At 39.5% G+C, this 288,358-nt stretch overlaps 5 protein-coding genes and 1 pseudogene across 7 annotated transcripts; 4 read left to right on the top strand and 2 right to left on the bottom strand.

The window, feature by feature from the left end:
• Nucleotides 1–7,389: 7,389 nt before the first annotated feature.
• On the top strand, nucleotides 7,390–13,085 carry dlx4b (distal-less homeobox 4b). Its single transcript, XM_051673775.1, has 3 exons — nucleotides 7,390–8,008; nucleotides 9,599–9,792; nucleotides 12,603–13,085. The coding sequence occupies exons 1-3, from the start codon at nucleotides 7,687–7,689 to the stop codon at nucleotides 12,852–12,854; spliced, it is 768 nt and encodes a 255-aa protein (XP_051529735.1). The 5' UTR covers nucleotides 7,390–7,686; the 3' UTR covers nucleotides 12,855–13,085.
• Nucleotides 13,086–20,809: 7,724 nt separating this feature from the next.
• Nucleotides 20,810–23,751, bottom strand: dlx3b (distal-less homeobox 3b). The gene is made up of 3 exons (XM_051673772.1): nucleotides 23,268–23,751; nucleotides 22,067–22,251; nucleotides 20,810–21,674 (listed from the first exon to the last, which is right to left on the bottom strand). The coding sequence occupies exons 1-3, from the start codon at nucleotides 23,587–23,589 to the stop codon at nucleotides 21,369–21,371; spliced, it is 813 nt and encodes a 270-aa protein (XP_051529732.1). The 5' UTR covers nucleotides 23,590–23,751; the 3' UTR covers nucleotides 20,810–21,368.
• Nucleotides 23,752–74,681: 50,930 nt separating this feature from the next.
• Nucleotides 74,682–153,141, top strand: itga3b (integrin, alpha 3b). 3 transcript variants are annotated; one of them, XM_051673720.1, is made up of 26 exons: nucleotides 74,682–74,979; nucleotides 113,716–113,852; nucleotides 115,566–115,642; nucleotides 115,933–116,179; nucleotides 118,780–118,884; nucleotides 118,982–119,183; nucleotides 125,046–125,239; nucleotides 134,923–135,011; nucleotides 135,400–135,536; nucleotides 136,233–136,313; nucleotides 143,766–143,833; nucleotides 143,922–144,058; nucleotides 144,453–144,599; nucleotides 144,700–144,797; nucleotides 145,758–145,926; nucleotides 146,254–146,331; nucleotides 146,524–146,603; nucleotides 146,765–146,842; nucleotides 146,941–147,043; nucleotides 147,815–147,991; nucleotides 148,103–148,210; nucleotides 148,813–148,926; nucleotides 150,620–150,718; nucleotides 150,815–150,940; nucleotides 151,388–151,547; nucleotides 152,926–153,055. In XM_051673720.1, exons 1-25 carry the CDS (start codon nucleotides 74,807–74,809, stop codon nucleotides 151,496–151,498), a joined length of 3,135 nt encoding a protein of 1,044 aa, XP_051529680.1. In that variant the 5' UTR covers nucleotides 74,682–74,806; the 3' UTR covers nucleotides 151,499–151,547; nucleotides 152,926–153,055. The 3 variants fall into 3 exon arrangements, 2 of the variants coding, with proteins under 2 accessions (XP_051529680.1, XP_051529679.1); XM_051673719.1 differs by lacking the exon at nucleotides 151,388–151,547 and having other exon boundaries at nucleotides 152,926–153,141; XR_007894850.1 differs by lacking the exons at nucleotides 150,620–150,718; nucleotides 150,815–150,940; nucleotides 151,388–151,547; nucleotides 152,926–153,055 and having other exon boundaries at nucleotides 147,815–148,017.
• A 2,535-nt stretch (nucleotides 153,142–155,676) lies between these two features.
• Nucleotides 155,677–220,684, bottom strand: ace (angiotensin I converting enzyme (peptidyl-dipeptidase A) 1). Its single transcript, XM_051673716.1, has 25 exons — nucleotides 220,121–220,684; nucleotides 188,762–188,932; nucleotides 188,577–188,664; nucleotides 184,271–184,414; nucleotides 183,987–184,178; nucleotides 182,937–183,034; nucleotides 182,683–182,855; nucleotides 181,223–181,446; nucleotides 180,981–181,125; nucleotides 176,433–176,531; nucleotides 176,067–176,189; nucleotides 175,703–175,914; nucleotides 175,227–175,363; nucleotides 174,993–175,151; nucleotides 173,313–173,400; nucleotides 172,858–173,001; nucleotides 172,060–172,251; nucleotides 169,812–169,909; nucleotides 168,283–168,455; nucleotides 167,616–167,839; nucleotides 166,905–167,049; nucleotides 164,077–164,175; nucleotides 161,489–161,611; nucleotides 161,166–161,353; nucleotides 155,677–156,557 (listed from the first exon to the last, which is right to left on the bottom strand). Exons 1-25 carry the CDS (start codon nucleotides 220,328–220,330, stop codon nucleotides 156,349–156,351), a joined length of 3,858 nt encoding a protein of 1,285 aa, XP_051529676.1. The 5' UTR covers nucleotides 220,331–220,684; the 3' UTR covers nucleotides 155,677–156,348.
• A 10,452-nt stretch (nucleotides 220,685–231,136) lies between these two features.
• Nucleotides 231,137–252,567, top strand: abi3b (ABI family, member 3b). The gene is made up of 5 exons (XM_051674608.1): nucleotides 231,137–231,386; nucleotides 238,981–239,148; nucleotides 239,722–239,916; nucleotides 241,632–241,708; nucleotides 251,265–252,567. The coding sequence occupies exons 1-5, from the start codon at nucleotides 231,255–231,257 to the stop codon at nucleotides 251,806–251,808; spliced, it is 1,116 nt and encodes a 371-aa protein (XP_051530568.1). The 5' UTR covers nucleotides 231,137–231,254; the 3' UTR covers nucleotides 251,809–252,567.
• A 3,366-nt stretch (nucleotides 252,568–255,933) lies between these two features.
• On the top strand, nucleotides 255,934–287,967 carry LOC127427216 (poly [ADP-ribose] polymerase tankyrase-2-like; annotated as a pseudogene).
• The last annotated feature ends 391 nt before the right edge of the window (nucleotides 287,968–288,358 follow it).

The raw sequence follows: 288,358 nt of genomic DNA, 5'->3' as shown, positions 1-288,358 counted from the left end.
TCAAATATGCACTATATTACACCTGGTTTACATTTTTATTGTCTAATCTCAGAAACAGTGGTCAGTTAATACACACTCACACACACTCACAGACAAACATTTAAACAGTTGGTCAAGTAATTCGTGCAGAGATTCTAGTGCCTTCATGCACATTTCTGTCTGGCAACAATTACTCTAGTGATGAATTCAGAGCCTAAGCCAAAAACCAGACACTTACATTTGCAATTCCCACAAAAAGGAAAGATTTCCTTCCGCTTATGTTATTCTTTTTCCCACTTATGCAGGTGTCTGTTACTTTCTTCACTGTAAAAAGTAAAAATTGTTGTCACCTTAAAGAGCTATTTCTACTTAAGCTGACTCTTAAAATAAGTTTAATTGATTCAGTCATATTAAACACTTGATTTGTATAAAAAGTTAATTTAGATGTTACATGTATGACATTTTTAGGTTACCTAACATGAGGGTTTCAAAAAATTTGTTGAGTGACATCAAATCCCATCAAGAAAATCATTAGTATTTTGAAAAGTGTCAAGCAGACTAAGATGCACAATAAAATTTGAAGATAACAAAAAAATAAAAAAATAAATATGGACCATAAGGGCCTACAATTAGGATATTTTTCAATAGTTTCAGTGGAACATCTGACTGATCTTAGAAAAAGGCTTTAATTTGTTTTGCTTTATACAGAATTAGGATAATATATAGGGCAAAATGGCAATAAATTCCCAGCTGTGTTTGGAAAACTTCATTTTTATTCAAGAATACATATCGCATTTAAATAAGGTTGAATTTTAACTTGTCGATCAAATTGCGATTGCAATATTCATTTTCTGCACATGCTGTTTTCTTTATTCCTATAATATTTTACAAGCTCAAAGCTATACTTAACATTAATATCAGATTGACACTTCAAGACTTTCCTAATCCTATAAGAACTGATTGTAAACTAATTTTATGCAATGTAAACAATCTGAACTTGATTTGAACTTGGGGTCTTTATGGTATTCCGATAACTTCAAACACTGCAGCAATACACCCCTGTCAGTTGCTCACTTTGATTTATTTTATTTAACTTATCTACACTGTGTTTCTGGGGTCAAACTGACCCCAAACAGAAACCTTTCTAAAATGGATTATCATTCGAATTATTGTTACACGTACATCATAGCGGTTTCTTGGACCTCAAAAATAAAAACAGTAAAGTCAATCTCAACAGAAAATGAGGGATAAAAATTATATAAGATTTCCATAAATGCCTACTCTCTATTAGCTTCTATTAGTTTCATTTCATGAAGGCCTCAGAAGTTGTTCCATTGATGATTCCTTGTAATTATCCTTCTTATTCTCATCTGTCATCATCTCACATTAATTTTTAACTGTTTAATCCGTTCTTAGTAACGTTGTGACACAGGTCAGTGCTGAGTTATTCTTGTACAGGGAGTGGCAAAAGGGTTGGAGGCAGCTCTTTGATGATTTGGGGTGATTATCTCTTAAGAAATACTTAGCTAAGGTGTGGTGGTATACCTGAAAAAATCTGCTAATTCGCACAATTATATTGAAACATGATTTACAGATCAATAATATGCATAATATGAAAACATCATGCAAAGTTTCCTACCAAAAAACAAATGTATATGCCATCAGTGATCTTCAGGATGAAACCGCGAGGCGTTATGGTGTTTAAACTGTCTACACATGAGGAATGAGTCCTGAGGGTGGACTACAGAAAGCAGTCGCCTGGAGCACAGCTTAACAATCTTTATCCTACAAAGCACACCTACAGTACCTCTTCCTCTGTACCATAATCTCCCCAGGCCAAAACATGAGTGGAAGAAGTCAAATCCTGTTGTAAACATTGTTATTTGCAAGACCCAAGCAAGTAGACAGCCACTGAAATTTTTGCTTTTAAAGCAACCAGTGATTTAAGAGTGGTAAAAATACTGAAATAGACAAATTAATTGCATTTAATGGAATCACTTTTTTAACAGTAGGTCTTGTCACAGCCAAAGATAGTCGCCCCTCGTTTATTAAAAGCAAGCGGTTATAGTGGGGCACTTACAATGGAAGTGAATGGGTCCAGTCCGTACACTAAAATACACATAGTTTCAAAAGTAAAGCCACAAGACATACACATAACAGTATATGTGTTAACATGAAATCACTTACTAACCTTTTCTATGTAAAGTTATCTCCAGTACCAGGATTACAGGGTTTCGTAGTCATGACAACAAAGTTGTAATATTGAATGTAATTTCGTACAGATAAGTGCGCAATTTTATCACACTTAAATCATGTTAACACATACCAGTGTTTATCTCTTGTTGCCAGGGGTGTAGATTCCAGGGGGGATGAATGCAAGCAAGCATGTTTCCATGATCAATTGAAACATGTAAATTCTTCACACTGCTAAATCTACGCCCTTGCTTGTTGATATTGTTTTTAAACTGTGTGTATTTTAGAGTTTATGGACTGGCCCCATTCACTTATATTGTTGGTGCCTTACTGTAACCACGTTTTTTGCTTTTTATTAAAGGAGGGATGAGTCTAAATTATTTTTTATTTTCTTTTTTTTTTTTATTATTTTACTTTTTTGTGGAAATTAACATTATGCCACAAATGCTGTATACTGACCCTTTTATTGAACCAGGAATATTCCGTTAACATTGATTGATTTGATTTTTATTGTTTTAGAGCAGAGACATGTAATACAAACATTTTGAAGGTTAATTTTGAAATGTATTCCACTACAGATTACAGAATACATGCTGTAAAATGTCATTTGTAACATATTCCGTTAGATTACTCAAGGTCAATAATGTATTCTAAATACTTTTGATTACTTTTAGATTTTTTCACTTGTTTTGACTATAAAAACTCTGCCAGTACAGTAAGACAAAATACACGTTAAAAATACATTCTCTGAAAAACCTAAATATCTTATGCAGTGTTGTTTCTAAAACAAGATAAATCAAATTGATCTTGTTTTAAGGATTTTTAGATATTTTTACAGGAAAACAACAAAAAAATTATTATCAAGAATATGATTTTTGCCCGAATATCAAAGGTCTTACTAGAAAAAAAGAAATTATGACCCAACGTGAATTTTCTTGATAAAAAAATATGATTGTGCCTGGTAACGTGCATGTAATATGGCTAGAAATAGCATTTTAGCTTAGCGTAAAGCTGACAATTTACACAAGGTTTATTTCTATTTCTTCTGCTCCAAACTTACTTCAAACGTACTTCTCTGTCTGCTCGTATGAATGTAACACATCATAAGAAAGTGTTTCACTGCTGTTCAAATGCACTTTGGATCACATCATTTATATGTATAAATGTTTTCCATCTGAAAGGACTAAATATTAAATGAATCAAATGACAATAAAATGCAAAGTAATCTCTTCAGTAATCAAAATACTTTTTGAATGTAACTGCATTCTAATTACCAATGATTTAAATTGTAACTGTAGTGGAATACAGTTACTTATATTTTGTATTTTAAATACATAATCCTGTTACATGTATTCCGTTACTCCCCAACACTGAATATCTTTCATTTATAACAATAACAAACATTGTGACATTTTTCTAAACTAGTTGATGCACTCTCACAGTTTACCTACTTTAGAGTTTTGTATCCTGTGCCTTGTCCTGGATTCATCGCACCATTATATTTAAAGACAAAGAAAGATGGTTTATAATCGGTGTACACTCTATAGAATCAACCAAATCAACTAAAGGTGATATAGGTTGTTGTCCCATGTGATGTCACCATTAGGGAGATCTGTGTTCCTTTTGGTCAAGTTGGACCCTGTTAACGCTATCTCAGTTAACCTTGTGCATGTGCAGCTTAGGTATTCTATTGATTGACCTAAAATCATTTATAATCTTTTTTTTTTTGTTTGTTTGTTTTTTGTTTTTTTGTTTTTTAGCTGTGATAATAATCTAAATTTGAATCAGTTCGACTGAAATTAAGTAGAAAAAAAATATTTAAATAGAAAATCTGAGTTAAATCTTCTTGCATGTTGTTACTTTAACTTAAATAGTCAAGTTCATTCTATATGAAAATTATCTTATTTACTCACCCTCACACCATCCAAGATGTGTGTGACGTTCTTCTGAAGAACACAAATGAAGATTTTTAGAATAATATCTCAGCTCTTTAGGTCCATACAATGCAAGTGAATGGGTGCCAAACTTTTGAAGCTTCAAAATCCACATAAGGGCAAAATAAAAGTACTCCAGACTACTCTGGTGGTTAAATCCATATATTCCGAAGCGATATGATAGGTGTGGGTGAGAAACAGATCAATAATTTGAATCCTTTTTCCTTCACTTTCACTTTCTCCTTCTTCTATTTTTGGTGATTCATATTCTACATGCATAGAATGCATATTCCCCCTACTGGGCAGGGAGGAGAATTTATGACCAAAAAAATTACTTAAATATTGATCTGTTTCTCACCCCCACCTATCACCTATCATATCATAAGTATACAGTAAGGGAGCCAGAGGCACAAGATGAAAATGATTTGATTAAAATGGAATGCTGACACTCCACATCACTGGACAGTGACAGACTGAACAGGATTGCACTGTCCAAGATGCACACACACACTCACCCACTTACCTATGAATGTTCTCAATCTTTTCTCGTGTCTCACACACGCACATTCACAAAGGCGTACGTTTGCAGGGCAACAGACTCCAGCCAGTCTGGCCATGTTCTGGTGGATTGTTATTAACGTTCTGTCTCGTGTGTATTAAGGCACGGTGAGGACACATCCCTGCTCTATGACTCCAGGGCTCTTCTTTGTTCTTCACCGTAACGCAGGCATAATTACAACCTTAAAGAGCATCTACATTTCTTTCTCAGCCTCTTCACTCTACCCCACACCTCAGGGAACTGCACCAACTTTGCTCTCAAGCTCATGTTTTTGATCAAATACCGTTTGTTTTTATAGTTTTAATACAGCAGATAATTCCATACGGTAGCCCCAAAAAGTATTTGGACAGTTAAGCCACACTTAAAATGCATGACTGCCATTGCATCCAATAACAAATACCAAACCGAATGGCATTTAATTTAGAGAAAGATAGCACAAGCACACTTTTTAAGCATTTTGTTCTACAAAAAAAAAAAAAAAAAAATCATTTGTTAGCTTTTAAATGATTAAACAACAGACATAATGTTCAAAATTAAGAGGAAGTATGGACAGGACAGTAACTGTTACAGTAATGTGATGAACTACCTGTGGCTACTCTGCAATGACACCTGTGTGAACTTGAAGGATACAGACTTCATACATTCACTGAAGGTCATCTTTAGACAGTTTAATCGCAAATGAATAGCTTGTTTTGTTTGATTATTGTATCTAATGCATACAAAATGCATTCATCTGACGTAGCCTATGGCCTAAGCCTCCTAATACATTTTGGGGCCACTGTATGCAAACACTACAAAAATATTAATTAGTTACTACATTAATTAGTATCCTACCCTTCATTACTATGCTATTTTCAATAAAGAAAGTATAGGACATATTATTTGCCAAAGAACTCATTGCTGTACTTGCAAAATATATATATATATATAAACTCTTCTCACAGTGAAATTGGCATGTTGCCGCAATCATTTCAGAGAATGTGGTTTATCCATGGCAATAATTTGTGGCTATGTTTTGGTCTGTTGGACTTGGAGACCATGAGCTACCGTGGCTTGGGTCTCAGCCCACTGTGGTCCCCTACGGCCCCAGAAAACTCACTTGCAATGCGAAACACGACCAAAATGAACAAGTGGCACACCAACACCACACAACACTTTAGCAGCATATGGAACTTGCTGCACTCTAATGATCACATTGTGAGACTGATAACTTGAGTTTATAAAGAGGGAGGTATCAGTATGCAGTGAATTAGATTTGATGGCTGGGATTTTAGGGTGTGATTGAAAGCCACCTGTAATGCAGGTTCTTCTGGGAGGTCGAAACTTTCTGGCCAAAACAGTGTAAACTCCATGAAATGTTTTGAGGCCACTGTCTTTGCGGGCTCTTCAGACAAGAGCAACAAGAAATAATATAGAATGATTTTGCCTTTTTATCTCTTTCTGTTTATGTATTTGTTTATTTTACTTAGGCCTACTCCGTCTCCAATCTTTGGAGATATTTGTTGTTTGGATTCAGAAAAAGAATAGGCCATATATGAATGAATGTAATTATTTTCAAATGCACACAGGTTTTTTTTTTTTTTTTTTTTTTTTTTTTTTGTGCGATGCACATCTGTTCAGGCGTTTTCTCCTATTATACCCGGATAAGAAATGCGCAATTTCAATTCAATTCAAATATGTTGAATATTAGTACATACAGTATATAGGCCTAATATAACATATATACCCAATACATAACATGACATGGGCCTAATAAAACGCATTAATGATCGAGATTTGCATATGAATTCTACATTGTTGTCAATGCTACACTGCGGTAAATAATTTGCTGTCATGTATTTAAAGGCTTGTCAAGATCAAACTGTATGTGCGTTAAAATAATTAGGCTGTATCACAAAATTATACTGGCCATTATAATCAATCACACATAGGCCTACATACAGGAATTCATTTATAATGTTTTGAAGCTCCATTCCGGCCAAATGTCGCACTGCTCGCAATCCAACCAACCGATACACGGCAGTCCGAACGAAGAGTGACATAATCACAGATTTTAAAAAGACTGAGGCGATCAAAGAATGTATTTTTTTGAGTTAATCGTAGAATTGTTTTTTTTTTGGGGGTGGGGGGGGGGGGGGGGGGGGTGGCGTGTTGCATTAAAATAGGCTACATTTGATAGTTTTGCTGTTTCATGAGTCATTTGTGCTACATAATCGCTTTAATGTTGCTGAAAAGCCTATAATAGTCTATCATATTTTTTTTCCTGGACAATAACGGTGGAAATGTTCATTAGATTTATTTATTTTTTTTTTTTTTTTTATTCTTCTTCTTCTGTAGATATTACTTTTCAAAGGCATGTAGCCTACTTATACAGGAACTTGCTTTAAAAATAAACCCATCCTAAAAATGATTTTACTAGAGTAAAATACCCCGTTATCCCCTATACATAAGCCACCGATTGTATAGCTGTACTGCAAAATTTGTACTGCTAAATTCCGTATAGGCTATATTAAAGGTAATGCAGACTACAATTCTCACTATGTTTTAGCCCACATAAATATTTTACAGCTCTCTTTTGCTTTCGCACAAAGTGATTTCTGTAAAGCTCTTGCTTTGCATTTGTCTATGATGAGACATGATCAATATCAGTACTCAGCACCACTCATTGACAAATGTTCATCAACTTAATTTAGCTCTCCTGCATGGTGTCGCGTGACACCAATCAGCTCGCGCGCTCGCGGAGCGTGAGTCAGAGAAACACACAGCAGGACCGCGAGACTGAGGTGACCGCAGATATTGCGCTGTTCGGTTTTATCCAAATTTAAGGAAGATACGCTCTTATTTACCTATGAGATTCATTTCGGTGACTTTTGGAAGTACATTTTCATTCAGGAGTTCGTGGTTATTTTTTTTTGCTCCCCGCTCGTATTGAGATGGATCCTGTTCGAGGTCTCTCTCGTGCACAGTGAACGTTCAATGCAGCTCTCAGAACATCATCGGGCTTTATGGACTTGACTGTCAATGATGTCTATGGGTTTCATGTCTGATGCTCTGAATAGTTCCGATCCCTCCAAATCAGCATTTTTAGAGTTTGGCCACGGAATTCCAACCAACCAGCAGCATTTATCGGGATTCACACATAATATTTACCCAGTACATGGATTGAACTCAAGCGGACACCACCAGCACGATGGTCCCTACCCTTCCACCGCGTCCCATTACAGCCGGCCGCTGGGATACGCCTACCCTGGCCCGGTGAGCGCTCCTGCCCCGAGTGCTTACATGCCCTATCAGCAAAACAACCACGGCAGTACTTTGGGGCACACCAGGGCTGAGGAAACGAGTAAGTATTTCATGAAACGCTAAAAAGTTACGATTTTACAGTGTATCTCCTATATTTCCTGAAATAGCCTATATGGAATAATGTACCTATATTACATGCGTCTTTTTATTATTATTATTATTATTGTTATTATTATTATTATTATTATTATTATTATTATTATATGCTTTTTATTAGGACATTAGGACAACAACTTTAGGCAGCTTTTCTTAATGCATATTTGTGTCAATGATAAAAGATTTAATAAAATATTTCAAAAGTTGCACTTTTGCATTCCTACAAGTCTGCGTAATTGAATGCACAGTGTGCTTTAAATAAATAGCCTACCACATTTCGTTTAAAGGGGCACGTTGGGTCTAATTAATTTTACAGACAGGAGTTTCTTGTGTCGGTAGTCAGGGTAAATCAATTGCAAATGGTAAACATAAAAGTCACTTAGTATTGCATAAAATACTTTCGTCCAGACCTTTCATTTAAAACTAATAATAATAATAAAATCTTTCCATAGCCGTTCAGTTTTTGTTTCTTAAAAATGTGTCTTTAAGCTTTAAGCGTAAACTTTTTCAGTCCTCCTCACGAAAGGCTTCAATTTCACACGATTTTTTGCAACTTTTGTTATAACAATAAATATAAAAACGAATATTGCGTCCGTCAAGTCGTTTTATATTTATTGTTATAACAAAAGTATATATATTATTAGTTACATTTGGATCATAAAATGTTTAACAGTTGCAATTATGTAGGTCTAGCATATAGGCCATATATATATATATATATATATATATATATATATATATATATATATATATATATATATATATATATATATAGGCCATATATACTGTATGTATGTATGTATTTGTGTGTGTGTGTGTATATATATATATATATATATATATATATATATATATATAGGCCATATATACTGTATGTATGTATGTATTTGTGTGTGTGTGTATATATATATATATATATATATATATATATATATATAGGCCATATATACTGTATGTATGTATGTATTTGTGTGTGTGTGTATATATATATATATATATATATATATATATAGGCCATATATACTGTATGTATGTATGTGTGTGTATATATATATATATATATATATATATATATATATATATATATATATATATATATATGGCCTTAAAGTGCGAGCTCTGTCGAGAGTTATAACTGCAGTAGTGAAGACATTTTCAAATGTTTTATTTTGAATTATATTATGTACGATTTAATTCTTCCAACGATAACGTTGTTAATATCAGCATAGCTGTGTTAAATGCCATTGCTCAAGTTTATTTTTCTTACAGGCTACGTAGGCCTGTAGGCTAACTTCAGCCTTAACCTCACTTTAAAATGACGTTAATTATGGTTTACAGATCTTAAACATTATGACCCCTAAAACACAGCTGAAGCTAATGCAAAACAAACAGTTACAGTGATCCTGTTTAGTGCGCTATAATTTACGATTGTTCTCACGGCTAAACGCTAATGGCCTACATGTTATGACGTAAGATGTCGCTGGCATTTACTCTGCTATAATGATATCGTTTTATTTCGTCTGCATGCCTGAAGACCACGAAGAGCCAAAGGTCACTGAGGACGGGGAAATTCGCCTTAATGGTAAGGGGAAGAAGATCCGCAAACCGCGAACCATTTACTCCAGTCTTCAGCTGCAGGCGCTGCACCAGCGGTTCCAGCAGACCCAGTACCTGGCGCTGCCCGAGCGCGCCGATCTAGCAGCGAAACTGGGTTTGACGCAAACACAGGTAAACCTCCAAGCATTTTCATGTCCGTTTGTGACGATATATTACATTCTGTACAGTGTGTTATAGATATTCTTGCTGATCCGTATTTGGCCTAGTCGTTGAGATGGCATGCCGACCAAGGATTAAAATTGCTGAGAAGGGCAGATAGGCCTATATGGGTTATTTTATAAGAGATATGCATTATAGTATGACTTCTTTCTTGATGACATCGACATTATGGCGTATGTCATAACTATACATTGGGGGAAAATGTATCAGGTAACTTTATAATATGGCAACATGAGTTACCAGTTCACAAACTTACAGCGCATATGGTCTAACCCTCAAAAATACTTTTTAAAATGTATATATATATATATATATATATATATATATATATATATATATATATATATATATCAGTGATAACAAATAATATTATAAATAATATTAAGTTTATGGACTTCAGAAAAACATTATTAATTTCGAAAAGCAAATGCGCATTTTAGCGGCACATATTTTTAGGATTTGTGTTCATTAATTAATCTATCAGAAACTCATTATGCTGAGGTGGGGCTCTAATTCAGTATCACTAGATCGAGAGAACATTCAAACGAGGCCCTGATGAGTCAGTGATTACTAGTTTCTGGGCATGTACTGTACTTTATTTACTTTGTGTCCTTCATGTATAGGTACGCAAGAATGCTGATTCGTTTCTCTGTTGTTAAAGCTAAGTAAGGATTTTGTTTAATCCAACCTTTACTTTCGTTTTTAGTTTGCACATTGAGTTTGCACAGCGTTAGTGTTTTTTAGTCTTTAGTGTGAGTTTGAGAGCACATTTCCCCAGTGCTTAAGCAGTCATCCAAAGGATTTTTTTTTTCTTCTTCACTGGTTAAGCCATATGCTTAATAATAATAATAACAATAATAATAATAATAATAATAATAATAATAAATATATATATATATATATATATATATATATATATATATATATATATATATATATATACCCAAAACTAACATAATAGAAATTCCTCTAAATCTCAACACAACAAAATATTTAACACTAACAAGTCTCCCCCTTTATTTTAATCTTGCACAAAGACATAAAATAACACTTATGTACTCTCCCTGTCAAGTTCCACGCAAAGCATGCTAGGAACTAGAAATCCTCTGCTCTGTTTCAGTTAACCAAACAAAAAATATTAATGTTGTCCAAATGGAAAATGATTAATTAAAGCTGACAAGACACCTTTTAAATTGAATCATCTCAGTTAATTTAAGTTCCCTTGGTTACATGATTTTATTCTATTTATTTATTATTTATTTATTAATTTATTGGGTGATATGAACATGGGAAGATTGAGTAAAAAATAAAAATTAGTGAAAATGAGTGAAAAACGAGTGAAAATTGTGCTCCCTTTAGACTCCCTTTATTTTATTTATTTATTTTTCCCCCTCCCTCTTAATCTTTGTCTTACACACTTTCCATCCTGTGACAGGTTGCTCCTCGTTTTGGGCATGGAGAATGAGTTCAGTCTGTCCTACAATTATAAGGGGTTTCCTGACTGACTACGCCTCGGTTTTCATAAAATTGTTCATGTCATCAGTTAAAGAATCCCTCACACTGGAGATTTAGCTGACTATTTGTAAATCAAATTTATTTGAGCGAAAAGTCTCATTATATAGGTGGCTCTGTGTCAGATGTTTCAATCTTATGCAGACATTTTCCATTTAATCCATTAAAATAATTGAAGGCACATAAGCAAGTGCCACATAGTGTGTTCTGGATCTTCCATGTCCCTCTTCACACATATAACATCTGGTCTGGAATCCATCACCTCACTATAAAAGCTGTTTTGCAAACCAATCTTTGAAAATAAAAAGAAAGAAATGTGTTTATTAAATCTGCTGACAGCCAAACTAATAACATTGTTTAAAAACCATTGCATAGATTTTGATTGTCTGAGGTTATGGAAACTATGTTAGGTGGGCTCTCTGAGTCAGACTAGAAGTGTGCAAGGGGATCTGTGACTGGTGTTTGTTCATGCCGTGGTTCAGCCGAATCCTTCTGAAGTCACAATTTAAGGTTTCACTCTCAAAGGTGTCGATTCTAAATTGAATACAGAGGTCAGACCCACATTGCTTGCACATGTGCAAGCAAACCATAAACTCCAACATCATTTAAGACACGTCTCAACATTTGTATGTATTTGCAATTAAATAAAGACATTTAAAGTTCTGGCCAAATCATAAACAAGCTTTTAATGTTAAATGGTGGGTGGCTGTATTAAGAATAAGTTGCAACTCCATGCTAAATGTATTCCAACATTGTTCTTTTATCAGAATAAATGGGAAAACAATATCACTTTTACAGTGTTTTCTTCCAAACTAGCTTTCTGGGAGTCATTTCAGTTCAATTATTTTTACGCTGTGATTGTTGTTGTCAGACACATGCATCACTGCCCTCATCAAAATGGCATGGCGGAACAATTGCACAGCATGCATGTAATGAAATGCAGTAATGTCACTGAGTCCATCTTAAGCTAGGATTGTTGGAGCTGTCTGGCAAATTCTTCAGAGTGTCTGTAATTTTATTATGAACCCAGAAAGTATCTTGAAAATGGACCACTGTCACCTGATAGCTAGCCTCTATACTCAAACCATTTTCTTTCCTGAAGTTCTATTCTTTGTCCTTGAAATTTTGCTACAGTTGTATAACACTTTAGGGTCTAGTTGTTTTTAAGTACACTTTAGAAATAAACATGATCATGCTCTTTTATATTATCAAAGTTTTTTAATGCACATTTTCTACTCTCTTTATTGAAGGTTAAAATATGGTTTCAAAACAAGCGCTCGAAATATAAGAAGATATTGAAACATGGGTCCAGTGGACTTGAAGGGGAGATGCTTCACACCACTTCTTCATCCTCTCCTTGTTCTCCGGGTCTGTCGCAGCTCTGGGAGGTCTCCATGGCCAACAAAATGCCATCCATGCACCCTGGCAGTTATATGAACAATTATGGACACTGGTATCCACCACACCATCATGATCCTGTGCCCAGACCTCAGATGATGTGATTAAAATTGGAAATAAGGAGCAAGAGACTCCATTCAGTCTTGACACCTGCTCATCTGTAGAGCTACACCTGTGAAGGTCTTTACAATGTTCATGAGTTTTATTACTTTGTGTGTTTGAAAGGACTGTGTTTTACTCTCTATGCAAGCAGGTGCCGGTGACTCCCATAATGCACAATAGTAGCGTTCCAACGTGGTCAGATTTCCTAATATTTGCTTTTAATAAAGGCTGTATGAAAAGGATAAAAGTCTTCTTTATTGTGAAATATTTACTAAATAAGAATGCTAATAGGCCTAATAATAATTGTTGTTATTATGTTGTAACGTATTGTTATATAGTCTTTTTGCAGTGCATATTGATCAAAAATAGCATGCAGCTATGGTCGAAATGAACGAAACTGAGATGTGTTATTTACAGCAATATATTTAGTTGCACCAGTTACAGCAATGACATCACTCACATTCAGAAATGCGCACAAGTTTGACCAACTTTTGGACTTTTCCTTGTAGTTCGCGTGGGCAAATTGACGGTTGAGATTTATGAATAATTTATTAAGACAATGACTGTAAGATGAGCTGTTTTTTATTGGGTTCTGACCAGGATTTTCTTTGAAATATCATGTCACCTGAAACACCTGCTCTGTTTGCCGCAGAAATGATATTATTATTAATATAAAAAGGTGGCTTGCAATTACTGGAAATAATAATAATAATAATAATAATAATAATAATAATAATAATAACTATTATTATTATTATTATTGTTGTTATTATTATTATTATTATTATTATTATTATTATTATTATTATCTGATTTTATTTCCTTCAATATCACAAAATCAACCAAATCATGTTTTCAGTACGTAAAGAAGATAAAGATTGTGCAGATTTACCCGATTATTTGGACTTTTGGATATAATGCTGCCGAGTGACGTTTTCATTTGAGTAAGCGGCTGCTCTTATTATAAAGGGTGTGGCAAGTGAAATAATAAATTAAAACAATCATTTGACTAACAAAATATTTACTTTTATTGCTAAAAATAAATTTAGAGGACACTGGTTGCTGGATAGATTAACTAGCAGAATGACAAAGCTGAATAGTTAATGCTAAATAATTAATTCACATTAAAATATCTTATTTGATCATGCAGTCTCAAAGCAATATATATATATATATTTTTTTCTCCATTAGTTATCGAACTTGGGCAAAACCCTAGAGCATCTGCTTTTTCCACCGCTTTGGTTGAAAGTTTTTTTTTTTTCTTCTTTTGTTTTCTTATTTATTTATTTATTTTTTCTAAAAAAAAAAAAAAAAAAAAAAAAAAAAAAAAGACCTGCGCCGTTAAATAGCGGTTTTCCGTTGCCTGTTTATTTTTTATTTATTTATTTATTTATTTATTTATTTTAGTTAATCGATTGAGTAAATGCCGGAATGTCATCATGATAAATCACGACTGCATTCACTCAAGAAATGCAAACTGTACTGATTTGGACATTTCAGTGCTTACATTTTTAAAACAACCGTGAACAATATATGTTTAGCCTTTTTATTTAAATCATCCCACTTTAGGCTGATGTTTATTTAAAATGACGAACGCAATTATTAATTGCCATCTTATCCCCCTTTGCGCCTGCTTATTAGAAGACGCATTTTAATAAATTGTTGCTTGAAAAAACGCAACCTTATACAAATAGCCTACTACATTTACTAATGCATTTTTAAAGGCAACTCATAAGCCATCTAAAAAACTACACCGATAAAAAAGAAACATTATAAGAAACCTGTCAACATTTATAGAAGCTTCAGAAGCGTAGCAACTTATTAAAGATCACTTATTAGCCTACTTGAAATTAATGAACCGTTACAAAATAAAGGGTGAGGCTTTTGCTATGATCCACTGTAATAAGATGCCACCTGGAGGGTTGCGGGGTCCACTTGACCTGACTTTGGCCCGGTTCACTCAACTGAGTCTTGGCTAAATAGCCTTGTCTAAACAGACCTACTACAAAGCATCTCTGTCATTTGGAGCTCTTCAGAGCCAACGCAGTTTAGCATGGTGTGGGGCTCTTAGAGCATGAGAGAAATCTGTTTTCATCAATCATATTGTAAATTATTGAGTGAATATTTTATTTCAGGCAGTATTGTTAAAGTGTACATGCAAGAAAAATTAATACGAAAAAGAAAATAATGCCCGCCACATGCAGTCCTTATGCAAATAATAGATTTCCTTAGTCAAACAGTAATAATAATAATACAAAATAAATAAATAAATAAATAAATCTTCTAAAACCTTTTATTGCATTAAATCTGTATATTGAGCATAACAATTCACATTTATGGCCTCTGAAACATCTGTTGGAGACTGACTGCAATACAATCCCACAACAGTTTCTTCTCCTATTCATTTAGAATTTAAACCAAGCTCATGTCAGCAACACAAGAAGAAACCAGGGCATAAAGTCACTTACTTTCTCGAATGATTCTCTCGACTGGTAATGCTCAAAGTCACTGAACAAACCGCACAGAAAAATCCATCACACTTCTGTAAATGCAAACCATCTCTCTGTAGTTTATGTTCCAAATGTATGGTTTCATTTTAGCATCCTCATGCACCTCTTTATATACTCCCATCTCTGAGTTGGATTTGAGAAGTTTATGTTGCTCCGTTAAGATGAAAGTCATGGGAAGAGTAGACAAGTGCATTTGAATGAAGTAAAGAGGCCTCACAAGGGAAATTGTGAGCAATTTTAAATCTCAAGATTAGAATAATCGGTGCTCATGTTGGACAAGCAGAGAAAAGGGGCTTTCAAACAGGGCAATTACATAGGAAGCTGATTTGGGAGAGTACTAATGAGTGATGGGTCGATGGATGGGAGTATAAAGGGATAAGATGGTGGATGATGGCTGAAGATGAAAACGTTTTTAATAGTTTTGCATGGCTGAGCACTATCTGATAGCATTAGAGGTGTTTAATGAGTTTTAATTGTGGCGTATGTCATACAGCAATGATGCCTCATCACTGTAAATCGGAATGGATTCAGGGGCCTGGAGGTAAGACTCGCATTGTAAAGGGCGAGGGCCGCTCATCAGGATGAAACTGGTTCCCAGAATCTTCCACCGTTTCTGGGGTGAACGAGAGTTCAGTGGTTCACAGCTGTCAAGAATACCTCTCTCATTTGATCTTATTTACATTTCCAGCAGAACGATGCTGCTGAGTGAAGCCTGCTTAGAGGCAGTGGACTCTGCCTCGCTAGCTTTGAGCGGGTGTCAGGCAGCTGCCCCCTGTCTTTACATGGCAACATGTGCATGTCCCAACCACTGCTGACCTCCTGTTCAACTCTCATTTGCCACCCCAGAGGCCTCCAGTGTCATTTTTTGGATATGGTTTCTCGTCAAATGGGCAAAAATTGGCCCTGGCTATCTTTATTTAGGGTGTTGCAACGCAGCGAATCTTAGTATCATGTTCAAGTTCAACAGTTCAGGCCTGGACAGAGCGCACAGGGCTATGTGCTTGACTCTGAGGTGACCTTGTTAGCCCACACACCCAGTCTTGGCCCTGCTGGTGTACCAGCTTCTCTGAGTGAGTGATGTGTCCCACGACAATGCAGCCTAGATCATACCCCATAACTGAAGGCCACACACCATGAACAAGCCAAACAGAAAGCAGATATCCTACATATGGCCCATGCAACTACAACTGCTTATATTGTATCAAACAGAAAGCAGGCATTTTCTTGATGGACCCTATGGCATAACTACGTCAGATGAAAGTGGTAAACACATAAGAGGGGATAAAATGTCATATCATTTGAGCTATGGCTTTTGTATACAGATGATGAAATTATCATGTTTTAAAGAGAACAAAGTGGCCTGACAAGTTTTAGGTGTGAATATGACTCGTTCTTCTCTTTTGGAGGTAAAGGAGTACCTCAGTCTCATACAACAGTAAGGCGGGAATTAGAAGATCTTCATGACTAATTCCATAGATATGAGATGCCCAGAAATGACTCACACTTGACCAACCAATCAAACCATCATCGTTATCTGTCATGGCATCAATCTAACTACTGTAACAGGCTGTTTAAAGATAATTTTTTTTCCCTGTCAGCATCCATATCCAAGCTTTATCTGTGGATTCATAGCAGTATTATTGGACACAAGATTCACAACACTTGTCAGGCAGATGGGCTGTTTAGAAATTTTTTGAGAAGGCTGCTTGCCATATTTTCATGTTAAAAAGAGTTTTAATACAGAATGGAACTTTCTGAAAATTTGCAGATTCCAAAGTTATGGAATAATAATAATAATAATAATAATAATAATAATAATAATAATAGTATTATTATTATTATTATTATTATTATTATATTAATAATAATATAACAAAATATTATTATTATTATTAGTAGTAGTAGTAGTAGTATTTATGTTGTTGTTATTGTAGTTATTATTATTATTATTATATTAATAATAATATAACAAAAATATTTTTATTATTAGTAGTAGTAGTAGTATTTATGTTGTTGTAATTGTAGTTATTATTATTATTATTATTATTATTATTATACCATTATTTTGTCCTAAAGCAAACCTATTGATATCCAAGAGGTCCTGTGTGAAATTTACATATTGCACAGAGAATGATGGATAATGATGGCATCCTATTTGAACTTTGTAAAAATTGCTAGGTAGCTTTGTTTACATTTTATTAATAATCAATCAAAACACATTTGGGCTACTATTTAGGACTCAAAGCACACCAAAGCAATCCAAGCGTGAAAATATTCTGTTTTCGTGAAAACATGACAATTCAGTTTTTAATATTGGATCACGGTTTTGCATATAGGCTACTGTATGGGGTCTGAATGATGACACGAACATCAACATTCGCGGTTAGTCATATAATTTCTTCATAAAACGAGACTGTTTATGGTCTCTAGGGTTCAAATTATGGTTATGTGCCCATTCCACCTCAAACCATGGGCATGATAAACATTTTGTACAGTCATGATACAATGGGCCGTAATCATTTCCTATATTTAGTTCATCATGCAACAATTCCGTTCTGATTTGACAGTCTTGGTTAATGAATTAATGAATAACAACTTTAAGTAGTTGTTCCATGGTGTTCCAGGTCTTCAGGCAACACCTAACAATGACCATTTTCCAAAGGTCTATGTCTGAGATGCAGTGTCCATTTTAAATTATTTTAATAGACATTAGTCATTGAAACACAAAATGCTGAAAGAAAACAAATTGTATTTGACTTTGAAAGCACAATAAGACAAAACATGGTCACGCCACACTACGTTATGTGAATTTAATGACGTCCATTTACCAGTAAACTCGCCTTTATATGTTTGATCTCTAATTTTAACAGCAGTTTTCTGTTTTAAATAGTTGTGACAGCAACATCGCATGAAAAAAGACAGTGGGCCTTGACAGTCCATGCGAACATAATTTGAAAATTAAATGAAAATTGAATACATCGCTCATTTTCATTCCTATTTGCAACCAATTGAATAACAGTCCCGCCATAGATCTGATTTAACACGTTTGAAAATTCTTCGTTATCAGACATTACATAACGCTTAACAGATCATCAGTGTACATTGAAATAGTTTGGTCATGAAGGGTCCATTTTGTCATGAAACTTATAGTCTAATAACGATCTATACGTATTCTATTTTAATTTATATTCATCTCAATGCAAATAGTTTTGTTAATCATTATATAATATTTGTTAATAGCCTGTCATAAAACGTTACTCAAAACCTTTGTGTCAGCTATTTGCGTAAGCTATTTTAACGACCCTTTTAGATTTGAATTGTATTATCCCATTGGATGTTTTTTTTTTTTTTTTTTTTTTTTTTTTTTGGCGGATGATATCATTTTTCATACCTAATTTTTGTATAATGTTTTGGCAACAATTGGACGCGTTCACACCAGTTATCTTAATAAACATCAACAGCACATGGTTTCAGGACTTTTGCAAGCTTGTAAACTCCAGACCACCAGAAACACCAACCTCGAGCGGACATACAGTAAAACCGTATATATATATATATATATATATATATATATATATATATATATATATATATATATATATATATATATATATATATTATATTTAACCCTGTATGGTACGGGGCAGTCATATGGCAATAATTTATTTTCTTTCATTTTCTCACCTTTCAGAAAAGAAAAAAAAATCTAAAACATAATGTATTGTTGGAAAAAAGAAGAGCAGTCTTAAAAGTAATAATATGCTGTTTGTAAGCCACATGACATTTGATATTGTATCAAAGTCACTAGCTGAAGTGCTTCACAAATTACACTAAACACATTTCTGTATGTTTTTCTACATCATGATTTTTTTGTCTCCGTCATTGATAATTTATTTAGATGTTGTTGTTAACTGATCAATTTTATCTAACATAGTTTACAGAAAATTGAGAAAATAGGAACGTATGACATATGGCAATGCTATATCACAATGGGAAAACTGCTATATTGCCATCTAGCAACTCTGTACTACAAAGGAATTGCACCAATGCATTTTCCCAATGGAAATTTGAATAGATAGTGATGTCTATTATATTACTGTACTTGTTCATTAACTAGAAAATGTTTACAGTAATGTAATTGCGTATTTGACAGTGAAAATAATTAACAATATTGAAAAATACATGATAATGATTTCACCTTTTGGTTTTGGTTTTAGGGGTTCCAAGTTTTTAAAACATTGATTAAAAAAGAATAATTATATTCACAGAGGAAATGATTATTTTAAAGAAAAACTATTCTTTTTATTTTATTTGTATTTTTTATACCATTTTCCAAGGTGCCTTATGGCAACGTTATATATATATATATAATGTATTTATTTTTCTAAAAAAAATAAATAAATAAATAAAAAAAAATGTTTGTGATACGATCTATTTTTTTTATTTATTTATTTATTTATTTTTTTTGCCATCATAAGAACATAATGTGTTTACGGGGTTAATAGTTAAAGTCAAGTAGACAAAAGAGTAAAATGAACGAAACAATCTGAAATATGGACGCTCCCCAACTGAATGTTTGTGCATAGACTGTAGTCAATTTAATGAAAAACGTTAACAAGAATTATTTAATTATGTAATGCATCGCATTCAAAGTTATACATTTTATTAAATTGTATTTCTAAATATAGGCTGCTTATTCAAGTTTGAATGAACAGGAACAATTAATCTGTTAAGCATTTGATATGTTAATAAAAATTACAGAAAATTATTGGAGTACAAATTGTTACTGACAGATCATATTTATTGGCATGAAAAGAAACAAAAACTGCGGGAAGACGGAGTCTGGCAGAGAACAAGTAAAGTGACGCTTTGAAATACCGTCAGGCTATAATTTGCATATACCCGTTAACCTCTTGGAGTTTTTGCTTAGGCCTACCTCTGATGCTTTTGTTAGCTGTGTCTATATGTGTAGTTCCTGACAATCCCTGAAGCTCAAGGCTTTATTTCAGTAGTCATCCCCTTCCTTTGCTGTAGTCTGTCTCGTTATCTGCCAACAGAATACTAATAAAATCCAGTGACTCCAACATGTCTGCTCGCCTGTCGCCTCTTGCAGCTTCTTTGCACGCAGCCCTACCAGTCTTATGAATGCAACATCACAAAATAACATCTGTCTGACTTAACCCTTTCCAAAGAGCGTAAACCAATGCAATAGCACTGCAAGCATGACATTTAAAAGTTGCATACATAATTTAAAGCACAATTCATCTATACACAATTTATAAACCATATATATATATATATATATATATATATATATATATATATATATATATATATATATATATATATATATATATATATTATTTATTTATTTATTTTTATTTATTTATTTATTTTTTTTTAGTTTGTCTCATTTTGGCATAAAGCAAAAAGTATAAACGAAGAAATTCGTTTCAATTCGCATTTATTCAGTTTAACAGAATAACAATAGAACTACTTACAGGAGTATAAAATGGTTCAAGCACCACCGTGCAGTCTTTGTCTTAGTGTTTAGTGGTTCTGTTTTATTTAAAACACATATGTACAGCTTTCAACATTTTGTACAATATAATTTATGTCCTGAGTCTCTGACGTGCGCTATAGGGTAATAACAGAATTTAGGGTTCACTCATTTTTTTTGTTTTTTTTTTTATTCGCACAGAATGAAAATAAAGGAAGCCAAATACAACATAATAATTTAAAACCACGCTAAACTTCCTTTAGACTGTTGAACCTACACCTATGTACATATGAAATAGGTCCGAGTAGCTGGGAAACATTAAAACATTGTTCAAATAAAGCTGTTATTCCATAAGCGACAGATATGCGTTCAACATGCGTTTAAACAGTCAACAAAATGCCAACACAAGCGTGCTGTTTCACTCCAGATAGGCCACTCGCAGAGTAGGCTATCTCTCAGCTTATTTTTCGGAGTCTTTTCTTATATTAAACTCTCATCAGTGTCTGTTAATACACGGCCCCCACGCTCTGTGGTGGTCCCGGGTGGTGCACTGGATGCTGTAAATGTGATCCCTGCTGGTACCAGTGATTGCTGTAATCTTCCATGTAGGGGGGTGAGGAGCTGAGGGGTGGCTGGGGGATCTGCCCCCTGCTGACCTGGCTAGAGTGCGCGTTATTGTCCCATACGGCTGGGGATGGTGGGGAGTTGCAGGCCATGGAGTCGCTGGCGTTCGGGCTGTGCTCCAGAGGAACCTCACCGTTCTTGTAAAGCTTCTTGAACTTGGATCTCCGGTTCTGGAACCAGATTTTCACCTGTGCAGAAGAAACAAACAAACAAACACGTCAGTTGAATCAATATATGATCAGATCAACCTACTGATCTTACTATATATATATATATATATATATATATATATATATATATATATATATATATATATATATATATATATATATATATAATCAAATTACTACATTATTAAAAAAAATCATTTGAAAATATAAGGAATGCATTTTCAAAACAAAAAGTCATTTGAACAGGAGAAATATGAGCTGATGTTAATGCGGTTTATTCTTAGCTCAGTGTCAACGTGAAGGAACAATAAAAGTGCAAGTAACAAATTTAAGTTGTTAACACGATGCCAACTGGCAGACTGCTACTTATGCAACAGTATTGTAACTGAATTTAAGCTCCAGTATACTACCTGTGTCTGTGTGAGTCCCAGCTGTGCGGCGAGTTCAGCTCTCTCCGGGAGCGCCAAATACTGCGCCTTCTGGAAGCGGCGCTGCAGTGCGGCGAGCTGATAACTCGAGTAAATGGTGCGTGGCTTGCGGATTTTCTTAGGTTTTCCGTTCACCATCCGAACTTCAGTCTCTGGTTCCTCTTTGACTGTGAAGAATAAAATTGCAAACACGTTATTTTATATGATTCAAATGTAGGAGCTCAAGAAAAACGATTTCGGATTTCAGTGCTACTTGGTCTCATTTTGGGATCTTAACGCTATTAAAAATTCAATGGCATTCCGAAAACATCACTTTTTTTTTTTTTTTTTTTTTTTTCTGAAATCGTTACGTTTTCATGAAACCAAAAAATAAAACCGAAATAAACTAAAAGAACTAACCGCTATGATATAAAATTGTAAAATTGTATTTTTTATATATCACAAGTGTATGTCTGCTCTGCAGGCAGTCCCAGAGAAAGAAATACTGAAATTACACATTTGTTTTGAGAGCTATATTATTATTATTATTATTATTATTATTATTATTATTATTATTATTATTATTATTATTATTATTATTATTATTATTTGATAGTGCTATGACTAACAGCATATGCTAAATAGTTCATAAATCTTAGGGTTTTGTGGGAATGAATGTATCGTGTTATTTGCAGGCCTATACTCCAGCAATAAAATATATTGTGGAATCGAGCCTAGATTAAGCACTGAGTAATAATGATTAATTGTGTTACAGTTGCAATAAAAGTGTCATAATTATTTTACAGCGACCGCAAGTGTGTTGTGTTTATTACTAGACAACAAGAACTTTTCTACCATGCTAAAATGTATTTTATATCAACACTTTTACTTATTTACGTCTAACTTGCTGGGTAAAATAATACACCGTAAAATATGCTTTAATATGAAAATAACCAAATAAATAAATACACTGGCAGAGGGCAATGAAAATCATTTTTCTCAACGGAGACTCGATTTTAAATTTCTCAAGTCTCAGAAATCGAAGCGCACATATCGTTTTATAAGCCTATGTTTGGGGAAATGCCTCTTTTCTGGAGATCTTAAGAGGATAAACCATTTACTTCAAGCATATGACACAAGTCACCTTATAAATGCAAATACCTCTGAAAAAAAAAAAAAAAAAAAAAAAAAAAAAAAAATTTACCTGCACTGTGGGGTGGCGTCTGTAGGTCCCTGTGGTAATGTCCGTATTGTCTGTAAGTATTGCTGTAAGGATATTCTGTTTTGGTGGGATAAGGTCCTACTGAAGCCCCCATCCCAGGCAGATTGAACTGGTGATATGAATTCATCTGTTGAGGGTATGGAGGACTCTGGTAGTATTCGTGGTGGCTGCTGTAAAAACCCATATCCGTAACCGAAGACTCTGGAAGAGTCGGAGAGTCCTTAGAAGTCGGATGGCAACTCATAGAGCCTGAAAGATCGGTGGAAATACCAGGTATCTTCCTGTCATAGGTTGGTCCACTCATCGTGGGGTCGTGTCCCTTTGGGGGGAGAAAAGAAAAACTATCGTCCACTTATATTTCCAGGGCAGATTCGGGCAAACAAAACCAGCAGACGTAGTCTTGGATGATGCCTGTAACGCAAATCCTCGGTGAGATGGTTGCTCTCAAACTCACTCGGCTGAAGCACTGAAGGTAATGGCAGAGATATAGTATGAGAAACTCTGAATTATAGAGCATATGGGTGGACGCTTGTCTCCTATTGGCTACTCACTTCGTTTTTTTTCCCCTCTCTCTTCTGCCCTGAGGGCGAAGCAAAGAAGTCTTCTCCGCCTTGCGCCTCAACGTCTCCAAACTTCAGCATGAGGATTTGAACTGTTATAGTGACAATGGAAATCTGAAATGTTACACTGTATTAGAGTAGCCTAATATTGACATATGTACCAGTATAGGGCACAACAGAACTCATATGCACGTTTTTTTAATTGTATTTACAAAAGCAGCCAGCACCACATTATAACTCAGTAGTTACTGTTGTGCATATTACAGCTTCAATGCAACCATATTCATTAATTAAGCGTCAAGGTATTGTGCACGCTTGGTCATTTTCTTAGCAGTCTGTATTCTTTTCTGATTCAGAGTGGTCTCTGATGCTGTGGTGAAAGAGAGGACTTTATCTGCCCCAGTGATCACCCCTGGGGCTTTGACTGGTGTGCCCTCTTTATTATGGCAAGGCGTGGTACCAGAAGTCTTAACCTCTAGCACCCAAATAACTTTTAGCAGCCACTGACCTATTTATGATTATGTGCACTAGGAACGCAGCACTGCTTCTCACACTTTCTTCTTCCTCTTCCAAGTAATCAAATGGTGTGCAAGTGAATACATGATTTATGGTAGGCCTACACGTGCACCTCCATAGTGTGAACTTCAGCCGCAAGACCTTTTGTCACATACCTGATGTGCACATATTCCAATGCATTAGTCAAATTAAATTTTTTTTTTGAAAGACGTGCATGAGTTTTTGGACATTCTGTCTAGTGATGTCATTGTCTGGTGTTCAGTAGTTTTCTAAGACATTTCTTAAAAACTCTATTAATATTCTATTTATTGTATTTTAGTACAAGTACAAGTCTAGAAGGCAAACCATCGTTGCTGAGAAAATTAATAACTATTAAAAAAAAGCAATCGTCACATTATCAAAAATATTTTATATATTAGTGTATTGTATGTAATCATGGGGTTATTACAGCCCATCTTATTTACGAGTAAAAGGCCAATTTAACGGGTGCTTTTGTGACACGTTTAGTGCAATCAGTTGCAGGCATGTGTAGCTCTTCTTCACCCTTTCGCTACGGCTACAGGCTTGTTCCACTTGTTAGTGTTGTTTTTGGTGTGATACTGCCTTCTTGCGGCGAAACTGCAGTAATTCATCACTAAGCAAGACTGGGTTTCCCGAAACAAGAACGTCTGTATCACAATATGAATGAAAGATATCTACAATTTTCGCTGGTTAAAATTCTAATTCTTGATATCAGCAATTATTTAATATAAAAAGTTAATTGTTTGATATCAGTAATTCTTTTTAGAAATTACAAACGTTAATAGTGGATATCAAACATTGAATTTAAACAAGTAAAATCCGAGATTTGTTTATAAAGATTTAACTAAATTTAATTTTCACAAGTAGAATTTCACAATGATCTGTCATTCACTCTTGTTCAAAATGCAATTACACATACCTATAATTAACGTTTTACTAAAATTCCAAATAAAACACAGCAAATGTTCATTCCTGATATCAACAAATCACAACTAGGCTAGTAAAAATGCAACATTTTTATATCTGTAAATTTATTTCAACATGTCAGATTTGGTAGCCTATTTCAGATATCTTGGATTTCTGATTAAATAATTGATAATTAATAATAATAATTAAAAAATATATTTATTAAAGTTACTAATTACATTAACATTGCAAATATCTTAAATAGACATTGCTACAAGTGAAAACCAAATTACAGTTATCAAAAAATAGCACTTTTACTGGCTGTAATCCAATTGTTGATAACTAATAGCATAACTTAAATTATGTCAACAGAGACTGTATTTTCTTAAGATCTCACAAGAAGACTACTTTACGTGACCCTGCAATAGTTTCAAACTTATGCCTGAATTACTAATTAAACAAAATATGATTCAAAACACGTGCTATGCATTTTCTTGGGACATCTTAATCTCTATGAAGTTACGCGTCAATAGACTTACATCTGAACCCCCGTCGTACGTCCCGCCAACCAGCTTAGGCTTGTTTTAACAGGTTTTAGCAGCAGCGTTACCAAAGCCCTAATTATTTCATTTATACATTTCAATAGTATTTAATAACTTTTTGCGCCTCAACAAAATTACATAAACTTTCCATGTTTGACAGTATTTCCACCATGTTTTCAATGTGAGAAGACAGAATCCTATCTTATTTACGAGTAAAAGGTTTAGCAAAGGTTTAGTTCAGCCTTTGTTCAGCACCTTTTGTTCTGACAGCTCCTGTAACGATGCTCATTAATTCTACTTAAAAAAAAAAAAAAAAAACTTTTACGTAGGGAAGCATGTGTTACTCCATCGTAAAATAGCATACAATACTAGTTACGATCTTAAAAGTGTAAGTTGCAACCTTATTGGGCCCAAGATGGTAGTTAGCAAAAAAAAAAAAAAAAAAAAAAAAAAAAAAAAAAAATTCCTCCTTAAAGGAATAGTTCAACCAAAAATTTAAATTCTTTCATCATTTGACCAGAAGGTGGTTATTTGCATGAAGAATGCAAATCGCCAAAAAGCAAAAGAAGAAGAACGTCGAAGTGAAAGTGGAGATTTATTGTAAAAAAAAAAAAAAAAAAAAGTTCTTAAATAATGATCTGTTTCTCACCCACACCTATTATATCCCTTGTGAAGATATTGATTTAATCATCAAATGGGTGAATTTATGCTGCCTTTATGTGCTTTTTGGAGCTTCAAAGTTCTGGTCACCATTCACATGCATTGTATGGAACTACAGAGCTGAGACATTCTTCTAAAAATCTTACTTTGAGTTCTGAAGAAGAAAGAAAGTCTTACACATCTGGGATGGCATGAGGGTAAGTGAATGATGAGAGAATTTTCATTTTTGGGTGAACTATTACTTTAAATAGAGGACAGTGACTTTATGCTAAGATAGCCTATATGTGAAAGCGTAAAGTAATAGACAGGTTAGCCAGTCTGCACAGTAGAAAATTGCAGATGCGTTTGATTTTAAAATCAATAGGCCTACAGAATGTCATGCTTTGTATTACCAACTTATTTTAAACAGTAAATGGGGCACTACATTGTACACAACTTTAAACAGAATTTTAATATTTAACTTTTAAGCTTTTTTCGCTTTATAGCACAGTTTTAAACTCTGGAGTCAAACAATACTTTTCTGAATTGCAGGTAGGCCTATAGGCATCTGCAAAATATTCCATAATTACTAATGGACATGCTTTTGAAATTCATTTCTAAAACTTGCAACTTGTCAACATGACATGCCAATGTCCTGTACAGTACTGGTGTACAGGACATTTTCTATGATACTAAGTGCTAAGTGGGGTTTAGCCAAAATGCTAATATTAATAATCTATGTGATGTATGTCTAATATGATTAATGTGACGATTATTATTATTATGATTAATAATAATAATAATAATATAAATCATTCATTCATTCATTCATTCATTCATTCATGGGTCTCAAGAGGGTGTCATTAAGTGTTTCAATAATGTACATTTTTTGGTGTAAATCGTCATGTAATGGTCTTGCGCATTCAGCAGGTGGCGCCTGTAACACAAGTTTTCTAAAAACTTCCAACTTGCTCTGTATTGAGGTTTTTCCCTCTCTACAGTAATCCTCAGGGAATTTTATTTTAATGTATGAATTATACTTTATGGTTTAATAAAATAAATAATGCTTCAGTTTTGTGTTGCATTTTTACGCAATTCAAATATATTGAAAGCATCGCAAAGCACCTTATATTTTTCATTTTAATAAAATAAAATAAAAACTTTCATTTATGAATATTTTCTAAAATATCATTTGTGAAGGATAATTTATTAAGGTTTTTATGCATAATTGTTGTTTTTGTTGTTGATTTATTTGTTTCACCAAATGTAACAATAGAAAGAATGAGAGAATGTGAGAACACGTTTGCCTCCTTATCATGTGTTCATTGTGACTGGTAGACTCACTGGTAGAAGGCTGTGTTATCTGTATGGAGTGGGCAGATAACATACGTGACTGAAATGAGACTGGCAAAGGATGAAAGATGCATTGTTCACACTTTCCCTTTCTTAAGAAAACAGCTCTGAGTATATATATGTGATATATCATGAGGGAGAGTCTGAGCAGTCAACAGAGATTTGAGGAAGAAGTTTTAAAAAATTAAGTCTTGATGAGAGCTCTATTAGACCTTCTTTGTTGGCAGGGCTTGTAGCTCTTTCGTTTGATGTCCTAAGTGTTTAAACCCTCCATTTTGTGGCCTGGCCAAAGCATTGAAGTTCTTTGGGTAAGCCTGCAATTATGGGATGAGTGTACAGTTCCACTGGTCAGCCAGGTTGAGCACAGTCTTTTGTTGTGACAATTACAAATGATTCCCTCTTTCCTCAAAGTGCATAATTTCCATTATGCACTCACAAATCCACCGTAAAATGCACACAGCTGCGCCTTAACACAGTGCCTTTGGCAAGTAATGGGTGTTAAATTATTGATGAACTTAAGCACTGATAACAGTGATAACAGGATACTTTGTTACAGTGTCTGAGACTGTTTTAGAAATGTACCACTTACATCAAAGCACATAATACTTGCATGAAATAGATTGTATCACTCTTCACTGTGAGAAGAAGTTGCATATCCTTTATGTGTTAACCCTAAATGTATAAATGTGTATTTTATGCCTTTATAATGAAGGTAGATTTTAACCCAAAGGTTGAGCTGTTCTCAGGACAAGAATTGTTTTTATTTTGTATTTTGTATATATGTATTTTTTTACAAATATCTGGTCGGGACAATTTGTCACATGTGTTTTAATTGTTTAAATGTACACAATTTATTAATTGTCACATCAGACTAAGACGTCGCGCAAATCGACCCCCACTACCCAGCATTGTACTAGCAAATGTTCAGTCTCTGGACAACAAGCTCTGCGAGCTGAGAGCGTGGATCTCTTTCCAACGAGGGACTGCTGCATTATCTGCCTTACAGAAACTTGGATGTCTGCGGAGTTTCCAGACTCAGCCATCGAACCCGTGGGGTTCTCAGTCTACCGAGCGGACAGAGTGAAATACCTCTCAGGTAAAAGCAGAGGAGGTGGTGTATGTTTTATGATCAACAAATCCTGGTGTGATCAGAGGAACGTACATTCTATCAAGTCTTTCTGCTCTCCTGATCTGGAATTCCTCATGCTTCTGTGTCGGCCATTCTGGCAACCAAGGGAATTCACAGCGGTCTTTATCACAGCTGTGTACTTCCCCCCCACAAGCCGACACAGACCAGGCACTCAAAGAACTGTATGAGAGTATAAGTTAGCAGGAAACCGCTCACCTTGAGGCCGCGTTCATTGTGACCGGGGACTTTAACAAAGACAACTTCAAGTCAATCACACCGAAATACTTCCAACACATCAGATACAACACAAGAGGGGACCAGGTTTTGGACCATTGCTACTCTCTCTTCTGGGATGGCTACAAATCCCTCCCCCGCCCACCATTTGGCAAATCGGACCACTCTTCCATTCTGCTTCTGCCAGCTTACAGGCAGAAACTGAAACAGGAAGCACCCTCCCTCAGAATGATCCAGTGCCGGTCGGACCAGTCAGATTCTATGCTACAAGACTGTTTTTATCACATGGACTGGGAGATGTTCTGGTCCACCTCTGATGACGACATCGAGGTCTACGCAGATACCGTAACATGTTTCATCAGGAAGTGCATAGATGATGTAGTGCCGACCAAAACAATACAGATCTACCCTAACCAGAAACCATGGATTAACGGCAATATTCATGTGGCACTTAATGCGCAGACCTCCACTTTTAATTCTGGGAATGCGGAGGAGAAAAAACAAGCCAGTTATGCCCTACTCAAAACTATCAGAGCAGCCAAACGCCAGTACAGGGACAAGATTGGAGGACAGTTCAACACCACCGACTCTAGAAGCATGTGGCAGGGAATTAATATCATCACGGACTTCAAAGGGAATAAAAACTCCGCAGTGAACACCGCTGCCTCACTCCCGGATGAGCTAAACACGTTTTATGCTTGTTTCGAGGGAAATAACACCACCCTCACGGAGAGAGCTCTTGCGGCCGAAGCTACAAAGGTTAGTTCACTCTCCGACTCTGTAGCAGATGTAACCCGATCCTTCCAATGGGTGAATATCCGTAAAGCTGCGGGTCCAGACGGCATTCCTGGACGCATCATCAGAGCGTGCGCGAACTAACTGGCTGGTGTTTTTATGGACATTTTGAACCTTTCCCTCTCCTTGTCTGTGGTCCCCACATGCTTTAAAACATCCACCATTGTGCTTGTACCGAAGCAATCCAAAATCACTTGCTTAAATGACTGGCGTCCTGTTGCTCTGACCCCCATCATCAGCAAATGCTTTGAGAGACTAATCAGAGATTACATCTGCTCTGTGCTGCCTGCCTCACTGGACTCACTGCAGTTTGCATCCCGCAACAACCGCTCAGCTGATGATGCCATTGCACTTACACTACACACTGCTCTCTCCCACCTGGAAAAAAGAACACATATGTGAGAATGCTGTTTGTAGACTACAGCTCAGCATTCAACACCATAATGCCCTCCAAACTTGATGTGAAACTCCAGGCTCTGTGCTTAAACAGCTCGCTGTGCAACTGGATCCTGGACTTCCTGTCAGGCAGATGCCAGGTGGTCAGAATGGGCAGTAACATCTCCTCATCACCAACCCTCAACACTGGAGCACCACAAGGCTGTGTTCTTATATTCTCTCTTAACAACATACTGGCAACTGACTATCAACCGACAGCCTGAATGTCAATACAACACAATACAAACTACTGTATATTTTGTACATATTATTTTTATTGTATACTGTGTATTCTATATTGTGTGTATGTGTGTTCTATATTGTGTGTATTGTATACTGTACATTGTATATTATTATTTGTATATTTTGTTGTGCGTAATTATGTGTATATTAGTTTTGTAAATTGTGTTGTGTAAATCTGATGTTCCCTACCTGTCACTCACTCGATGTTGTATCGATGTAGTGACTCTAGGGGTCACACTTGGGAGCCTTTGAAAAAAGGCCACTGGGAATTGGTGAGTGGCATTTGCATACCACTCCCCCGAACATATGGGTATAAAAGGAGCTGGTATGCAACCACTCATTCAGATTTTCTCTTCGGAGCCGAACGGTCGATGCACACTGAGCTGAATTCCCACGGCTTTTCATTCACCTCTGCTGGATCTGACGGCTCATTTCAGCAGCTTCTCCCCCTCTGCACTGATGCACTGCAGAGAATGCCCTTGGGCGCTTCAGCAGAAATAAAAGAGTATATTCTAAAAACAGTATATTTCTCTAAAAGAGCGGCACACACGGAATGTCTTTTTAAAGGTGCCCTTCCGTTTGTGTGTTATTCCTTGTTGCGGTCGTTATCTCTCGTCTTCTGACGGCCACGATTTCTGTCTTTCGTGTCTGGGCGCTGCCCACGCGGAGACATCGTTTGGGGATGGGTCATGTCCTCATTGCGAGAACATGATCATGGCAACGTTGCCTTCGTAAGAAAGCAAGCCACCCCAGCGGCTCCCCGCCTCAGTCCTTCTACCTACGGGTATGAGGCCAGTGTGGCTAGCACTGGGGGTGATTTGGGGACCTCAATGGGATGACCTCCGCCAGGTATCCCACCATGGACCTCCCATTCCCCAGCATGCTCGTTTGCCCCAATCAGGCTTCCGGATGAGTCCGCCGGCTCGTCTCAGGGCGAGTTCGACCTCTTGTTCGGAGCCCGCGAAGGTGATGAGCTCTCGAGCGCAGCATCGGAGACCGGGCTCGTCCAGTCGGGCGCGGAAGCCTCAGCTAGGCTTCCCCCTTCAGGTACGGTTGTCCAGTCACAGGCTGACGCGGAGATGACAGACATGCTTTCCCGGGCAGCCGCGAGCATCGGGCTAGAGTGGAACCCTCCGCTCTCCCCTGAACCGTCGCGACTCGATGATCGGTTCCCGGGCCCGCAGCGCCGCTCACAGCCACGCCCCGCCCCAGTTCCTTTCTTCCCGGAAGTGCACGAGGAGCTGACAAGGTCGTGGGAGGCACCTTTTACTGCCTGGTCCCGATTTTTCAGCTCCCCCGCCCTCACTACCCTCGAAGGTGGGGCGGCCAAGGGGTATTTGGTGATCCCTCCGGTGGATAAGGTGCTCGCGGTGCACCTATGCCCGCAGAGGGATGCCACCTGAAGCGGGCGCCCGAAGCTCCCGTCCAGGGCCTGTAGGTTTACGTCGTCCCTGACGGCCAAGGCCTACGGTGCCACTGGACAAGCCGCCTCCACCCTGCACACCATGGCTCTCCTGCAAGTCCACCAACCTAGGGTGCTAAAAGAACTGCACGAGGGTAGTTCCGCCCCAGGATTGATGCAGGAACTGTGCTCGGCGACCGACCTCACCCTCCGGGCGACGAAGGTCACGGCGCGGTCTTTCGGGCGGGCAAGAGAGGCCGACAAGGCACGGTTCCTTGACGCCCCCATTTCCCACTTTGCCCAGCAGTTCTCGGTGGTGAAGCAGCAGACGGAAGCTATCCAACACATCCTTCCCCGGCGTGGCTCAAGATCCCGCACCCCGTCTGCTCGCCGCCAAGGGCATCCTCCTGCGGTGACTGCACCAGCTCCACCGCAGCCCGCCCTCGCGGCCCGGCCCCAGTGTGGAGCCCACCGCAGGAAGCAGATGCCACCCGTCTCACGGCCGGCCACCAAGAACCCGAGAAAGGCTTCGAAGCGCCCCTGAGACAGGCGACCCAGGGGCGAGGAGACCCGCTGCTCTGGAGCTGGTAAGCAGACCACTCCATCCCCTGGTGGAGGGCCAGGAGGAGAATCTTTTGTTAACTTTTTATTTAATTTTGCCGCATACCCAAGTGGCTACGGTACCCAAAAGTTCAGCAAAAGAGCAGTTTCCTTGTTCCCCTGGTCACATGCCCAGTGCGCACGGCCGTCATCATGACCACCACCCACCATTCCATTTCGGAATGGCCCCCTGCAAGTCCAGCTGTGGCACAAATCCACCCCCGATGTGACGGTCTCCATGGGTCACGAGGACGAACCTCTTCCTTCCCCATCCCAGGCTGTTCCGGGGGTGGTCACAAGGAGCCAGGTAAGTGCTTCAATGTCCCTGAACTCAGCACGGCCACGACACGACCTTGCACCTCAGGCTCCGCCCCGCCGCGAGGCCCCATCCGCCAGTACGTCTGACGAGATTGTCCCCTTGGTCCCTCTCGCCCGGAGCTTGGATGCGTGGCTCACACTTTCCAACCCGTCGCGATGGCTGATCTGGACCGTCCGACTCGGCTATGCGATTCAGTTCGCTAGGCGTCCGCCCAGGTTCAGCGGCGTCCACTTCACCTCGGTGAAGGGCGAGAACGCCACTACCTTGCGCACGGAAATCGCTACCCTCCTACGGAAGGGTGCGATAGAGCCTGTCCCTCCGGCCGAGATGAAGAAGGGGTTTTACAGCCCCTACTTCATTGTACCAAAGAAAGGCGGTGGGTTGCGGCCAATCTTGGACCTGCGAGTACTGAACCGGGCTTTACAGAGACTCCCGTTCAGGATGCTAACGCAAAAACGCATTCTAGCGAGCATCCGGCATCGAGATTGGTTTGCGGCGGTAGACCTGAAGGATGCATACTTCCACGGCTCGATTCTACCTCGACACAGACCCTTCCTGCGGTTTGCGTTTGAGGGTCGGGCGTATCAGTATAAGGTCCTCCATTTCGGCCTGTCCTTGTCCCCTCGCGTCTTCACGAAGGTCGCAGAGGCAGCTCTTGCCCCGTTAAGGGAAGTGGGCATTCGCATCCTCAACTATCTGGACAACTGGCTAATCCTAGCTCACTCTGGTGATGTGTTGTGCGCACAGGGACCTGGTGCTCACGCACCTCAGCCGACTTGGGCTTCGGATCAACTGGGAAAAGAGCAAGCTGCTCCTGGTTCAGAGCATCTCTTTTCTCTGCTTGGACTTGGACTCAGTCTCGATGACGGCGCACCTCCCGAATGAGCGCGCACAGTCGGTGCTGACCTGTTTGAAGGTGTTCAGACAGAAGACAGCGGTTCCACTGAAACTGTTTCAGAGGATCCTGGGGCATATGGCATCCTCAGCGTTAGCCACACCGTGTGAGTTGATGCATATGAGACTGCTTCAGCACTGGCTCCAGACTCGAGTCCCGAGATGGGCATGGCGCTGCAGGACACATCGCGTGGCCATCACGCCAGTCTGTCACCGCCTCTTCAGCCCTTGGACAGACCTCACATTTCTACGGGCAGGCGTTCCCCTAGAGTAGGTCTCCAGGCACATCGTGGTTATGACAGACGCCTCCAAAATGGGCTGGGGCAATGTATGCAATGGGCGCGCAGCCGCCAGCTCCTGGACAGGCCCGCAGCTACGTTGGCACATCAACTGCCTCGAGTTGTTGGCAATTCTGCTCATCCTGAGGAGGTTTCGGCCGTTGATCCAGGGCAAGCATGTGTTAGTTCGGACAGACAGCACGGCAACGGTGGCATACATCAATCGTCAAGGCAGTTTACGCTCCCGTTGTATGTCACAACTCGTCCGCCGTCTCCTCCTCTGGAGTCAGCAGCACCTCAAGTCGCTGTGAGCCACTCACATCCCAGGCGACCTCAACACTGCAGCGGACACGCTGTCACAACAGTTTACCCTCAGGGGAGAGTGGAGACTCCACCCTCAGGTGGTCCAGCTGATTTGGAGTAGATTCGGGCAGGCACAGGTAGACCTGTTTGCTTCCCGAGAATCCTCCCACTGCCCGCTCTGGTACACCCTGACCGAGGCACCCCTCGGTATAGACCTCTGGACTATGCAAATATGCGTTTCCACCAGTGAGCCTACTTGCACAGACCCTGTGCAAGGTCAGGGAGGACGAGGAGCAGGTCATCCTAGTAGCACCCTACTGGCCTACCCAGACATAGTTCTCAGACCTCAAGCTCCTCGCAACAGCACCCTCCCCCTGCGAATTCCCCTGAGCAAGGACCTTCTTTCTCAGGGATGGGGCACCATCTGGCACCCGTGACCAGACCTCTGGAATCTCCATGTCTGGCCCCTGGACGGGACGTGGAAGACTTAAAAGGCCTACCACCCGCGGTGGTAGACATAATCACTCAGGCTAGGGCTCCCTCTACGAGGCACCTGTATGCCTTGAAGTGGCATCTGTTCGCTAAGTGGTGTTCTTCCCGACGCGAAGACCCCCAGAGATGCACAGTCGGATCGCTGCTTTCCTTCCTGCAGGAGAGGTTGGAGGGGCGGCTGTCCCCCTCCACTTTGAAGGTGTATGTAGCCACTATAGCGGCACACCATGACACAGTGGACAGTAAGTCCTTAGGGAAGCACAACCTGATCATCAGGTTCCTGAGAGGCGCCAGGAGGCTGAATCCCTCCAGACTGCGCCTCATTCCCTCATGGGACCTCTCTGTAGATCTTCAGGGTCTACGGGGAGCCCCCTTTGAGCTCCTGGAGTCAGCTGAGCTTAAGGCACTCTCTTCAAAGACTGCCCTCCTGACTGCGCTCTCTTCCATCAAGACGGTAGGAGACCTGCAAGCATTCTCTGTCTGCGAAATGTGCCTGGAGTTCGGTCCGGGCTACTCTCATGGGACCTTGGGCCTTGACGAGTGGCGCCTCTCAAACAGACATTTGCAGAGCAGTGGGCTGGGCAACAGCTAACACCTTTGCGAGGTTCTACAATCTCCGGGTTGAGCCAGTTTCGTCCCGTGTCTTGCTAGGTACGAACAGGTAAGTCCGGGACAGCTGGCCGGTTTATCACTTGCGCATAGCGCCTTTCACCTCCCCTGAGCTAAAGACGTGTGCTGTTGACTCCCAGTAGTGTTCACAAAGTGTGTTCCCTGGATGACTTCCTCCTAGCCCTGTGGCAGACGAGTTTGCAGAGAAACTCGCTGCCAGCACAGTACATGTGCTAACTAAGCATTGTACTGGGGAAGGTGCTCCGCATGTGTTGGTTCCCCATAGGTGACCCCATGCGATGTATATCCTCCACTAAATCATTTCCTTGTTGGTAAACTGCGTCTTCCTTGGGCAAAGGCCCCTCTGCCCCAGTCACCATGTTTGTAGAAACTCCTCCCCTGTTGGGTAGGACCTACCATGGGACTTCTCCACATGACATACTTCCGACAAGGCTCGGTAAGACCATGTGAAGTATTTCCACTCAAAATACCCCCCCCCCCACTCTGGGCGGGGTGTGGTCTCCGCGGTGTCTTCCCCTTGGGAGTGACACCTCCCCAACGTAGACACTGGTGGCCCCAGTCGGTTAACAAATTTCACTCTTTTTTGGGGAGAGAAAAAAGAGGATAAGAGGCCATGACTGGGCTAGCTTGTCCCTATTTTTTGGGCAGTCAGCTTGTCCCCGAAGGGCTGTTTGACGCTCATAATAGCATTGGGGGAGGTTACGTGTCGGCCTGGTGCACTGGCTACGAGGCACACAGTGGTCTGCCAGTTTACGTAACACAGTTCAGCTAGTTGTGGCATTTCATACAGGGACCCGTAGTGTCACTACATCGACACAACATCGAGTGAGTGACAGATAGGGAACACCTGGATACTTTCGTAACCTCCGTTCCCTGATGGAGGGAACGAGAAGTTGTGTCCCTCCTGCCACAACGCTAAACTACCCGCTGAAATGGCCGGGACCTTGTCTCAGCTCCTCAGCACAAAACCTGAATGAGTGGTTGCATACCAGTTCCTTTTATACCCGTATGTTCGGGAGAGTGGTATGCAAATACCACTCGCCAATTCCCATTGGCCTTTTTTCAAAGATCAGAGGTGTTTTGGGCTCCCAAGAGTGACCCCTAGTGTCACTACATCGACACAACTTCTCGTTCCCTCCATCAGGGAATGGAGGTTACGAAAGTAACCAGGACGTTTATTGTAGATTGATATTTGTCTCATCACTGTCATGACTGCTATGTTGCTCGGAACTGCATCCAAGACTTTCATCAAATGTTGAACTTGTGTATATGGTTGAGTGACAATAAAGTGATTTGACAATGAGAGGCAGCTGGCAGGCTTATAAAGCGAAGCTGTATACATTTCTAAATAATAGTGATTGGATGAGATGCCTGATGGAATGAATCCCGAGATCTCCCTGCTAGAACTACGCTTACACTTACATTTCCATCAGAAAGACTCGAGATTATAGGAATTAATATGACAGAAAATATACTTATATAATTTGGTGTAAGCCCCGTCCTACGGTTCAGCACTCTGATGCTTGCTTGAAATGTCAGATCCTGTCAGAAGCAATAGCAGCAGGGAAGCAGAGCTTACCCTAAAACAAATCAGAACCTAAATTTAACCTATGCCCCCAAAAGAAAATGGAAAACTAAATAATAAACTCAAGACAACAACCAGGTCTTCAGAAGATCAAGGATAAATCTGAAAGAAAAAGAAAAAAAAATGAAAGATGCAAACATAAGCCTTTATATGGCGCTATGACATGCTACTATTGTGCCATACCCTGCAGAAGGGTAGGCTAGCTTATGAGAATTGTAGAGCCCCTGTAAATGGGTGAGCCTCATATGTGCAATTTCTTTGCAGAAGGGTAAACAATGCTTGTGAATGAGCCCTTGCTTGCGAGTGAGCCCTTGCGAAAAGGTGTGCATAGATGTGCAATACCCCAGCAAAAGTACAAAACAACGTTTTGTGTTTGAGCCTTACGATAAGGGTGACATCATCTATGCAGTACCCCTGCAAAAGGACAAGCAACATTTGCGTTTGAGCCCTACAATAAGGGTGACGTCGTTTGTGCAATAACTCTGCTGGAGGACAAAAGGCATTTTGTGTTTGAGCCCTAGATAAGGGCGATGTTGTTTGTGCAATACATTTGCAAAAGAATAAGCAACATTTTGTGTTTGAACAACATTCTGCATTTGAGCCCTATGATGAGGGCAAGCATTATTTGTGCAATACCCCTGCAAAGATAAACAATGCTTTGAAGGGATATTAAATGCCACATTTGCGGTGTTGTGGGATGCTTAGTCACACAGCAAGAAAGACAAGTGGCAGTTGCAGCACCTGAACAGCACATTTGCGCTGCCAGCACATTTGTGCTCCCAGCACTGTTTTTATCCCAATAAAGTAATACAAACACCTTATGTATCTGCTACTAAATGTTACTGCCCCTACCACGAGCCCATACAGTATAGTGAACACATATGTTGCTAGACTAACATAGAGAGCTTAATGGGGAGCTTGTGTTTTGACCAGATGCAAAAATTAACTGTGTGCAGAAACTTGAATAATGAAGCTTGGAATTAAATTGGAATAAAAAAATTGGTAGAAAAGCCCCATTGTTTAGAAAGCATCATGGTCCTGTCACTAATAAAATAACAATAGTTTCAGTAACCCATAGTAATACAAATCTCTACACTGTAATGATTCCAGAATGACTCTCATAAAATGAAACCTATAACATAGCTGGATATAGGAATGAGTACCTTGATTTGATTATATTAGAGCACAATCTGCATTGTGCTATTAATGAAATACAGAAATGTAATGAGCAATGCCTACCACTAGGTGTCAGAGTTCACACAGCAATATATGATCTTCCCTTGTAAGTATAATAGCAGATGCAGACATGTGAAGTCAAGAAAACACGCTGTGATTTGACATACAAAACGCGAGAGCATAATCTTTATTTAATGGATTATAATCAGACCCTGTATGATGAGTACTATGCATGATGACATGTATGGATATTGGATCTTGATTCCCCGATGAGAGGTACACTTAGGAATGCAAAAACTGAGTAAATAGATCAACATTTGTGAACCTAAACTCGGTTACTCGCGTGATGTGGCCGCCATGCTGTGGAAAGCACGGTCACCTAACATGATCGGTGAGAACCAAGTACTCTGGTAAAATGAAATGTTGCCGCTTGAAAAGCGATATTAATGCAGTATCATGTATATGATGAATAGATTACTGAGAACATTGATAGCAGAAAGCGTGGAACCCCATGAACCACCAGCTATATGCACTGATGATTGTTCCCCCAAAAGAAGAATAAATTGAGAACTTAACCTACTTTCCTGATGGAGACCAGCTGCTGAGGAGCTTGAACATCATGCTGAGTAATAACCCAACCTGAAGTGAAGGTTGCTTGGAAAAGCAAGGCCTAGCATGTTACATACGAGTGACTGAAAACATGGAAGTATGCGAACAATGTGAGGCAGCTGGCAGGCTTATAAAGCGGAGTCTGTATTGTGATTGGATGAGATGCCTGATAGAATGAATCCCAAGATATTTCTGCTAAAACTACGCTTACACTTACATTTCTACTCCCAAGCCCAAACCCCACAACTAAACCTAATCATCTGTGGAGTAAAAATGTAATGATCTGAACCTAGCACGCCCACGCTGGTGACACAACATGCTTCTGTTCACAGCACAGGGGAAGGTAAACACACTATAGCCAGTGCAAGCATATCTGATAGGAGATGGTGCTTGTCGTGAGTCTGCAAATTGTGGCCGAACCTAGGGAAGTGGAATTCTTGGAAACAACATGCCAACTTCCTGTGTAATCATGTTGCTTTTGAAAGGCAGTAAAACTTTCTTGATTGTAAAATGAAATGTAAGACTCCATTTTGTTCCAGTCTGTTTTTCCACAAGGATGAAATAGATTTTTTAACATCTGATTTGTTCAAGCAGCAGCCAGTTACATATCGGGCTCTATTTTTGTGAGTGCGCTAGATGAAGCGCAATGCACAACGACCGTGCGCTACGTCTTATCCAATTTTCGTGAGAGCGCTAATTTTAAGTGGAATTTTTATGCCAACGCAAAGCGCAAGTGGGCATGAGTGGGATGTATTGTATATAAATAAAGTGGTGCAAAGTGCAGTTTGCTATTTTCCTGACAAGTAGGTCATTGTGCTAAGACGTTCGAGAAGCAGGTCTATCTATCCGCAAAGTCTAAAATCAGTTCCTGCATTTGCAGTTTGGGGATTCTACCAGCAGATGATATTAAAGAGCTATCAATCACTTTTCAAACCATAATTTGTGTGTCAGTAGATCAATAATAATAATAAAAATAATATGTTTATTTTGTACAGCACCTTTCTCGTGCTCAAGGACGCTTTACAAAAATTAAACATATCACATTAAACAGAGAAACTTGTAACAAATATACATTACAAAACAATGAACAATAGGGGAGAGCAAAGCATCAAGTGTCCCGTAACACTGTCAAAACCGCAGATGAGACAGGCCGATAGAGAACACATATACTGTGGCCCAGAGGCAGAAAGAAACACAAACATCCATTGAGTCTGTAATATTTCACCGCTAAACTCCATAGCACTGGAGTGATGGCAGACAAAATAACAGAGCATTCATAGCAAGGACGTAGTTATTGCTCCAAAGAATGTAAGACACAAATGGTCATATCATGTATACTGCATACATGAGGCACATTGTCTGTTTTAAAAGCTAATAGATGACCATCTGATGCAAAATGTGCCTGAACAAGTGTGCACATGTTCTTACACATGGACACACACACACACACACACACACACACTCAGTGATGAAGTTTGGAATTTAATTAAGGTTTGAGAGGCAGGAAACAATAGCCCTCCCACTCATGTTTTTTCATGCACTGCAGAACCAACTCAATTCAATTTCTTTTAGAAAAACATCAGAGAGCACTTTTAGATAATGAAGTTCAAGGTTCTCTACAGCGCTTTCAAGCTCAGACTGAGCAGTAGGCCCAAAAACAGAAGCTCTTTATCTTTTTAAAGTACACTCATACAGACAAGAAGAAATATCTTTAGTTTATTTTAAAAAAAACAAAAACAAAAAAAAAAACAAACAAACAAAACAATTAGTTATGAATTAAATTATGTTCACATTCTGAAATGTGGATGTTGTGCTTCTCTGGGAGTCTATAGGAGCTTTATGAGTGCTATGTGCATTGGACAGGTTTGAGAGGGTTACTTTTGAAATGTATTCCACTACAGATTACAGAATACATGCTGTAAAATGTAATTTGTAATGTATTTCGTTAGATTACTCAAGGTCAGTAATGTATTCTAAATACTTTGGATTACTTCTTCAGCACTGGTAGATTTTTTCACTTGTTTTGACTATAAAATACTCTGCCAGTACAGTAAGACAAAATACACATGTTAAAAAATACATTCTCTGAAAAACCTAAATATCTTATGCAGTGTTGTTTCTAAAACAAGATAAATCAAATTGATCTTGTTTTAAGGATTTTTTGATATTTGTACAGGAAAACAATACAAAAATTATTATCAAGAATACGATTTTTGCCCTAATATAAAAGGTCTTACTAGAAAAAAGAAATTATGATCCAACGTGAATTTTCTTGATGAAAAAATATGATCGTGCCTGGTAATGTGTATGTAAAATGGCTAGAAATAGCATTTTAGCTTAGCGTAAAGCTGACAATTTACTCAGGGTTTATTTCTATTTCTTCTGCTCCAGACTTACTTCAAACTTTCTTCTCTGTCTGCTCGTATGAATGTAACACATCATAAGAAAATGTTTCACCGCTGTTCAAATGCACTTTGGATCACATCTTTTATATGTATAAATGTTTTCCATCTGAAAGGACTAAATATTAAATGAAACAAATGACAATAAAATGCAAAGTAATCTCTTCAGTAATCAAAATACTTTTTAAATGTAACTGTATTCTAATTACCAATGATTTAAATTGTAACTGTAGTGGAATACAGTTACTTATATTTTGTATTTTAAATACATAATCCCGTTACATGTATTTCGTTACTCCCCAACCCTGGCATTGGTTATGTATTTGATTACCTGTAAATACCTGTAAAAGTAAACCCGGCTTCCCAATATGGTGGTTAGTTGAGCTCATAAATAGGTGGGACTTCACAACAAATGGACAATAATCTAAACATTGATGTACGTGACTGACAGGTATAAAATCTACACTGCCTGACGATATAGTCTGAGAAACGTATTATTTTTGTTAGCACCTGCTGGTAGATGCTGGAATTACATCCTGTAATACCAAAAAAGCATGTTTCCCAACTGAGGGTCATTCCCTTGTTGTTTGATGAAAAAAAAACGAAAAAAAAAACATCTAAAAAAATATTTAAATCGCAGTTATTTCATTAAATTAAAGTACATCTTTTTCCAGTGACAGGTTGTTTTGAAGGGCTCAAAAATTATGTGACCTTGGTGAATTTTTGAAAAATGATGGCTCCCTATACATGGCTCCTTTCATGTATCATGGCAGATCCAAGGTGAAAGTCCACTGAGTTTTAAATCAACAAAACCTACTACCCTACCCTAAACCTTAAACCTAAACCTCAACAGTAGTGGCATAAAAAGCAAACGTGACATTCAAAAAATGCAATTTCTGAGACAGCTACTTTAATTTTTGTTCCTTCTATGACACTTTTGACTCATTTGACGACTCCCATGCTTATTAAGACTTGTACCGCGGTCCTTTACATTGCAAGTGCAACACTCTATCGGTTGTTTTTTAAATATATCGCCTTGCAAGCAGGGCCTGTACTAGGATGCGATCTTTGGTGAGACGCTTGTATGTTTGGCAGGGGCAACATTGATTGCTTTGCCATCAATCCAGGGGGTGGAGAGCCCATTGTTTGTTTAACTGTCAGTCAGGGTGGGGCCATCAGAAGTTTCTGTGGGACTCGAGGCAAATCTAGGGGGGGAATTTTGCAAAAATGTAAGTTTAGAAATGTGACCAACTATGTGGCCTCTGAGTGTGAATTATCTTTGTTTCATTCTTGGGATAAATTTTTTAGTTCCTGTAGCTCAACTGGTAGAGAATTACGCAAACCATGACAAGGTCATGGGTTCGATTCCCAGAGAACACAGAATCTAGCAAGATGTTTACCTTGAATGTACTGTGAGTCACTGTGGATAAAAGCATCTGCCAGGTGAGTAAATGTAAATGTAACTGTAGTATAAGTCAGTAGGACTCTTCATAGGGTTTTGTAAACGTAGCTAGTTACTGAGTTGCTGTGGGAGGAAGTTTTGGGGTTATGAGCTCAGTGCATGGGGTGTTAAGGGAAAAGGGGAGGAAAAGCCCTCATACGGCCTAATACACTCCCAGAGGACCACAGCTGTCAAAGGAGTCAGCTAGCAAATAAAACTGACTCCCTCTTTCTATCCCAAAAAAACATTTTCTCTCTTACTCACAAGCACACGTACATACAGAGGAACGTGCCCAATACTATTGAACAAATATAAGTGTAAAGAGTGATTTAATGATTTCTCCTTGTGTTGGTGAACCGTGTCAGGATGTTTCTGTGTTTTATGTTTGCTTTGCCCCCTTCACAAGTACAACTGGCCTAACCTTTTGCACTGCGTCCTCCCAGTGCACAGCAGGTGCATCTTTACTGCACTGATGTTCTTCTGAAGAAATAAACATTCTGTGAGAAAACAGGAGTATATTAATTTCTTCAAGATCATAAACAGACTTGCAAAGGTTTTTAGAAGGCTGCAAAACAGAGAGAGATTTGGGAGAAATAAAAATAGACACACATGAAACAATGGTTGACGCACCAGTATGAGTATAGAGTTATACAATTAATGTGGATAGTATAGCTTAGATTAATTGGTCTTGGAATAATTTGGTATCAAATATTTGAGTTCATATTGAAATCTAATTCAATAGCAGACTTTAGTATCCTAAAAAAAATTAAGCAAAGTCTGAGACACTGTAAAGATCTCTTCTGAACCCTAAAGGAGAAATTTATGAGATTAATAAAGCCTTTTCTCAAGAGCAAATTCTGCAGGAGACTTAAGAAAATGTCTCTATTTGCACCCATTTCTCAATCTCATTGCTGTCCAGGAGAAACAGATCAGAAGTTAATGTATCATATGTGATTTGTCTCTACTTTTGGAATAAAGCTCACTGGTTTTGATAATGTCACAGCCAGAAAAATGCTAGCACAAGGGTATTCCTCCTGCTTTTTTTTTTTAAAGAGTGCTACCCTCTAAGTAATTTTGTTGTTGTTGTTGTTGTTGTTGTTGTTGTTGTTGTTGTTTTTTTTTTTTTTTTTTTTTTTTTTTTGACATTGCTTCTTTTTTAGCAAGAATAGGATCCGTTGTGTTTCCTCAGCTGCATTTTATCAATGCTGTGTATGTTCATCCCATTCTATGGCTTTCCAACTGGTGTCTTTAGGAATAAATGACAGAAGCAGCTGGTTTCTCTGGGTAACGGGTACATGTTTCACAGGAATGTGTTAATTTAGCCAGAAATACTTTTTCTGGATATTGAACTGGTGGACAGAACAGCTGTGGTGGGAGTGCCTCAAAGGAGAGAAGGGGGTCCCTCTTCTTTTAATGAACTCCATCATTGCCTTCAGTCACTTCTCATTCTTTAATGCCTCTCAAGCTTTGAACAGCTACCACGGTGGCATTTTGTGAAGCAACTGCTATATTCAACATTAGAAATCTTAAAGGTATATTATGGGTTCAATACAACTTTAGTTTAGTCAAAATCATTTGTGCCATATGTTACATCACTGGATGTATTTGTTTGTTCTCATTTTTTGTCCTCTTGTTTAATTACATCCATGGATGTATGATGTTTTATTGCAGTTGTGGAGTTGTGCTTCCCTTGTGTGTGTTCCTGTTTTGTCGCCTTTTTTGCAAGCTGATCAACATCCGGTGTCTGCAATTATGACTCCTAATCAGTCCTCTGTCAGGATTGGTTGGTGTGGAAAAGAGCTTCAGGAATAAATCCCAGCAGAACCTCTTTGCATTGGCTCTTTCCACTCTCCTGTGTTAGACATGTTTCACTGCTGTAGTTGTTTGAGTGAATAATTGTTGGTTTTAGTTGATAACTGTTGCTACAACCAATATGACTGTGGGTGATTCCACTCTTTCATTGTTGTTGAACTCTTAATCTTTTTTTATTTTTTTATTTTTTTATTTAGAAACTGTTGTAACTATTGTAAATAGTATAATTAAAATAAGGACGTAGTAGGGAGGTGGGTGGCGTTTTGTTTTATCTTGTCTTTTCTCCTGTTTTTTAGTTAGAAAGGGAGTTAGAGTGGATTAATGTTGTTTATTTGCATTTTCTGTTGTAGGTAAGTTAGTTTTGACTCCCCTTTAGCAACTGGTGACATTTTGATCCTTTTTCTGTTTTGGATTAAATAAAAGTTTTGTTTCATTTTTAATGTTGACTGATTCTTGAGTGCTGAGACGGGAAAAGGGAAATCCCATACCTTTTTGGTGTTCCTTCCCAACCCTAGACTGCGGCAGGAAATAACACATAATGTTGATTACCACAAAAACTAATAAAAAATAAATAAATAAATAAAAAAAACAATAAAAAAAAGAAAAAATCAATGTTACAGTGAGGCACATACAATGGAGGTGAATGGGTCCAGTTTTTGGTGGGTTTAAAGGCAGAAATGTGCCTATAATTTTATAAAAGCACTCACGTTAATTCTTCTGCTAAAATTAATGTATTACTTAAGGTGTTAAAAAAAATCATTGTTTTTACAGTTGTTTTAGGGTTTTAGGGTTTACGGTGTTACTTTGTCATGGCAATGAATTTGTTACATTGGATATAACTGTCATATCCACTGCTACACACTTGTCTTGGCACCAGAGTTCTCTGTCTCCTGATTACTGATCACATGGGACTTCAGTCAAAACACCTGCTGCTCATTCTCTAATCAGACTCTGCTTGTGTATAAATACCCAGCTCTCACAAGCATTCATTGCATAGTATTGTATTTTTCTACACCGCAATTTATGAGCGATTATCTCTGTTTCTCTATAGTCTGTTGTTTTTTTTTTGTTGGATTATCTCTGCCTGTTGCTCTGGATTTAACTCTTGTCTCATGTATTGGATTTGTTTGCCCTTCTTTTGGACTGATGCTCTGTGTTTTGACCCTTTGCTCTGAGTTTGGATTACGACTCTGTCTTTGGATTTACTGTTTTGGTAATAAAATAATCTGCACATGGATCCAGCTCCTTCGCCTTCATCATCTGACTTACAGAATACTTCGCCTAACATGGATCCAGTGGAGACTTAGATTATGAATGCTGTTGTTGCCTCACAAGCTTCCCTTCTCTCAGCACACCATGCAGAGTTAGGAAGGCTCCCCCACCTTATGAAGAGATCCTCAAATTTGTTTAGACCACTAGCAGTTTAGACTGCTGCCCCACCACACAGAGCCACAGAGGCTTCCTTTTGCAATGCTCTATTTATTTTGCCCAGCAACCCCACATTTTTCCAACTGATGAATCCAAGGTGGCATTTATCTCTTCCCTATTAACGGGTAGAGCTCTAGAGTGGGCAGCAGCAGTCTGGGAGAATAATAGAGGTCCGTTACTCGCTGGAAATTTTCACATATCACTTCAAGGCAGTATTTGACCATCCTGTGAGAGGAAAGGAGGTGGAGGAGCACTTACTAAATCTCACGTTGGACCAATATATCCAACTATCTATTAAGATTGCCTATTGATCTTCTCGGAGCTCACCGACCCACTTACGATCACAGCACATCCACTGAACCTCCCTAGGAGGGAGACAATGCCATTTGAGTAAGGGCTTGGCTTGTACTGCAGTGAATCTGGTCATTTCCTCGCATCCTGCCCTAATCTCCCCAACACTCCCACAAAAACCATAACAGTGAGTGACAAGTCATGTGTCATGCTAGAAAATAGACATTTGTCTGTCTCAGCTACTATTCAGTGGAAAAGTAAAACCATAACCATCTCTGCACTAATTGATCAGCTGGAAATTTCACTGACTATGAACTAACTTTATCTACTGTTCCTTGTGCCTCCTGTTCGTGTTTCAGCATTAGATGGCCGACCCCTGGGCTCCGGTATTATCCGCCTTTCCACTGTTCCCTTCACTCTACAAATCGGAGCCTTGCACTTTGAGATTCAACTTCTGGTCACTCACTCTCCAGAGAATCCACTTGTTTTAGGTTTCCTTGGCTCTTCAAACACAACCCGGAAATCTCTTGGAATGAGGGGAAGATTCATAGATGGGATTCCCATTGTCACCAGACATGCTTGGGACATGAGGCACTTGCTCCCTGCCACTCCATCCGCATCGCAAATTCAGCTAAGCATTGCAAGGATAACATACCTTCCGAGTATTCCAATTTTCTTGAAGCATTCAGTAAGTCTAAAACAATGCAACTACCCACTCAACGACCATATGATTGTGCCACTGAAATCTTTCTAGGTACAATTTCCCCCAAGAGTAAAGTTTATCCTTTGTCAGCCCCAGAGACCCAGGCCATGGTGGAGTATGTTTCAGAGGCTTTATTTGCCCTTCTACTTCTCCTGCTGCTGCTGGGGTTTTCTTCGTTGAGAAGAAGGATGGGGGCCTGAGACCATGCATATATTACCGGGGTCTTAATTCCATTATGTCAAGTACCCACTGCCCTTAGTCCCAGCAGCACTTGAGCAGTTACGTGAAGCCAAAATATTCACCCAATTGGATCTCAGAAATGCCTATAATTTTATCAGAATTCACGAGGGTAATGAATGGAAGATGGCGTTTTCCACCAGTCCGGGGCACTACGAATTGCCAACTCACCTTCAGTGTTTCAAGCGTTTGTCAATGACATCTTCAAGGACATGATTAATAGATGGGTAATTGTTTATAGTGATGATATCCTGATCTATTCTCCTTCTCTGGACTTTCACATCCAACGCATATGGCAGGTACTTCAGTGGCTTATCAACAATCAACTGTATGCCAGGCAGAGAAGTGTGAGTATCACCAAGATACCATCTCGTTTCTGGGTACATTCTAACCCCACAAGGTGTACCTTGGTGTTGCCCATGGTTACAAGCAGTACAGAACTGGCCTCAACCCAAGTCTACTAAAGAGCTGCAATGCTTTCTGGGCTTTGATAATAATAAAAAAAAAAATTTCTATCTGCAACTTTAGCTCTGTTTCAGCTCCTCTCACTTCTTTGTGAAAGGGTTAACAAAAGAAATTAAAATGGTCAGAAACTTCCACCCAAGTCTTTGAGAATCTGAAAAAGCATTTCACATGCACACCCTTACTAAAACACCCCGACCCAACATTGCCCTTTGTTGTTGAGGTAGATGCTTCCGAACATGGCATTGGGGCAGTTCTGTCCTAGAGACATGGACTTCCACCAAAACTATAGTCACGCTAAACTGTGCTTTTTCCACCAAGCAAACCCCCAAACGCAGAGCAAAATTATAATGTAGGGAATCATGAGCTTCTGGCTATCAAATCTGCATTTGAGGAATGGCGGTACTGGCTGGAGGGAGCTCATTATCCTTTTTTAGTGCTGAGAGATCATACAAATTTAGCATACATTCAGGGGAAAAGCAGCTGAATTGCAGACAAGCACGTTGGGCTTTATTTTGTATCCGCTTTAACTTTACTGTCTCCTACACACCAGGGTCCAAAAATGTAAAAGCGGATGCCCTCTCACGATTATATGATTTGCCCCGAAACAGCGTACTGACGATACCATTCTTCCACAGTCCTTGGTGGTTGCTCCTATAAGGTGGGAAATAATGTTTTGACCCTTTGCTCCAAGTGTGGATTACGTCTCTGTCTTTGGACTTACTGTTTTGGTAATAAAATTCTCTGCACATGGATCCAACTCCTTTGCCAACAATAATTTTACACAAAAGGGTAGTAAGCCATTTATCATACTAAAATATTGTTTCCACGCATATTGTTTATGTCTTGTGGCTATACTCTTTTTTTAAAGTGAATATTTTAATGATTAAAGATTGGCTCCATTCACATCCATTATAAGTGCATCACTGAAAATATTTAATTTAGCTTTTTTTTTTTTAAAATTTTTTTAAGAAAAACATGGATTATTCAAAATAAATGTTTGTGGTAATTAACATTGTCACAAATGCTGTCGACTGAGCTTAACTTGTATTAAACCCAGAATATTCCTTTGATAGAAGATTTTAGTGTTCCTGAAACTCAACTGGTAGATAATGTGCACATGCAACTCTAAGGTCATGATTTTATTCCCGGGGTGCACACCTACTAATCTTAAATACACTGTGAACAGTTTTGGATAAAACTATGCCAAATGCATAAATGTAAATGTAATGTAGCTAAATGTTAGCACTAAAAACCTATTTCATACTCAATTTATAAAAGGACTGAAATTATCCGTCTTAAAGAGCACCTATTATGGTTTTTCAAATATGACCTTTCATGTAGTTTGTTATATAGCTGTTTGTGAATGTAAAAAAGTCTGCAAAGTTTCAAAAATCAAAGTGTACAACAAATGGAGTTATTGACTCCCAAAAGAAAGAACCGATTCTGAACACCTCAAACGAGTCGTTAGTAATTCCAGACTTACTTCCTGTACTAACCTATGTAGTTTGATAACAAAAAACCACCTCTAATCTTCATTGGTTGCTCGCGAACAGCTTTGACCCCCAAACACTACACTAAACAGTAGACCAATCACAACAGACTGGGACATCTGACCAATTAGAGCAGAGTAGGCTCTCAAAAAGTAGGAGTTTAGAATGAATCCTTTAGAACGGATCATTGAAGGAGTCGTTTTTGACACTGGGGAAAAAAAGGTAATGCTGCAATTAAAATTGAGCAAATTAAAGTGTTTTTTGACCATGGATACATGTAAATCTATTGTATGAGACCTTTAAAACAAAATTAGGCACGATTAAAAACCATAATAGGTGCTCTTTAATATTTTAATAAAAGTCACAAAGCAAAATATGGTTCTTTGAAAATAAGGAAAAGTAAATTAAGACAATACACTTACAAGTACAAGTACTCAGACCTACACAATTCAAAATAATAAATATCTTGAAATTAACTAAATAGAGCAGTTTAAACAATATATACTCTGTGTGTGTGTGTGTGTGTGTGTGTGTGTGTGTGTCTTTTGTGCAGTTTTAAGCAAGCTATAAGTGAAAATAAGAGAAAATAAAAATATTTGTGTACTTTTAATTTGACCAGAAACATTTTTCATATAGAAATATTGCTTAATAATATTTTTTTATTTATCTTTTTATAAGGATGCTTAGATATTTTTACTGCAAAACAAGACAAACTTACTGACTGAGAATATATAAACTCTGGAAGGACAGCTGATCGTCCTTGCAGTGGCAGGGTTAGGTTTAGGGGTAGGGTTAGGGTTAGGGTATAGAATCTATAGTTTGTACAGTATAAAAATCATTATGTCTATGGAGAATCCTCATAAGGATAGCCACACCAACGTGTGTGTGTGTGTGTGTGTGTGTGTGTGTGTGTGTGTATAAGGGATAATCCACGGCTAGGTGTGCACTAAATTATTTTAAATGCACGATGTGGAGCCGAAGAACCAGGTGGTTGCCTCCGTGTAGTGCATTTAAAATCGTTAGCCATGGAATATCTCACTTATACCATGATCACTTGCCAGAATTGGTTAGTTGCAGCTGTAATATACATTTTTTGCAGCACAAATTTTGACTGGAAGAATAAAAAATAACGGTTAATTTTATCTAAGGGCCGTTAGACACAGAAAAATGTCAGACACAGAAAAAAAGTAGTGCGACCACACACTTGGTCAGAACTGTAAATTCAAATGCACAATCCAGAAATAATAATATCCACAGAATACAGAGTGGATGGCACTCCAGAGAAAATGTATTATTTAATTTTTATTCATTGTCATTTTCACATTAATGTGGAAAAACCGACATTACAGTGGCAGTGACAGTAAAAGTAGCACTTACTGTATAATAAGGGGAAAACTATTCAAAACACTCTGGAACCTGCAGATTTTGACCTCTGAGACATTGGTATGGTATCCATCAAGGCTGCACAATTGACTGAATTAATGACATCACAATTTGTCCTTGCACAGTAGCGCTTCACCGCAAAAAACAGTGCTTCTCCTTCAGTGTTTGAGTCAGAGATCTGTGAGCCAAGCCAAGCGGGGCGGGGTGGGGTGGGAACACTTCAGCACAGCAACATAACATACACAGCACATTACAGTTTAAATCGTCCAACATCACCATGTCAATAGGTCCTGATTTCAATCTCTCACCCTCCGTGCAAAACAAGCTGAATTCTATTATATTAACTATGCTGATGAAAGTGGTTAGTAAATGTTTTCAATTCTTCACTCTGTAATGTTATGTTGCTATGGTTACAAACAGCGATTTTATATTAAACGTTGATTAAAACTGACTGGAACTACCTGTGCATTCAATGATTTGAACTGCACACATTCCAGCCAGTCAGAATTGAGTATTAGAACAGACCATGGTATAAATATATATATATGCGGTAATGTTAGTCAATTCATGATATCACCATCTAAATGTGTCCTTCACTCTTTGCCACTGACTGTAATCTTGTGGCAGAGTGCTCTTCCCTCTCTTTTAGAAACATTGCCCTGGAAACTGCATGTTTTATCATAGTCAGTTTGTCCAGTAAGCTACACCAGCAGATTTCTCATTTGTTTTGGCTGAAAATTAAGTGCTGAAGGGGGTTTCACCCAGGGCCCATACAAGCAAGAAGCGCTACTGTCTAGAGATCTTAAACTCAGGAAAAAAAGAAACGTCCTCTAACTGCTTTTATTTTCATCAAACTTAACGTGTAAATATTTGTATGAACATAAAAAGATTCAACAACTAAAACATAAACTGAACAAGTTTCACAGACATGTGACTAACAGAAATAGAATAATGTGTCCCTGAACAAAGGGGGAGTCAAAATCAAAAGTAACAGTCAGTATCTGGTGTGGCCACCAGCTTTATTAAGTACTGTAGTGCATCTCCTCCTCATGGACTGCACCAGATTTGCCAGTTCTTGTTGTGAGATGTTACCCCACACTTCCACCATGGTACTTGCAAGTTCCTGGACATTTCTGGGGGTATGGCCCTAGCCCTCACCCTCCGATCCAACAGGTCCCAGATGTGCTCAATGGGATTGAGATCCGGGCTCTTCGCTGGCCATGGCATAACCCTGACATTCCTGTCTTGCAGGAAATCATGCACAGAATGAGCAGTATGGCTGGTGACATTGTCATGCTAGAGGGTCATGTCAGGATGAGCCTGCAGGAAGGGTACCACATGAGGGAGGAGCATGTCTTCCCTGTAACGCACAGCACTGAGATTGCCTGCAATGACAAAAAGCTCAGTCTGATGATGCTGTGACACACTGCCCCAGACCATGATGGACCCTCAACCTCCAAATCGATCCCGCTCCAGAGTACAGGCCTCTGTGTAACGCTCATTCCTTCGATGATAAACGCGAGTCTGACCATCACCCCTAGTGAGACAAAACCACGACTCGTCAGTGAAGAGCACTTTTTGCCAGTCCTGTCTGGTACAGCAAAGGTGGGTTTGAGCCCATAGGCAACGTTGTTGCTGGTGATGTCTGGTAAGGACATGCCTTACAACAGGCCTACAAGCCATCAGTCCAGCCTCTCTCAGCCTATTGCGGACAGTCTGAGCACTGATGGAGGGATTGTGCATTCCTGGTGTAACTCGGGCAGTTGTTGTTGCCGTCCTGTACCTGTCCTGCAGGTGTGATATTCGGATGTACCGATCCTGTGCAGGTGTTGTTACACGTGGTCTGCCACTGCGAGAATGATCAGCTGTCCTTCCTGTTTCCCTGTAGCACTGTCTTAGGCGTCTCACAGTACGGACATTGCAATTTACTTCCCTGGCCACATCTGCAGTCCTCATGCCTCCATGCAGCATGCCTAAGACACGCTGATGAGCAGGGACCCTGGGCATCTTTCTTTTGGTGTTTTTCAGAGTCAGTAGAAAGGTCTCTTTAGTGTCCTAAGTTTTTTATAACTGTGACCTTAATTGCCTACCGTCTGTAAGCTGTTAGTGTCTTAACGACCGTTCCACTGGTGCATGTTCATTAATTGTTTATGGTTCATTGAACAAGCATGGAAAACATTGTTTAAACCCTTTACAATTAAGATCTGTAAAGTTACTTTGATTTTTATAAAATTATCTTTAAAATACAGTGTCCTGAAAAAGGGACGTTTCTAATGCATACACATATAATACACAAATACATATACATTGCATAGTAAGGATAGCAAAATTAATAAGCGCATCAATTTTTAAAAGGGAGATTACTTCCAATTTCTTTTTGTTGTTGACAGCCATACAACTGTGCAAAAATAACACAGAGAACACCTTAGCAACAGCAAAGCAACAACCTGGCAACCACTCATAACACACTATCAACCACAAGGCAATGTGCTAAAAACACAGAGCACCTTGGCAACTGCATAGCAACAATCTGGCAACAACCCAGAACACCATAGTCTTGCTCATGCAAGCACTATTCACATATTCTTAGGAAAATGTGAAAATATTGTTTTGTTTGATAATGTTAATAACGTGTTTTTTATGTTTAAATTTGTACCCAAATTCTTCTCCTATTTTGTTGCTGTTTGTTTCTACCATAAATAAAAAGTGAGTGTTAACTGTTTCAGTTTTCACAAGTTTCTTCCGTGGAACTTAAAAGGAGACATTAGGCAGAATGCTAGCATTCATTTTCTTTGGATCTTTTTTCCATACATTTTAAATGAATGCTAACTGAGGCTGTCATTCTGCCTAACATCTCTTTTTGTGTTCCATGGAACATAAAAAGTCATACGGGTTTGGAACAACATGAGGGTGAGTAAATGATGGCAACATTTTTCATTTTTGAGTGAACTAAACTTTCAAGAAGGATGAGAATCTAAAAATCAATACATCACTGAATACACTAGACAATTCTGGAGAGTCAGTGAGCACAGAAAATGTGTTATTGTCCGGGCAAGCTTCAGGGGTATAAGCTCAACTTTGCCACCAAACTCAGCTTACTTAACTTTAGAAAATGCATGTTTCTTTATTTCCATTTACACAAAACAGATATACAAATGCCTCAAAGATGTAATAATGGTGCTTCTATAATGTCATAATGGGACCTCCTCTATTATGTCATACTGGGGATTCTATGATGCCACAAAGGGACCTCTATAATGTCACAGTGGGGCCTCTGTGGTGTCATAATGGTGGATCTGAGATGTCATGGTGCCTCAATGATGTCATAATGGTTCCTCAATTATATAATAATGGTGCTGTTATTAATATGGTACACCTCTATGACGGTCTAATGGAGCTTATATGAGGTCATAATGGACTTCTTTGATGTCATATTGGAGTGTTTATGATGTCATAATGGCACTTCTATGATGTCATAATGGGTCCTCTATTATGTCATAATGGTGGATCTATGATGTCATAATGGTGCCTCTGCGATGTCATAATTTGGATTTTATGATATCATAATGGTGCTTCTATGATGTCATAATGAGACCTCTAAGATGTCAAAATCATGCTTCTATGATGTCATAATTATGCCTCAATGATGTCATTATGGGGTCTTTATAATGTCATAATGGTGGCTCTATGGTGTCATAACAGTACCTCTATGATGTAATAATGGTGTCTCTATGATTTCATAATTGGATCTTGATGTTAAAGTAGGTCCTTTATGATATAATAATGGTGGTGCTATGATGTCATAATGGTGAATCTATGGTGTCATAATGGTACCTCTATGATGTCATAATTGGATCTTGATGTTAAAGTAGGTCCTTTATGATATAATAATGGTGGCGTTATGATGTCATAATGGGGCTTAATGATGGCCTAATGGAGCCTCTAATAGTACTTCTATGATGTCATAATAGTATCTCTATGATGCCATAATGGGTCCTCTATGATGTCATAATGGTGGATCTATCATGTTATAATGGTGCCTCTATGATGTGATAATAAGGTCTTTATTATGTTATAATGGGACCTCTATGATGTTATAAAGGGTACTTTATAATCCCATAATAGGACCTCTATGAAGTTATAGAGTGTTTCTTAATGATACGAACACGTTCTCGTTCTTGTATTCTTGTGAAATCAGTTTTAATACCTTAAAAGAGGCGAACTGGGAAGACATGAGGACGTAAAACACATCTATGCAAGTTTTTAGATGTGCTGTGATATGTAGATTCAGCAACCTCTTAACTATTTTTTTTTTTGGAAGTCGGTGATGGCGTCAATCAAGTCCACAAGAACGTAATAACGCAAAATAATGGTGGATCTATGATGTCATAATGGTGCCTCTAAGATGTCAAAATAGTGCTTCTATGATGTCATAATAACAACCCTACTGTATGTATTATTTATATTACAGTCAAAGAATGTAGAGGGAAAAAAAATAACTGTGTGTTGGCAAATAGAGTCTCAGGCTTAGGTAAATTCTTTTGAATCAGAGTCACCACAGGCACCACTTTCCCCAGTTTTGCAAATATGTTTTGGCATTTTGAAGGTCACACAAATTCATCTCAGTTGCCTTTATCACAAACACAAAAGAATGTGTAAAGAAATAGATGACCTAGTTCAGATCTAGGTTGATATGTGTTGTGCCCTGGTCTCTAAATTTGTGCTTCATGTTGTCAGAGTTATTATCCTCAGACACCTTCAAATAAATTTATTTAATATTGTTCATTAATGTAAATGATAATAACAACTGATAGCTAATTTGAAATCAAAATATTTTTACATGGTTGCAAAAAAAAAAAAAAAGAAAAAAAGAAAAAAGGTATTACTAAAACCTTACTATCACTCCTCATATCTCAAAATGATTAAAATGATGGTGACTATTATGGATTTTCCACAAAGACAAACAAAAACCTTGACACTTTTCACAGCTTTATTTTCTCTGGATCTTTGAGGCTTCCGCAGATTACATCAGAATATTATTTCAAATTAGTATGCATGAGATCATGTCTTTCACGGTGCCAACACTTTCCTTCCTCTCTGAAGACCCACGGATTGATCATACAGAGAGAGATGGGGGTAGAGTCATAAATGTACAGAAATTGGGCTGAAACAGTGTGATGTGATTTCCTCACACAGTTCTCAGAACATGTATCACATAACAGTACCCTATTGTAGAATATGTGATATGTTAAACATATGTTGCACACATCCAGAGCTGGAGGGCTGGTTAGAATAGCTTCAGCTGTAAACCCAAGATACAACCAAAAACATGAGAAGTTAGATCCTGAGCTGCTTTGCGATTATGGAATTTTCAGATCATGGGAATTTCTTTGTCCTGAAACAAATTGATTTGAGAACCCCCAACCCTTTTCCTAAACCCTAACCCATACTTCTACTCCTAATCCTACTCATACAGTACCTCAACCTCAATCTCAGTAGCAGCAAATGTGAATCTTGTGAGAATTTTGCAGAACAATATGTAGTTGCACAATAAATACATTGTATTGTATGTATTAAAATGTTAGTACATAGTAGTTAAAGACACCTAATATAAAGTGGGACCATTGCTTTTGCTGGTGTAACCTAATGTAGTCAGGTTGATTTGGTCATTTTAAATAATAGTTTTGACTTGAATAAAAGTAGGTAATTTAGATGTTACATGAAGCATGATTAAATTACCTGTCACATTTTTACAGCGATTCTTTACTGGACATCCTTTAAGAATAGTGTCTCTCAGCTTGTTTTTCTTCAGGTTTTCCCTTATAAAAAAATAACATCTCAGGATTTATCATGTTTTTATATGGGAAGCCGTTTCTTTTTGAAGGAATCACACTTGGTCAAGGAGAAACACAAGAGCATTTCTCCATGAGTGTCATCAGATAAAAAAAGTTTGAACTAAAACAAAAGCTATTTTCTAAACATAGTATTAACTTTCTCCATGAAGAAACTGTGAAAGCCTCAAAGCTCTAAAGTCACTGGTGACATTTTTTGGTGTGTACCTTTCCATGGCATTCCTGTCTTTATTGTTCTCCAAGGAAATGCACTAATTAAAACAGAAGACATGATGAGAAATGCCAAATCAAGTGCTGTACAACCAATGAAACCTTGTGTGCTAATATAAAATGAGATGTCTGTACACTTGGAAGACTTGTAAGGCATCAAGTTCTCAGTTCAATTCAACCTGTTCTTCTTTCTCGGTTTTTAATATATTCATTATTAGAAATGAGATAAGTGCAATAGTAAAAAGCATTGACTTTCTACCAATGACATTTTTTTTTTCAATGTTAAGACACTACTATCCCAACTTAATACACAGAGTCAACTATAAGTAAGCAATGTGTAGGTTGATTCCCCCAAACAGTGTATACACTGTGATTCTATCAAAACATTGCACAGTTTGTCCCGACCAATGAGAGACAAAGGGAGTGTTGGAGAAACGTGTTTAAAAACAGTCATTATTTTTTGCAAGTCTGTTTGGTTATGATAATGGCTCAGAAATGCCACACTTCAGCTTTAGGAGTTGAGCCTCTTGTTTGTCTCAGACTGATTGTACATTACGAGCGTGGGAACTTTACCATACACGTTGCATCACCCTCATAGTGTTTTTACTGCATTTTATCAGAATAAATAGCAAATAGATTAAGATTGGTTCGAGACTTGGTTTTCTTGTAAAAACAATGCATAAGTTACTGTTGGTTACACATTCAGACAGAGAGAAAGAAGAAATGTGGGTAAACAGTGTTTCTTTATGTTTGCCTCTGTGCATCATTGCAAATGCAATGGCAAGAGCTGTGTCTTAAAGGAAAATTTCAACCAAAAATAAAAATTTGTTGTTCTTCCACTAGACTAAATGTCATTCCAAAATTGTTGTTCTTTCTTCTGTTCTTTCTTCTTTTTGCAGTTCCTCATCACTGCAAAAAGAGCATTTGTTGAAACCAAGCTGCCAAAACAACTTGTTCTCTACTTCCTCCACACTGTGATGTTACGCTGTGTCAAGTCAAGTCAAAATGTTTTTCTAGAGCACATTTAAGAGCAACAGAGTTGCACCAAAGTGCTGTAGAGTAAAATGTAAAACATATAAATGAAAAAATCCAGGAGCAAATACGCAAGTGACAATAATAAACAACATACGGCATACAAAAGATACAGCGCAATAAACAGAATACAGTCTGTATAACTAAAACATAAAACACTTAAGCTAATAATTATCAAAAGATAGAGAATACAGATAAGATTTAAGAACAGATTTAAAACTAGCTAGTGAAGGTGCAGACCTCACGTGAAAGGACAGGCTGTTCCAAAGTTTGGGAGCTGCAGCGGAGAAGGCCCGACAACCCTTAGTTTTACAGCGACAACAAGGGACAGAAAAGAGAAGTTGATTACATGACCTAAGTGCTCTTTGGGGAGAGTAAGGAATCAAAAGGTCACCGATGTTCTTCGGTGCGACACCAGATAAAGCCTTGTACACACAGACAGCAATTTTAAAATCAATTCTATAATTTACAGGAAGCCAATGTAAAGTTGCTAAAATGGGAGAAATAGGATCCTTTTTTTTTTTTTTTGTGCCGGTAAGAAGTCTAGCTGCTGCATTTTGACCATTTGGAGACGAGAAATAGCAGTTTGAGGCAGACCGATGTACAGAGAAGTACAGTAATCCAAACGTGATGTTATAAGAGCATGGATTACAGTCTCCAGATCTTTAGGAGAAAGAAACTACACTAATTTGTTTATCAAAAATGAATGACGGATCAAAATAACCCCAAGATTTCTCACTTGTGATTGAACGCTGGAGGATAAAGAACCCAATTACAAGGCAGATGGAGGCTTGAGGGGGCCTAAAATCAAAATTTCACTTTTACTTTCATTTAATTGCAAAAAATGATTTGCCATCCAACATTTAATATCCTCAAAACAGTCACAAAGCACTTCAAAAGGACAACCACTGTCAATTTTAACCGGTAGATTAAATTGTGTGTCATCAGCGTAGTAATGGTAAGCAATCTTGTATCTCTGAAAAATAGCACCCAGGGGGAGCATGTATAATGAAAAGAGAAGAGGGCCCAAAATGGACCCCTGAGGCACACCGCACGATAATGGAGCAAGAAGAAGAATACTTCCCAATGCTCACTGAGAAGGGCGACACCCCGAATGCCCAACACACCATACAAACGATGTAACAGAATATTATAATCAACTGTATCGAATGCAGTGCTGAGATCCAACAAGACATGCACAACTTGCGATCCAGTATCAAGTGCTTGTAACAGGTCATTACTGACTTTCAACAGTGTAGTTTCAGTACTGTGCAAAGATCTGAAACCAGACTGAAATGTATCTAAAATATTAAACGTGCTAAGATAAGAATTCAACTGAAAATACACAACCCTCTCCAAGAGCTTTGAGATAAGAGGAGAGATGGGTCAAGATGAGGTCTCTTAAGCAGAGGGTGAACAACAGCATGTTTAAAACTAGCAGGTACAACTCCATTTATTAGAGAGCTGTTAATAATAGCTGTTACAGCTGGGATCAAGGTTTCAAAAACTTCCTTAATAAGATGAGCTGGAATAACATCTGTCTCCCAGCTGGAACATTTAGCCTTAGAAACAAGATCAGCGAGCTGGGCAGAGGTGACTGGTTGAAAACAAGTTAACAAACCTGTTGGTGAACATATCATAGGGGGATCAAATTTTGATGGCTTAATAGAAGCCTTGATCTCCAGGATTTTGTTGTCAACATTTTTTAGAAAGTTCTCACAGGTTTCCCGAGAAGGAACAGGACAATGTACTGATAGGGGATTTAGCACCAAGTCAATTGTCTACTCTAGGCCTGTTTGCATTTTCAGTGATAAGTTTAGAGAGGAAATTTGACTTTGCATCTTTCACTGAACTTTGATAACTGGTTAAGCATGCAATTAGTGATTCATATGAGACCTGGAGTTTATATTTTTACCATTTTTGCTCAGCCTTACGGCAGTCTGAGAGACCGGGTATTATCATTTAACCAAGGCTGAGCAATGCCCTTTCCCTTAACTTTCCTGGGCTTAAGGGGAGCAACAGAGTCTAAAGAAACAAGATTTAGTAAATATCTCCACCATCTCTTAAGTGTCCATACCGTTAAAAACAGTGTCTGCAAAATTAGCTTGATAATACTCTGAGAATAAACTGGCAGTGGAAGAGTGAATTAAACGAGAATAGCTCACAGGCTGTGAGCTAGTAGGGGTGGGAGAAGAACAGACAGATTCAAACACAATTGGCAAATGGTCTGAAATAGCAGCATCAATCACCCTCAGGTTGGTTACAGGAAAACCATGTGACAACACCAGATCTAGTGTATGCCCCAAATTGTGAGTCAGGCTGGAAACTAATTGTGAAATGTTCAGGGATTCAGTGAGGCATAAAAAATCTTTCACCAAATGTTTGGATGGACAATAAAGGTGGACAACAAATGTGAATATTAAAGTCCCCAAGAATCAGCAGTCTATCACAGCAAGCCACAATATTAGAGAGGAACTCAGAAAATTGATGAATAAAGTCCTTGTTAAATTTATTGGAGGCCTGTATATCAGTGCACATAGTACAGGACCCCCGATGTCAATCCTCATTAGCTGTACCTCAAAACTGGAATACACATCTGTGTGTAATTTTTTCCTTTTAAAGTTGTCTGTGGCAATTTCTGTGGTAGACATTTGCATCTGACCTCCTCCACAATGTCACATCAAAGCCTACTTTACCTTATGACTTCCGTAGCCCCGCCCAGTAGTGGTGAGCAGTGAGATAGCAAGCAGAGAGCAGGTCAGTCAAGAGCAGCGAGCCAATCATAACAGTGGGCGTTTACTGTCAAGTCTTAAAGGATAAGCAGCACCAAAACCAAGCGTTTCTGACAGAGGGTCAGAATGAGAGTGGATAAAATGAATGTTTTACAAATATATGACTATTTTTTTTTTTCTTTAATAAATGAACCTAAAGGAATATTTTAAAATAATAAAAAAGGCATGTCGCTACCCCTTTCAGACTCTGCTTGTTGCACTTTTACATGCAATTAAAATGAACACTAACTCAAGCTTCAAACCTTTTTGAAGCTTGGAAGCTTGTGTTAATATTCATTGCCAAAGCAGCATTAAAGTATCTTTAAGTAATCCATACGAATTGTGTGCTATATTCCAAGTCTTCTAAAGTTATACAATAGCATTGTATGTGACCCAGACTGAAATTTAATGCTGAAGTGTGTTCTGAGCTTTTTTTGGAGTCAAAATATTTCCTCCTATCCCAGCTTAATATGCAGAGACAACTATAATTAAGCCGTTCATAGGTTACTAACAGAGGTGGGAAGTAACGAATTACAACTATCGTTACAGTTATTTTTCACCACAATTTCAAAGTACAAAAAAAAATAAATAAATAAAATAAAAAAAAAAAAACAATATTTCAGAAGTTTTTTTGGGAAGAAGAAATCGGCAAGTTATAAGCACTAAATCTGCGTGGCACAATGGAAGCCCACAGGGCACAGCATCATGAGCACAGCACAGCAGCTTGCATAAACTGCCACCGGTGTCCTCTCTTCTCTAGCTTCTTCAAGACTTTCTGCACTGTCACTATACAAGAACTGTAATACTGTGATTTTCTGCATATTTCATTTTATTCTGGAAAGAAGCCATTCATTCAGGGACAATGGAACCGTCTGAACAAGTTTAACCACTGATCAGACTTCACTTGTTTTTAAGGCAGGCAATGTTTTAACTGTGTTAACACAATGTAGTTTGACATATATGTGAGGATATCTTGTTTACTTGCTACTATATGTCTAAAACAAACTTTTTAAATACCTTAGAAAGATGCAGTGCCAATAGTGTTGGAAATTAATGGGGACCCGATGCAAAAATGCCACTGAAATTGACAAAAATATCCCTGAAATTCAAAATATGGGGGCAAAAATTGCCCACGCAACGAGTTCCCATGTTTTATTAATAATATCTTATATAGTTACAATTACATACACTGCGATCTTCTTTTGACTTTTCACTGAACATTATTTTTTCTCCGCCGTCCAGTTCTGCGCACAGACGCTACGCTACGCATCAGTTCAGTATTGTACTCCCGCGTTAAATTCTGTAACTTTTTGCCCCTCTTGTTCAAAATTAACTGTCCTAGCTGGTAACACTCTCACTCATGGTGCTGTACTGAACTTCCCTGACCTGTGCTGCTGTTTATCTGTCTGAAAATCCTCACCTGCAAGAAGCCAAAAGTGTGCAAGGGATGGATGTTATATAAAGAAGTATGAGAAATCACAAAACATAATGCAACCAAATGCTACAATTTACTTCATAATAATAATAATATCTCAATATGTTAAATAACCATAATGTTAATTAAGACTTTATTATTACAAATGTAATACAATAATACATATACAGAACAACCACTTTTAGTGTTTGAATCAATCATGTCTCTCACTAAACACTGTGTGAAATGTTTATTTTTGCCTTATTTTATTTTGCTGATATGTAGGAGTTGATAACAGTTTGCTTAATAATCTCATTCCATATCTGGATATTTGCTGCAATATCATGGCGATAAATTTCCTCCTCTATGATATTGCATTATATTAGTTTTGTACAGTATGTTAACTTAATAGCTAAAATACTTGGACATACATGAATGAGAATAATCCTGAAATAGGAATGTGTTTCAGTCACAATGCACATTTTGTAGTTTAGAGATGATTTAGAGACATTTAGAATGTTACAAATGGCTATTTCTGTTTAAATAAATGTTGCATTCTTACAATTATCTGTTTGTCCAAGAATCCTCTTGCAGCAATGCAGGTCTTTGGCATTTAGAAGCTGCAAGTTTAGGACCTGTGAGGAGTCTGTTTCTCAAACTAGAGACTGTGATTTACTTGTATTTTTGTTGTGTATCTGGGCCATCCACTTCCCTCTCTATCCTGGTTAGAGATTCTAGTGATTTTTGCCTATTTTTATAACCAAAATTTGACTTGCAAGAAAAAACTGTAAACACTGTCTCTGTGATGCTATAAAAATCCTTTGTTTTGAACAACCTGTCCAGCACAACACAACTACATTGACTCAATCAACGGCAGACAGAGGGTGTTTTCGTAGCTGTCAGTGTTAATCTCATCAACTAAATCACTGATGAAAACATTCGTTGACAGTAGGATTTTTTATTTAGTTAACTGTAACAAAGACAAGATGAAAAATGTGCATCATGACGATAATTAAATGATTTGATTAAATTGACGAAAATATGATGAGATAAAAATAATACTGCAAGATACTAATTGTGCAAATATAAAAATAAGAAGAAAGATCTAGAGAAACATATGTTTATAGAAGAAGATATTAGATATGGATTCATCTAATTCAGTAATCCTGTAGGTTAGGGATTTCCCCGCCTCAGCTGCGTGAGTTGAAATCGCTGAAAGCAGCAAAATGAACCACTTTAAAACGGGATAATTACCTCACTCAAACAAATCCTATTTTTACATGATATTAATCACTATATCCAACATATATGTAATACATCTGCAGAGTGAAGCTGCTAGTTAGAATATGAGAATACGCTGATTCCATAAAAAATACATGCTACACGCAATGCAATATCCTAAACTGGCTAAACACGGAACATTAATAACAGTCTCTAAAACATGAAGAATTCAGAATACAGTGGGCTAACTTCTAAAAAAGTAGATACTTCAGTCTATTCATTATTATTTCAGGAGCTTCAGGACAATAAAAAGAAATGTATCACAAACAGTATGGAGCCTTTTTGAATTGTCAGTCATAAGTTGCAGCCATACTGCACAGTTTCTCATCTGCAATAGTGCAGAAAATCAGTGAAGGTCATACAAGAGCTGAAAACCTTGGCAGGGTTTTAAAAGAATTCAGTGTCTTCCCTCCCTGACACACATTTAGAAAGCATTGCAAACATGGCAACCAGGGTCTCCATGACAACAGCAGGCCTTGCCATCTAGGTGCGGACAGGAGTGAAGCCAGTGACCGAAATCCCGACAGCGTTACGCACTGCAGATCTCCTCAGTGAATCAGAAATCTGCACAATAATAGATTATGTTCTGCCTACCACCTCATCTTTTAAGTCATTCTTTCAAAGTCTTTAACCAGAGCTGAGGTTAAAGTAGATCTTATTTTCTGTGTTTTATCAGCAGGAGTACAGGTATTTGCACCCTGTCACTGGTCCAGACAATGTTTGTTTTTAGATTATTGGAGGAAACCACCTTTCTTTGCCTTTCTTTTACTAGACATGACTCTATTGTTAACTTGCAAGTTTATTTTGGCCATGAATGATTGTTCACACTCGAATGCTCTTGTCACTATTAATACTGTTGTGTTTGGACAATGTTTGCTAACCCTGTTTACGTCACTTGACAAAGAATGAATTTACAACTGTTAAAACTTAAAGACAGAGGCTATAGAGTTCTGCAATGGGGGCATGAGAAAACATGCCATTTAAGAACAATGTAACAAGTGCTAATCAGAGATCAGATTTCTTGCAGAACTTTTAGTGGTTTGAGTGGCTAAAGTGATGTCACTGAGACATGCCTCTATGAAATGTCTTATTTGACCTATAAGATGTTTGGACCAAAGAAATTCTCCCATCATTTCTGTTTCATATTTGGGGTATTTTTTATATATTTTTTTTTTTTTTCATGAAACGCAAAAGTAACGAATTTTTATGCAGCTGTTTTCCATATGAAGACAAAGTGACCACAGCTGTCAAGCTCCAAAATGGCATGAAACCTAGCGTCATTTTTAATCTGAACGGGATTGCGAATGAGATTTCAGATCTTTGGAGGAGGAGAGATTATCAGTGAATAAGGCTTACATTTGTAAATTATGAATCCAGAAGACCTATGGTTCTTTTAACCCTTATGTGGAGTTTGGGTCTGTGGGACCCAGTTTCAATGTATACTGAAAGAAAAGTGAAACAATTATTTTATTTTTTTTAACCTGCGATTCATTAGCCTTGACTCATAATCTGTAAAGATCATGTAAAAGAACACATTTTTACTGAGTGCACACTGTGTTCCAAGTATTTAGTATTAAGTGTTTTTACATAAAATGTTATGGCTATTTTGGCTTAAAAACCCAATAACGTTGTGGGTCCATCAGACCTGTGAACATTCGGTGAATAACAAAAAATATGAACACCACCCTCATGCCACCCCAGTTGTGTATGACTTTCTTTCTTCAGCAGAACACATTTGAAGAAAAAACAAATATATGCAAGTGGATGGTGATCAGACCTCTGAAGCTCCAAAAATCACAGACAGTCAGCATAAACGTCATCCATATGACTCCAGCAGTTATATTAAGGTCTTCTTAAGTGAAACAATCACTTTTGGTGCAAAAAAGATCAATATTTAAGTACTTTTTAATTATAAATCATCGCTTCTGGTCAGCAGCAGTATATGCGTGTGACATAATAGCGTTGGCATGTTCACACGAGAACTGACGCACGTGCGACACACCTGGAAGAGCAGTGCTGTTTACAACTGAGTAGGAGAAACGCTGTACAGAAGCTTTGTTGGTTTTGGCTTAGACCTGTATTTGTACCTGTTTGTTTTTCACAATGGTGCTTTTGTGTGCTTATCCTGGACGTCTCAACCGAGAGAAAAACCTGAGGTTATGTCCGTAACATGCCAACGCAGATATGTCACATGGGAACTCCACCCTCTCGTGAATGCATATAATGTTGATAAGCAGAAACGATCATTTATAGTGATGATTAATTTAACCCCTTGAGTCGTATGGATGATGTTAATGCTGACTCTCTGTGGTTTTTGGAGCTTTAAAGGTCTGATCACCATCTACTTGCATTTTAAGGACCTACTGAGCTGAGATATTTTTCTATTTTCAAATTTTTCTATATCCAAATGTATTCTGGTGAATAAAGAAAGTCATGCACACCTGGGATGGCATGAGGGTGAGTAAATGTTGAGAGAATTTGCATTTTTGGGTGAAGTTACCATTAACCTATCTTTAATGGTTTTTAAGGTCCTTTTAAGAGCTTGACAGCTGTGATCACAAAATGTTGCTGTACGAAAAAGAGCCGTGTAAAAATTCTCCCTTTCTGTTCCATGGAGAAAGAAAAATAACCACAAACAGGGCTGGAATGATATGATATTAAATAGTCAAGTCGACTCATTTTTATAGCACTTTTCACAACACACATAATTTTAAAGCAGCTTTACAGAAAATCATGCATTAACAGAAAATGAAACTGTAATATCTATAAAGTCTTAGAGTCACCATTGTGTTGTTTAATTAAACATGATTGTAAATTGTGTATAAAAAATAAATAAATGTATTTAGAATCCCAGTGAGAAAGCCGAAGGCGACTGTGGCAAGGAACACAAAACTCCATAAGATGTTGGTTAATGGAGAAAAATAACCTAGGGAGAAACCAGGCTCACTGTGGGAGCCAGTTCCCCTCTGTCTAAACAGCATGAATATAATGTCAATATTAGTTATTTATGTGCAGTGCAAGTCATGGTTTAAAATTAGTAAACTATGTAAGTGTTAAGGGCCAGTGTTTAAACAAAGGTTTTGTATGAACTGTAAAATTAATGACTAATGTCTTTGAAGTTCATCCTGGATTAACTGCTGAAGTTCACATAGATGCATTGTCCTTTGTTAGTTAGCTGAAGAAGGCTTTTGTTGACAATTAATTGATTGTCCGTGTATTTCATTTTAAGAGTGTGGTCCATCATTAGACCAAGGTGATGCAGGCGGAGATCAGTAAGGTGCATCACAGTTTTACCGGCAGGTCATTTAGGTGAGGTCTATCCTAAGGCCAAGGTTCAAGCAGAGGCATATGAAGTATTCCATGTCTTATGGTTGGAGTTGGCATCAGTTCATCTTCTGAAGTCCATCGTAATAGACTGAAGTGATGTCTGGCTGGCACCAGCTACATTTAGTCATCATCACGCAGAGACACGTAGCAGTGGAGTCCGACACCAAACAGAAACGGAGCTGGATCTGGCCGGCTCTGGTAACCTCGGATATGAATCCTGAGGTTGAGACAGGGAAACAAATAGAATAATATTAGCATAGATGCCATTAAATTTTTTTTTTTTTTTTTTTTTTTGCAGATCATGATCAATGCTTCTGGTTCCGGCAGACCTAACTAAAGCAGCCTAATGAGTTGATGGATAAATTAGGTGTATGCCTGGCTAAATAGATGAGTGAGTGTGTCTGTGTCCTGAACAGTGTTAGGAAGACTTTTACATAGTTTAGGAGCCAAATAGGGAAATAATCTACCTCCTTTTGTGGATTTTGATAGTCTAGGAACTATTAACAAGCCAGAATTTTGCGATCGTAATGAATGTGATGGAATTTAGCATGGCAGAAGGTCACTTAAGTACTGTGGAGATAGACCATTCAAAGCTTTGTATGTAGTTAACTAAATTTTAAAATTAATACGAAACATAACAGGTAGCCAATGTAACGATGATAAAATGGGGCTTATATGATCATATTTCTTGGTTCTAGTCAATACTCTGGCTGCTGCATATTGAACCGATTTAAGTTTATTTATTGAACCTGGAGGACATCCTCCCAGTAATGCATTACAATAATCTAATCTTGAGGTCATGAACGCATGAATTAGTTTTTTGGCATCAGCAACAGAGAGCATGTGTCACAATATCTCTGAGGTAGAATGCTGTTCTACAAACATTGGAAATTTGATATTCAAGGACAGATTGGTATCAAATATAACACCTACGTGTTTTGTTGTAGAAGAGAATGTAACAGTACATCCATCGAGAGTCAAATTGTATTTTATCAGCTTATTTTTAGAGGTTTTTGGAACAATAATTAGTACCTCTGTTTTGTCGGAATTGAGTAGAAGGACATTTCTGGCCATGCAATCTTTGATTTCATTGATACACTCTGCTAATTTGGAGAATTGTGAAATTTCATTGGGTTTCGAAGAAATATAAAGTTGGGTATAATCGGCATAACAGTGGAAATGTATTCCATGATTCCTGATAATATCTCCCAGGGGAAGCATATATAAGGAGTAAAGCAGAGGCCCTAAAACTAATTACTGTGGCACTCCATACTTAACTTTTTTTGTTAAACCACAAATTTTGATTTGACAATTCCTTGTTTACACAGACAAAGTGTTAGCGGTCTGTTAAATAGGACCTAAACCATGCTAATGCAAGTCCACAAATGCCAACATAATTCTCAAGCCTATTCAAGAGAATGTTGTGATCTATGGTGTCAAAGGCAGCACTAAGATCTAAAAGCACTAGAAGAGAAATGCAGCCACAATCAGATGATAAGAGCAAGTAATTTGTAACTGATAAGTGCCGTCTCTGTACTGTGATGGGGCCTAAACCCTGACTGAAATTGTTCATATATACTATTTCTCTGTAGAAATGAACATAGTTGAGAGGACACTACCTTTTCTAGTATTTTCGACATAAACGGGAGATTTGAAATCGGTCTATAATTAGCCAATTCTCCAGGATCAAGCTGTGGCTTCTCAATAAGCAGTTTGATAACTGCATTTTAAAGTTTCTTAGGACATGTCCTAAGGATAGCGAAGAGTTAATAATATTAAGAAGAGGTTCTGATATAACAGGGAATACCTCTTTTAAGAGCTTAGTTGGAATTGGCTCTAACATACATGTTGTGGCTTTTGATGTTTCGTGACCTATGACAGCAAAGGTTTGAATTTGCTCGTGAAGAAAATTATGAGACTGTTTTCTGAGGTACAATGACAGATGATTGCATAATTTAAAAAAAATTTCTGATGATTTACATTTTATCATTAAAGAAATTCCTGAAGTCATTACTGTTGTTCTGCTACAGAATATCTGGTTCAGTCGAGGCTTTATTCCTAACCAATTCAGCCAAAGAAATGAATAAACACTTAGGATTGTTGTGGTTATTTTCCATGAGTTTGCTCAAATATGCTGACCTGGCTGCTTTTAGGGCCTGTCTGTAGGTACAGACACTATCCTTTCATGCACCGCGAAATAGCTCTAAATTTGTATTCTTCCACTTGTGCTCCATTTTCCGAGCTGTTCTCTTGTCTTGCCTGTCTGTTGGTCTCGTCTTGTTTTATTCTCTCCCAGTTTCGCCAGTCTGGACATTCCTGTGCCTTCCTCCTCTCTGGAATTATTTCCTCTGTGGTTTTATATTAGACTGTATCCTAGTGCGATTTTCTACCTCTACGCCATTGTTGTTGGCTAGGGTGTCCCTCGTCATTCAGCTCCTGTACAGATCTCCAGTTCCAGCTCTCTCATATCCTCAGTTTTTCCATGGAAATGTACTCTTTTGCCATCTGTGTGTGCATCAATAAACTCCTCGGTCACCAGCAGGATCAGATTAACAGAGCCAGTCGAGCCATTGAGGAAATGGCTGGGTGGATAGCCGAATTAACATATATGCTTCATAATCTTCCGATTTCTCCCAGCTCCAATCCCACCACCGCCAGCGCCACTGCCATTTCCCCTGTGGTTGTCCCTACCACCAGACCACCCAAGCCTCGATTGAATCCTCCAGCTCCTTATTCCAGTGAGCCCAAGACATGTTGGTCATTTTTGTCACAATGCTCTTTGGTTTTCACCCTTCAGCCATCATCTTGCCCTACTGAAAAGGCGAAAGTTGCATTCGTCATCACTCTGCTCTCCGGTCGGGCACGGGAGTGGGGAGCGGCAGTATGGGACAATTAACACCAGTGCTGCTCGTGCTTCTGCACGTTCTCTGAGGACCTTACCAAGGTTTTTGATCGTTCTGCCACTGAGACTGAGGTGGTGAGAGAACTGACGGAATTTTATCAAGGAAGTCGCTCAGTCTCTGACTACTCCATCGAGTTTCGCACTCTTGTCGCATCGTGTTGATGGAATAAGCAAATGATGTGGGATTGGTTCCTGGCTGGGCTCTCTGACTGGGTAAAGGATGAAATCTACACTCTAGTCTTCCCTAAGCGTCTGGATGGCCTGATTGACCTCGCCCTCAGGGTGGACAATCGTCTCGCTATGCGATGCCGACAGCGCTGATCCACTTCTTCCCGGTCAGAGCAGTCTGGTTCCTCAGGTGCCTCTTTTGAATCCATGTCAGAGGAGGAGCCCATGCAGGTTGGGAGAGCTCTGCTCTCCTCCAAAGAGCGCTATCATCGGCTGGTCAATGGGTTATGTCTGTACTGCGGTCGATCGATGCACTCCATTGCTTCCTCCCCGGTAAAAGCCCCCACTCACCAGTAGTCAAGGGGATATTTGTGAGCGTGACACCCCTTCACAAATCCCCTGACAGCAAGACTCTTCTTCAGCATCACTACATCTCCCACTCTGTCCAGGCATTGTTGCATTGTCACCTCTATTCGCTCTCTGTTCCTGAGAGGGAGGCCATGGTGAGGTATATCAGTGATTCTCTGGCAGTAGGGACGGGGTTCTTCTTCGTGGAGAAGAAGAAATTGATGCAATAACACAGAGGAGAAAACGAATGCACGCAGTCGAAATGCAAGATGTAGACAAGTGGGCATTCGAAAGCGGCCAATTGAAATGCGAGATGTAGACAAGTGGGGAAAAAAGAAAAGAAAAAAGAAAAGAAAATGGGTGTGGGGTAATATTCACACAGTTGAAACAGTAGAAAATCAGGGGGAAAAAATAAGCATGCAGTAAAATGGCAAAGGATAAAACGATGAACATAGAGGAATAAGCAATGCTAAACAGGCTAGCATGCTACAAACAAACACAGACTCGTGCAGCATGCCGGCAGCAACCGGAACATATTATAATTTAAAAGTTGAATTTTGGGGTAAACTATTCCTTAAAGTTTGCAAATGAGAGGGTTCTATTGATTTGCACAGGACAAGTATGTTAGAAGCTTGCTGCAAAAAGACACATTAAATGAGGAATAATGTAGCTTGGGGGTATAGTGCTGATTACATGTGAATGTATATTTTGGTTGGTCTGAGGTCTCTCCATGGTAGACCCCAAGGGCACTAGGGGGTTTTGTTCCCTATGAGCAGTCAGAGTGGTGTTGGTTTACTGAAGGTCTGGGCCTGGGAAACAAATACATCCGACTATGTCTTTTGTTATAGCCCTATACTTAAAGAAATGTTCCAGGTTGAATACAAGTTAAGCTCAATCAACAGCATTGGAGGAAGTTGATAATTGTTGTGTGATAACTTTTTGTGGTAATCAACATTATGCCACAAATGCTGAGCTTAACTTGTGTTGAACCCAGAATATTCCTTTGATATACACCGAATAAAGGTCTTATGTAGTAATACTTTATGTATAAAATAGTGTTTTATAATTAGACAGACAGACAGACAGACAGACAGATAGATAGATAGATAGATAGATAGATAGATAGATAGATAGATAGATAGATAGATAGATAGATAGACAGATAGATAGATAGACAGATAGATAGATAGTTTCTTATTAGCATCCAACTTTGTATCCCAACTAACAATTAATTCACATTTGTGTTGCCTGGGTTTATTTGCTGTGTAATATTCACACTCACGAATCCAGTTCTACATTCACTTCATACATATGTAAAAATGTTCTTGTCATGGTCAAGATTAATATTTGTATCCATAAGAGAACAGATCCCTGCTAGTCTTACAGAGTGCACAGAGGAGCGGGTGATACCATCTGTCAGGTTGAATAGACTGATTTATATATGTTTAGTCTGGTTGGTTCAGGTGTGATGAGAAGCTGGAGGGGGTGTAATCTCTAATGGCAGGTGTGATCCTAGCCAAACCCTAGACCATTTTACAAGCCTATGTGCTTTACTTACAAAGACAAAGGAAGTGCAAAGCCAGAGGATCTAGTCCTGGGGAAAATCCTGTCTGCAGGAAAACAGTAATTGGAACTTGATTTTTAGATTATTTGAAGACAATGTGAGTGGTGCTTTCCTGAGCAAAAGTCACCACCACTATGCTCAAGTGTTCTGAGTGGTTGCTAGGGTTTTCTGGATGGTTGCTAGGTGGCTGCTCACTGGCCCAAGTTAAAAGAGCCCACCCCCAAGTCTCTATGATATTCTGATCCCCAGATATGGTTTCAGTCCCTCCTTCAATGTAAGTTTAGTGGAGGTTTTCATCCTTTTTACTGTCTGCGAGGCAAATATCAAGTCTGATTGCTTAGAAAAATAATAGCAAATCTCTCTATGATAAGTCGCAATATTTGAGGTGTCATTCATTTGTGGTGTGGGACAATTTATGCCCTGAAGTTTCATATTTGAGGTTGGGGGTTTTGAAAAACTTCTAATGCTATGTAACCAACTGTAATTAAATTAACTTTAAACCTGGTTATGGTACCTTGGTTCATATCATATGGGACATGAAGTTTGAAACAAAAGTCCTTATTACAAAAATGTTTTCTAGAGCTTATTAAGCTGCCAACTTGGCCTTTGCTATTTTCTGGGCTCTAGCTCCACTTTTCCATTTCCATCTTTGCCCAAAATAGTTAGTTTTTTTTAATTATTATTACCTAAAATGGATAACTCTAAAACAATCTAATGAGCATACAGTTCAAAGCTTAGGAAAATCTGAACAGGGCCAAAAACACATTAACAGGGAATATAAATTTAGCTGATAATAAAAATGCCTATGAAAGACAGTTTTTAGTCTTCTTTTAATTGATTAAGATCTGCTTGGAGATTCATATCTGCTTCAATGTTTTCCCATGAGCTGGAGCCTTCCTCCCTGTTACAGAAAGCTGGGAGAGTCTGTCATTTTCCTGTGATCTGGTATCTACAAAGCTATTATTTCAGTTCAGAGGGAAAATTCTACCCCCAAACCATCCGCACATCCAACTCCCCACCTCCCCGGAAAAAAGGAGGAGAAACTCCAAGAAATGACAGACAGCTTAGAGTGGGAGTTTAGGAATGTTAAGGTTCGATGGAACCGATGTTTGTACCTTATAAACACAAGCAGGCCAATAAATCAAGCAGAAAAACTCTGGTAATGCTATCACAACAATTTACTGAGCAAATGTGGGTACCCACTGATTTATTTCAGTATCTTTTCATCCATCCCAAGTCTACAATCAGGGCGATTCATTCTGTAATGACCTGACTGACTGAACTGAGGTCAGCGTTTGGTACTGTGGTTTAAGTATTGCTCTTATCAGGACTCTCGTGTGAGGGCAGTGCTGCTCAAATCAGCTTATCTGAGGAGTCAACAGTCTAAATTCTCACGAGGATCTGAACAAATAATATATATAAATATATGTATACTGTATACACATACAGTACTGTGCAAAAGTCTTAGGATCATTATATTTTTTCGCTAAAACATTTGTCTTAAGATGGTTATTTAATATATTCTGCTTTTAGTGTATTATTAGGAAATATCAGTTTTAGATTTCAACATTCCCTTTGCAATTACTGTAGAACTGAACAGATGAAGAACAAGGAGCCAAAATGGTATGGCTCCTACAAAGCCAAAATCTCAACATCGAGTCAGTCTGAGATTACATGAAGAGACAGAAGCAATTGAGACAGACGAAATAGATAGAAGAAATGTGGCAAGTTCTCCAAGAAGCTTGGAACATCCTATCTGTCAACAACCAAGAAAAACTGCATCTAGGGGTACCTAGGATAATTAGTGCTGATTTAAAGGCAAAGGTTGCCTCACACCAAATATTGATTTAGTTTATTTTTGTTTAAAGGACTTTGTACGATGTTATTTGATAAATGATGATCAATGCATGGGAAGATCGCAAGCTCTGAACTGTTATCAGGGTACTTCGGTGACATTTGGCTGTTTGTTACATAAAATAAACATATTATGTGCTTGAAAAGACTCTTTGAGTTGCTGTTTGTTTGATGAATGACAACCATTTCTAATGTAAACAGATGGCAGCACACATCTGAGGAAGATCATGTTGATGAATTGACTGTGCGTATAAGAGCTGTAAACTTTTTATTGTGGTGCTTTGGTGACAAGTTGGATGTATGTATATAAAATAAACTTATTCTGTGGTTTTAAAGACTGTATGAGTAACTGTTTAGCTAGTATAAATAACAGATGCTTGACCAGCACAAAACCGATTTGAATCTGGCAGCTTATAACGTAACTGGCTGTTGCAGAAACACATATATGTGACGTTACTCTGCGGGGCCCAGTTATTAATCGTCAAGGGGATATTGGTGAGCGTGACACCCGTTCACGAATGTAAATATCAAAATCTCATGGCTCGGGGACTGAGTAGCTCAGTGGTAAAGACGCTGGCTACCACCCCTGGAGTTTGCTAGCACACTAGTTTGAATCCCAGAGCATGCTGAGTGACTCCAGCCAGGTCTCCTAAGCAACCATATTTGACTGGTTGCTTGGGAGGGTAGAGTCACATGGGGTAACCTCTTCCTGATTGCTATAATGTGGTTAGTTCTCGGTGGGGTGCGTGGCGAGTTGAGTGTGGTTGCCACAGTGGATGGCGTGAAGCCTCCACACCTGTTATGTCTCCGTGGCAATGTGCTCAACAAGCCACCTGATAAGATGTGCAGGTTGACAATCTCAGACACGGAGGCAACTGGGATTCGTCCTCCGCCACCCAGACTGAGGCGAATCACTACGTGACCATGAGGACTTAAAAGCACATTGGGAATTGGGCATTCCAAATTGGGAAAAAATCCCCCCCCCTAAATTATGCTTAGTTTTATTTATTACAGAAAAAATGTTGTTGTTTTTTTTGCTATACTTTATGTGCAGTCTAGCAACAAGTGTAAGCGTGTGTGTGTGTGTGTGTGTGTGTGTGTGTGTGTATGTGTGTGTGTGTGTAGAGAGAGAGAGAGAGAGAGAGAGAGAGAGAGAGCAGAAAGGAAGGAAGGAAGGGAGAGAGAAACTGACATTGGCTTCAATTGCATTTTAAGAGCTCTGTCTCTCTCCTTATCAGACCTGTGGCACATATCTAGTAGGCTACTCTGTCTGTAGCAGTAGGGCCAGTAAAAGTGTGGAGGGGACAGCAGCAGGTTGGTATTCGCTGCAAGGGTGTGTGGAGGCGGGGAACATCGAACACCAAGAAACACCTTGGAGCTCAATGCAAGACAGTGAAAGGAGACGCTTTCTATGGATTGTGATTGAGACATCAATTCTTATTGGCTTTGGTTGTGCAAGTGGAAGAGAACGAGGATTATTGAAATATGGCTGGAAAGACACTGCACTTGTGCGCATTTGTAATTTGCGCAATTCGATCGAGCAGTGGATTTAACATTGACGTGCAGTTCCCGGTCATCAAAGAAGGAAAAACCAAGGGCAGTTTCTTTGGATTTTCTGTTGCATTGCACAAACAGACCGAAAAGACCAAGCAGAACTTGTAAGTTCCCTCTGCGGATGTTTTAAATCGCTTTATGGTATGAAGTTATTTTGTTTAGCTTTTTCTGTCTTTCTGTGCTGATATCTGACAGACTAAGGAATAGCTACAAATGACAAACTAATATTCAAAGATCACAAACCTTTTCATATTGCCTATGCGAGATCTTTGGATGCAGAAAGTATGAACATCCAAAGCACTTAAACGACTTAAACAAAACTCTCTTTCGCACCTGCAGCGCTGTAGTGATGTTCGATTGGTGAACAAATCCTTCTTGTAAGCCGATTCTTTCTAATGACTCGATCGAACCGATTCGCAAAGCGTTTGTAGAAAGAAGAAGAAGAAGAAGGGGAAAAAAAAGACCTAAGGAGTTCTTTATATAGGGACAAAACTGCCAGGTTGGGAACAATATTGTAAACAATATTTAGAATTAATGATAGCCTGCAGTCGCAAAAATGAACATAATTTGTTAACGTTGATGTTGAAGCAATAAACACATAATTCGATGTCAAGGCTAAAAACAGAGTGATATGTAACATTTGTAGACCTAGGCTACTACAAAAATGTTTAATAAAATATCCAGCGGGAACCTCTGAGGAACACCTTTGAGTGATGATTCAGTGAATCAGTTTTTGAACCGGTTCTTTTAAACCAACCGTCCGAACGAACCGAAAGGCTAAAATGAATCGAACGACTCCCTACGGCGCAGCGCAATCTGTTGTTATTAGGTAGCGTTTGCTCAACGTTTATCCTGTTTTTTGTTTGTTTGTTTGTTTTTTCATTCACAAACTGCACAGACACCCCTATTTACTCATTGACAATATAGACTATATTTCAATCAAACCATAGGCTATTGATTTGTCCTGCTTTAGGACAAATCAATCCTTCTGGCCTCCGTTAAAATGATACTGATTTCCCTTGTGCTAACACAAACAAAAAAAGTACTAAGATGCTTAGTGCTGCCATGTTTCACATGGTATATCATACTGTACAGTTTTTGGACATGCACCATAGTGTTCTTTGAAGTACCTTGGAGTACCATGCCAATACATAGGCCTACTAATTATTCAGAACCATGGGAGCCTACATCTCAAAATCCCACGATTACATCTGAAACATCACAGTATGCCATCACAGTTCTTTTTTAAAATAACTGTTCTGTGAAATAGGACGGGTGATAATGCACCAACCAACACCAGGAACAGTAAAAACAATAGGACTGTGTTCAAATTAACTGTAGAAAGCAGGCTGATAAGTGACTGGTTTAAGAACTATTTTAGGTGGGTCCAGATGAACCTGTATTAGACTGTTAAGCTTGGTATTAGTGTTACTGTAACAACGAAAGAAAAGTAAGTCTCAGGACATAGATTTATAGCATGTGGGCTGTTTCATTAAAAAAAAAAAAAAAAAAGAGATTCCAGCCTTGCTGAAGCACTCCCAGATCATCACCGATCCTCCACCTGGTCATCTAATGGTTAGACGGAGACCTGGAGAGGCCTACAAGCCACAGTGTCTCGCACCCACTGTGAAATTTGGTGGAGGATCGGTGATGATCTGGGGGTGCTTCAGCAAGGCTGGAATCGGGCAGATTTGTCTTTGTGAAGGACACATGAATCAAGCCACATACAAGGTTGTCCTGGAAGAAAACTTGCTTCCTTCTGCTCTGACAATGTTCCCCAACTCTGAGGATTGGTTTTTCCAGCAGGACAATGCTCCATGCCACACAGTCAGGTCAATCAATGTGTGGATGGAGGACCACCGCGCCGAGACCTTTCATGGCCAGCCCAATCGCCAGAAATGGACCCCAATGAAAACCTCCGTACTGCTGTACCTCATGAAATCTTGAGATTTAATCAAATCTCTTTTTACTGTAGGCCGTGTTTGTCTATGCAGGACACTGCCCAGACCTCACTCTTCTCTCAGCATATGGGAGATGGAATGTGCTGGCTCACACTGGAGCTTTTTAAGTTTAAAGAGAGGGATATATATTCTGTTGTATTGTCTTTTTTCTGTGTTTGTCTGAACTTTATAGCAAAATCCAAATATCTGTGTTTTGTTATTTGTAGTTATTTCAGTACCTGATGAGTGTGAGAATTTTAAATAATGCAGGAGTAGGGCCTACTGTACAACCCATTTACCAACATACCTAAACACTGCTTTTAGTGTAAGCTTGAGAAATATAAGCAAGCAAGAGGCAAGGACAACTAGGATGTGTGTCTTTCTGGGTTTTTCTCAGGGAAATAACACATTGTGTCCCACTGCTGTGTGAAGATCTGTGCTTACAACTTTGCAACAATCCTCTGTAAAGATGAATCGGACCAGAAAACAGAGGAGGTCATTTAAAGGGGTCATATAATGAGGAATCATTTTTTCTTTGATAGTCTTATCTGAGATAAAATTTTTGATGTTCTACTATGAAAACAAACTATAACTTTCAAGTATTGAATTTTTTTTAAATGTATTCTACATAAAAATATTATTTTAAAAAATGTGTATCCCATGTAATGTACTTAAAAGTGATTAACTTTATTGAAATCAGTAACTGAAATCTGATTCCAAGAATTTAAATTGTAATGAATTACACTACTTTTTTTTTTTTTTTTTTTACGTAAAAGTAATACGATCACAGTAACTAATTACTTTGTAATCAGAATACACCCAACACTGCTCATGACCATACACATTACTCATCAATGAGCGTGTTTACATGTACGTTCATCAGGACAAATCATTTAGGGCCCTGTTTTAAGAGTGCTAGCATTAAGTGCAGCGCTATGCCACAAGTCATAATTGCAAAGTCAGTGGGCATGGCCATGAAATTTTGGTATTTTTGTGCAAGCATGCGCAAAGTCTAGGCGCAAGCAGGTTTGGTGAAATTGCACACGCAAAGTGCAAGTGGGCTGGATTAAGTGCAATTTAATTCTGATGTTTTCTCTGGTTATAATTATATAGTTCATTCCCTCAAGCTCCAGTGATATAAATCAAGACAGCACATTCATAAGAAGTTAGTAGTGTAAATGGACTGTATGCAATTAATTAGAAGAACTGAAAATTACGTTCTTTTGTGCATTAAAATGCGTGTGATGATTGTCAGGCATATTTCTATGACAGTGACGTGCTCCTTTTATACGCTTGGAAAATGTGATTGTCCTCAGAATTTGGATGCAGTCTCCGTTAAAATACAGAGGATTTATTATTATTAATAATTTTCATCTACTGACACACAAATCATGGCTACACTGTAAAAAAAAAACATCCGTAATTTTAATGGTAAAAGACTATAAAAATGCTACAGTAAAAAAAAAAAAAAACTTTGATTGGTTAACGGGTAGTTACCTTGAAATATACGGTAAAAATGCTGTAAAATGTAAATTTTTTAGATGTAAAAAATTATGATTTTCCTGTATAATTAACAGTAAAAATTTATATTATGTTTAACAAGAGAGTACATGTACTTATACGGGAAATTATTGTTACAATTGTGGCAAAAAAGCAATAATCGGGTGTTCCCACAATTCTCTGCATGACCCATTACATTTCATTATATTTTATGGGAATAGTTATGTTTCTTCTTATTTTTTATATCAGTTATGTACATTGGGGTGTTCTGTGTTATATTTGATGTAGTTTAGTTTATGTATATTGCATTATTTTAATTTCACATGTGTTACCCTGATGGTGTTTAATTAAAAAAAAAAAAAAAGCCTGAAACGTGGTTACCGTATTTTTCAAGGTAAATCTCTGGCAATCACAGCTGCCGGTAATTTACTGTAAATTTTACATAATTTTATTTACAGTGTAGTATTAACAGTGATTGTATCGGCACGCACTTGACTTCTACCGGTCGATTTTGATAAATTAAATTAATTTATTGAAACATTACAAAAACAAACCAAAAATACTTCTAATTTGAAATTACACTTCAAACGAAACAAAAATATAATCAAAATAACAAAGCGGTCAAAAAATCATACATTTTACTCTCTCCAACTTCTTCCACTGGCACATTTTGCAATGACTTACAAATCACTCTATAACAACAGGTGGAAAAATACCTTTAGACTTATAAATTAGACCATAAATACAGTTGTGAATTTAAATATAATAATAATAATAATTGAAAAATAAACCATGACCTATAGATAGTTTAACACAAATCTAATAAATAGATTTGTGTTAAAAATAGAGCCCTAAATAGTAATGATAAAAAAAAAGGATGATATGAGCCTCTTCAGCATGCTAGAATGAACTTATCAAGTTCTAAGAAGAAACTAGTGTTTCTTTAAGTATATTCTAAAATTTAAAACCTGAACAACCCACTTTCATTAAACAAAAAAATGCCACAAGATAGTAATACCGCTTAATGGTCATGAGAAATGTAATGTTGTTTATCATATTAAAATGATATCAGTCAGTGCAATGCATGAACTTTGGCAGCTTTAATACACTAAAACTACAATAAAATGTAATATACTGACACAAAGAAATGTGGCAAAAAATACAATTAACAATAATAGAGTGAAAACTAATGAAAGATAAACTAAGATGCATTTAAAACAGAAACTAAATTTAAATTAAAAAACCATAAAACCCAGGATTGTAGCCCCTCAATGCACAAAACAAATAAATACCCCTCTTACAACCCCTTTAAACACCTCATTGAGGGTGCCCAGTGGTTCTTTCAGCTCTCTTCCTGTGAAGGAGGCAGCGGTGTTGTGTTCTGCTCTTTGATTAGTTATTCCAGTCCTCTGACCCTGTGGAATGCTGAGAATTCTTCATCCTTCCCTGAAGGACCCGCCAGGTTGCAGGTTGGGACAGGACTGAGATGGAGGCAGGGCAGCTTGGGAACCTGCTACCCTTCAAACAGACAGAGCTCCAGAGATGATTAGAATGCTATTAGAGGCCTGCAAACCAGACAGCAATGGTTCCAGACCTGCAAAGAAATTTTGTACCTCAGAGAGAGTTTATTAAGTGCTGTGCTTTTAGTTTTTTGACTGAGAGCAGGAGCAGATCAATAGATCTGATTGCTCTTAGTCACACATTTAATTAAATGATGGAAGATGTGCTGCTGAGCCAGCCTCAACTGTCTGCAAATAATGGTTAAAGGCGATGTTTTCATTTGATATCTGTTGGCGGGATACCCGCAGATAGTTTCTCTCTTTCTGTTTTTAACATTCTTAAAATTACATTTGGTACTTTGATTGACTGTTAAGTAAGGGAAATAAGGGATAATTCAGTCAGCCAGTCTGACAGGATGATCAAAGAACAAGGCAAAGTGTTTTATTTTGAGATACTGACTGGCTGTCTGTACAGTCCTGCTTTAAATATATATATACAGGTGCATCTCAATAAATTAGAATGTCGTGGAAAAGTTCATTTATTTCAGTAATTCAACTCAAATTGTGAAACTCGTGTATTAAATAAATTCAATGCACACAGACTGATGTAGTTTAAGTCTTTGGTTCTTTTAATTGTGATGATTTTGGCTCACATTTAACAAAAACCCACCAATTCACTATCTCAAAAAATTAGAATACAACATAAGACCAATAAAAAAAACATTTTTAGTGAATTGTTGGCCTTCCGGAAAGTATGTTAATTTACTGTATATGTACTCAATACTTGGTAGGGGCTCATTTTGCTTTAATTACTGCCTCAATTTGGCGTGGCATGGAGGTGATCAGTTTGTGGCACTGCTGAGGTGGTATGGAAGCCCAGGTTTCTTTGACAGTGGCCTTCAGCTCATCTGCATTTTTTGGTCTCTTGTTTCTCATTTTCCTCTTGACAATACCCCATAGATTCTCTATGGGGTTCAGGTCTGGTGAGTTTGCTGGCCAGTCAAGCACACCAACACCATGGTCATTTAACCAACTTTTGGTGCTTTTGGCAGTGTGGGCAGGTGCCAAATCCTGATGGAAAATGAAATCAGCATCTTTAAAATGCTGGTCAGCAGAAGGAAGCATGAAGTGCTCCAAAATTTCTTGGTAAACGGGTGCAGTGACTTTGGTTTTCAAAAAACACAATGGACCAACACCAGCAGATGACATTGCACCCCAAATCATCACAGACTGTGGAAACTTAACACTGGACTTCAAGCAACTTGGGCTATGAGCTTCTCCACCCTTCCTCCAGACTCTAGGACCTTGGTTTCCAAATGAAATACAAAACTTGCTCTCATCTGAAAAGAGGACTTTGGAACACTGGGCAACAATCCAGTTCTTCTTCTCCTTAGCCCAGGTAAGAAGCCTCTGACGTTGTCTTTGGTTCAGGAGTGGCTTAACAAGAGGAATACGACAACTGTAGCCAAATTCCTTGACATGTCTGTGTGTGGTGGCTCTTGATGCCTTGACCCCAGCCTCAGTCCATTCCTTGTGAAGTTCACCCAAATTCTTGAATCGATTTTACTTGACAATCATAAGGCTGCGGTTCTCTCGGTTGGTTGTGCATCTTTTTCTTCCACACTTTTTCCTTCCACTCAACTTTCTGTTAACATGCTTGGATACAGCACTCTGTGAACAGCCAGCTTCTTTGGCAATGAATGTTTGTGGCTTACCCTCCTTGTGAATTGTGTCAATGATTGTCTTCTGGACAACTGTCAGATCAGCAGTCTTCCCCATGATTGTGTAGCCTAGTGAACCAAACTGAGAGACCATTTTGAAGGCTCAGGAAACCTTTGCAGGTGTTTTGAGTTGATTAGCTGATTGGCATGTCACCATATTCTAATTTTTTGAGATAGTGAATTGGTGGGTTTTTGTTAAATGTGAGCCAAAATCATCACAATTAAAAGAACCAAAGACTTGAACTACTTCAGTCTGCGTGCACTGAATTTATTTAATACACGAGTTTCACAATTTGAGTTGAATTACTGAAATAAATGAACTTTTCCACGACATTCTAATTTATTGAGATGCACCTGTATATTTTTTTTACCTAAGCTTGTATGCTGGTCTTAGCTAGTTTAAACTGCTGTAGCTGGTCTCCCAGCCTGGCCAAGTTAGTCAGCTGGTCTCCCACAGTGTTTTAATTTATTTTTAACTTGCTATGGCCTTGAGTGTAGGTTAGGGTTAGGGTAGGCAGGGTACGGTAGGGAAGGGTTAGGCTTAGGTTTGTGCATGGGGGAACACATTCTGACAGCAGAGAATGTAACCATCAGATACTGCTCCCCCCATACAGATCTGCTGGGGGGAACAGATCCTGACGGGGAAACAGAGTTCGACACAACACCGTCACGTTTAATTAGTAACATGTTTTGAGCAAATTTAGATACACATGCAATATGATACAATCAGTAGTTCAAATTGACAACATCTGATACAACAGTCATTATATGTGTGAATTACGCACTGATTTTAAACAAATGTACTTGACACAAGTATATAGAGAATGCCTGGCAGTGGCATGTAATCAGCATTGTTCCAATTGATTACATGTATAATTTAACCATTAATATTATTTAATTTTACACTCAATTCTTTCTAATCACTCCTCAGACTGTGTACACATGATAATACTGCTGGTCAACTCGTCCAGCAGGTGAACTGAAATAGTTTGTGAAGTGTCTCGAATGTTTTCTTTCTCGTTGAGCAACTTAACAAGCTCTTCATCACTTCTGCAGGTTGTAGAGAAATCAGTTTTGCTTGTAATATACTTCTTATACTCATCTCTCATAAACGGAGGGCAGACCAGCTCGAAGGTGCGCTGAGTCACCTACCGTACCGGGGTAAAATTGATTGTCGATTAGCGCCACCTATTGTAAAGGCGTGAATGTGCTTACGGCGCTCATTTGCGTCACTTTTTATGTTGTGTAAGGGCCATTCGCCGGCGATTCGCCTCTCATTATCGTGTCGCGTTTGGTGTGAAAAGGCCTGTAGATTTATAAAAAGAAGTAGCTTGTCTACATTATTATATGCCTTATTAAGTTGTTTTCGCTATTGTTTATCGGCATGGCTTGCAGATTTAAACATAGTATGGGAAGATCACTTGTCACAGGCGCAGCATAATAAATAAACCAAGATATTTCTCCACATATCATTCATGCAATAACTACCACTGTTTGATTGTGAGCTAACATATACAGTAGTGTTAGATGAATACTGGCAAAACTATGTGCATATTAACTCTAGCGACGGTTTAGTTTTAAGATAAAAGATGATTTAATTTGAGTAATTTAGGTGTGTCAAAACTAATGTCAAAAAAGAATTATATCTTACAGTTGTTGTGAGGTGGAAATGAGGATTCACTGTGCCAGTGTCACACAGTCACCATCTGTAATTTCCTTCAGAAAACAGCACGTGGCGCACTCAAGCGTGTTTAGGATTCTCTGATGTAAAAAATTTGGTTTGGATTATTTATGAAAACTGCGGTAGATAAAAGACAATGTCACGTTGTGTCACTGCAAACATGTTTCTAGTATTCTAGTTTTGATGAAACACCAGGGGACCCCCCCAAGTTACATTATTTTGGCCTTATGGGGGGTCCCTTAACTCTTCCCTTAACTCAGTTCGAACACTGGTCTCCCAGCTTGACCAGCTAACAAGTGCCCCAAACTTCTCTAAACCAGCAAACCAGACCAGACTGACCAGATTGGGAGACCAGCTAAGACTAGCAAACCAGCATTGGCTGGTTTAAGATGTTTCCAGCTGAGATTATCCCATTAATTACACAGCTAATTTGCAAGGAAATATAAAAGAGATAATGTTGATATGAGAGACATAACAAGGGAAATTGGTTTCCTGGACAACTATAGTGTATCAGTAGTGTAATAGTATATCAAAATCATAATTGTAGCATGCAAAACTTAGTGTATCAGTTTAGTGGTCATTATACAAAATATTTTACCATATGTAGATTGACCATGTGATTGACCAATCTGAATCAAGTTTTCCAAAGAGCCATGTAATAATGAGAGTTTAGATCCATCAGTGACCACAAACATTTCAACTTCCTAGTACAAAACATCATTTTTGCTACAGAATTACTTCAAATAGTTTTTCATTCTCAACTCCCAAAATCCTTGTCATACCTCCTTCTTAATGTGTATGTACAATAAGATAGAAACAAAATGAATGACCTCAAGGGCAAATATTTGCTTGGACTTTCTCATTCTTAAGATAAATTTCATGTCACTATATTTAAACTAGAAAAATGATTATGGAACACTTCACTTATGAGTGAGTAAACAGAGAATAATCTGTTCACAGTGCCTCACCGTGGCATGAATTTGTGAGATTTGGCAACCCTCAAGCATTATCATTTTTCATCCTAGGCATTTCACTGTTTGATTCAGGTGCGGGTCTTTCAAAGCCGCAGCTGTGCACCATGATGATACCCTGTAGGAGTTGTTGGCTGATGAGCTGTTGAGAGGGATTTGCATGCAGTGACGATGACATTTTCATTTAGAGGTTTACAGTGGTCTTTGTTTGCCAGACCAACGTTTTCATTTGTTGCTCACAATAAAGATGTGGGAAAAAAGAGTTCTGTACTGTTGTATACAGTATATACCGTGCACAGTATTGGGTTGCCAACTGTCCCGTATTAGCCGGGACGTCCTGTATTTTGGCAGAAATGAAGACATCCCATATGGAACGTCTATTGTCACAAATGTAAGGGGTGAGTTGCTCTATGTGCAGTAAATTAAGCCCACTGCATAGAATACTGTATCCCACAGTAGAATAAGCTTGCCATGACCTTCCATTTTCAATGTGATGAATGAACTAGACTCATTTACTCCTTGTCTTCAACATCTTTATTTGGACTCATTATTTGATAATACTTTCAAAGTTAAAGGGTTAGTTCACCCAAAAATGAATATTTTCTCATCATACCTCATGCCATCCCAGGTGTGTATGACTTTCTTTCTTCAGCAAAACACAATTGAAGAAAAATATCTCGGAAGAAAAATAGAGCTCAGTAGATCTTTAAAATGCAGGTGGATGGTGATCAGACCTTTGAAGCTCCAAAAATCACAGATAGTCAGCATAAACGTCATCCATACGACTCGAGCAGTTAAATTAATGTCTTCTAAAGCGATACGATCACTTTTGGTGTGGAAAAGATCAATATTTAAGTACTTATTAATTATAAATCATCACTTCCGGTCAGCTGCAGTATGCACGTGTGACGTAATCATGTTGGCATGTTCACATCACTTCCGGTCAACTGCAGTATGCACGTGTGACGTAATCATGTTGGCATGTTCACATGAAAACTGACACACGCGCGACACATCTGGAAGAGCAGCACTGTTTATAACTGAAAAGGAGGAACGCTGTACAGAAGCTTAGTTGGATTTGGTTTAGATCTGTTTTTGTATCTGTTTGTTTACTACAATAATGTGTTTGTGTGCTTATCCTGGATGGCTCAACTGAGAGAAAAACGTCCTGGTTACTTTCGTAACCTCCGTTCCCTGATGGAGGGAACGAGACGTTGTGCCGATGTAGTGACACTAGGGGTCACTCTTGGGAGCCCCAAACACCTCTTTTGCATGCCACTCCCCCGGACATACAGGTATAAAAGGAGCTGGTATGCAACCACTCATTCAAGTTTTGTGCTGAGGAGCTAAGACCAAATCCCAGCCATTTCAGCAGGTAGTTCAGCATTGTGGCAAGAGGGACACAATGTCTCGTTCCCTCCATCAGGGAACAGAGGTTACGAAAGTAACCAGGACGTTCCCTATCTGTCACTCACTCGACGTTGTGTCGATGTAGTGACACTAGGGGTCCCTATACAAAACGCCACAACTACCTGAAGTGTGTTACGTGAACTGCTGGTGTGTGACGGGCAGACTGCTGTGTGCCTCGTAGCCAGCGCACCAGGCCGTCACAAAACCTCCCCCAACGCTCTTATGAGTGTTGAACGGTCCATCAGGAACAAGTTGACTGCCCAACTATAGGGACAGGCTAGCCCAGCCAAGGCCTCTTTTCCCTCTCTTCTCTCCCCAAAAAGAGTGGAATTTGTTAACTGACTGGGAGCCATAAGTGTCTGTGTCGGGGGGTGTCCCTCCCAAGGGGAAGATACCACGGAGACCACACCCCGCCCAAAAAGAGAGGGGGTATTTTGAGTGGAATACGTCACATGGTCCGGTCAGTGAGTTTCAAAGCAAACTCAACTGCTAGAGGGCTAAGGAGGAAAGTCATCCAGGGATCACAGTCTGTGAACATGACTGGGAGTCAAGAGCGCACGTCTTCACCTCAAGGTAGGGGAAAGGCGCTATGCGCAAGTGGTACACCCGGCCAGCTGTCCCGGAACTTACCTGCTCGTGCCTACCAATACACAGGATGAAACTGGCTCAACCCCGGAGATTGTAAAACCTTGCAAATGTGTTGGGTGTTGCCCAGCCCGCTGCTTTGCATATGTCTGTTAAAGAGGCACCACTGGCCAGGGCCCTGGAGGCTTCCACACTCCTGGTGGAGTGGGCTCATAACCCCGCAGGGGGTGGCACGTCCTGAGCCTGATATGCCATCGTGATGGCGTCAATGACCCAGCGGGGGATCCTCTGTTTGGAGACAGTGCTTCCTTTCCGCTGTCCACCAAAGCAAACAAAGAACTGCTCGGAGCTTCTAAGGCTCTGCGTGCGATCCAAATAGATATGTAAAGCTCGCACTGGACACAGCAACGCCAAGGCTGGGTCTGCCTCCTGGGGCAGCACTTGCAGGTTCACCACATTATCCCTAAAAGGAGTCTTGGGAACCTTGGGCACATAGATCATGGGGTCGGGGTTGGGGTCTCAGGATCACGTGAGAGTAACCCAGAACAAACTCCAGGCACAATTCGCTGACAGAGAATGCCTGCAGGTCCCCTACCCTTTTGGTGGAAGTGAGCGCAGTCAGGAGGGCAGTCTTCAAAGAGAGTGCCTTAAGCTCAGCTGACTCCAAGGGCTCAAAGGGAGCTCCCTGTAGACCCCGAAGGACTACAGAGAGGTCCCATGAGGGGACGAGGTGCGGTCTTGAGGGATTCAACCTGGGTCAGGGCATACCAAAGCAGGCAGTGGGAGGATTCCCGGGAAGCAAACAGGTCTACCTGTGCTCGACCGAATCGACTCCAAATCAGCTGGACTTCCTGAGGGTGGAGTCTCCACTCTCCCCTGAGGGTAACTTGACGTGACAGCGTGTCCGCTGCGGTGTTGAGGTCGCCCGGGATGTGAGTGGCTCGTAGCGACTTGAGGCGCTGCTGACTCCAGAGGAGAAGACGACAGGTGAGTTGAGACATGCAATGGGAGCATAGGCTGCCTTGGCGGTTGATGTACGCTACCGTCTTTGTGTTGTCTCTCCGGACCAACACATGCTTGCCCTGGATCAACGGCCGAAACCCCCGCAGGGTGAGCAGTACTGCCAACAAGGCAGTTGATGTGCCAACGCAGCCGCGGGCCATTCCAGGAGCCGGCAGCTGTGTGCCCATTGCATACAGCACCCCAGCCCATCTTGGAGGTGTCTGTTGTAACCATGACGCGCCTGGAGACCTGCTCTTGGGGAACCCCTGCCCATAGAAATGCAAGGTCGGTCCAAGGGCTGAAGAGGCGGCGACAGATCGGCGTGATGGTCACGCGATGCGTCCTGTGGCGCCATGCCCATCTCGAGACTCATGTCTGAAGCCAGTGCTGAAGCGGTCTCATATGCATCAACCCGAGAGGTGTGGTCGCCGCTGAGGATGCCATATGCCCCAGGAGCCTCTGAAAAAGTTTCAGTGGAACCGCTGTTCTCCATCTGAACACCTTCAGACAGTTCAGCACCGACTGTGTGTGCTCGTTCTCTGAACCGGGGAGAGCATGCTCTTTTCTCAGTTGACCCGAAGCCCCAGTCGGCTGAGGTGCTGGAGCACGAGGTCCCTGTGTGCACACAGCAACAGTCGAGAGTGAGCTAGGATTAGCCAGTTGAGGATGCGGATGCCCACTTCCCTTAGTGGGTGCAAGGGCTGCCTCTGCGACCTTCGTGAAGACACGAGGGGACAAGGACAGGCCGAAGGTGAGTACCTTGTACTGGTACGCCTGGCCTATTAAGGTAAACCGCAGGTAGGGTCTGTGTCGAGGTAAGACCAAGACGTGGAAGTACATGTCCTTCAGGTCTACCGCCGCAAACCAATCTTGATGCTGGACACTCGCTAGAATGCATTTTTGCATCAGCATCTTGAACGGGAGTCTGTGCAAAGCCCGGTTCAGTACTCGCAGGTCCAGGATTGGTCGCAACCCACCGCCTTTCTTCGGTACGATGAGGTAAGGGCTGTAGAACCCTTTCTTCATCTTGGCTGGAGGGACAGGCTCTATCGTGCCCATGCACAGAAGGGTAGCGATATCCGCACGCAAGGTAGCGGCGTTCTCGCCCTTCACCTAGGTGAAGCGGACGCCACTGAACCTGGGCGGGCACCTGGGGAACTGAATCACGTAGCTGAGTCGGACGGTCCTGGTCAGCCATCGCGTCGGGTTGGAAAGCGCGAGCCAAACTCCGGGCGAGGGGGACCAAGGGAATGATCACGTCGGACGTACCGGCGGGTGGGGCCTCATGGTGGGGCGGAGCTCAAGGTGCCATGTCGAGGGGATTTGAGCCCCGTGGCCGTGCTGAGTCCAGGGACATCAAAGCACTTACCTGGCTCCTGCCGCCCACCATAAGATTGGCCGAAGAGGGGGGAGGAGTCGTCTCGTCCTCGTAGTCCACCGGACCCAATCCCATGTGGGCATGTTTGTGCCACAGCTGGGCGCACAGGGGCGAGGGGACCGCTGCTGGAGTGCCATACCTGCAAAGATGGGACAGTGGACGGTGGTTGTGACAACGGCCATGCGCACCGGAGATGTGACCCAGGGAACAAGAAAACCGCTCTTTTGTTGAATTTTTGGGTACCGCAGCCTCTTGGACATTTCATTAAATGAAAATGAAACAAAAGATTCTCCTGCCGGCCCTCCACCGGGGGATGGAGTGGTCTGCTCACCAGTTCCAGAGAAGCGGGTCTCCTTGCCCCAGGGTCGCCCGTCTCAGGGGCGCTTCGAAGCCTTCCTTGGGTTCTTGGCGGCTGGCTGTGAGACGGGAGGCGTCTGCTTCCTGCGCTGGGCTCCACGCCGGGGACGGGCCAAGGGGTCTTGAGCCGCATCAGGCAGGATGTGTTGTATGGCCTCCGTCTGCTGCCTCACCGCCGAGAACTGCTGGGCAAAGTCCTCGACGGTGTCGCCGAATAGGCCAACCTGGGAGATGGGGGCGTCAAGGAACCGTGCCTTGTCAGCCTCTCGCATCCCAAGAGTGACCCCTAGTGTCACTACATCGACACAACGTCGAGTGAGTGACAGATAGGAAACCTGAGATTACATCCGTAACATGCCAACGAGATTACGTCACATGAGAGACCACATGAACTCAGCGCTTTTGTGAATGCATATACTGCTGTTGGGTACTACACAGTTCTTTCAACTGGTTGAACTGTTTGAAGTGGACAGTGGAGCGCTTGTGTGCTTAAAAAAGTGCAGCTCTAGGCGAATTACAGTGGAACAGTCTCCGACGCGACTATTTTGTTTTTCTTTTTGAAATCGGAAGATTTGTTGGAACGCCATTCCGGACCGTTCCACCCCAGTTTAACTCCTACTTGAAGATCATGTTTTGTTATACAACATAAAGTACACACAGTCATACCTCAAACAAGATTTTTGAATCTTTTTTTAACGTGAGTTGCTAACAAGTTGCTGCATAAGGTCTAAAATGGGTTTCTGATTTATTAGGCACGTAAAATCACATCATTGTGGTTGCTGTAGTCCTTATTTAGCAACCTAGCAATGTTTATATAAAGCACTCAACAGTTTCAAAATTCACGTTTGAGGCATGACTAATTTATGTTGTAGAACAAAGCATGTCTCTTCAAATAATGTCAACAACAGACCTTATTTTACTCAAATCGACATCACTGTTCTAAAAACACATTGCAAATTCCCAAAGACAACCCCATGACTCGAAAATGCTAATTGTTGTCCGGGTTTTAGGACTACAGACTGAACCTGTTAGAGGTGTGTTCACTGGAGCTCCTTGTCTTTCTGGTTGCTGATGGAGTGTTTGATGACAGGCATCTTTTACTAATGGCAGCTGGTGCCTCTCTGACAGGATGTTTGTCTGCTAGAGATGTCACTGACAGATGTTCACACACACACTTGAAAAACAGCAGCTCTCAAGTGATGAATGATGTTAGCAACCAGTCAACATTAGGACAGAAGCATCTTATTGCCCATGTGGTCATTAAAAACTGGTGTCTTTTTCAGTAAATAATCAGTTGGAATACTGTAATGATGATCTCAGTATTTATGTCAAAACAACTGTGCCTTGTGAGAAAGTTTTAAACAGTTTGAAAAGGGTTTTAAAGTCCGAAGTTTATAGCCTATTGGCCTAATGTACAGTAGTTAACAGGGGGTGTAACAAATCACTTATCTCACAATTCAGTTCAGTTCACGATACCGAATTCGAGATTCTGTTCATTTCACAATACGTTAAACAAAGTCTCAATTAAGAAAAGTTTTGATTTTTTTTTTTTTTTTTTTTTTTACATTCGCAAAACAGTTTCTTTCCTTTACTTATAAAACGTAACTAAAAGTACTGTTCATTAAGATGTTAAATGATCCATCAGAAATGTACTGGGACTAAAAATCAGCCCAGAACTGGGCAATGGTGACACCAAATGGAAAAATTATCTGCTTAGCTGAAAATACAGAATTTTGTTAAATACATATGCTTTCACACTGCCACTGATTAAAATACATTAAAAATGTATATTGTATTTTTTTTAAATAGTGTTGTCACTGATTACATCTAAAATATTATTTTCAAAAATATTTTATAATACTTATTGGCCCTAATGTAGACCCTTCTTAAATTTACTGATGAAATCAAATCAGACATTAAATTTGACAATAGGATTATATTTTTCCCCATAGCATTATTGTACGTAATAATCAGCAAAAGGCGTGTTTCTCTCTTTTGCTCGTGGTGCTCCCTGTATTAAATTCACTTACATGGTGAGGGGGAAACCATGTAAAACTCTGTAAACCTGCAGGCTTTGATGCCTGAGACATTGGTATCCATGAAGGCCGCACAATTATTTGCTTTAAAAATGGCAATATAGTCTTGCGTGATTACTAAACCGTACTATAATGTGATTATTATAGTGTCAAATCAAGTCAAATTTATTTGTATAGCGCTTTTCACAACAGGTGTTGTTTCAAAGCAGCTGTACATGAAATTATGGTATAACAGAAAATGAATGAATATAATGCCAATATTAGTTATTTATGTTTAGAACTATTAGTGGTTAAAATTAGTCAACTAAGTAAGTGTTGTGGGTCAACTATATGTTTTAGTGTTGTGGGTCAACTATATGTTTTAGTGTTGTGGGTCAACTATATGTTTTAGTGTTGTGGGTCAACTATATGTTTTAGTGTTGTAAGACGTGTAAGACGTTACATTTAATCAAATATATGTTCATTGAAGCAGCAGCACCTCCATCGCTCATTTTCCACATGAGTTTCAGCCAAACTCATCGTACAACACCTGGCTGCTAGTGAAGCCTTTTTACATTTGCATTTTTCCATTTCCAGTGGCTGCTAAGTGGTTGCTAAGGTATTCTGAGTAGTTGTTTGGCAGTTAGGCTGCTAAGGTGTTCTAAGTGGTTGCTAGGGCTTTGCTAGGAGGTTGCTGCTCTAAAGTGGTTGCTAAGGCATTGCTAAGTGGTTACTAGGCGGTTCATATGTTATTGGGTGGTTGCTAGGGGACTGCTAACCAGTTTCTAATGTGTTTGTGTGGTTGCTTAGAAGTTCCTAGGCTGTTGTTAAGGTGTTCTGAATAGTTGCTAGCCTGTTGCTAGGGTGTTCAAAGTGATTGCAACCATTGCATGTTTTAGATTGAAAGACTACCCTCAAATATTTGACACAGGTTATGCTTATTGATTAATAGAGACAACACATTTTCAGATTTTGTGAATATACTATATTGTGTACCTACCCTAGATCTAGTGATATTCTGGTCTTTGAAGTTATTTATAGAACAATTTTAAGTGTCAAATGATCTTTCTATGTGTAACAATATACAATATGCATGTGTCACAGAACATAACCAGTTCAGGAACTGCACTGTTGAGATTTAGTTTATTTTAGTTTTACTACTTTACTTTTAAGAATTTATGTACATTTGTATGACAGTAATGCTGATAAATGCTCCATAATCAGGTTGCAGTTCTCCTGCTCAGAGTAGTTATTATATCATTTGCACAGTGCTAAATAGATTATGGACTTTGTTCCTGACTTGTGCTGTCAATTTCAATATGCCAATTGAGTGGCTGTATTACCCTGTTTACGGTATTTGTAGTGAAATTATAATCTGGTCAGAGGGGAACTTCGTCCAATAATCAAATCACCAATAATCTAATCCACTGACAAATCCATCACTGAGGTGTGGAGGAGGAGGGCTGATGTGGCCATGTCTCTATTGTTGTGCCAGCAGATCTTGTTGTGTCTTCCATCAAGGCCATTTCTTTCTGCCCTTCACATTCATTTATAAAATAACTTGTTGCAAGAATAATACCATGTACTATTGAATCACAGTACCATGATTACTGTGTAAATACTTTGTAATTCAATATAATGTCCCATTACTTATTTACAATTACGAAATGACTGAAAAGTAAAATATGTGGCTGCACTATGGTGATGAGATTTTGGATGTGCTTAATTATTTTATGTATTGTCTATATATATCTAAGTGGTCTTCATTTTCTGTATATGATATACTTTTCTTTTCATTTTGGGGTGGAATAAGACTTATGCATGTTTTGGCTTGTTTAAACTTTGTATTATCATATCACTATCAGTTCAGTCATATCTCCATGTGCACATAAAGATCATAACCCATGCTAAACAGGTTAAAGTGAGCATTATTAATGGAATCTTGAGCAGTGCAGGATGCCAAGTAATGCTGGTCCTTTTGGGAGTTGCCTTATCATTGTGCAGTTGTGAGGGCTGATTGGAATGAGACACCCACTTAGATCTGGAGAGAAGGCAAGTGGCTAAAGTTTGCAAAATGATGGAAGTTAGCAAAACGGCTGCAATATCTTACAACACCTCTGCAGGTGACGTGTGTAATTTCAGGGCCAGTAGCGACAACAAAAGGAATTGCGAAAATAACGATTGTTTCCAAACAGGTTTCCCAGGTTTACTGGCGTTCTTACCTGCTTATCCAGTGTGCGCAAGTATTGTGTGCATGGCTGTTTACGTTTTGACGTCAAAAGTACAGATTCCATCTTCATCCTGAGCACGGAGGTGTCCACCTATTCATACTGGAAGCCTGTTTTTGATTTTCGGTCTCCAGATTTTTCACTTGCATCGGCGCATATTCTTAGCAGATTATGTATATTTAGTAGTGTTGGGTTCGAGTCCACCTTATTCGAGTCTGAGTCAAGTCCGAGTCTTTTATTAATTGAGTTCGAGTCCAAAAGGGGCCGAATCGGACTCAAGACAGAGTCCATAACAGGCCGAGTCCGAGTCGAGTCCGAGTCCGAATGAATCTGTTCATGAATCTGAATTAAAATTGTAACCGTAAACTCAACATCAATATATTCAACTTATTTTAACCTTCACAACTAAGAAAAACAATTTGTCAATATAAATGTAATAAAAATACCTCTGTTGCATTTCATATATATATATATATATTTTATGATTAGTATCCTGCTGAAAAAACTTCAAAGCGGTTTTAGAATGAAAGCATATGCTTTATGTGTATGAACACAAAACTGTCCTTCTTGTTGCGTTCTGCTGACATTTCAATTTGTTGCTTTTTCCCCTCCACTCAAACATACACCAAAGAAAGTGAAAGCTGCTATTATTATTTCGAATTTTAATTTAGTTTTATTTTCTACTTCATTTTCAAATTGTCAATTCAGTTTAGTTTAGTTTTATCTAAAATGATCGGTGAAATACATTTAATGTAATTAATTAAATACATTTAATGTGTTTAATACATTTAATAAATGGTCATATTAAAACATTTAATAATGGCCATAAAATTAAACAGAAAATAAAAGCAGAAAAGATCAGATACCATTATAAATGTATTTTTAATCTCCTACACTTCACACTTTTCAGTCCTCCTGCTGTGTCCAGGTGTAGCCTACTTCCCTAAAGTCAAGATCAAATTTTTGACAAACTCACCTTGGGCTGACATTTCATTTCACATTATATTTAATATGGATAATAGGTGAATAGAGGCTTCTCCCCTCACTTGTGTTCTTCATTGTATTTTCTGACTTTTTTGCCATTGAAACGCAAGTGCCAGCTTTACAGGTAACACACAGAGGTTGCACTACAAATATGTGATGGACTGAGTTGTACTATTTCCATCATGGTCTATTTCATCCATCATATTAGTTTAAATATCCCTAATACGTAGCATATTAGATTTTGTCTCGATATAGTCAACATTTTCAGTTAGAAATGGCTTTGCGTAGTAAACGTGAGTCTGATAAAACATTTGTTCTTTTTAATAATTTGAAGAGTTGGGGAACGTACTTTTAAAAGTGTACTGACGTTATTGATGTTTCTGGATGAGAGCGGCAGAGCACGTGTGACGATCTCTTTCACACACACACACATACAGCACGCGCGCTGATGAGAGAGAGAGAGAGAAAGTACTTTGAAAGAGTGCACGCTGCTGCTCTCAGCCAGAATAATCACACATAAGGACATATACATGTGAAAACTGATGTGTAGTATCAAATACACAGAATGTATAATAGTGCTAACAATAGAGAGTCTTAATCATTATGAAGACAAAGCCAAATCCCGGACATTTAGAGGCAATTTTGAAATCCCGGCCAGACGCTTTTTTCAGGTCTGAAAAAGAGGACATGTCCGGGAAAAAGAGGACATATTTACGTTATTTGTTTGCTTGTTTATTTGTCATTGCATAACAAATGCCATGGACTTGGCCGAGTCCAAGTCAAGTTCGAGTAAAAATGCCGTGACAAGTCTAAGTCCATTAAAATTGGACTTGTGACTCAGACTTGAGTCCGAACATGAGTACCCCAACTCTAATATTTAGTGCACAGGGGAATGTGTATGCACTGGAGTATCTGCTATGTCTGAAATAGGTTTCAGTTGCTCATTGAGCCTGTTCTATTAGAATAATGCTCAGTGTGAAAATGGGACTAGATTTCTCACCCTAGTCTTATGCCTCGAAGTTGTCATTTATTACATGCTCAACCTGCTGATATTTCAACCTGTTGCTACAAACACAAACCACCTCACGTTGCCCTACACTCTACGTGTAGCTCTACGTGAATAGCTCTACGTGTAGGTCTGTTAGTAGCACTATGTCGAATCAGGTCAGATTGGGCAAATGTTGTCTGTTATTAAAGGAATAGTTCACCCAAAAATTAAAATGTAAATTCTCCTCCCTGCCCAGTAGGTGGTGATCTGCACGAAAAATGCAAATCGCAAAAAATAAAAGAAGAACAATGTGGAAGTGAACATGAAAGTGGAGATTTTTAGTAAAAAAAGGGCTTGCATATATATCTGTTTCTTACCCACATCTATCATAGCATTTCTGAAGACATCGATTTAACCACTGTAGGCGTATGGATGACTTTTATGCTGCCTTTATAAGCTTTTTGGAGCTTATTGTGTGGACCAACAGAGCTGAGATATTTTTCTAAAAATCTTTGTTTGTGTTCTGCAGAAAGAAAGTCATACACATCTGGGATGGCATGAGTAAAGTTAATGAGTAAATGATGAGAGAATTTGCATTTTTAGGTGAACTATTCCTTTCATGTCTGTCTCACAGTTCACTAAATAGCCCTGTTCTCTGATTAGCATTGCATGCCCTAATTCCCCAGCATTACAGGGACAAACTGAGGTTGTGTTTTTATATTTGAATTTTTCCACAGACTTTGCAAAAGTTAATGACTGTTTCATTGACTTTTGCCTGCTACACTATACAGTACATCACTACTTCTACTACTACTATAACTCAAGACTGTCATTAGCATGCTACAACAGGACAAAACTACATTATTCACCTCTTTCATCAACAAGGCATTTCCTTCCACAGAACTGGATGTTTTTTTGTTTTTGGCACCATTCGGAGTAAATTTTAGAGACTGCTGTGCATGAAAATCCCAGGAGATCAGCAGTTACAGAAATACTCAAACCAGCCCATCTGGCACCAACAATCATGCCACGGTCGAAATCACTGAGATCACATTTTTCCCCATTCTGATGGTTGATGTGAACATTAACTGAAGCTCCTGACCCATATCTGCATGATTTTATGCATTGCACTGCTGCCACACGATTGGCTGATTAGATAATCGCATAAATAAGTAGGTGTACAGGTGTACCTAATAAAGTGTCCACTGAGTGTATATTATAAATAATAATCTAAAATGAATTCATCTGCCATGTAATATAGTTAATTTGCCTAGCCGTAGGCTGTTTACAGTTGCCAAGCAACTTGGCACAGTAATGTAGAATATGCAGCAACAATTGTGCATTTATCAGCATTTTAAAATGGCTTTGAATGTCGCTTATCCAACCACAATTTAGAATCGGAACTATCTGTTGTATAATAATTGCTATTGTGCATCATCTAGAGTCTCTTTTGGGTCATGCAGCTGTCTTTTGTTATGGTCTATGTTTGAGTGGCTCAGTAGCAAAAGTTTAAGTCTTCTTAACTAAGTACTTCAGTTGTCTCTTCATTGTTAGTGTAATGTGATGTACAGTAATTGTCCTGCTTGGCACTGGGACAGCCACGTCTGTGTGGGTGATGATGACAGTTCCATTTAGATGCCAAGTGGAGTTAGCTTACTTCACAGCTCAGCTCCAAAACCTAGTGTGCTGCCTTGCTGTTTCCTGCCTATAGGCCACTGCCTTCTAAGGCAACACGTTCCAACAACTTTGGCTTTGTAAAGGTTTAGGAACAAACATTATTAAAACAACGTTAATAGAACATTTGAACAACATGTTATTAGTATTCTATAAAAGTTCTCTCAGTGTTAAGAGAAAACATTCTTTGTGCAATATTGTTCATATGACCTTTAAACTATATTTATTTGATAAAAGAAACAGTAAACTGATGAAGAGGTTAATTAAATTATCAGGTAGTTGTCACATTTTAAAAATTTGCTTTAAAAAAAAAAGCATTTTACTCATGTTAAGAACACTGGACATGGTTCCCACAACCTTAATGTAAAGTTTGAAAAAACCTTTAAGGGGATAGTTCACCAAAAATGAAAATTCTCTTATCAATTACTCACTATCATGCCATCCCAGATGTATATGACTTTCTTTCTTCTGCTGAACACAAACAAAGATTTTTAGAAGAATATATCGACTCTGTAGGTCCTCACAATGCAAGTGAATGGTGATCAGACCTTTGAAGCTCCAAAAATCACATAAAGGAAACATAATAGTAATCCATATGACTCCAGTGTTTAAATCCATGTCTTCTGAAGTGATATGATAGGTGTAGGTGAGAAACAGAACAATACTTAAGTCCTTTTTTTAACTCTAAATCTCCTTCAGATGTGAAAGTGAAACTAAACAGGCACCACATGTGACTTTCAGATGTGAAAGTGAAAGTGGAGATTTAGAATTAAAAAAGGACTGCTTCTGAATATATGGATTTAACCACTGGAGTCTTACTTTTATGTTTCCTTTATGTGATTTTTGGAGCAACAAAGGTCTGATAACCATTCACTTGCACTGTGAGGACCTACAGAACTGAAATATTCTTCTAAAAATCTTTGTTTTCTGCTGAGGAAAGAAAGTCATACACATCTGGGATGGCATGAGGGTGAGTAAATCATGAGAGAATTTTCATTTTTGGTTGAACTATCCCTTTAAGAACATAAGTTTGTTAGCTAAGCTAGTGCTGTCATGGAGACAGGTCAGAGATCTGGATCTCAGAATACCTATTTCAGTGATATCGGTTGGGTTTTAGGGACATATTCTGTGTGCTTTTCCATTAAACAGTTGCTCACAGCACCATTGCTTCTCATTGCTTTCTATAAGAAACAATTTAGATTTTTTTTCCTCTTGGGAAGAGTCATCTTCTACTTCTGTCTCTTTCTCTTTCTCACACATAACACACCCACACTCACACTTGCCACTTTCTGCATAGCTGTGGTGTTGCCCATATCTCAGATTGTCTGCTTTGGGAGTGCCTGTGGAATCCCAGATAAAGAGCCAAGACCTCTTTCTCTCCCACAAGTTGGGATCAAACTTCTGTACACTACGCCCACATCAGATATATAGTCAAACCCTTTCTCGGTGTTCCAGTGCCTGGTACAGCGCAGGTCTTGCCGTAGTATGGTACAGGTAACAATCCCATGGTATAATGATATACTGTATACTATGGTACTGAATGATTACCATAATCAAACTTTTGTATTTACATACTCCAAGGTAACTCTACGAAAAATATACCATAATTACAACAACAGATAACCATAGTACATGCCTCAAAAGCCATGGTAATACCATGATACTATATCCAAAAGAAAATGGTACTTTTTGGTACCTAAATATGTAGTCGAAGTATTGTAACTTTGAGTAACCTGCACATGAATGTCCAAGAGAAGTCAATATCTGAGTTAATGAGTTTTGATGTAGGACTATCTGTTTAGGTTAACTTTTTGACCAATGGCAGGTGGAGGGAGTGTTTGGGATACCTGTTTGAAAACAGTTTTTATCTTTGCAATTCCATTTGGTGATGCTAGTGGTTACACACATAAGCCCCGTTCAAACCGCCAGCGACATTGTCACTGGATATCGCTAGTCCCTGTACTGTGAAGTCGTCAGTGGGCGTTCCTACTGCTGTAGCTCTAACATTATTGGTGGACTGCACAACTGGCCATAGCTTTAATAAATCTGTTCACAGATGAGATGTACTGTATCATTCTACTAAAAAACTACGATATCATTCTAATTTGATAAGGAAGCAGTTCTTTTGCCTCTAAAAATGAACATTCTGCAGGGGAGAGTGTTTTATATAACCTGCAGCAGTGCTCAATGCATCATATCATGAACAAGACGATCTATCAATGTTCAAATCCAACTCACTCAGAATGCAGACTGTTTCTGACATGGTTTTCAACGCATCATTATTTTATTATATCCATGCATGAGGTTACAGAGATATACTAAACAGTGAAATCCCTCGCAACATTAACTTCTCCGCTGTCTTGTCTGCACTCGACACCAGTATCCACAGGAGACGGATCACATGAGGGTGGGCACTGTGGATGTGTGTCATCGAGGTGTTGGATGAGAAAAAAAAGATATAATGGTGTCTGTGCTTTTGAAAGCAAAGCAAAGTGTGTCAATACTTGTAATATTTTGACTCATATTTAATTCTACTCTATTTGTATTCAGTTCTTGTCGGAGTCCAAACCAACGGATGAGGATTGGCTTTAATGGTGGAAAAATCAGACCAGTATCTAAGGGTGCCAACTTTCTACCAGCCAAATACGGGACAACCATACCCCCCAACTGAAGTTGAAATAAACTTGACAAGCTGTTTAAAAAATGTGGCACTACTATGCAAGATGCTGAGAAAAACAGCAAGATGCAGCACAAAAGAGGTCAGAGTGGTCCATCTAGAGCATGTTTCCATAGGAGAACAACTGAAAAATAGCGCAGACTGACATAAAAATGCGTTCGGTGTGAATGGCCCCCAGCATGTAAAATCAAAAACTATTTAAAACAATGACCAAGGAGAACCAAATTTCTATCAATCTTCACTTTTAATAAATACTACCTCTTACCAAAAGAACAAAGCATCAATCAGTGGAGACAATATTTTTCCATTAAGCATATCCAATAGCCTATTCCGTTTTAACTCTCAACAAAACATGCTTTCCATTTAATAATTTGGGCTCATCAGTTTGAAAACAATATATGACTATTGTGCTAAAAATATATATCACTAAAACTATTCACTACATTTGACTTTTCACTGCCACTGTCTTAAGGTAGAGAAAACGCTTAACATGAAATAGCGTAGGCTATTTCTCCTTAGATCACAGTGTCGTAGTTTTGGCATGTGCAACGTGCATGTCAGTATGTCACATATAAATTTGTAATGTCATGTCATAAATAGGTGCGTGGTATTTTTGAAATCACAATGGTGGGAAACAATTATCATGCACTCAAATGCTATATTTTTGACTAAATTCTCCTGCTTTTGGATGAAATTGAATGGAAAAAACAACAGAAGACGTGCGCTGATTGTCATTGATCTTACTTGATCTTTCCCCTGGCTGCTTCTTTCAGGTGCAGCGTCCATGTAACGTTCAACAGCAGATATCTCAAACAACATGCACGCAAGATGTCTCTGTATCAGGACTATTTCTCTCGATGTGTGAAATGTTCCCAGTAGTGATGGGAAGTCAGATTCTTTTCCGTGAACTGGTTCTTTCAGATGGTTCGTTTCAATTAACTTGTTCAAAAAACCGATTCACCAGTTCATTTACGTCATCACATAATGACGTAACTATATATAATGCTAATACGCCGGCGTCGTAGAATACACACAAACACATTCAATAAAGCCATATGTAAGGGCATATTGCTGATTATAACATATTATTTAATTAAGTTATAATAATAAGGATGTTTATTGTTATCAGTGTTTCATTCAGTAATCTTACAATACATCCCACATTAAGGTTTTGCACCTAAAGCACCCAATACTGACACTGATATACAAACGTGGATGTTCTACACATGTTTAAAGCATAAAAAGTGATTAAACTAGTCTTAACCAACTCACCCTTTTTACAGAAACCATGATCCAGCTCATCACAACTTCAGATATAATCTGCATGCACAATACTCAATAGTAAAATTTGTTTACACCTCTCAACTGAAATGTTTCGCCCCCTCATTCAAGTCCTCGGTTCACTGATCAGCAGTTCTCAGTGTTATGTCCAAAAGAGGCGATTCACAGTTCAGTGTACTGTTGACTCGAGAACTGCTGCGAACGAATCAATGTACTGTTGACTCGAGAGCTGTAGACTGGATCATCTTCATACGTTGATAAAATGGTAATACAATCAAGTCATAAACATATTTCCAGTATGTTTTATTTGTTACACTCTCTGTTGTTCAGCAAAATACACCTGAAACATACATTTTGCCCCTTAATCACACACATGCTCAATGTCAGCAGCTCATTGTTTCTCAGTATGTCGGACACCTCAGAAAGAGGTGATTCTCAGTTCAGTATACTATTGACTCGAGAACTGCTGCGAGCAACTCATTGTACTGTTGACTTGAGAGCTGTTGCGACCCAAGAGTTCAGTCCGATTTGTGAACTAGTTGGAGCGGTTAATTGCAAAGAAGAGTTCACCAGTTCTAGGATCATATAACGTCATGGTTACTTTCGTAACCTCTATTCCCTGATGGAGGGAATGAGACGTTGTGTCAATGTAGTGACACTAGGGGTCACTCTTGGCAGCCCCAAACACCTCTGATCTTTTTTTTAAAAGGCCAATGAGAATTGGCGAGTGAAATTTGCATGCCAGTCCCCCGGACATACAGGTATAAAAGGAGCTGGTATGCAACCACTCATTCAGGTTTTGTGCTGAGGAGCCGAGATAAGGTCCCGGCCATTTCAGCAGATAGTTCAGCGTTGTGGCAAGATAGACACAACGTCTCGTTCCATCCATCAGGGAACGGAGGTTACGAAAGTAACCATGACGTTCCCTGTCTGTCACTCACTCGATGTTGTGTCGATGTAGTGACACTAGGGGTCCCTATACAAAATGCCACAACTAACTGAACGGTGTTACGTGAAGTGGCGGTGTGTGACGGGCAGACTGCTGTGTGCCTCGTAGTCAGCGCACCAGGCCGTCACGTAACCTCCCCCAATGCTCTTTATGAGCGTCGAATAGTTCTTCAGGAAAAAGTCGACTGCCCAACGAATAGGTGGACAGGCTAGCCCAGCCAAGGCCTCTTTTCCTTCTCTTTTCTCCCCAAAAAGAGTGGAATTTGTTAACTGATTGGGAGCCCTAAGTGTCTACGTCAGGTGGGTGTCACTCCCAAGGGGAAGACACTGCGGAGACCACACCCCGCCCATAAAGGGGGGGGAATTTTGAGTGGAAATACATCACAAGGTCTTTACCGAGCCTTGTCGTAAGTATGTCATGTGGAGAGGTCCCATGGTAGGTCCTACCCAAAGGGGGAGGAGTTTCTACAAAGCATGGCTACCAGGGGCAGAGGGGCTGCCCAAGGAAGATGCAGTTTACCGACAGAGAAACGATTTTGCGGAAAATATCACATGGGGTTGCCTTCAGGGAACCATTGCATGCGGAGCACCTACCTCAGTACAGGGCCTCATTAGCGCACTTACTGAGCCGGCAGCGAGTTTCTCTGCAAAATCGACTGCCACAGGGCTAAGGAGGAAAGTCATCCAGGGGTCACAGTCTGTGAACACTACTGGGAGTCAAGAGTGCACGTCTTCACCTCAAGGGAGGGGAAAGGCGCTATGCGCAAGAGGTACACCCGGCCATTTGTCTCGGAACTTACCTGCTCGTGCCTGCCACTACTTGGGACGAGACCGGCTCAACCCGGAGATTGTAGAACCTCACAAAGGTGTTGGGTGCTGCGCAGCCCGCTGCTCTGCAGATGTCTGCCAAAGAGGCGCCACTGGCCAAGGCCCAGGAGGCCACCACACTCCTGGTAGAGTGGGCTCGTAACCCCACAGGGGGTCGCACGTCCTGAGCCTGATATGCCATTGTGATGGTGTCAATGACCCAGTGGGCCATCCTCTGTTTGGAGACAGCACTTCCTTTCCGCTGTCCACCAAGGCAAACAAAGAGCTGCTCAGAGCTTCTAAAGCTCTGCATGCGATCCAAATAGATGCGTAAAGCTTGCAACGCCAAGGCTGGGTCTGCCTCCTCCTGGGGCAGCGCTTGCAGGTTCACCACCTGATCCCTAAAAGGGGTCGTGGGAACCTTGGGCACATAGCCCGGTTGGGGTCTCAGGATCATGTGAGAGTAACTCGGACCAAACTCCAGGCACGATTCGCTGACAGAGAACGCCTGCAGGTCCCTACCCTCTTGATGGAAGTGAGCGCAGTCAGGAGGGCAGTCTTCAAAGAGAGTGCCTTAAGTTCAGCTGACTCCAAGGGCTCAAAGGGAGCTCCCCGTAGACCCTGAAGGACTACAGAGAGTTCCCATGGGGGGACGAGGCGTGGTCTAGAGGGGTTCAACCTCCTAGCACCTCTCAGGAACTTGATGATCAAGTCGTGCTTGCCCAAGTACTTACCATCTACTGCATCATGATGAGCCGAAATAGCGGCTACATACACCTTCAAGGTGGAGTGGGACAGCCGCCCCTCCAACCTCTCCTGCAGGAAGGAAAGCACCAATCCGACTGTGCATCTCTGGGGGTCTTCGCGTCGGGAAGAACACCACTTAGCGAACAGACGCCACTTCAAGGTATACAGGCACCTCATAGAGTGAGCCCTAGCCTGAGTGATCGTGTCTACCACCGCGGGCGGTAGGCCACTTAAGTCCTCCACATCCCATCCAAGGGCCAGATGTGGAGATTCCAGAGGTCCTTCCTCAGGGGAATTTGCCAGGGGGGCTGTCGCGAGGAGCGTGAGCTCCGAGAACCATGTCTGGGTGGGCCAGTAGGGTGCTACTAGGATGACTTGCTCCCCATCCTCCCTGACCTTGCACAGGATCTGTGCAAGTAGGCTCACTGGGGGAAACGCATACTTGTGTAGTCCAGGGGGCCAGCTGTGTGCCAACACATCTATACCGAGAGGTGCCTCGGTCAGGGCGTACCAAAGCGGGCAGTGAGAGGATTCCCGGAAACCAAACAGGTCTACCTGTGCTCGAACGAATCGACTCCAAATCAGCTGGACCACCTAAGGATGGAGTCTCCACTCTCCCCTTAGGGTAACCTGATGTGACAGCGTGTCCGCTGCAGTGTTGAGGTCGCCCGGGATGTGAGTAGCTTGTAGCGACTTGAGGCACTGCTGACTCTAGAGGAGGAGACGGCGGGCAATTTGTGACATGCAGTGGGAGCGTAGACCGCCTTGGTGGTTGATGTATGCTACCGTCGCTGTGTTGTCCATCCGGACCAACACGTGCTTGCCCTGGATCAACGGTTCTGTGTGTGCCGCTCTTTTAGAAAGAAAATATGCTCTATTAGAATATTCTCTTTTAATATGTTCTGCCGAAGCGCCCAGGGGCATTCTCTGCAAACCACAGATGCAGAAGGGGAGAAGCCGCTGAAATGCGCCGTAAATCCAGCAGAGAGAGGTGAATGAACTCGGCGGATGAATTCAGCTCAATGAATAGAACCGCTCAGCTCCGAAGAGAAAATCTGAATGAGTGGTTGCATACCAGTTCCTTTTATACCCGTATGTCCGGGGGAGTGGCATGCAAATTCCACTCGCCAATTCTCATTGGCCTTTTAAATAAAAAGATCAGAGGTGTTTGGGGCTCTCAAGAGTGACCCCTAGTGTCACTACATCAACACAACTTCGAGTGTGTGACAGATAGAGAACTCCCGGTTATCGGCTCATTTCGATTCGGAGTGTCAGGCACATCCGAGAGACAGGTTAAGATAGAGTAACTTGTGGATCAGTGTTGACTCGAGACACGATCTGTTTCAAACTATTCAGTCTGATTTGGTGAACTAGTTCAACTCAAAAGAATGATTCGTTCACGAACTGGACATCACTTGTTCCCAGCAGTTTGGGTGTGAAATGCCAAAATACAGAACAAATGGCTTCCCGTATGGATTCTATGCGGAAAGCAATTTTGTTTGCTTAAATACAGGATGATTCCGTATTACATAGGACAGCTGGCAACTCTACCATGTGTGTGCATTAAATCTCTAAACATGGGCAGAGCGCATTTTATAAAGAGCCAACTTTCACCACTTGTTTTTTTGAATAATACCACATGGAATGTTAAAACTGTGATGGTATTGGTTTTGTTGTTATTTTCTCCCCAATTTGGAAAGGCCTATGCACTCTTAAGTCCTCGTGGTAGTGTAGTGAGTCACCTCAATCTCAGTTGCCTCCGTGTCTGAGATCGTCAATCCATGCATCTTATCATGTGGTTTGTTGAGCGCGTTACCATGGAGACGTAGCACGCGTGGAGGCTTCACGCTATTCTCCATGGCATCCATGCACAACGCGCCCCACCAAGAGTGAGAAGAGTGTCATACATGTTATTTTTTTTAGTATTATTTTTTACGTTTTACATTTTAATTTACAAGTAATCGATTACTCGTTTTTTTGTGGTTAGAGTACTCGACTACAAAATTACTTGAAAATGCTCATCCCTATTTTATACACTGCAACAACAGAAATAAGAGCTTGCTGGAGTGTCCATTTTTTTATTTGCTTTGTGTTGGCTCTCTAGTTTCTGGTTTGAAGCCATAACATGTAAAAATAATTGCCTTACTCGGTAGGAGCATACCAGGTGCACACGAAGGCAGCGTTAGCCTTATATTTATGGGAATAGGGCTACCTATCAGTAATGTGTATCACAGAGGCAACACTGCAGCATTAGCCTATTTCACGACTCACTGCAAATAAATGGACCCACCTCATCCTTTTATTAGGTGCTTTTGTTCACTGAAGTGAAAATGTGCAGTTGACATACTGTAGATGCAGCGCTATTTCTACCTGGCCTGACTCTTAAAGGAATATTCTGGGTTCAATACAACTCAAGCTCAGTCAACAGCATTTGTGGCATTTGTGATCACCACAAAAATTCACTTAGACTCATCCCTCCTTTTCTTTTTCTTATTATTTTTTATTTGATCCCCTTTTCTCCCAATCTGGAATGCCCAATTCCCACTACTTAGTAGGTTCTCGTGGTGGCATGGTTACTCACCTCAATCCGGGTGGCGGAGGACAAGTCTCAGTTGCCTCCGCTTCTGAGACCGTCAATCCGCGCATCTTATCAAGTGGCTCACTGCGCATGCACCGCGGAGACTCACAGCATGTGGAGGCTCATGCTACTCTCCGCGATCCACGCACAACTTACCACACGCCCCACTGAGAGCGAGAACCACTAATCGCGACCACGAGGAGTTTACCTCATGTGACTCTACCCTCCCTAGCAACCGGGCCAATTTGGTTGCTTAGGAGACCTGGCTGGAGTCACTCAGCATGCCTATTTCTTCTGCTCCAAACTTACTTCAAACTTCTCTGTCTGCTCGTATGAATGTAACACATCATAAGAAAATGTTTCACTGCTGTTCAAATGCACTTTGAATCACATCTTTTATATGTATAAATGTTTTCCATCTGAAAGGACTAAATATTAAATGAAACAAATGACAATAAAATGCAAAGTAATCTCTTCAGTAATCTAAATGCTTTTTGAATGTAACTGTATTCTAATTACCAATGATTTAAACTGTAACTGTAGTGGAATACAGTTACTTATATTTTGTATTTTAAATACGTATTCCCGTTACTTGTATTTAATTACTCCCCAACCCAGATTGCTAGTCAGTGTCAGATGGGATCATTCCAGAGAGCATATTGGATTATTTATTGGATTTTTATTAAAAATAAATAAATAAATAAATTGAACATTTGTTTATGCCCCTAAGTGAAGGATGATTCGTCAATCTATGGTACGTTTTGCCATGGTTAGTTAATGTTCATGAGACCAGGGTGAAAAAAAAAAAAATAGCAAAAAGAGTGGCAAACAGAGCTTTTCTGCTTTTGTTTCAGTTAAATTCTCTAAGTGATGTCCCCTTTCTCTTCTGCGGTCTGCTCAGTGTAAACACTGATGTCAATAGTAGAGTACTGGTGCTAGTATGAGACATACTCTGAGCTTACCCAACACTGGAGGAGGAGAGAAATTCCTGCAAAAACCACTGACAAATGTTAGCCATGACTGATTGCAGGTTTGGTCAGCACTCTCACCTGCTAAAAATTCCGGTAATGCCATTTTACTGTGGGGGTCTTGTCTGAACATGAGCAAACTGCTTTTGCACACTCCTTTACAACTAAGAGAATTTAGCTGCCCATTATAGTGGCCATAGTCACTTTATCACTGAATGCCTTCCACAGATGTCCAATAGAACATTTAAACTGCAAGAAAGGTAAAAATATAAAATAAAAATGAAATAATAATAATTATATATATATATATTATTTATTTATTTATTTATTTATTTTTTTTACAAAAATAATCCTTAAAACAAGATTAATTGAGAAGCTAAACTGCTAGATAATAAGACTTGTTTTCAGAGAATATGTCTTCACAAGTATATAATTTTTTATCCTGTTGGCAAAGCTTAAACCTCACCAATTTCTGTTAGATTAATGCATAAAACTTGAAAAAGAAAAACATACTGTGAATGCAATGCTAAGAATTATAAATCTAATTAAAACAAAGTTATATACACACACACAAATACATTTTATATATATAAACACAGTATATATGTATGTATGTATGTATGTATGTATATATATATATATACTGTGTTTATATATATTATTTGAATATATATTATACAGTTTTTTTTAAAGAAATAAAACAAAAATACTGAATTAGAAAATTATTTTTGCAGTATCACTTTCCTTTTCTGGCACTCGTCTTATCTAAGTGAATGTTTTACCAAAGAAGGATCTCAAATGGCATGTTTGTAGATGCCTTGCTTTGTCTAAGAAAAGCATACTCTGCTTCCACAGACCACCTGACAACTCTGAGTTTATTTTGTGCTATCAGTGAGGTATAGGCTTGCGTTTTACAACTCTACAAGTCCAAACTCTTCTTGCTTAGCTCAATGCGTCGACACCTGGTGATAGAGAGTACCCCCAGGGTTCAAAAATAGCTCCCCTGTCTCTCATGACATCATTCACATGCTCTCAGAGCAAAGGCTGAATTCTTCTCTCCAAGGGCAAATACGTTGCGGTTGGCGGCACAAAAGGAGAAAGTTAACATTGAAAAAGTTGAGAAGCCAGACCATGTTTTGAAACACAAGTTAACTTTTAAGGTGCATTATTATTTTTTTTATTAATTCCTTCATTCATTAAAAGAGTTTTAAACAGAATTGAATAGCACTTTAGTCATATCAGTAGCCTAATAAAAGCTGTTTCATTTTACATGGGATGGGTCACCTTATGGGGGCTTTGTTTCTTCCCATTTGTCTTGTTTGGTTTTTCCAATGGACATACAACTAGATTAATGCGAAGGTGTTCTGAGTGGTTATTAGTGGGCTGCAATGTGTTGCTTTGTTTTTTTGGGTGGTTGCTAGGTAGGTGGTTTCCTATTGCCCCAAGTCAAAAAAGCCCATGCCCAAGTGTCCCAAGTGTCCATATGGGACTTTCTTTAACCTTGTCTGCCAGGCAAAAATCATAAAGCCAGAAACATACATTGTATTTCATGCAAGTATGCATACACAGATGTAAGCACTTGGCCACCGCATTGGCAATGCACAGTCTAGTCTAAAAACATGCCTTCTTGCATTTCTGGCATGGTAAAAAACCTCAGTACTCAAGGGGGCGATTACCTTCTAAAGTCCATGTCATTAAACAATATGCATTATTATTCTGGTAAGTGTCTATAAATATATTGACTTTACCTCACTTGCTCATATTTCTCTTCAAATTGTTGCTCCACCATGACTTGAAAGAGAAAGCTCACTGTAGAAGTGGGCAGTTTACACAAATGTCCATACCTTAAAGGGATAGTTCACCCAAAAATGAAATTTCTCTCATCATTTGCTCACCCTCATTCCATCTCAAATGTGTATGACTTTCTCTCTTCTGCTGAACACAAACAAAGACTTGCAAGTGAATTGGGCAGAACAATGCAAGTGAATTGTGACCAAAACTTTGAAGCTCCAAAAAGCACATAAAGGCAGCATAAAATTAATCCATACAACTCCAGTGGTTAAATCCATATCTTCATAAGTGGTATGAAAACAGGGGTGAAAACAGGCCAAAATATAAAACTAAACATACTGTAAACATCCTAACACCATCTAGCACTGTTCACTAGGAAGTGTAGTCGAGCTTGCATTCATAATCGTGCCTAGAGACTGCAATGGCAAGGTACAGTACACAGTGAAAAAAGGGTTACATTTTGGTCTGTTTTCACCCAAAATTGATTAGATCGCTTCAGAAGACATGGATTAAACCACTGGAGTCATATGGATTACATTTATGCTGCATTTATGTTCTTTTTGGAGCTTCAAAGTTTTGGTCACCATTCACTTGCATTGTGTGATACATACATCTTTGTTTGTGTTCTGCAGAAGAAAGGAGGTCATGCACATCTGGGATAGCATGAAGGTGAGTAAATGATTAGAAAATTTCATTTTTGGGTGAACTATTCCTTTAATAAGCCACACGATTTGACATATCATTAATGTCTGTAGCAGTAGCACAACTGGTGAATTTCATGCTGAAGTTTAGTACTTTGGTCAGGGATTTAAAAAAACAAAAAAATACTTACTATATGTATGTGCAATAGTAATAGTGATACTTACCTTAAGGACTTTTCACATGACTCATGACCTCTGACCCCTTTTGCCATTGAACTTTCGAAGTGCAACAATGATTACCAGACAGTTCTTGTGATGCGTGCCCAACAGTTAATACTGAGGGTAAATAACAGACTCAGCAAATAGCAGATAGTGCTGATATCCTGCTATCATCCACACATTTATAAAACTCTATAAAATGTACACTATATGGCCAAAAGTTTGTGGACACCCCCTTCTAATTAACGAATTTGGTTACTCCATTAAATCCAGTAAAGAAAAATCTTAATGTTTCTTTATGTAATGGCTTGGGCTTTGTGTGCTTCCAAATTTGTGGCAACTGTTTGGGGATAGCCCTTTTCTGTTCCAGCATGACAATGCCCCTGTGAAACAAAGTGAGGTCCATAAAGAAATGGTGTACTGTGTCTGGCGTGGAAGAATTTGACTGGCCTGCACAAAGCCCAGACCTGAACCCCACTGATCACTTTTGGGGTGAACTGGAACAGCAACTGTAAGTCAGGCCCCATCGACCAACATCAGTTCCTGACCTCACTGATAGCCTTGTGTCTGAATGAGAGCAAATCCCTGCAGCCATGTTACTACATACAGTATAGTGGAAAGCCTTCCCAAAAGAGTGGAAGCTGTTATTACAGCAAAGGGGGAAATTGATGCCTAAGGTTTTGAAATCAAATGTTCATCAAGCACATATGGTGTCCACAAACTTTTGGCCATATAGTGTATGTTTTATATTTTTGTTTTGTCACTCTTCTTGTACATGATTAGGTAAAATGCTGCTTCGTCATATATACATGTATGCACAGTAATATGTCTTCCCTCATGCATTTCTCCTCTATTGCCATTACATGGATAAATGAAATACACTTAATCATTTGTAGTATGTACAACAAAATCTTGTTGAGAATTGTATAGACAAAAATTTCTAGATCCCAACATGCTTTGCACGGTACTAGATGGATCAAGTAAATGTTGAAATTAAGTGGGTGTGGGGGGTTGTTTCTACTGTTTTTGTGCATGATGATACAGGAGGAGACTAGTTAATATTTAATGTTAGTTATGTTAAAATTTTAGTACTTTTTAACTATAAAGCATCACTTCCGGTCAGCAGCAGTATGCATGTGTGACATAATAGCGTTGGCATGTTCACGCGAGAACTGACACACATGCGACACACCCAGAAGCGCAGCGCTGTTTACAACTGAGAAGGAGGAATGCTGTACAGAAGCTTTGTTGGTTTCGGTTTAGATTGTATTTGTTTGGTTTTCGCAATGGTGCGTTTGTGTGCTATCCTGGATGGATAAACCAAGAGTAAAATGTGAGATTACGTCCGTAACATGTCATGTGAATTCGTCACATGAGAGACCAAATGAACTCGTGAATGCATATACTGCTGCTGACCGGAAGCGATGATTTATAGTTAAAAATTACTTAAATATTCATATTTTTTGCACCAAAAGCGATCGTGTCATTTTAGAAGATGTTCATTTAACCATCACCATATGGATTAAGTTTATGCTGACTGTCTGTTCTTTTTGAGTGGTGGTGGCGTAGTTGGCTAAAGCACATAACTGGTAATCTGAAAAGGTTGCTGGTTCGATCCCCACAGCCACCACCATTGTGTCCTTGGGCAAGGCACTTAACTCCAGGATGCTCTGGGGGTATTGTCCCTGTAATAAGTACACTGTAAGTCGCTTTGGATAAAAGCGTCTTCCAAATGCATAAATATAAATGTAAATGTTTTTGGAGCTTCAAAAGTCAGATCACCATCCACTTGCATTTTAAGGACCTACAGAGCTAACATATTCTTCTTCTTCTTCTTTTTTTTTTTTCTTTTTTTGTGTTCTGCTGAAGAAAGAAAGGCATAAACACCTGGGATATCATGAGGGTGAGAAACTGATGAGAGAATTTTCAATTTTGGGTGAACTATTCCTTCAACACTGTATATCCAGCACTGGATATTGTATTTTGATTCATCTCAGTGACTCAAATCTTTTGAATCCATTCACCAAAAAGATTTGTTCAGATTCATTAACTGATTTGTTCATTGACCATTTCTGCCAATTACACCTTTCCTCAAGTAGATGACACCAAATGAGCGTCATTTACATTTTGAACAAGTAATTTCATAGAACCCAAAGAACATCACAAAAGCACAAGTCATTCACGACCGAAACAAGTCTAATCTTTATTAAAATGTGCGTGTCTATAAATCTACTAAGAGAATTAAGCACTGCAGAGTGTAAATGTATCGTAAGTGTTTCCCAACAAATGACAACAAACATGTCTATCATACTGTGAACTGTCTGCTGAGCACGACATTTTAGTAAGCTATACAAAAAAAGTAGCCTAAAAATAATACTAGCCTAAAAAATAATTATGACGTCCGTATGTCATTGTAATGTGTGATCATTACTCACTTTTATTCATAATTCATCCGGCCCCCTTTTCTTGTTGAACAAGATTGATGAACTGAATGAATGACATACAGCTAATCAAGTTCAGTCGAGCAGCAGATCCTCGTCCACGAACGAGATGACTCATTTCATTTTGTTTATCTAAATTCCATTCTTAATTCATGTCATTTTAACTGTGCATCTTCAGTCATTTTTACACATTCATATTTTGGGGATAATGTTTTATGCACACCTATAAACTTGTCTTAGTGAATTTCACCCCTTTCTCTCCTTGTTTAACGTGATTGACTCGCGTGCCGAATTAAACAAATGACTGTCAGCAGATCTTTGTTCACGAACGAGATGACTGAATGATTTATTCATTTCGTTCGCCAACGAGTTTACCAGTACATTCAGTTTGTCTTTAATGAACGAGACATCTCATCTTGTTCAGACTCAAATGACCAACTCAACTGGTGCAGTGAAGGGCGTATTCATTCAGCAGATGAAACCAATAATATGCTCCTTCACAGCCCGCACTCTAATCCTACTGGCTCACGCTAAAGTCGGTCTTTTTAAGCAGTTAAAGCCACCAAAGCAGTCATGCACTTCAAACTAGAGCTAATTGGCTTTGAAAGGGAGAGACATCAGTGAATGAGAAATATGAGTCACTGCATGGAGGTGAATGAAAACGATTTGTTCACTTAAAGGATTCATTCAAAAAGACTGATTTGTTCACGAAAAAAAGATCACTATTATATCGCTTTGAACAATAAGCTATTTCTGTGCCACTCACAGTAGTGTGGCAGAAATCAAATTTGTGATTCAAGCCAATGCCATACATTTACCATGTGCTGCACACAAACTGTGCTAACCAATCATTAACTGAAAGAATACATTGGAACTTATGTAAATTCAGCACTTATAATCAAGTAGAATGGACATATAATACAATAAACTAACATATCCAAATGGTTTGCATTTACTCAGAGCTTTTGTTTCAGTTTACTTGAATTTCTGTAGTTCATACAACTGAACCATGGCATATCAGAACTACTCAGGAATGTTTTGTGGAACCACTACACACTACTTTAAGTAAATCAAACAGTTTATTTTTTTGAGTGCACTTTATCCTCCCTTAATTTCTTATATATGTTCTTAGGCTCGGGAGGGTGGAGGAGAGAGAAATAAGAAAGAATGATTGAGACTGTATTAAGGTGATTGGTGTGGTGTAGTGTGCAGTGGCTTGAGCTCAGGGCGGGTCACTGCAAGGAACCAGCAACCTAAGGCACCTATCTCCAGGTTTCTTCAGGTGGATTGACCTTGTAATATGCATTCTGTACGTCTCTTAAAGTAATAGTTCACCCAAAAAAGAAAAAAATTAAAAGAAAAAAAACATTTCTGTGGAGCAAACCCCCCCCCCCCCTCCACAGCACCATAGAATCACCATTAAAGTAGTCCACTATTAGACTATTTTTCAAGCCACGTTATGGCTTTGTGAGCAATGTAAGCCATTATTCACTGATAATCTTCTCCTCTTCTGCATCTCTCAAATCTCTTTTGAGAGATTTTCAGTGAATGACAACTTCAATTTCCATCTGTTCTTCATACAAAGCTATCATATGGCTTTAGAAGACTTGGAATATAGCGCACAAGTCCTGTGTACTACTTTAATGGTGCTTTTTTTCATCTTTGGATGTTGAGAGCCCCTGGTCGCCATTCACTTTCATGTTCAAATTAACTTTCAAATAGCAGGGTAAACATCCTGTCTTAATTGTATTAGCTTCATCTGAGCCAAGTGGAAAAGGCATTCATTCATTATTTGTTGTTCTTTTGTAGGCTCTTGGTTGGAGCCCCCCAAGAGAAAGCCCAGCCCCAACTCAGCAAACTCAACATCAATGAAACTGGCGCTGTGTATTATTGCCCCATCACTGTTGAACAGGACGACTGCAGGAGGATGGACCTCATCAGTCCACGTAGGTATTCATATGACCACTACCTATACTATTCATAGGCTACTACCTCCTTGTCCACTGGATAATTTATCGGTCTATGGCAAATTCGGATATCCCAGATAATAAAAAATAGACAAATCTTTTGAAAATAACTCAAGTACTTATAAAAGTAATTTTTGTTTGTTTCATACATTTTGAAAAACAATGACAAAAAAAGTTGCCCAAGATGATAAAAGTGAGAAATCTTTCAAAATCTAGTTTAAAACAGGTGTCAAGTTAGTAGAAATCTTTTGTATTCATGTTGGTTTCATACATTTTTGAAAAACATTTATAGCATTTGTACAAAAAAATAAATAAATAAATAAAAAGAGGATTTAATGAGTGGTGTAACCATCAAGTGCAAGTTATTAAAATGCTTTTCTTGCACCACTGAAATATATTTTTCAAGGTAAAAAATATTTACAAGTTACAAATATCAGAATGTTTTCTCTGGGTTACAGTCTTGAGGGTCTAAAGGGGTCCTCTCAGTTTTATTTTATTTTTATTTATTTTTTGTCACATGACAACAGAATGGCTACCTGCATGCTGGTTACACTACCTGACTTTGGTTTGGTGGTCAAAATTTCTCAAATATATATATAATATATACAAATGCCCTAAGCAAAATCCTCCTTGGAAACTACCTTGCTTTGCGGAGCCTGCTGGTGGCTCGGGGGCCCTAAGCGGCTGCTTATACCGCTTATAGCTAGAAACGGCCCAGACAACAACCAAAAAATTCACCTGCCTCAGTTCTGTCTCATCTTGGGTTATTCAAATGACCATCACCTTCTAATTTATAGTCTAACTTTCCCCTCCCCCTATCAGATAAGCCAGTTATGATTGCCTTCGGTTGCAGGCAGATATTTACATTTGCAATCGAAATTATTCAACCCCCCCAAGACAGTAAGGATTTACAAAGGTAAGCTTTTCTGATGACCCAGAATTTGTAAACTTTCAAAGTCATAATGTGAATATATAACCTAATATTTCTAAATAGCAGGATTTTTTTTTAAATACAGCCATGTCATAATTATTCAACCCCTATTGCATGTAGCTGTTTCTTAAATATGTAAGGCTACATAAGTAATTGTTTTAAAACAAAATTAAGTCATGTAAAAATTACAATAGAGAGGTGACCGAAGCCTGAGAACACTTATCTGAAACATTTATTTGATGTTATTTAGGGTAAAGGATGCTCCACAAATGATTGACTTTGGGGGTTGAATATTTTTGACATGACATTTGTGGAGAGAATTAGTTATTTTTTATTTTAACATTTGGGTAAACTGAACTCTTTGTTCTCAAAATCACTCAAATGTGTATTAAAAACTTACTTTGACTGTTTACTGAGGTTTTAGTTGGTGTGGTTTAATTCACATCACCAGAATGTAATGCTGGTCAGGGGGTTTGAATAATTTTGATTGCAACTGTTGTTTAGTACTTATATGATACTTTCATCACAGAAAACATCTGAGGGTGTTTGTGTAACCTAAAAGTTACTCTGTGAAGACACACTGGTACACTGACAGTCTTTTGGTCTGTTCTGCTTTACAGCATATTATACTAAGTATAATTTTCTTAGCGTTGTAACCTTACTGCTTATGTATCACTGCTTCCAAGTAACATGTTCTTTCCCTGCTGTTATCAGAGGCTAACATTGAGGAATTCTACAAATAATCATTGTTTTTTCTATAGCTGAATCAACAGAGATGGTGGAGGGGATGTGGCTGGGAGTTACTGTGGCAAGTCAAAGGAATGGAGGACGTGTGTTGGTGAGATTTGTTATGACATAAGAACTTGTTGACTTGCATTAAGTCAACAAGTTGAGTCAAATTAGCTGGTTCATAGTGTGTTTGATTAGGGTTGAAGCTAAGGAGTTCTAATATAGCCAGACCTATCAGGTATTTCACCCCATTTCCTCATAGGAATAAAAAGGATTTTTAAGCACCCAGTGTACAGTATGAAATGTTATCTTATCAATATACCATGTGATCAAATTTAAAAAAATAAACTGCCCTGAAATTTAATCCCCAAAATTTGCTCTCTCCTCTCATGTTGGCAGGCATGTGGTCATCGCTATGTAAAAAAACTTCAGGGTGCAGAAGAACAGCAGCGTATGGTTGGCAAGTGTTATGTGCGGGGCAACGACCTGACCTACGACCCCTCTGATTACTGGCAGTCTGACACTTATGAGCTGTGTGACTTCAACTATGATCAGAACCTGGAAGGCATGTGTAACATGGGCATCTCAGGGGGCATGACGGAAAATGATGTGTACTTTGGGACCACTGGCAGCTTCGTGTGGCAAGGTGAGTGACAGTAGGGGAGATTGGAGTAAGATGTGTCAATAGGCAAACTGCTTTGCAATGTAAAGTCAGCTGGTCAATATAAAAAAATAAACCCTGACAGGATCATCAGGACTCTGATGCAAAGCGGAGGGATTTTGAATCCCGCTGAATGTTTTTTTAATTACCAACTGATGTGTGTTATCCCACTTACTGAATAACATAATAACTTAAAAAAGAAAAAAAAAAAAGAAAAAAAAACATGGAGATGAAATATTGTTGATTATTAATTTATTAGCTTACTTGTAGAGACCGAGTTATACAGCGTTGCAAAGGAGAAGGGTCATTATTCATAAATATTTCATTGCTTAATGCTGTGATTGGCCAATCATAATCATGTAGTCCAGAGAGCCATGTAATAAATATAAATATATGTTACATGGCCATAATTTTAGAATGGGCCCATCATATACAACTGCCTCTGATTGTGAGATGCACATGAGAAAAAAGATATAGCACATTTATAGTAAAATGCTTTAAATTATAAATTTTTTATCACATCAATCTACACTCTATACTCCATAATGACAAAGCAAAAACCAGATTTATGATAACTTTGCAAATTAATTAAAAATAAAAAACTGAAATATCACATTGATTTAAGTATTCAGACCCTTTGCTATGACACTTGAAATTTAGCTCAGGTGCATCCCATTTCTCCTGATCATCTTTGAGGTGTTTCTACACTTTGATTGGAGTCCATCTGTGGCAAATTCAATTGATTGGACAAGATTTGGAAAGGCACACACCTGTCTGTATAAGGTCTCACAGCTGAAAATGCATATCAGAGCTAAAACCAAGCCATGAGGTCAAAGGAACTGCCTGCAGAGCTCAGATTGTGTCGAGGCACAGATTTTTTTGGCTGCAGTGAAGGTTCCCAAGAGCACAGTGGCCTCCATAATTCTTAAATTGAAGAAGTCTGGAACAACCAGGACTCTTCCTAGAGCTGGCCAACCGGCCAAACTGAGCAACTGGGGGAGAAGGGCCTTGGTAAGAGAGGTGACCAAGAACCCGATGGTCATTCTGGTTGAGCTCCAGAGACAATGTGTGGAGATGGGAGAAACTTGCAGAAAGACAACCATCACTACAGCACTCCACCGATCTGGGCTTTATGGAAGAGTGGCCAGACGGAAGTCTCTCCTCCTGGTTGCTAGGAAGGGTAGAGTCACATGGGGTAACCTCCTCGTGGTCGCCATAATGTGTGTCTCTGCGGTAACGCGCTCAACAAGCCACGTGATAAGATGTGCGGGTTGACGGTCTCAGACGCAGAGGTAACTGATATTTGTCCTCCGCCACCTGGATTGAGGTGTGTCACTACGCCACCACGAGGACTTAAAGCGCATTGGGAATTGGGCATTCCAAATTGGGGAGAAAAAGGGGAGAAAATCAAAAAAGAAAAAAAAAATTTAATTTTTTATTTTTTTTGTTCTCCCCAATTTGGAATGCCCAATTTCCATTGCACTCTTAGTCCTCGTGGTGGCGTAGTGACACACCTCAATCCGCGTGGTGGAGGATGAATATCAGTTGCCACCGTGTCTGAGACAGTCAATCCGTGCATCTTATCACGTGGCTTGTTGAGCGTGTTACCGCAGAGACATAGCACATATGGAGGCTTCACGCTATTCTCCGTGGCATCCACGCACAACTCACCACGTGGCCCACTGAGAGCGAGAACCACATTATAACGACCACAAGGAGGTTACCCCAATGTGACTGTACCCTTCCTAGCAACCGGGCCAATTTGGTTGCTTAGGAGACCTGGCTGGAGTCACTCAGCACGCTCTGGATTCGAACTCGCGACTCCAGGGGTGGTAGTCAGCATCTTTACTCGCTGAGCTACCCAGGCCCCCAGAGATATCCTTAATGAAAACATGGTCCAGAGCGCTCAGGACCTCAGACTGGGCTGAAGGTTCACCTTCCAACAGGACAATGACCCTAAGCACACAGCCAAGACATTGCAAGAGTGGCTTAGGAACAACTCTGTGAATGTCCTTGAGTGGCCCAGCCAGAGCCTGGACTTGAACCCAGTTGAACATCTCTGGAGAGACCTGACAATGTCTGTCCACCAACGGTCCCCATCCATCCTGACAGAGCTTGAGAGGATCTGCAGAGAACAATGGCAGAAAATCCCCAAATCCAGGTGTGCAAAGCTTGTCACATCATACCCAAAAAGACTTGAGGCTGTAATCGCTGCCAAAGGTGCTTCAACTAAGTACTGAGTAAAGGGTCTGAATACTTATGTCAATGTGATATTTCAGTTTGTTTGTTTTTTGTTTGTTTTTTATACATTTGCAAAACAGTCATTATGGGGTATGGAGTATAGATTGATGTAAAAAATTTTTAAAGCATTTTAGCATAAGGCTGCAGCATAACAAAATGTGAAAAAAATAAAGAGAGCTGAATACTTTCTGAATGCACTGTATAGGGCTGGGAACCGAGACCGGTTCCATTATTTAAAAATACTGGAATCGGATGATCTTCGTGACCTTTGTTTCCTATATATAGATATATTATATATAGGAACTGGAAATGCGATATGGCTAAGGGGTTGTTTCTTTTACCAGGTAATGTCCATATGAAATGCAGAGACACTGACTCAGATTTTGCTGGGGATGCCAGTGAGAAAAGCTTTGGGATGCTTGGGGAGGACAGGCTAAACATCTACATCGGTATGTATTGCACCTTCTGTTTTGAAACACATGGCATATATCAGTGTTCATTGCACAGAAGCAAGTACAGTATAAGAATACTCAACTTTTTTTGCAGGATACTCTGTGCTTGAAGACATAAAGTTACTGGATCGCACAAAGTATACTGTAGTTACAGGAGCTCCTAGAGACAACTTCAAGGGCTCAGTGATCCTGGCAAATCAAGACACACTTCTTGAACCACTGATGACCATTCCAGGGGAACAAGTAGGGTCATACTTTGGCAGCTGCTTGGCGGTAACAGACCTCAACAATGATGAGTAGGTCACTGTATTATCTCATGCATTATGTAGGGGAGATCAAGGTTAGTTGTCACACAGGGAAGTTGTCTTATATTGTCTTAATATTGTATAGGTCACCCTCGTGCCACCAAAACAGCACCAACCCGCATCTCAGAATAGCATTCTTCTTACCACAATAGTACAGATCGTTATCTGAGTTAACATAGACTTTGTCAGTTTGAATCAGTCTGGCCGTTCTCTGTTGACCTCTCTCATCAACAAGGCATTTCCATCCGCAGAACTGCCACTCACTGGATGTTGTTTTTGTTTTTGGCACCATTCTGAGTAAATTCTAGAGAATGTTGTGAATGAAAATCCCAGGAGATCAGCAGTTACTGAAATACTCAAACCAGCCCATCTGGCACCAACAATCATCCATGCGATTATCCAATCAGCCAATCGTGTGGCAGTAGTGCAGTGCATAAAATTATGCAGATAGGGGTCAGGAGCTTCAGTTAATGTTCACATCAACCATCAGAATAGGGAATAATGTGATTTCAGTGATTTGGACCGTGGCATGATTGTTGGTGCCAGATGGGCTGGTTTGAGTATTTCTGTAACTGCTGATCTCCTGGGATTTTCACACAAAACAGTCTCTAGAATTTACTGCAAATGGTGCCAAAAACAAAAAACTTCCAGTGAGCGGCAGTTCTGCAGATGGAAACGCATTGTTGATGAGAGAGGTTAATAGAGAATGGCCAGACTTGTTTGAACTGACAAAGTCTACGGTAACTCATATAACCACTCTGTACAATTGTGGAGAGAAGAATATCATCTCAGAATGCAATTCTAATATACCCCTGTGTCCTGACCAAATTCCCACAATGGCCCTTATCAGTCATCATAATCATAATCCACATTCATAAATTGGCTCTATCCCTTTACTCCTCTCCACCAACAGATGCACTGTGGATGACGCACACTGGTCATGGGTGAAGAGAACCCCCTGTTCACTATGTAAAGCACTTTAGTGTAGTGTCAGAAAAGTGCTAGATACTGTAAGTGTAACATTTATTCATTCATTATGCAGAAATTGGCTCTTAAAAATAAACCTACTCTGAGAAATATTCACTGGAGTACAAGTTTGGACAACTAGCCTCGGTCTCCCTATGTGCTTTGTAATTGACTGATCAAGTCAGTTGTGCTTGCATAAATTGCACTGATTATTGACTGTATTACATATTGTCATATTAATAATTACCCTAATAATAATATTAAAATAATTTTACATTAATATTAACAATCAGTAACCTAAGATATTTTGTTCAATTTGATCCTTGGGTTTTATTTCTAGTGATTTGTAAGCACAATTATTTCATATTAAACAGCAGCATGAGGTAATAATTCAACACATTGACACAACACTGTTCTCTGCACCTGTTGCTCATTGTGTTAACCAGCATCTGTGTATATAAGTGCTGGCTTGTTTCCAGGCTCCTCGTGAAGTCTTGATATTCACTCGTGTGCAATTTTGAGTGTTGTTTGTTCCTACTTGTCTACTCGTTAGTGGATTTATTGCCTTTCTCTGGATCACTGTGTTTGCCTGTCATTTTGAACTTGTTTGCATGTACATTTACATGCCCTTGGATTTTTGACCTTTTGCCAGCCTACTGGTTTATGCTGTCTTGCCTTCTGTTTGTGGATGTTTATTAAAGACTGTGCATATGGATCCAAATCCCATCTGTCTCATCCCTTCATCACAGAAGACTTCGCCTAATTGGGATCCAGCGGAGCTTCAACAACTGCATGCTCAGTTAGCCTTGCAAGCGTCTGTTCTCACTGAACATCACAAACAGCTATGCAAGCTGACCGCACTAATGGAGGAACTTGTTAAGTTCATGCAGTCCTCTGCCCCTCCAGCTGTCTCTTTCCCCACGGTTACCAAACCTCTTTATTCGCCCTCAATCCAGTTCCCCATTGCCCACTGGAAATCCTCGTTTAGCACTACCAGATAAATTTGATGGCTCCCCTGCTCAGTGCAAAGGATTTTTAATGCATTGTACAATTCTTAGCCCAACAGCCCAATGCTTACCCCACAGATGAATCACAAGCAGCTTTTATTACTTCCTTTCTGTCCGGGAGAGCACTAGACTAGGCCACCTCCATGTGGAAAAGGGAAAAAATCTGTGCTTCTCTATCGAGCGCCTTAAAATGCGATTCTGCAAGGTATTTGAACACCCAGCTGGCGGAAAGGAGGCTGGAGAACAATTACTCATTTTGAAACAAGGAAGATCTACAGCTGCTGATTATGCACTCACGTTCTGTACACTGGCCGCTCAGACTGGTTGGCCCACAACCCTTTAAAGACACCATATCGCAGTGGTCTAAGTAAATCCCTGCAAACAGAGCTGTCGTGATGACAAGTCTCAGTTTGGATCAATGCATAAACCTCTCCATCAAGTTCAATAATCCACTTTGTGCCCGCCAGACAACATCTAAACTCCGTTTGCCCCATGATTTCCCAACTGACAGCCCCAAATTGAACCCATGCAGGTTGGGTGCACCCGTCTCACACCGGAGGAGAGACTGCATGTCAGGGATTATGTCTTTACTGTGCCCAAGCAGGATATTTGCTTGGTACCTGCCCCAATCTGCCTGACAGTTCTAAACCCGCTGCGGTCAGTGAGTTTTTTTTCCCCTTGTTACGTACCCTTTCCAGTCTAGGGGTTAGAGAGGAGTAACAAGACATGGGAGTTTCCTTATCCCGTCCTAGCACTCAATGACCAGTCGAGTTATAAGTATTTATTAAATCAAAACAGAAGAAGGAAGCCAAAAAGGCTTCAGGAGGGGGCAAAGGCCAAAATAACAAACATAAACCCTCTGCCTAATGGGGAGTAAAATCTAACAAATATGTGAAAAGAAAACAAAATGAACAACATAAACTTACACTAACTCCCTCACTGGCCAAAAACACGAGAAAAGACAAGTTTAAACAAAATGGCACCCACCTCCCTACACTTCCATATTAGTTTACTATTTACACTATTTGCAACAAAAACTCAAGAGAGATTACCATTATTTAAATGGCTAAGGTCAGCTTCAACAGCAGTTACCATCATACCAATCATCACCTTACAGGAATCAACAACTACTATTACTACAACAACAGCAATATGTAGAAGCACTACGTGAACAACTGTCTGGGATGGGAAAAGAGAAGCTCCATTACAGTGATGATCTGTTTGGGATTTATCCTGTTTCCCTCTCCTCATCAACCAATCCAGATAGGGGAGTGATTGGTACTCCTCATTGCAGACACCTGCTGTTAATCAGCTTGCAAAGAGGATGGAGGAAGAGAGAGAGAGATAGAGATAGAGAGAGAGACAACAAAACAGGAAAACCACAGCACAAAGTGGGCAAAATCTCCAACTATAATAAGGCCAAGGCCATACATCCACAGATTTAATTAAACAAAAGAATACACTTAAATACGTCCAGGGACGTAACACCTCAGATCTTGTAAACTGTCAACTACTTGTGCCCACTACTATCTCGCACAACTCTAACAAGATTGAGATTGATGCTTTGATCATGTCTGGTTTTGCTGGCAATTTTATTGACTATGATTTAGTAAAGACCCTTGACTTACCCATTGTTCATTGTGCTCAGCACGGGTACCATACGTCACATCACTGAAGCTGTCACGTTGCAGGAACATTCCGGGATTCTCCACTTTGAACGTATCAAAATCCTCATCTTTCACACTCCACACAACCCCATAGTCTTGGGGTTTTCATGGCTCACTAAACATAATCCTGAGATCTCCTGGAGTGAGGGACAAATTTGAAGGTGGAGCCATCAGTGCAATCAGCAATGTATCCATGCCATTGCTGCCATCCCTTGTTGAATCACTCGCATGAAAAGTTCCTGAACAGATTATGTGTCAGGCATTCCCTCTGTTTACTCCGGTCCCATTTAGCCCTTGACCTCATTACTGACTTGCCAACTTCTCAGTTGTACACCACTATCCTGGTAGTTATTGACAGTTTATTAAAAAGCATGCCACCTAATCCCACTCAAGAAACTTCCCACTGCTTCATTAACTGCTGAAAGCATTTTCCGCTATGTCTTCCATTTTTATGGCTTGCCTGAGGATATTGTGCCTGACAGAGGCCCTCAATTCACTTCACACATCTGTGTTAAGCGTTCTACCAACACTTAAATGAAAACATCAGCATCACATCTGGATACCACCTTCAGTCAAATAGGCAAGTAGAGAGACTTAACTTTAATTGAATGTTCCCTTCGCTCTTACTGTCATGGCAATCAACATGATTGGAGTCGTTTCTTGAGTCGAATATGCACAACATTCTCTGGTAAAGACTTCTACAGGGCTTAATCCATTTCAGTGCAACCTAGGCTGCCAGCTGCCACTCTTTCCCTTGTCAGGCGAACCGTCCGACATACAGGCTGTGGATGACTGGATAAGGAGTGAGCAAACATGGAACATGGCTCATGTACACCTTCAACAAGCCACAAGACATCAAAAACTTCAAGCCGATTGCTGCCGCTGACCGGCTCCCTTCTTGAAACCTGGTCAACGTGTGTGGCTGTCAGCCCAGGATCTATGCCTCAAGCTGCCATTGAGAAAATTAAGTCCCAGGTTTATGGGTCTGTTCAAAATCATTAAAGAAATTTCTCCAGGGTCTTTTAGACTTGCAGGCTCTGTAACATCCTCTGCTGCAGTACCTCTAGTTCCCCACCTGAGGTCGACATCGCCTGAATATTGACACAAGACTCTATTCTCTGCACCTGATGCTCAATGTGTTAATCTGCATCAATGAATGTAAATGCTGGCTTGTTTCCAGGCTCCTTGCAAAGTCTTGTTATTCAGTCGAGTGCAATTGATTATTGCTACTTGTCTTCTTGTTATTGGATTTATTTTCTTTCTCTGGATTACTGTCTTTGTCTGTAGTTTTGGACTTGTTTGCCTGTACATTACATGCCCTTGGATTTTAGACCCTTGCCTGCATACTGGTTTTCTCACTGTCTATTTGTGGATGTTTATTAAAGACTCTGCATATGGATGCAAACCACCCTGTCTCATCCCCTTCATCACAGTGGCAAAAAATCCCCAGACACTGAAAATGTAGGGGCAAGAAATGTTTTTTGTTTGTCATCCATGAGCCAATTTCTATTGAAGTTGTATTAGGGTTAGAATTCACATTGTAATTAAAAGGGCACTGGCACTGTCAGGGAAAATTGGCCAAATATGGCAAAAATTTATCCAAACTGTTTTTTTGTTATCCATTGAACAACAACTGGAATATTAAGGCTTTTACCTGTTATGAATACACTAGTTATTTTGTTAGAGGAAAGCCTCTTCTGTATTTTGTAATCTTTATTAGTGTTTTGCTGAGTAAATATGTATGGGACTTTTGGCCCTATGAAGCATCTTCATCTTTTTGGACTTTCAACATTACATTTTTTAAACATTATGTTTGTGCAAATAGGCAGAAACCCTTCTAGATTATAGACCAATAAATCACTGCAACAAAAAGCAGTATTAAGTATGCATAGCCCTGACAATTGGATAACTTCCCAATATCGCTGTTTGCAAACACAAAATTGTGTTATCATCACATACTGTAGACCTGTCTCTACAACGCTTCACTGAGTTTGAATGTAAATTGAAAGGAAGTAGACCAAAGCAACTTTGTTGTCTATCAATCTCCTTAGGTGCCCCCGCAAATTTCTAAGGTATTGTACATCTTCATACTTAAGCTTGTTAACGGGTAAACAGCTGAATGCTTTTATACTGCAGGTTCCTAATTCTTTACCATAGCTATAAAAGACTGGTATAAACAAGGAGAATAAACAACCATTTGTGTGCTGATGTAGCTGGAATGACCTAATCGTTGGGGCGCCATTCTACTTCGACCGCTACAAGGAGGAGGGCGGAGCTGTCTACATCTTTATGAATGAAAATGGGTCCTTCCAGGGAAAAGCCAGCATGGTTCTGAAGGGTAAAAAAGGTTCTGCATTTGGATTTGCTGTTGCCGCAGTGGGGGACGTCAATCAGGATGGATTTCAAGGTAACACTGTTGGATCTGTGCGCCACACACCAACCATCATACTTTTTTTGCAAATACAACAACACTATACTATATATATGTGTGTGTGTGTGTGTACACATATGTGTGTGTGTGTGTGTGTGTGTGTATATATATATATATATATATATATATATATATATATATATATATATATATATATATACTGAATTTTCCCCCTCTAAAATCAGTATCGGTCTCAAAAATTCCATATCGATCAGGCTCTAATATATATATAGATTAGAGCCTGACCGATATGGGATTTTTGAGACCGATACTGATTTTAGAGGGGGGAAATTCACAGATTACGATATGGTGACCGATATAGGTACTTTTTGCGATGGAATGAAAACAGACCTTTTCTATGTGGATTGGGTACCGATATTGCACCGATATGACTATGCAAATGTACTCAGAAGGCTGATTTTTTAAACACATATTTTTATCAAAGAATATTTGACATTATTATTATACTTTAACAAATTCTAGAAATTAAAACTGAGAAAATAAAGAATAAATAAAAATACAATAAATAGCTAAATAAACATAAGTACTGTATGTTCAGTATCAATCAGTTGCTGACCATTTAAATAAAGAATAAATTCAAATAAAATAAATAGCTAACTAAACACCAGTACTGTTTAGTATCAGTCAATTGCTGACCATTTAAATAAATAATAAATTAAAGTTATAGCTAAATAAAAATCAGTACTGTATGTTTAGTATCAGTCAATTGCTGACCATTTAAATAAAGAATAAATTACAATTATAGCTAAATAAACATCAGTATTGTATGTTCAGTATCAGTCAGTTGCTGACCATTTAAATAAAGAATAAATTAAACGTATAGCTAAATAAAAATCAGCACTGTATGTTTAGTATCAGTCAATGGCTGACCATTTAAATAAAGAATAAATAAAAATAAAATAAATCGCTAAATAAACATCAGTAGTACTGTTTAGTATCAGTCAATTGCTGACCATTTAAATAAAGAATAAATTCACATAAAATAAATAGCTAAATAAACACCAGTACTGTTTAGTATCAGTCAGTTGCTGACCATTTAAATAAAGAATAAATAAAAATAAAATAAATAGCTAAATAATCATCAGTAGTACTGTTTAGTATCAGTCAATTGCTGACCATTTAAATAAAGAATAAATTCACATAAAATAAATAGCTAAATAAACACCAGCACTGTTTAGTATCAGTCAGTTGCTGACCATTTAAATAAAGAATAAATAAAAATAAAATAAATAGCTAAATAATCTTCAGTAGTACTGTTTAGTATCAGTCAAATGCTGACTATTTTAATACTGCCAGTCAGTTGGGGGCAGGTTGTAAAACAACACCTGCCGAGTCAAGAGATAAACAGCGGCAGCGGTGTTACACCGTATTCTGTTCCCTATCTGTCACTCACTTGATGTTGTGTCGATGTAGTGACACTAGGGGTCACTCTTGGGAGCCCAAGACACCTCTGGTCTTTGATAAAAGGTCAATGAAAATTGGCGAGTGGTATTTGCATGCCACTACCCCGGACATACGGGTATAAAAGGAGCTGGTATGCAACCACTCATTCAGATTTTCTCTTCGGAGCCGAACGGTCATGCTCACTGAGCTGAATTCCCACGACTGTTCATTAACCTCTGCTGGATCTGACGGCGCATTTCAGCGGCTTCTCCCTCCTCTGCACTGGTGCACTGCGGAGAATGCCCCTGGGTGCTTCGGCAGAAATAAGAGTCTATTTCTCTAAAAGAGTATATTTCTCTAAAAGAGCGGCACACACGGAACGTCTTTTTAAAGATGCGTCTTTTTAAAGATGCCTTTCCTTTGTGTGTTATTCCTGGTTGCGCTCATTATCTCTCGCCTTCTGATGGTCACAATCACTGTCTTTCGTGTCTGGGCACTGCTCACGCGAAGACAGCGTTCGTGGATGGTCATGTACTCATTGTGAGGACATGTCCATGGCAACGATGCAGTCGTGGCTCGCCTTCATAAGAAAGCAAGCCACCCCAGAGGCTCCCCGCCTCGGTCCTTTTACCCACGGGTATGAGGCCAGCATGGCTAGCACTGGGGGCGATTTGGGGACCCCAGTGGGACCGCCTCCTCCGGGCATCCACCCGCGGATCTCCCATTCCCCAGCATGCTTGTCTGCCCCGATCAGGCTTCCGGATGAGTCCGCCGGCTCATCTCACGGCGAGTTCGACCTCTTATTCGGAGCCCGTGAAAGTGATGAGCTCTCGAGCACAGCTGGGCTCCTCCCTTCAGGGACGATTGCCCAGTCACAGGCTGATGCAGAGATGACGACATGCTTTCCCGGGCAGCCGCGAGTGTCGGCTAGAGTGGAACCCTCCGCTCTTCCCTGAACCCTCGTGGCTCGATGATTGGTTCCTGAGCTCGCGGCACCGCTCAAAGCCATGCCACGATGTTGTCCCTTTGGTCCCCCTTGCGCGGAACTCAGACGCGTGGCTTGCGCTTTCCAATCCATCGTGATGGCTGGTCCGGACCGTCCGACTCAGCTACGCGATTCAGTTTGCCAGCCGAGATGAAGAAGGGGTTTTACAGCCCTACTTCATCGTACAGAAAAAAGGCGGTGGGTTGCGGCCAATCTTGGACCTGCGAGTACTGAACCGGGCTTTACACAGACTCCCGTTCAAGATGCTGACACAAAAACGCATTCTGGCGAGCATCCGGCATCAAGATTGGTTCACGGCGATAGACCTGAGGGACGCGTACTTCCACGCCTCGATTCTACCTTGACACAGACCCTTCCTGCGGTTTGCATTCGAGGGTCATGCTTATCAGTACAAGGTCCTCCCTTTCGGCCTGTCCTTATCTCCTCGCGTCTTCACGAAAGTCACAGAGGGATCCCTTGCCCCGTTAAGGGAAGTGGGCATTCGCGCTCTCAACTATCTCGACGATTGGCTAATCCTAGCTCACTCTCGGGACATGTTGTTTGCACACAGGGACTTGGTGCTCTCACACCTCAGCCGACTAGGGCTTCGGGTCAACTGGGAAAAGAGCAAGCTCCTCCCGGTTCAGAGCATCTCTTTCCTTTGTTTGGAGTTGGACTCAGTCTCTTTGACAGCACGCCTCACAAATGAGCACGCACAGTCGGTGCTGGCCTGTTTGAAGGCGTTCAAACAGAAAACCGTGGTTCCACTGAAACTCTTTCAGAGGCTCCTGGGGCATATGGCATCCTCAGCGGTGGCCACCCAGCTCGGGTTGATGCATATGAGACCGCTTCAGCTCTGGCTTCAGACTCGAGTCCCGAGATGGGCATGGCACCGCGGGACACATCGCGTGGTCATCACCCTGGTCTATCACCGTCTTTTCAGCCCTTGGACCGACCTCTCATTTCTACGGGCAGGTGTTCCCCTAGAACTGGTCTCCAGGCACGTCGTGGTCACGACGGATGCCTCCAAAATGGGCTGGGGTGCTGTTTGCAACGGGCATGCAGCCGCTGGCTTGTGGACGGGCCCGCGGCTGCATTGGCACATCAACTGCCTCAAGTTGTTGGCAATTCTGCTCGCCCTGCGGAGGTTTTGGCCATTGATCCAGGGCAAGCACGTGTTAGTTCAGACAGACAACACGGCAATGGTAGCATATGTCAACCGCCAAGGTGGTCTGCGCTCTCGTTGTATGTCACAACTCGCCCGCCATCTCCTCCTCCCCCGCTGTCATGGCAGGTTACCCTCAGGGGAGAGTGGAGACTCCACCCTCAGGTGGTCCAGCTGATTTGGAGTCGATTTGGACAGGCACAGGTGTACCTGTTTGTCTCCCAAGAATCCTCCCACTGCCCGCTCTGGTACGCCCTGACCGAGGCCCCCCTCTGCATAAATGCGCTGGCACACAGTTGGCCCCCTGGCTTGCGCAAATATGCGTTTCCCCCAGTGAGTGTACTTGCACAGACTCTGTGCAAGGTCAAGGAGGACGAGGAGCAGGTCATCCTGGTAGCACCCTACTGGCCCACCCAGACGTGGTTCTCGAACCTCATACTCCTCACAACAGCCCCCCCGGCGGATTCCTCCTGAGGAAGGACCTTCTTTCTCATGAACGGGGCACCATCTGGCACCCACGACCAGACCTCTGGAATCTCCATGTCTGGCCCCTGGACGGGACACGGAAGACCTAAGCCTTCCTGGTAGACATGATCACTCAGGCTAGGGCCTCCTCTATGAGGCGCCTATATGCCTTTAAGTTGCATCTGTTTGCTAAGTGGTGTTGTTCCTGACGGGAAGACGCGCAGTCGGATCAGTGCTTTCCTTCCTGCAGGAGAGGTTGGAAGGGAGGCTGTCCCTTTCCACCTTGAAGGTGTACGTTGCCACCATAGCAGCACACCACGACGCAGTTGACGGTAAGTCCTTTGGGAAGCACGACCTGATCATCAGGTTCCTAAGAGGTGCCAGGAGGCTGAATCCCTCCAGACCGCGCCTCGTTCCCTCATGGGACCTCTCTGTAGTTCTTCAGGGTCTACAGAGAACCCCCTTTGAGCCTTTGCAGTCAGCTGAGCTTAAGGCACTCTCCTTGAAGACTGCCCTCCTGACTGTGCTCACTTCCATCAAGAGGGTAAGAGACCTGCAAGCGTTCTCTGTCAGCTAAACGTTCCTGGAGTTCGGTCCGGGCTACTGTCACATGATCCTGAGACCCCAACCAGGCTATGTGCCCAAGGTTCCCACAACCCCTTTTAGGGACCAGGTGGTGAACCTGCAAGCGCTGCCCCAGGAGGAGGCAGACCCAGCCCTGTCGTTGCTGGGTCCGGTGCACGCTTTACGCATCTATTTGGATCGCATGCAGAGCTTTAGGATCTCTGAGCAGCACTTTGTCTGCTTTGGTGCACAGCAGAAAGGAAGCGCTGTCTCCAAGCAGAGGATCACCCACTGACTCATTGACGCAATAACTATGGCATATCACGCCCATGACATGCTGCCCCAGGTAGGGCTACGAGCCCATTCTACCAGGGGTGTAGCGGCCTCCTGGGCCCTGGCCAGCGGTGCCTCTCTAACAGACATTTGCAGAGCAGCAGGCTGGGCAACACCCAACACCTTTGCAAGGTTCTACAACCTCCGGGTGGAACCGGTTTCGTCCTAGGTAGTGGCATGCAATACAAGCGGATAAGCCCGGGATAGCCGGCCGGGTGTATCGCTTGCACATAGTGCCTTCCACCTCCTTTTGAGCTGAAGACGTGCACCATTAATTCCCAGTAGTGTTCACAAACTTTGTTCCCTGGTTGACTTCCTCCAAGCCCTGTGGCAGTCGAGTTGTCGGAGAGACTCACTGCCGGCCCAGTACATTTGCTAACTAAGAGTTCTGTTCTGGGGTAGGTGCTCCGCATGTGGCGGTTCCCTGTAAGGCTAACCCCATGCAATAGATATCTTCCACTAATTCGTTTCCCTGTTGGCAAACTGCGTCTTCCTTAGGCAGAGCCCCTCTGCCCCAGTCTCCATGTTTGTAGTAACTCCTCCCCCGTTGGGTAGGATCTACCTTGAAGACTCTCCACATGGTCGGAAAGACCATGTGACGTATTTTTCCACTTAAATACCCCCACTCTCTTTGGGCGAGGTGTGGTCTCCGCGGTGTCCTCCCCTTGGGAGGGACACCAGCCGACTAGACCTGGCGGCCCATTCGGATAATCCCCCTTCTTTTTTAGGGAGTGGAAAAGAGAAGGGGAAAAGAGTCCACGACTAGGTTAGCCTGTCTCTAACTTTTGGGTAGTCGACTTGTCCCCAAAAAGGGCTGTTCGACACTCATAACTATATTGGGGGAGGTTACGTGTGGACTTGGTGTGCTGGCTACGGGGCACACAGTGGTCTGCCCACCACACACCACCAGTTCACGTAACACAGTTCAGCCATTTGTGGCATTTCGTATAGGGACCCCTAGTGTCACTACATCGACACAACGTCAAGTGAGTGACAGATAGGGAATGTCATGGTTACTTGCGTAACCTCCATTCCCTGATGGAGGGATTGAGACATTGTGTCCCTCCTGCCACAACGCTGAACTACCCGCTGAAATGGCCGGACCTTGTCTCGGCTCCTCAGCATAAAACCTGAATGAGTGGTTGCATACCAGCTCCTTTTATACCCATATGTCCGGGGGAGTGGCATGCAAATACCACTCGCCAATTTTCATTGGCCTTTTATCGAAGACCAGAGGTGTCTCGGGCTCCCAAGAGTGACCCCTAGTGTCACTACATCAACACAACGTCTCGTTCCCTCCATCAGGGAACGGAGGTTATGCAAGTAACCATGACACTATACAAGTTCAGGGGAAACTTTCAACGATGGAAAACCAGACTTTTAAATATTACATTTTGTAAATGCATCGACTGGAATTGTTCAGTTGAAGGGGCTAACAAACTGCGAATCCTGAACAAAACAGTTTGGTAAATACATGTTTACACATTAGCTTCTTTTCAGCTGACAATGTATGAATGTAGCTACGTGGTTAGCTAGTTAGCTATAAGATCGTTGTCATGAAGAGTAAAAGACAGACATGTTTATTTACTTTCCAGCATTGTGTCTCACCAACTAGGTAACAACTTAGCATGAAATCTACACTCAACAGACACAATCCACCACTGCACCGTAGTCTGCTGAGCTGCAAAAAGATGCTCTGATGTATACCGATCAGCCACAACATTAAAACCACCTGCCTAATATTGTGTAGGTCCCCCTCATGCTGCCTAAACAGTGCCATTCTGAGATGCTATTCTTCTCACCACAATTGTACAGAGTATCTGTATCTGACAGGTATCTGAGTTACCGTAGACTTTGTCAGTCTGAACCAGTCTGGCCATTCTCTCTGACCTCACTCATCAACAAAGCATTTCCATCCGCAGAACTGCCACTCACTTTTTTTTTTTTTGTTTTTTGTTTTTTTTGGCACCATTCTGAGTAAATTCTAGAGACTGTTGTGTTTGAAAATTCTAGGAGATCAGCAGTTACAGAAATACTCAAACCAGCCCATCTGGCACCAACAATCATCCATGCGATTATCTAATCAGCTAATCGTGTGGCAGCAGTGCAGTGCATAAAATCATGCAGCTACGGGTAAGGAGCTTCAATTAATGTTCACATCAACCATCAGAATGGGGGAAAAATGTGATCTCAGTGATTTGGAGCATGGCATGATTGTTGATGCCAGATGGGCTGGTTTGAGTATTTCTGTAACTGCTGATCTCCTGGGATTTTCACACAAAACAGTCTCTAGAATTTACTCCAAATGGTGCCAAAAACAAAAAACCTCCAGTGAGTGGCAGTTCTGTGGATGGAAATGCCTTGTTGATGAAAGAGGTCAACAGAGAATAGCCAGACTGTTTTGAACTGACAAAGTCTATGGTAACTCAGATAACCGCTCTGTCTGAGATGTGGGTTGGTGCAGTTTTGGTGGCATGGGGGGGACCTACACAATATTAGGCAGGTGGTTTTAATGTTGTGGCTGATCGGTGTATTTCAGTAATGATGAGATTTGGAGTCAAAAGTACAATTGTGCAAATGTGTGTTTTCTCTTGCAGAGGTTTTGTTCAAACTGTATCTTTTACTTGAGCAATGACTGTGAAAATGTTCTATAGCTTTTTTGTAGACAATACTTTAAGGGATGTTGTTATTCCATCCTTCGGATGAGATGTTAAACTGAGGCCCTTACTCTCTGTGGTCATTAAAAATCCCAGGGCACTTCTCGTAAAATAGTAGGGGTGTAGTTTTAATGTTGTGGCTGATCAGTGTATATGTGTTTATATGTGTTAAAAAATCATGGAAATTTCTTTACTGAATATACTTCTTGTGTTGTTGCTCTGAACCCAGATGTGATGTCTGATTTGTGAGCGAATGGTTCTTTTGAAGCCTGATCTCTCAAACTGTGTGACAGTCACAATATTTTTGAAAAAATGAAATGATGTGCCTTATTACACGTTTGACTGCAATTTCCCAGTGAAATGTTCAGTGGGGGTGCCGAAAGTTAGTGAAATGGTCAGGCAAGGTTTTTAAGGTGAATATAGAGGTTTTAAAGAGTAAAATGTACCTCCCTAACCTAAAACGTTAACCTAAACCTAATCAATAGTGTCCTTAAAGCAAATAAGAGGTAAACAAACAGACAGCCCTACCCTAAACCAACACCTACACCTAAACAATAATGTCCAGAAACGAAATGTGAAATGAAAAGCAAATTTTCTTAAGCAACCACATCATTTCGTGTCTCTTCTATGATGTCAGCTTGCATGTTTGGCTGGGCTCAAATCGTGTTCTTCAGAGTCCAAAGTCTAGCGCTCTATCAGGTGAGCTGCTAATAACATTGGAATAAGTGTGTAAATGTAGGTGGGTCTGTAATACAAGTGTTAAAATTTATCGTTGTTCAAATGATGCTTTAGAATAAAAGTGTTTTGATATCATAACATAGCAGTGTGTGAGTAACAGTGTGAAAAATAAGTGTTTATAATAATAAATAATCATAATCAGCCTTTGTAGGCAGGGTTGGGAGGGTTACTTTTGAAATGTATTCCATTACAGATTACAGAATACATGCTGTAAAATGTAATTTGTAACGTATTCCGCTAGATTACTCAACGTCAGTAATGTATTCGAAATACTTTGGATTACTTCTTCAGCATTGGTAGTTTTTTTTTTTTTTTTTTACTTGTTTTGACTATTAAAACTCTGCCAGTACAGTGAGACAAAATACACATGTTAAAAATACATTCTCTGAAAAACCTAAATATCTTATGCAATGATGTTTCTAAAACAAGATAAATCAAATGAATCTTGTTTTAAGGATTTTTAGATATTTTTACAGGAAAACAATACAAAAAATATTATCAAGAATACAATTTTTGCCCTAATATGAAAGGTCTTACTAGAAAAAAAAAAATTATGATCCAACGTGAATTTTCCTGCTAAAAAAATATGTTTGTGCCTGGTGACGTGCATGTAAAATGGCTAGAAATAGCATTTTAGCTTAGCGTAAAGCTGACAATTTACACAAGGTTTATTTCTATTTCTTGTGCACCAAACTTGCTTCAGACTTATATTTTGTATTTTAAATACATAATCCCGTTACATGTATTCCGTTACTACCCAACCCTGTTTGTAGGTGTGATTTGTATGAAAGTCAGTAAAACGCTCAGTTGTTGTAGTGCCTCTTGTGTTAATTTCACCAGGAAACTGCAGCGAAATGTAGAATGCGACATGCAAAAGTCTGTTTGCAAAAATGTAGTTATAGTAACGTTTATTCTGTGAGACTTGGTTGACCATTTTAATTGATTCTTTTCAATGAATCGGTCAAACTTGTTCATAAATCAGCCTGAATTTCAAAGGTTTTTAAAAGTCCTTTTCCGGTTATGACAAACAACTGAAAAGACTTGTCTATGGAAAAGAGTAGTAATTCAAACTCATATTTCAAAAAGTGTGTGAACCCTGAAATGGTAAAAAGTGATGTGTAATTGTTTCAATGCCAAAATACTTTCTCCTATTTTAAACTAATATGCAAAGACAACTATAAGTTAGTGATTTGTAGGATGATTTCAAAGACAATGTGTAAAAATTTTGTGGAGATGCTAGTGGTGAAGAAATTGAAAGTTAATTCATGTAATTTGTGCCACAATGCTGCCATCAGGAGGCTATGGAAGGTTTATACTCTGGGTTTTGTGTCTTGGTTTCCACACTCAGATATTGCTGTTGGTGCTCCTTTCCATGACTCTGGAAAAGTATATATATGGATGGGAGGCAAAAAAGGAATAGCTAATGAATCCAGCCAGGTAAAGCCAAGCAGTACAGATCACCTTTGCCAATAAACAGTATTTTATTATTATTATTATTATTTGTGTTTTTCTACATCACCATCTTTTTTTTTATTTTTTATTTTTTTTTATAATTATATGTTAGATCACTAATTGATCACTTTTTCTAACCACATATTAGGTGCCATAAAAATAAGAGCAGATGACTTCTGAAAATTATATCTAGACTGTTGAATGACATATAGCTATAATAAGCACTGGCAAAAACACTGGTAGTGATTTATGTAAAACAGAGGGTAATGTTAAAAGGAAATACTAAAAAGCTCAAATATGTGTTCTCTCCTACAGTTAAAATGGGATTGCCAGAATGTGTGCTATTATCTGTAATACATCTGCCTTTTATTAGGTGATTGAGGGAACATCAATAGGTCCCAGTGGTTTTCAGACGTTTGGCTACTCTCTCAACGGAGGAATGGATATGGATGGAAATGATTACCCTGACATTTTGGTGGGCTCCTTGGATGACCGCATCGCTCTTTTGAGGTTCAGTCTTTCAACAGTGTTTGGTATTTATATCTGTTCATATTATTCAGAGGGACTGTGAATGATACCTTATTTTTTAAATGCAGAGGCCACATGAATATAGATACAGATTTACGTTATATACATATATGCACAACCAGTCAAAAGTTTGGACACATTTCACTAAATATATGTTTCTCATAATCTTAAAAACCTTTTGATCTGAAGGTTGATGCCTAAATGCTTGAAATTAATTTTGTAGACAAATATGAATTGTGGCTACTTGTGCATTTCTTTACAAAACTAAAATTTGATGGATGAGGTGTACTTGATGGTAATAATAATAATAATAATAATAATAGTTTTTTTATTATTATTATTATTATTTATATAGCACCTTTCACGAACCCAAGGAAAGCGAAAGAGTCCATACATGGAATATTATTTAAAAAGCATCTCAGGATGCACCTCATTAAGTTGTTTGAGAGTGTGCAGTTCAAAAAGTCTAGAGTGGCTGCTTTGAGGAAGCTAAAATATCAAATGTGATTACATTGTTTTGATGACTTTATTATTCTAAAGTGTGGAAAATAGCCACAATAAAAAATGAGTAGGTATGTCCACACATTTGACTGGTAGTGTACAGTCTGAGGTTGGCACTGATGTCGAATTGTCAAGATATTCTTAAAGAGTATGTGATGTTTCATGGATGTTTTTCAGGGCACGTCCGGTCATCCACCTGTCTAAAAACTTTACAGTGGAGCCCAAGATTGTGATCCCAAGTCAGTGTGTTGATCCCTGGTAAGAACACATAACCCTTAACATGTTACCTAAATAGTGGATTGGCACATGCTGTTCATAACTAGGTAGTTGACATGAAATACTTTTGTGAAGTTAACAAGTAACATGTGACATTAAGTGCGACATGCTACGCTCCATCTATTTTTGTAACACTTTACATTAGATGTGTAACGATCCATTGATCTGGATCGATTCATCGATCCAATGACCAACAATACAATGTTATCGATACAATGCGTAAATATCGATATAGACATTTTGTTAAGATGTCTTTATTTTAATACTCTCGTGTCAGCCACGTCTGTACTCATTTCCATCAGCCGATAAAGCAACCTAAATATGCTTTTCATGTGGGACATGGATGTGCGCGGGGTCTATGAAGCCAAATTGTGGTCTGCTATCCGTGCGGCGTGCGCACGCGTCAACCGGGCTTCCCACGAAATGTGAGCTCCATTGCCAGGATCCGTGCAAGCGCATCAACCAGGCGCTCCATAAAATGTGAGCTCACGTGAGAAACGCAGAGCGGCTCACATGCACGATTAATTCGGGCTTCCATCGATATCATTGTGCATATGACCCATTTGAATTATACATGAGAATTTGCTATTTTAAAGTACCATGGAGAAGTTCGACCATGCAAAACATCTTGTCAATGGTGACATTCTGAACAGCACTAACGAGGGAAAGAGAAATCACTTGCTCAGCTCCAGTATCAGTTATAAGACTTTACACATCTACACATGAACACCCTTACTAACATTTATCCCAGTTAACAGAATTTTTCATTACAACTGTGGAAGTTGTAGCCAAGAAAACCGTGGATAACGCGGATAGTTAGAAACAAGTCATGGGTATGTAAGTATTTTGAATTGGACTAAACTGAAAAATTAGCTGTCATTAAAATAGTGATGATAACTTGTATATGACTTTATTTTTTATATTATTTGTCTATATAATATTTTTCAACATCTGAAATGATCAGATTATATTTTGGTTGCATTTGAGGGCAAAAAAAAAATTTAATTGATTATGTAATATAGGCACATAATATCGGAATATCGATCGCAGGCCCCAGAATCGAATCGTATTGTGGCAGACTTTGAAGTATCGACAAATACTGGATTGCAGGCCAAGAGAATCGATTCAAGATCGTATTGTGATGAAACGTCCGATTTACACCCCTACTTTACAATAATGTTCCCTTTTTGTTAAAGGAATAGTTCACCCAAAAATGAAAATTTGCTGATAATTTACTCACCCTCAGGCCATCCAAGATGTATTTGAGTTTCTTTCTTCATCAAAACAGAATTTAAGACTTTTAGGATTTCATTTCAGGCCTCCTCCTTTAAACAATGCAAGTGAATTGACGGTCAAAAATGCATATTTAGGGTGCATCAAAATAATCCGCTCCAGTCGACGTCATGTGGAGGAGGAGTCAGGAAGCTTGTCATTGTTTACAAGAGAAACTTGTGCCGTTCACAAACCAAAACAGTCCAAAATGAAACTCAGATACATCTCGGATGGCCTGAGGGTGAGTAAATTATCAGCAAATTTTTATTTTTGGGTGAACTATTCCTTTAAGGGTTTATAAAGGGGTTCATTAATGACTAATAAGTCATTTACTAATGCATTATAAATCCAATATATGTGGTTATAACAACATGAAAAAGGGTTACTTTCAAGCAATACTTGCCAAATAATGAGCATTTATTAAGGATTTATAACATGTAAGTTAACATGTTATAAATGCATAATAAATACACTTATTCATACTTATAATAATAAAAAAAATGCCCTAATTCAGGATTTATGTCACAATAAAATAGATTGTTATAGTGAGATTAAAAAGATGGATTATGTCATTTTGCAATGGTCCGCTTTGTGTTCTTATTAATTTATGTAATGTCTTGACTCAATTGTGTTGTCACTTTCTTTGTCACATTGATGTCAAAAGAATGGTGCTTCTTTGAGTGCTGTCCCAACGTACCTAGTCCTAGTTACCTAAAGTAATCTGCACTTCTCTTGTCTTCATGCTCATTTACAGTATCTATAATATAATGAAGCCTGATGACCATTAAATTGTTCTGAACTTTATAGGTTTCTAATGTTGGCAACTCCTTAATAAATGCTTCTAATGTGTCCACTTTACATAAACACATTTTCACTTTACATAAGCATACATTTTCATAGATTACTAATGTTTAATAAGTGGTATTAAGCATTTACAACATGTGAGGTAAAATTTCAGTAACACTTTACAATAAGGTTCCATTTGTTAATATTAGTTATACCACGGGTCTGTTGAATACTTGATTCTGATTGGTTGACAGACGTTCTAAGGTGTGCAATTATTTTCAAGTAAACGCATGGCTATGAAGTAGTTCCAGGTCTTGACCGCATTACTCTCATGATGGCGCTGTGGATGGCCGCCTTGCTGTGGAGCGCTCCTATTGTTTTGTTGTTTTTATTTGTTTGTCCTGTGTTTAGTCATCTTTTTCCAGTCAGTTTTACCAGAGACAAACTGCTGAACATTCGACAGCTTATACCAGACCATTATTTTCCTGGTTTTTGAATATTCAGACGTTTTGCTGGACATTTTAGTTTGTTGTTCAGGAGACGAAGGCAAGGAAGACGAGCCTGTGCACTGGTCAAACTCCATCAGCGCGGCTTTCGAACAGCCCTGCCGAGCATTCATCTTGCGAATCTCCGCTTTCTTCCTAACAAAACGGACAAACTACATCCCCTCACCCGCACAAACAAGGACTTTTCAACCTCTACTGCCTTGTGCTTCACAGAAACCTGGCTGAGTGAAGCCATTCCGGACAGCGCATTACATCTGCCGGGCTTTCAGCTGTTTAGAGCGGATCGCATTGCGGAGTTAACGGGGAAAACGAGAGGCGGTGGAACATGCTTTTACATCAGTGAAAGTTGGTATACAGGTGTAACAACGTTAAAGAGGATGTGCTGTCCTAATTTGGAAGCGCTCTTTATTAATTGTAAGCCTTTCTACTCGCCGCGGGAGTTTTCCTCGTTTATTCTGGTGAGTGTGTATATGTGCCAAACGCATGTGTGAACTCAGCACTGCAACAGCTGGCTGATCAAATTACAGACACGGAACAACAATACCTGGACTCAGTTATTATTATTCTTGGGGATTTTAACAAAGCAAATCTCACACATGAACTGCCCAAATACAAACAGCACATTTCATGCCCAACCAGAGACAGGAACATACTGGATCATTGCTACACAACAATAAAGGATGTATATTGCTCTGTCCCTAGAGCAGCTTTGGGACTCTCTGATCACTGTCTGGTTCATCTTCTTCCAACCTACAGGCAGAAATTAAAATCAACCAAGCCAGTAGTAAGGACTGTAAAGAGATGGACCAATGAAGCAGAGCGGAAACTACAAGCATGCTTCGATTGCACTGATTGGAGTGTTTTTGAGGCTGCAGACACCAATCTGGATGAGCTCACAGATACTGTTACATCATATATCAGTTTCTGTGAGGATAAGTGCATTCCTACTAGGACTTATTTAAAGTTCAACAATGACAAACCGTGGTTTACAGCAGAGCTCAGGCAGCTTCGTCAGGCCAAAGAGAATGATTACAGAGGTGGGGATAAAGTCTTGTACAGTCAGGCCAGGAACACACTGAACAAGGAAATCAGAGTGGCTAAAAGCAGATACTCTGAGAAGCTGAAAAACAAGTTTTCAGCTAACAACCCTGCATCAGTGTGGAGTGGCATGAAACAACTCACAAATTACAGGACTGCTACCCCCAACCCTGTGGTGGACCAACAACTGGCTGACGAACTGAATGTGTTCTACTGCAGATTTGAAAGGCCCAATCTCACACCCCACACCCACTCTGACCTTCACTTCATACAAACACCAACACCTCCTGCAACCCCCCTCCTCCCCCCTCCTGCTACTCAAGCTGCACTTAAGATCTGTGAAGATGATGTGAGCCACGTCTTTCGGAAACAAAAGACGAAGAAAGCTTCAGGCCCAGATGGCATCTCACCAGCGTGACTTCAATCCTGTGCTAACCAGCTGGCCCCCATCTTCACACAGATCTTCAATAGATCCCTGGAGCAGTGTGAAGTCCCAGAAACCAAAAATCACAGGACTTAATTACTACAGACCTGACGCCCTGACGTCTGTGGTCATGAAATCATTTGAGAGACTGGTGTTGGCCCACCTGAAGAACATCACTGGACCCTTTCTAGATCCCATTCAGTTTGCTTATCGAGCAAACAGGTCTGTGGATGGTGCAGTCAACATGGGATTGCATCATATCCTGCAACATCTGGACAGACCAGGGACATATGCAAGGAACCTTTTTGTGGACTTCAGTTTGGCTTTCAACACCATCATCCCAGCTATACTCCAGAATAAATTACACCAACTCTCTGTTCCCATGTCTATCTGTCAGTGGATTACCAGCTTTCTGACGGACAGGCAGCAGCTTGTGAGATAGGGGACATTCACTTCCAGCACCTGTACAATCATCACTGGTGCCCCCCAGGGATGTGTGCTCTCCCCACTACTCTTCTCCCTCTACAACAATGACTGCATCGCCAAGGACCCCTCCGTCAAGCTCCTGAAGTTTTCAGACGACACCACTGTCATCGGCCTCATCCGACATGACGATGAGTCTGCATACAGAAGGGAGGTTGAACAGCTGGATGTCTGGTGCAGTCAAAACAACCTTGAGCTGAACACGCTCAAAACGGTGGAGATGATTGTGGACTTTAGGAGGAACACCCCAACACTGACCCCCCTCACCATTCTAAACAGCACTGTGGCAGCAGTGGAGTCATTCAGGTTCCTGGGCACTACCATCTCACAGGACCTGAAGTGGGAGACACACATTGACTCCATTGTGAAAAAGGCCCAGCAGAGGTTGTACTTCCTTCGCCAGCTGAGGAAGTTCAACCTGCCACAGGCGCTGCTGATACAGTTCTACTCAGCAGTCATTGAGTCTGTCCTCTGCACTTCAATAACTGTCTGGTTTGGTTCAGCTATGAAATCAGACATCAGAAGACTACAAAGGACAGTTCGGACTGCTGAGAGGATTATTGGTTGCCCCCTGCCTGCCCCCCCACCCCCCTTCAAGAACTATACACTTCCAGAGTGAGGAAAAAGGCTGGAAAAAATCACTCTGGACCCCACTCACCCTGTTCTTTACCTTTTTATAACTGTTGCCTTCTGGCCGACGCTTCAGAGCTCTGAGCACCAGAACAGTCAGGCACAGGAACAGTTTTTTTCCCTCAGGCTACCCATCTCATGAACAGTTAAATTGCCCCATTGAGCAATAACTATGTGCAATACACAGTTTAGTCTTGTTTATATTTATCCAACACATCCAACATCTTCTGCCATGTCATTCCTCTAAAAAAACAAAAAAAATTTGCACTGTACATAACAGATTTGTATTTGCACTGTACATAACAGATAACAGATTTGTATTAGATTGCACTACGTATGTGTGTATGTATGTATGTGTGTGTCTGTGTGTGTATGTACGTATGTGTATAACTATTTTTTATTATTATCTATGTCTTGCTGCTGTTTTTGTATTGTTTTTGTATTATTGTACACTGGAAGCTCCTGTCACCAAGTCAGATTCCTTGTATGTGTAAGCATACTTGGCAATAAAGCTGATTCTGATTCTGATAATGGTTCCATATCACTTCGCCAAATTATTTCAGTTATTTCAAAGAGCTGTAGAGGCTACCACAACAAAATAACCAATTAAAACAAATACAATGGTTTAGTACATCAGATAAGAATGACAAACAATGCCTATAATATCCTAAATATATTTCAATTTCGATTGGAAAGTGTCCTTGGGCTCCCTCTCTTTCGCTCTCGTCTCACACACACACACACACACACACACACACACACACATACACACCATACATGCTACCACAGCAAAATAACCATATAAACAAAGACATTGGTTAAAGTAGATCAGTTAAGAACGTCAAACAATGTCTATAATATCCTACATTTATTTAAATTTTGGTTGAAAAGCTCCCTCATCTCCCCCACATTTACACACGCTCACACATACATATGCACACACACACACACACATTGAGGCTCGTGTTGCGACCAACAAATAGAGCCACACCCCACGACTTGATCAATACAACAGTTTCTGTAGTTATCTGCAATAACATTTAATACTAAACATTTTATGTTTCGATGTATTTCACCCTAATCAGCCTCACATAGCTATAGTGGAAAGCACCGTGCTACCCCTCCCCCTCTCTTTCACTCGCACACACACAAACACACAAACACACACACAACCTTGTTACTCCAATGCCAAAAAGCAGCACATCCTCCATCACTAGTTCTAAAGTGACGTTTTCGAACTAGCAGTGAAGGCTTGAGCTGTATCAAAGCTAGATACACTTGATCAATATCAGTTTCCATATTATCTGAAATATCTGTGGGAAACACCCTTGCGCTCCCCCTCCCCCTCTCTTTACACACTCACACACGTGGACACACATACATTATAAGAATTACGAACACTTACTCGCGAGCGTAAAACATGGAAATATGGTGACACTCGCTGCTGCTGAGAAGTGCTTAAACGTACTTTTTTTTTTTTAAGTGATGTTACTTCTGACAAGAGCTGCAACAAATAAAGGTAATCCCACATGCTATTTCTCTCAGTTTCTGAGCTTCTCTCTTTCGATCCCTCAAAAACAAACTTACTCACACAAACGCTCTAACTTATTACTCCAGTAAGTCCTCCAGTAAAACAGTGCGAGCCTCGCTATCCTCCATTGCTAGTTCTAAAGCAACGTTTTCGAACTAGCAACGAAGGCTCTGACTGTATCAGAGCAAGACTTTGAATCCATGGTGGAAGAAAGTAGTTCAACTCACAAGAGCGTTTTAGGGACGAAAACCAGAAAATGTCTTGAGATAAAACCCTGAGCGATGTCTTAAGGTGTGGTAACCACGGTATAAGTGGAATAATTGACTCCGGCCCATTAAATTATTGAAAAATAATGCACACCCAAGGTGCATGGTTATATTACCACCTCGGGTGTGCATTAGTTTTCAGTAATTCAGCAGTCCGTCGTCAATTATTCCTTACTTAATGAATTGAGCCTTATTGTAAAGTGTTACCAAAATGAACTTGCAAAGGCAAAAGGGTGATTAAAAATGGTGTAAAGCTAAAAAGAAATGAAAATGATTGCACATCACACTTGTCATTATACATTCATATAATTTTAACCTAAAACCTTGATGTAAAAAAAAAGTATATTGACATGTTATGCATCACTTATTGTAAAATGTGTGCCATGCAAATTAATTATTTGCATGGTGATTCTGATACAAACAAGCTTTTAGATACATTGATACACAATTTAACTGTCTGTTAGTGCCATTTAACCTAATTATATTAATGTTTTACAGCATAAAGGTGAAGGTGTGTTTCTGGTACACTCTCAGCAATGGAAACAAAGCCTTCAAGGAGGACATCAGTAAGTGGAAACTCTGCTGAAACACTCCTAAATAGTCAGCAAACAAGACTGATTAACTGTGCACTGTTTGCCTCTTCCTCCTTCTCAGCTGTGAAATACACCATAGACGCCGACTACAATCGCCGTGGCACCCGAGTCCGTTTCCTTGACAACAAGCAGAGCACTTTTACAGGCCTTCTCTCCTTCTCCGCACCCACGTGTCAAGAGCTAGAACTTAGTGTTAATGTGAGAGACCACCCGCTTAGACCACCATTAACATGCACATACAGTGCGCACACACAAACATTTATTCACACAGAATTTAATATAATTAAAAAAATAATGCATTTAAAATTTTTACAAAGTTTTGTAGTGTTTTTTTTTTGTTGTTGTTTTTTTTTGCAAATTAAAAGTCTTCTGAGATCATTTTGGGATACAGTATTATTGTATTTTGTGCATTTTGGAAAATGTAGAAGGTAATTTCATGCATACAGAAATTTAGCATTCTGTGCACTGTAAACATACTGCATACTGCAAAAATAGAATGAGTAGTAGGGTTGTATGCCATTCCAAATACATAAACTGCTCAGTGAAAGCGCCGGGCTGTTAAAGTATTGAATGTTTTTTCTCCTCCCGATAGAGCCCTGTGAGTGACAAACTTCAGCCTATAGTGTTCTCTCTTAATGTGTCCCTAAATGAACAAACTGCAAAAGCACAACAAACATTACAAAATCTGGATGCTTTTCCGGTACTGAGTGGCCAGCAGATCCTTACAGACAGAACTGAGGTACAAACCACTCGACATTTCCATCTCAGCTGGAAAGAAACATCTGCCTGAAGGTTTTTGTTGTTAGGTGTAAGACTTTTGGTCTGTTTTTTTTCCTCAGATTAACTTTCACAAGGAGTGTGGTGCTAATAACAGGTGTAGCAGTAACCTGCATCTGAAGACCAAGTTTGCAGATGAGAATTATATTCCCTTCCCGAGGTGAGTTCTTATTGGGGACGGAAGACAGAAGAAGAAAATTGTGGTGGAAGGGTGAATAGATGAATAAGAGAATAAATTGATGGGTAGTCAATTTTTTAAGTACCTTTGATCTATATTTTATTTTATTGTAATAAATTTTATTTTAAAAGTATCTTTGATATATATATATATATATATATATATATATATATATATATATATATATATATATATATAAATTATATATTTTATTTATTTTGAAGGACTTTTGATCAATATTTTATTTTATTGTTTTTTATTTAAATACATTTGATCTATATTTTTATTTTATTTTAAAGTACTTTTGATCTACATATTTTTTTAAAGTACTTTTGATCTGTATTTGATTTTAAAGTACTTTTGATATATATGTTTTTATTTTAATTAAAAGACTTTTGAGCTGTTCTTTTTTTCTTTCTTTCTTTCTTTTTTTTTTTTTTTTTTTTTTTTTTGCATTTTATTTTATTGTTAATCCACTCTCTGGAATACTTCATTCTGATTGTTCAATTGCAGCATTCTGTGGTAAACAATTTTTGTATAATGTCTTCTAAACTGTATAATTGACCATTGTCCCAGGCAACCAATTTCCTATATAGCTGTGGTAGTTTTAAATCTCTTTTATCACTCAAATTAATATTTCATGTTTATTTATTTATCTATGAGTAGCCATGTAATAAGAGCGATAATGTACCATCATCTGGTCACCATTGCAAAATATGCTCCTTCAGAGTGATACAAGACAAGGATGTAGCCAATAGTCAAGCTTTTTGGGAACCAAATGTAAAAAGCTGATTACTATTAACCACTAGTGACCCACTATTGATGACTGGCTGGCTGTATGTTATCTCTTATTTATAATATTATTCAAATATATCATATCATATGATATCATATCATATATCATATCATGTTACATTATGGGATATGCTGGTTTGTTCTCAGTCGGGGAGACAGTCAGATCATGGAGTTCAACATTAATATTAAAAAGCTGGTGATGATGGTGGAGGTTACTAACATGCCAGATGGAGACAGAGAGGCCGAGGATGCACATCAGGCAATGCTCAGCATCATCATTCCCCACTCACTCAAGTACTCAGGGGTTCGAGCTCAGGTGAGTCCACATGACGGCACTGTTTCACTCCACTTCACACCAGGCTGTTCATCAAAATCATGTTTCTTTTTATTGTGCCATACTGTAGCAACGGGATTAAATGGAGAACAAATGGAGACTTTTGCTTGGGTTTTTTGATTTCCGATTTTTCTCCTGAGAAATAAAAATCCTAGTTATTTCAACAATATTTAATACTTAATTTTAATTCATGTTCTTGTGACAGACTCAGCTAGTTATGAATTAGATTGTCTCTGTTGTTTTTCTTCTATATTATTTTTCTTCAATATTGAATATTCTTTTAATTTTCTATATTTTTCTTCATTATAGTCTGGTTTTGATATTGAGTGCAGCTCTGACGAGACAGTTATATGCGATCTGGGAAACCCATTTAAAAGCAATCAGAAGGTAAAAACCTTTTTCTTACTAAAAACATGTCCAGTGACCTTTCTACAACTGAAGATTTGTACGTAAATTAAAAAAGCATTTCAGATGACTCAAGAAGATTATTTTCCATGGGCCATTTAAGTGAACTCTAATCAGACCGTACAGCGGATTTATTTTACTAAATTGTACTCACTCTCGATTACGTCTTTATAGGCTTCATTGATCTTCATCTTTGAAACCTCTGGAATAACACTTTACACAGAGCAAATTGACTCTCATCTTCAGCTGTCCACGTAAGTCCTGTGGTCTGTAATAACTGAGCTAGTTTACAGATTCCGCTCGATGCATAATGTTTCATGAATTATGCATAGTGATACAAAGTGATTTGAAGTATTTTCTACAGCTGCTTTCCATTTAATGTGGCTGATTGAATGGCGTTTGTGTCTCCCATTAGTATAAGTGAGCAGAATGATCTGTATCCTGTTCCTGTCACTCTGAAAGTGAAGAACACTGTCCTCACTTCCTTCTCCTTGTAAGTGCTTGGATATCATTTTAAAATAAAAAGACATGTAAATATTTAGAGACTCAAAAGTTTTGCTGTAATACTCACTAGCATGCTGTCCTGTACAGAGAACGGCCTGTGGTGGACACGTCCTTCAGTGGCACTGTGATTGGAGAATCTGCCATGAACAGCACCAGTGATGTGGGAAGTTCAGTGGACTTTGTGTTTCGTGTAAGTGTGGTTCTGTTCAGACAGGCAGCAATCTGTATTTTATATTTATTATAGGCCCTGTGTATTATATTTATAAACATTTGAATTGTGTTGTATTATTTATATGAATTATGTTTATTTGGAGGCCTTGCTCAGCAGATAATGATGTATGTGATTAATTGTGATTATTCTATAAATTAATCGGCATGTCATGTAATTAATTCAATAAAAAAAAAAAAAAAAAAAAAAAAATTATTTACAGCCCTAGTAAATGTTAAAAGACTGCATGACATTAAAATGTAACTTTTGTAGTTTCTAGGCCTTTTCTGTTAGCTTTTAAGCCATTTATGTACTAGTGTACTCCTAAAAGTTGGCAAAATAAATTTGGAGCATTTTATTTATTTAATGAAATTAAAAATATACAGTTTTCCTCTTTGTGCAAAACTGCTCAAAGACATTGATTCATCTTGTCAACAGGGGGCTTGTCCACACATTTTTGTCCAATAAAGTTCTAATGAAATTCAATAATGATTCATAAACTTTGTTAGTACTGTATTGACTATTAAAATAGTCACATATTATGTTATATTTTATAATAAATATATTATAAAATTAAATATTTTATTATAATAAATATATTATTATAGTATTTTGTTTTATGATTGCTGTATATTATTTTATAATAAGATAGTCTTATTTGACAGGCTCCCTCCAAAAAAAAAAAAGAGGTGTTTTCCCATTGAATTTTGGAAGTATTTATGGAACAATAAGTTAATTGTTACCCTGTTCCAGGTGCAAGTTTTAGGAGAACCTCTGGGAGACATGGGAACTCTGATGATTGACTTTGAATGGCCCTTTGAGGTAACCAATGGGAAATGGCTGCTGTATCTCACAGAGATTGTCATCAAAGGAACGTCAGAGTCGCGCTGCATCCCACAGGGGAAGATTGTGAACCCGCTCAACCTCACAGTGAGTCTAAGGACATACAGCCCACAGTTAGTCGTTTTCCATCTGATTCAATCAGCACTCAATCAGATCTCAGTGCATTCACACCTGCTTCACTTTAGTTTCTCATTTCAGTTGTCAGATCAAGGTACTAAGCGACTGAAGAGAGATGTGGGCGTCAGTTTTCCTTATGCAGAAGCCACTGTTACCGTCCTGACACCTCGTAAAGTGACCCATCTGCTGGTGAGACGGACATTTTACTATCTGAGGAATGATTTTTAGTGATGGTTTTTCAAAACTAGGGATGGGCAAAACTACTGTACATATTTCTAATTAACTAATTAGTGAGTTATCTGAACGACTAATTGACTAATTAATCTTAAAGAAATCATTCACCCAAAAAATTATCATTCTCTCATCATGTACTCATTCTCATGCCATCTCAAACTGGTATGACATTTTTTTTTTCTGCAGAACATTTTCATAGATGCATGATATTTTTGTCCACACAATGTAAGTCAATAGGTTCCAAAACTTTCAAGCTCCAAAAGGGACATAAAGGCAGTATAAAAGTTATCGATACCACTCGTGTTGCTTAATCCATGTCTTCTGATGTGATACAATCGGTTTTGGGTGAGAAACAGACTAAAATATAGGCCCTTAAGCACTATAAAGTTGATCTCACTAATCAACTAATCAGTTGTTGGGTGACTCATCGACTAGTTGACCATCGTGACCCTTACCTACTCAAAACCATCAGTGCCCCACCAGTTTTAAAACATCACACCCCACTGCATTATCTAAATGTGAATGTGGAACTGAGCATGGCTTTTATCTGTCTTCAGGAGTGTTCAAAGCAGACAGCGCATTGTCTAACTTTCTCCTGCCCACTGCGGAACATGTCGACTCAAGCGGAAATCAAAGTCAGGTCACGTGTGTGGAACAGCACCATGCTGGAGGTCAGTAAAATAGCTCTTAAGGGGATCAGGTTCATAAGTAGAGGAAATCTGGGCCAATAGCAATATATTTTTTTAACTTTTTACTTCATACCTCACAAAACACAACAAATCTACCTGCCATCTTTTGGTATAAGATACATTTATTCTGTATTTGCAAAATGCAACAGTACCATGAATAGGCTTACATTGAGAAAACACTTTTTTTTTTATCAAGCAATATTCATAGGAGCAAGAGTACTGTTGCACTGAATATCAGCATGGCTGTGATTCATTTTGATTTTTAGTACAACAGCACTACTGCTAGTGTGATATTGCTTTTATACAACAGTTCTATAAACAAGAACAAGAACTTCATATCAAGTAACGGACATTTTGGACACAATATGGCCAGTTATTTTTGTCTATTGTTACTCCACCAATGAAAATGTTACAAATCAGGATCAAACACAGACAAGTTGAGTGAATTTTGACAGTAAATTTTCCCAGTGCTGTTATAATAAATATCAGCGCTATTGGAATGCTGCTGTCCAATCAGATTATAAGAGGATCAGAAGTAATTTTATATTATAACAGTTTTTATACAAGTCATTGTAACACTTTAAAAAACACAATATTATCCCTCTGCTTCTCCATTAATATCACACCCAAGATTTTAAAGAATAATATCATTGACTAATCTTTAAATTGGGTCTTAAGTGACTCGGGACCTCATTCCACACCCTGTACCACATCCATTTTTTGGAGTTGTACCCAACTTCTTTAGTATTCCTCAGTTGTTCTCTTATAAATAGTGACACACCAAAAAAAAAAAAAAAAAAAAACGCCCAAATTAAAAAAAAAAATACATTTTTTATATTGGCTTAAGTACCAAAAGTATATATGGTCTTTAGAAACCCTAGATATGTAACAGTGTTTTCGTTTGCGTTTCTGTAAGTGTAAAAAAAAAAAAAAAAGTATTATTTCACATCTATATAAGTTTACTATCATAGGATATCTATTTCTTTGTTTATTTCAAGAGAAATACGTTTATATTCATACAAGTAAATACTATATCACACTGATTTTCTGTGCAACAATGGTGAATTACAGTATCAGTATCCCGTATGCTTGTACTCATACATATTAAACATGCTATTTGTTACTCAAGGTGGCGCCGTTGTTTCAGCAATTGACATGATTTACATTTGACATTTGCTGTTTGATGAAGAAACAACATGGAAGTAAACTATAGCAAGTGTAACACATGAACAGTATGATTTGGCTATTCTCGTTTGGGTGTACTACTGAAATTATGTAAGTTGGATGTCTGTTTAGACTTAAAAAGTTCCTGAGAAAATACATATGTGATACTTACAGTATGTGTAGTTTACATGTAATCTGTAGGTCAATAAGTGTTGGATGGACAGATGAAATTTCATTGTGAAAGTCATTAATCCTGTTCTAGATTCTTCCTGATTTGTTACACCATTTCTTTTGCAGTATTGATCAGTCAAGAAGTCAAGAACAGTCTTCAAAAAGATACTTTAGATAATGTTCATTACATATTTAAAATATTTAAAAGTTTTCAGTTTAAATTAAACTGCATCAACACTTTAAACAGTAGAATAAAAATACAAGACATCCAAAAATTCACTTGGAACACCTCAATATCATTTTTGTTACATTCAGTGGTCACTCTTCATTTGTCTCGCAGGATTACACCAATGCCTTGCGAGTGCAAGTAAGGGGTCAGGCCATGCTGAGGCTAGTTACGGATAAACCGACCATCAAAATGGACAGTCAGACCAGAGAGGTCAGCGCTGATTATCTTTAAATATTTTCTGTGTAATTTCAATTATTGACATGGCTAAAAGCCCATCTATTTCAATGTCCCTCTGTCTCTCTGTAGTTTTTAGTAAACATTGATCCTGTGCTGGGAGAGGAGACGCCATATGAAGTTCCTCTCTGGATAATCATTGTTGCAGCGGTTGCCGGGATACTGCTATTAGGCATTATCAGTCTAATACTGTGGAAGGTATTTGTGAAAAATGACAGATAGAAAATATCAAAATCTTGGCGGTTATAGTCTTGTCACTTATTAACCCTGATATGTGGTCCAGACTTGCCAGACTTGTCATTGATTTGTTAAGAATAATTGTATCTTTTGGTTTACATTCATCAATATCCAAATCAAATAAGATGAAGCACCTTTCATTATATGTACCGTCATATAGGACTTTAGTCTTACCACCCTCCCCTTGGCCAGTAGCTTTTTCCAAAATATTTATCCATAAACTATAACTTATCCCAGGACAGTAAATAAAAGCAATGACAGGAAACACTTAAACCATGGCAACCACATGCTTGCAGTGCATGAAATTCAATTTTACTCCACACTCCCTTGATCTGAAATGTCACTGCCTCTCGTTATTGAAATCAGTAATAAAATGTCCTGCCTTGGGCTCCGCCCCCTCCTCCACAGTGCGGTTTCTTCCGACGGGCCAACAGGAGAGAGATGTATGAGGCCAAATCCCAGAAAGCAGAAATAAAGATCCAGCCCTCTGAGACAGAGAGGCTGACGGAGGAATACTAACACTGCAGGGGCCCGTCGGCCTCTGTGGCAGCATCATTAGGGCCCATCGGTAAAGCAGATCCATGAGCTCTCTCTAGTTACCTTTTTCTTTTTTGACTTTTATCTTCACAAGCCTGTTTCCTGGCCTGATTTTAACTGAACTCCTAAATCGTTAACTCCATAATGCTTTCACAGTGACATAACAATCACATTTTTCTTATTCTGGCTTACTCAGTAACCTAACCCTGACTATTCCCAATCTGCTTGCGATCTGTGGTAAGATGGGAATCTTCATGCACCCTTTTCCATTAATAACTAAATTATTTTGAATGTTATATTTGTGAAATCACTGTTTCTTGCTATTTCTCGCTAGAAATAGTTCACTCAACTGTGTGTGATTTTTTTATATATATATATATATATATATATATATATATATATATATATATATATATATATATATATAATGTATGTGTTTGTATATATATATATGTGTGTGTGTGTGTGTGTGTGTGTGTGTGTGTGTGTGTGTATGTGTGTATGTATGTATGTATATATATATATATATATATATATATATATATATATATGTATATTTTGGATTACTTATTGCATGTTTTGATGAAAACATAAATATGTTAAGTACCAATTTGCACTCCTTTCATTACACATTAGTAAGCATTAACTAAAACAGAAATTTGCTTTTTGTCAATCCCTGAGTCCCTGGAATAGCAAGCTCATATTTGTTTTTGTTCTGTTTTTCTGTGGAACACAAAAGGACATCTTAACACAACACTTTTCAAGCAACTACAGTTGTCCCACGGCTGTCAAGTTCCAAATGTTTATATATACATTTAAAAAAAATAGTCTGCTGTTTTCTGAAGTCATATGATAGCTTTGTGTGAGGAACTGGCCGAAATTTAAGTCATTATTCACTAAAAAATAATGCTCATGGCCTGGGGGGGGCTACCCCTTGATTTTCCTTGTGCCCCCCCAGAAACTTCTGACCCCCCCAACCACTTGCCCACCCTAAAGATCAAAACTGTCATTATCCAAGAGTCATTCTTCAAGAATGCCAGTTGGAATCAATGATGTCTTCAGTCACCATAAACTGTTGTTGTATGGAAAAGAGCTGCATAAAGCTGCAGAAGCTTTAAAAATTCCCCTTTTGTGTACTACAGAAAAAAAAAGAAAAAAAAAAGAAAAGAAAAAAAAACCATACAGGTTTGGAATGAAAGGGGAGTGACAAAATAATACATTTTCATTTTGGATGAACTATTCCTTTAATTACCAAATGCTTATTGAAAATTCAGTGCTGTGATTTCTCCTCAATGTTTTATCCTGTTTGTACCAAAACATTTGTATACTGAAAGATTGATCACAATACACAGTGCTCAGTCCTACCTGAATCATTTCACTTTCCTTGTTTCTCTGTCTGTCTTGAGCAGTGCGGTTTCTTCAAGAGGGCTGTCTACTACAAGATTATGCCAAAGTACCATGGAGTGAAAGTACGTAGAGAGGAACACTATAAGTATAACCTGGCCTTTCAGCCCGAGCAAGAACTGAGCAAGAAACTCTGGGTCACCAACTGGACGGAAACACAAGAATATTACTACTGAACTCTTCACCTGATCCCACCCACAGAGCCAGGGGAGTGTGGCGATTGGAGGATTTCCTTTATTAACCCCACCTCAACTAAACAGACACTGGACTGTTGGCTCTTGGAGCTGTCACTCACACACATTGAGCTATTAAAAAAATTTTTTAATTGACCAATGAATTGCTTGAAAAATTGCTTGAAAAACAGTGAAAGTATTGTCAAGAGCAATTGGGGTATTCGATGAAACAGATTTTCTGGGACACCCCTGGTCATTCTGATGAATTGATTTATTTTCCAATTGCTTAATTTTCACGAACTGCTAGTAAAGTAATTTTTTTTGTATTTTTTTGCCTTGCTTGGTTCAACATGCATTATTTCAACCTGAATTGTCATTCCACTATGATAGCTTTTTTCTAATATAATAAGGTGATATACTACTAACTTTGCCCCTTACGTTGAAGTCAGAAGTTTACCTACCAAAAGCAGACAGGAATGCTTGCTCATTACATACAAAGACGAGGGACACCTAAAGGAAAAGTTCACCCAAAACTGGAAATTCTGTCATCATTCACTCACCGTCATAATGTTCCAAAACCCCTATGGCTTTCTTTTTCTGTGGAACTCAAAAGGTGATATTTGGTAGAATGTTAGTCTTAGTCACCATTCACTTTTATTGTATGGATAAATAAAAGTGTTTATGTTCAACACAAGAAAAGTCGTGAGTGAGTAAATAATAAGAGAATTATTAAAGTCCCTTAAAGTTAACTTTCCATTAGACTTGGGATCGATGCCTTTTTCACATATCGATAATCAGAAAATTTTACAGGTGATTAATGATCTATATCGGCATTTTTTCAAATATAATGTAGGCTAGTCTTTGTCTTTTCATACATATTTTTCAACAAAACTCTAGTAATGTGTGAGCGACGGGGTAACTTAATGGGGATCGCACACTAGACGAGTCTGGCAGACGACATGGTGCATTCTAAAATTCGAAACTGTTATTTTATATGAATGTATGCACACCGACGCCACCACTTGCCGACTGTCGGTGGCCCCCAGCTACGACTCTGGAGGCTGCTCAAAATTCTGCATTGCCAGGGACCCAACTTGCATAGTTTTCCATTCAGTTCGACCCAATCATTATCAAAGGACACTGATTATTTACTATCACTGGATGATAGATTTTGTATATATCAATCTTTCATAAAGCCTACACAATGTATTTTCAGTTACAAGTTTGTGTTTTTGTAGTTTGACAGCTTGAATAAAACCTATTCAAGGCTACATACAGAAAAATTGCATTTGCAGTAACCAATTTCATACACTACCCTGCAAACTCATCAACGTCACTTTGTTCGTTCTTGAAGAAGTACAAAAACCTTTGTAACTTTGGTGTGTTTGGTGACTAGTTTCACAACTTTGGACTGCCACCTGCACTGCATTGATGCGTCCTGTGTGTGATACCTGTGCCTTGTCCTTCCTGCGACCCCGTTGTGGTCTCCCAAAGCTATTACGCCAGACTACATTAAACAGAAGGCCAACTGAGAGAGAATTAAAAAGCACACAAATTAGGCTTCTAATTTAAATGTTGACTAACGTTAAAATGTTGATGCCTCAAAAACATATTTTTTAGAAAATAACGTGCCAATCAATAATCAATGTATCAAATTTTATGTCATTCCTACTTTTCACCAATTGTGAACACTAAGGAAATAGACAGGCTTTCCAGTTGAATTAAATCAGATTTATTGTTTGGCTGGTTGGCAGTGTTTGTAGAGCTGTGTATGAGCAATATCCCTTTTTCCATGAATATTGACAGACCAAAGTGTCTTAAGTGTGTAGAGTGTTTGCTCACCATTAGTGTGGTGAATCTCATGATGTCCAGGTCATATTTCAATATTATTTTAATGTAGAAAAAAATCCTTACCGTGATGCAAAAAAATATAATTACCATTACTATAATATTGTAATATACCATCTTCCCTCAAACCATATATTTTTAAAATTTGGGAAAAAAAAAACATATATTTTAAATTTTATATTTATTTATTTTTATTTCTTTATTTTTTATTTTTTTTTAATTTTGGGATGAAATATGACCTGGAGTTTTTGTGAAATTCACCAAGTTAGTGTTTCTCAATTTAGTTAGAATTTACAGATTTAAAGTAATACTGTAGGCATTCACTCGTCTTTCTCTTTGTTTTTAGGGTGGTTTTTATTTGTCTCATAGTTACTGTCAAAGAGTATTGTGTTGATAACTAATGTACTGTCCTGTTGGTGTCATATTTCAGAGTGAAGAATGTAGATTTTATGCTGAACAAATGCTATAACATTTTCTATAAAAAGAGATAAATTATCAGTTAGTGTTTGGGACTTGTATTATTTTTCAAAAGCACCATGTACTGCCAAACCATGTGGATTGCTGGTTTAAATTCAAACATTCAGCACACTGAACAACTGTACCTGTCTCTTAGTGTAGATGGTATAAGAATCTTAATTGCTTTTAGGATCAAATGAAATATTCAAATGGAATTTTTGATATTTCAGTGGAATTTAATATACAGCAATCAAGTGGAAACCAACTAAGTGAAAAACAATTACTTAAACAGTATTGTCAAAGAGAAGCCAACATCGGTTGATTTTTCAGTTGAGTTGGATAGTGGATATAACGATGCATGTGTAGATGGTATAGCGTTGGAAACTAGAGCTGATAGGGTGAAACCACTAGACTTCATTACTTTGAGCAAATAAAACTACATCCGAGTGCTTATGTATCTCAGTCCTCTGTTCTGGGATGAAGTGATGAAAATATACTGTATGTCCACAGAGAGAAAAAAGCAACATGGTCTTCAAGGTCTTGTTTTATACTATACTGTTATTTAAATGTTTTGTAGAAACAGAAGGCTGCTGATTGTAAGTTTTTATGAAATATCTCTGATCTTAGACAACAAACAAAGCCAGAACATCTGTACATTTGTTTATATTCTATTAAGACAAAAGTTTTCCAGTAAAGACATAAATCAGATATGCACACCAAGTTAAGAATTCAACACCTTCGAAACAAATTTTTTTTTTTAACAAATAAATTACAACAGTCACCATTAATTGCACAGTCAAACAAATTTGACCAAAAATAATAAGTAAACATTATATTCAAAAAGAGGTGATTTTAAAAAAATAATAAATAAATTAAAAAAATTTTACTGTCAAAAACCAACTAATTTAATGACAGTATGGTAAGAAAAGAATGTATAGTTTTTTAAGATTTTTACTTGAGCTCCATCTGGTACATGGATTTGTCCTGCAAGCGTTTAGTCTTGCTGTATTTGTAAGCCAGAAAAATGATACCGAGCAGGAAGATGAGACTCAGAACCAAGAGGATCCACTGACCAGCTACAGCTCCTGCCTCATCCACGTTCAAGCCCAGGAAGCTGACTGTTTTGGGATTCTCTTCTGGTTCTGTAGTAACTGCAAGAACTGAAAAAAAAAAAATATATATATATATATAAAAAATAAATGTGTAAAGATTCTGTTCAAATAATTAAGTATCACCAGAATGTAAAACACCACGAATCCAGTGCATTAAAAATTCTGTGTGAGGTATCTGTGGTTTGGACTGGCTAACACATTTCACTCAAGAAGTAGCATTATTTTATTTTATTCTGTTTCAGTTCATTGGACTGGAATTCTACACTGGAAAAAAAAAATGTTAGTTTAACTTCATTCATTTGTGGACATTGGTTCCACACAAAAACAATTCAGTTTCCTTGATATGAAATTAAAATGTAGGCTTTACTCAAATGCCACTGACAGTTAACAAATCCCTGTCCTCAGCCTAACTTTTAGCTCCACTCATCTCCACAATGGCAACCTCAAAAAAAGATCCAACATGACAGAAACTCCTCTAAATCACAACATATCAGAACATTAAACACTAGAAAGTCCCCTACTTGTTTCATTTTGCGTAGAAATACATTACAATAACACTTAATTAAAAAATGTACTCATTCAGTCCCATGCAAAACATGCTGGGAACTGGAAATACTTTGCCTGGTTTCAGCAATACATTGATGCAACAAATATTATTCACATAGTCCCAACACAATTGGATTAAGTCAGCATAGATGTATTTTACATAATGAAATTAAGTTGAGACAAAATGATAAAGAATTGTGTTGCATTAGCTTATTTGAATTGTTATTTGAACAAGCAGCAAAAATAACTAAGTGCACACCAGCCGTTAGAATTCTGAATCAATTCAAACTTTTCATAGCAATGTGATCATAGCACATTTTGATGACTGCATTGAATATCACCTTGACTTTACAAAATGTAATTATGTACTCATCTTAAACATAAATGTATTAAGTTGATTTTAAGTTTACTGGTTTATATTTTCAAAAGAGCTTCCTTCCTGATAAACGGATCGATTATCTGGAGTCATCGGAGAGGGAATTAGCTGCTAACCCACTAGTGACCAAGGCAGACTTGGAGGACATCTTGGAAAAGTTGGAAGACTTGGAGAATCATAACCGGCGAAACAACGTCCGAATTGTTGGAATTCCTGAGGATGAAGAAGGCCGAGATATGGTGAAATTCCTAGATGGGCTCTTCCCGAGTCTGGTCGACATAACAGGCCATAAGCTGGAAATCGAGTGAGCTCAAAGAGTTCCGTCTCGGAGATCCGTGGAGGGAGACAGGCCCCGATCAACTCTGGCCAAATTTCTGAGATCATCCGATAAAGATCTCATGTTACGTGAGGCGAGGAGTAAAGGAAGGCTTTCTTGGAAGAACCACAGCATTTTCTTGTTCCCAGACTTAGCAAATTTGACAAGAGAGAAACGTGATAGATTCAAGGAATGCAAGAAACTCTTACATCAATGGAAGGTCACTTTTGCACTGATGTTCCCGGCCAAATTGAGAATAGATACTAAAGATGGCCGCAAAATATTTACATGACCACAGCAAGCAATGTCCTTCATAAAGTCAATGACCGAGTAAGTTATTTGTGGTTCTCATGTTGCAGCAGAGTGGGCATGACTCACTGACATTCACTTAACTGTCCAAGGAAGCTGAGCACCTTTTTTGTTTCTTTTTGTGCTGGTTCCACCCAGCGGCTGGAGTTTGTTTTGTGGAAAAACATTCCTTTGGGACAGTTATGTGGATGAATCTACATAATAAATCATATAGTTGGTGCTTTAATGTATCCCTTTTGCAAAATCCTGAATTCCAACAAATGCTAAAGGCTGAAATCAGTGTCTATATGGACCAACTGGTCCTCAGTATCCTCTGTGGGCATGGCTTGGGAGGCACTTAAGACGGTTCTTAGGGGTCGGATCATACAGTATGCCTCATTCATCAAAAAATCCAAAGCACGAGAACTCGTGGAGTTGGAAGGGAATATTAAAAGTTCCGAGGCAGAGCTGAAGTGCCGAATGTCGTCTGATGGCCTCAGAGAATTTACCCAATTGAAATACAGCTCTGACAACGTACTGCCCAGTAACGGCTTTCCAGCCGGGCGCCTTCCAGTGGCCCAAACAGGGCATTAAGTATTTGGGTATTTTTTCCCAGCAAATTTGTCTGATTTAGTTAATTTTGACCCCTTAATAAAAAGGTTTTTGAGCGATGTGGGCAGGTGGGCTTTGTTACATTAATCTATGATTGGGAAGGTTAATGTTATTAAAATGAATTTTATTCCAAAATTTAACTACCTGTTACAATCTCTCCCTGTAGATGTCCTCCTCTCTTATTTCAAGCAATTTGATAGCATAGCGAAGTCCTTCATTCGGAATGGTAAGCATCCTAGATTACATTTTAATAAGTTACATAGGCCAATTGACAAAGGTGGGCTAGGCCTACATAAGATTTTGTTTATTATGATGCATTTGGTCTCAGACATTTGGCTCATTCGTTGCTTACACCTGAGAGAGCCCCTCCCTGATTTTGTATTAAACAGGAAGTTCTTGCCACTATTTTGCCATTGCAAAGCCTTTCTATCAAACTAATCGGAGAAGTTAAGTTACACCCCGTTATCTCGCATTTGCACTCGGTATGGACAAAAGTGTCCAGAGTGTTTAATTCGGACATTTATTTAAATGTTGCCTCAAGCATATGGTTGAACCCTAAATTATGTATTAATAAGTCCCCTTTCTGCTGGTCAGAGTGGATTGTGAGAGGGGTTACTACACTCGGTGACCTATATGAGAGTGGAATGTTGAGATCTTTTGAAAATTTGGTTCAACATTTTGGGATTCCCAGATCTCAGTTCTATAGGTATTTACAGCTGCACCACCTGCTCTCTATTGTTTTTGGGAGTAGCACACACCCCCATAAAGCAGCAGATACCCTGGGAGAGGTGATTACTGCTTTTGGAAAAGGTCATGAGGCATCAGTATATTACTCCCTGCTAATTCAGAGTCTGGGGGTTGGAGCTTTTAACTAACTAAGAGATTATGGGAAAAAGATTTAAACTTGGTATTGGAGGAGGGAGTGTGGGCTAGGATTCTAAAAAACATCAAGTTTGCATCTAGAGATGCAAGGGTACGTCTTATGCAATTTAAGATTTTACATAGATTCTATTGGACCCCCTATAGATTGTATAGGCTTGGTCTTAAAGGCACACCCACCTGCTGGTGATGCCAATCAGAAGATGGAGTAGTTATGTGTACTTTTGACAGCTTATTTGAGCCTGATCCTATTTTCTTGACTTTGTCCACTGAGTGGTGCTAAAAGCTAATTAAATTTTGCCCCAAACAGATAACATTTTAAGGTTAATGCTTAATTACGTTTTAAATCAACACAATTGACCTCCCTAACCTAAACCTAACCAAAAGTATCATAAAAAGCAAAAGTGAGATGAAAAATTCAATTGCTGAGGCAACCATGTCATTATGTGGTGCTTCTTTGACACTTTTGGCTCATGTTTCGACTTGCATGCTCTTCAGGACTCGTATCACAGATCTTTGCATCACAAGTGCAACACTCAATCAGTTGAGCTACCGTGTAACTTGATCACACTCGAACAAGCTTGTAAATGTAGTTGGCAATGTAATGCAAACGTTAAAATGTAACGCCTTATGTCATAAGATATAATTGTGTGAGGAACAAGACGAAAAATAATTGTTTATGAACTGATAATCTGCTGTTTTACTCGTGATTTGTGTGAAAGGGATTAAAAGTCGTTGTTGTAGCGCCTCTAGTGTTCATTTCACCAGGAAATTGCAAGTGATATGATGCCTTTATTTATTTATTTCCAAACGTGATGTTTCATAAGCCATGCTGAATGCAAGATCTGCATGTCTGTATACACCGTAAAGAAAGTTGAAATGTTCTCTGACAAGAAATTAGAGAATAATGCATTTATTATTTTGCCAAAATGAAACAAGATGCAGTTTTGAGGCAAAGAAAGTTGAAGCAGCATTTTCCCAGCGGCTTTCTGCTCTCCCCTGTTTGTTAAAAGTTTGGTAGCTGTTACAGACGGAGCTGAGTGTTTCAGCGCCTGATCTCTCATTCATTCTGCCTGTGCTACAGCGTGTGATAAAATGATTGCAAAATGCGATAAACGGTAAAACTACAGTATATGCGCTACAAACCAAGGTGTTCATGAAAATAATAATGAATGATAATAATATGGACAAATGTATTGCCAGTCTGCAATATAAAGCAGTATAAATTAGTATTTTTGTATCACTGAAATGGCTGGAGGTGGCTTATACTGAGAGAGGTCCACATTCAAGGTTGATAATGGCAGCACCCTAGTTATGCTGAAAAATAAGATGGATAGCAACATGTTTCTATGAGCAGGTGCTGACTCAGGTGCCTGGATAAGTAGTCTGCTACATCCTCCACAACCACTCAGAACCAACCTGAGAACTGCGCTGTGTAAAATGCATTCAGCACAGATTTTGGAGCATTTGCTTCATTACATGATTGCATAATTCCTTCAAAGAATCGGGAGCTAAAAGAATGCAGAAAGTATGTGCAAATAAACAAGGCTATCAGTGAGTGAAATTCATTCTTAGTGAATTCTTCCCTCTGTGTTTGGAAACTGTCCAAACATAGAGCTTCTAAAAACTCCACACTTACTTTTGTATGGTGTCCAGTCATACTCTGGCCATCCCAGGATGTCACCATTCTTTTTGTTCTCCTGTTCCAGCCATTCAATGAGTGGTTGGAAGTACTCCATTAGTGGCTGGACAGACATTTTGGGTTGGCCAGTAATCATAGCCATTGCCTCTGGCCAGGGTTTACTGAAGCCCATCTTCATTGCATCGCTAAAGGGGGAGGACAGACATTTTCACTCACAGAAAAAGTCAAAAATTATGAGAATGTACAAAATCGTCCTACTTCATTCCTCTTTTTGCTTGTATACAATAGAAACAGTCTGAGTTTGTCAGTGATTTACTGACCCCAGGAGCGTCCCCGCTTCTTTGGACTTGTAGATGTCACAGTTGTGGAGTGGTGCTGGCTGACCGGCGGCTTCACACAGGGCCTTGTGGAACTGGAACTGGATTACAAAACTCACAAAGTACCTATTGGAGCCAAAGCAAATAAACAATCAAATAAAAGTCTCAATTGGTTATTTCATATGTTGTGCAACAAGCAAGGTGCTGATATTTTCAGAAACATTTTGAAAAACCACTTATGTTTTTACTACATGAGATAAGAGTAAGTGCCCTAATTAAATACAGTATAGGGGCATCACTCCAGCATGTTTATTGTTTTTATTTAGAGTCCCACAGACACCCTACACCAACCCCTACCCCTAAACCTAAACTCTAACTTCCCTTACAAAAATTAACTATGGTTTTACTCCAGTAAACACAGTATCACCATAGTATTTTGTAGTAAAATCATAGTAACCACAAAATTATTAACTGCAATTATTACTCTAGTAAAACCATGGTTTATTTTACCCGGATAAAACCTCTCTCAACTCCCCAACCTTCATTGTGACCAAATCAATTAACGTTTATTCTCATTTTTATTTATTATAAGTAATATTAAAGGGTTAGTTCACCCAAAGATTTCTCATAATTCTCTCATAATTTACTCACCCTCATGCCATCCCAGATGTGTATGACTTTTTTCTTCTGCTGAACACAAACAAAGATTTCGAGAAGAATATCTCAGCTCTGTAGGTCCTCACAATGCAAGTGAATGGTGGCAAGAACACTGAAGCTCCAAAAAGCAAATAAAGGCAACATTAAATAATCCATAAGACTCCCATGAGTGAATCAATTTACTCGATCCAGTCGGTTTTGGATGGAAACAGACCAAAATGTAAGTACTTTTTCACTATAAATCTTGACAAAAGTCTCCTTGGCGATCTTGACTTCCTATAGTGCCATCTAGCACTCTGCGCATCCATCAAGTTTGGAAGTGTAATTGAGCTTGAAATCATGATCGTGCCTAGAGATTGGACTGGATCACTTTAGAAGACATTGATTAAACTACTGGAGTCTAATGGATTAATTTAATGTTGCCTTTATCAGCTTTTTGGAGCGTCAAAGATCTGGTCATCATTTACTTGCACTGAAATGACCTACAGAGCTGAAATATTATTCTAAAAACATTTGTTTGTGTTCTGCAGAAGAAAGAAAGTCATACACATTTGGGATGGCATTTTGGGGTGTACTAACCCTTTAAAGGAAATACTGCAACATAATCACATTGGAAATTAGCATGTTGTTTACTAGAGTTCAGATAACCTAGGATCAACTAGGGTCATTACATTTTTTCTCCACTGATAGTTAGGTTTATGTTTGGGATTTGGAGTTTGGGTTGGGGGGTAGAGTTTATAAAATATGCATTCCTCTTCACTGTATTACATCTTGAACAGCTGAAAACAACTCACTTTACAACTTGATTTTGGCAATCCTTCATGGACATTCCACCCAGATACACCCAACAACACTTACTGTTTTGGCCACTGGGGGCAGTGTTCAGAATTTCGGTAAGCACAGACCGATTTTAGTAAAACAAAAGTCAACATACTGTTTCCAGTTTCACTGTGAAATCAGTCTAAATATTAATAGTGGTGACAGGAAATGGGATGGAAAAACATAGGACATAAGGTGGATTCAAACCCAGGTCTTCCACACAAAAAATATCACATCCACACCATTGTTACACCCCTGCACGCCACTGCAGCAAAACATTTTCATTTTCTGTGTTTCCACCAGACCACTGGAGTGCAAATAACCGCGCTGTGTGGCAGGTGCTATTAACATCAGCCTGATTTCACAGTGAAATTGGAAAGAGTAGGACAACTTCTTTCTAGCAAAAATCAGTATATGCTTACCTTAATTTAAAACACTGCCCCCAGTGACCAAATCGGGAAGTGTTGTAGGGCGTATAGGCACGTGTGAGCTTCATTTATGTCCAGGAGAGGTTGCCAAAAGTGAATTGTGAAGCGAGTTCCTTTAAGCTGTACAGGATGTAATACAGTAAAGAGGAATGCATATTTTATGGACTCTACCCCCAACAAAAACCCAAATCTAAACCTAACCACTTGTGGAGTCAAAATTAAAGGTTAGGGGAAAAGTGCAACCTCCGAATCATGCTCGTCAATGAATAAGCGAACGCGTTGGCATACTGTCCCTGATCCTAGGGTACCAGAAGTTTCGGAAACAGTTTGCTGACTTCCTGTGTGATCATGTAGTGCAAATAGTCACTAAAAAAAAAGGATTCAATCTTGGCTGCATTTCAAAATCCTGTGAGCTGAATCAGTGTCTAATACATGGGCAGTTGTCTTCATAAACAGCATTTTAAACTAAGCAGAACCTCAGGAGTGACTGATTTTAATTGCTCTTCATAGAAGAACTTTGTTCAATGACAATTTTACATGGCATGTAATGTGAATAACCCTCCGTTTGCCTTGACTAACGCTCACAAAGGAATCCACCATATACATGAAGGATATATGTGACATTAACTCCAGTTTTGGGCATAACCGAAGATATGTGCATTAATTGATCAACAAATTGTTATCTACCTGACATATGGCACATTAGCTGGGATGTGGAACTTTGCACCAGGGTCAAAGTCTTCTTCAGTGCGGGGTACAGGTGGACACAATCCCTGGTACTTCATTCTAAAAAGGAGACACAGTGATATCATTTAAATAAATGCGGCTCTGGTTAGAGGTTGCACATGACATATTTTACATGTTAATTACATGTTAATTAATTAGCATAGAACAATAACAATATGAGCTAGATTTTACATTTGTAAAAATGTGAGAGGTACTTTTTTGGGCAACAAAATCACTACAAGGGTTTGGTTGCTAGACAGTTGTTAGGTCATTGTTAAGGTGTTTGCGTGGTCAGTAGAGTGTTCCTAAGTAGTTGCTAATGTGTTCTGTGATGGTGCTAAGGACACCATAGGCAGTTACTATGGGGTTCTAGGTGGTTAATAGGACATTTCCTACTGTGTTGCTAGGTGGTTGCTAGGGTGGTTGGTAAAGTGCTTTTATTGTTATTAGAGCATTAATTGATCTTAAGTGTTTTATGGTGTTCTGGGTGGTTGCTACAGTAGGCTGTTGCTAGGCGATTACTTGCCTAAGACAGCATCTATAAATAAAAACTCCACAGAGGTCGTGCCTAGAAGGTAACCCTCTCATGTCAACATTTTCATGCATGCACTTTCCTGTTGATGCTTTCGCCGCTAGTCTTTCAGCTTATTAATGATGCAGAGCATTAAATACTTTAAGTCTCCAAGTATAAGTCATGCTGAGTTGATGAATGCAAAAGCATTTATTATTATTATGATAACACGTGCCATGCATAAAAAAAATAATAGTAATAATTTTGCCATCTTGAAATCTCATATGCATCCCATGTTTCTAGGGTACAGTAATGTTTTGACAGAAGTTCATGTTAAGGCACATATTACTTTAAATTGGTTGGTTGGGTGGCTGGTAATTTCTTCACCATGTGTAGGGGGGTTTGAGAACATTGCTAGTTCTTGAGAAGAAGACCATTTCGTTGGTGTGGGTTAAAATAAGTGGTGATCTGGTGCTATAATGTGTAATTTTGGATGTTATAATGACTGCTCATAATCTTGGATTATTAAAAAAAAAAGTTAAAAAATGGCGGCCCGCAACATTTTTCATCAATGACAATATTACTACCACTAGACTGACCAGTCAGCTCTTAGTAGCAGAACCAATTTGATGTATTTTACTACAAGCTAACAATATCCCACGATAGACAGTAGCAGATTTAGAGCTGAAGTTATCACATTAATTATGTGAAATATTTATTTGAGCGCATGAATTTGTCATCAGGAATGACTATTTACTGTGCATAACCTAATTAATATATATGAGTTTCACCACGGGCAGCACAGTGGCTCAGTGGGTAGCACTATCACCTCACCTCACAGCAAGAAGGTCCTGGGTTCGAGTCCTAGCTCAACTGGGCCTTTCTGCGTGGAGTTTGCATGTTCTCCCCGTGTTTGTGTGGGTTTCCTCTGGGTGCTCCAGTTTCCCCCACAGTCCAAAAGACATGCAAGTTAATTGGAGACCCTAAAACACCTGTAAAGTGTGTATGTCTGTGTGTGTTGCCCTGTGAGGGGCTGGCCACCTGTCCAGGGTGTTTCCCTGCCTTTGGCCTGAGACAGCTGGGATAGGCTCCAGCACTACCTGTGATCCTACATAGGACAAGCAGCTACAGAAGATGGATGGATGGATGGAGTTTTGCCACTTTGCATCCCTGTGAGAGCGCCGAAAGCATCAACAGAACATGCATGCACAAGAATCTTGACATGAGAGGGTTACCTTCTAGACACTACACTTCACAGATACTAGTTGTTTACTAGAATTGCTCTGTATAACTGCTTTGTGCATGTACAATAAAAGCTATAATAAAGGACTGTCTATGGTTTACAGTGAAGACATATATGTAGGTTCTTTCTGAACTATCAACAAAACCAATTTTATCTCTGTATGATTATGTCGGACATGTAATAGGTTCATGAATACACATCCTTTATTTACCCCATATTTAACACACTTCTTTCCTGACAAAAAATCTAGAGTTCTGGCAAACTAGCCGCAGACTTTGCCATTCATTATTTTCACATGCAAATGAGCTTGTGATTTGCCACTAATGTTTGCCAGAAGTTTGCAGCTCTTCACCGGTAGTGGTGAACCTGCAGCAAACCTTTGGCAACAATGGACAATTTGCCACAAGTTTGCCGAAAGCTCATTTTGCATGTGAAAATAAGTATTAGTATTACACTGTTTTTATTCGCACATCCTTTCACAAACAGTTTGCGCAGTACAGTAAGGAGACGGGGTCCCGTTCGATATTACATGGTGTTATGAGATCATCGTTAGATTAGGCCTAATTTCTGTTACAGCAATTGTACTTTGGAGATTAAATTAACAGCCATTTGCTAGAGTTTGTGCGATTGCTCCGTGAAAATTTCAAATCTACCAACAGAAACTGCGAGGCAATTGGGTCTTAATAGAGCAGATGCAATAACAATGACAGTGGTTCATGAAATAATTAATGTGAAATCATGAGTTTGTCCTGGTCCACATATCCTGATGAAAATGTAAAGAAACCCAAATCTCCAATGAACTTTTAGAAACGGGGTGTTTCAAAACAACAAACAGAACTATTTGGGCACTTTCAGTTCAATTTGAGTGAAAAGCCCATTGAAAGCAGTTCTTTCCTTGGGTGCCAAAGGAACCCAGAAGTGCTGCCGCAGAGTGTTTGTTTGTAAACAGTAACTTAATCTATATGGTCAAAACCAAATTGGCACTTGTTTATCTCAAAAACCCCCAAGGCTATGAAGTACTAATAGAATTGTCACCTCAGGTTCCACCACTCTTTGTTGTATTCTGAGCTTGAGATCCGGCCATCAAATACTTTCCACCTCCACTGGTCCATCAGATAGCCGAAAGGTAGGAAGGCAATCTTATCCAAGGCAATGCTCATAAGGAAGTTGATAGTGCTCTCTACAGACCAGTGAAGACCAATTAGTAATCAACATTTAACACATATTTTTTGCACATTTTGAAAGGATTTTTGAAGTCAACTAGAAATGATATACACAACCCATTTAACTTCCAATATGTGACATATTTCTGAGGATACTAAAAAAGAAAACTCTAGGGCAGGACTTGATTTTATCCATTGGGAATTGATTGGATCGTCAAACGTGAGCGATGTATTGCAGAATGGAGCCAGGTGGTTGAAGTGAAAGATTTGAAAAGTAAAAGGCATTTGAGACATCAGCGAAAAATGAAAGGAGGAAGAGAAGTTTAATTAATTTTGATAACATATTATAAAGACAAACATTTATTTATTTATTTGGAATAACGTGCACAGATTAATCGTACTCCAAGAATATGTGTTTTAAGAAAGTAAATAGGGTTCATTTTGAGTTCATGTTGTCTTTAAAATGGTATTAGCCCAATAACGATAAATATATGTGTAATAACAATGTTATTATTACAAGTAAAAACCTGCAGGATTAATTAGTCTAATTGTTGACATATGTAACTTCCCATATGGGGGTTACCTTTGTTGTCCTCCACCTTGTCGAGCAGGCCGATGCTCTGAAGATGTTTAGGTGTGGACACTGACAGGGCCAATACATCACCAATGGCCTCATGGAATCCAGGGTTGGCGCCATCGCGGAAGGAGAGGGGTTGATCCTTGTACTGCAGGAAGTACTGAACATGGCCCATCTCATGGTGCACGGTGATGAGGTCATCCATGGTCACCACTGTGCACTGCTTGATCCTAGAGATGGTCACAGGATGGGAAAGGTCCACAATGAGGTTCACAAGATAACACGTGGAAAGGAAAACAGATGTTGTTTCAGCACTAACATCCTCACTATATCATATGGGCAAGAAAAGTAAGTGAAATTGAGAACTGTTTGGCCTGGCAGACATATTAGTGCACTAAGTTTTCTGAAGCCATGACATCAAATCTGTCATGGTGCATCTGATGGTGCCTTAATTTGAGGGCTATAGCAAGATTCTCTTTGAATTACTATTAAAATTTGGTCTGTTCGTTACATAAAACTACCCTATGGCTTCAAGAGACTTACAGAAATAGTCGTATAGATGAGATTTATAGTGATTTTTGTTTTATATTATATTATTTTTTAAAGTGCTTCCTTTGGTGTTTAATGCTGTTTGGCAAAATAGATTTCAAATCTGTGTTAGGGAAACATGTACCTGAAGTCTTTGCGGTTGTAGAAGTCCCATGCCGATGCATGGCACACAACTTCACGGCCATCTGTTGGTTTTTCTAGCATAGATTTGTTCCAGAACTCTTCAGGCATAGGTTTAAGTCCCAGAGAGTTAAAGAATTGGTCTGATTCCTCGAACATTCGCTTGGGCTCCCAACCCTGAAGAACCGAAGTTCACCTTACTTATACGTGGCATCATGATTATTGACAGTAAAGTTAAATAGATATAGACAATTGGGTTATTCTACAAAACGAGTGCCATAAGTTCTACCTACATATGTTTAAAAAATTACTTTCATAATGAAAAGCTGATGCCAGCCAATACTATGTGTTAATACTGTATAGAAATTTTCTAAACAACAAAACCCATTAACTATATTTTTTGTACTTTATATTTATATAGTGTATATAAACACAGATACACACATTCCCCCTTAATAATAGTAATAATAAATATTAAAACTATTTGTATATTTAAAAAAAAAAAAAAAAGCCATACTTTAAGAAAATTACAAAGTTAAGCTTTACATAACACATTTTCATAGAATGACCATTTTTTGTTTTGTTTTGATTTTTTGTTTACTGTGCAGACTGTAGAGTTTGAAAATAGATAAAATAATGTGTATGTTTTAATTTTTGATTAGGGCTCACAATCGATTAATTTATTTATTGAATTAATTAAGCTACATGTTATGCCAATTAATTAATAAAATTAATCACAATTTATCACATATATCAATGTTTACCAAAACAGGCCCCCCAAATTAAGATAATTCAGTATATATTGATCAAAATAAGTATAAATGAAATATATATAATAAACAGAATAATTCAGACAATTTAAAACATTATATTATTATGGCAGACGAGTAAAGCATTGTTTATACAATACTAAGAGTGGTTTACTTTATACAATACTAAGAGTTGTCTAAAACAATATATTGTTTGTTTTATTTCCAGATCATTGAAAAGAAGCCTATCGCTGGCCTAAGGTCCACAACAATCCATTTTTAAATTGATTTGATCTGTAGACTTATTTGTTTTCACAGGACACATTCTTGCGCTCTGCTTGTACATGCATGAGATGGATGCTTTTGGAGCGTCTTATTGTGGTTGCATTGTGTTTCACTGGTTTTCAGCATCTCCAGCAAAAAAAAAAAAAAAAATGCTGTGTTTTTATGATGCTGTGTCAAGTTAAAAGTAGTTTGAAACTTTAAAAAAAAGTCTCTTCTTGAGACTCCAAAACTCTGCTCCGCCCATCTGTCTTTGAACAGCTGTCGGGTTTTTGTCTGTATAGTTGTGTGTTGCCTGTACAGCTGGAGTTGCGCTGACTGCCCCCTGCAGACTGAGACTCACAAACATATAAAGGTGGTACTTCAAGCTTGAATTTGTTGGTAGGAAAATTTCCTCATGACATAAATTAAGTACGGTCAAGGGGCAGGATTAATTGCGCTATTTTTTTTATAATTAATAATGATAAATTAACGTATTAAATCAACAGCCTTTTAATCTTACTTGAGCAACCATGGCTGGTGTGGCATCTACTTGTGTGGCATCAGGATAAGGAATGACAAGATCCATGATGTTAGACCATGTTTGGGCCCACATGTTTCCTGAGAAAAACACAGCAGAAAAGAAACATCAGTCAACTGAAGGGAAGGATGTAAGAGATGGTTTTGGTATCTCTGTCCACTGGCACTGAAGGAAACCACTGCGCTTGAATTTCCGAGTCATTTAATCTCCAGTTATTTGGAATCGTTGCATACACACACACACAATTACAAAAACTTTCCCACACGTGCATACTCAAATGCAGGCACTAATAGTTACACACATACATAGTCACGCTTGATGATTTTGAAAGCACATTAAATCCTGATGGTTCCTTTGGAGTTGCCGCAAGCAACTGCAGAATATCAATGTGCACCCCCAAGAATAAAGATCCACACCATAGTTTTTAGCCAAAAGACTGTAAATTTCAGCTAGTTGTGCCTTGTCTTTACTCTTACTGAGTACTAAATTTAGTTTTCATTAAATTGCCACAGTCAAGTGAAGCTTTGAGTATAATGATTGTGTGTGGGTAGATATAACTGGTAGCTAAAATAAAAATTATAATGCACAACTTTGAGTGGCTATTTGCTTTGATGACCAAGATGGTGGAAACTAAATTATAAAAAAAATATATAATGACATCAATATTATAAAGGACATTCAATAAAGTTCAGAATGTTCAATAAATAGCATTAATTCATGTTAATAATTATAATAAACAATATTTTTGGTAGACACTTTCTGACCAAAGCGGCTTGCAATAAAAAGCACAGATCATGTTTATATTTTTGATGGGGCTGGGAAATTGAACGTGTTAATTTATGTGATTAATAGTTGACTGTTTAACGGGCTAAATTATGCAAATAATGCAGCATCTGTTTGTTTTTTTTTTGTTTTTTTTTTTTTTTACTTCCTAAAATGTCAATAATGTTTTTCCCTACTTCCTGTGGCTAAAATTGGCAAATATAAATTTCCAGGAGGTACACGCTCGGCTCAACTGCACATTCAAGCACAGAAACTGATTGTGTACAGCAGTGCATGCTTAATTTTTACACACAATGCACATCTACTGTATGGAGAATGGAGATTTCACCTGCAAGTGATGAGCTACGTGTGGGAGAGATATGGGCAAGCTGCCGTATCTCTTCATATCGCCTGAAAACGCTCATGCAACGTCATCTAACCCGGGATATCAAAAGTGAAGCCACGTGAGAGAGGCCCAGTGTGTGCATGATATAGACTTATTGGTAGCCAAAGCAAATAATAGTTTTGAGGTTTTAAACTTCAGCAAATTAAACTCAAGCATTCAATTTGCATTATATATGTATGCATGGTCTCTAATAATGCATTGGCAATGTACACTTTTATCTTGCCAATAAAATGTTTATATGAATTGAATCTGCCCATTTGATCATATCATTAAAAAAGTCAAGTGGAAAGTGGCAGAAGATTTTGCCCAAATTGTAATTGCATCAAGTGCACTGATTTTATGGCATGTAAACAAATACTCAGTGCCCCCCTAGCCTTTTTGGGGGTCCTAAGCAAAAATTTGTGTGGTAACACTACTTAAAATGTCTTTCACAGTGTGGGGGACTAAGCAACTTGCTTAGTTTGCCAATAGGGAAGACCAGCACTGCAAATACTTGTATCAAAGATTTTTACCTGTAAAAATGTGTTTAATTAACTTTATCCTTTACTTAAAAAAAAAAAAAAAGCATGTACATATTTAAATCATTCACAACTTTTATTGCAACATTTCAGTCACACGATCTTCATCAGGTATTTATAAGGTAAATTTATTTGTAGTCTTGTAAATGCCTCACGAATTTTGTGTCACCGAAACGTTGCAATAAATGTTTTGTGATATTCTTTGTAAGCTAAGGTTGTGTGCGGGATTTTTTTCTTTTTCGCCTTTACTATAGTATATGTCCTACGCACCTACCCACTATTTTTCAGGTGTGCGAGGTTATTTGTTTATTGTTCATATTTAAATAAATAAATAAATTATGATGACTAACCAATTTCTTGCAAATTCTTTGAAACAAATTAGAAAGTAAATATATTTATAATGATATTTTAATGTTTGTTTTAATGTACCATGTACCATAATTAATCGTGATTAATCACAGAAAATTGTGCGATTAATTGGTTAAAATTTTTTAATCGAATCACAGCCCTAATATTTAAACAAGTATACTGTATATAATCTTACCAAGTAGATGAGCTGGAATTGGTCCTTTAAGGTTGATATGTTTGGGTCCATATTTCTTGTACAGGAATCTGCGCACATAGGCATGAATGTTGAGGTAGAGTGGCTCTAGATCTTTCCACAAGGCTTCCAGATCCTGTTCAAACGTGGGGGTCTCATATAGAGAACGCCAGAATGCCCCATTATCTGCGTGACCTGATATCGGACGAACAATAAGTATTAAAGCTTTATTCACATAACTCTCCCTATGAATCACTCACAATTAATGTTCACTGCCACTTACAAGACGTTTGTACAATTTCAGTATTTGCCCTCGAATACTGTAGTTCCCCTTAAAAATGAAAATGTTGTCATTATTTTCTCCCCTTTTGGGAGATGTGTCAAGATGTGTTAAGCCAGGTTTGACATCAGTGATACCAAATGTAACTGGTTCTCATGTGCCTCATAACCAGTCACAATGCACCAATTTGAAAATGCACATATTCAAGTTGCACAAATGACATTTGAGCTTGACAGTCCCTGGTCACCATTCACTTCCATTCTATGGGGGGGAAAAAAGCAGCATGAACATTCTGCTGCCTAACATCTCCTTTTGTGTTCCACAAAAGATAGAAAGTTATATGGGTTCGAAAAAACATGAGGATGAGTAAATGATGACAGATTTTTTCATTGTGTGCTGACCTCTGTTAAATTTAACAATGAACTGCTCAAATCCTCCTCAAATATTAAATATCTGCCTCACTGAACTGCAATGTGTTGGATGAAACCTTCATTCAAAAAGTGCTTTTATTTGGCATTCACCGTTGCTCTGTGCAGCTAAGTTTGCGAGCACCACATATCTCTTGTAGCTGTTGCGGAGCTCTCTGCCCGAGGCATTACGCCAACCTTGCCAGGCAAACAGCAGCTCATCATAGTCCCTGGACTCAGCCATGATCTTATTCAGATCTTGAAAACAAAACAGCAATTGTTTAAGCAGCAATAATATGAAAAATTTCTAAACAGATTCTTAAGCATTTTCTTTATTCACTGTGCACTTATGAACAGATGGCAAATAGCTTAACTAACAAAAGAAGGGGTAAAAGACACAGTGAGTTTATTGAGTTATTTGAGTGAATTATCTTTTGCTTTTTACTCTCTTCTACACATTACTTTAACATATTTTAATAACATGCTACATGGTCAATTGTAAGTTGTCAGAAATCATTTTCTTGTAGATGCAAACATATGTATCGTAAAAGCAGGCATACTGAACTTACCTGGATCCAAAGGCAGGTGGTTTGATTCATCCTTGCAGACTGTCGCTACACTGTAAAGGGTCTCCATGGATGCTAGTAAATTGTTGTACTATAAATATGAAAAATTTCAATAGGTCATTTTTCAATCTTTCAATAGGCTCTCATTTAAAGTAATGTTCCAGCTTCAAAACAAGTTATGCTTTGTCGACAGTGTCTTTAAAAATGATTTAGACTTGTCCCTGGTTTGTAATGGAAGTATAGGGACAGGCATTCCTGAGTATTAAAATTAAAAGCTCTTGTTATTATCATAGTGCTTATACATTTTCTTTTCATACAAAAATGCACACAAAAAATATTTCAACCTATTTTTAAGATTTACGCATTTGAATTTCACAACAAAATTCCATCAAACTGAATTATGTAACAAAATTAAATGAATAAAAATAGAAATATTTAAGTTACTCAGTACAATTTGATGGAATTTTTTCAGCCTGATCTCATGAATATTATGTGACCATGGCAACAATTTTGCAAAACAAAATTGCATGCGTTGACATGTTTGGCTGTAGTTTCCCAGTGAAATATCCAGCGGGGGCGCCAAAAGCGAGTGAAATGATGTCATAATCAGACAATATTTTTTAAGGAGAATATTAGTTGGAACCAATAGTGATCTAAAATTAAATTAGTGGTTAACAAAACATATATCCTTACCCTAAACCAACATCTAAACCTAACCGATAGTGTCCAAAAACAAAATGTGACACTAAAAGCACATTTCCTTAAGCAACCACATAATTCCTTGTTGCTTGTGTGTTTGGCTGGGCTCCAACCACGGTCTTCAGTGTCCAAAGTCCAACACTGTATCAGGTGAGCTACCGCAGAAGCCAGTCACATTGGAATAAGTGTGTAAATGTAGGCAAGTCTGTAATACCAGGGTTAGAATGTATCTTCTTTTTTTAAAAATGTGTTCAAGTAAAAGTGTTTCAATATCATAACATAACAGTGTGTGAGTAATATTGCGAAAAAAATTTTTTGTGTGTTTATAAAGTCATAATCAGCCATTGAAGTCGTGTGATATGTCTCTAGCTTTCTTTTGAAGGAGGAAGCGAGGGCCAGGTAAAATGTCCAACGTACAGTAAATACTTTATTGCACACACAAAGACCTGCTTTTCAGCATAACATTAAATGTGCACACAATCACTACTGCGTGCGTCTTTCTCTCTCCCTCCGGCAGTCTGGATTGCCCTTTTTATCCCTCTCCACTCTCATTGCAAACACAAAACAGCTGTTAGAGGTGACTTCCCACAGGTGTCAATCCTTACCGTTCTGTCTCTCCCGGCCTCACTCTCTGCAAACATCGTTCGGCCATGCCCCCATCACCACATCGTGATTTGTGAGAAAGTTAATAAAACGTTCAGTTGGCGTCTCGTGTTAATTTCCCTAGGAAACTGCAGTGAAACAGTATTTGGAACATAAAAGTCAATTTGCAAAAATGTAGTTATAATAATGTTCATTCTATGAGACTAGGTTGGATTTTTTAAATGAGTAAATCTTGGAACTTGGAACATTCAAGTATAAACGTTTCACTGCTTTCAGTTTCTTACCATAAACAAAAGAGTTAAAGTTTTAAAAAAAAAAAAAAATCTCAATGCCACCTTTTCATTCCCCTTTTTTTTCTTTCTTTCTTTCTATCTTTTTCACCTCTATGAGTTGTTCTTCAGGAAGTGCAGCTCTCTCGAGGTCGCTCAGTTTATTCAGGATTCTCTTCACTGATTCATCCTGGAAGTCACTGGTGTCAAACTTACGTGCCTCGAGCCCGTATATCTTTGTGTGACTGGCCATCTCCAAGTTCTTTTCAAGCTAAAGCCAGAAATTGCAAAATGAGACACTGAGAATGAGCTGTGTTGTAAAATACAGAGCAGTCTTGGGACTCACCATGATCTCCTTGTTGGCCTCGGTGATGTTAGTGCTGTAGCTCCAGGAGGCCTCAGTGTAAGCATTCCAGACCACCTCAGCTGTGCTGTTGTATTCATCTAAGAACTTTTTTGCCTGAATCTCATCTGTTATCTTACCTGTGGGTTTCAAAAGGCATAAGAATGAGTTTTCTTCTTACCTTTAAACATGAACGGTCAACATAAATGGTAGTATGTTCAAATCTATACATCCGTGTTGCATCACAAAGTTTGGAAGTTCAAAAATAGTTATTTTGCAGCTTAGTTTTAGGGCCCATTTGGACTGGTAGGGATGTTCTGAGAGTTAAAGGATGTTTTCATAGTACATCAGGTAACTGTATCTCAAAAGATTAATGAAAATTTGGTTCCTTATGATATGACCCATTTAAAGTTCAAACAAGCAGAAATAAACTGAAATTATCAAATTTAGTTGGTAATCTCCTCTGCATGCAGTCTTACCAATGTCTTCAGGGTAGCCCTCTGGTACTGGTGGTACCCAATTAAAATCGGACCAGCCCAGGATCTCTCCTGTTTTCTCATTCTGTTCCCGCAGCCAGTTAATAACTGGCTCAAAGTATTTAATCAAGGAGCTGGCGTCCATTTTGTTAGTGCCAATAGCTTCTTGTAGTACTTCTGTCCAAGGCTTTGAAGAGCCAGCCTGCAAGACCTTCCTTCCAAACAGAATAAAAACACACTTACAGTATTTTCAAAAAACAGCCACTCTAGTGTCTATATGCAAAAAAAAAAAAAAAAAAAGAGAGAGAGAGACTTGATGGCACATGATGGTACAGTGATACAATCCAGAACCCCACTAAATACATACTGTAAAACAGCCCCAGCCTCTGTTGATCTGTAAATGTCACATTTGTGGAGAGGTCCAATATGTCCGGCTTCCTGACACAATTTCTCATGGAACTGGAACTGAAGAATGAAGCTCACAAAGTATCTGCAATAGGTTAAACCAAGACAAGGGATAAGACAACATCATTATTGTTTCTTTGTTCCTGTGGCTCAACTGATAGAGCATGGCACTAGCAATACCAGAGTAATGGGTTTGATTCCTAGGGAACAAACAAACTGGTAAAAATGTATACCTTGTAAGCACCCAGTTGTTTTGGGGAGGAAAGCATCTGCAAATTTAATGTACATTACATCACAGTTTTGCAGCAGCTCATGATCAAAATCCCACCTAATGTATGGAGTATTTCCTGGAATGTGATATTTTGCTCCAGCATCAAAATGTTCCTCTGTACGTCTAACTGGAGGACAGATTCCCTGGTACTTTGTCCTAATACAAAGAACAATAAATATGAATACATACTAAGAAGAGATATTCAAAAACTACATTCAAAAAGTACCTTGTAAACTAGGGGTTCTTAACGGGCTTTATCAGTCATATTAATCAAATCTATCGTCCAGTTCCTCTTTGCATGAAAATGTTTATCTAGACTTGCAATATACCAGTTCTCTATTATACGGGTTGGTACGCATTTGTACCACAGCTCATCTGATTCTGAAGTCTAGCGACACATCTGAAATATCTGGTTTAGCAGCGTCAAATAGACAGGCGGAGACACAACCTCCGCTAATACACCTGCATGGCTCTGTAGTTGGATACGGCTCAATGGACAAAGCAGCACCGTTTATCAGTATAGCATGGCCAGAACCAGTGAGAAGCACGACGTGAAACCATTTGAATTTGGCACAGTATTCTGCATCACCACCCTTGAATTTACTATAGTAACAAACTGTACTTTAAGCAGAAATCAATTCAGAATATATATTATCATATCACTACTTCAGCTCTACTGTATAAAATTTGTAATAGGCTACATTAGGTGAGTGAGGGAATATAATTAATTTATGTTACAACTTATAAATGTTTATATTTTGTATTTATTGTTTTAAAATGTATTTAGGGTAGGTCTACTGTTTATAATTACAGAAATGCCATAGTTTGTTTTATAGAAGTCATGTTACATCTAACCATGGTAGTGAAGATCCATGCTTCCATGTGCTTACTAGGTCTTGTTACAAATACTACTGTTAAAACTATAACATTTAAATTTTCATAAGGGCATATGCAAAACACACACAATTTTTTAAAGATGAAATTGATATGCTAAATACTAAAAAAACAGGGTAAAATATATATTTTTTGAGTTTAAGAAAATATAACTGGTTTTCTTTGCCTTCAGAAATTCCAAGAGATTACAGAATTTGAGTCAATAAGAACCTGATGAAAGGAGTTCCAACACTGTCACTGTCAGAATAATGTAGCCACATAAATTAGGTGTTAACTTTTTACTTTTTATACAGTATATGCTATAGATAGCCTTGTTGTTAATACCAGCAAATTTACATCTGCATCCAACTCAAAATCAATGCTGTTCTGTAGAATGAGCATTTCAGTGGGAGAAAATATGCAATATTATTGGTCTTTTCACTTATTTTTGAAATATAATAAAAATATCACTTGTACAGAATAGTTAACTAGTTTCTGTCTTCACATTTTAATTTTATAGGCTCCAGATTATAGCCCTCCATCTGCTTGAATTAAAAAAAAGGCAAGGTTTGGTCTCACATTCATGACACATAAGCCTGCTGAATTTATAAACAAAACTCTTAAATTATGCAATGCATTGAAGTTGCATCGAGCAAATTAAGCTGAGTTTTTTGTTTTTATTTTTGTTTTTTGATAACACAAAGTCTCCAATTTCAAATTATGTCACATAATTTGGGGGGGTTGGGGGGGCACAAGGGTAAGGGAATGAAGGAGGGGGACGTTCATCCAAAAAAGGTTGAGAACTACTGATCTAAATGAAATTCATCTCAATGAATAAAAGGATACCAAATGGATACTTTTGAAAATGGAAGTCTCCTGCTTCTCAGATTTTTCCCCTAAGAAAAAGACCTCAGTAAAGGTCCTGGCATACTCATAGCGAAGATCTACTTCTTACATTGCTCAGTGACAACAACAACAAAAAAGTTTGAAACTGTTAAGCATTACTCATCATAATGGTATACTGCTTGTGAACATTCAGACACTGGCCACGCTGCTGGGGGAGGCATTTAAAGGAGCATTTAAATATGAGGACGCACAAGACTACATTTCAAACCTTAACTAATGTGACATTTACAGTTGAAGTCAGAAGTTTGCACACAGTACACTTAGGTTGAAGTCATTAAAACACATTTTTTAACCACTCCACAGATTTAATATTAGCAAACTATAGTTTTGGCAAGTCGTTTAGGACATCTACTTTGTGCATGACACAAATACTTTTTCCAACAATTGTTTACAGACAGATTGTTTCACTTTTAATTGACAATATCACAATTCCAGTGGGTCAGAAGTTTACATACACTAAATTAACTGTGCCATTAAGCAGCTTGGAAAATTCCATAAAATGATATCAAGCCTTTAGACAATTATCCAGTTAGCTTCAGAAAGGAGGTGTACTGAATTGGAGGTGTACCTATGGATGTATTTTAAGGCCTACCATCAAACTCAGTGCCTCTTTGCTTGACGTCATGGGAAAATCAAAAGAAATCAGCCAAGACCTCAGAAAAAAATGTGGACCTCCACAAGTCTATTTCATCCTTGGGAGCAATTTCCAAATGCCATCTGTACAAACAATTGTATGCAAGTATAAACACCATGGAACCACGCAGCCATCATACCGCTCAGGAAGGAGACATGTTCTGTCTCCTAGAGATGAATGTTGTTTGGTGCGAAAAGTGCAAATCAATCCCTGGACAACAGAAAAGGACCTTGTGAAGATGTTGGAGGGAACAGGTAAACAAGTATCTATATCCACAGTAAAATGAGTCCTATATCGACATAACCTGAAAGGCTGCTCAGCAAGAAAGAAACCACTGCTCCAAAACCGCCATAAAAAAGCCAGACTACAGTTTTCAAGTGCACATGGGGACAAAGATCTTACCTTTTGGAGAAATGTCCACTGGTCTAATGAAACAAAAATCGAACTGTTTGGCCATAATGACCATCGTTATGTTTGGAGGAAAAAGGGTGAGGCTTGCACCATCATGTTGTGAGGGTGCTTTGCTGCAGGAGGGACTGGTGCACTTCACAAAATAGATGGCATCATGAGGAAGGAAAATTATGTGGATATATTGAAGCAACATCTCAAGACATCAGTCAGGAAGTTAAAGCTTGGTCACAAATGGGTCTTCCAAATGAACAATGACCCCTAGCATACCTCCAAAGTTGTGGCAAAATGGCTTAAGGACAACAAAGTCAAGGTATTGGAGTGGCCATCACAAAGCCCTGACCTCAATCCAATAGAACATTTGTGGGCAGAACTGAAAGCGTGTGTGAGCAAGGAGGCCTACAAACCTGACTCAGTTACACCAGTTCTGTCTGGAGGAATGGGCCAAAATTCCAGCAACTTATTTTGAGAACTTGTGGAAGGCTACCTAAAACATCTGACCCAAGTTAAACAATTTAAAGGCAATGCTACCAAATACTAACAAAGTGTATGAAAACTTCTGACCCACTGAGAATGTGATGAAAGAAATAAAAGCTGAAATAAATCATTCTCTGTTCCATTATTCTGACATTTCACATTCTTAAAATAAAGTAGTGATCCTAACTGATCTAAGACAGGGAATGTTTTCTACGATTAAATGTCAGGAATTGTGAAAAACTGAGTTTAAATGTATTTGGCTAAGGTATATGTAAACTTCTGACTTCATGCCTCATTCTATTAGAAGAATTCACTAGAGATCTGTAAAATAAGCTGTTTTAACCTCTCAATGATGTTTTGAAGTAATAAATATTTTGCATTCTGCTAATGTGCTAACACACTATATGCGGCCATAATATTTACTGATCAAGTTTGTTATTGTCATTTATTATGACACTGATCCTACTACAAAGATGGGTGTATAAAAGAGTGTTAATAGGTAGAATACAGACAAAAGAATGATGATAAAAGAGGTATATCTCACTTTAGATAGATGCGTGAATGGCTTTCGGCTGCAGATGGCACATGTGTGAAGCAGCATATCAATATTCAACAGAGTGAATAGACACTTGAGTATAGATTTGATTCCTTTAGTAGGCTAATTTAAAAAAAAAATCGCATGACATGTTCTTGGAAAATTTCTGTACGTGAACGATCGGACAGATGTAGGTAAGTTTGCACCAGCTCGCTAATTAATCTGCATTCTGATGTGTTCATGTTGACTGATCTCAACTGATTTAGCAACATAACTGGACTTAGTTGTTGGCCTCACGTTGGAGCTCTAGGTCACAACTAGCGATGAGGTGGACCAATGGCAGTAAGAAGCCATGTTTAGCAGCCAGTACGAAGTGTTCCTGAAAGTTTGCACTAACGAGTGGTTACGAACCACCTAAACTAACTCAAAAACACCTTAGTTTTGGCCAGATTTTGTTAAAAATACGCAAATACGCATCACACCCGTTCATTCTTCAATTTCTTCAAAAAGTATGCCAGGCCCTTAATCCTATGTGCAATTTTCAAAAGATATCTCAACAATGTCTCCTCTGCAATCAAAAGTCAGAGATGTTTAATGTATAAAATCATTCTCTCAACAAATTTCTTCCATTTTTTTCCCTTTTTTACTCCTTCATAGAACTTTAGAAGATATTTCTCAAACATTATAACTAAATGAAGCATAACTGAGAAATCCATTACGTCTCCTGAGCTATGATTATTTTTCTCTGGGAGTATCAGACACTGGTGTTTACCTGAGGTACCACCATTCTGCATTGTAACGCTCAGGTGGTGTGCGTCCACTAAACACACCCCAACGCCACTGATCAATAAGGTATCCAAAAGGAAGGAAGGCAATCTTCTCCAAAGCCATCTTCAATAGGTAGTTTATGTCGCTCTCTACAGAATTACAAATGCATTAGATGTCCATACGAATCTAAGGTTGGAGGTTTACAAGTTGCAATGCTATGAATCATTCAGAAATTCTTCTACCTACCAGCATCATTGGACACTTGGTCTAGAAGGCCAATGGTGTTGAGATGTTTAGGTGTGGACACAGAAAGGGACAGAACATCTCCTATGGCCTCGTGGAAGCCAGGATTGGCTCCTGCCCTGAAGCTAACCGGCTGGTCTTTGTACTGAAGATAATATTGAACATGGCCCATCTCACGGTGCACAGTAAAAATCTGTTCCATAGTCACTGTGGTGCATTGCTTGATTCTGACCGAGACAAACACAGATTTCACTTTTAATAAGACAAACATAATTTTGAACAAAAGTGCAAATGTCAAAATAGCTGCAAGCAGCAATTATCAGGGTCCAAGCACATGTAGCACAAAAAGAAGAACATGACCAAAATAGATACATTTGAAAGAATACATCCTGTGAAGATAGCTGTTTTGGTGTCAAATTTTAACTTGCTCAATAGATTTGCACAATCAGGAGTTGTAGCTGCCCCTAGCATTGGAAATTGATTACATTTGGCATGTGTCCTCAGAATGTCCTGTTGTCCATGTGTACCAATTTTTGTTAATTTTGGACATTGCGATCACTAGAAACAGGCCAATTAGTCATTATGGGCCATACCTGAAAAATGTATTGGCTCATGTCTTTTGAAGGACTGAGTGAATACAAAGAAATTGCATAGAACATACATATCTATATGATTCATACCAAATTCTATGTAGATTGGACATACAGCCAGCGACAGGTTTAAGAAAGTAGGTTTTTCAAAAAATGTAAAGTGTCAGGATTTTTTCTTGTGGAAATGAAATTCCATATGAACATTTTATTTAGGGGCTCTGAAGTATTTAGAAGAAATACACATTTTTATTCTATCACAAAGGTACACTATATTTGAGGGCAGTTACCACAAGAGACACTAAGGATGTGAAAAATTACATATTTTCAAAATCAGAATGCAACTATGCTCATTGCGGGATGCTCAAAAAACAGCATGAGGTGCAACATTAGAGCCAAAGACAACTGTCAGAATGTGCATGTTTGTAGAGGTGGTGATTTAAAGAGGATGAATTTAAAGACACAACTTTTCTAAGAGAGTTTTGCTGTGCAATCTCAGAGACTGTAGTCAAATGTAGGCAAGATGGATGGATAATGTCACTGTGAGCAATTTCACTGCTTTATATAATTTGTATAAATGTGTAAAAATATTACAAATGTGTGGAAAACTGTGTCAGAAGTTGTTGGCTCTCCCCCTTCAGAGTGTTAATTTTAAGTGAAAGTTAGTTGAGTTTTAAGTGAAAATCAAACGTCTTTGTTTTTTTTTTTTACCAGAAATACATCCCATTTGTGATCAGATTTTAAAAAAGCAATGACCAGTTGTGCCAAACAGTATTTGAAATGCCAACTACGACCAACAATACAGCTCCTCTATGACCTCCAGCGATAAAATCGCTGTATGTGTGAACGCCCATTACTGTGATATGAGGCAAGTACCTGAAATCTTTGCGGTTGAAAAAGTCCCAGGCAGAGGCATGGCAGATCACCTCCGTTCCATCAGCAGGTTTCTCCAACATGGACTTGTTCCAAAACTCATCAGGCATCTCTTTCAAATTCAGAGAGGTGAAGAACTCCTCGGCAACACGGAACATGTGAGTGACATTGTAGCCCTATGGATACAAATCACTTAATCACTTGCTGGAGTCATCAGGATATTATTCAGAAACTGAGCCATTGGACTGTTAGCTTACTTGAGAAACCATGGTGTCAGTCACATCTACATTGGGTTTGCCAGGAAAAGGGATCATCATATTGTAAATGTTGTTCCAAGTCTGTGACCACATGTTTCCTAATGGAAACCAAGCAAACCAACATCTTTAGAACAGGACACATTAGTCTCAGCCTCAGATGGCATGCCCACAAACCACCCAGAATCCGTTCACTGAGCAACTGATGCATACTGCACAAAAAATTGCAAGTTCTAGCTGAAATCACCAGTTAAAATTTGATTGGCTGGCTTTATGCAGCTTCTGGGAGCAGGGCTGCATTAATGCATGGGCTTACCTGGGCTCACGTAAGCCCAGGGCCCCCAACTCCCAGGGCTCCCTCGCCACCCTATTCTCCCCCATCCACTGTCCTGGGCGGAACGCATGAAACATGTTCAGTGGGAGATGCTGCAATATAAGTGGCGACGTTGCACAACAGAGAAAGCCATCCAACTAGCTCATGTTCACAGAATAATAGTCCGCTGTGTCCATCCACCGCCAGTCCTAAATGGCATGTAAAATCTAAAAGTATATGTCAGTCAGATAGTCTATTCCTGCCCCCAGTGGCCAAAGCTGGAATTGTTGTTGAGGAGAAATGTCCATATTTTAGTAATTCTACCCCCTAACCTAAACCACAACCCTAAACCTAACCATTAAATCAACCTCTTAATCATGCTTACCATTGTTTATGTGAACGCAAATACATCCAGGTTTTCATAGGACTAGAACCTGTGTCTCAGATTCTCAGTAGCACCACAGGAAAAAGTGAACACTTTTGAATTGATGCAAAAATATCTGTTGGGGAGATGCTGCTTGTCAGTAAACTGGAAAAAATGGAGTCAATTTCATGGTCATTCAGAAGCAGCATGTCGACTTCTTGTGTGATCATGTTGCTTCCTGAGCAGTTTTTGGCCAGAATAAACTGCAATGTGAACCAGGCTTTATGCCACAAGTCAAAAGCTTGGTTGTTTGAGACTAGTTGCATGATTACAGTAATAGCAGAAATTAAAATGTTTCACAATCTAACAGACTTACCCAGAAGGTGGGCAGGGATAGGACCCTTAAGGTTGATGTATTTAGGACCATAGTAGTCAAAGAGCTTGCGGCGGACAAAAGCGTGCAGATTTTGGTAAAGGGGTTCCAGCTGTGTAAACAGATTCTCCAGGTCTTTCTCAAAGGTTGGAGATTCATACCAGGACCGCCAGTATTCGCCTGTGTCTTCAAAGCCTTAAGAAAACAGACAAGAAGAAAGCAGTGTCAAATCTTTCTCCCTGTATCTCTTTCCTCCCATCCATTCTTCCAAAGAATTACTTGCTCACCATCCATCCTAGATGCCTTGTTGCTAACCTCTACAAACTCAGGGTAGAGGGCTCTGAGTGGAACTCCTGAGACATTGTGCCAACCTTCCCAGGCATACAGAAGTCTCTTATAGCTTCTTGAGGAAGCCATGATCTCTGTAAGCTCTGAGAAGACAACAAAATAACACTTTACAAAGCACTGAACAAATGCATTATATTTCAAGCTGACTCTACAGGAATTGTTTATACTGAGTCTTGCAAACGAGCCGGAAACCCCAAATGAACAAATTATGTTCTTGGTTAGGCTCACAGAGGCATAATGCATTTGATTTCTCTGAGAAAAAAAAAAAGCCTTGAACGGAAGCTTTTAGGAGCACAGAATACAGTAGATGTTGAAATATGCTTTGGATCTTAGGTCTTGATCTGTGAGATGGAGAGTGGGAGAGTAGGGTGATCAGACATCCTGCTTTACCTGGGACAGACCCAGTTGTGTGTGTCCCTGTATGTCATGACAATTCCACAGAAAATTTAAACATGCCCCAGCTCATAGGTTTGCTCAATCAAGTCATTCATTACTTGAACCAAAGATATTACACAAATAGGATATGCACCAACTACACTGTAGGACATTCACTCTCATTTCGAAGCTAGTGACTAGCAATTCAGTGTTTGTTTAGTGTGTGCTGTTGCTCAGTCAGATTTATTGCCGTTATGTGAGTTTGGAGTTCCGAAACAGCACACATCTGTTTCAGTTGTAAACAAACAGGCCTAAACAACAAAACCATGGCAAAACAATCTACAAATGTGCATCTTAAAGAGGCATTAATCAGATTTTTATGGATATTACGATTGAATATTTAACCATTATAGTGAGATGAATTATGTCATTAACAATTGTTTGATTTTTTCATGTTGTGTTGAATGTGACAAAGGATTAACCCTCAGGGGTCGACGGCACGTCCTGCTGGATATTTTCCTCATAACAGTGGAAACAACTTAAAATACTCCGTCATTTTTGGGCATACAGATAAGTGTAAGACATCATTAGAGACTATAAAGGGTCTACTTTTATTTGTGTACACTCACAATAACAACAAAACCTTGTGCTTTTGTAAAATAAAGAAAATAAACAGGGTGCACTTTCAACCATCTCTGTCTCTGTGAGCATCTTTCTGAAACACATCACAAAAATGAACTGAAACTCAGCGAATACTTATCACACAAACATGAAACATATGTCTAAAGAAAGCTTAAAATGTCTACTTTTAAATAAAACAATTCATTTAAAACAAATATTCTCCTGCAATGTAATCTGTATGAAACTAAAGAGATGTACAGTTTCTCCTGGCTCAGCTAATTATCGCTAATATGATCACACCCACACGCATAGGGCGCTATTCATACGGTAATGTGCTGAGACGATAGTAAATTTATGGTAAATGGTAAATGCCCTCAACAATGCCTTAAAAAGCATCAAGTTCATTCACTTTCTTGTGCGTTTGGAAAATGGTGTGCTACACAGGTGAAATTTGAAATATGTCCTAATAGGCAAGTTTTAGTTACATTTAAATATTGTTTCGGCTAAAGCAGGTATTTAAATTGTATGCTGTATGATATAAATATGATATGTAATATGATATAAAAATAATATGAATGTTTAGATTATATTTTAACTAGTGTTTATGCTGCCTCATTATCATCAACGAAGCTTGTGCTCGCAAATATCTGTTCGGGTGTAAATGTGCAGCCCAACAAATAAATGCAGCCTTAGTGAGCAGAAGAGACTGCTTTTAAAAACATGAAAAAATCTTACCGATTTAAAACTTTTAAACGGTAGTGTAGGTCTAAAATTTCTAAGTAAAGTCTTTATGTAAAGAAAATGTATAGTCAGGGGGCCTGGGTAGCTCAGTGGTAAAAGACGCAGGCTACCGCCCCTGGAGTTCGTTAGTTCGCTAGTTTGAATCCCAAGGTGTGCTGAGTGACTCCAGCCAGGTCTCCTAAGCAACCAAATTGGCTCGGTTGCTAGGGAGGGTAGATTCACATGGGGTAACCTCCTCATGGTCACTATAATGTGGTTTGTTTTCAGTGGGGCACATGGTGAGTTGAGCATGGATGCGACAGTGGATGGCGTGAAGCCTCCATGCTCCACTATGTCTCTGTGGCAACTTGTTCAACAAGCTACATGATAAGATGCACAGGTTGGTGGTCTCAGACACAGAAGTAGCTGGGATTCATCCTCCACCACCTGGATTGAGGCGAATCACTACGCAACCACAAGGACTTAAAAGTGCATTGGGAGAAAAAAAAAGAAAATGTATAGTCAGATTACTACTTTTAACTTAAACTTGATTTTGTGAATAAGCTACAAACAATACATTCAATCATTAAGTCTCCGCACATTCACTCTCTCTCAGGGAAGGGGTCTTTGTCTCCTCGGGTGTGAATCACATCAATATTCATGATCATCCACGCCTCCTCACATATGGCCTTTTTAACACTAAAAGTGTCTTACAAGTTAAATGACTATATTGTTTTGTATGAATGAGTGATCAGGATGCTGTTCACATCATTTTGTAGCAAAAACTCTAGGCTACAAGATCCAGTTCTCAAACTGTTGTTGTCAACAAATGTTTAGTATGTGTTATATGGCCTTATTTCAGTGACTTTTTTTCAAAAACCACACATAAACGTTATTTTCTCAAAAATACAAATATCTACATACATGTTGCTCACATATTATTGTAGCCCAGTTTGTGCTGAATACAGTGTTATCAGAGTTTAGCCATTAATATATTTTTAAGCAACTGAAAAAAGCACAAATGTCAAGGCATGTCAAAACTTCTCCAGGGCCCAAAACACCCTCAGACCCCAGAGGGTTAATGGTGCAAACTTCAGATATCAAAGCAACAAGTTGCAATAAAGCTAAAGATAAGCTGAACACTTCAAATACAAAGTTCCAATCGTTAGACAAACAAACATAAACCAAGTGCTGCCAATGTTAACAAAAGTGTTTTGTGAAAAGTTGAAAATAAGGCATGTGGGGTAAAAGTTTTCAAATTTTGTTTACATTTCCAATGGTCTGCATTTAAGGCCACTTTAGACTAATGTCTCTTTTCCTGTTGTTGTTTTACTCGAGACTTATTATTGTGCTTGCAAAGCAGCACTTTCAGTTCTATGCTTCTCCATTTATTTTATTCTCAAATGACTTTTTCTACATCAACATTTATGCATTTTGGCAGATACTTTTATCCAAAAAACTTTCAGTGCATTCAAGGAACAATTTTCATCAATTCGTGTGGTACTAGTGCCATGTTATTATTTGAGCTATAGCAACTGCTTAACACACAATTTGTGTTCAGACCTTACCCTAAGGTGTGCTATCCATTGTTGGTTTCTATAAACTATACTTTTTAAGAAAATTAATATTTAAATTTAAAAAATCTCCCATTGAATAACATTGTTAGAATGTTCACCATTCAAAATGTAACTGTCTGTAATTATATCATTGTGATAAATGCATACTGAATTGCGATTGGTCTTATTTCTTGTATCTACAGGTATTTGCATTTTAAATTGTGACTGGTCTTTACTCAAATCTATTTCACCATGTATAGCTGCTTTTATGCTGCAAAGGGTATGTAGAAGCCATGATATTTGCATGGCCGACAAAGTACTTTCAAGGCAAGTCAGGTCAGGGTTAAGTTAGGGATAGGTTAAGCTATTTCCAGTCATGCAAGTACAGCTCCACATGCATTGGGAAAGATCGAAATTTCTAAAACTGTTGTTCAAGATTACATTCCAATACAATATTTTGAATCAGGAATAAAATCTGACATAAAATATTGTGCTTCTTTAGCTCAAAGTATTTTTCATGCTGGTCTACATATGCATGTGCATTCTTGAGGTTAAAAAAAACAAAAACAAAAACAGGTGATTGGCTTTATTTTCTATTGTAAGACTGGACTTCAATTTATACAGCCACCATACTGTATACTGAGTGTTGCAATACATCTATAAAGACGATTTGCTCTTTTAACCGAAAGGTGGAACTACAGCCACCATGTTTGGCATTACAATCTATCCCATTCATACACATAGATTGGTCCATCTCCTTCCTTTTACATAAGTAATGCTTCATTTTTAGCTTTCTTAAAACTTAAACACCCTTCTCCTGCTGTACTGCTTGCACTGATGTTCCTTCAGGAAAAGAAAATCTACTTTATTTGATACAATCATCTTGGTCAGTTTCTAACAAATTCCTAAACTTTCCACATTCATTTTGACCCTTACTGACACATATTAGCAAAGTGTTGGGAGGGTTTCTCACCAGGCTCCAAAGACCAGCATTCATCAAGACTGGGGCACACCTTTGCCATTGAGTAGATGCTATCCATCTGGCTCAGAATGGTGTTATACTGAAAAAAACAAAGAGAAAGATAATGAATAATGATTTTGTACTGAGAAAACAAATAGCTCTCTTCTCCACAGTTTTAACGGTGTATGTGCACTCACCCTCTCTCTCTCTGCAGTGGGGAGGTTGGCGGGTCCCAGAACTTTGATTTTTTTTATGATTTTCTTCAGTTCAGGGTTAACAAATGTGTCCATAACAAAATCGCTGAAGGTAGCCTTTGCTTTGAGACCCCATGCCTCTGTGAAAGCCTGCTCCTCCAAAGATGCAGACACCTGACAGGAAAGTGAGGAAAGGCTTATTATTTCCTCCTCAAGCTTTAAACCTCAGCATTTAAAAAAGTTGGTTTGCTGGGTTTATTTCTTATACTGGTGCTCAGCTGGATTAGCTTGTTGGCAAGCTGGTCTCCCAGACCAACCAGGTAAAAACAAACCCTCTAAAAAACCAACCAACAGACCAGACTAGCTGGGAGACCAGCAAAGACCAGCAAACTATTGTAGGTTTTTATTATTTATTAATTTTTTTGTTAAATCTGAGAATTTATGGACAACATGGTCACACGGGAAGTCAGCATGTTGTTTCTGAGAGTTCAGGTACCCTAGGATTGGTCACACTATGCCGACTCACAAACAAGCAGCATCTCTAATAAGACATTTTGGGATTTTCTCCAGTGTGCTAACTTTAACTTGTGGAGCAACCGGAACTGTGTTGAATCAGCAGCACGGGAGATCTGGATTTGAATCTTGCATCGAAACCAGGAAGCAATTGCATAGTCAGTGAGGAGCGCGATTCTAAGGTTGCATTTTTCCCTCTGCTGTTACTGTTTTTACTGCACTGATGGTCAGGTTTAGGTTTAAGCTTAGGGTTTGGGGTACAGTTTATGAAATAAGTATTCCTCTTCACTGTTTTAAATCCTGTACAGCTTAAAACAACTCGCTTTACAACTCGCTTTTGGTGCCCCTCTGTGAACATTTCACCTAGAAAATGGAGCTCACACGAAGTTCTCCTTCAAAGCAAACTCGACTGGACTGACCAAATTAAAATATGTGAATGGGTGATTTCTGCAACAACCTTTTAGATTTGAATGTCCATGACGCCTCTGAATATCATGGATATTTCTTATTTACGAAACCGCTGATTCATTTTGTGCATTTCAGTAATCAGCAGTAGATTTCTGAAGACATGCCCTATATCGGTTCATGCATGTGCTCTGACACATTGAGCTGTGGGAGATGTGGGTTTAAGTCCAACTCTGTAAATAAAAGTTTCCAAAACCAAAAGAATAAAAAGCAGTCGAGTCTCTTCAGCCAATTAATGGGCTGAATACACTTACTAGCAATTGTTATAATCAAAATGTAATCAAAGTGTTTTTAGTCATGTGCATTTATTCCGGTTATGTTACAGGTCATTTTTGTATTTGATCTCTGAGAGTTTTATTGTGTTTAAGTTTAGGTCATTAATTACTGACAAAAATACATTCTTAGCATTCATCACTAAAAGTATATTACTGCCTAAGTTTTCTGTTGCGTTTGAATGTATTGTTCTATTTTGTTACAGCTGATAAGGCCTGTGTCCCAATGAGGTTCTCAACCTTGAGAAAGGTGTTGTGTTCTGTCTAATGATGTCATTGCAGGGATTGTTTGTAGTTTTGAGAATCATGTGACCAAGTCAGAGGAACTGGACATCAGTTTATCTAAAGAGAAGACTGACCTCTGTCCCATTTCTGCTTGCCAACTTGATTTAGTGTTTTAAGAAAACAATCTTTGAATGATTGCATTCACGTAGTTAAACAGAACATCATGTTTGTAAGATTTCTAGAATAATCTTTACTGTTCACCTATTAGATCTCCGTACTCATAAGGGATGATGTAGCGCTTAAACCACTCACTTACTGTGGTGAAGGAACTATCAGTTTGACACAATACCATAAAAGTAGTATCAGAAGACCAGATAAAATTTTTTAGATGGCAGTCAGCAACAACAATGAACAAACTCAGGCAGAGACATTGTTTGAAGTAAGAACAGGTATGATATACACTGGTGGCCAAATGTTTGGAATAATGTACAAATTTTGCTGTTTTGGAAGGAAATTGGTACTTAATTTACCAAAGTGGCATTCAACTGATCACAAAGTATAGTCAGGACATTACTGATGTAAAAACAGCACCATCACTATTTGATAAAAGTTATTTTTGATCAAATCTAGACAGGCCCCATTTCCAGAAGCCATCACTCCAACACCTTATCCTTGAGTAATCATGCTAAATTGCTAAATTGGTACTAAAAAAATCACTCGCCATTATATCAAACACAGTTGAAAGCTATTTGGTTCGTTAAATGAAGCTTAACATTGTCTTTGTGTTTGTTTTTTAGTTGCCACAGTATGCAATAGACTGGCATGTCTTAAGGTCAATATTAGGTAAAAAATGGCAAAAAAAAAAAACAGTTTTCTCTAGAAACTCGTCAATCAATCACTGTTTTGAGGACTGAAGGCTACACAATGCTTGAAATTGCCATAAATCTGAAGATTTCATACAAAGGTGTACACTACAGTCTTCAAAGACAAAAGACAACTGGCTCTAACAAGGACAGAAAGAGATGTGGAAGGCCAGATGTACAACTAAACATGAGGATAGGTACATCAGAGTCTCTAGTTTGAGAAATAGACGCTTCACATGCCCTCAGCTGACAGCTTCATTGAATTCTACCCGCTCAACACCAGTTTCACGTACAACAGTAAAGAGAAGACTCAGGGCTGCAGGCCTTATGGGAAGAATTGCAAAGAAAAAGCCACTTTTGAAACTGAAAATCAAAAAGAAAAGGTTAGAGTGGGCAAAGAAACACAGACATTGGAAATAGTTCAGTTTCACAATGTTATGTCAGCTCTTCAAATACTCAAAAGATGTTGTCTTTTCAAAAGCACCAGATCACTCCAAATTGGTCCTCATATAATATTATGAGTGTCTGTAGTTCAATTTCACTTGAACTGAAACCACTTGAAGGGAGAAGAGTTGAGAATGTCTTTCAGTTTGATCCTACCAGTTGCAGGACAAAAGCCAGTGTGAGTTTCTGTCTCATCCAATACAAAAAATCCAAGGAATGCTTAGGCTGGCTCACCAATCCACAGTACAGGAACATTTCAATGCAGCAGAACACACACACACACACACACACACACACAAAAAAACAAGGAAACCCCTATTTTTCACACATAAATCAGGAGAATTTCAGTTGTTTGCACATTGGTAAGTTGGCTCTCTTTGGTGTGCTTCCCTTCTCTTTCATTCCTTTTACAGAAATATATGCCATAAAGCATGTTAGCACTACATTAATGCTAAGAAGATCTGCATTTCACACAGTTAACGTCAGAATTTTTATCAAAATATATCATTTGTATCATCAGACGAATATTCCAACTTTTCTCAAGCACAACTATAATTTAAGCAGTCAAAATCATATTTTAAAGTTACCGTTGCATCCACGGTCAAACACTGGAAAGTTAATTCCCGGGAGAACCAAAAGACACCCGCTCTCATCGGGTAATCCGAAGAGAGTGAACCCATGCAGCTTCACTCTGTAAGGGTTGCGCAATGGCAGATGTTCCGCCCTGCTCTATAATCTCATTGAATACTGCAGATATGCAACTCATTATTATTGATTGTTCACTTAATAAAACTCACATTTATTATTTCTCCCTTCGTGTTAAATATCAAATCAAAATCAAATCAAATCACTTTATTGTCAAATCACTTTATTGTCACACAGCCATATACACAAGTGCAATGGTGTGTGAAATTCTTGGGTGCAGTTCCGATCAACATAGCAGTCGTGACAGTGATGAGACATACGCCAATCTACAATAAACATCAAATTAACACAACACAATTTAAACATCTGTTATACATAATTAAACTCGACTTAAAACATCAAATTAACACAGCACAATTTAAACATCTGTTATACATAATTACACAACTTAAAACATCAAATTAACACAACACAATTTAAACATCTGTTATACACAATTACACTCAACAATATACAATAATAACATACATTGCACAGTATACAATATGCTGTTTTTGTTTTTTGTTTTTTTTTTTGTTTTTTACTATATAGATACTATATAGATACACATTATTCAATAAAAATTAAAATATATATGAAAAAAGTATATATATAGAATGTACAGTATTGTACTGTATTGACATTCAGGCTGTCGGTTGATAGTCAGTTGTTAAGAGAGAACATAATATAATGACAGTAATATAATTTATGACAGTCCGGTGTGAGATAAAAGAGTAATAAAGTGCAGGGATGATGTATTTTGATCGTGGGAGATCAAGAGTTCAGAAGTCTGATTGCTTGGGGGAAGAAGCTATCATGGAGTCGGCTGGTGCGTGTCCTGATGCTGCGATACCGCCTACCTGATGGTAGCAGTGAGAACAGCCCATGGCTCGGGTGGCTGGAGTCTCTGATGATCCTCCGAGCTTTTTTCACACACCGCCTTGTATATATTTCCTGGAGGGAGGGAAGCTCACCTCCGATGATGTGTTTGGCAGTTCGCACCACCCTTTGCAGTGCTTTGCGGTTGTGGGCAGTGCTATTGCCGTACCAGGCGGAGATGCAGCCAGTCAGGATGCTCTCCACAGTGCAGGTGTAGAACCGTGTGAGGATGTGGCGGTTCATTCCAAACTTCCTCAGCCGTCTCAGGAAGAAAAGGCGCTGATGAGCCTTCTTCACAACGACTTCAGTGTGGACGGACCATGTGAGTTCCTCAGTGATGTGGACACCCAGGAACTTGAAGCTGCTGACTCTCTCCACTGGTGCTCCATTGATGGTGATTGGACTGTGTTCTCTGTCTTTTCTCCTGAAGTCCACCACAAGCTCCTTTGTCTTACTGACGTTGAGGGAGAGGTTGTGCTCCTGACACCAGTGTGTCAGAGTGTGCACCTCCTCTCTGTAGGCTGTATATATTAAAATATGTATATATTTTCATTTGAATTTCATTTATCAGTCACATCATCACTATGATTATATCTCTCACTTTTATATTATTTTCACTCTTATTTTTCTTTGTTCACTTTTGGGTTTTCTGTTGCTATCTACCAGCCCTTGGTAATCTGGGTTACACCGATGTCAATTCATTTGCATATGCCTATAATTACTGTTGTTAGTTCGAGGTTAGAACTCATTTTCTCTTTCTGACTTTTGCCTTTGGAAATGTGGAGAACTTTGTCTTCAGTAAACTCTCTTACTATTAATTGAAACTTAAACTCTGACTCCTGGTCTTCATTGAACACACTGGTCTCTTTACTGGGCATAACTGTATTTCCTTACCGTTTAAATAGTGGAGAATGCAGGCAAATTTGTTGCAGCCTTTAATCAACCTTATTGAACTAAGGTAGGTAGTTTAATTATTTCATTAGGGATATCTAGTGGAAACATTTGAACAACACAGATGGGAGGTTTTTTAAGACTACGAGTAAGGTACCTGATTCGAGATTTCAGGTAGCAAAGAAACTACGGGGTGTGGTTATATAAGATTACATGAGTAATCGCTTCAATACTATGAGGTGATTGACCTGCGGACCTCTGGGGCATCTGTTCAATTCAGTAGCAGAAGAGATTAGGCAGCTGAGAAATATTCCAGTGTGTTACAATGTTCAAGTGATCTATATTCAAGTGTTGTCCATTTTGATTCAGTGCATCATTTCTAGCATGTCTAAAGTTTTTTTTCTCTGTTGTTATGTTTTCAACAAGATCTTGGATTGCTTTTGCAGCAACATGGAATACTGTATAAAATAGATGTGGATGCCTTAGCAGCATCCATCAATTTCTCCTTTCAATCCTGCCAGGAATTCATATGTTTTATGAAATGTGAACAGCACCTGAAACAATCCAGGATGGGGTATAAACCACATGCTAGCTCAAATGCCATAAAAGTAGTATTCTGTGTATGTAGTGGAGTACCTTTTAGCCATGTTACACATCACAGAGCTGAGAAAGTGGCTGTGGACCAGTGGTCAGGGACATGATAGTTTTTTTTTCTCTTTCCCCCATGCTGTGTACACTTGAGAATACTTGTGTGTGTACCCAATGTAGTGTATACTGTAGGTGGAGTTGGATATGTCTAAGCTTCGTAGGATGAACTGAATGAAGTGTCTTTCAAAGGGATATAGTTCACCCAAAAATGAAATTTCTGTCTTCATTTACTCATCCTTATGTTATTCCAAACCCATATGACTTTCTTCTGCTGAACACAATGGGACATTTTTTAAAGGATGATCTGATAGCTGATTTCAATACAATAGCAACTCATAGTGACTCACATTAAAGCTTAAAAGAAGTCCATGCACCATAGTCGTTGCTAAACCCTGTTGAGGAGGGTTTTAGCCCCCATAAATTTCATCTCAGCCCCACCAAAAACCTGTTACTTTGCAATCAGCACACACATGTGTGAGTGCCCATTGTGAGCACATTAGTTTGAAGCATGAGTGTGCTTTGCTGCCTTTTCACACCCTTAAAGACTGACTTGGTGTGAAACGAGTGTGGGCTGTGAAGGATTATATCATTGGTTTGACACTATACACCCCTTCATTGAATCAGTTGGTCATTTGAGTTTCAACAGAACAATACGTGACCAAGCAAGGATCAACTTCTGTTGACCGACTAAAGGAGAGAAGGATGTCAAGGAGAGAAAGGGGCTGGATGAATTATGAGTAAAAGTGACTGATGTCATTAATGACATTTGGACATCATTTTAACTTTTAATTATTTTTTAATATTAATATTTTTGTCTTTTTTGTATAGCTTAATAGGCATGCACAGCAGTCCACAAAATGACATGCTTTGAAGTCATTTGTAGGGAAAGTGCTTATAATGCTTAAACATTGTGCTGAAGTCTCTTAGTTAAAAAATGTAATAAAATATAATTAGTTTCAGTCATGAATGAATCTGTACTTCATCAATGGTTCAATTACTCACTCAAAACTCATAAAAGACATTAATTTGTTGCCACCTACTGGTGTAAATGTGTGATTCAAAAAAATGGTCACTAAACGAATTATGCCAAACTGAGCAAATTTGAAAAAAATGTTTTAACTGATTCAAAGGACTCGTCACAACCTAATGACAGACAGAAACATCATATGGAGTTAATTTACTCCACTAAATAATGACTAAGCTTAATGTAACATTGATTGTAATAATATTTTTTTTTTAATATTTTTTTTATTTTTTTGGTGTTTGAGATAACTTTAATCCATAGAAGTGGTAAAATTACTGATTCATGTTCTCATTTTTATAATAAATGGAGAACAAAAAAGGAATGATTAGGACAGATGAAATGTGTCACCAATAAATAGACAATTACGATAATATATGGTTTGTCTATGTCAAGTGGTTCAAGCTTCAAGTGTTTTTTTATAATTTTATGAGTTATGAGTGTTATTAAAGAAAATTACAATAATCTGAATGAAAATTAGCTGGCTATCTTCAATGAAGTAAATACAGTTTAAAAAACAAAACACTATCTGTGCAACAGAGTGGAATAAATCAAATGTGCACATATTACAGTGCTATTGGGGACTGAGCCTCCCTAAGATTGAAATCCCCCTGCCATGCACCTCGTTCATCATTTTCCAAGTCTTCTGAAGTCATACAATCACTTTGTCAAGGCATCATGACATTTGGTTGTGAGATGCATGAAAACCAGTTAATTTTGATGATCATGAAGTTCCAAACGTACGTTCGGTAAGAGATTTCTCACCTAGGCTTGCGTATCCTATCCCAAGGATATTTAAGTGATTACTTCCCATGCACCATGATTACAATTCTTCCAGCATCACTCCACCTCCCCATCTTCACCTTTATATTTCATAATGCCTATACCAATTATTATTTAAAAACTGTCAATCTATTTCTTGCTTCAGTCAAAGTTCAAGCCTAGTACAGTACAGAACAACCTGCCCCTCCCTCTCGTCATCATCGCCCCGCCTCTGAAGGCCATCCTTCAGCCAGGCTCACAACGGGAGTGGGAGCAGAGAAGAGTTGCACAGTTAATAAGCCTCGTTCCGACAGTGGTTGATGAAGCACACCTGATGTTAATAAGGCTTCATCACCACTGACTTTAAAATGCAGAGTGCACCTCTTCTCAGGGAGCCGGCTTCGAATCTGGCATCCTCGCAGATCCAGGAGCAGACCGGGGAGGGTTCTGGCCAAATTAGATGCATGCCAGACCTTCACCCTGGACCCCCAGCGCGAATTAGATGTGACCCTGGGAAGACAGGCCGCCGAAGAAGTCGCCGGCCGCACTACCATGGACCACCGAGGGGAGTGCGTGCAGCCTCCGGACACCGCCTACATCCTGGATCCTCCTGTGGACACTGCCCTGTACTTCACATGCCTTATTCACAGCGAGGGCACCAGATCTCCTTTTGTTTTGAATACCATTCCCCCTGGACACTATTTATTCCCCCTTTTTGGACAATTTCATGTTTATTATTATTTTCAATAAATGCCTCTTCAAGGCTTGATGCCACAGTGTTCAGGACACTATCAGTTAGGTTTAGGCATTGCTTAAGGATAAGGATGTCTGTTTTGTTAAATTCTCATTTGCTTTAAGAACACTATTTATTACATTTAGGTTAAAGTTTTTGGTTAGTGAGGTACGTTTTACTAAATAAAACCTTAATCTTATACACCGACCAGCCACAACATTAAAACCACCTGCCTAATATTGTGTAGGTTCACCTCGTGCCGCCAAAACAGCGCCAACCCGCATCTCAGAATAGCATTCTAAGATGCTATTCTTCTCACCACAATTTTACAGAGCAGTTATCTGAGTTACCGTAGACTTTATCATTTCAAACCAGTCTGGCCATTCTCTATTGACCTCTCTCATCAACAAGGCATTTCTGTCCACAGAACTGCCGCTCACTGGATATTTTTTTTGTTTGTTTGTTTTTGGCACCATTCTGAGTAAATTCTAGAGACTGTTGTGTGTGAAAATCCCAGGAGATCAGCAGCTAGAGAAATACTCAAACCAGCCCTTCTGGCACCAACAATCATGCCACGGTCCAAATCACTGAGATCACATTTTTGCCCCATTCTGATGGTTGATGTGAACATTAACTGAAGCTCCTGACCCGAATCTGAATGATTTTATGCACTGCACTGCTGCCACACGATTGGCTGATTAGATAACTGACAGCGGTTGATGAAGCACACCTGATGTTAATAAGGCTTTATCACCGCTGACTTTAAAATGCAGAGTTCACCTCTTCTTGGGGAGCCGGCTTCGAATCTGTTGTTGGTGTTACATGGGCTGGTTTGAATATTTCTGTAGCTCCTGGGATTTTCACACACAACAGTCTCTAGAATTTACTCAGAATGGTGACAAAAACAAAAAATATCCAGTGAGCGGCAGTTCTGTGGATGGAAATGCCTTGTTGATGAGAGAGGTCAACAGAGAATGGCCAGACTGGTTAGAACTGACAAAGTCTATGGTAACTCAGATAACCACTCTGTACAATTGTGGTGAGAAGAATATAATCTCAGAATGCTGTTCTGAGATGCGGGTTGGCGCTGATTTGGTGGTATGAGGGGGGGACACACAATATTAGGCAGGTGTTTTTAATGTTGTGGCTGTATTCACCTTAAAACCTTGTCTGATTAAGACACCATTTCACTCACTTTTGGCACCCCCTGCTGGCATTTCACTAGAAAACTGCAGCCAAACGTGTAATGAAGCACATAATTTCTTTTTTGCAAAAAAAGTTGCCACTGTCACATAATTTTGATGAAATCAGGCCGACCAATTTGCATAATGCACTTTTTAACAGCAGGAAATGTAAACAATATGATAAAAAAAAGGCGACTGTCAAAATGCTTAAATCTCCATCATGTTAAAAAAATATCCCACATTCCTGTAGGAAGTTCTTTGTATCCTGGTCTTGGGTGGGTCACAATTTTTTTCATTCTTGAAGTGTCCTGATTTGGACCCTTTGACCCCAGCACCCCTCCTCTGTAATGATAACTGCAGGGCGCTTTGTCTCTGTCACAACAGTTGCACTCATTAGTTGGTGAGGTGATGCCTTTGTTGACCTGTGCTGTGATGAACTCCTCTTCCATAGTTTCCATAGTCTGGTATTACTGATATAACATGGTGGTGACGTGTATTTATTTTTCTGTTATCTCTCAATCCTTCACTCTTTTACACACAGTTTTCCTTAACAGCAGAGACAAAGATGGCTAGTTTCTTGTTTTTTCACCTCTTTGTTTTTAAGGTCTAATTCATCATGTCATGCTTATGCAAGAATTGTATTATGATAAGTGTTAAAGTCATAATAGGGAGAAAGGTTCAAAGTATGGAATGAAAAAATAAAAAATAAATAAAATCTGGTGAGGTGAGTCACTCCATGTAAAAAAGTATCACTTAAGTCCAGAACATAATATGACTCTTTCCAAACCTGAACACAAAATATGTTTGGTGAAACGGTCTGACAGCCTCAGTCCCCATTCACTTTTACTGTAGGAAAAAAGAGCAGTATCACCATTTTTCAAAAGTTCTTCTCTTGTTTTCCACAGAAGAAAAGCATTTGGAATAAAATGAGGCTGAGGCTCAAAATATGACAGAATTTTGAATTTTCAGTGTTTTGCAAGCTTAAATATAATAAATAAAAATTAAACTTATTCTATTAAAAACATAATTTTGTTGTTATTTTAAAAAATTATTGATGATAGTGTAATTTCTTAAAAAACATTTAAAGCATCATATGCATTTGTCATAGAAATGTATTTTACAATACATGTACATAAAATGAAATACAAAAATAAAAATAAAAAAGTTTAAACACCAAATTTTGCCATGAAAAAAAGATTATTAGGTGTCCTATTTGAATTAGATTCAAACTTAATTTAAACAAGACAATTTAACTGTGTGAATTGATTCCCCAGAGCTTCAGAATTTGGCAACATCTGCTTCTGCTTCTTACTTTTTAAATTAGTTTGGAATGAATATTATTTTTTTTTTTTATTTTTTTTTTTATGCTTAGCACGATTTGCAAAGAATAAAATATTGTCTGATGGACTTTTTGAAAATCTTGGCCAAATTTACCTTAAAAGCCTCCTTTCCCAAATCTGGCACCCGTTTTATAGATTGACTCAGTGAAACTAAGCTATCAGCTCTCTGAAACATGAAAATTCCCTAAAACATTCTCTTCTATTTTTCTAATCAGCAGACATTTGATGGGTACGGAATGTGAACTTTCAGAGCAGATTGTACCAGTTTTCCACCTCTTACAACATCACGATCACCTCTCTGTTCAATCTGGCTCTTTCTACTGATATATTATAGACATTTTTGCTTTACCCAAAAGGAAGTTCAACAAACTGAAATTCATCACATCTGCTTTGAACATATTTAAAACCCAAAATAAAAATCTGTACTGAAAAATCTTCATTAAAACAATAAAAAACACTCTTTAAAATGTCAAACAAAGGCATAACCTAAAACAGTGCATAAACCAATGGAAAACAGTCTCTCTTTCAAAACAAAAAGAACATTCTTGGCTTATACTAGGATTTAATACAGAAATAAAAGCGTTTGCAGCAATTATCCTATGTAAAACCCTCCACTGAATATCAGCCTATCTTTTTGTTAATGGTGGCTTACATAGTGCTCTCCACTCTGGTCAGACATCCTCACTTAGTCCCAATACAGCACGCCATGGTGTATCAATTCTATTGTGTAAGACTTTTTTGTTAAAAGTTTTCACACAAGCCATGTACAACTGTTTACCATTGACAACATTCAAATCTAAACATACAGTATGTTTATAGATTCCCAAAAAATTCCTAAATGATCATTTAGATTTGGAGATAGAAACAGCGTAGGAAAAGGGTCCTTATCATTGGGAAAGATATTTCTCTCACAGTAATCAATGAGCATACCAGTTTCCACCATTGTGAAGTCTCTGTAATTTTTGAGCGAGAGTTCGTACAGATTTAATTCTTAAATGTGTAGCCATTTCTTCAACATTTCTAAATCCAGACCCAGATAAATTAATCAACCTTTGTAAAGTTATAATTCCAGATTTTAGGAAGGATTCAGTCAGTGTTTTACTCGCATCCACTGTATCCAGATGTGCACCATTTATCAGTGGTTCTTATAACAACCAAAATACAGTCTTTGATCCTTTTTACATTAAAACAACTCCATATTGTAAAAAGGTTGTGGTAAAAACAGGTAAGCAAGAAGTGTCAATCGGGACACATCAAAAACAAGGTTTTGTCCAACTCCATCCCTTGAACAGACTTCAATATAACACTGGTCATGGGTCTCCAGCCCAAATCCTCTGGACCCGTGAGAAATCTTTGCAGAAATTGCAAACAAAAGGCAGCTGTTCTGCTTTGCAAGAGTACAAGGCCCTGCCCACCTTCTTCTTTTGGTAAGTACAAAATATGATGTACCACCCAATGCAATTTACCCCCAAAAAAACTCTACCAAAATTGATTGTATTTTTGCCAATAAATAGGGTGGTGGGTCAACACAAGTCAACCAATGCCACAGGAAAGATGCCACAAGGTTATTTATGATGATTGTACAACCTCTGTATAACATCGTTGGTAAAAGCCTGTCTAAATATTCTTTTATTTTCTCAAGTATTCCTTCCCAATTTTTCTGAACAGTTGCTTCCTACCCCAAATACACTCCCAAGTACTTTAGCCCATCTCTTTTCCAGATTAATCCACCTGGGAGATTTGGTGCTTGTTTTTCCACTTTCCAACCAACACTGCTTCACTTTTTCTCCAATTAATTTTTGCAGAAGAGATATGTTCAAATTCTCTTGATACATTTATTAATGTCTGTACATCATTCTGCCCCTTAATCATTACAACTACATCATCAGCATAAACTGATAATTTAAAAGCATTTTCACATTTTGATATTGTTAATCCTGTTAATGCATAAAGTATACTGGGCAAAGAGCATCCTTGTCTAATTCCACGGCCAACTTTAAAAGGAGCAAATAAGCCACCATTACTCTTCAACACACTCTCAATGTCACAATATAGAGTTTTAATTTTGTTACTAAAATCAGAGCTAAAACCAAAAACACGCAAAACTTTCCACAAATATTGATGTTCAACACAAGCAAAAGCTTTCTCTTGATCTATGGAAATCAAACCAGTATTCAGACCATAAATTTCAAATCAAACAAATCTCTAATTAATAAAATGTTATCAAATATTGACCTGCCAGACACAAAAGGGCTGATCAGGATGGATCACCTCTTCAAACACCCTTCCTAGTCTTGTGGCTAGCACTTTTAAGAGTAATTTATAATCACAGCAAAGCAAAGACACGGGTCGCCAACATTTTATATTAGTTAGCAAAAGAGTAAGTACCGCACTTTGACAACTCAATGGTAAACACTCTTCGAGTAAACTACTGTTAAGGACTGCCAGCATATCCTCTCCTATGATGGACCAATAAGACTTATAGAACTCAACTGGAAGTCCGTCAATTCCAGGTAATTTTCCACACTCCATGTTTTGAAGAGCTTTATGTAACTCCCAAGACTATAGGCTAATTGAGTGCTGCATTAGATTTGTAAGAAATTTTTGGTAGTTCTCAAAAAAGGATTGTTCAACAAAACGATCTTCTTTGGACTCACTCTTATATAGTTTTTCATAAAACAATTGCTGCTCTCTTGTGTATTTCATTCTGGTCTAAAATGAAAATGTCATGGTTACTTTCATAACCTCTGTTCCCTGATGGAGGGAACGAGACGTTGTGTCGATGTAGTGACACTAGGGGTCACTCTTGGGAGCCCCAAACACCTCTGCTTTTTAAAAAAAAGGCCAATGGGAATTGGCGAGAGGAATTTGCATGCCACTCCCTCGGACATACGGGTATAAAAGGAGCTGGTATGCAACCACTCATTCAGGTTTTGTGCTGAGGAGCCGAGACCAGGTCCCAGCCATTTCAGCGGGTAGTTCATCATTGTGGCAAGAGCAACACAACGTCTAGTTCCCTCCATCAGGGAATGGAGGTTACGAAAGTAACCATGACATTCCCTATCTGTCACTCACTCGATATTGTGTCGATGTAGTGACACTAGGGGTCCCTATACAAAACGCCACTTCTAGCTGAACTGTGTTACGTGAACTGGTGGTGCGAGATGGGCAGACCGCTGTGTGCCTAGTAGCCAGAACACCAGGCCGTCACGTAACCTCCCCCAATGCTCTTATGAGCATCGAATGGTCCTTCAGGAACAAGTCGACTGCCCAACAATAGGGACAGGCTAGCCCAGCCGAGGCCTCTTTTCCTCTTTTTTCTCCCCAAAAAGAGTGGAATTTGTTAACCGACTGGGAGCCATAAGTGTCTATGTCGGGGGGTGTCCCTCCCAAGGGGAAGACACCGTGGAGACCACACCCCGCCCAAAAAGAGGGGGGGTATTTTGAGTGGAATACGTCACATGGTCTTACCGAGTCTTGTCGGAAGTATGTCATGTGGAGAGGTCCCATGGTAGGTCCTACCCGAAGGGGGAGGAGTTTCTACAAAGCATGGCAACCGGGGGCAGAGGGGCCTCTGCCCAAGGAAGATGCAGTTTACTGACAGGGAAATGATTTTACGGAAGATATCACATGGGGTCGCCTTCGGGGAACCAGCACATGTGGAGCAGCTACCTCAGTACAGGGCCTCATTAACGCACTTACTGGGCTGGCAGTGAGTTTCTCCGCAAACTCAACTGCCAGAGGGCTAAGGAGGAAAGTCATCCAGGGATCACAGTCTGTGAACACGACTGGGAGTCAAGAGCTCACGTCTTCACCTCAAGGGAGGGGAAAGGCCCTATGCGCAAGTGGTACACCCGGCCAGCTGTCCCGGAACTTACCTGCTCATGCCTGCCAATACATGGGACAAGACTGGCTCAACCCGGAGATTGTAGAACCTCACAAAGGTGTTGGGTGCTGCCCAGCCCGCTGCTCTGCAGATGTCTGCCAAAGAGGCGCCACTGGCCAGGGCCCAGGAGGCCGTCACACTCTTGGTAGAGTGGGCGCGTAACCCTGCAGGGAGTGGCACGTCCTGAGCCTGATATGCCATCCCGATGGCATCAATGACCCAGTGGGCGATCCTCTGTTTGGAGACAGCGCTTCCTTTCCGCTGTCCACGGACAAAGAGCTGCTCGGAGCTTCTAAAGCTCTGTGTACGATCCAAATAGATGTGTAAAGCTCGCACCGGACACAGCAACGCCAAGGCTGGGTCTGCCTCCTCCTGGGGCAGTGCTTGCAGGTTCACCACTTGATCCCTAAAAGAGGTCGTGGGAACCTTGGGCACATAGCCCGGTCGGGGTCTCAGGATCACGTGAAAGTAACCCGGACCGAACTCCAGGCACGATTCGCTGACAGAGAACGCCTGCAGGTCCCCTACCCTCTTGATGGAAGTGAGCACAGTCAGGAGGGCAGTCTTCAAAGAGAGTGAGGGCTCAAAGGGAGCTCCCTGTAGACCCTGAAGGACTACAGAGAGGTCCCACGAGGGGACAAGGCGCGGTCTGGAGGGATTCAACCTCCTAGCGCCTCTCAGGAACCTGATGAGCAAATCGTGCTTCCCCAAGTACTTACCATCTACTGCATCGTGATGAGCCAAAATAGGGGCTACATACACCTTCAAGGTGGAGGGGGACAGCCACCCCTCCAGCCTCTCCTGCAGGAAGGAATGCACCGATCCAACTGTGCATATCTGGGGGTCTTAGCATCGAGAAGAACACCACTTAGCAAACAGACGCCACTTCTAGGCATACAGGCGCCTCGTAGAGGGAGCCCTAGACTGAGTGATCGTGTCTACCACCGCGGGTGGTAGGCCACTTAGGTCTTCCACGTCCCGTCCAAGGGCCAGACATGGAGATTCCAGAGGTCTGGTCGTGGGTGCCAGATGGTGCCCCGTCCCTGAGAAAGAAGGTCCTTCCTCAGGGGAATTCACCGGGGAGCGTGAGATCCGAGAACCACGTCTGGGTGGGCTTGTAGGGTGCTACTAGGACAATCTGCTCCTCGTCCTCCCTGACCTTGCACAGGGTCTGTGCAAGTAGGCTCACTGGGGGAAACGCGTATTTGCGTAGTCCAGGGGGCCAGCTGTGTGCCAGCACATCTATACCAAGGGGTGCCTCGGTCAGGGTGTACCAAAGTGGGCAGTGGGAGGATTCCCGGGAAGCAAACAGGTCTACCTGTGCTCGACCGAATCGATTCCAAATCAGCTGGACCACCTGGGGGTGGAGTCTCCACTCTCCCCTGAGCATAACCTGTCATGACAGTGCGTCTGCTGCAGTGTTGAGGTCGCCCAGGATGTGAGTGGCTCGTAGCGACTTGAGGCACTGCTGACTCCAGAGGAGGAGACGGCAGGGGAGTTGTGACATGCAATGAGAGCGCAGACCGCCTTGGCGTTGCCATGTTGTCTGTCCGAACTAACACGTGCTTGCCCTGGATCAATGGCCAGAACCTCCGAAGGGTGAGCAGAATTGCCAACAACTCGAGGCCAATGCAGGGCCTGTCCATAAGCCGGCGGCTGCGTGCCCATTGCAAACAGCGCCCCAGCCCGTTTTGGAGGTGTCTGTTGTGACCACGACATACCTGGAGACCTGCTCTAGGGGAACACCTGCCCGTAGAAACGAGATGTCGGTCCAAGGGCCGAAAAGACGGTGACAGAGCGGCGTGATGACCACGCGATGTGTCCCGCGGTGCCATGCCCATCTCAGGACTCGAGTCTGAAGCCAGTGCTGAAGCGGTCTCATATGCATCAACCCGAGTGGGGTGGCCACCGCTGAGGATGCCATATGCCCCAGGAGCTTCTGAAAGAGTTTCAGTGGAACCGCTGTTTTCTGTTTGAACACCTTCAAACAGGCCAGCACCGACTGTGCACGCTCTTTCGTGAGGCGCGCTGTCAAAGAGACTGAGTCCAACTCCAAACAAAGGAAAGAGATGCTCTGAACCGGGAGGAGCTTGCTCTTTTCCCAGTTGACCCGAAGCCCTAGTCGGTTGAGGTGTGAGAGCAACAAGTCCCTGTGTGCACACAACATGTCCTGAGAGTGAGCTAGGTTTAGCCAATCATCGAGATAGTTGAGAATGCGAATGCCCACTTCCCTTAATGGGGCAAGGGCTGCCTCTGCGACCTTCGTGAAGACGCAAGGGGACAAGGACAGGCCTAAAGGGAGGACCTTGTACTGATACTCCTGACCCTGGAATGCAAACTGCAGGAAGAGTCTGTGTCAAGATAGAATCGAGACGTGGAAGTACGCGTCCTTCAGGTCTACCGCCGCGAACCAATCTTGATGCCAGACGCTTCCCAGAATGCGTTTTTGCATCAGCATCTTGAACGGGAGTCTGTGTAAAGCCCGGTTCAGTACTCGCAGGTCCAAGGTTGGCCGCAACCCACTGCCTTTTTTCGGTATGATGAAGTAGGGGCTGTAAAACCCCTTCTTCATCTCGGCCGGAGAGACAGGTTCTATCTCCACGCGCAAGGTAGCAGCGTTTTCGTCCATCACCAAGGTGAAGTGGATACCGCTGAACCTGGGTGGACGCCTGGTGAACTGAATTGTGTAGCCGAGTCGGACGGTCCGGACCAGCCATCGCGACGGATTGGAAAGCGCAAGCCACGCATCCAAGCTTCGCGCGAGGGGGACCAAAGGGACAATCTCGTCGGACGTACCGGCGGGTGGGGCCTCGCGGTGGGGTGGAGCTTGAGGTGCCACACCATGTCGTGGCTGTCCTGAGTTCAGGGACATTGAAGTACTTACCTGGCTCCTTGTGACCACCCCCGGAACAGCCTGGGATGGGGGAGGAAGAGGCCTGTCCTCGTGACCCATGGAGACTGTCACATCGGGGGTGGATTTGTGCCACAGCTGGGTGCTCAGGGGTGGGAAGACTGCCGATGGAGCACCAAACCTGCCAAATAGAGTGGTGGATGGTGGTCGTGATGACGGCCGTGCACACTGGATACGTGACCCAGGGAACAAGGAAACCACTCTTGCTGAACTCTTGGGTACTGCAGCCACTTGGGCATGCAGCGCAATTAAATGCAAAGGTGCAACAAGCAGACAAGGTGCGGGATCTTGAGCTGCGCTGGGGCAGGATATGGGACCTCCATCTGCTGCTTCACTGTCGAGAATGCTGGGCAAAGTCCTCGACGGTGTCGCCGAATAGGCCAGCCTGGGAGATGGGGGCAGCAAGGAACCGTGTCTTGTCAGCCTCATCCATCTCGACCAGGTTGAGCCAAAGGTGGCGCTCCTGGACCACTAATGTGGACATCGTCTGCCCGAAATACCGCGCAGTGACCTTCGTCGCTCGCCGAGCGCAGTTCCTGCATCAATCCCGGGGCAGAACTACCCTCGTGCAGTTCCTTTTGCGCCTTGGCGGACTTGCAGGAGTGCCATGGCGTGAAGGGCGGAGGCGGCTTGTCCAGCGGCACCGTAGGCCTTGGCCATCAGAGACGACATAAACCTACAGGCCTTGGACAGGAGCTTTGGGCACCCACGCCAGGTGGCGGTGCTCTGCGGGCATAGGTGCACCTGCAAGCACTTTTATCCACCGGGGGGATTGCCGAATAGCCCTTGGCCACCCCACCATCAATGGTAGTGAGGGCGGGGAAGCTGAAAGATCAGGACCGGGCAGTAAAAAGTGCCTCCCACGACCTTGTCAGCGCTTCGTGCACTTCCGGGAAGAAAGGAACGGGGGCGGGGCGTGGCTTTGAGCGGTTCAGGGGAGAGTGGAGGGTTTCACTCTAACCCGACGCTCGCAGCTGCCCGGGAAAGTATGTCGTCATCTCCGTGTCAGTCTGTGACCGGGCTGACCGCACCCGAAGGGAGGAGCCCAGCTGAGGCTTCCGCGTCTGACTGGATGAGCCCGCTCTCCGATGCTGCACTCGAGAGCTCATCACTTTTGCGGGCTCCGAATAAGAGGTCAAACTCACCATGAGACGAGCTGGCGGACTCATCCGGAAGCCCGATCGGGGCAGACGAGTTTGCTGGGGAATGGGAGGTCCACGGGGGGATACCCATCGGAGGTGGTCCCATTGCGGTCCCCATATCGCCCCCAGTGCTAGCCGCGCTTTGGTCACATTAGGAGTGTATTGTTGACACAACTGTTTTATTTGTGTTTTCCCAAAGTCCCACCACTTTTCAATGTGTGTATGTATGTATGTGTGTGTCTGTACGTATGTGTATAATTAGTTTTATTTTTTATTGTTTATTATTATCTATGTCTTGCTGCTGTTTTGTATTGTTTTTGTATTGTTGTACACTGGAAGCTCCTGTCACCAAGACAAATTCCTTGTATGTGTAAGCATACTTGGCAATAAAGCTCATTCTGATTCTGATTCTGATTTTTGTAATAAAAGAAAATTCTTCTTCTCCATTTTAAAATTCTTCCAAAAACACTGCAAAATGTCTTTAAACTGCACATCATTTATCAAAGTTGTATTGAAGTGCCAGTAAGCACTGTTTAGTTTAATAGAGTTAAGAGTAATTATACCCTACTAAGCTGTGATCTGAAAATCCAACTGGAGAAATAAAACAGTTTTTTTTTTTTTTAAACAGTCGATGTTTTAAAACGTAAAACCTGTCTAACCGTGCTAATGATAGTTAGTTATCAATATAGTCAATATAGCATGTATCCATGTATATTGTTTTTAATCTTTATGAAAGTTTCTCCATACATCACATAACTCGTGTGTTTCAATCAGTTGAATGAGCCGTCTGCAGAGGGAATATGTGGCTCGATGTGACTCCTTTCTATATTTTGTTCTGCACAGTTAAAATCTCCACCTAGAAAAAGATAATCTTCACTATTACATCCTTCTAAAGTTGTACAAAGTGTATCTAAAAAACTATTTCTTTGTGTTGGTAAAGTTGGGGCATAAACAAACATAAAAACAAAGATATAATTTTCAAACTCTACAACAACTTTCAGAAGTCTTTTTTAGGACCTCCTCCATTTAAACTGAACAAGGAACAAAACTTTTAGCAAACAAAATAGCAACACCTCCACTATGGTAAGTGTTATGGCTTAAGAATGATAAACTGTCTCATTCTTTAATCTACTCAGCAGCATTTTTTTTCATCATGTGTTTCTTGCACAAATAACACATCAATTCTTTTCTGTCTCATTAACTCATATATTTCTACCATTCACATTTAGAGACGCAATGCGAATTTCATCCATTTCATAGAAAGAAATTAACCATAAAACACAGAAAAGAAGACAGCCAACAAAGGCCAAGAAACTAAGCTGCTTCACTATCACAGTTACTCAGTTGGTTTCGTACCCTGGTGACAATCTTCTTCAGACGATACACCTCTTTGTCTGTGAAACGTCCTTCCCTCCTTGAAATCTTAGTGACTTCAACAAATTTCTTAAGATCCAGAAAGTAATCAACAATTTGTACACCTCTTAAATTTTGTGTTACTTTTAGAAATTTCATGATTCCTTCAGAACTATAACTGTCACATGACCAACAACACTTGAAGCAAGCAGAAGCACTTGAATCAGAAAAATCACTCTCGCTATCAACACCGTGATCATTTTCATTTTGTTGTTTACCTGTTTTTCTTGCTTGTTTAGTTACAGTACCTTTCTCAATCTTTTTCCTTTTTAGAAGTGCTTTGAAAATATTCTGATCAACTTCCATCACTGTGCTATCACCATTGTATATGCTTTCTGAAAGGGATTCCACATCAGACACCTGACTCATTGAATTTGTCTGTGAATTCTCAAAATTCTCAACATTCTCAATCTCACTGACCTCACTCAAATTAGACTCAATTCTAATAGACTCGATCACCTTCTCCAACCCTCTCTACAGTTGCAGACTGTTCATTTAACGTTTTATCTGCAGTTAAACTTGCAGTTGACCCCAATTCAATCAGAGTCGTCACATCAGCACTGGCAGAATTAACAGCCTCAACCTGTACACTGCCTTTAGCAGAAACACTTGGTTGCACTATTCTCTGGGCAACCGCGGATTAAATGCCCCATTTTTTCCGCATCCAAAGCACCTCACTGAGTCAGTCGATACAAAGACTGTGTAGTCAAAATCATCTATTCTAAATTTCAAATTCAAATCAAGGTCCGTTGTCTTTTAAAACCATGTATGCAAATTTGCCAAAGGAGACTACATGTTTTACAAACTCAGATTTGCTGCCAATTGCGATCTTTTTAGCAGGTGAAACCAGTTTTCCAAAGCGTGAAAGTTCTCTTGCCAACATTTCATCTTTGATAAACAGCTGGACATTAGACAACATAACTTTTTTTGCGGGTGTGGAAAGAGGTAGTACCAGTGTAAACAAACCCTGTAACACTATACCTCTTTCCACCACCTCACTTGCCTTTTCTACAGTGCTTAAGAACAAAACAATTGCATTGTTCATTCTTGAGGCAGCCAAAGCACATTTATGGCCAACCACATTTATAACAGCTAAACTGTATTCTTCTATGCTCTATGCTTTAACTGCAAAAACATGGAGAATAATAATTTTGAGTCATACATTTAACAGAATTGTCCTTCAAAAGTGTCAGAGATGTAGGCTAAAAAAAAAAGACGTGCATAAGTTACCTGGTGGTTTACAATAAAAATAAATTAAAATAACATTTTAAAATAAAAATGTCATAACTAACTAAATTCATCTCGTAACATGAAGTTTAGTTTCATACACAAACTCTATTATCAAATAATACCTAGCATGTATATACATACAATAATACCTTTTGAGTATCACCTTGGAAACTGCCTAGCAACTAGATGGGGTTACCCTAGCAACTAAGGAACAAATCACATATCTCTGCTCCAGAACACCGTAAAGACATCCGGTTTCATTCATTTGACTCAGGGTAGCAAGGAGCCTTTTGAGTATCACCTTGGTAACTGCCTAGCAACCAGATGGGGTTACCCTAGCAACCAAGTAACAAATCACATATCTCTGCACCAGAAAATCGTAGAGACTTCCTGGTTCGTTCATTTGACTCAGTGTAGCAAGGAGCCTTTTGAGTATCACCTTGGTAACTGCCTAGCAACCAAGTAGCAAAACATATATCTCTGCACCAGAACATCGTAGAGACTTCCGGGTTGGGTCATTTGACTCAGGCTAGCAAGGAGCCTTATTAGTATCACCCTGGTTACTGCCTAGCAACCAAATGCAAAAGCCTAGCCTAGCAAAGCAACATGCTAGCAACATGCTTAAACATGCTAGAAACAATCTAGCATCATGCTAACAACACCTAGTGAATTGATAAAACATGCTAGAAACATGCTATCATCATGCTAACACATGCTAGCAATGCCAAGCTAAGTGCTAAAACATGCTTGCAACATGCTATCATCATGCTAACTATTGCTAGCAATGCCTAGCTAAGTGCTAAAACATGCTAGCATCATGCTAACTATTGCTATCAATGTCTAGCGAAGTGGTTAAACATGCTAGCATCATGCTAATACATGCTAGCAATGCATAGCAAAGTGCTAGAGCATGCTAACATCATGCTAACTATTGCTAGCAATGCCAAGTGAAGTGTTAAAACATGCTGGAAACCTGCTAGCATCATGCTAACACATGCTAGCAACACCTAGCTAAGTGCTAAAACATACTAGCAACATGCTAAAACATGTTAGCAATGCCTAGCTAAGCATCTTATCAATAAACTTTCAGACTAGGCTTTTTCAAGCCAACCTAAAGTTTGTCCAAAAACTTTTCAATCTAGTTAACTATACCATACAACATAGAAAAGAAAGTTAGAAAAAAGAAGGCACAGCAGGCACAATTCACTCGCACTCACCACACACTCTACTCATTCGCTCCCAGCACACATTCCAACACACACACACAGAGAGAGAGAGAGAGCTTCTAATGTATGGGTGTGGCATGGAAATATACCAAACTGTATATTTCAGTGGAATGCATTGCAGTGCAGACTTTAGGGCCACATTTACAACATCAACCAATTTTAAGACTCTAAAATATTATTATTACATATATATCTGGCACAGATCAGGTCTTGCTGCATGCAATCAACATTAGTGCCCACCGATATTTCGGTCAGCCGATATTATCAACAGATATGAGCCTTTCACCAATATATCGGTACTGGCGTATATTTTACCAATATGCGCCGATATGAAAACTTTTTTCAGAACATATAATGCAGAAAACGTCATGGTTACTTGTGTAACCTCCGTTCCGTGATGGAGGGAACGAGACATTGTGTCAATGTAGTGACACTAGGGGTCACTCTTGGGAGCCCGAGACACCTCTGGTCTTTGATAAAAGGCCAATGAAAATTGGCGAGTGGTATTTGCATGCCACTCCCTCGGACATACGGGTATAAAAGGAGCTGGTATGCAACCACTCATTCAGGTTTTATGCTGAGGAGCCGATATAAGGTCCAGCCATTTCAGCAGGTAGTTCAGCGTTGTGGCAGGAGGGACACAACATCTCCTTCCCTCCATCAGGGAACGGAGGTTACACAAGTAACCATGACGTTCCCTATCTGTCACTCACTTGACGTTGTGTCGATGTAGTGACACTAGTGGTCCCTATACAGAATGCCACAACTGGCTGAACTGTGTTACGTGAACTGGCAGTGTGTGGTGGGCAGACTACTGTGTGCCTCATAGCCAGCACATCAGGTCGACACGTAACCTCCCCCAACATAGTTATGAGTGTCAAACGGCCCTTTTTGGGGACAAGTCGACTACCCAAGTGATAGAGACAGGCTAACCCAGTCGTGGCCTCTTTTCCCCTTCTCTTTTTTCCACTCCTTAAAAAAGAAGGGGGATTATCCGACTGGGCCACCAGGTCTAGTCGGGTGGTGTCCCTCCCAAGGGGAAAACACAGCGGAGACCACACCTCACCCAAAGAGAGGGGGGATATTTAAGTGGAAGGATACGTCACATGGTTTTTCCAACCATGTGGACAGTCTTCAAGGTAGATCCTGCCCAATGGGGGAGGAGTTACTACAAACATGGAGACTCTGCACAAGGAAGATGCAGTTTGCCAGCAGGGAAACAAATCAGTGGAAGATATATATCTCATGGGGTTAGCCTTACAGAGAACCGCCACATGCAGAGCACCTACTCCAGAACAGGACTCTTAGTTAGCACATGTACTGGGCCGGCAGCGAATCTCTCTGAAAACTCGACTGCCACAGGGCTCGGAGGAAGTCAACCAGGGAACAAACTTGTGAACACTACTGGGAATTAATGGTGCACATCTTCAGCTCAAAAGGAGGTGGAAGGCGCTATGTGCAAGCGATATACCCGGCCAGCTATCCCGGGCTTATCCGCTTCTGTTGCGTGCCACTACCTGGGACGAAACCAGTTCCACCTGGAGGTTGTAGAACCTTGCAAAAGTGTTGGGTGTTGCCCAGCCCACTGCTCTGCAAATGTCTGTTAGAGAGGCACCTCTGGCCAGGGCCCAGGAAGCCACTACACCCCTGGTAGACACCACAAGTGTGGCCATCATCCGCCAAGAGACCACGGCGTGACCTTCGTCGCTCGGAGAGCGAGGTCGGTCGCCAAGCGCAGTTCCTGCATCAAATCTGGAGCGGAACTACCCTCATGCAGTTTCAACGCCTTGGCTTGGTGGACCTGCAGGAGAGCCATGGCGTGCAGGGCAGAGGCGGCTTGTCCAGCAGCGCTGTAGGCTTTAGCTGTCAGGGACGACATGAGCCTACAGGGCTTGGACAGGAGCTTAGGGCATCCGCGCCAGGTGGCAGCGCTCTGCAGGCATAGGTGCACCGCGAGCGCCTTATCCACCGGGAGAATCTCTGTATAGCCCCTGGCCACCCCGCCATCGAGGGTAGTGAGAGAGAACTGCAGAATCGGGGCCGGGCAGTAAAAGGTGCCTCCCACGATTTCGTCAGCTCCTCGTGCACTTCCAGGAAGAATGGCACTGGAGCGGGGCATGGCTGCTTTGAGCGGCGCCGCGAGCCCAGGAGCCAATCATCAAGCCGCGAGCATGTCGGTCATTTCGACATCGGCCTGTGACTGGGCAATTGTCCCCGAAGTGGGAAGCCCAGCTGAGGCTTCTGCGTCCGACTGGACAAATCTGCTCTCCGATGCTGCACTCGAGAGCTCATCATCTTCGCAGGCTCCAAACAAGAAGCCAGACTCGCCGTGAGCGAACTCATCCAGAAGCCCGATTGGGGCAGACAAGCGTGCTGGGGAATGGGAGGTCCGTGGGGGGATACCCGGCAGAGATGATCCCATTGGGGTCCCCAAATCGCCCCCAGTGCTAGCCGCGCTGTCCTCATACCCGTAGGTAGAAGGACCGAGGCGGGGTGCCGCTGGGGTGTCTTGCTTTCTTACAAAAGCAAGCCACGACCGCAACGTTGCCATGGTCATGTTCTCGCAATGAGAACATGAACCATCCACAAATGCTGCCTCCGTGTGGGTCACGCCCAGACACGAAAGACAGTGATCATGACCATCCGAAGTTGAGAGATAACGACCGCAACCAGGAATAACACACAATCAGGAAGGCATCTTTAAAAAGACGCGTCTTTAAAAAGACGTTCCGTGTGTGCCGCTCTTTTAGAGAAATATATACTCTTTTAGAGGAGAAAAAAGCTCTTTCAGAAAATATACTCTCTTGTTTTTCTGCTGAAGCGTCCAGGGGCGTTCTCTGCAGTGCACCAGTGCAGAGGAGGGAGAAGCCGCTGAAATGCGCCGTCAGATCCAGTAGAGGTGAATGAACAGAGGATTCAGCTCAATGAGCATGACCGTTTGGCTCTGAAGAGAAAATCTGAATGAGTGGTTGCATACCAGCTCCTTTTATACCCGTATGTCCGGGGGAGTGGCATGCAAATACCACTCGCCAATTTTCATTGGCCTTTTATCCATTGTTTACAGAGCTGAACTGACAGTGGCTCTGCAGACAGGGCGGAGTTCAGTGGTGTCATCACGGTAAGTTGTTAACTAGTCTGTTAAATACATACTGGAAACTTAATAAACAATGACCCCATCATTTTCGCTTTTCAATATAACTAATATAACGTTAACCTTGTCCCTGACAACCATGTCACTCATGTCTGTTTGCTGTTAGCCAGCTATAGTTTGTCAGTGCAGTCAGTAATGTAGCAGATTGAAAGGTAAACAACAGAGCATCTTTTTGCAGCTCAGCAGACAACGGTGTGGTGGTAGATTTTGTCAGCTGAGTATTGATTTCATGCTATGTTATTACCTAGTTGGTGAGACACAATGCTGGAAAGTAAAATAAACAATGTCCGTCTTTTACTCTCCGTGACAACGAGCTTATAGCTAACTAGCTAATCACATAGCTACTTTCATTGTTGTCAGCTGAGTGGAAGCTAATGTGTAAACATGTATTCACCAAACTGTTTTGTTTTAGGATTCACAGTTTGGTACCCCCTTCAACCGAACAATTCCAGTTATGTCATTTATAAAATGTAATATTTAAAAGTCTGGTTTTCCACCGTTGAAAGTTTCCCCTGAACTTGTATAGCAGAATACGGTGTAACACAGCTGCCATTGTTTATCTTGACTCGGCAGTATTAATATAGTCAGCATTTGACTGATAATAAACAGTAATACTGATGTTTATTTAGCTATTAATTTTATTTTTATTTATTCTTTATTTAAATGGTCAGCATTTGACTGATACTAAACAGTACTACTGATGTTTATTTAGCTATTTATTTTATTTTTATTTATTCTTTATTTAAATGGTCAGCATTTGGCTGATACTAAACAGTATTACTGATGTTTATTTAGCTATTTATTTTATTTGTATTTATTCTTAATTTAAATGGTCAGCATTTGACTGATTCTAAACAAACAGTACTGATGTTTATTTAGCTATTTATTTTATTTGTATTTATTCTTTATTTTAATGGTCAGCATTTGACTGATACTAAACATATAGAGTACTGATGTTTATAAAGCTATTTATTTTATTTTTATTTATTCTTTATTTTCTTAGTGTTCATTTCTAGAATTTGTTGACAATGTATAATAAGAATGTCAAATATTCTTTGATAAAAATATTTGTTTAAGAAAACAGCCTTCTGAGTACCTTTGCATAGTCATATCGGTGCAAAATCGGTGAAAAATCCACATAGAAAAGGTCTGTTTTCATTCCAGCTCAAAAATTTAATATATCGGCCACTATATCGGTAATCGGTGAATTTTCCCTCTCTAAAATTGGTATCTGTCTCAAAAATCCCATATCGGTCGGTCTCTAATCAACACTAATGAGATCTGGTTTTTTAGCATCTAATTTGGGCCATTTTCAAATGGGCATCTAATGCTGCATTCCATTCAAAGTTGGATTTGCGAAATACCTACTTGATATCTCTGACTTTCAACCATAAAAGCGTTCCATTGCCTGATGCTTTGAAAGACAATGTAAAGAAACAAATTGCAGTCCTAGCATTTGCTTTGCAGATGTCTATTGTCAACTTCATCTCCTGGCTACCAAATTGCAGGATAAATGCTTCTATACAGTGCGAGCATTTATTTTGCAAGTGTAAAATTATCAACAAGAAAGCTCTTTTAAAGTGTTATACACTTGTATTTTATTTGTTTAAAAGTAAATGTTTATCATGAACTGTGTACATCTCTCTGGGTGTCCACCATGTTTGTGTGACATCATGCACCAACATCTTGTGGATTTCTCACAAGTTTCTAAGTCCAATCTCAAGTCCTGTTCTATTACACTTTTCCAAGTAGGAATTTGCAAGCCATTATGCCACATACATGGTATAACGTCATTTGTTCACCTGCCCTCTCTGATATAATGGCATTTGTATGTACTGTACACAGTGATAAGCAGTAACTTCACTACAAATAGTGAAACTATTGGCTTAACTACATTTTTCAGTAGCATAGTGGTAGCTTCACTAGTTTTTAAATCAATTAGCTTTTCAGTACCTAAGCTATTTTATTGATATGTCAGTGCAGTAGCATTGACAAAAGCCGTGTACCTGATATTTACTGTCACCAGTTTTGAATCAAAACTAAAGATATCCGATTCACAAATTAATCACACTTTTAAGTCGTTTCTTTACAATGAATTGGACACACGTGATAGCATAACGGTCTGAATCAGTTTGTGAATAAATCTAAATTACTCATGTAACTGACTATAACTACATCACTGCTCATGCACGCACTGAATCATTTGGAGCCATTTCTCACTCCGCAATACGCTTACGTTATTTTATTACTTTAAAACACAGAGAACAAAAAAAACTGATTTTCTGTACAGTAGTTGGTAGCTTAGCTAGCGACATTTTTTGAGTAGCTTGACCAACACTGACTGTACATTATGTAAAAAAGCAAATTGAAAGAACAATGCAAATATTGCTCAATACACCAACGTTTCACCAACATTGTTCTAAATCAACTCTTATCTACTGCTCTTATCAACAGTGCATGGAATTTATAAAGTTTTTATGCACTGCAGGTACATTAGCATATGCTACATTAGCATAACTTCTGTAAAACCATCTGTTGCATTTACAGTCCCCTAAGACATCTGCCCTCTTAATAAAACTCCACTGCAAATCAAAAATTCCTGCTCCAGCTACCATAACTGATGCCCAATGACCGCAGTCTCTGTGGAATGAGTCCGCTGGAGTGTGTTGCTTTGATACAATGGTGCTCTGTCATTGTATAGAATGAGGGTGAGCCCTGCTCACAGCAACAACCTGGCCCTATGCCCGCCGCGTCTAATCAAGATGCCCGAACCTGAGGCTCTTTGATCACCTCGTTTGATGTGTCTGAAATAATAGACATCACGCCAGGCATCGCTCAGGTTCTGCCCAGCTTTCTATCACTCTTTTATAGGCTATTTTCAGGGTCCGTTCAGATGTCAGCACTCATTTGCAAAGGTCTGAGGGAGTGTTGAGACAGCTGTGAAACAGTGTTGAGACAGCTGTCTGAAAGAGGTATGTGGGTGTGTGTGCCACAGTGGGAAAAGGAGGTGTCCAATGGTGACCACTTCGCTTTTGCATTGATCACACTGGCAGCTGGTACGTGTTTCTTTCACAATCTATATCACCTTCACTTTCATTGTTTTACATGGGATTAGAATTATACAGGGAGGTGGGGTAATATTTACGAGAGCTTCTCCATGATTTTAATCTCATACGAATTAACCCCAGGTTATACTAATCCTGCACGATTTGAAATAAGGCTAAATATTAACCAATCTCCTGTAAGAAAGGGACCCCAGTATTTTTGTTTTAAGTATGGAGGTGCTCCTGGATGCTGTTGTTTTTTTTTTTTTTTTTTACCTTGTTTCTGAAGTGTGGTAGTATAGTGTGGTGATGCAGAGCCTGAAGATGCAACATGAGAACGCAAACCACTCATCAGACGATTAAGGCTTGTGGCAAATTTAGGTAAGATTTATTCTGCATTAGCTAGCCTAGCCTAGCATATGCATATCCCAATACATAAATGACCCATAATGGTTTAAATAGTTTATAAACTAATTGTGTTTCAAAAGGATGACAATGCTTTGCAAAAGATACGCCCATCTCTGAAATTTCTACAGATATTGCTTATACAATACGAATTAACAGTAAACATTACAGGCATCCACAGTAACAATTACTTTACAGACGTATGTCCGGTAAACTTAATCCCATCCGAATATTACTTTTGCTGAACCTGTAGCTCAACTGGTAGAGCTTTGCACTAGGAACTCTATGGTTTGTGGTCTTAATTAACTGGAAATGACAAATGTATACCTTCCATTCAATGCACTGTAAGTCTCTTTGGAAAACATCTGCCAGAGTTACTGTATGTAAATGCTGAACTGGTATGTCCTTTACTTATACATACTGTATAGAGAAATCAGTTGTAGTAAGCATTGTTTCACCACGCTTGGATAGCTTTTGTTTTCCACCAGTAACTGATAGCAATGCACAGAGTTGTGGCTACAGGTCCAAAATGTCTAGTACTGACGCTGACTACCACCCCTGGAGTCGCGAGTTCGAATCCAGGGTGTGCTGAGTGACACTAGCCAGGTCTCCTAAGCAACCAAATTGGCCCGGTTGCTAGGTAGAGTAGAGTCACATGGGGTAACCTCCTCGTGGTCGCGATTAGTGGTTTTCGCTCTCAATGTGGCACGTGGTAATTTGTGCGTGGATCACAGAGAGTAGCATGAGCCTCCACATGTGCAGTCTCCACAGTGTCATGCACAATGAGCCACGTGATAAGATGCATGAATTGACTGTCTCAGAAGCGGAGGCAACTGAGACTTGTCCTCCGCCACCCGGATTGAGGTGTAACCACGCCACCACGAGGACCTACTAAGCAGTGGGAACTGGGCATTCCAAATTGGGAGAAAAGGGGATAAAAAAAAAAAAAAGATTTTTAAAAGATAAGGGGCCAAGAATTCCTTTCTAAGATTCTGACATCACATAATGTAGGTAGGATTTTCCACAGAAGACATGGCATCCCATCAGAAAGAGAAATCTCATGTGAGCTTTCTCAATTGTTTCACCCAATGAGATCAAATGGCTTTTTTGCAAATCCCCAGCTTCACAGATTTGTATCCTGAGAAAAAGACCCCAGTGATCTCACATGTGTCTCCTCTAGAGTTTCAGAAGAGATCTCAACAATGTCTCGAACTGTGCTAAGATTTGCCAAGATCTGTCAAGTCTGCAATCAAAAGTCAGAGATTGCAATCGTCAAACTCGTCAAATTATTCAAGACCAAATGATCTGAGCTATGCTATCCACATTAATTTCATGGCTCTATACTCTGATAGTATGCCAGCAATGGTCTCATTATGTATTCTTTCTGAGACAAACTTCATACTTAAATTAAACACAGCTGGGAACTCCTTTAAATCCCCTGGGCTCTGAAAGAGCATAGTCTAAGCAATACAATCACACATGTGAGCCTTTTAATTATTTGTCTTGTCTGTCACAACTTTTACACTTGTAGAATGTTGTGTCAAAGTTACTGAATAATCCCACAATTATTATTCCCTCACCTCACTGAAACTTTACTGGAGTCCTAAAACTATAAATAATAATGATAATAAAACTCCATTGGAAAACATAAAGTGTGCTTTTATGGAGGCATCGTAGCAAGCTGTTAAATTAGTACAGGCTGCACAAACAGCTGTTGAATTTGTGAAGTATTTCTGTGGCATTTCAAAAATGAGCTTTCCAACAGAGTCACACAGCCTAACACCAATGGTACCATATGGAGGCAAAGCGCAAATAATATTACACTACAGTTTGTGCAGTTGCAACAAACCCCATATTGTAACTAAAACAAAGTGTGCAGAAAATCAAAAACATGTATTGTACCTCACGTTTTTTGTAGTTCCATAAATTCCAGCAACATTATGGCACAATGTAGACAATATCTTGAAAGGAAGCTGCAGAAACTGAACTACTGTACATTATAAGCAAATTTAGCTGGAAAACACTTCTACCTTCAGCTTGGAATTGTGTTCCGTCAGGTTGGTGTTGTAGTTCCAGCTGGCCTCTGTGCTGAAGTAGAAGACCTCCTCAGCGGTTGAGTTGTACTCGTTCACAAACATCTCAGCCCCGATCTCTGTCATAAGGTATTCCCCCGGGCTCCACTCTGGTTTCAGAGCTGTGATTGTGCTGATGAAAGCCAGCAGCACCACTGCCCAATGCATAATGGACCACAGCTGCAGAATGAAGGACAGAAAAAGACAGAATAAAACTTCACAGAGGCGCCGTCCTGCAATGGATGCCACACTCACTGCTGTATGTACAGTGGTTTCCTCTCTCTGGCTGCTTTTCTCTCCCACTTTCCCCTGTTTTTCAGGCACAGAACAATCACAGCCAGCTCTTTTTAAGTGTCAGTTTAACCCAGCCCTCTCCTGAAGGATACACATATTTCCTCTCTCTCCCTGTCCCTGCTACTCTCCCCTTCCTTCTCTCTCCCAGGACCTGTCTTCACCTGTGAGCCTCTCCTATCTTATTCTGGTGACTGGTCCCTTATGAAAGAAACAAATCATAAATGATATAATATCTCCGTCGTTTCTCCTTTGAAGGCAATCAAATTAAACAAAATGAAAATGGAGTCTCCTTTTTCTCAGCAACCCATGCTGGGGGACCAACACACAAAACACAACATTAGCAGGTGGCCAGCAAGAGGCGAATTCACTAAACAGTTGCACAATTTTTGTACGTGTATTTCAGTCCAAAAAAACTGCATCTTATTCACTAACCACTCACAATCTAGTTTAAGTAGGTGCAATCAGTGATGAAGTGGGGCTCTGTCTTGAGTGTTTAAATTAAGACATTGCCATTCCTCTTTAATCATCACAATCAGAAAGTCTTTGGAGAGAGAGAATATTTCCTTCTGTTTGCTAAGGAAGTAAATATTAAAGCGATTTCTAAACCATTTTAAGGAATATGCATTGGTCTGGTGGCCTTATAGATCACTCCCATTATATTGAAAGAAGCTTCATCGATTATGATGAGAGTGATCTAATATTCACGACCTTTCTGCTAAGGAATTAATTGTAAGTATCTCTAAACTATAATTCACTTTCATCGCCTCTCTAGTGAAGACATGCTGAGTGTCAACAAGATCAAGCTTAAAGTATACTTCGACTTTGATGCGAACGTTTATCGTATGCATACAGTCAAACGCTCAGCCGTTCAAAGTATACTTAATTTGATTGTGCTCGCATACACAGGCGGTTTGGTGCCTTTTTCTCTTCAGGAGTTTAGACCCATGAAGATGTCTTTTATAGTCCCTTATAAAAGTTATACGAGTTATACAAATGTCTTGACCTCCTCTCACACCAGCTCTTGAACTGTACATCCACTCTTCTTGTTTCCACCTTGTCTCCTGTTTTTTGTTTTTTTTTACCAGTGATTACATCTTCTTGCACTTCTGTTTAAAATCAGTGGGTCAATTATAAGTGTTGCCCCCTTGTGGACCCACTGATTAGTGCTAATAATTCCAGGTGCATGCACATACTGTGCGTTCAGAGTATGCCAGTTAGAAAAATCGGGCTGCATACGTTCAGTGCTCAAGTATTATATTGATGACAAAATGTACTCACTCATCCTGTACGCATACTGTAAGATGTATACAGTACTTTGGTCTAAAAGGAACACATCTGTAAAAGTCACTTCAAGTAATCGTTTGATGTTCTTTGAATTGTTTCCTCTGCATCTGATGATGACACCTCATTATGTATTTAATTATTTTATATATATATATATATATATATATCTTATTTATTCTGTTTTAGCTAGACTTAAAAAGTATGCGTCATGTCATTTTAATTTTAAAAAATGCAGCTACCGGATATGCTTCAGGACCAGACATGCACAGTAACATTGTAATTCATTTGTAATTGTTTTTCGTCATTGAAAAGGTCTAAAAAAGAAAGGTGGATTTGATAGAATTTAAAGAGTTTTTTGCACTACAAACAGGCAACGTTGTACACTTAAACTAGGATTCAAATTTTCAAAAACTGTTACAAACTGAAACCTGCTCCTGTGGACAACTATAGCAAAGTCCAATCAACTTCAATGGGGAAACTACAAAATTTCCTAAACCGTTGGATAAGCTTTCAATTCAAAACATATTTCAAATCACCAATAAAAATTAAATACATTTTATTTCTTTAACTGAAATCAGGCTAAAAATGTGTTTTCAAGCTGGTCCAGCTAATTTCCACATACATTACAGAGCAATGAGAAGGGGTGGTGCCTTTACCAATGAGGCGATTGGCTTGTTCAAGGGACTTCTATCCCTACGCCCACCATACTGGGCATTACGATTTCTCCCATTAATTTTTCTTCAAGTGGTCCATCTCCTCCTCCTCATTCTCCCTTTAACTATAGGAAACTGTCTATCAGTATTGGAATGGAAATTGCAGTACTGCATAACATTGCCATGAACGTAACAGTATTTTGCACTGGTTCAATTGTAAGCATATTGGTCTGAACTGGATTTGATGAACATGGCAATGCAGTAGAGTGCAGGCAAAATTAGTGAGGAACATATTGCAATCTTTTTCCAGTGCAGAGAATGTGGAAAAGGGGGGTTGTATTATACATTGAGTGTGTTGCCAGTCATGTCAAAACGAACAGTCCATTCCTGCACATGACTCGCAGTCGCCGTAATGGCATATCCAGCTCAGCGTATTGGAGAATCTATCCATAATCCTTGAGCAAACGATGTCATCCTCCTGGAATTTATGTTTGTTTTTTTTGTTTTGTTTTTTTTTTTTTTTTTTTTTTTTTGAGGGAGCAGCTTAGGGCAGCTTATGGTGTCATGACCATGTCCAAGGTGCTCCAGTGACTGATCTAATCACTGTCTACTCCTGGAAGATCTGCACTGCATGACCTGCAGTTATCCTCTTTTTTAAAAAAAAAAAAAAGCTGTGAGAAAAGAAGAAAACAACATGGTCCTTTGAAATATCCATAGTAACATCTTGTGCCAAGGACACTTGGCAAGTTAAACTTCATTGCACATGAATCAAAAGTCGAATCTCAGCCTTCTGAAAAACACACCCACTCTATTCTGCCAGCTTGTATATGTCTCAAGTTTTATCTGCAGTCTTACATTGTATGTCTAAGGGGAAAACAACAGAAAGTTTGGGGAAAGAGTGGTTTATTGTTAACTGATTATAGATCAGTTAGTCATTTTCTTTACAAAAAAAAAAAGTATTTAATTTCCTTACTGATTTACTTCCACAGCCTAGTTGCAACCTCTGACGGCTGTTGAATTTAAGAACCGCATCAGTCTGATGTATGGACTACATTTATTAGGCTTTTATGGTGCTTTTACATAGTTTTTGAAGCTTGAAAGCTCAAGTCCCCATTCTTTGCAAGTGGATGGAACTAAACAACAATAGTATACTGTTTAAAATTTCTCCTGTTGTGTTCCACGGAAGAAAGAAAGTCATACAGAACAACATGAGAGTGAGTACATGATGACAGAATTTTCATTTATAGTTGAAATATTGTAAACTGAGAAATACTTACTTCAAGGTGCTTCTTCAGGTTAGAAGTTGAATCTTTTGATGCAGATAGAAGTTTGGTTGCTGGCAAAAACAGCTTGCATTGCATTATTATGTTGCACCATTTGTTGAATTTGAAAGTAAAATGGTCTCTGGCTTTTTGAATCCTCCTCCATTCTCTCTGACTTGTGAGTCAGTAGGTTGCTCATCGGTAAAACATGCTTCATGATCTTTTTTTTTACACAATGGGGAATATGGGAAATAGCCTACACTGAACTGCCTCATTGGATAAATTTGGGGAAAGACAGTATTAAATGAAAAGACAAAATATTAAATGAAACAAATGACAGTAAATTTCAAAGTTCTCTACTGTTTGAATCTAACTAATTTGACTCCAATCTATTTAAATTGTAACTACAAAGGAATGAAAGTTTTGTTGGAGACAAATGTTTATGTTTATGAGTTTATGTCAAATAATCAGTACATAATTCTTATGAATGGACCGAAATTCTGATTAAACAAACTATGTGCACATTTTCACTGTTTTAGTGTATCATTTTGGTGTTTTCTATACAGTCTATTTGAATGAGTTTTTCCATGCTGATTTGTTATTGTCGTAACAACAATTTTAGATAAACCATTTCCTAAATGGCATATAAAAACAAAACAAACCATGGTTGGTCCTGTCTAAATGATTCTTGCCAGAATAAGTTACAAAGTTGACCAGACTTTATACCAGTAGTGAAAAGTCTGGCTACTTGAAACTAAGAAAGGCCTAACTCACACGCACATAACCATAAATGCTTGCTTTTCCCAAAATAATTCCATTGGTTGTATCTTCTTAAGCTGTTTTCCAAATTGTACATTTACAATCTCAATGAGTTGCATATTTACTTAATTGTAAATGGTGGTTCAAAAATAGTTGGATCTTTTGATTCTCCCAGAGCAAGTGTTTGCAGACATCTGCATTCCTAAAGAACTATGGGAAGAACTTTCAGTGAATTTGCTGACATGATATCCATATTCCCTTGTAGTCCTAGACATAAAATGCTTTGAGCCTGCTGACAGAGAGCAATTCTGAAAACTGTTGCTCAGGCGTCGTTTATTGACCAAAAGCATTCTGTTACTAAAAGTCAACTGTATCTGTTAACATTTTAATGCAAAGGTGAGACTGATATAGTTAAATAGATTACAGCATATGACATCCAGCACCACTTCTAACTTTCATTAACTAGAATTGACTAGAATTAACTAGTCTGATTTGCAAAACCTACTGTTGTTGTTACATGACAACCAATACACAGGCATTAAAAATTAGCAACATTTTCACAAATCATAGTTCACCTGCTGGAGAAAAACATAACAACCCTGCAATTAGGGATTTCCTCTCAAGTTCTTGTACAAAAACATCCTCATTGGCCATGAAGTAAAGATGGTGTGTGCAAGATTCATTACTTCCACACATAAATTCACAAACAATACATACAAACACATGTTGAGCTACGCATAACACATACTGTAAGCTACACAAAAGCTACAGTACGCATATTTATTTTCTCAGGCACTTGTTGAGTCTTAATAGACATCCAACTTTCAGAATTTTAGTAGTACACCCATACTGTTCACGTGTTGCTCTTGCTATAGTTTACTTTCACATTGCTTCTTCGTTTTTGTCATTGACTGAAACACCAGTGCCACATTGAGTAACAAATAGCATGTATAATATGTATGTACTGTATGTACTGTGCATATGGGATACTGATCATTCCAGACTGATCTCTCAGTGAGATCAGAAATAGTATGTCAACTTTTCTTTAGCTAAAATCAGTCTGTACTTACAGAAATTCATAACACTGCCACCTGTGGCCAAAGCGGTAAGTGTTGTTGGGCGTCAACATGATCACACGGGAGGTCGGCATGTTGTTTCCAATAGTTCTGGTACACTAGGATCAGCGACATTATGTCGACTCATGGACCGCTGTCATCTCCTATCAGATATGTTTGCATCGGTTCAAGGCAGATTGCTTACCCCTGTGGCATACCTGGAAACGTGTTGCATCAGGAAGCACGTCGCATTAGCAGCGGGTGAGACCAGGGTTCGGATCCTGTGTCAAGACAGGGAGTGATCGCATAATCAGTGACGAGCACGATTCGGACGTTACATTTTCACCTCTTACATTACATTTTTACTCCACTAATGGTTAGGGTTTGGCATAGGTTTGGGTTGGGTGGTAGACTTTATAAAACAGTCATTTCTCTTCACTGTATTAATGCCTGTACAGCTGATAACAACTCGCTTCACATCTTACTTTTGGCACCCATACGTGGACAGTACACCCAGAAAATGGAGCTCACTTGGACACCAGTATGGACACGTGTGAGCTCCATTTTCCGGGTGATATGTTCACGGAGGGGTGCCAAAAGCAAGTTGTGAAGTGACTTGTTCACAAGTCATCTTTCTAAGTCACATCTTTCTAAGATGTACAGGATATAGAGGCAGGGGCATCACTCCAAAAACTGGATGAGGTAAAGGAGGTTGAAAATATAGGACGGACCGCATCACGTCATCTTTAAATACGGGATTTTACAGGATGGCTGGCAACCCAACTTGCTAACTGTTAGGAATGCCAAACCCCCCCCCCCCCCATTTAAAATGAGTGGCCAATCAATACTAATAATTAACACCAAAATAAAACAGCAATTATAAAACCTTTGAGTAATTCTCCATGGAATTAACTACATTTGAATATGTAGATAAAAAATGTATTAGTTGCCCATTTTCTTGCAAGTGATGCCATAAAATTATTGATGATCTATCTGATTTGGAATTAACACTAAAGTCAGTGATGCCTGGCCATGTGAACTGAATGAACTTTACACTTATCCCCTCACATGGACACATACACAGCTCTGTCTTGCTCACAAAGACTTCAGCTGGGTAATTCAATTCTGCAGCTGTAATGGAACTTTGTGAAGTGTGTCAGAGCTGTGATTGCTCACAACATCCAATCTGCAGAGATAAGGTTAGAGGTAGCTTTGGCCAGCACAACACTGTCAATGTGTTAGAGGTATAGTGGGAAAAATCCATACAGAGTGAATCTGACCAGCTTTATTATGAACTCTTATGCACAAAAAACGTTCTTCAATGCGGCCATCCTGTGATGTTGACAGGATTGTGTATTGGTATTTTACATTTTATCGTTGACTGAATTCTTTAGTTTGCCTTTTTTTTTCTTCTTCTTCTTCTTCTTCTTCTTCACTAATCTCCCTTGATGCTCTTGACTGCACGAAACAGAATTGCAAAAATAAAGACTGTTTTCAAACAAAATACGGTACATTTGAGAAGCCAAAGTCTCTGTTTGCTTTCTAATTTATGCTGTCTAGGTGAAACAATAAAGATAAACTCTAGGGATAGAGATTGTTTCAGCCTCCTGTTTTTGCAAATAATTATTAATTGTCTTGGAGCAGGAATGTTTATAATGTGAAGGTATAATGGGGAGATTTAGGGCTGTTTACGATGTATTACATTAGAAATGGTAGTGAACTGGGCATATGAAGAATGAAATAGGGGAACCACTTGGCCGAAACTCCCCTGCAGATTTCTTGGGTGAGAACATAAATGCTCATTGCTTCTTCTTGGAGTGTTTTTGGAAACCCTGAGGCTGTGGAAGAACTGTTGCAAGCCTGGCACAAATACACGCTGTACATATTCCTATAAAATGAAGTCATCTCAGACCAATGGTTGGCAGTGCACACCAGCATTTTCTGGTATGTTAAAAATCATAAAACACCAGGGTTCTCGCTGACATTACTTGGAATGTGCTTTCAGTATAACCATCAAATATATGTTATGTCAGGAGGGGGATAGTAATGTCATAAATGTGCAACCCTGTGTCTCATTTTCATCAATGTAACATAAACTCAAAGCTACTTATAGCAGTGGTTCTCAACTGGTTTTGTTTCACAACCTAGAATTTACATGTTCAAGTGGTGACTAAACAGTACTAAAAAAAATATATATATATTTTATTTTTGTATCCTTCAGAGTTAGGATGGAAATAAGGTGCATTTTAAACTGTTCTGAGACCAGTGCAGACAGACAGCACACTGGAGGTTAAGTCATTCCCTAATTAGGGAGCAATGGAGCAAAGGAGCATCCTATAGCTTTCCTATGTAGCCAAGTGCATTCACTTCTAACATCCGGTCAAAAGTTCAGTTTCAGGCTGCAGATGATGTTTGGACCACTCAACATATTTGGCAGACATGGGACAATGGTAATCAGGTTCATAATGGTTCATGCAAAATTTCATTTTAACATGGTTGGCAGTGATTGGATGATGCTGGCCATTATTTTGAATCAGAATTATTTTTGCTAATTTCTGATGTAATGTCTGTAACATTTAAAAAACACTAATAACCAACACTCCTAGAAACATTAAACAATTTGAAAAAATAAAAATAAAAATCTGACCTTCTATTGCTTGGTATTTATTTACATTTCACAACTTAGGAAAGACAATTTGATCTAAAAATTATTATAATTATAATTTTATTATTATTATTATTATTATTATTATTATTATTATTATTATTATTATTATTATGCATGTTTCTTAGGAGCTACTAGTTATAAATCAAAAAGGGGAATGGAATGCACACAGCATCACGCTCAGGTTTCAGGAGGTTATTGTACAAAAATGTCTCCTTTAAGAGGGAAAATGCAACCTCTGAATTGCACTCGTCATTGATTATGTCAACACAATTACTTCCTGGTTTCAACACAGGATAAAAACCTGGGCCCATATTCACAAAGATTTTTATCTTACCACTAGGAGTTCTACAAAGAGTTCCTAGCAAAGAGTTTTTGCTTAAAAACTATTCACAATGGATGGCCTGGGTAGATCAGCATGTAAAGACGCTGACTACCACCCCCGGAGTCACGAGTTCAAATCCAGGGCGTGCTGAGTGACTCCAGCCAGGTCTCCTAAGCAACATTTTACGAGTGCACTCTTTTAAATCACCCAAGTGCTATTTCTCAGTAAATTCCTCATAGACAGATAGCGGAATATACTGTATATAACAAATACAAAACAATACAACATTAGATGATAGATAGATAGATAGATACTAGATAGATATTTTTCATCCTGTGTTGGTGCAATGAAACAAGCACTCATCACATCTACTGTATCAACTACACTGTGTAGCCCTGCGGGGACCGTGAATGCTGCCTTTTTTCTCCGAAGTGAGCATGCATCCACAAAAAAAACATACACTATGAATTGTCGGACAATGTGTGATTCACAATTCATCAGCGCTACACAGTTTCGCTTTGCATGTGGCCAGAGAGCGCAAAGTTGTCAAAATGGATCTCCTGTGTTATTGGGTTGTTTCAGTTCATTGGAGCATTAACTGCAGCTGTAATTAACTTTGCATTTATGAAAACACCGCGATTTAGACAGTACCTTTTTTTATCGCTGCCCCGTTTCACGGCCAGCCCACCGGGAAAAGTCCCGGTTCTCCCGATGGCCAGTCCGCCTCTGCATTTCACCTTTAACCATGTTGTGATAAGAAACATGTTAAGATTGTAAAATCCTGTATATTTGTGATACCTAAACTCAAAGAATTACTATGGCAGCAAACTGAGTCAAAAATTCAGAGGACTGCACTTTTTTTGTTTGTTTTTAACTGGTTACATGCTGAGATTTACCTTTATGGTTCTGCTCTACTGTTTTAAATTGCTGAATTCAACCCCCAAATGTAATTACGTTTAAAGGTCAGATGTATTGTTCTGCAGCACCCTTGAAGGGCCTTTCACCAACAATGGCAATATTGTTTCAGAATGAATTTTTGTAGAGTTTTCTTTTTCTTTTTCTGCTAAGTCTTCCAGCAGCTCTCCATGCTGAATGGTCTTCCTGTGGAACAGTGCAGAGCTGTTTTACTCCCTCGTCTACACCAGATAAAATGACATGCTCTCTGATAAGACACTGTGAGTACAATTGATTTAATTGATTTAAATCAATTAATTTTGAATTGAAAATATCATAAATCCTGCCTGCATGGGGTAACACTTCATAATAATGGTCCGTCATTAATAGGTAACTAGTCAGGAATTAATGCAGGACAAATGAGTAGTATTACATTAACACTTTAGTTACTACTATTAACTAATATGGAAACATGATTAACCAATCAGTAAGTAATAGTTATGACTAATGACTGAGGTAGTTCACTTTTAAGTAATCAGTAATTACAGAATTTGATTAGCCTCATTGAGAACTATTAACTAACTATGGCTAATTTAAAATAACTACTAATTAATTACTAATCAAAACATTAAGGTGTCTAAAATGTGAATGATTATGTTTTTATTGTGAACATGATCATGAAATGCGCCTTCAGAGAAATATGCGCCTCACGCGTGTTCTTTGCGAGAATAAATAATTATTTTGCCCAAATACATATATATATATATATATATATATACACTAAACAAATATAGTATATATATAAACAGTAAATTGAAGGAGTTCTCATCTATGTTGGATACTAATTTACTGCTTTTCTTTATTATTTGGTGCAAGTCATCAATTTCAAAAACTTTTTTTTTTTTTAATAAAATTTTAGTTTTATAATTAAATTAATATGGTGGCACAATTATATTTTTGTCTACAAAACTAATTTCAAACAATTAAGCATACGCTTTCAGATAAAAAGATTTTTAAGATCATGAGAAACATTTCGGTCAAGTGTTTCAAAACTTTTGACCGGTAATGCATGTATATATATATATATATATAATAATTATATATCACACATTATACATTTGCACATATACAGTGAAATTCTTTTTTCCACATATCCCAGCTAAGCTGGGGTCAGAGTGCAGGGTCAGCCATGACATGGTGCCCCTGGAGCAGATAGGATCAAGGGCCTTGCTCAAGGGCCCAACAGTGGCAACTTGGCAGTGCTAGGGCTTGAACCCCTGACCTTCTGATCAGTAACCCAGAGCCTTAGCCACTGAGCCACCACTGCCCCAGAGAGAGAGAGATATATATATATATATATATGGGCAAAATTATTTTAAACATATAATAATTATTTTTATAACAATTTTTCATGGTTAATATTAAAAGTCTGGGTCAATTCTGACATAGTCTAATCTATTCAGAAAATGAATAATGAAAATACCAAAAATGAATAATGAAAACTTGGTAAAAATTTTCAAAGTCAGTTTTAATAAGATCTTCATATAAGGAAAAGGTTGAAATCTGTTGGTTTTGATGAAAATCAACCTATGATACATCAAATGGTCTGACTTTGAAGAAACAGACAGAAAGATGGATGGACGGACGGACATATTTTATACAAACATCATATCCTGTAAAAACACTTGTGAAGCATGAGTCTGCATTAAAGGCACTATGAGATCTGCAGGTATGCACACACATAACAAACACACCCCCTCTCTCAACATGTTTGCGCCTGTCATGTTCATTTCCATCACTCAATAGTGCACCTTAGTTTTGTCTGACCAGAGTGAGTGGAAAGAAACCATTACCAGAAGCATTCTCCATCTTATCCTCAAATATCTCTAGAGACCTTCATAATGAGAGACAACAGTTGCAAAGAGCGCATAGACAAAATCCTTCAAGAGGCTCCGACTGCAAGAAAAGCTCTTCTAGACAACTACAGCAATCTGCACAAGGTGGCCGATTACTGTCAGAACAAATACCTAAATGTGAGCTATGCATTTTTTTCCATACATCATTGCTTTTTTTTAGTTACTTTTTGAAGATTTAACTTATTTTCACTCTAAATTCTTAAAATCAATCAGATTGATTTCGATTTTTATTATATTTTTCAAAATAAAGTTTATTTTCTGACATAAAAATATTCTATATTATACTGTAAAAAAAAAATAAATAAATAAAAATACAGTACATGCTGCACTGATGAAAAGTAGTCTGTGATGCACCAGTATTATTTTATGTAATGCATGTGAATGACATGCTGGCTTCCTCAAAAAAGGGTTTTAACTGGATTTAGATTGTATATACATTCGCAAAGTTTTAAATTTATCACACCAAAAATTGAATTTATTTCACAGACCCCATTTCTGTTAAATATAAGTTAATTAGTCACATGAAATTCTGTTCTTACACTGTTCTTTAAGTTAGCTAAGTTTCTAGCCTTCAGCATTGTGCTGTTCTGACAGTATACGCGCCTAAACAAGGCTATGGTATGTCTTCCTAGTATTCCACGAAAACTGTTCTTAACATGTTTATCTAGGAATCAATCTCTATATCCTGGAGGTCTATTATACTGAATGCAGCATGTTTGCAGGAGCCTTTCATATTCATATAATTCTATTGAATTACATGTCATTTAATCTGTACATCGTTTATTTGAATGATCTGTTTACCATGACATCAACCTCAACAGAAATCGTACAGTATATATGGAAATACATATAAAGCACGTGTATAATATACTGTATATGTTCATGTATAAAAATAAATGTCACATACAGTATCTTTACACTGAAACAAATTTGGAGTGGGGTTTCCTTAAAAAAACAAAACAAAAAAAAACCTAAGAAACAATTTCCATGCAGAAATTGCTAGTAAATTTAACAGACCATATTTTCAAGTGAAGGCTGCACACAATTCTTGGTGGCTTTAATTAGAAATTCTCAAGTAAAGTTTACTTTGCAAAAATGTACTCACTCTTTGTTTTTTCATTTTACTCATGCAATGTACACTAAATTAAACCGTACTTTTAAAAGTGTACTACTAGCTTTTCAATGCTAATTTAATGTTCTTAGTCATGTACTACATGACACAAAGGGAGGGTGTGATCTAATAGACAACATCACCTTGCTTTAATGGGGATAAAAATAAGTTCCAGAGCTGCACATGCAGACCCGAACACTTGGTGCACAAAACAGGATGACGGTAACAAACAACAGATAATGTTTTTGATCATGAACGGGTAATTTGGTCTTCAGACTTAACAAAACAAGTTACCGAACCTAATAATGAAATCAACAATAAAAACGGTTTAAAACAACTTGCAAACAGTGAAACCATGCAAGCTCATTAATTATTCAAGCCCAGTGAACACTGGGAACACCAGCTTCAAAAAGTTAAGTAAAATGTACTTATTTTATTGACCTGTGAAATTGACTTACATTTGTAAAAGAAAACAAACAATCATAAATAATATTTACTTCTAAACTAGAGCATTAATTGTGTTTGAATTGAGTACAAATGTAGAATTTACTTAATATTTTCAAGTTCAGGCTTAAACTAACTTGTTCAGTGTAGAAAGTACTTAATTTTTCTGCTTTTTACTTCACCATAAAATAATTTGTATTTAATTTGTATTTAATAATAATAACATGCAATCACACATATTGTTTACATCTTGTGACTATATTTTCAAAACAGTGAGTATTGTAATGTTTACAAACTTGCCCCATTCACTTTCATTGTAATTGCCTCACTGTATCCCAGATTTTTTGCTTCTTTTAAAGAAAATGAGGGGCGAGTCACAAAAAATAGTGTTCCCTATCTGTCACTCACTCGACGTTGTGTCGATGTAGTGACACTAGGGGTCACTCTTGGGAGCCCGAGACACCTCTGGTCTTTGATAAAAGGCCAATGAAAATTGGCAAGTGGTATTTGCATACCACTCCCCCGAACATACGGGTATAAAAGGAGCTGGTATGCAACCACTCATTCAGATTTTCTCTTCGGAGACGAACGGTCGATGTTTACTGAGCTGACTGTTCATTCACCTCTGCTGGATCTGATGGCGCATTTCAGCGGCTTCTCCCTCCTCTGCACTGGTGCACTGCAGAGAATGCCCCTGGGCGCTTCGGCAGAAAAAAGAGAGTATATTTTTCTAAAAGAGTATATTTCTCTAAAAGAGCGGCACACATGGAACGTCTTTTTAAAGACACATCTTTTTAAAGATGCCTTTCCGTTTGTGTGTTATTCCTGGTTGGGGTCATTACCTCTCAACTTCTGATGGTCACGATCGCTGTCTTTCGTGTCTGGGCTCGATCCACGCGGAGACAGCGATCGTGGATGGATCATGTATTCACTACAAGAACATGACCATGGCAAAGTTGCGGTCGCAGCTTGCTTACGCATTGGGGACCCCACTGGGACCACCTCCGCCGGGTATCCCTCCACGGACCTCCCATTCCCCAGCATGCTCGTCTGCCCCGATCGGGCTTCTGGATGAGTCCGCCAGCTCGTCTCAAGGCGAGTTCGACCTCTTGTTCGGAGCCTGTGAAGCTGATGAGCTCTCGAGCACAGCATCGGAGAGCGGGCTCGTCCAGTTGGACACAGAAGCCTCAGCTGGGCTCCCCCCCTCGGGTACAGTTGCCCAGTCACAGGCTGATGCGGAAATGATGGACATGCTTTCCCGGGCAGCCGCGAGCGTCGGGCTAGAGTGGAACCCTCCACTCTCCCCTGAACCCTTGCGGCTCGATGATTGGTTCCTGGGCTCAAGGCACCGCTCAAAGCAGCCACGCTCCGCTCCAGTCCCTTTCTTCCCAGAAGTGCATGAGGAGCTGACAAGATCATGGGAGGCACCTTTTACTGCCCAGTCCCGATCTTTCAGCTCCCCCGCCCTCACTACCCTCGATGGTGGGGCGGCCAAGGGGCTATTCGGCGATTCCCCCGGTGGATAAGGCGCTCGCGGTGCACCTATGCCTGCAGAGCGCCACCACCTGGCGCGGACACCCAAAGCTCCCGTCCAAGGCCTGTAGGTTTACGTCGTCCCTGACGGCCAAAGCCTACAGTGTCACTGGACATGCCGCCTCCGCACTGCACGCCATGGCTCTCCTGCAAGTCCACAAAGCCAAGGCATTAAAGGAACTGCACGAGGGTAATTCCATCCCAGATTTGATGCAGGAGCTGCGCTCAGCGACCGACCTCGCTCTCCAGGTGACGAAGGTCACGGTGGGGTCTCTCGGGCGGGTGATGTCCACCTTAGTGGTCCAGGAGATGGGTGAGGCCGACAAGGCACAGTTCCTTGCTGCCCCCATTTCCCAGGTTGGCCTATTCGGCAACACTGTCGACGACTTTGCCCAGCAGTTCTCGACGGTGAAGCAGCAGACGGAGGCTATCCGGCACATCCTGCCCCGGCACGGCTCAAGATCCCGCACCCCGCCTGCTCGTCGCCAAGGGCGTCCCCCTGCGGTGACTGCACTGGATCCGCTGCAGCCCGCCCCTTCGGCCCGGCCCTGGCATGGAGCCCACCGCAGGAAGCAGACGCCACCCGTCTCACGGCTGGCCGCCAAGAACCCATGGAAGGCTTCGAAGCGCCCCTGAGACGGGCGACGATGAAACCCACCTTGAAGCTGGTAAGTAGACCACTCCATCCCCCGGTGGAGGGCCAGGAGGAGAATCTTTTGTTGCTCTTTCATTTAATTTCGCCGCATGCCCAAGTGGCTGCGGTACCCAACAGTTCAGCAAAAGAGCGGTTTCCTCGTTCCCTGTGTCACGTACCCGGTGTGCACGGCCGTCATCACGACCACCATCCACCCTTTCATCCTTGCAGGTTTGGCACTCCAGCGGCGGTCTCCCTGCCCCTGCGCGCCCAGCTGTGGCACAAATCCACCCCCGATGTGACAGTCTCCTCGGGTCAAGAGGACAGGCCTCTTCCTCCCCCATCCCAGGCTGTTCCAGGGGTGTCACAAGGAGCCAGGTAAGTGCTTTGATGTCCCTGAACTCAGCACGGCCACAACATGGCGTGGCACCTCGGGCTCCGCCCCGCCGTGAGGCCCCACCTGCCGGTACGTCCGATGAGATTGTCCCCTTGGTTCCCCTCGCCCGGAGCTTGGATGCGTTGCTTGCGCTTTCCAATCCGTCGGGATGGCTGATCCGGACCATCCGACTCGGCTACACGATTCGGTTCTCCAGGCGTCCGCCCAGGTTCAGCGGCATCCACTTCACCTCGGTGAAGGGTGAGAACGCTGCTACCTTGCGTGCGGAGATCGCTACCCTCCTACGGAAGGATGCGATAGAGCCTGTTCTTCCAGCCGAGATGAAGAAGGGTTTTTACAGCCCCTACTTCATTGTACCAAAAAAAGGTGGTGGGTTGTGGCCAATCTTGGACCTGCGAGTACTGAACCGGGCTTTACACAGACTCCCGTTTAAGATGCTGACGCAAAAACGCATTCTGGCGAGCGTCCGGCATCAAGATTGGTTCGTGGTGGTAGACCTGAAGGACGCATACTTCCACGTCTCGATTCTACCTCAACACAGACCCTTCCTGCGGTTTGCATTCGAGGGTCAGGCGTATCAGTACAAAGTCCTCCCTTTCAGTCTGTCCTTGTTCCCTCGTGTCTTCATGAAGGTCGCAGAGGCAGATCTTGCCCCGTTAAGGGAAGTGGGCATTCGCATTCTCAACTATCTCGACGATTGGCAAATCCTAGCTCACTCTCGGGATATGTTGTGTGCACACAGGGACCTGGTGCTCTCGCACATCAGCCGACTAGGGCTTCAGATCAACTGGGAAAAGAGCAAGCTCCTCCCGGTTCAGAGCATCTCTTTTCTCGGTTTGGAGTTGGACTCCGTCTCATTGACGGCGTGCCTCACGAACAAGTGCGCACAGTCGATGCTGACCTGTTTGAAGGTGTTCAAACAGAAAACAGCGGTTCCACTGAAACTCTTTCAGAGGCTCCTGGGGCATATGGCATCCTTTCGAACCATTTCGTCCCGTGTAGTGGCACGCACAAGCAGGTAAGTCTGGGACAGCCAGCTGGGTGTATCACTTGCGCATAGCGCCTTTCACCTCCCCTGAGCTGAAGATGTGCGCCGTTAACTCCCAGTAGTGTTCACAAACTGTGTTCCCTGGTTGATTTCCTCCAAGCCCTGTGGCAGACCAGTTTGCGGAGAAACTCGCTGCTGGCTCAGTACACATGCTAACTAAGCCCTGTAATGGGGTAGGTGCTCCGCATGTGGTGGTTCCCCATAAGTAACACCATGTGATGTATATCTTCCGCTAATTAATTTCCCTGTTGGCAAACTGCATCTTCCTTGGGCAGAGGCCCCTCTGCCCCAGTCACCATGCTTGTAGTAACTCCTCCCCCGTAGGGTAGGACCTACCATGGGACTTCCCCACATGGCATACTTCCGACATAGCTCGGCAAGACCATGTGATTTATTTATTTATAAATGGGGTGTGGTCTCCGTGGTGTCTTCCCCTTGGGAGGGACACCCCCTGACTAGACCTGGTGGCCCCAGTCGGTTAATCCCCTTTTTTTGGGGAGTGGAAATTAAAAAGGGGATAAGAGGCCACGATTGGGCTAGCCCATCTCTATCTTTTGGGTAGTTGACTTGTCCCCAAAGGGCCGTTCGACGCTCATAACAGTGTTGGGGGAGGTTACGTGTCGGCCTGGTTTTATACCCGTATGTCCGGGGGAGTGGTATGCAAATACCACTTGCCAATTTTCATTGGCCTTTTATCAAAGACCAGAGGTGTCTCGGGCGCCCAAGAATGACCCCCTAGTGTCACTATATCGACACAACATCTCATTCCCTCCATCAGGGAATGGAGGTTATGCAAGTAACCAGGGCGTTAATCAACTTTATGTTACAAATGCTGTCAATGAAGGTTAGCTTGTACTGAACCTGGAATATTCCTTTAAGTACTTATCAATGATGCAAAAACAGTGACACTCAAAAACCATATTTTTATGGATAGACATGCGTTCACATGACACATAATTCAAAGAACAAACACAACATCACTAGTGCAAATTTTGTAAAATAAAACAAATATTAAGACATTAATTCACAATTTGTACTCATGCCGTGGTGCATGCTGGTATCCTGACATCATACAGTATGTACATCTGGGTAAGGCCAACAAAAATTTGTTAAGTTGTTCCAATACAACTGGACTGTGTTAACATTTAATAAATTTAAATTGATTTCACACTTGAAATTTGTGACAAAAATTATTTGTATTACACTATAGTTAACAAGGAGCAAAAATCTATTTTGGAGTGCTGCTCTGACACACATATATGTACACCTATAATTATCAATTAAAATTCATGATCGGACCAATCATTAAAGCACATGGCTTTCCCTACCACTGCTATGCTGATGATATGCAGCTTCATCTGTCGTTCCAGCCTGACGACCCCACCATCTTAGATTGTATCTCTGCCTGCCTCTCGAAGATCTCAGCTTAGATGAAGGGACGTCAGCTTTAGCTCAATCTTGCCAAGACAGAACTCCTCGTGATCCCAGCCAACCCATCTGTTGACCACAACCTCTCTCTCTATTCATCTTGGTTCAACAACACTAACGCCAACCAGGACAGCCCAGAACTCGGGAGTGGTGGTGGATGACCAACTTAACTTCACCAATCACATCTCATCAACCACCTGGTTCTGATGGTTCGCGCTTTACATCATCTGGAAAATCAGACCTTTCCTGTATGAATTTGCTGCACAGCTCCTGGTCCAACCTTTGGCCATTTCAAGACTGGACTACTGCAATGCTCTGTTGATCGGCCTACCAGCTAGTACAATTAAGCCGCTGCAGATGGTTCAGAATGCTGCAGTGCATCTGGTCTTCAATCAGCCAAAGAGGGCTCACGTCACCCCAATCTTGATTTCACTCTACTGGTTACCTTAAGCTGCCCACATCAAATTCAAGGCTTTGACTCTGGCCTTCAGGACATCCAATGGAACAACACCCTCTTAATTCAATTCACTCCTTCATGTCCCAACTCGCTCTCTGCGGTCAATGAACGAGTGCTGCCTGGTGTTCCTGTTAGAAAGAGGCACAAAGTCCATTTCACGATCATTCACTTTCTCTGTTCCTCTATGGTGAAATGAGCTTCCAACCTTCACACGATCTGCTGAAACTATCTCAACATTCAAAGACCAACTGAAAACACATTTGTTCCGCAAGCACTTAAAAAATCCATACTAATTGTACTTCCTTTAAAAATTTTAAATAATTTAAAAAGTAAAGAAAAGACAAACTTGTCTGTCTCTTTCTTCTGCATTAGCTTCTATACAACTCCAGCAACTGTGAGAACTTAGCAGTGCGATACTGCAGATACTGTTGACCTTTCTATGACAAATTGTTTGCTATGTTCCATATTTGTAAGTTGCTTTGGATAAAAGCATCTGCTAAATGATTAAATGTAAATGAAAAGTAAAGCTGAAGACCTGGATTAGATATTCTAGATGTGGTAGATCAACAAGAGGAGGACGGATCATCTGGAGTTGTCCTTAAAAGAGTTTAAAGTTTAAATGATTTTCAAACTGAAATGGTTCCTTTTTTTATTTTTAGGTGGCGGACACCAAAAGTGTCATTGAAGAGTCCAAGGCACTCACCACCCAGGCCCTTGCCAGTGTCACATACCAGATAAACAATCTGGCCACCTCTATACTGAAGCTTTTAGATGCTCAGACTGTTCAGCTCAAACAGATGGAGTCCTCCATCAACATGTTGACACTGGTGAGTCTGTCTGAGGTTACAGTTTCATGGAAAGCATCAGAATGTCTTGAAAAACAATGCCAGTCATTACTATGGGCAAGTTAGAACAACACTAGAAATACTGTACTAGTATAACATTTTAATGCACATCTCAGTGAAACTGATTCTTGGTGAAACTTGATTCTGATTGGTCAATCGTAGCATGCAGTTAAATATTTCTGAATAATCACTTTTGTCCTTATGGCAACAATGTATAACTGATGGCTCATCTAGGAAACTGTAGTTGTGCTTCTGTTTTGTCTCTAAAAGTAAGCTAATAAAATAATTTAAATGCAAAACAATACTTCATGTCCATTTATTTATATATTTGGTAAGTAGCTGTGTAATAATCTGAAGACAGTCCGCCAGTCATTATTACAAAATAATCTCCTTTGCTGTGTATTTTGTGATGATGAATGTACATTACCTGTTACTGTAAATCTTGCATATGTACAAGTTGCATATGTGTAACTTAATGTTTGATGTTGAATTATGATGTTGTCAAAGTTGCAAAGATTCCAAAAATTGCCAATTAATATTAATGTTCACTTTCAGACAGTTGGCATATATAAGGAGAATATTGCACGGAGAGAGATTGGAGTGCTGACCAAACAGACCAAAATTCCCCGGACTCAAAAGATGGTTCCACCAGCAAGTGGACTAGAGCCGTTTCGCATGTACAGACGTGTCCCCATATCCTACACCTGCTTAGACAAACTGGGACATGGCCACTGGGAAAGCAACAAAACTGTAAGCAAATATATCTCCAAATATTTATTACTTTTTATGATAGGTGTTTGGGTAACATGTTTGAAAACATTATTTTTGCATTTCTATTTTGTGCCACTTGTGGCCCAGAAATTACTCAGACTTGTTTGATACTATAATGAGTAGGGTGACCAGATTCCTGCTTGTAGAAAACTGGACAGCCCCCTCCCAGCAAAAATGAAATTGACATATCCTTACCTAGGTGCAGATCAATGCAAAGTAGAGGGTGAATCTGCATCTGTAACTGTTGTCACCTTGTACTTTTCGTTGGCAGCAATTTTTCTCAGTGTGCGCTTGTCTTTCAAGAGTTTATCATAAAATGCAGAGCAGTCTAGTCCAAAATTAAGATGTACAAAAAGCATTGCCTTCATGACTGTTACACTGAGTCAAGATTTATCCTGTGTCCATGCTGCATTCATTAAAGAGAACACACGCTCCACAGATTCAGATGTCCCAGGCAGGCATAAAACAAACTCCACGACCTTGGCTAAGACTCCGGAGTTGATTGTCTTGCTCTCCAGCTCACGAAAAATGTCTGTCCATCTCTCAGACATGGCCGTTTGTTCATGTCATCCACTCAGTGATGCGACGAGTGACAATGTTTTTTGCGCAAGCCCACTCATCAAAGAGCATGGTTTCGTCAATCAAACTGAAAGCGGGGATTCTGGAGTAGAAGTGTTCGAGGCTGCTCTGAATGTCTTTCCACTCTGGGATGTCTATCAGTAGTTCCCACTCAAGTTTTTCTGTGTTCTCCAATGAGCGGCTCCAATTTTGGAGGTAATCCACCGATGCTGAAAATAAGTTTCTCACTGCACAAAAGAAATCATCCGCTCACATGCCACCAGCTTCAACCAGGGCATCCAACTGCTTTTTAATGTCAGAGGGTATGGATGGTTCCTCCAGCCTGGCCTGCAAGACTTTTCTCAGGTCATGAATGTGCAAAGCTATGGCCGTGCACATTGTCAAATCAATAAATTAGATTTTGTCGGATTAGGAACTTGCTTCACAAAAAAAATCACTAAAACTTGGTGTGGCACACTTTTAGCAGCATCCACATGCTTTTTTGTATGAACATGCTGTGCGATGTCGGTGCTGCCTCCATGGGCAATGGAAAAGCGAGCTCCACAAATCTCACACCTCACTTTACTTTGTCTGTGACTCCTTTTTTAGAAATTTAAACTCTTTTTGAAGCTCCTCATTAAATGTACATGCACACTTCCTTGACATTTTTCCAGCCGCAATTTCATCTGTGTGCTCTTTCAAACTGACTCTTTAATTAGTTCACTAACTGGACGTCTATTGATAGGGGATTGTGATTGGATAGTTTAATCCAATCAAGTACTTCAAATAACACGGTGTGATTTTATTGGTTTCACAAGCCGTATCCTTGGCTACTTTTGATTAGAATACTCACATGACTAAGAAAGCCGCATAGGCAATAGAGAAATTTTAGGAGAGGGGAAATATGGGACAAAACATGATTTTTTCAGAATAAGTTGGGATACTAGAAAAAGTGCTTAAATACAGGACTGTCCTGGGAAAAACTGGCCACCCTAATAATGAGTGATGTTTGCTATTTTGATATGCATCTTAATTACATACTTTATACACATCTTGCACTGTATTTTTGACCTAAAATTCTTACTGGTGATTGAGGCAATAATTTTATCCTATTATGTTGATCTGTGGACTTCAAGGAGGAGCCAAAAGAGGAAACCGACAACATTGACTCTTTCCAACAATTCGGTATACTGGAGACCAGAACCTTCATCTTGTAAGTACCAGACATTGTTTATGCTGACTATTCGCAAAAACACAGAGTTTTCATCCAGGTGTCCCTGAAGGTACCCGAAAGGGTCTGTGGAGAAACATAAAAAAGATAGTATTTTCTTAATTTTTTTTAGTTCATTTCTGTGTAATTTGGGCGTTTCTTCGATTTGTAACAATTTCATGTCCCAGAGGCTATTTTTTATTAAGACTAACAGATTTCAACTTTTTTCCTTTTTCTTATATGAAGGTCACATTAAAGCTAACTCTTTTACTGTTACTGAAAAAAATAACTCTCTTACTGTTTTAGCCTTGTCCCAGACATTGTTGTAACCACAGGTTGGCCTGGGTGGGCTGGTGCCACCCATTGTCATTCAAGCCACCCAATCATTGTCTTATGTCCCTTTTCCACCAACAGTCAAAAGCTTACTTGCCTCGAACCACGAATTTCATCAGATGCTGTTGAGCTGGATAATGTCAGTATCAAAGCATTCAAAACAGCAGAAGCTCAAAAAACAATACAAGATCACTCTCATTATAACAAAGTTATTTACACACCTGATGCGGCCAGTGTTGGGGAGTAACGGAATACATGTAACAGGATTACGTATTTAAAATACAAAATATAAGTATCTGTATTCCACTACAGTTATAATTTAAATCATTGGTAATTAGAATACAGTTACATTCAAAAAGTATTTTGATTACTGAAGAGATTACTTTGCATTTTATCATACAAATGATGCGATCCAAAGTGCATTTGAACAGCGGTGAAAAACGTTCTTATGAAGTGTTACATTCATACGAGCAGAGAAAAGTAAGTTTGGAGCAGAAGAAATAGAAATAAATCTTGTGTAAATTGTCAGCTTTACGGTAAGCTAAAATGCTATTTCTAGCCATTTTACATGCACATGTTACCAGGCACGATCATATTTTTGTCATAATGTGAACTGATTGCTAGGAGTTGTATTAATTGAGCTGTAGGTATTAATTAACTTCTAACCTGTTCATCAAAACCAGATTGAGTTGACATAAGATGATGATGTAAATAACTTGGATCTTAATACTCCTAAAACTCTAAACTCCATCCACATTATTATTAATTTTTTTTTTTTTATAAAATAATGTTTATTACAAATATCATATGTATGAATTATTTTATTTGTTATAACTTCTATTCATTGCATCAAAAGCAGCTTGTGACGGTATAAATAAGCTTTGAAATAAATGATTTTGGATGATAAAATTATGCTCTCAAAACTCCAAAGACTTTTAAACTCCAGCATCTTTTTTCCCCATATGACTGAAATAAAATGATGTTATTTCTAAATGCGTAAATGTATTGCTATTAATTTTTGGAACAGTAACAGGTGTAGCTTCAAATATCTGAATACTCAGAGTCACCCCACTTTAATAAGAGTAGATTTGCAGCGCAGTGACATGATCAGAGAGTCATTTTATTGACAGTAAACAGTGAAAACACAGTGCCAATACCCATCTCCGTAATTTATGTAATTTTCATCAGTCAAAAGACACGGTACCAAATTGGGCTAGGAACAAAATTCTCAAAAATGGACCATTCTGAGGGGCCTGGGTAGCTCAGTGGTAAAACACGCTGGCTACCACCCCTGGAGTTTGCTAGTTTGCTAGTTCGAATCCCAGGGCGTGCTGAGTGACTCCAGCCAGGTCTCCTAAGCAACCAAATTGGCCCGGTTGCTAGGGAGGGTAGAGTCACATGGGGTAACCTCCTCATGGTCGCCATAATGTGGTTTGTTCTCGGTGGGGCACATGGTGAATTGAGCGTGGTTGCCACGGTGGATGGCGTGAAGCCTCCACACGTGCTATGTCTCCGTGGCAACGCACTCAACAAGCCACATGATAAGATGACAAGATGCCACATGACCGAGACAAATCACTATGCGACCACGAGGACTTAGAGCGCATTGGGAATTGGGCATTCCAAATTGGGAGAAAAAGGGGAAAAATCCCCCCCCCCCCCAAAACCAATTTTTCTCTTGAGTGAATCCCTCAAATCCCCAAATAATATGAAATATCTGTTCTCAGCCACAAGGCCTCCTAACATTCCATATGTTACACATGAAAAATAAAATGAAAATAAATTCTAAATGTACTCATACACTAATTTTGTTGATTACTCTTTACATATTCTTAAAATAGACTAATTTTAGTATCTAAATGTCCTATATACACCACTGGCTGGAAACAATTAGCTAAACTTTAAAAAAATAAAAATTAAAAAAATTTCCAGATCTCATGCAATCGATCATTTCTCTTGGCTCACCCACCTAAAAGTTTCTGCCAATGCCACTGGTCCCAGACTTTCAATGTTAAACTATAATAAAAATATATATATACACAAATTAGTACATGTTTAAAACTGATAATCTTAACAAAGAGTGAAATAAACCATTTCAATATACTGTATACCCACAAAGATATTTTTACACCGTGCTCTCTCATATTTTTTCTACTAGTTCAATAGGTGCGTAGATCCAATTGGCAAATGTCATATACTGATATGATGATCTGCACACAGATGATACACTTCTTTCATTTTATTACATAGAGGAAACATAGATGGCTCTTAGGCCTTCCTCATTGTGTACAACAATCAATCTACATGTGACGAGACAGGAGAGGAAGGAGGATTTAAATGCAGCCTTTAATAAAACAAAAGTAAACCAGGTAACTCAGAATATAATGAAACAAAACACAGGGAACAAAGCACAGCATAATACAGATGAAGACTGACAAAAAAAAAAAGGGGGAAAATAAGGGCTTAAATACACAAGGGAATACAAGGGAACTAGGAACATCTGGGGAAACAATGGAAAACCAATCATGAAAAGAAAGAGAAGGAAAAAACAGGTAGTTCTGGAGGGGTAAAAGGGGCAAGGGGAGCAGAGGAACAAGACAAAGTCAGGGAGGCTTGAAACCAAGGCAAAGCCAGAGGGATGGAGAGCCAGGGTGACGCTGCAGGCTTGGAGGACCAAGTAGACCAGAGCAGATCAGGCGGGCGGCCAGGAGAACAGGGAGACCAGAGCAGATCATGAAGACAGCCAAGAGACCAAGGAGACCAGAGCAGATCAGGTGGACGGCCAGGAGACCAGGGAGACCAGAGCAGATCAGGCGGATGGCCAGGAGACCAAGGAGACCAGAGCAGATCAGGCGGGCGGCCAGGCATCCAGGGAGACCAGAGCAGATAAGGCGGATGGCCAGGAGACCAAGGAGGTGACCCCAAGTTGGGGACTGGGTCAGGAGTCCTGGGAGGTGGCCGCAGTACCGAGACAGGGTCAGGAATCCTGGGAGGTGGCCGCAGGGCTGAGACAGGGTCAGGTGGTAGAGCCGCTGTAGGAGGAGTCTCTGAGGGAGCCGGCGGAGCCGCAAGAGGAATAGTCTCTGGGGGCGGAGCCACTGGGGAAATAGTCTCTGGGGGCGGAGTCATGGAAGACAGAGCCGTGGGTGGCTCACGGGGCCAAGCCGTGGAAGGCTTGAGACAAAGATTCCTGGATGAATGGGAAATTACCTCCATGGTTGCGAACATGGGAAGAGACTCGGGAACGACCTCTGTGGTCGTGGGCATGGGCAGAGACTCGGGAACTACCTCTGTGGTTGTGGGCATGGGCAGAGACTCGGGAACGACCTCCGTGGTCGTGAACATGGGATGAGACTCGGGAACGACCTCCGTGGTCGTGAGCATGGGCATGAGACTCGGGAACGACCTCCGTGGTCGTGAACATGGGATGAGACTCGGGAACGACCTCCGTGGTCGTGAACATGGGATGAGACTCGGGAACGACCTCCGTGGTCGTGAACATGGGATGAGACTCGGGAACGACCTCCGTGGTCGTGAACATGGGATGAGACTCGGGAACGACCTCCGTGGTCGTGAACATGGGATGAGACTCGGGAACAACCTCTGTGGTTGTGGGCATGGGCAGAGACTCGGGAACTACCTCTGTGGTTGTGGGCATGGGCAGAGACTCGGGAACTACCTCCGTGATCGTGAACATGGGATGAGACTTAGGAATGACCTATGTGGTCGTGGGCACGGGAGGAGACTCGGAAACGACCTCTGTGGTTGTGTACATGGGATGAGACTTGGGAATTACCTCTGTGGTCGGGGGCATGGAAGAGACTTGGGAACAGAAACTTTTCTTCTCTTCCTCCTCCTCTTGATGGCCGAAGTTGGCAACGCTGGCTCTGGGACAGGCGAGGCTGGCAATGCTGGCTCTGGGACGGGCCGTGGCAGGCGTGGGCATTGGCTCGTTGACCGCATTCCAGAGCCTTCTCCACATAATCGCCGAGTGTCCAGTGAGGATCAGCCGGAGGCATGAGTTCCCTCAGTGCACTATTCAGACCAGCCCGGAAGAAAACCACCAGAGAGTGGACTGGATAGTGCACTACATTTGCCAGCTCTAAAAACTCACGGGTGTGATCCTCAACTGGATGGTCCCCTTGCTGAAGGAGTAGAACCCTGATGGCCACTAGATCCATTTCTTGGTCAGTCTATCTGTGACGAGACAGGAGAGGAATGAACATCTAAATGTAGCCTTTTTTAATAAAACAAAAGTAAACCAGGTAACTCAGAACATAATGAAACAAAACACAGGGACCAAAGCACAGCATAATACAGATGATGACTGACAAAAAACCAGGAGAAAACAAGGGCTTAAATACACAAGGGAAAACAAGGGAACGAGGAACACCTGGGGAAACAATCAGGGGAAAGCCAATCATGAAAAGAAACTACTACAAAGGACTACAAAACTAACAGGAAACAGGAACAGGGAACTGAACCAGAATTTCAACATAAAAGTCAATACAAAAAACAGGGAATATGTGACACATTTCCATTACATCATCACATATCTCTACATTCACAAACACGAATTCATTTGTCACAGAATACAAAAATCCTCTTGCTTGGGGAATTTAACGCTAAGTTGGGACAGAACAACAGGATATGGGGTGGAGTACTAGGTAGGCATGGTATTGGCAGGGTGAATGCAAATGGCATGAGGCTACATACTCTTTGCTCTAAGCATAACCTTACCATAACCAACACCATCTTCCAGCAGAAGGCCAAGTATAAGACCTCGTGGATGCAACTTCGCTCTAAAAATTGGCACATGATTGACTTCATCATTGTGAGGCATAGTGACATCAAGGATGTTCACATCACCCGTGCCATGAGGGGTGCAGAGTGCTGGATAGACCATTGTATGATTGTGGCCAAGCTCCATATGAAAGTGCGTCCCCCTCTGTGGTTGCAAAAGCCCAACAAAAAGAAGCTAAATTGCAACCACTTGGGAAGCAAAGAAGCCAGAAGTGAGTTCCGACGCCTCTTAGCTGAGAAACTAAGCGAGAAAAAACCATGGAACAACAGTGGACCTATATCAGCTCTGCGCTCTACAATGCAGCAGCCCAATTTATCGGCCATAAGAGCAGGAACCACCATGACTGGTTTGCCAATAACTCAGACACAATCCATAACTTGCTTAAGGACATGCACAAAGCACATCGGGCAACTTTAGATAACCCTACATCCACCAACACCAGGCAGCATTGGTAGGCAGCTCAGAGAAAAGTGCAAAAAACAACACGTTGCATCCAGAATAAGTGGTGGACTGAAAAGGCACATGAAATCCAGTCCTTTGCTGATAAAAATGACATGCATAATTTTTATAATGCTGTCAAAACCATCTACGGCCCAAGAAATTGCTGCGTCACGTCTTTGAAGACAGCAGATGGTCTAAAGCTTCTGAAGGATCAGGATAGTATCCTGTTGAGGTGGACTGAACACTTTGACACCCTGCTTAATCAGGACTCTGATGCAGACTCCACCATCCTGGATGAACTGCCTGAACATCCTCACATCCATGACCTCAGTCTAATACCAACTTTCCCGGAGGTTCTGTCAGCTGTCCATTCCCTTAAGAACTACAAGTCCCCTGGCGCAGATAATATCCCTGCTGTGCTACTAAAGGAGGGAGGGTACATGTGTATGCGCACTCTCTACCAGTACATTACCAAGGCCTGGACTGATGAGAACATCCCACAACAATGGAGAGATGCAAACATTGTTGTCATTTATAAGAACAAGGGTGACAAGGCCATCTGCGGAAATAGTAGGGGTATATCACATTTTTCTGTTGCTGGTAAGGTCCTGGCTAGGGTGTTGCTTCAGAGACTCATCAGTAACATCACTGCTCACAGAGTCAATGCTGCCTGAATCGCAGTGTGGATTTTGAGGAACAGGGGTACGGGCGACATGATCTTCACAGCCCGACAGCTTCAGGAAAAGTGCCGGGAGCAACATCAGGACCTGTTTATGGCCTTTGTCGACCTCTCCAAAGCTTTTGACACTGTGCAAAGAGAGCTATTATGGGATGTCCTCCTCAGGTTTGGCTGTCCCAATAAATCTGTTAACATCCTCCACAAGTTCCACGATGGGATGAATGCTCGGGTGACCATCAGTGGACAAAACTCTGAGCCCTTCCTTGTACGCACAGGGGTGAGGCAGGGGCTAGTGCCAGTGCTCTGTAACATCTTCCTCCTGTGTGTTACCAAGGTTCTCCACAACGAGACTGAGAACAGCAGTGGTGTGGCAGTGGACTTCAGATTAGATGGCAATCTCTTTTACATTAGGAGGTTCCACGCAACCACTAAACTCTGTAGAGAGCGAGTCCTGGAGCTGCAGTATGCAGACGACTGTGCTTTAGTGGCCTATACTCCAGAGGATCTCCAGTCCGTCCTTGCTGTGGTGGTGAGAGCGTACAGCAGGATGGGGCTGACTGTCAACACCACCAAGACAGAACTGGTTTGCCAATGGAGTACCAGTGTCCAATCCAATCTACTTCCCTTCACTGTTGGTGGTGAACAGCTGTCAGTAGTGCCATCCTTCAAATATCTGGGGAGTATTCTCGCAGAGGATGGTGGCATCGATAACAATATCCAGAGCCGGATTAAACAGGCCTCATCTGCCTTTGGGAGACTTCGGCGCAGAGTATTTGAGAACAAGAACCTTCATCTCTCCACAAAGGTCATTGTACACCAAGCGGTCTGTGTCACCACCCTCCTCTATAGCTTTGAAGCTTGGGTAACCTACAGCCATCACATTAAGTCCTTAGAGCGCTTCCACATCAGATGCCTTCAGCGCATTCTGGGAATTACATGGCGTGAGTGTATGCCTCACACTGAAATACTTGTAAAGACCAACTGCAGAAGTATTGAGGCCATGATCACCCAGCGCCAGCTGCAGTGGCTGGTCCACGTGATAAGTATGCCCCCATGTCGGCTACCCCGCAGAGTGCTATATGGCCAGCTACATAATGTCAACGCTCAGCTTGAGGGCCGAAGAAGCTCTATAAGGATCAAATAAAGATTGCCTTGAGGAAGTGTAAGATCAGACCCGAGGACCTGGAGTATGTTGCTGCTGATCGTACCATCTGGCGACAGATTTGTAGGGATGGGGCTTGTTTGCTGGAGATGGAGAGGACAACCAGAAGACAACAGGAGAGAGCCAGGAGACACACAGCCATGGTTGCCATCACTACCACAACTACTACCACATATATATGCTCCACCTGCAATAGAGCCTGTGGGTCCAGGATAGGACTGTTCAGCCATCAAAGATCTCACTGTTAAATGAGTGGACGTCATCATCAGATTTCGATGGACAACCGAAGAAGAAGAAGAAGAATATGACATTAAAAAAAAAAACATTTCCATCCCCATCATTTTCACCACAAAATTCTATTAAACACAATACAGAATTTGAGATGTGCTGGAAATGACACTGCGGTGGGAGTTTTCATGGCTTTCAGATAAAATTACAAAAATTACATTAATCTCTTGTGATATACTGTATCAGGGATGCTGTTGTGGGGGTTGCAGGGTATGCCAGGCATACGGGCCTCAGATGCTAGGGGGCCCAAAAATCACCACTTTTGAATACTCTTTACTGTCAATAATTTTTCTTCTCTAATTGTATCACTGCGTCACGACTCTACTCTTATAAAAGTTGGAGAGAGATGATGCTGAATATTCGGATATTTGGAGCTACACCTGAAGACTGTTTCAAAAATGCATAGCAATAAATTTACGCATATTATATTTAGAAATAACATCATTTTATTTCAGTCAAATGGGGGTGGGGGGCTGGAGTTTAGAAGTCTTGGGAGTTTTGAGAGCATATTTTATCATCCAAAATAATTATTTCTGAGGAGCTTATTTATGCCGTCACAAGCTGCTTTTGATGCAAAGAATGGAAGTTATAACAAATAAAATAATCAATTCATACATATGATATTTGTAATTAACATTATTTAATTGAAAATAATGTGAGTGGAGTTTAGAGTTTTGGGAGTTTTGAGAGCATTTTAACATCCAAAGTTATTTAATTCAGCATCTTATGTCAAATTGACTGGATTTGATGAACCGGTTGGAAGTTAATTAATACTTATAGCCTAATGAATACAATTGACCATACACTCATAATAATAGTAATAATAATAATAATAATAATAATAAATACAAAAAATAAAAATAAATGATTAATCTTGTTGCACTCTAATCTGTCTTGGATAGTATTTTTCTGATGCAATTGAAACTTTATAATGCAGCACTTTTCGTACTACTGTCTCCTTTAGCTGAATCGCTTATGTTGTATTATTCCTCTTTTGTAAGTCGCTTTGGATAAAAGCGTCTGCCAAATGATTCAATGTAAATATAAATGTAAATGTAAATTCCTGGCAATCAATTCACATATTTGACACATATACACTTTTGACGCCAACCTGTGCAAATTTCTCTCATTTCACCTCAGCAACATTTTCAGCTTCTGCCACTGGTTTCGAATTTCGGAAAGAACAGACCAATTTTGGCAGCAAAACTTTCAACCTACTGTCGTCAAATTAAATGTGATCAGTCTGCATCATTAAAGTAGTCCATATGACGTTTATTCCAAGTCTTCTTAAGTCATACAATAGGTTTCCACTGACAGTTCCCCTCATAATTTGGCATCATTGATGTCTAACCTGCTCCACAAGCACCATATTTGATTTAACAGCTATGGCGCAGGCATATAGATATGCATGGGTGTACACGGGATGAAGCCCAGAGGCCATCGACGATCAAGGGAGGAGTGCATCTAAATGCGCTCAGAGGGAGACGCTGATATAAAACAGAGACTGTGCTCAGTATCGAAAGCTGTCCATGTAGCGCATGCTCATAGAATAACTGTCCGCCAACAGTAATGAATTGAATTTTACACTTGTATAGCACTTTTCTGACACTACACTCAAAGCAGTTTACATAGAGGAAAGGGGACTCTCCTCAACCACTACCAGGGTGCAGCATCCACCTGGATAAATGTTGGTCTTCTTCTCATATGGCTTTTACCGACTACTTTTATATGCTACTTTTAGGGTGTTTTTTTGTCCTTAAGGCTACACAGTCGTGGTCATCATGAACTATTGTTGTATGAAAAAGAACTGTGTAAAGATCCTGTTTAATGCGAGTATTTACTGTGGTTCCAGGTCTTTTGTGGGTATTGCTGTTCCTCCTCCGTCAGTGCCTGACTGGGTGGGTTCTAGTGTCACAGCTCCTGCTGATCTCTCTCCAGCTTCACCGTCTCCTTTACCCATATCTGCCTGCTCCCCGTCTCTACCTCCATATGCCTATCCAGAGTTATCCATGCTGCCTCCTCCACCTCCTCCAGATGACGAGATGGAAGTCTCTCCACACCCACCACCTCCTCCCTCTCCTCCTCAGGACAACATGCCATTTTCTATTCCACCACCTCCTCCACCTAGTTCTGGAGGCTCTTTTGTACCTCTTCCACCACCTCCACCTGCCCAAAACACCTCAGTGCCTTCAGCAAACACTCCACCTCCTCTTCAGGGCAAGATGGCTGTTCCACCAGCTCCTCCTCCTCCTAGCTCTGGGTACAGTTGTTCATCGTTAGCCTCACTGCCACCTCCACCTCCTCAAAATGCCTCCATGGTGCCACCGTCCCCTCCTCCACCTCCAAATATTGGCGGAAAATTTGTTCCACCTCCCCCACCTCCTCTCCCATTTTGAATGTTGAATTTCAATGTTGACTTTATTTGGAAGACTATAAAACAGTTGACTTGATAAGAATTGTATTGTTGTGTTTTATATGAAATACTATGCAACTCACCTTTACAAGTATAAAGTTTTATGGTATAAAGCTCTGTAGGTCCATATAATGCAAGTGAAAGTTGGCCAGAACTTTGAATCTTCAAAAAGCACATAAAGGCAGCATAAAAGTAATTCTCCAGTGGTTAAATCCATGTCTTCTGAAGAAATATGATAGGTGTGGGTGAGAAACAGATCAATATTTAAGTCCTTTTTTACTATAAATCTCCAGCCCCTGGAGTGTTAATACCTTATATTCCTTTGACCAGCCCCAACCAGTAGGTGGTGATATGCATGAAGAAAGTGAATTGCCAAAAGAATAAGAATGTGAAAGTGAAAGTGGATATTCATAGTAAAAAAGACTTACATATTATCTGTTTCTCACCCACACATATCATATCACTTCTAAAGATATGGATTTAACCACTGGAGTCGTATGGATTACTTTTATGCTGCCTTAATATGCTTTTTGGAGCTTCAAAGTTTGGTCACCATTCACTTTCATTGTACGGACATACAGAGCTAAGATATTCTTCTAAAATCTTTGTTTGTGTTCTGCAGAAGAAAGAAAGTCTTACACATCTGGGGTGGCATGAGGGTGAGGAAATGATGAGAGAATTTTCATTTTTGGGTGAACTATCCCTTTAAATGTTTTATATTATTAAGCATATTAAAGTATAACATCAGAATTGGTGTATCTATTTTTTCCTGTCTGATATACTCACATAAATGGAGGAAAACAATGCTATATGGTGAAATTAATTATTAATGATAAATATTGTATATTTGGTTAAAATAATATTATTTTTATTATTGCTTTTCAGCATTGGTGTATTTGAGTAATTGTGTTTCATTACTACATTTCTGGACATTTTTACTTCACTCGAGTACTATTGAAACTGAATACTTACCCCTTGAACTCTTCCTCAATTACATTTACAAGGCAAAAATAATACTTTTTACTCCTTATAATTTCACTTAGACCTTTAAAATAGAAAGTAGTCTATATATTTTGCATGCCTTTAAGGCAATACACCTTACTGAGAAGTTAAGAAATACATTTTGTTTTTTGTTTTTTTTTTACTTTTAAATACTTTATAATTTAATGATTAAATGAAATTAAATTGCAATTAAATGCATTTAAAAGTATGTTTTTAGTTAGATACTTTGACTTTTAAATTAATATTAATAATAAAAGAGAGGAGAGATACCCGGAGGAACAACGCTGAGCCATACGAAGAAGCGGTCTGTCACATTATTAAATCAGTCAGGTTAGAGTAAACTGGTCAACGAAAACCTCATTTGATTGGTTACTAGAATCAGGTAGACCCGCCTTCCCCCTCGCACTTGCAAAACTCTTTTCAGTGAGAAATCTGTGCCAAAATTGTGAGCGCAACAAAGGGAAGACGGAACAGTGTATATGTAGATTATTTTTGGAAAGTATTGATGCCACAAACACAAGTCATTTACACGTTTGCAGTAGTTTATTTTACACATACAGACTGATTCTTTCTTTGCTTGTATATCGCTGATTGCAGGTTTGCAGTGTTTTTGGCCATGTTTAGATGCAAAAACAGTGCCAAAAGTGTAAGCACAAAAAAAAGGAAGTCAGAAGAATACACACCAATTTTACTTTGTGTTAATACGCAATTACGTGGAACTCTGGCTCGGCGGCCATGACGCGGAACTCTGGCTTGACGGCCATGTTGTGGAACTCTGGCTCGGCGGCCATGACGTGGAACTCTGGCTCGGCGGCCATGACGCGGAACTCTGGCTCGACGGCCATGTTGCGGAACTCTGGCTCGGCGGCCATGTTGCGGAACTCTGGCTCGGCGGCCATGATGCGGAACTCTGGCTCGACGGCCATGTTGCGGAACTCTGGCTCGACGGCCATGTTGCGGAACTCTGGCTCGGCGGCCATGACGCGGAACTCTGGCACGGCGGCCATGACGCGGAACTCTGGCTCGGCGGCCATGACGCGGAACTCTGGCTCGACGGCCATGACGCGGAACTCTGCCTCGACGGCCATGACGCGGAACTCTGGCTCGGCGGCCATGACGCGGAACTCTGGCTCGGCGGCCATGACGCGGAACTCTGGCTCGGCGGCCATGTCGCAGGACGCTGGCTCATTGACCATGACGTGGGACTCTGGCTCGGCATCCGCCTCCCCTACAGTGAAAGTAGAACCAATAATCTGCAGGGCAAGGTCGATATACTGAGCCAGGCCATAAGTACTCCGACCTTCAGGCATCAGGAAGGAAACTGGCTCACTCACACCTGCCCGGAAAATGTCCTTGAGGGCTACCTCATTAAAGGCTAAAGTGCAGAAGTCCTCCACATAGTCCTCCAGGGGACGATTCCCCTGATGTAGGTGTAGGAGTTGTATTGCTGGGTTCATCTGTTGGTCAGGTATTTCTGTAACGAGCGGCTGCTGGCGCTGACAATGATTAAGACAATGACGATGAAATGAAGATTCCAAGTGCAATTTATTTACAAAAGTGAAATCCAATAAACCCTAACTATAAACATGAATGAAACATGAACTTGACTTGGCTTGAACTTGACTTGGCTTGGCTTGGCTTGGCTTGGCTTGGCTTGGCTTGGCTTGAACTTGACTTGGCTTGAACTTGACTTAACATGAACACGTTACCAAACACACACAATACCTGACAAACAACAATGGAAAACATGAGGGCTAAATACTTGGACATGGGAGAACATAAACCAATGAACAAACAGAATTCTAAACAAGATAATCAATGAACCAATGAATACAAGACACATGAACATGGAGGGAAAACAGGACATCACATGACCAGGAACACATGACATGAAACAGGAACTAAACTCTTCAAAATAAAAGACATGAAAAACATGAATCAACAGAATAAACATGACAAAATTCTATATATTCTATTCTATATTCCTATTTTCTAAGAATTCTTTCTATTCTATATCAAAGATTCAATTCTATTCTATATTCTAAGAATGTATTCTTTTTTACTTTGTTCTATATTTTATGATTCTATTCTATTTTGTGAAATTCATTAAAATGTATTCATGTATATTACATTTATAATCTCAAATACATTTGCATATAATTAATAATTACTCAGCTATAAGAGACAAAAGCTTCTTAGTACACTTTCAGAAAAAAAAGAACAATACTGTGAAAAAAGAAAAAAGTGCCCGTCACTGGGGTGGTACCTTAAGGGGACCTTTTTTGTACCTCTAATTGAGGAACAAATTTGTACCTTATAACTTTGTACCATTCAAGAGGCAATTTTGTACCCTAAGGTACAATCGTGCACTCTACGTAGAAGGTACAAAAATGGACCTTATTAAAGATACAACTTTGTATCTTTAGGGTACCACTCCAGTGACAGAGCATACATAATTGAGAACATAAGTCAATTATTTTCAGGAACACCTTGCAATTACACATTATTATTGTTATAGCCAAATATATGTGGCATTTAATATATTTTTACATAAAACACACACACACACACACACACACACACACACACGTTGGTGTGGCTATCCTTATGAGGACTCTCCATAGACATAATGATTTTTATACTGTATCCCCTACCCCTAATCCTAACCCTAAAAAAAAAAAAACATTGTTTAGTATGTTTTTTAAGCGATTTGAATTATGGGGACACTAGAAATGTCCTCATAAACCACATTTATAGCATAATACCCTTGTAATTACCAGTTTGTAACCTAAACAAATGTCCTCAGAAACCACCCAAACCCGCCCACACACACACACACACACACACACACACACACACACATGTAAAAATTAAGATTGAATAAAGTTCTAAAGTCTAAGGTAAAATAAGGCTAAAGTATAAATATTATATAGGTAAATAACATTGAAAGATACAAACACTTTTATTAGTGTAATAATTTATATGTAGTTTTAGTTATTATACATTAGATAAAGCTTTGATAAATCTAAATTATTAAAATGGACCATGACTATATGCCATAAAAATAAAAAAATAAAAATAAAAATCTAATTTCTTTTTTTTCATCATGACTAAACTACAGTATGAATGTAATCAAAAATGTTTTTGAAACATCTATCATAAAGATAAGACTTACATCTCAGAATTCTCTAAAGAGTAATGGCAATCAATATTATCTGTTAAACTGGCACACCAAAAAAATATTTATGGCATTTTATTGATATGTCATTGATCTTGAATAAGTTCTCTATAAATCCCAGTGTTACAGCATAATGTTGCTATAGAGTCCAATGGAACCAGACCATCTACAGAGCCCACAGCTAAGGTCATCTGAGACGGCCTTCTCTCTCTTCTCTGGCAGTTTTTAGCCATAGAGATGTGGTGGACTTCCTGCTGCAACACGGAGCGCCCACGATGTTGGAGGACTCATCTTGCTGCACAACGCCTGCTCTTTCGGTCATTGAGGTTATCAACCTGCTCCTGCAACATGGCGCCGATGCCAACTCCAGAGGCAACTGTAATTACACCCCACTCCACGAGGCTGCCATAAAAGGCAAGATCAACGTCTGCATTGGTAAAACTCAACACCTCTGAAACCTCCCAGCAATATAGTCTACAGTATATATTCTGTACAGTACATCTGTAATCATAATATCAGTTTTTTGGATTAGATGATCTCAAGAAGAGTGCATGAAACTTGTTTTTCATTTACACTACCAGTCAAAAGTTTGGACACACTTGACTGTAATTTTGACCAAAAGTGGCTACTCTGAAGCTGAGCTAAAAGCAATTTTTGGTCACTATGCAGCTTCCCTACTTCCATTTGTGGTATTTCATATTTTTGTGCAAAACAGTAACAATAAAGGATGAATAAGAGTGTCCAAACTTTTAACTGGTAAAGTATATCTAAAGACTAATGCAGCTGGCATCATGTTTGTTGTTGGTAGTTCTACTGCAGCATGGTGCTGAGCCAATGATCCGTAACACTAATGGAAGGACTGCGATTGACCTTGCTGAATCCTCCACAAAGGCTGTACTCACTGGTGAGAAGTTCAAAATATTGTTAAAATCTTAAATGCATGGTTGTTTCACCAAACATTATTACATACTCGGGTCTTTAGCAACCCGGCACGTATATCTATCAAATGGATTTACAAAATGCCCATATAGTGTAACAATTCCAAAGCATTTTCAAGACAATTAGATAATAATATTATATAATATATTCTGTTATATTTTGATCTTTTATTTTTCATATATCAAAGAAATTATGCAACATTATGTTAGAACAAGATACATTACTTCCACGCTGAAATTTTATGAGACGCAACTGCCAAAGACATATTGAGCTGCACATAAGCAACTACATTTTCTCAGGCACTTGTTGAGTATAAATAGACAACTTCCACAATTTCAGTAGTACACCCAAATGACAATAGTCATATCATACTGTTCATGTGTTACACTTGCTATAGTTTACTTCCACGTTGCTGCTTTGTCAAAGAGCAAAGTCAAATGTAAATCAAGTCAAACGCTGAAACAACAGCGCCACCTTGAGTAACAAATAGCATGTATAATAAGTGTGTGTATAAACAATAAAAATAGATATCCTGTGATAATAAACTTATATAGAGATGAAATTATCATACAAATATGATTTATGGAAGATTAAATATAAATTGCGACACTATTAATATCTCGGGTCATTAACGACCCTATACACTTTTGGTAATTAAGCTAATAGAAAAATAATTGTATACAATTTTAACATTTTTTATTGTTACACTATTTCATAAGAGAAAGGTTAAGGAATACTGAAGAGGTGGGAACATAACTCAAAAAAATGTATACGGTAAAGGGGGTGGAATGAGGTCTGTGTCACTGAAGAAAATTTCAGGTTACTGCTTTTTACAGTGTATTGTTCATGTTTAGTATTTTTTTAGTATATAGGAAGGGCCAATTATTGTGTGGAGGGTGGGGGGTTGCTTCTTAAAAAGTAATAAAATAATTATTTAGTTGAATCCGAACCAGAATCGTTACAAGTGAAGTGTGCAATTTGTGCTCCACTGCTGCCATGAAACGGAATTGCAAAATAACTGTTTTTCAAACAGGTTATAGTCCTGCCCAAAATTCGTGCCATTTTCCGATGCATCACGATCTTCATTAGAATGGTCTTGATATTGATTCTTATATCCCAAGATCAATATTTTACTCTATGTTGCGACCCTCTATAATGCAAGTAAACCACTTGCATGTGCGACCATATTTATTTTATTATGCGACTAAAAATGTTTGTGATTAGCCACTGGTTGGTAGATGTTCATATTTCACTCACCAGTGACTGTGTAGTACAGTACAGTAGCGAAGAAGTTATTAGCACTGCGATCCTTTCACTTTTTGTTAAGAATAAAAGTTTGATTCAACTTGTTTGTGTGTCCACAGATGAGATCCACTTAATCCATTTGTAACTGAATAATGTCTCTTTTAATAACCTTTCTGTTCTTTACAGTCAGTTGTTGATTAAAAACAATGACAAAAAAAGAAACATTTAATTCTTATCACTCATGAGTGTGCTAAAGAAACCATGCATCCTCTCTCATTATGCGCTCACTGGCTGATGCCAGTAGTCTTAAAGAGACTGTACCAATTTATTTTGTTCTACATATCAATCTAAATACTTGTAAATATTAAAAACTTTGCAAGTACATATAAAACATGTAACAAAAATATATGCAAAATAATAAATGCAATTTCAAAATATTTATTGATGGAATAGACTGAATTCGAGCATTGCTCAAAAGATAAAATGTGACGAGTATGATGAAAAACGAATGAATTGTACCTAGAAGGGTTACCTAGAAGGTTAGAAGCTCTCTTTATAATTAAGAGCATTAGCTGAGAGAAAAATTGTTTCTTATTTAAGCAAAATGGACATTGTAACAGAAATATATCTAGATGAATCGATATCGAATAGAATCAGAATCTAATCAAAAGCTTGTGAATCCAAATTTAATCGAATTGGGAAATCTGTATCAATACCTAGAACTAATTTTAACTTTGGAAAAATTACACACTGCACCTTTACGATTCCATTACCTAGATTTGACTTGCCAAGAATGTTGGTATTTTTGTTCTGTCTAGTATTGTAATTGCCCATTTACTCAATGTTAGCATCTCCTGCTCTCTTTGCTTTACATTTGTGTTCCACTAAGGTTTCCAAATATACATTGTTCTTTTTTTTGGGAGGGGGGTTGGGGGGGGGTGCTTAGGAAGGCTGACTGGATTCACTCAGCACACCCTGGATTCAAACTTGCGACTCCAGATGTGGTAGTCAGTGTCATTACTTGTTGAGCTACCCAGGCCCCCTACATTGTTCTTTCTTATATCCAGGTGAATACAGAAAGGACAAACTGCTCGAGAGTGCAAGGTAATGATCATTTCAGTCAATATAGCTCACCAGACCCTAGAAAGAAAGAGAGGAATGTTGCTAAGTTGAATTGCTGTCATGACTTGCATTGTTCCTTTAATTAACTTTGCACTCAATGTTTTTATACAGAAGTGAAAATGAAGAAAAACTGATGACGCTTCTCACACCGTTAAAGGTTAACTGTCATGCTAGTGATGGCAGGAAGGTGATTTACCCAATTATGTTTCTGCTCATGTTACAAGGCCTGCTTTTTATCAGTGTGACTGTTAATGCATAAGTACACACAAATATACAAATTCTTAAAATAGGCATTATGACAATTTTATGGAGCCACTAAAATGAAACACATAATTTAGCAATTGCCAGTGTGGTGGAAACCACTGTATTTTACGTGTAATATTGTAGGTCCAAGAACTGCATGCGTCTTAATTTGAATAAATACTTTGCATATTCTTTTGTTTTTGATTGGATTGTTTGTTGGTTGCAGTCCACCCCTCTGCAGGATGTAATCGCGTGAAGACAGTAAGCTGTTGTTGCAACATGGAGCTGACGTGCACGCTAAAGACAAAGGGTGTTTCTATTGTGACTTTAAGTTCTATAAAAGTTAAGCTCTATGAATAGCATCTGTAACATGCTGATCATAAGCACTGAAAATAATTTTGATTTATCCCTCAGTTTGAAAAAATGAAGAACATTTTTACATTAATGCACTTATAATGTACTGTAAGTTAAGTATATTGGACAAGATATTCTAGAGGAAATCTGCTGCTCGTTTTTTTGTTGAAGTGCTTATAGTACAGTTTTTCTCAATTGCTTTGGCTCATTTTTTGAAACAGTCTTAACATTCTCTAAACTAAAGTGCAGTTGTCACAGCTGTTTTATGGGACATCACAACTCTATTGCATGTCTGCAAAATGTAGTAACTCACCCAAAACATTTAATTCATGCTTCAAAACCTAGTTATTGTGTCAGTAAATTGGCCAATGCCACTAAAATGAAAAGTTTTTTTTGTCATCGTGTGAGCCGTACTGGTCAAAATGTTTTTTCACCATGGCAGTCAACCCTGGAAATGTTTGTTAAATACAAATTTCATTTTTGTTCTACTTTTTTGTTGACACTGACTGCTTACTGTACTATATAAGAATGTCAGTTTTGTCTAGCTGAATGCTATTGTGTATCTGTAACACAGTTCAATGGAAAGCAGGAGGCGAGATCTGGCTTGATAATATAAATAATATTTTAATGAGAAACTTAAACCAAAAGACACACACACAGGTGTTGGACAGCTGTCCATAACTCTCTCTCTGTCGCACTGCCGTCTCCGGTCGGCCTTATCCCTCTTGGGCTTAATCAGCCTAATTCGGGGCCGGGTGTGCGGAATCACAACCCGGCCCCACCCTCCGCCCTGCCACAGTATCACACTGAGCTTTTTAGATACCGATTTCAACAGTAGGTAAAAGTTTACTGTGAAAAGTAAATACTGTACAATACTGTAGTACACAGAAAAAGGATATGCATATTTGTATGTACATTGGTGGCCAAAAGTTTGGAATAATGTACAGACTTTGCTGTTTCGGAAGGATATTGGTACTTTAATTCACCAAAGTGGTGTTCAACTGATCGCAAAGTATAGTTTGGACATCAGCACCACCACTATTTGAAAAAAGTCATTTTTTATCAAATCTAGACAGGCCCCATTTCCAGCAGTCATCACTCCAACACCTTATCCTTGAGTAATCGTGCTCAATTGATAATTTGGTACTAGAAAATCACTTGCCATTATATCAAACACAGCTGAAAGCTATTTGGTTCGTTAAATGAAACTTAACATTGTCTTTGTGTTTGTTTTTGAGTTGTCACAGTATGCAATAGTCTGGCATGTCTTAAGGTCAATATTAGGTCAAAAATTGCAACAACAAAAAAAGAAACTGCTTTCTCTAGAAACTCATCAGACAATCATTGTTTTGAGGAATGAAGGCTATACAGTGCTTGAAATTGCCAAAAAAAAAAAAAATGAAGATTTCATACAAAGGTGGACACTACAGTCTTCAAAGACAAAGGACAACTGGCTTTAACAAGGACAGAAGGAGATGTGGAAGGCCAGATGTACAACTAAACAAGAGGATAAGTACATCAGAGTCTCTAGTTTGAGAAATAGACACCTCACATGTCCTCATCTGACAGCTTCATTGAATTCTACCCGCTCAACACCAGTTTCATGTACAACAGTAAAGAGAAGACTCAGGGGTGCAGGCCTTATGGGAAGAATTGCAAAGAAAAAGCCACTTTTGAAACAGAAAAACAAAAAGAAAAGGTTAGAGTGGGCAAAGAAACACAGACAATGGACAACAGATAATTGGAAAAGAGTGTTATGGATCTTAACCTTATTGAGCTTTTGTGGGATCAGCTAGACTGTAAGAGGTGTGAGAAGTGCCCGACAAGACAGCCACATCTATGGCAAGTGCTACAGGAAGTGTGGGGTGAAATGTCACTTGAGTATCTGGACAAACTGACAGCTAGAATGCCAAGGATCTGCAAAGCTGTCATTGCTGCACGTGGAGGATTTTTTGATAAGAACTCTTTGAAGTAGTTTAGGAAGGTTTTTTTAGAAGAGTTTTTTCAAATTGAAATAGCAATTCTTCATATTATTAATGTCCTGACTATACATTATGGTCAGTTGAATTTCACTTTGGTGAATAAAAGTACCAATTTCTTTCCATAAGAGCAAAATCTGTACATTATTCCAAATTTTTGGCTGTCAGTGTATACAGAAAATTTATTTTTGTAGCAATGTGTTACATGTAAACAGAAAATTCACATTTGCATGTCCATTTTTACACATTTCTTACATGTAAAGTCATACACAGGGAACAGAAAATTGCCACAAAAATGACATCCATGCAAAAAAAAAATAAATAAAAATAAAAAAAAACCTGCAACAATGAAAAAAACATTCCATGTCATAGATATTTATAGAATATACATGTATGTCTGACAGATTTTGATAATTGAATGGATCATTTTGCATGTGATGGCTCACACGATGAAAGAATGTTTAGAAGCTGTGAAGAGTATGACAGTTTCACTGAGAATCAACTCACCAGTTTTGATCAGCAAGCCATGTGCATTTAGTTATTGTGCAAATTGTAGACAATTGTACTTACGCTTTTGCACACGTGCCAAAACACATGCAATTTGCTTAACCCTTGAGTAGTCTTAACATTCTGTATACTTCCCTTGTCCTAAGAGTCAAAAATGACCCACCTTCACCAAACCCCTAAAATAAAGCACCTTAATTGAATTTTAAACCCCAAATCTATTTTGCATGAAGAAACAACCTGTCATTCATCACAAACTTTGTGAATATGTGGGTTTTACCTCTTCACAGTGCAGAAAGACTCCATTTAATCAGTGGACACCACTCGTTTTTATTACAACACACCTGTCATAATTGTTTTCTTTACTAAAGTAGAGGTTTATTATATTATTATTATTATTATTATTAGTATTATTATTATTATTATTGCTAAGGGTACTGCATAGGTGTAAACATTAATTGTTTAGCAAGAGATAGCACTTGTATAGCCTAAGAAAGTAGCATAAATGTGCAGAAAGTAGTTTTGAATGCATTTTATTGAAGGGAAACAATAAGAGTCTTGAACTTTTTTGGCAACATAGTGATATATTCTTGTATACTGTACAATGAGGAATTCAACTACAAAATACTAGTCTTCTCCCATTTTTCAAACCATTGCCCCCACCCACAAGGTGTATTAACAACAACAATAAATAAGAATAAAATAAGATAATAGATACAAAACAAAAACGTGAAGAACATAAATCATTCAGCTCTAATTAGCACATGTAGGACAGTATGCAAGTGTGTGTGCATGGACTTTGCAGATGTATTTCTCACATGTGCAGCACATAGTATTTGTTTTACAGTCTTTCTTTGAGGGGCAGAATTGGCATCTCCTCCTCTTGCCTGCCCCAGCTGCAGCCTCAGGTGGATCAGGACAAGATTCAGCCCCCTGAACAGCTTTCACAAGCGCTGCAGAGGCTGCTGTGCAGGGGAGGCGCTCCCTTCTTTGAATGTGTGAGGTTACAAGTGCCTTTCCCAGCTGCTCCAGAAACACCCTCCTCTTGTTCCACTTATCAGGCATCCAGGTAGGGTTGATCTTGTTCCATATCACAAAGGCATTGTATGAGGACACATCAATGATGTTATGGAAGATGGGCCAGCAGGCAGTCATCCTCCTGCAGCTGTAAGTTCCAATCACCTTGTCCAGGTTGTCCACGCCTCCTTTGTTGTGGTTGTAGTCCAGGATGATGGCTGGCTTTCTGTCCTCACGATCACTGATCTCAGCCGTTTTGTGCAGTGTGCTCAGGAGGACCACATTCTTGTTCCTCTTTGGAAGGTAAGAAACTAGAGTGGTGGTGGGGGTGAAGGCAAACTTTGATGAGAAGGCCTCCCCCTTGTTGCGAGGAGTGCAGAGGGGAGCTCAGGCTTGTTCTTTCTAACTGTGCCAACCATGGTGATCTTCCCCTTCAGGAGCTGCTGGAGTTCATAAGAGGTGAAGAAATTGTCACACGTGACATTGTGCCCCCTCAGTCCATCTGCCACATCAAGCACAACCCGCATCCCCTGGTTCTTCTCCGGGCCTCCACTGGTCGGCTTCCCTGTGTAGACTTGCATCTTCTAAGTGTAGCTGGATTGTGCATCACAGGCCACCCATATCTTGATGCCATACTTTGCTGGCTTGCTGGGCATATACTGCCGGAAAGGACAGTGACCTTTTGACAAAAGAGATTACTATCAGTAATTAGTAACAGTGTCACAAAAAACAATCACATAAATCAATGATATTACAGCAATACATAATACAATTAACAGTGAAAATTACTTACATTACAGATATGAAAATAAAATGTACCTCTGAATGGAACCAGTTGCTCATCCACTGTTATTTCAGGCCCAGGGTTGTAGAGGTATGGCAGACGCTTCACCCACTTCTCCCAGACCTCTCTTATGGCTGCCAGTTTGTCTCTCACACGTCTTACAGGTCTTGACTCACGGTTATCAAATCGTAGCATTCTTGAGAAGGTGTGAAAGACTTTCAGTGGCATCGTGGCACGGAAAATCGCCCTTCCACTCTCTGCATCCCAGAGACTACATGTAGCCTCGCCTCGGAACATATACACACCCGCTATGATTAGCAGCCCTATGTAGGCACGCAGGTCAATCTTATCCATCCTTTTCCAGTTGTCTCCATATTTATGGAAACCCTCCAAATTTGACATCTCTAGGATTATTTTTTAGATGGCTGGTGTGATGAACATGTAGAATGTTGAGGCGATGTCTTGGGCATGGGCAACTGCATGTCTGGGGTCATGCCCTGGGGTCATCCTTATGACATTTTGTGCTGCCATCCTGCCCTGGTTGTCATATGGTAACAAGGACCATGTTATTTTGCTGTTCTTTGACAAAAATGTCTCTTTTTCAGCTTGGGGGATTTCTTCTTCATCTGAAGATGATGCATTGTGCTCTGGGTTGTATTCTTCCCCATCTTCTTCTTCAGATACCTCCTTCTCTTCTAAATCATTGTTCTCTTGTTCCTCCTGGACATCTGAAAAAATCAGATCTACGACCTGTTGGGCACTGAAATGTGCACTCATGGCTTCAGCAAAGAGAGAACTGGGGGTACTGTCATTTGCAGCACATTTATAGCCTCTGACTACATTCCCCATTAGTAAACAATGCTTTCAAGAAATTTTTATTTTGTCTGAAATTTAGTTAATTTTGTCTGAAATTGTTTTTATTTTGTCTGTGAACTTGAGTCACGTGTGGGGTCATGGAGGGGAGATGCTGCACATGCACAAGAAAGTTTTAGTTTTGTCTGAGTTCAATCAGTAGCACACATAATCTCAATTTCTCATTGTGTGTGTGTGTGTGTGTGTGTGTGTGTGTGTGTGTGTGTGTGTGTGTGTGTCTTTGTGGTTTTTGTGGTGTGTAAATGATTTTATAACTGCTGGGTCAAAAATGACCCTAAGACAATCTTTGTACCCTGGTGGTGTACAGCTTTCATGGAAATATGAACAAAGGCAATGTTTCACTTTTTCTAATGTTGGGGTCACTCAGGAAAAGTCATCAAATTTCAAGTTGAAAAAAAATCATTTCGCTGGTTTTCTCTGCTGGTAAACATAGTGGCACACGTAGTGGTCATTTTTTATCCTTAAGACAACACAAGGGTCAAATCTGGTGTGAACAAGAAACTAATTGTTTAGAGATTTGAATTTAATGTTTTGAAAAAAATAATTCTCATTTGAGAACTGAGCCAAAGCGATTGATAAAAACTGTAATTTGTCTGTAAAAAAACATGTCTTTGGAGCTTTAAAGTGGAACAGTAAATGGTGGGACTACTTTTTCAGGCAAATTAACTTCTGGTTTTGCATAACATCCCGTATGCCTAACCAGATGTAATGTGATGCAACAAGCAATGAAAGCTAGCTCTTAATCTGTTAATTTAATGTGTTAAATGTGTTAATCTGAATTTTTTGTCTTTCACGTGTCTGGTTAGACATGGTGTTATCAACATAATTCCTGTGTTTGTTTGTTTTTTGTCTATGGATGTCAGTCCCTTTAGGGGCCTGTACTATGAAGCTAGTTGAACAATCTCAGGGTTCTAGGATTGGTTTTGAGTTGACAAAACCAAATAAATCCAATCAGGCTTAATTGGTACCACGATGTTGCTTATCAACTCTCTCTGTCAACTCAGGCTTTGATCTAGAGTTTTTAGGTATAGTTCACCCAAAAATGAAAATTCTCAAATTATTTACTCACCCTCACGATATCCCAGGTGTGTATGAATTGCTTTCTTCACCAGAACACATTTGAAGACAATAGCCAACTAAACTGGCTTTGTGGCAGGGCCGTAGCAAGGAATTCTGGGCCCCCTAACTATATTGCTCTGGGCCCCTTACCTGTTACAGTTTTTCTGTTCGCTTTGGCTCAATTCTCTAATGAAATTCTTTTTTTCAAAACATTAAGTTCAAATCTAGGAACAGTTAGTTTCTTATTCACACCAGATTTTAATTTCTTATTCATTTAAGCAAATTTCACGTGTTTTGGCACATGTGTGCAAAAGAGTAAGTACAATTGTCTACAATTTGCACAATAACTAAATGCACATGGCTTGCTGAGTTGATTCTCAGTGAAATTGTCATACTCTTCACAACTTCTAAACATTCTTTTATCGTGTGAGCATCACATGCAAAATGATCCATTCAATTATCAAAATCTGTCAGACATACATGTATATTCTATAAATATCTATGACATGGAATGTTTTTCATTGTTGCAGGTTTTTTTATTTTTTATTATTTATTTATTTTTGCATGGATGTCATTTTGTGGCAATTTTCTGTTCACTATATATGACTTTACATGTAAGAAATGTGTAAAAATGGACATGCAAATGTGAATTTTCTGTTTACATGTAACGCATTGCTACAAAAATAAATGTACTGTATACATACAAATGTGCAGATCCTTTTTCTGTGTACTACAGTATTGTACAGAATTGACTTTTCCCAGTAAACTTTTACCTACTGTTGAAATCGCTATTTAAAAAGCTCAGTGTAATACACAATAGCATTCAGCTAGACAAAACTGACATTCTTGTATAGTACATTAAGCAGTCGGTGTCAACAAAAAAGTAGAAAAAACTGAAATTTGTATATGACAAACATTTCCAGTGTTGACTGCCATGGTGAAAAAATATCTAAACATTTTTGACCAGTACGGCTCACACGATGACAAAAAACTTTTCATTTTGGTGGCACTGGCCAATTTATTGACACAATAACTAGGTTTTGAAGCATGAATTAAATGTTTTGGGTGAGTTACTACATTTTGCAGACATACAATAGAGTTGTGATGTCCCATAAAACAGCTGTGACGAATTTGTTGTGGGCCCTCCTGGACCTTTGGGCCCCAGAATCATTACCACCTTTTAGCCCACTAGCTATTTTTTCAGCTCTGTAGGTCCATACAATGCAAGTGAATGGGTGCCATATTTTTGAAGCTACAAAAAGCACATATAGCCACCATAAACGTAATCCATACTTTATGTCTCCAGACATTAACTCCAGAGCTTCTTTTTAAGTGGACTCGGGTGGGGTTAACTGGTGTGCTCCTCAACAAACCAAAAGCCCTAGAGTAACAACAGCCAAAGCATGTGACTGTGACAGACAGACAGACAGACAGATAGACAGATAGATAGATAGATAGATAGATAGAAAATGCACACCTTTTCAAAAGTATAACCACAAGACATGATTTCGGTGTGATAAAATCAGGGATTTAATGGCATTACAGCCAAATTACCAAATTACAGCAAGGGCACACTGGCATTTTGTTGTCATGATAACAAAGTTGTACTATTGGATGTACCTTTACACAGATAGGATTAGTAAGCGATTTTATCACGCTAAAATCATGTTACAATTTTTCTCAATCTCTTTGTCACAATCATCAAATGACTATTAAACTTCATAAAACTATATGACTAACTATGTGAACATTAGGTCATTTGTTCACATGACTATAGTCATTTATAATTGCTTTGGCACAAAATGCATTGAGTAAACCTTGCAGATCAAAATAGTTTGCATTAATTTGCTATTGAATGATATTACTCTCAAATGCAATTATAAACGTTCATTGTGTAAATCTCTACATGCTAAATAGAACATCCAACAATCACAATAACCTGTCACACATATATTAGATACATACAGTTTTTCTCGATCGATATTACGCATATCACCAATCTCAGGTCACTGCTTTCAAAATAATGAACACAGCCATCTGAAAACTTTGTAATTGTCCTAAACTGATTGTGCATGTTTCTTGATTTTCCTCATTTTCTCGAAACACTACATAAAAATGTATCTGATCCAAAACTCATGCTTTTAAAACAGTTAACACAGACAACTATATTAAAGTCATATTCTCAAATGCACATCAGGTTGCCAAATCCCTTCATATTAATATCGGCTGAGTTAGTAATGCACACAGCAAAGAAAATGCAATTTACTAAACTTTTCACACAATTATCATGACTCTGCTATCTATAAAAGGGGTAAAATATGTAAATTCAGAGCAAACAAACAATGAGGAAGAAGAGGTAGAGTAGGTGAAGAAAGAGAAATTCAGAGGAAGAAGTGATGAGTAAAGGGCAAAGTTTTCTCAACTCTTTCAGGTGTGTGCATGGAAAGACCAAATGGAGATGGTGTAATGATGGTGAACAGAAAGAGGACATCAGGGTGGAAGATTAGAGTAAAGAAGGCTCAAATGATCTGTGAGTCCCTCTTATTGATCATGTTATGAATGATGGTCTCTCTAAGACACACAGAGTGTTTGGCCTAATGTGAGCAGATCTACAGTGACTTCAACCTCAACAAAAAAGAAGAAGAGGGAGGAATGGCATTGGAAGAGGAAGAGCAGGGACAACTAGAAATTTAGAGATATTTTATGAGAACACATGGAAAAAGGTCTTTACTGAGGATTTTTATGATAAATGTGTTATTTCAATCATAGAGTTGTACGTCTATAGCTGAACATGTTATGAATTCAATAGAGAACATATCTATAGTTTTGATGTTAGTATTTAGTTTTAATAAATGCATTTTCAGAAAAGAATATGTTGCTTCATTATGCAGTGAAATTGAATTGTTTTGCAAAACTGAGTGTCTGTTTCATCCGCTGTGTGAATTGTTTTGAAAGCACTGATTATAGTTTGGAGAAATTTATAAAATCGACTGAGAATAACTGTAACAGTTATGTGGTATTGTTGTAATAGTTGTCAGATGGATAGACTAAGGCTAGATGAGGAACAATTCAATTTCCTCACAATTTAGAGCAACCAAATGCAAATGCTGTCCAATTTAGCTGACAGGTGAAACTCATAATCTATCAGTTCTCAAACACATTTATACTGCAAGGGTAAGACTGAATTTCACAGCTGTGGAATATGGAGCAAGCAGGAGAAACACAGGGCCAAGAGCCTGCTCGTGCAAGAGGAAGGGGCATTAGAGTGCGGGGTGGTATGGTGAGGGGGAGAGGAAGAGAGAGAGGGGACACAGAGGATGAAAAAGAGCCAGAGAAAGGCAAAGGCACAGAGAAATCTCAAATGAGATACGGGCAACAATTATAGACCATGTCATCAACCGTGGCTTAAGTATGACAGAGCCTGGTCGGAGAGTGCAGCCTAATCTGGGCTGGTCCACGGTGTTGTCAATAGTCCAGACATTCAGGAGATGTACATACAGGTGTATAATCAAATATTGTACTGCAATATTCCTTCACACTGGTATTCCAGTAAACTTGGCCTTTACTGTGCTGTATTTCTGTCTAGGATTGAGCATATGCCCCTTGGTGGTGGCAGAAGATCAGTTTTCACTGCTCAACAAGAACTTTAACTTTGTAATACGGTTGTAGCAAACAATGCTATTAGACATAAAATATTCAAAGTGCAGTCATACAAGATGACGCCATCTTTCAAAATGTCAACACCGTCAGCCTCTCCGCAACTGGGAGTGCTGAAGAGAAATCAGACTGCAATGAAGCAACTCTACAAGGTAACTTTTGAGAGGAATGGTGAGAGAGTGAAGGAGCTGAGGTACCAGTATGTACAGGTAAGAATTCATCATTGTATATTACACAGTGCTGTATATGCAGAATGTTACACAATGTGGGATATGTGAAACTGTATGATTTACAATATCTACTTTAAATTATTTGCTAAATTGCTTTACTATCTTTTATAGAGAGTGATGGAGCTGGAGGCTGATTAATCCCCACACATTTTTGTGTATGTTGATGAGGCAGGATTCAACTTGACCAAAGTCAGGAGATGTGGCCGTAATATTATTGGTCACTGAGCCACTGTTGATGTGCCAGGCCAGCATAGAGAGCACACAAACATTCAATGTGTGCTACCATATGTGGGAATGGTGTACTCCGCCACATTCCCATCATTGGGCCCTATAACACACAGTGTCTCAATTTCCAGCAAAATCTTTACAGGGATCGCATTCCTGAGAATTAGAGGGGGTTGGTAAGAAGTGACTTGCCAACGTATGTTATAGTTTGGGACAACGTAAGTTTCCATCGTTCAAATACAGTTAGGAATGGTTTGTTGCCCACCCACGTTTTTTGATGGAGTTTCTCCCACCATACTCCCCATTCATAAATCCCACTGAGGATTTCTTTTCTGCATGGAAATGGAAGGTCTATGATCACCATCCTTACGACCAGTTGTCCTTACTGGCTGCAATGGATGCTGGTTGTGAGGATATCACAGCAGATTGTTGTAGGGTGTGGCTGCGTCATGCCAAAAGATTTTTCCCTCGTTGCATTGCAAGGGAGGATATCCGTTGTGGTGTAGATAATGTTGTGGTCAGACAGAGAGGAGAGATTGGAAGACCCATGAGGTTGATGAACTAGCAGCATATTTTCTTTTTTCTTGCACGTATTGTAGTTCCTGAATTTTGCTGGTGTGTGTGTGTGTGTGTGTGTGTTTATTATTTTTTCTGTACAAACTTTCTTTAAGCATTTTCGGTTGGCTGTAAAGTGTGTACATACAATGATGAGAAATGTTTGAATAAATGTTTTGTTGAAAGTATAGTGTGTGCCATGACTTTTTGACATCAGTACTATTCAGCTTGCTACATATACAATGTTAGCAATTGGACAATATCACACAGTGGGTAACTATCACACTTTCAGAGTACACTGTAATTTGACAAGATGTCTTTGCATTTTGACAGTCTTGGTCTAAGCAATGATAAAGGAACCTTTTGTTTTGAAGACAATGATTTATTCATTGATGGATTTATTTACATTTGAAACCTGAGTTAATTCTTGAAAAATCACCTTTTGCAGGTAACAGTGTGATGTGCTGAATGACCACGTGATGTGAGGATTGTACTTAGAGTTTTGTAAGTTTGTTTCAGTAAATGTGCCAAATCGATTGAGAGAAACTGTAACATGTATAATGTTGACGTCTGATGACTATGCTTTTGAAATGGTGTGTAGCCTATTTTAGCGTTTATGGATTGGCCCCATTTACTTCCATTGTAAATGCCTTACTGTAACCACGATTTTTGTTTTTTCAAAGAAAACCTAAAAAAAAAAAAAAAGTTATCAACATTATGCAGGGATGTGTTTCTTCTGGATTAATCCGGAATTCTGTTTTTTCCCGACCTAAAAATGTGACCAGCATGTGTAACTCTGTAAAAAAAAAATTAAATAAGCATTTTTCACCCAAAAGAAAAGTGTAATTCAACCTTCCCTCAGAACAACTTCACTCACAAACTTCACTGCTGCTGCTACTGCATCACGCACACAGTTTGTTGAACGCTCGAGACTGAGGCACCTGATCCTCACCGTCAGGACTTCATTCAAGCAAGACAGGTTTATTTTAGAAATAAAATGTTTGGATATAAAGAGTTTTGAACCGTTGCCACAGTTGCTGACAGGTTAAAAATCACTAGCTGCATTTCAAGTGTTACTGGTGTGATTAGGGATGCCACTTTTGAAGTTTTAAAATAAGGGACACTTAAATGGGGGGGGGGATCACGGCCCCTAACCACATCCTCCAGTTTTAGCAATAAATGCGTTAGCAAGTTAATATGCGTTATTAATAATAATTGTATTTCCTTTCTTATATGCTAAAATTAGAACTTTCTGACCCATGACTTATATAAAAAAAATACATTTATATGTTAAATATATTTTAATTTTTTCGATTATCTTTTATGTATACATTTTGGATGGTGTTTTTTATCATTTATATATATTTTTTATTTGTTTATTTTTTTTCCTTCAACTGTACTTGTCTTTATGATTGTATTCATACATTATTTGATCTTATAGAACATTTATATAGAAAAAAACTCCACAGTTTTACCATCATTTGTGGACTTTTCAGACGGTCCATTATCAAACCCTCCACAGTATTAGCACGTTTTAGCACGATTTGTGGACTTTTCAGATGGTCCCTTACTCACTAGGCAAATTTTTTTTTCATTGCCATTTTCACATTAATGTGGAAAACAAAGCATGACAATTGTAAAAGCATCACAGGAACAGCACATGCTGAGGAAAATCTCTTTAAAATCTGCAAATGTTTACCTCTAAGACACTGGTATACGATGTGATATCCGCAGCATTATAGATTGAATTCAAATTAAAATCGCGATGTAGCCTTGAATGCCATATCCGCGTTTAACGAGCTAGTGGCGCCATCTAGCGACTATGTTCGGGAAAACATTGAGATGACAGCATCAGATGACCCAATGTTTATCATATTTCAGTCCAAATCGCGAAGCTTGTCAAAATGATCCCTTCCCAAATGTTGGCTATATATTTATAACTTCTCCGCTCTGTTTGGGTGGTTTTATGCTGATCATTGTTAATACTTTACATAAGGTTTTATTTGTTAATCTATCAGCACACAATGTATACTGTCATGCCACTCAGTCCTACCAACTAGCACAGAACGTATTAGAAGAGAGTTTTATAAATCCGGAATTGAATGACCTAGAATTTTTTTCTTGGATTGTCTTTGATAGCATTGTGCCTCCACATCGCCTTATCCCAAGAGGAAACAGATCTGTATTACTGCTCAGGAAGGGAGCCAACGTCAAAGAGAAGAATAAGGAGTCAGTCACCCTGTTGGCACCCTGTGGTAATGGTTTCGTAAGACATTCAGTAATTGCTTTTGGATGTGTCTCTTTCACACAGCCTCCTCACACCTCTGCATCTTGCTGCTGAGAAGTCCCACAATGACATCATCGAGGTGCTGGTGAAGCATGAGGCGAAAGTTAGTGATATCTTCACAGCTGCTGTAAAACACAATTATAGACGTCACAGATGTGGTATTACACTCTTTTCAGCATTTTCATCATGTATTCTATGTCATCAGTAGAGGTTGCACTACAAATAATCATTAACATTCACTTTGAGGAGCCGAGTTGTACATTTTAGGCCATGTTCTATTTTTACCAGCTGTCAAAACACTGTGTTGCGGGTTTTAGGCTTTTTATTTTTAAAGGAATAGTTGACACAAAAATGAAAATTCTCTCATCATTTACTCCCCTTTGTGCCATCCCAGATGTGTATGACTTTTTTTCTCCTGCTGAACACTAACAAAGATTTCAGAAGTTTATTTCAGCTCTGTAGGTCCATAAGTGAGTCCGTAAGTGAATGGTGACCAGAACTTTGAAGCTCCAAAAAGCACATAAAGGCAGGATAAAAGTAATCCATACAACTCCATGGGTTAAATCCATGTCTTCTGAAGCGGTATGATCTCATGTATTAATTTTATGCTTCCTTTATGTACTTTTTTGAGCTTCAAAGTTCTGGCATCCATTCACTTGCATTGTATAGACCTACAGAGCTGAGATATTCTATTTAAAATCTTGATTTGTGTTCAGCAAAAGAAAGAAAGTAATACACATCTGGGATGGCATGAGGGTGAGTAAATGATTAGGGAATTTTAATTTATGGATAAATGATTCCTTTAAGACAACAGATACTGCAATCTTGTGATCTGTGTACCCAATTTTAAAGCTGAAGTGTGTAAATTCTACACCCATAGCATTACCAAACGAAATAATCGCTGTTGTAAAACAGATTCAATTTCAAACACCTTTCTTCTTGCAAGATATGCTCTGTTTGAAAATCCCTCCAATGACAAAACACAGACTCAGTTTATCTGAATCCTTTTTAGTGTCATGACCCACTGAGAAAAGTGCTTTGTTCTCATGTGCATGTGAATGTGATAGATAACTTGGTTCAGACAGCGTTGCATCACACGGCTCACTGTGGCCATCTGCTGACCTTTCGTCTGCTCTTCAGTGCTGGATGTGACCCGCTCATCACCTCCCTGTTGGGCTTCTCACCCTCTCAGCTCACCAAAGAAAGCATTCAGGAGATGCTGCAGGGTGAGGGTGAAAAACTTAAAAATAACAGTGACAAGTTACAGCATACAAAATATATACTTTCCCTTATACAAAGTAGGGTCAAGACATTTTAAAGCAAGACATTTATTATTTTTTAAACAAAAATACGGTATGACATAAAATTAATAATAAATATTTAAGATTCTGCACTTTCTAGGTCACTAATTAAATAAGCATATTTGTGACATTGACCATGTTAACTGTTTAGTACAAAAGGTCAGATTAACCTGCTTCAATTAAAGCACACTAGATATTCTATTGAACATACTCAAATCATGCTGGATAACATGGATCATCAGCAGTTTTAGTTATTACACAGATTTTTGTTTTAGTCAAAATTTTAATCTTTTGATGAAAATGTTCTTTAAGTTGAGTCAATATTTCATCTTGTGATATTCATTCATTTTAGTAATTTTTACTCTGACTAAAATAACTTTATATGCTGATATCTAAAGGAATATTCAGGGTTCAATACAAGTTAAGCTGGATCGACAGCATGTGTGGCATTATACTGATTACCACAAAAAAATAATGTTGACTTGCCCATCCTTTTCTTTGAAAAAAGCACAAATCTGGGTTACAGTGAGGCACTTGCAATGGAAGTGAATGGGGGCCAATTTTTAAACGCTAAAATACTCACTTAATCAAAAGTATAGCCACAAGACATAAACAATATGTGTGTAAACATGATTTTAGTATGATAAAAATCACACTAAACTTTACACAAATTCTGTGTAAAGTTTTAGCCAACTTCGTTGCCATGACGATGTAATCAACAAACCCTAAAACCCTAAAATGACTGAAAAATGACAATTTAAACAACTTTACAGCTCAAATAATACATGAGTTTTAACAGAAGATGTAATGTATGTAATGAAGATTAATGTAAATGCTTCTATAAAATTATAAGCTTCACATTTCTGCCTTAAAACCCTCCAAAAAGTGGTCCCATTCACTTCCATAGTAAGTGCCTCACTGTAACTCGACTTCTGAATTTTTAAAATAAGAGGAGGGACGAGTCAAAATAAATTTTTGTGGTAATCAACATCATGCCACAAATGCTATCGATTGAGCTTAACTTGTACTGAACCCAGAATATTCCTTTATTAATGTGCAGTATGACAAAAAGTGTCAAACTTTAAAAGTCGAAACTTAAACCAAATATTTAAAAATCAACATAAGACCTTGAAAACCTGAAATAGGTCTCGTCTTATGTTCCTGTAATAATCACATATAATGAGTGTTAGATAAGTTTATCTACTTAGTGTGTTGTGGGCTCTTCATGCCATATCTTTTTTTTTTTTTTTTTTTTCGTATTTTAAAGACTGCAGATGTTAGTTATAATTTGATATATATGTTGTGGATATAGCTGATAAATCTCATATAGCCTGTATAGGATGTGTTTAAGTAAGGGGATCAAGCCGCTAGTAAAGAAGCGCTTCAATTTAATGGTGTTTAGCTCTTTCTGCTCACACAGCTCAAGCGGGGAAATCCCCAAAATACTATGGGAAGATGAATGCAGCATCTTTTGAAAGACATTGGTATCACTGGATCAGCATTGAATAAGTCTCAGAAGGAAATGGCAGAGGAAGCAGAAAAAGGGAGCTTCTGGTTAAGGTTTAGAAGGAAGGACGAAAAGAGGGCTGTGCAGAAGTGAGAATGTAGGAATAGGGAACATTTGTGATATGTTGTGGGGTAGTATGTGGGAGAGGGAAAGGGTGGGGAGGTATTATTTATGCTGACCCACTCGGTCCTTATCGGATTGAGTGGGGGAGCGAAACCATGCTATACTAGGCATTGGAGGGCTGGCTGATGCAGTCTTGTGGCTCGTCTCTCACGTCGCTCTCCTATTTAATCTGTTGGAGGATTGGTTTTAGGATAGGCATTGGAGGGGTGATAGGCATTATCTGATAGCTTGTTGTAGCACGGAGGAGGACGGGGCCGGGCGGAATGACGGGCGCCCGGACCCCAATCAGCCTGATGAGGCGAGCGAGGGATAAAGGCGACTGGAGACGGCAGCTCGAGAGAGAGAGAATTACGGGCAGCTGCCCTGTATGAGTTTGTGTGTCTTTTTATTTAATTAAATATTATTTATATTGTTAAGCCGGTTCTCGCCTTCTCCTTTCCTTTGTACCCCCTTTACATTGGTGCCGAAATCCAGGAGGGAGGAGGGATGCCTGTCGTAGAGTTCTCGACACTGCCGTCCACCCAGGGGAGCGCCGCTGCCATCCGCCGGGGGACAGAGTAGCCCGAGCCCCCGGACACGGGGAATGGCCGTTGTCCGCGAGGCGAGGAGGGACGGGACTCCCCGACCACCTGAAGCGATAGAGTCACTGCCAGGGGCAGAGGAGTATCCCCACGTGCCACCAGAAAAGTGGAGGGGTGTTCTGTCCGCTGGGGGTCGGAGGTTTGACTTTGGTCCGTCCGAGGAGGAGCAGCCGTCATCCGCCTGAGAGGGTGGAAGAGTGATTGAGGACCACGGGACGGCGCATCAGTGAGATTTTTCTCTCTCTCCTCTCTCTCTCGCGCTGTCGCTCCGTGTTGGCCTTTCTCTCGCCTTTTTTGTTTGTTTTGTTTTCCCCTCCTGTCTCCTCCCAGGTCGAGGAAGGCAGGGATGACCTGCCGGCAGGTGGGGCGCAAGGCACGCCCCCCACCCTGGAGAGGAGGGAGGATGTACGTCAGGCCGGGGGCTCCTGGATATCCGATCCAAATCCGAAACTATGTGTTAGTCATGTCTGTTACTGTCAAGCTCCAAAAATGACAAAAAAGAACCAGAAAAGCACCATTAAAGTTGTCCATATGGCTCGTGCATTTTATTCAAAGCCACTTGAAGACATGTGATAGTTTTGTCTATTGCAAAAGGCTGTGTTTAGTAAGAAATATATATTAGGGGGCCTGGGTAGTTCAGCAAGTAAAGACGCTGACTACCACAAAAGGAGTCGCAAGTTCGAATCCAGGGCATGCTGAGTGACTCCAGTCAGGCTTCCTAAGAAACCAATTGGCCCAGTTGCTAGGGTGGGTAGAGTCACGTTGGGTTAAACTCCTCGTGGTCGCTCTTGGTGGGGCGGGTGGCAAGTTGTGCATGGATGCCGCGGAGAATAGCGTGAAGCTTCCACAGACGCTAGGTCTGATAAGATGCGCGGATTGACAGTCTCAGATGTGGAGGCAACTGAGATTCGTCCTCCGCCACCCGGATTGAGGCTTGTCACTATGCCACCACGAGGACTTAGAGCACATTTGGAATTGGGCATTTCAAATTGGGGAGAAAAAAAGAAAAAAAAGAAATATATATATATATATATTATGCATGCGCAGCGCATTAGTGAATGGCGCTGCTCTGTTGACAGGCATACATACAGTTAAAGTCAGAAGTTTACATACACTTAGTTTGAAGTCATTAAAACAAATATTTTTTAACACTCCACAGATTTCATATTAGCAAACTATAGTTTGGCAAGTCGTTTAGGACATCTACTTTGTACATGACACGTTTAATTTTTCCAGCAATTGTTTACAGACAGTTTGTTTCACATTTAATTGACTATATCACAATTCCAGTGGGTAAGAAGTTTACATACACTAAGTTAACTGTGCCTTTAAGCAGCTTGGAAAATTCCAGAAAATGATGTCAAGCCTTTAGGCAATTAGACAGTTAGCTTCTGATAGGCTAATTGGCATCAATTGGAGGTGTACCTGTGGATGTATTTTAAGGTCTACCTTCAAACTCAGTACCTCTTTGCTTGACATCATGGGAAAATCAAAAGAAATCATCCAAGACCTCAGCAAAAAAAATTGTGGACCTCCACAAGTCTGGTTCATCCTTGGGAGCAATTTCCAAATGCCTGAAGGTACCACGTTCGTCTTTACAAACAATAGTACACAAGTATAAACACCATGGGACCATGCAGCCATCATACCGCTCAGGAAGGAGACGCATTCTGTCTCCTAGAGATGAACGTAGTTTGGTACGAAAAATGCAAATCAATCCCAGAACAACAGCAAAGGACCTTGTGAAGATGCTGGATGAAACAGATAGACAAGTATCTATATTCACAGTAAAACGAGTCCTATATCGACATAACCTGAAAGGCTGCTCCAAAACCACCATAAAAAAGCCAGATTACAGTTTGCAAGTGCACATGGGGACAAAGATCTTACTTTTTAGAGAAATGTCTTCTGGTCTGATGAAACATAAATTAAACTGTTTGGCCATAATGACCATCGTTATGTTTGGAGGAAAAAGGGTGAGGCTTGCAAGCCGAAGAACACCATCCCAACCGTGAAGCATGGGGGTGGCAGCATCATGTTGTGGGGGTGCTTTGCTGCAGGAGGGACTGGTGCACTTCACAAAATAGATGTAATACAGTAAATCGTTAATCACAAATTATTTGTATGACAAGTAAGGCTCTATTTTCATGACCACACTAGGCGCAGCACTACGCACAACGACTGTTCGCTACATCTGATCCAATTTTAGTGAGAGTGCTAATTCTAAGCGCAATTTTCGCACAAGTGGCCATGGGTGGGAGTGTTTGCACTATCTGTGGGTGTAGGGGCGTAAACTGTGGGTGTATTGTATGTTAGTGAAGTGGAGCAAAGCACAATTTGCTATTTTCCTGAGAATTAGGTAATTGAGCTAACACGTATAAGAAGCACATCTAATCTCGGTGCAGAGACTAAAATCAGTTCCTGCATTTGCAGTTTGGGTATTCCACCAGCAGATGAGCTATTGATCACATTAAATACAACCCATGATTTGTCCATATTTCTATTCTTCTAATGCATTGCATTCAGCCTATTTACCCTACCAAAATCTTCTGAATGAGCTGTCTTCATTTATATTGCTGTTACTTGACAGGAAATGTTCTGTATAATAGGACACAGACGACACAATAACCGGAGAAGAACCTATAATTAAATTACACTTGACTGGTAAAAATGCTCACTGAAAATTACAGATAGTGATCATTTACGCGAGTGTGGGGAGGTAATTACCACAAGCAAAGGTTCATTGGAATAAAACAAAACAAAAAAACAAGGCCAAAAAAATGACAAGTTCACAAAAGGAAAAAAGTTAAAGTGATTTAAATATCTCTCTCTCTTTCTGTCTCTATCTCTCTCCTCACTCAGATACCCATTTCAAAAATGTGAAAAATTATTTCATCAGACTAATAGATCGTCTTTGCAAAATTTGCACAAACATGCCCAAAAACAATTAAATTGTGCTATAATTACCTAAATGCCAACTAATAAGGTTATCATTTTGTATCAGGGATTAGAAACAGTTCAAGGGATGAAAACCAAAAATGAATGAATATTTTGCAGAACGAGTACCAGATTTTTTCATGAAACCAATAATATGATTTACTACCTCTGGTTGTTGCCCGAATTCCATCATTTTCCGCAAACTCTTTTGAAGGGAAGAGTCCACACCATATATATTCCTATGTTTGTTTCCAATTTTATCATCTGATTTGAAAGATTACCCTTTTAAATTTAAATGCTTAAAATGAAATAGGAGGTGGGGGTGAATGACTTGCGCTACAAATAATTACTAGGCCTATCTGTCACTCAGATGTAGTTGTACAATTTCCGTCATGTGCTGGGTTTCCTGATAATGTTAGATTGCTAATTTGTTCTTCATATAGTCTAGTTCTTCTATACGGGAGCTCTCCGGTCCATAGGTGCTGAAATAAGGACAAAACTTTCACCAACATGTGCAGGAGTTTGTTGTATCAGAATAAAAATATTGCAGAAACACTGCCAAACGGTCCTTCAACATAATTTTGATCCTTGGAAAAAGTGTACAATGCATTGATTTATTATAGATCAATGGTACAATTGCTTTCCAAGGACCAAAATAGATCAATACAATTTATTAAATGTCACTTTGTCTCTTATAATCTGTGAAAGATGTGAGAGATTTTTGCACATAATGGACTTACAAGTGCTCCAAGGCTCTCATTAATTACCACTTGATGTGCTAGTGAAATAACATTTCTTTTGGGAGTTCAGTCGGTGCATTAAAGAATGCCTTGAGCATGGAAGGGAAATCCTCTTCACTCACAATTCTATTCTCTCTGTGTTTTTAGCCAGAATCAGAAACACTCAGTACTACATATGGTTCTCTCAGAAATACCATATTTTTTTTCTCACAATTGTAGCACAATATAGTGTAGGTAGGGCCCCAACAATAAATCCAGTTCAGTTCAGCGAGCGTATCACAGAAGTGTTTTGGTTGAATGCACATTAACGAGAGTCGAATGGCTCTTTACCGCATCTGTGATGTGTGATCAGAATTAAATGTTAATTCTTTGTTGTTTTTGATCAAGAACTGATTGTAACGAATGTAAAGGTTGTTTAAGAGACATTATTCAATGACAAATGGATTGTGTAGATCTCGTCTTTGAACAAACATTACACCGAACCTTTAATCTCATGCTATGATTTACTTGCATTGTATGGGGTTGCGCATAGAGTACGGTAGAAAACTGATTTGGGGATTTTAAGATGCGTCAATGCCACAGATAAGTGGGCGTTCACCCCTTTGCATGAGGTGGCGCAGAAGGGCAGAACCCAGTTGTGCACATTTCTTCTAGTGCACATGGCCGACCCCACGCTCCGCAACCAGGAAGGCCAGTCACCGCTGGACCTTGTGATTGTATCCACTCTTTGTGTGTGCTTAATGGAAAAAGCCACAGTGGGGAAATATCTTTCTCCTTTTTGCTGTCCACTCATCTGTTATTATGCTCATGCACCTCTCTTCACAGTTAAGCCTTCTCAATCCAAACTTCCTTTGTCAAGCCAGTGATGAGGTATCTCTAATTGTATTGCATCATATCTCTGTCACAAATGGTTGATGGTTTTCACAAATGGTTTTCTTGTTTACTCAATGGTTGAGCAGGCTTGCTGATCATCCATACTGTACACCCCTGCCTGAAAATACTGCACCTTTCACCATGAGGTAATTTGAAAAATATTTTTTATAGTATTTTACAGTAAAATTACATGTATGGTCTTGTTAAATATAATTTGTAACTGTATATGGTACTGTTACTTCCAGTTAACAAATTAACAGTAGCAATTTTACATTCTTTTTTTCATTAAAATTAAAAATATTTTAAATTGCACTGGAAATTTCAAATCTTATTCGGTTATGAGACATGCAAGAAGCAATGGCATTTGGCATCTTCTTGGTTGTGTCTAAATGTTAAACCTAGTTCTGTGAGATTTGCATTTGCTGCTACCAAGTTAAGGTTAGAGGGTAGGGGAAGGATTGCCAGCCTGGTCTCATAAAATGTACATGAACATAACAAAATGTTTGTAATTCAAAATGTATGTGCTGTATATCACGTTTGGCTGCAGGTTTCCAGTGAAATATCCAGCTGGGGGACGCCAAAAGCAAGTAAAATGGTGTTGTGTTCAGATGCGGTTTTAAGGTAAATTGTAGATAATTTTTTTAAAACATACCTCCCTAACCTAAAACTTTTGCCTGAACCTAACCAAGTGTTTTAAAATATAAATGAGACATTTTAAAAAAGACATCCTTACAAAATCAACACCTAAACTTAAACAGTAGTGTTTTAAAATATATATGAGAATTTAAAAAAAAAAGACATCCTTACCATATCAGTGCCTAAATCTAACCATTAGTGTTTTAAAATGTAGAAGCGAAATGAAAAAGCACATTTTGCGAAGCAACCACCTCATTTTGTGCTGCTTCTATGAGTCTATATTAACACGTGTCAACTTCAGTTCATGGCTGCACTTGACCCAGTGTCCTCTGATTCTACAGCCAATGCCCTATCAGATGAGCTACCGCACAAGCTATCTGTGTTGGAATAAGTTTGTATATGTAGGTGAGTCTGTAATAAAAGCATTAAAATATATTGTTTTTTAAATGATGTGTTTGCGTAAAAGAGTGTCAGTATCATAAAAAAGCAGATTCTGAGTAATAGAGAGAAAAATATGTATTTATAAAGTCATAATCAGCTATTTCTAAGTCAAGATTTGAGTGAAAGTGAATAAAACACACAGTTGTTGTAGCACCTCTAGTGTTCATTTCTCCTGGAAACTGCAGGGAATTGTACCTGGAGACACATTTAACAAGTTTTGCAAAAATGTACAGAGTCACGTTTTCACTATGAAACCAGGTTGAGGATTGCTGTGGACTCCAAATAAATAAAATGTATGAATGTTGCACATGAATCTTGCGAGATTCTCAGCAGAACAAGGGCTACCATCTAGATACAGCACTCTTCATGCGCCCAGTTTGTTAATGCGCATGTGAGAATGAGATTTGAGAGGGGAAGAGTTTATGAGAATAAATACTTAAATGTATTTCTTTTCCTTACACAAAGCTGTTGTATGGCTTCAGAAGACTTAGAATATTTGTGATTACATAGATCATAATTAATGGTGAAAACAAAGTAAATGTTACAGTAGATGTAGAAAAGCTCTGGCTGCATACAATAAACAACATAACAAAAAGTAACATTGGGCCCTATTTTAAGAGAACTATACACTAAGTGCAGCGCTATGCCAAATGTTAAAGTCAGTGGGCATGGCTATGAAGTTTTGGTATTTTCATGTAAGCCTTTGCAAAGTCTAGGCACAAGTGGGTTTGGCAAAATTGCGTGAACAAAGCGCTAATGGGCTGGGTCAAGTGCAATTTAATTCTGAGGTTCTGCTCCTGTTATTGCACTGTCTGCGTCCTATTATATAGTCCATTCCTTGTCAAGCACCAGCGATATAAACAAATACAGCACATTCTTAAGAATTTGGTAGTGTAAATGGACTGTATGCAATGAATTTTGAGCATTAACTGCGTCCTTGTTGAATGTCTGGTATAGTTCTAGTGACATGCTCCCTTTATACACATGGAAAATGTGGTTCTCATCAGGACTGAATGTAGGATCCATTAAAGGAATTGTTCACCCAAAAATTAAAATTATCTCATTATTCACTTACCCTGATGCCATCCCAGATGTGTATGACTGTCTTTCTTCAGCAGAACACAAATAAAGATTTTTAGAAGAATATAGAGCTCTGTCAAGTAAATGGGTGCCAGCACTTTGACGGTCCAAAAGTTACATTTATTCAGCATAAAAGTAATCCACACTACTCCAGTCGATCAGTCAATGTTTTCTGAAGCAAATCGATGCGTTTGTGTAAAAATATAAATCAATAATTAACTTTTAAACTTTGTTCTTACATAAACCTATCGATTCGCTGTCAGACAAAATTCATTGATTGACTGGAGTCATGTGGATTACTATTATGCTGTCTAAATGTGACTTTTGGAATGTCAAAGTGCTGGCACCCGTTTACTTGCATTATAAGGACCTGACAGAGCTCTATCATCTTCTAAAAAGCTTCATTTGTGTTCTGCTGAAGAAAGACAATCATACACATCAGGTATGATAGCAAAGTCCACAAAAATCAGAAACATAATCCTCAAGGGGACGATTCCCCTGACTTAGGTGCAGGAGCTGAACTGCTGGGTTCATAGTAGGTCAAGTATTCTGTAACGAAGGCTGGCAATGACAGGCAGACAAAGACGAGATGATGTGAAGAACCCAAGTGCAGTTTATTTACAAACATGAAATCCAAAAACCGTAAATCCAACGTGAAAACAAAACAGACATAAACGACTTGAATTGACAGAACAATGACATGACGTTACACCAACAATTCTTGACCAAAGACAATGGCAAACATGAGGGCTTAAATACATGGACATGGGCAAACACATGACAGTGACAACCAATCACAAGACCAACCTAATAACAAGATAATCAAACAATGAAACAATGAAAACAAGACACATAAACAGGGGAAACACATGACAGGATCACATGAGGGAACAGAAAATCACATGACATGAACACATGACTATAAAACAGGAACTAAACTATGAACATAAAAGACATGAAATCAAAACATGAACAAAAACACTTTTAAACATGACACATGCTTCACGGTTGGGATGGTGTTCTTCAGTTTGCAAGCCTCACCCTTTTTCCTCCAAACATATCAATGGTCATTATGGCCGGTCAGTTCAATTTTTGTTTCATCAGACCAGAGGGCATTTCTCCAAAAAGTAAGATCTTTGTCCCTATGTGCACTTGCAAACTGTAGTCTGGCTTTTTTTATGGTGGTTTTGGAGCAGTGGCTTCTTCCTTAATGAGCAGCCTTTCAGGTTCGATATAGGACATGTTTTACTGTGGATATAGATACTTGTCTACCTGTTTCATCCAGCATCTTCACAAGATCCTTTGCTGTTGTTCTGGGATTGATTTGCACTTATCGCACCAATCTATGTTCATCTCTAGGAGACAGAATGCGTCTCCTTCCTGAGCGGTATGATGGCTGCGTGGTCCCATGGTGTTCATACTTGCGTACTGTTGTTTGTACAGATGAACGTGGTACCTTCAGGCATTTGGAAATTGCTCCCAAGGATTACCCAGACTTGTGGAGGTCCACAATTGTTTTGTTTTTTTCTGAGATCTTAGCTGATTTCTGTTGATTTCCCTGCATGTTTTTTTTTCTCAAAATCAATTTGATTGGGCTAACTCAAATGTGGAGTTATTGTTTTATCAGGAATACCTTAGTAACAGTGGCTGGAGGTGTGTCATTTATATAACTGTGTGTTTAGATAACTCTGGACGTCCTGGTGGAAATGGGACACAAGGAACTGAAGAAGATCGGCATCAGTGCTTACAGCCATAGACACAAGATCATCAAAGGAATGGAGAGACTGATGAATGGACCTCAGAGTAAGAGCCTTTCATCACAAAGGGAATACGTAATTAGAAAGAGGGTTTAAGTATTACTTTGATCTTGTTTCCTCTAAGAACTTGGCTTAAGTTTGGACCTTTTCTCATGAGAAACAGCTTACAGTATTTTAAAGGGGTCATAACATGCATTATTTTATTCTTTTATTTCCCCCCTCTTGTGGTCTAATTTTATTGTTAAAATGTAAAAAAGTTTTGTTTGCACCAAAAGGCTTTTTTTTTTTCACCCTCCAACCATTTGAGTAAAATTTTTTATTTTTTTTATTTTTTTTTTATTGCTGTCTTTAAGGAATGTTCTGGGTTCAATATAAGTTAAGCTCAATCAACAGTATTTTTAGCATTAATGTTTAAACAAATTATTGTGACTCTTCCCTCATTTATTAAAAAAGCGCAATTTGCTATTTTCCTGAGAAATAGTTCATTGTGCTAAGACGTTTCAAAAGCAGGTCTGTTTTCAGTGCATAGTTTAAACTCTATTCCTGCATTTGCAGTTTGGAGATTCCACCAGCAGGTGGTAATAAAGTTCATGTCCAAACTCTTAAAATACTGTATAGTGGAACATCAAATTATGTCCCTGGCAATCACTGTTGTAGCTGTTTTATAAAACAAAAATGTATGAGATTTGTGTTAATCTAAAAACTGAAGATTTTATACAAAGATGTACACTACAGTCTTCAAAGACAAAGGACAACTGGCTTTAACAAGGACAGAAGGAGATGTGGAAGGCCAGATGTACAACTAAACAAGAGGATAAGTACATCAGAGTCTCTAGTTTGAGAAATAGACACCTCACATGTCCTCAGCTGACAGCTTCATTGAATTCTACCCGCTCAACACCAGTTTCATGTACAACAGTAAAGAGAAGACTCAGGGGTGCAGGCCTTATGGGAAGAATTGCAAAGAAAAAGCCACTTTTGAAACAGAAAAACAAAAAGAAAAGGTTAGAGTGGGCAAAGAAACACAGACATTGGACAACAGATAATTGGAAAAGAGTGTTATGGATCTTAACCCCATTGAGCTTCTGTGGGATCAGCTAGATTGTAAGGTGCGTGAGAAGTGCCTGACAAGACAGCCACATCTATGGCAAGTGCTACAGGAAGTGTGGGGTGAAACGTCACAAACTGACAGCTAGAATGCCAAGGATCTGCAAAGCTGTCATTGCTGCATGTGGAGGATTTTTTGATGAGAACTCTTTGAAGTAGTTTAAGAAGTTCTGAACATTTTTTATTTATTTTTTATTTTTTATTGTAATAGTAATTTTTCACGTTATTAATGTCCTGACTATACATTGTGATCAGTTGAATGCCACTTTGGTGTACATTATTCCAAAATGTTGGTCGGCAGCGTATATATATATATATATATATATATATATATATATATATATATATATATATATATATATTAAAATATATATATATAATAATAAATATAATAATTCCAATAATTCAAAGATATTACATTATTGTGGCAGACATAAAACATTGATTTAAACAGAAAGTGGCTTTAGAAGGCGATGTATTTCCAAGGATTTATTTCCAAGGCTTTCACTGGCCAGCAAACTATTTTGTAATTGAGTTTGTTAGTCTATCCGAGGTAGACTTTAGGGTTGTTCTCGGTACGTTTTCATGCATCTGTCTATGCTATTTTTGTAGGTCTGACAGACCTCACCGTGTGCTGCGTTTCACTAGTTTCCATCATCTTGCGGATAAACGCTGTGTTTTGCCAAGCTAAATACAGTTTAAAACTTTGAAAAACGTGTCAGTTGTGCTTCGTCCAGATGTCTTTGAGCACAAGAACACAACCAGCCTACACATTTTTCGCTGCCTGCTCTGAGAAAATGTTTGTTGCCCATATAAATGGAGCTGCACTGACTGCCTCCCGCTGACTGCGCCTCACAAAAACATGAAGGTGGCACTTCAAGCTTGAATTGCTTCGTTTGTTGGAAAATTCCTTAGTACGTAATTTACATACGGTCACAGAGCATGATTAAATGCGTTCATTTTTCGAACTCTGTCAAACAGACTTTTACATCAAAAGCTGTAGTGTGAAAAACACCCTTGGCACGTTTTTGGGTGCCTTTTCATTAAAGATAGGCAAATGTGTTACCACAAAAAAAAGAAAAAAAAAAAAGAAGAAAAATCCTTCCTAGATCCAGAAGGTATGCAACAAGAAGTTGTGGGAGAGATACACTCATCGTAGGAAAGAGCTTTCTGAAGAAAAACACAACCATTAGTGCATGCTGTTCCATGGTACATGATTGGTTGAGTCTGCAGACCATCTAACCCCATTCATTTACTTTTTGATCTATACAGCCTTGATTAAATGCTTTGATTCTACACCTCCAAGGTCACCGTTTGTAAATGCCATAATTCACAAGGGGTTTGATGAGAGGCATGCATACATGGGGGGAATGTTCGGCGCTGGGATCTACTTCACAGAGAACTCTTCCAAAAGCAACCAGTATGTTTACGGAATAGGAGGAGGAACAAGGTGCCCTCTCTACAAGGACAGGTCATGCTATGTGTGCCAGAAGTGAAATAAGATCCAATTACAGCGCATCGAGGCCAGAGCTCTCATTTAAGTGACTTTACGTTTTCCAGCCCTGAATTTTCACATCTAAGACTCTGTTTACACCTGGGTTGTGATCCAATGACAAGTGGACACTGCAAAGTACAAGTGTAAATGACAGGGCCTGTGTGTTTTGTCAGCAAAGTGTTGCTTTTTGCTGTTACTTTCCCCATTTGAAAACCTTGAAGAGAATTATATTTCCTTTTCCAATTTCCTTTCTAAAGTGCTCTTTCTATCATATTTTCTCTCCACCAGGTATCTTCTGTTTTGTCGTGTGACTTTGGGGAAGTCCATCCTTCAGTTTAGTGCTATGAAGATGGCCCACTCTCCACCAGGACACCATTCAGTCACTGGCAGGCCCAGTGTTAACTATCACAAAGTCTATGTATTTATTTTACAAACACAATTGAATGTATTTTTTTGTACTAATTAATTTATTGGTGTTTGTATCATGAGAGTTCTATGCCAGAAAATCAACATATAGTAAATGTAGTAAATGTATGCCGTTATCCTGTTTTAGAAAATGTGAATAGAGGTACTTTTGAAGGTTACTTGATGGCACTAGCCCAATTCAAAACCATCCAGGATACTGTGTAAGATAAGGATTTTTTTGGGTAGAATGGAGCAAGACTTAAGCAAGATGTTCAATGTACTGGCCTTCACTCATTT

This window comes from Myxocyprinus asiaticus, chromosome 36 (assembly GCF_019703515.2).
Source record: "Myxocyprinus asiaticus isolate MX2 ecotype Aquarium Trade chromosome 36, UBuf_Myxa_2, whole genome shotgun sequence".
Taxonomy (NCBI): domain Eukaryota; kingdom Metazoa; phylum Chordata; class Actinopteri; order Cypriniformes; family Catostomidae; genus Myxocyprinus; species Myxocyprinus asiaticus.
The sequence above is the reverse complement of the archived record's forward strand: the minus strand, read 5'-3'. Positions and strand labels throughout refer to the sequence as shown.

Coding starts and splice junctions, on each gene's coding strand:
- dlx4b (XM_051673775.1), top strand. CDS start 7,687: ATGATGTCTATGGGTTTCATGTCTGATGCTCTGAATAGTTCCGATCCC. Junction 8,009..9,598: donor CACCAGGGCTGAGGAAACGA/GTAAGTATTTCA, acceptor GCATGCCTGAAG/ACCACGAAGAGCCAAAGGTC. Junction 9,793..12,602: donor TGGGTTTGACGCAAACACAG/GTAAACCTCCAA, acceptor TCTTTATTGAAG/GTTAAAATATGGTTTCAAAA.
- dlx3b (XM_051673772.1), bottom strand. CDS start 23,589: ATGAGTGGACCAACCTATGACAGGAAGATACCTGGTATTTCCACCGAT. Junction 22,252..23,267: donor GACGCCACCCCACAGTGCAG/GTAAATTTTTTT, acceptor TATTCTTCACAG/TCAAAGAGGAACCAGAGACT. Junction 21,675..22,066: donor TGGGACTCACACAGACACAG/GTAGTATACTGG, acceptor TCTTCTGCACAG/GTGAAAATCTGGTTCCAGAA.
- itga3b (XM_051673719.1), top strand. CDS start 74,807: ATGGCTGGAAAGACACTGCACTTGTGCGCATTTGTAATTTGCGCAATT. Junction 136,314..143,765: donor AGTCAGTGTGTTGATCCCTG/GTAAGAACACAT, acceptor AATGTTTTACAG/CATAAAGGTGAAGGTGTGTT. Junction 150,941..152,925: donor TCAGTCTAATACTGTGGAAG/GTATTTGTGAAA, acceptor TGTCTTGAGCAG/TGCGGTTTCTTCAAGAGGGC.
- ace (XM_051673716.1), bottom strand. CDS start 220,330: ATGCATTGGGCAGTGGTGCTGCTGGCTTTCATCAGCACAATCACAGCT. Junction 172,252..172,857: donor CTTAGCTGCACAGAGCAACG/GTGAATGCCAAA, acceptor GTCCGATATCAG/GTCACGCAGATAATGGGGCA. Junction 156,558..161,165: donor TGACTGGACACCATACAAAA/GTAAGTGTGGAG, acceptor TTTTTTTTTCAG/TTCTTGCAGTTACTACAGAA.
- abi3b (XM_051674608.1), top strand. CDS start 231,255: ATGAGAGACAACAGTTGCAAAGAGCGCATAGACAAAATCCTTCAAGAG. Junction 239,149..239,721: donor CCATCAACATGTTGACACTG/GTGAGTCTGTCT, acceptor GTTCACTTTCAG/ACAGTTGGCATATATAAGGA. Junction 241,709..251,264: donor GAGACCAGAACCTTCATCTT/GTAAGTACCAGA, acceptor CTGTGGTTCCAG/GTCTTTTGTGGGTATTGCTG.